Raw genomic sequence first — 272,251 nt, 5'->3', positions numbered from 1 at the left:
GCATCACACCTACATCATTTCTTCTGGCCTTAAAAATCATGAGTTATAAGGCCATCCTTCTACTTGCTAGTCAGGGCCTTTCTTTACAACACAAGTCTTCTTAGCCAAACTTAAACTAACGTTCTTTAATTTCATATTTATCCTACACTGTAAGGAGGGGCGCGTGTCTGTCCCCTTCTGACAGGGCAGGAGGCCGGGCCTCTTCACTGCTTCTCAAGCAGGGTGCAGCTCACAGCTAGTGAGCCCTCCTGGTGATTAGTCGAATTAGCAGTTAGTCCTTCTGCCAAGTCCCTCAATCAGGGCAGTGAGCAGGCCTGGCCATCAATCAGCCCAGGCCTTAATTAGTCTCTCCGTTCCCTTCCCTCAATCAGGGCAGTTCAGTTTATAGCTTAGGCAGAGTCTGTGCGATACAGCCCAGCAGTTCAGGGTGAGGAATTAGCTCCCAACTGGGAGTGACAGCAAATGTGCCTGGCACCTAGCTCCGGCTGGCCTGTTCACAATAACTCCACAGCCAAACCCTATTTGGCGTTCCTGGGCTCCTTCCTACCCGCCCCAGTTTGAGGCAATCTGGGGTGGTCCTCTGTCTCCCCGGGGTAAACAGCCAATGGCAGTTCATCAGTGTTGCTGGTCTCCGGCAATTCAGGTAACTCCTCTGGTCAGTCAGTTGTCTCCTTCAGCTCAGGGCCCCAGCAGCAAGGAAGAGATATCCTACTGCTCTGGCAGCTCTCTCTCTCTACTGAGCTAGGAGGCTGGCCTTTTATAGTTCAGCTTCCTGTCCCGCCCCTCTGCTTCTGGCAAAGTGGCCACAGGTGGCCTGGTTCTGCCCACCTGGGGGCAATCTCGGGTCTATCCCCTTCTGACAGTGCGGGAGGCCGCACCTCCTTGCTACATACATGTTAACAGCACATTCTATACAGAAGTGATTCCTGGGCTTAACGTGAATGGTAGACTCTGCAGTGTGGGGTTAGTGCATTGGATTTGGGTTTACAAGAGGATTGAATGGAAATGATCTATTGAAGTAAATGTTTCCTCTTATTTAGCTTTATCCCACTTATCTTTCCTTGCCCTTTCCACATCCACTTTCACTGGAGTTTTGTGTTTGAAAGAAAAAAGAGGACCTATTAATAATGATGGACTTGAACTTCAACTGGTAAAAATCAGCCTAGCTCCATTGAATTCAGTTCAGCAATGCTTCTTTACACAAGCAGAGGATCTTGCTCTGTGCTTTGTCCCCAAAGCTTTTGGTATTGAACACTGCTTGTAATTTGGTAGCCTGTTAGGAGGCGGTGAAAAGAACAGCTGCATCTATTGGGAGTGAAAGAGGGGAGTGATGAGTGACCTCAATGGAGTGCTGACCAATAGGAAAACTATTAGTTAGGACTATGGTGTACGGGCAGAGGTGGGGGCAGGAGTAGGACTAGACCAGCAGGAGTGTTAGGAGTCCAGTTTGAGGGGCAGTGTCTGAGAGTGGGAAGCTTGTGCAATATCTGCCCGTTTGCATTGGCTGGGCCCAGCCAGTGCTAGGATGAGTCCTTCACTTTTGAGTGCTCAGGTCTTCTCTTACCTTTTCCCCCTCGGGATTGTCGTCATGCAGGTGGATGGAAGGTGTCCCAGGCTGCTCTTTACCTGCTTGGATAACACAGGGTTTCTCAATGAACAGACACCGCCAGGAAAGTGAGACTCATGCTGCTGCCCTCCTGCAGAGATCAAGCCCAAAAGGGTTAGCAATGAGAGGCGTTCTTCAGTCCCTGCCCAGAGTGGATGGACTCCTACTTAGGAGCTCACCCGCTTTGGAAATCCAGCTGTGTTGTTCTCATCTGACTCTGGAATCTGGATCTCCAGAGCCTCAGCAAATCTGTTTCCTGGATCGTTCTTGATTGCATTGGAACTAGATATGTTTTCTGGAGGAGCCAGACGAAGGATTTATCCCAATTCGATACGCTCTCTTTACTGCAAAACATCGTGTGACACTGACACAAAGGTCGAGCTCTCCATACCCCTTTGGAAACCGATGTCCCAGAGTGCAGGATGGTGCTACCTGCGCACGCAGCTGAGTTCCCTGCATAGATAGCAGGACACCAATGCTCTGCAGTCTGCATTGGCTCCCATCTCATTCCAGATACTGGCTTTCATCTGTTAAGCCCTTTAATGGGTGGGTCCCAGGAACCCAATACACAGCTTGCTCTAGAATTTCTGAGGCTGGGCAAAGGCATTCTCAGCTGGGGGCTTGGCCTCTAGAACTGGATCCCCACCCTATGTGTGGCAGGGCCCACGTTCCCTGCCTTTCAGGCTCCGGGCAAGACCTATTTCCTGAGGCACATGGCGGTGGAGGGTTCAGCAGCAGGCAATTCTCACCAGTTTGGGTCTCAAGGTGGAGGAGGTTTCTTCTCTCTCAGTACTTTACATGTTTGTATCTTTACATTTTAGGGCCAATTCTGCCTTTGCAGAAAGGTCAGAAATGGAGGAAGAGGGCTGGGAAGGGGATTTGAGGGGGCTCCAAAGGCAGAGAAGTTCCTGGCCACCGACTCTAGACTGGAGGAGGAGCTAAGTTGCTTCCCAGGGAGTGTTAGAGGGAAAAGAGGAGACCGAATGGAGAGTTTTTATAGCAGACTCTCACAAGCCCCAGTTTGCACCATGGCCTGCACAACTCCAGCAGGGCCAGATTACATTTTCGTAGACTCATAAGACTGATCATCTAGTCCAGTCCCCTGCAATCAAGGCAGGACTAAGTATTCTAGACCATCCCTGACAGGTGTTTGTCTAACTTCCTCTCATGTCTGAAGCCAACATCCCAGAGCACAGGGCTGTAGCTGTTGCCGCATGCTCACAGGGCAGCTCTTCTCCCTGCTGGAGGATCTGAGCTGCCTGTTGAATCCCAGAGTAACAAGTATTCACGACCGAGCAATCCAGTCCTTGGGGGGGGGTCGGGGGGAGCCCTGAGGCTGCTGACCTGTTCCCCCCTTATGCTGTTTGAAGATGCTCCGTGCCTGGGCAGCTGTGGCAGTCTGGTAGATGGGGCAGGCGCTTCAACACTCCTACCGTTGCCTCCCAGAGGCGGCTAAGATTGTAGGATCACAACAGGCCTCTCAGGAAGATGTCCAGGATCCTGTCCGTGGGCTTTCTGACCTGTAGACAAGAAATTCAAACCTATTCTGTTTAATGTGACCCTCTGGGGGACTTCCCCTGTGAATCACCAGGTTCAGAGTGGTTAACCAACAACCTCAGCCCCCTCTTCCTCTCACGTTATATGAGTGTTTCTCCAGGGGCTCTGCCTGACAGAGTCCAGAGCAGCATCTACCCCGCACTGGGCAACAGGGGGAAGCAGCACCTCTGCTCTGTCCCCATTTCCAGGCAGGGTTCCCCTCTCTCTGAAACAGCCCATCCCTTAATCTGTTGCTCTGACTTCTACTATATTGTGATACTCGGTGGTTGTGTAGCTAGAGAACCTGTCCAGACTCACCACCTTGGGACATGCGCAGGTAGCATGGTCCAGCACTTGCAGCCTAGATATGTGCATGGAGAGACGGGAGGGCTTCAGCTCTCTCCAGCATGGCTTTAAATACCTGCTCCCTCACCACCGCCTTGGGCCTCAGTGGTGATGACTAGGCTTACAAATGTACTTTAACTGTAAGTGCAATTGTAAAAAGTAATATCTTATTGTATGTGAAAGTTCATAACCTATAACAAATCTTAAACTACAAGAAAGACAGACTAAATTAGTCTAAACAAGAAAGCCATGTTAATACAATGCTGAAATCATGTTTGGTAAAAACAGAATGTGGAACCAGAAATTAATGAACCAAAATGAGTGTGTTGGGTATTAAGCCTGTTTCGTGGACAAAATTAACGAGGGTGGCTTATTCTACCAGTCGCTCCCTTTTGGGGACCTTAAAGAAAGACTTTAGAAGAACAGACAGATTACTGGAGCAAACTTCACCATCCTAGGTGTCACTCCCACTGTCTCCTAGACCACCTTCATCCTAATCTGAAGAGATGTTCTGACCAGGCACAGAGGGACCCAAATAACTTCACCACCCCTACCAGCTACAGCTGACTCCCAAACACTACCCAAGATGAAACAGGATTGGACTTGAACAGCAGCAACTACTCCAGCCCATCTCAATTAACTCCTTTTACCCAAAAGGACCGTTATTACCAGCTAAGACTGCCAAACAAGGGGGATTTCCTTCGAAAAACCCTTCAGCTAAAGGGGAAAAATTGTTAAAATGAAATGCTTATTTAGTACTTTACATTTCAAATGCTTTAACTTTTTATTAAAGAAGGAAAAAGACAAAACCATAGTGTTTTCCATAACAGTAAGCAGGCTGAAGTCCCTATGTACTGAACCTTGTTTACCACTGTTTAATGTTAGATAACACCTTTATGGTGCTTAATTTTGTAATGAAAGAGGTACCAGGGCTCAATCAATTTTTTTTTTTTTTGCTTAACTTTCATAACTGATGCAGCAAGCCCAGAGGTGCCAAGGCTATGAACTGCCCAAAGCTCAGCCGTGGCACAAATTAAGCACTGCATCTCTAGCCCATTAATTTAGATGGAATACATCCAACAGCTCTCACGAACTAGAGAGACCAAAATACAGCCCTCAAACAGGCTGCAAGCTGGGTAGGCCTGATCCCTGCAACTTTAGTCTCCATCAAGTTTGGATTAAGAGTTACTAAGGGCTTGTCTTTATGAACACTTAGTCTGCAGTTAGCTGAGGTGTAAATCTACACCATACTAGCCAGCTGCACACTAAAAATTCCCTAGTGCACTTCAATCTCTTCGCATTTCAAAACAGGATAGCTAAAGTGCTCTACTGAACTTTTACTACGTCAGCAGTCTCCTTCCAGACACTCGCTACTCAGCAGGATGGTGGGTAGACTCTAGACCCCAGCTTTCTGAGAAATGAGCATTCATCTAGATGAACGCTCAGGGTCTAAAGTAGGATTCAACACAGAACTGCGTTTTAGTCAGAGCTAACATGAAGTGAGCTCAACCGAGAGGACACAAGCTGGTTGGAGAGTGAATTCTAGCTCCATCTATGTGCTCTCCAGCAAGAAGAATGATTTACACCCTTTTCAGCATCAGAAGCAATTCTCATCCTTGTGATCAGGCCCCCCAGACAAGTCACTCTTGTCACTATAATGACAAGAGTGATTTATGCAAGCTAAATTAACCCTTCCATGGCTGTCACATACACCACCAGACTCTCACCTCTGCAAAGACTGCAGCCAAGGCCACCCTGCATCCTTTCATAGCAGAGCTCAAGTTAGGAAGCCAGTGTCCCATTAGGCTTCTGGGGAAACCTTTTTTTCTCCATGGCTTTAGGGGGAGGAAAACAGTTTGGATGAAAGGGTTTTGGAGAAAAGTATGAATCGTCCATTTCGATTTAGCTCTCAGCCTGCCACACCAACTCTTGACTCGATGTCTGATTCCTCTCCCGCTCAAAAGCACAAACCCAGCAGTCTCTGTATTTGACACAGAGTAACTGTCAAGCTATCTGGAGTGGCTGGTGAATATGGGTGCCAACCTCAGGACAGAGAGTTACAAACCAGAGCATAAACCCCAAATTGGTTGTGGGTTCTGTACTTAGATTTCACCAACTAAGTATCAAGTGTGAACGCCTCAAGTACTAGAACAGCCTTCCCATGGAGTCACAGACAGCCCCCTTGGGCACTCCAGTCTAGCTTGCCACCCAGGCAAGCCTGCCTTTATGAAAGATGGTCCCTTGCACCAAAAATCGCAATAATATTCAGTAAAAGTGGCAAAGAATCCTGTGGCACCTTATAGACTAACAGACGTATTGGAGCATAAGCTTTCGTGGGTGAATACCCACTTCTTCAGCTGCATGTCAGGTTACTCCCAGTCGCAAAGGACCCTCCCCTCGCAAAGTTACTCCCCTCGCAAAGTCACTCACCCCAGCTCAGTTGTACCTCGGATCTCAAACCAAAGACAACGCTTGTAACTAATCCTGTAATAAACTAACCAAACATTTATTAAGAGAAGAAAATGAGCTATTTACAAGGTTAAAGCAGGTAAATGCGTGCACGCACAAAAAGCCTTAGGTTTCAAAAGGTAGTAGAAACTGCTTTCTATGTCCATTAGAGCTAATCCAATGTTACGTTAGGGATCCCTTGCTTATGCTGAAAGTATTGACCTTTCTAAATTCCTCGCAGCATAGTGATCCAGTTCCTTCTGGTCAGGGATTTTTATTCCCTTCCCCCAGAGTTCAAACTGATAGTTGGACACAGAAAAAGTGTCTGCCCTTCATGGGTGTGGAGGGGAGACCATCAATTTTTGGTTTCAATGGGCCTTCTTATGTACAGAACCAGCACTTTACATTCATTAATGCTGCTTTCCTTTTTGAGTTACACAATTTTAGAGGTTTGCAATGGAAACGCTCCACATAACTTTACATCATGGGCTACAAATGATATAAGTGAGCTCAATACACGCAGCATCCTACAAACATTTCATCAAATTTACATGCATTCATATCCACTTAACATCTCTTTTAACAATGCTAACACACAGGTGTCAGGTTGGTTTCCAGCTATGCATGTCAGTGCTGGGCCTTGTCATGAGCTGGCACCTGGTCTGCCAGCATCATGGTAATTTTATGAAGGAGTAGTCCCACCAACTTCAACATGAGTAGTTACTCACATGGGTATGGGAGCGCAGGGTCAGGGTCTAGGTTAGTAGTGAGTGCACTGGATCAGAAAATGTTTGTTGGTGCTTTGAACAGATATGGTAAGGGAGATGCACAGTGAGGCTGAAAATCTCATCATGAGAATTCCAATAATTTAGACTCTTGAGGCTGTCTAAGTGTTTTAAAACAATTGGCCAGGTCCTCAGCTGGGTGTAGACTGATGTAGCTCTAGGGCTTTCAGAAAAGCTACATCAATTTAAAGCAAAATGAGGATCTGGCCGAGAATTTTATAGGCAGCATTTGCAGCTGGTAGACACTGATCTTATGATCTAGTATTGGGCCTTTGTGTCAAAATAAAGACATTTTAAAATCCCCAGATATTAATTATAAATTGATATCTGTGCAAGTCTGCATTGCTTTGTCCTGATGTCAGTAATGATGGTCGCCAAGTCATTTAAATCTCTTGCTTGTTGCACTGGCATTTTTTGGGGTTTATTTTATTTGTCATTTCTTTTCCTGAGCTACATAAAGGGACACAAGGAATTTGGTTTTTAAGTGAAGGTTAATAAACTGTTGCCCTAATATTTGCTGGTTCTCCAGCAAATAAACACCCAGTATATTATCAAAGCTCTTCATAAAGGGGAAATGACAAGCCCCAAGGGTCAGAGCTAAGCACAAAGAATCCATAAGCCATGACTATAATGTGCTAGACCAGTTTTAGTGCTTGTTAAAACTGAATGGTGTGGTCATAAAAGGTTATAATGGTAATTTAAAGAAACATACGCTGGATGAAATAATATTCATTTAATAAATTAATGTTTTTCAAAGGGAGGGGTGCACACTCCCTGAGAGGGTGGAGGGAACACAGACAAGCCAATCTCTTGTTCTCCAGAGTCCATTTGAAAATTAGTCTCTAGCCATTATAACTGCAAAGAAAACCTTCAAAACATGAAACCAGTGTAACTGACGCAGAGACATCTGCCGGAATTTGCAGAGAGCCTGAATCAACAGCTCTGAGGTGTGACCTGCCCTGTTTGTTTAAATGAGGGCCAATTCAGTTACCAGTGATGGTACTTACTTCATTGCTCATCAAAGCATCTAAGAAAGGAGCAGTATCCTATTATGGTGATTTACAGCACTGTTTCCCAAAGTGAGAGGGGTGCACGAAAGAGGAGCTGGGGGATGGGAGGGACTTGGAGTATTTTGGTGTATGCGGTATAGTTGTAGCTCTCCTATTAGAGACAGAAGGTGGGTGAGGTGATATCTTTTATTGGATTAACTTCTGTTGGTGAGAGAGACAAGCTCTGTGGCTCAAAAAGCTTATCTTATTTAAGGTTAAGATTCATGCTAATTTTTATAACAATTCAATAAGTCTACTAAATGCGTTCAAATGGTGCTGCATGATATTCCGAAGTATAATTGATCAGGCTGGTTGGACTCTTACCACAAGGAATAATGTTTCTCAGAGATCTGCTAGCACCCATCAGGGATGGGATGAAAGCTCCCTTTGGTGTTTTGGACAGCTCACACCTGCCCTACTCCCTTCTTCTGTGCTGTTTAAGCAGCAATATGAAACTTTCCCAAGCTGATGTATTTACCTGTAAAGTCCCTCTGGTTGGTGAAAGCACAACTAACTGCTGGAATGGCTTAGGTTGACGGACACCGGGTAAGCAGTAGCCCTGGGTAAATAAAAAGGAATCCGGGCAGGGAGTAGAGAGGCAAGGGGTAAGATGAGAGCAATGAAATGGAAGAGGAGGCAAAGAAGGAAACCAGGGGACAAAGGGAGCCACGGGAGTGGAAAAGAGTAAAGTATGAGGAAAGGGGGCAAGCCAATATAAAACAGGGAGTGTATGCCCTCCTACCTGCCTATAAAACATGGCCAAATGCTGATCAGAAGACTGCTTTTGGCTCTGATTAAAAGATGCTGGCACTCTCCTCAGTGCTTGGGATCTGCACAATGGCTATATCTCAGGTAGACTGGAGAAAGCTGGGCATCAGAGGAGCTCAGATGAAAGACCAAATTCAGCTCTGATACAAATGGGTCCAGCTTCTTGAAGCCAAGAGGGTTGCTCAGACTCTTATCAGGTCTGATTTTGGTGTTGTGGTGCACGAACATGCACGCTACAAGAAGGATTCAGGAGAAGGAGGAAGATGGGATGGGAAAGCAAAAGGAGAAACCGGAGTAACCAAGGAAGCAAAAATGGAGACTAAAAGGAAGGAGAGGGGGAATAAAAGAGGGATGAAATCCAAGCATGCCATTAGCAATAGCTCTTACCTGATTTTAATTTGGAATGTTACTAGTTATTTAATACACTACTGGTTAATACTTGATGCTAATGTTGCCTTATTCAAGGTAGGTTGCTAATCGATACTGCTGCAGTCTTCACAGTGAGATGGTGACCAGCCTCTATGGGAGACCAAACAATTCTCCCTCCGCCCCCCCTCAGACTCATATCTCACTATTGGGATATTGCAGTTTTAACAGTATTTGACTCCAGCTCAGAGAAGCTGTGAATCTGCTAGTGACTCTGCTACGTCCAGCCTCGCTCAATAAATCCTCCTAGTACTCAAATTATCCATGAGAAACGTGAGAATTTCCTTCGGGGGCATTGGAGTAGAACTGAAAGAGGCATCCGAGCCAAAGTGGGCAAAGGGAATTTTACATAATCACAGTGAGCTGGAATTAGAGATCTCACTGAATGCCCAAGCCTAGAGGATATTCAATTAAAGAAGCCCTTGCTTGCCATGCACAATTTCCTCCACTCTCATGAAGGTGATTGGTGCAGAATATGCTTATCCCCACTACTCCTTGCCAAGCTTCATTTTCCTAAACCAGTGCCTTTCCATTTGTGTGCTAGGAGGCCCCAATTTTACTAGAGGGAATGAATTCAGGCCCCACCTTCCTGCATGCTACAGACAACAAGGAACATTTTCAAAACACCCAAGTGACTCAAGAGCCTAACTCCCATTTTCAAAAGCTAATGGGGGACGGATTTTTTTTAAAGGCATTTAGGTGCCTAAAGATGCAGATAGGCACAGAGTGGGATTTCAAAAGGACCTAAGCAGGTTAGGTGCTTAACTCCCATTGAAATCAACAGGTGTTTAATTGATGCATGCCCAGCTGTTTTTGAAAATCCCACTAGGCACCTATTGGCCTCGTTAGGCATCTAAATACCTTTAAAAGGTCTGGTCTTTAGGCTCTTAAGTCACTTAAGCACTTTTGATAATTCATGGATATCAGCTGTTAATGCAACTATGAGGATGTTGGTGCATAAACCACTAGACTAGCCTTATGGGTGGCCTGGTGTAGTTCAGTGAGCTGGAGGAGCTTGCTTCTGAGTGCACAGCTCCTCCATGGGTGGAAAGTCTGCCCCCAACAGGAAGGGCAGAGATCCCAGTGGGTCTGCCTGGGGGAGGGCTCAAGGAGGCACAGAGTGGGTCAGAGGCAGAATGAGGGGGCAGGAGCTTCAGGAGGAACTGGCTGGGATGGACAGAATAGGGGTGGAGGTAACAGCAATTTCAGAGGGACTGGTGGGCAGAATGAAAGGGACAGAGGCTAGAGAGAGGACAGAGTAGGGGGCCATTTTGGGGGGCAGGGTCACAAGGGGATCTGCCATCTCTCCAGTGTGTCCCACTTGAACCTCCAACACCCCCATTCTGCTTTTTTCTCATCCTCCACTGCAGCAAAGCTCTCAGGCAGCTGGTGGCTGCTCCATCCCCTACTTCCCTGGAAACTCCAGAGTGGCAGGGCACCTGCAAGGGGAAGCCCCTCGAGCAGACTATCTCCCTGCTCTCAGTGCCAGCATCTCCACAGCCCCTAGTGGCCAGGGAGATCATTGCAGTCCTGCTGAGTCATCGGAGTTGGAATACGCACACGGGGGGGAGTCTCTCAGAAAACCCTGGCAACTACTTATTGTAACTTAAACATAAGACAGTGCCACCCACAAGTTGCCTGGGTGCCGTAATCTGAGAATCCTTGATGTGAACCACATCCCTGACATTCTGCACTGAATGCTCACCGATATACGATGGAGAATCATCTATAGTTAGAGGTCAACTACAGCTGACCAAGTAAAAGAATAAAGGTGCATTTTGTGTTGAATTATTTTTGCTTTTTTTAGTCTAATTACCAACATTCTGGTAGCTTGTAGGTCGGTTGCATGGCACTTTTGTAGCCGGTGTTGCAAGGTATTTACGTGCCATATATGCTAACCATTTGTATGCCCCTTTGTGCTCAGGCCACCATTCCAGAGGACATGCTTTCATGCTGATGATACTCATTAAAAAAAAATAATGCGTTAATTTAAATTTGTGACTGAAGTCCTTGGGGGAGAATAGTATGTCTCCTGCTCTGTTTTACCTGTATTCTGCCATGTATTTCATATTATAGCTGTCTCTGATGATGACCCAGCACACGTTGTTCGTTTTAAGAATGCTTTCACTACAAATTTGACAAAATGCAAAGAAGGTTCCAATGTGAGATTTCTAAAGATAGCTACAGCACTTGACCCAAGGTTTAAGAATCTGAAGTGCCTTCCAAAATCTGAGGGGGACGAGGTGTGGAGCATGCTTTCAGAAGTCTTAAAAGAGCAACACTCTGATGCAGAAACTACAGAACCCGAACCATGAAAAAAGAAAATCAACCTTCTGCTGGTGGCATCTGACTCGGATGATAAAAGTGAACATGCATTGGTCCTCATTGCTTTGGACCATTATTGAGCAGAACCCATTGTCAGCATGGACGCATGTCCTCTGGAATGGTGGTTGAAGCATCAAGGGACGTATGAATCTTTAGCACATCTGGCATGTAACTATCTTGCGATGCCGGCTACAATAGTGCCATGCAAATGCCTGTTCTCACTTTCGGGTGACATGGTAAACAAGAAGCACGCAGCATTATCTTCTGTAAATGTAAACAAACTTGTTTGTCTAAGTGATTGGCTGAACAAGAAGTAGGACTGAGTGGACTTGTAGGCTCTAAAGCTTTACATTTTTGTTTTTGAATGCAGGTTTTTTTGTACATAATTCTACATTTTTAAGTTCAACTTTCATGATAAAGAGTTTGTACTACAGTACTTAGGTGAATTGAAAAACTTTGTTTTTTACAGTATATTTATTATAAATATTTGCAAAGTGAGCACTGTACACTTTGTATTCTGTGTTGTAATTGAAATGTTTGAAAATGTAGAAAACATCCACAATATTTAAATAAATGGTATTCTATTATTGTTTAATAGTGCAATTAACTGCTATTTTTTTCAATCGCTTGATAGCTCTAATTACAAGTGATTCCAGTTGTGGCACACAGCAAGGTCAAGTTCTTGAAAAGACAGTTACTTGAACAGTATACACTGTTGCATCGTATTTGTCTGCAACATCTAAGGGCTACATAAATATTGCTTTTGGATGTTCATGGACCGCTCTTATTAAAGGCACTGGAAGTCACATTTGTGCAGCTGGTGAAGGAGTTTACCTCTTAGATAACATTGCTTTTAACCCCACTGCACGTTGTAACCATTTGCCACTCAAACTGTGCAGCTTTAGAAAGAGCCATACGATTTTTACTCTATTCAGAATGATTTCAGCAATTTAGTTTATCATTTATTGCTTTCAAAATGCATTTGCCTAATATAAAACGGTCTCTGTTTTAGCAGATTTACTATTCTACTTTCACTGACTTATTGGGCAGCCTATTTCCCAAGAAAAATAAATCCCATGAGAACCTAGCAGGGTAATTGGTTCCTAAATTGGCTGCTAAAGAATAACATGAGTCAAGGCAATTGATTTTGCTGAGAAATAGGCATAACGTGCAAAAACCATCGGCTTGAGTCTGATCATGCTTATACTGGTATTAAACATTATTAAATTCAGTGAAGTCAATAGAGGACACAGTGTAATACTGGTATGAGTGAGAAGAAAATTGGGACCTTCTGTCAAGCATTGGTGGCTTTTGGTAGTTTTGCTGTCTTCTGATTTTTCATGTTAGCATATTGCAAAATGTAGATATTTTGCCACATGCTAAATGGATTCTTCATTTCTTAAAAAAAAAAAAAAAAAAAAAAAGCTTGCCTATGGAAAGCTAATAATAATCTGGTAATACGCTGTCAGTTGGTAGTTTGGACCAGCAAACAGCATACTAAAGTGTCTGAAATTAACTTAAGCAGTAAAAACTGTAGTCACAGTCATGTTGCAGTGTTTCCAGAACTGTGCAGCAGCAAAAAAAAACAAAACAACAAACACTCATTTTGGGTACCACTGTTTCACCTTGCTTATAGCCCCATTTGACAGCTCCACGTCCTACCTCATCTAAACATACATTAAAAATGGTTTCAAATGATATGTGCATGTAAAGCAGAGGTGGGCCACATCCGGCCCGCCGGACCATCCTGCCCGGCTCCTGAGCTCCCAGCCAGGGAGGCGCGCCCCCGGCCCCTCCCCCACTGTCCCTCCTCCCCCGCAGCCTCAATGCGCTGTGCCACCTGCGCTCTGGCTCACCGCTCCTGCCAGGCAGCGTGGTGGCATGGCTGGCTCCGGCATGGTAAGGGGGTGGGGAGTGGGGGGTCCCGGGGGGCAGTCAGGGGACATAGAGCAGGGGGTGGTTGGATGGGGTGGAGCGGTCAGGGAACGGGGAACATGGGGGGGCTGGATAGGTGTGGGAGTCCCAGGGTGCCTGTTAGGGGGAAGGGGTGTGGATAGGGGGCAGGGCAATCAGGGGACAGGGAGCAGGGAGGGTTGGATAGGGGTGGGGGGTCCTGGGAGGGGGCAGTCAGGGGAGTTGGATGGGTTTGGAGTTCTGAGGGGGGCAGTATGGGGGCGGGAAGTGAGAGGGGTCAGATAGGGGGCTGGGGCCAGGCTGTTTGGGGAGGCACCACCTTCCCTACCCAGCCCTCGATATAGTTTTGCAACCCCGATGTGACCCTTGGGCCACAAAGTTTGTCCACCCCTGATGTAAAGGATGGGTACATTAAATGCCAAAAAGCTAGCCCTTTTTGGAAAATTGCCATATGTCTCTTAGCGCTTCTGTATGCCAGGTAAAGGGTGGGGGCAGGCTCTTATGCCCCCGCTACCCACTGCACTTCGTAAGGGAGCAGGTATGACCAAAGAGGAAAGAATAGCACAGTACACAGAAGGCCAGTGCTTAATTCATAATGAAACCCTGCCAGAATAACATTGACTTTTTTCTGGTCCTCAGGAACTTATCCAGTGTTCCATGCTGTTTTTTTTTTTTAACAAAACAAAGTTTAAAATTGCTCATAGAAATGCAGAATAGCCTGTTAATTCAGGCCACGCCTCTCAGAATCCTGTATCCTCCAGTTCTAAAACTTTAACTGCAGACAAATGAGTGCTCCATGGGCCAAATTCATGCCTGGCATTACTCCCCCTGGGAGATCAAAGGATGAACTTAGCCGGCCTTAACTTCTGGTCATCCAGAGAAACATTGTGCTTTGGAAGATAATTATTAATGAGATTTTTTGCATTCAAACTGAAGTGACTGGTGTTAGCTAGCAACCCACTGTCCATTTCTTTCAGTGCCATTACAGATTTACCCAGATACATGAAAATTTTCTCACGGAGAGCACAAAGTTAGCATTACATGCAGAGTTAGCTACATCACCGACACACTATGAACTCCTGAGCAGTGTAGTTCACTGAACAGTCACAGGTGCAAATTAATGCATATTAAAGTGCTGATTGCTGCCACTGGCATGGTACTTCAAAGTGAATTTAGTCTGAGCAGATTCAGTATGAAAGCAGCTCTGCAGTATAGCAGATCAGGTCAGCAGAAAAGAAAAACAGGACTTTGTCACAAGGGAAGGGAATGTACAAACTCAGGGCCTGAGCCAAAGCCCACTGAAGCCAACAGAAAGTTTCACGTTGACTTCAAGGCACTTTGGATCCGGCCCCAAATCAGTCGGCATCAATAAACTTCAACTTGGATGTTTGATTCAAAAAGAATTTCCTTTTCAGAAAAAGAACTGCCGTACTCCCAAATAGCTTGTTGTAAAAATACATACTGAGGGTGTGAGGCCCCAATCCTGAAAACACTTAAACGTGTGTGTAACTTTACTCCTGTAAGTAGCTCTATTGGACTGTTTGCAGGAGCGGGGCCTAAGAGTATAAAATAAATAAATAGCCACCCTACGTTCATGAGAAAAAGAAGAGGCTGGAGCTGCAGTAAAGATAAGAGGAGAGTCTATAGGTCATCAAGGTTTAAAAAGCCTTTAAGATCCCTCCAGGGGATGGATGGATTGATGGGTGTAGACACACACACACCCTGATGAGGTAAGACTCCTCAGGATTGCTGTGGTGCAATTCCCTCTACAATCTACAGAAGAGAGTACTTTCCAGATGGAAATCAGCTCCAGCTTGTCAGTGCTTAGTGAGACCTTGGACTGATCTCAAAGGCTTTCTAAACCTCCATGACCCATAGAATCTCCTCTCATTGTCTCTGATTCATCTGTTATCAGTAATGCTAGTGCCAAAGAGAGAGAAGAGACTGTGATTTCACTACCATTGCACTGTCTGACTGCAACGTCTGCTCTCCCCACCAGGTTTATTATAGCTTCTCAATCATTTAAAAACTCTCTTACTTCTATCAGACACATTTGCAACCCTCTCTGTCATGCAGCATTGCTATAGGGAATGCTAGTGCTGAGGCCATAAGGTACCTCATATATCTCACCAAACTGCTTTGGTAAGTGATGGAGACAGCATGATTTCCTGGTATAAAATACCTTCCTGTTTAAATCATAATGCCAAATGCAAACAGGAGTTTTGTGAAGGAGTTTACAGAGGGAGTGAGAGAGGCAGATACATATAACAAACATACTCTAAACTTTGGCCAATTGCATGCCCCGCGTGCCCCCCCCAATCCATTCAATTACATCAAATGAAGGCAGAATACTAAGTACTGATACATTTTATAAGTGCTTTTATGCAAATGCTAGAAGTCTAAATGTTAACATGGGTAAACTTGAGGGCCTGATATTAAATGAGGATATTGAAACAACAGGCATCACAGAAACTTGGGGGAAGAATGATAATTAATGGGACACAGTCATACCAGGGTACAAAATATATAGGAATGACAGAGTAGGTTGTGGGAAGGAGCACTGTATGTGAAAGAAAGCGTAAAGTCAAATATAGTAAAAATCTTAAATGAATCAGACTGTACCATAGAATCTTTATGCATAGAAATTCCATGCTTGAATAATAAGAGTACAGCAGTAGGAATATACTATTGACCACCTGACCAGGATGGTGATGGTGATTGTAGACTGCTGTGATTGATTAGAGAGGCTGCAAAAACAAAAAACACAATAATAATGGGGGAATGTCAACTATCCCCATATTGACGGGGTACATGTTCCTCCGGACAGGACGCAGATAAAAAATTTCTAGACCACCATTAATAACTGCTTCTCAAAGCAGCTAGTTCTGGAACCCACGAGAAAGAGGCAATTCTTGATTTAATCCTAAGTGGAGTACAGGATCTAGGCCAAGAAGTGAATATAGCTGAACTGCTTAGTAAAAGCGACCATAATGTAATTAAATTTAACATCCGTAAGGGGGCAAAATGCCAAAGAAACCCCCCACAGTAGCATTTAACTTTGAAAAGGGGAACTACACATAAATGAGGAAGCTAGTTAAACAGAAATTAAAAGGAACAATCACAAAACATGGAAATGTTTTATAAACACCCTACTAAATGTATACCCCAAATTAAACAAACAAAAACAAAAGGACCAAAAAAAGCCACCATGGCTAAACAACAGAGTAAAAGAGGCAGTTAGAGACAGAAAATGCATCCTTTTAAAAGTTGAAGTCAAATCCTACAGAGTAAAATAGAAAGGAGCATGAACTATGGAAAGTCAAGTATAAAAATATACTGTAGTTAGGCAGCCCAAAAAAGAATTTGAAGAGCAACTAGCAAAAGAGACAGAACCAAGAAGCAACATTTTTTTTAAAGTACAACTGAAACAGAACCCTGGCAAAACCCGGAGCTCTGTGGAGAAGCTCAATGAATTCTTTGTGTCAGTCTTCAGTGCAGAGGATGTGTGTGAGATTCCCATACCTGAGCTATTATTTTTAAGTGACAGTTGGAGGAACTGTCCCAGATTGAGGTGTCAGTAGAGATGGTTTTGGAACAAAGTAATAAATTAAACAGAAATAAATCCAGATTAATACAAGACCAGATTGTATTCACTCAAGATTTCTGAAGCAACTCAAATATGAAATTGCAGAACTACTAACTGTGGTGTGTAACCTATCATTTAAGTCAGTCTTCTTTCCAGATGACTGGAGGGTAGCTAACCTAATCCCTATTTATAAAAAAAAAAAAAAAAAAAGGCTCCAGAGGCAATCCTGGCAATACAGGCTGGTAAGTCTAGCTATAGCACCAGGCAAACTAGTTGAAACAGTAGGTCCCACAGGAACGGCTCTAAAGCAAGGTAAGCAGTCATGGGATAAGAGCAAAGGTCCTCTCAAAGATCAGTAACTGGTTAAAAGATAGGTAACAGGGTAGGAATAAGTGGTCAGTTTTTACAATGGAAAGAGGTAAAAAGAGCAAGGTCCCCCAAGGATCTGTACTGGGACCTGTGATAGGTTTGGTCACAGAGACCCGCTTGGGACGGTCACCTGACATGCTGAATTTACCTCTGAGCCCGTTTTCCCTGCCAGCTTGGGACTCCAGAAACCTCCTTGTTGAGCCACACATGCTAGCCTGCTGCAACACAGACTCAGGGTCTGAACCATGCCCCCAGAGCTCCAGGCTTTAACCGGAAACCACTCAGCAGGTCACCTATCTCCAGCACCCAGACACCCAGTTCCCAATGGGATCCAAACCCCCAAATAAATCCATTATACTCTGTATAAAGCTTATACAGGATAAACTTATAAATTGTCCACCCTCTATAACACTGATAGAGAGATATGCACAGCTGTTTGCTCTCCCAGGTATTAATCACTTACTCTGGTTTATCAATAAACAAAAGTGATTGTATTAAGTATAAAAAGTAGGATTTAAGTGGTTCCAAGTAATAACAGATAGAACCAAGTATTTCACCAATCAAAATAAAACAAAACATGCAAGTCTAAACCTAATACATTAAGAAACTGATTACAGATACTATATCTCACCCTCGGAAATAGTCCAATAAGCTTCTTTCACAGACTAGACTCCTTCCTAGTCTGGGCCCAATCCTTTCCCCTGGTACAGTCCTTGTCAGTTCCAGCAGACATCTTAGATGGAAACGTGGGGTTTTCTCATGATTGGAAGCTCCCTTTGTTTTGTTCCACCCCCTTTTATATCTTTGTCACAAGGCAGGAATCCTTTGTCTCTCTCTGGATTCCCACCTTCTAAATGGAAAAGCACCAGGTTTAAGATGGATTCCAATATCATGTGACATGTTCACATGTCCTGTGAGACTTTATTACCCACTGGCTGGCACGCACAGTATACAGAAAAGCTTACAAGTAAACAGAGCCATTTACAACCAATTGTCCCAGTCAATGGGAGCCATCAAGATTCTAAACCACCATTAATTGCCCACACTTTGCATGACTAGAATAGGGGATGGATCACTCGATAACTGCCCTGTTTTGTTCATTTTCCTCTGAAGCATCTGGCACTGGCCACTGTTGGAAGACAGGCTCCTGAGCTAGATGGACCATTGATCCAAACCAGTATGACTAGGTCCCTACCAAATTCACAGTTCATTTTAATCAATTTCACAGCCAGAGGGTTTTTTAATTGGTCAAGTTCACATTTTCAGATGTCCCATCCCCAAAAGTACCCAGAGGTGTGTCTCATCTCCCCTGCCCCGGAGAGCAGCCATGCAGGGAGATTGGACCCACCTCCGCAAGCTCCCTCAGCCCCATCTCCCAAGACCCAGAGCGTCCTGCAGCGGGGGGCAGGTGCACCTGGAGGTGGGTCTGATCTTTCCCCCAAGAGCGGTCATGCAGGGGAAGTACAAGTCCTGTCCCTCCCCAGCCTGGCTGGGTCTCACAGCTATGAGCCCCTGTCTGGGGCACTTCCAGCAGCACAAGGGAGATCAGATTGCATGGGAAAGGGCTTATTTCACAGTTCGTGACATGTTTTTCACAGCCATGAAATTGGTAGAGCCCTAGTATGACCAGTCTTATGTTCTTAATCTCTCAATTTACTGGGAATTTGGACAAATCAATCTAAATCTGGTCTAGCAATCCCTTATTTATTATAAATCCGAAGGGTTTTAGTAGACAAACATTAGATCTCATCGGAAAACTTTATACTTCTTCTGAAACTCTAGCAGTTATGGTATCAGTCCACCTACATTAACAATTTTGTTCCCAATGTAAAATTTCCAGGCTCTGTAAAGAGGCCCAGTTGAATGACAACATTCATTGCCTATTTTGGCATTTATTCTTTAAATAATTATTAGTGAATACATTTTTCCATTGTTTGACCAACTAAAATTGTAAAAACAAACGTACTTAAAATTAATGTGCATTAGGAGTCACGAAAATGTCTTCCTTGAGTCTGCAGGCCAGACCCTGGAAAAACCTCCATGGCCTTAACTTTCCTCAGATGAGTAGTTTTACTGAAATCAGTGAAATTCATTTGGGGTCCTGGCATGGAAAACTTCAGCCCAAATGCGTAAAGGCTGACAAAGTTCTAAGCAACTGAAAATGGGAGCTTGTAGTGAGACTGGTTGGGCACTCTTAAAAATAGGTAGAATTATGGTCCCTGGTTAATGCAAATTTCATCCTATAAGATTCTAAAGTGTCTCATTAATTTAAAAAACTAACTACAAACAAAGACCGGTTTATCAGAGCACAGCTAACAGTCCGTAACAGCCTTAGCTAGGATTATTCTAAAAAATTGGTGCTTCATGATTTCAAAAAATTGGTCCTTTGATTCACAGGCCTTTGTAGCTGCAAAGGATTATGGGTTTGAGTCTTGGGAAGAAAGAGTGGGAGGTTCTGGGGCTTTGTGGTGAGCAGAGCTAAAAAGGCAATAAATATTTTCCTGTTCCTACCTCAGAGCAGACTGGGGAACGAGGGGGTCAGTCCTGCTGATGCGGAGGCTGGAGCTTGTATGAAGCAAGGTGGGAGGCTGGTGGTGGTGTGAAATGGAATCTGCTTTGGTGAGTGTCTCTGCTGGGGAGCTGAAAGCAAGGAGAACAGAAAACCAGGTATAATGAAGAAAAGAAAGACAGTAGAAATGAGAGGCCAGATCCTCATTTGGTGATTTCAGTGGAGTTAGGATGATTTACACCAGCAAAGAATCTGGCCCACTAAGGTCTCCAGCTGCCCCCTTTCAGATGGGCGTCTTTATGGTAAATAGATACCTTAGCAGAACATAGTTCACTTGAGGTTAAATGTCTAGGCGTGTACAAGGTGCTTTTCCATACCTCATTTAGGAATCACAGTCTAGCATTTTCCCCACAATCCTCGGCTTTCTGTTCTCCAGAGACAAGTTAACAATACAACATTACTTTTTCTAAACGATCCAAACAAGTTATTTTCTCTATCCCAGTCCAATCCATCAACCCAGTCTTATTAATCTAGTCCCTCTAATCCATCATACTGCTAATGTGCTTGTAACCTTGGCATCTAAAACAGTCAGGTTTGTATTTTATTCCAATATCATACACCCCATCCCTCATTAGAGCTGACACAACTGATGTGCATTATGAACTTGAGATAGTTCAAGTTATAGAGAGAGGGAGCCTTCTGTTTCAAGGACAATTATTGAAATATGGATGTTTTGCTTTGTAGATATGGTGTAAACCCTTGATCCATCAGAGGGATTTAATAATAGTTCTCTCTGCCATCAGTATGGGTCTCCCTAGCTCTTGATATTTACGTTAAGTCAGAGCAGATTTTGCTTGGAGTCTGGTCTTGCTTGAATGACACTGAGTGCTAGCATGGAAGAAAGACAAATGGCAGCTGTGAAATTGGCAATAAATTGCCGGATATATATTAGCACAAGTCTTGAAAAGTTCCTTCTTAAAACTTGGGTGGCAGTTAGTTTTTTTAAATGTGAACCACTAAACAACTGATCGGCCCTAAATACTGGTATCAAAGAGAACATTTCCAAAGCATTTGGTATCATTTCCAAAGCAGTGATAAAACCTTAGTCCTCTAATGAAAGTAGAATATCATCTTAGATGGACTTTACTATACTGTGTCAACACATAGCATTTGAGAAAAAAAAATCTTCTGGTTAATTTTCAAAGGTAAAAGCAACGACCCACGTTTGTGCTGATGAAATGTTTTATCCCACTTAACTAATCTGGCAATTAATTCAATTTCATGCTCTTCTGGGTCTTTAATTACTGGAGGAGAACCTCAGAACTTTTGCCAGTGGATCTGAAATTATTCTAAGTAGATATAAAGTGAGTTAAATTGTACATTAGTGTTTGCCATCTTTCAGAATACAAGAACTCTAATACAAGAATAATGAAATTGAAAGGCAGCAAATTTAAAACCAAGGAAGTGCTTTTTCATGCCAAAATAATCTGTTTGTGAAACTCATTGCCACAGGATATTCTTGAGGCCAAGGAGTTTATCAGGATTCAGAAATGGATCAGACATTTAATGGGTCATGAACTTCCAGATTTACATTAGTAAGATTTTTTTTAACCCCTTAAAGAACATTAAGGGTTTTTTTGGCCCAAAATTTAGGTTTTATGACAACATTTTAAGTAATATCTAAAGCCAATTTTGATTGATTGATTGATTTAATATTCCAATGGAAGAAGTTTTGTAAAATAAACAAAGCAGTCCCTGCACCAATTGCGATGCAAACTTTGTAGTATTTGTTGAGTACATGGAAACCCAAAAGTGACTGACTGGAAACTGATGAAAAATACATTAGACTTTAAAAGCTCTCCCTTTTGGTAAACTGAGGGTTATCTTTCGGACCTGGAAGGCAAGACAGCTTTTTAAAGATTAATGTGTGTGTGTACAGAAGTTATTACTAGTTCTCTCACATGTTCTCTATAGAAGGGGGAATACAGTGATCTCTTGTGTACTGGCAACAAAGGAAAAGAAAACTTTTTAAGAGCATCAAGCGTGGGTGTGGGTGTGTAGGTGTAGTGGGCATTGTTAAAATGTTTTCTTTTGCTTTTTAACCAGTAGATAAGTTATAATTGGTTCTCATGGATTTCTCCATTATAAATATAGGAAACAACTGATTGAACCAACATCTTACTTCCTGGTAAAAAGCTATAAGACTGCTTTTCCCACTTTACCCACTTAGACAAACAATATCATTCTATTGGTGTATGACATGGAAGGATAGAAATCTCACTAGTCCTTTCCCTTATGCCTGATGAAAACCCTCTGTGTACACATTACATATTTGAGGACTTCTTGAGGTTGGGGAGACATGGCCACGAGGAAGGGGGTAGCAGGGGACAGCCCTTCTATACATTATCATCTCCTATCAAGCTTGTGGGGAAATTCCTGTGGGATTAAGGTACTAGCTGTATCCACTAATATAATTAACTCCTGCAGATCCAGTTCCCAGTAATTTAGCCCACACTGAACGGGGTGATAGGGAGGCAGTGGTATCCTGGCACTACAGGGGACTCTATTACCAAGAGGGAAAGGATCTGGGAATAGTGGGATTCTCTAAGACCAGTTTTCAGAGTAACAGCCATGGTAGTCTGTATTCACAAAAAGAAAAGGAGTACTTGTGGCACCTTAGAGACTAACCAATTTATTTGAGCATAAGCTTTCGTGAGCTACAGAAAGCTTATGCTCAGATAAATTGGTTAGTCTCTAAGGTACCACAAGTACTCCTTTTCTTCTTTCTAAGACCAGTACGATTCCCCCACAGATCTCGGCCCAAGCCCCACACTCCTCCTGGAAGTTGGCACATGCTGTTCTCCCACCCCACCCCGAAGAGACAAGTATTTGAGAACACCATGAACTTCAACTTGTTGAGCTTCTTGCATCATTTTCACCCTTCCATTAACTTTTCAATGATCGGACACAGGGACTTTTCTTATTAATTATTAATTATTATTATTATTATTATTATTTTTAAAGCTACTTTTAGGCTCTCGGCCCAGTAAAGCACTTAAGCACATGCTGAATTTCTGAACTTTAAGCCCTGGAGTAACCCACTGAAGTCAATATGCCTACTCCTGTGTTTTAAATTAAGCACATGCTTAAGTGCTTTGCTGGATCAGAGCCTTATAAAGTTATCTTTGTTCTGATTCTGTACTTCACATACTCTGATGCAGTCTACAGCTGAAGCTAGAGGTGTGATTCCCAGCTCTCATCCAGGTAGCGTGCTAAAAATAGTAGTGTAAGCCCACGGGCAGTGGTGAGCAGTGGCATGCTAGCTGGCTCACGGACAAACCCCCCAGGGAAGTACTCAGGACCGCTAGCTCGGGGCACCACGACTCATGTTACCACGGCGACCCTGCTATTCTCAGTGCACTAGCTCAAAGAGAGCTTGTAGGAGTTTGTCTCTGTGAGCTGGGAATCGCACCCCAGCTCCAACAGTCGACGTAGCCTGAAAGTGGAGTTCTCAAATCCGCTTTTTATTGATGTTTCATGGTGAAGTGAAACATGTTCACACCATTAGCATTGCCTGCAGTACAAATTCTGTAAAGTTACTCAGCCAGAGGCAGACCTGGGGCTTGTGCATAACACCCACACACTGAATAGTTCTGGGATAAATTGCATGTATCAAGCCCTTTAATTGCTTCACCTGCCCTCTGCCTGTCTCTGCTGAGATTTTGTCTAACATTCCAAACCTCTAAGCTGCTTCCAAGAACCACCATTTAAAATCAACAGAGAAGTGTTTCCTTCTTTCTCCCTGAATTACCTTGGTTTGAGGTGCTGACCTGTTGCATCCTGTCTGACATGCAGATTGTGAGTTCTGTGGGTCTTAGCCTGTCTCCCCTTTGTTTTTTGTACAGTGCATAGGCCGCACTGTGCTATGTCCATGACTGGTAGCACCTAGGGACTCCATAGTAACTCCTTATGCTCAAATAAATTGGTTAGTCTCTCAGGTGCCACAAGTCCTCCTTTTCTTTTTTTGAATACAAACTAACATGGCTGCTACTCTGAAACCTGTCATAGTAACTCCTGTTACTAATAATGCAATACTTTTGGCTTTGGGTGGTATTTCAAGGAAATAAAAGTCTCTTCAACTGTCACCCTTATGTGATCTTGTTTTGGGACAGTTAAGAAGGTTCTGGTGAGGCAGGTCTGGTTGTATCTAGAGGACCAAGGTTTTCCTGATCCCTTCCAATGTGGTTTGAGAGGTAGTACTGTCTAGTGGGTAGGGCACTAGATCAGGACTCAGGAGATCAAAGCTCTGTTCCCAGCTTTGCCATTCACCTGCTCTGTGACCTTGGGTGAATCACTTTACTTCTCAGAGTCTCTATTTTCTCCTTTTATCTGTCTTGCCTATTTAAAGGGAGAGTGTAAAGCTCTTCGGGACAGGCATGGACTCTTACTGTGAGTTTGTACAGCCCCTGACACAATGGAGCCCTGATCTCAGTGTGGGCTTCTACTGGAATACAAATAAATGATATTTATAATAATCCACTCTCTTGGACAATTGGTACCAAATAAGGGTTGTCTCTTTAAAAAAAAAAAAATCAAAAATAGGAGACAGTCGTTCATATTGTCAGGGCTAGAAATGGCAGATTCCCACTGATGAATAAATCACCCAGTGAATTTCTGAATAATTTAAACAAACTATTCAAAAACTATGCTTTATTTAAAAAATTATTCACCCAGCTCCAGTCCTGAGGTATTGGACTGTAGGACAGTAATCTTATTACAGACCTATTTTAAGCTATGCTAAACTATCTTAGGTCATATTTAGAGGTTTTTAAAATTTACTGTTCTCTTCCTTCACCATTTGGAGCAATGTGACCATTGAAACTCATGTTAAAAAATATTTGCAAAACTGTCATGTATTTTTATGCCACATATTTTACACATCATCCACTATGCTACATACAGTCTTTGCTTATTCATGAGGATTTATATTGCAATAGAAACATAATGTTGAAATTCAAATTCAAAACAAAACGAAATACAAGGGTATGAAGGGGGACACTCACCTTTTCAGTGTCTCCTGTCAGCTGGGTGCGGTGCTTTAATCTTTTGTTCCTACTCCTGGTGCCCCTGTTAGGTTGCCACCCACACTGAGAAGGTCTTCAGTGGCTCAGGCCTCTCACCAAGTCACACAGTCAAAAATGTATGAACCTCTTCTAGGATGCAAAGAGTTCAACACACTGTCTGCCCTCACCAGGATCTTCAGCCCTGGCTCTGGCCCTTTAAATTCAGCTCTGCACTCGGGCTTCTAAACAAGCCTTGTCCCCTTCTTGGGGCTTAGGCCGCTTTCCCAGTGGCTGGTGGGGGAGCCTGGGCCCACCCACTGATCTGGGTCCCAACCCTGGGACCCCATAAACAGCAACCACATACCACTGCCTCCAGTTCGCTGCTGCTATTCCCTGGGCCTTTTCCCATGTAGCCCATTTCCCTTCACCCTGACCTCAGGACTGAAGTTCTCAGATCCTCGCTGCATGCCAATGCTACCAAACCCCATCTTCTAGTTCCCTATTGAGCTCCTGTGACCAGTAAGGAGCACCCTTCCTTGCTCCTCTGGGTCCCAGCCAGGAACTGATCTCCAACTCCTTTTATCTGAGCCTGCTGGGCTCTGATTGGCAACTTCTGTGCATCCTTTCTAGGTATGCCTGGAGCAGCCACCTTCACATCTCCTTCCTGGGGCAGGTTGTAGTAGGACTGTAGGGCCTCCAGCAGTAGACCACGAGGGGCCAGGTACACCCTGTCATAAAGGGCTATTATATAAAACTAAAACAAAGCCTATTCCCTCACCCATACCAAGATCTCTATGCCTGAAAAAAAATTTAATCTGCCATTACATTGTCTGCATGTTTTACTTCTTTAATTAAAAAGTGAGAGAAAGGGGAAAACATAAACTTGCCTGTATTGTAGCTACTGTAGAAGGCTCTGATCCAGCAAAGCGCACATGCATAACTTTAAGTATGTGAATTGTGCCATTAAAGTCAATGAGACTACTCAAGGACTTAAAGATATTCACGTGCTTAAGCGCTTTCTGGAACAGGGCCTAATTTCTCCATATATAGATTAAGAAGATGCATCTCACAATGGTTTTTAGTGTAATTTCAGAGTTTTTAAGTTTGCAAAATTTGTAGGGGGGGGGGAGGAAATCCAGATTCTCCAACAAATATGCCTGATCAGTTTTTATATCTACATAATACCTTTCATGTAATGCTCAACGGAGTACATCGGAAGGTTTCATTCTCCTCAACTAATGGCTAAAGCTATCTTGAACCAACTGACATATTTGGTTTATAAGGAAACCATTAGTGTACTATCTAGTGCAGCTGCCAAGTGGCTAATTGGATCCACAATGCTTTTCCTTTCCAACTGCATGCAGACTGAAAGGAACAATAAATGAGAAGGATCCTGCAATATAACACTGAGAAGAATGACCAAAGTAATTTAGAGCACAGTCCATTAACCATAAAGCAATCTATACCCAAGCATTATGAAAAGGTGAGAAAGGAGCTGAGACGTGCTGATACAGAAAGCATTTTACATTACAGTTACATAGATTCAGCTGTTTCATTGATTTCTTCCTTCAAAGCCAGGGAGCAATTTTCAGAAAGAGCTTACAGTTCTGAATATAGTTATATTACATCAGGGTCCCATCTCTCCACTCCCCGCCCCCCCTTTGGTTTTGTTTTGTTTTACTTCTTTCAACAACTGCATGCCTAGAGACTAAGGCTTTGTCTACACTACGGGGGGAGATAGATCTAAGTTACGCAACTTCAGGTACGTGAATAACATAGCTGAAGTCAACGTACTTAGATCTACTTATGGCAGAGTCCACACTACACGATGTCAACTGCAGAGGCTCTCCCGTTGTCTTCCCTTGGGCTTCTGATTCAGGTGGAGTACAGGAGTTGACGGGAGAGTGATCTGTGGTCAATTTAGCGGGTCTTCACTAGACCTGCTAAATCGACCCAGATGCATCAATCGCTGCATGTAGAATCCCCGGTAAGTGTAGACAAGGCCTAAGTCAGTATATTTACACCTAGCTTGGCTTTCCTCAACCTAGTTGAATAAGGTATTTAGTTAATGAGGACTTGATTTTACTTGCCTTAAAATGAACTGAAATTCAAACAGTGATGGCCATGCTTATGGGGAAAACTAGCCAGTAAAAAGGGGAATTATCTAGGGGCAATTATCCTCATCTCTTGGAACTTGCTTCTATGAGTGAAACTCAGGGTAATCTTGAGGTTAAAGCACTATACTGACTTGGGAGATTGGAAGAACTAGGAAATGAACCCACAGAATTCCTATGACACCTTGGGCAAGTCTTAAGAAGCTCCGTCTATATAGCACATCAAAGATAAAGTTAAGAAATAACTTGATCCCAGTCTTTAAGTACTTGCACGGGCAGAAGATTTTTCATAGTAGAGAGTTATTTAGACAAAGGCAGAACAAGGTGCAGAAGCTGAAGCTTGACAAATACAGACTAGAAATCAAGTGCATATTTTTAACAGTGGCAGTAATTAACCATTTACCAAGGGGTGTGGTGGACTCTCCCGCACTTGAAGTCTTTAAATCAAGATGGGATGGCTTTCTAAAAATTAGCTTCTGGTTGAGCTACAGCATATGAGTTTGATTCAGGAATTACCAGGTGAAACTCTGTGCTATGCAGCAGGTCGGATTAGATCATCAGAATGGTCCTTTCTATCTTAAAATCCATGAATCTATAAATCTCTTAATCTTACTGTACCCAAGTCCCCTCCAGTTTCTAAGATGCTGCTCAACACCACAGGGATGCTGTGAAGATATGTTTGTTAGTGTCTGTGAGATGCTCAGAGTTCAAAGTGATGGGAACCATCTAAGTACCTAGAGAGATCCTGTACAAGAGTAGAAAGTCACTCATTGTCTACAAAAACAATGAGGAGTCCAGTGGCACCTTAAAGACTAACAGATTTATTTGGGCATAAGCTTTCGTGGGAAAAAAACTCCACTTCTTCAGTTGCATGGAGTGAAAATTACAGATGCAGGCATAAATATACTGACACATGAAGAGAAGGGAGCTACCTTACAAGTGGAGAACCAGTGTTGACAGGGCCAATTCAATCAGGGTGGATGTTGTCCACTCCCAATAATTGGTGAGGAGGTGCCAATATCAAGAGAGGGAAAACTGCTTTTGTAGTGAGCCAGCCACTCCCAGTCCCTATTCAAGCCCAAATTAATGGTGTTAAATTTGCAAATGAATTGTAGCTCTGCAGTCAGAAAGTTGCCTTTGCAAAGTGGTGTGATCCCATTGAGTGGGGCATTCAAACTGAACATAAGAATGACCCTACTGGGTCAGACCAAAGATCCATCTAGCCCAGTATCCTGTCCTCAGACAGTGGCCAATGCCAGGTGCCCTGGAAGGAATGAACAGAACAGGTAATCCTCAAGTGATCCAGCCCCTGTAGCCCATTTCTAGCCTCTGGCAAGCAGAGGCTAAGGTCGCCATCCCTGTCCATCCTGGCTAATAGCCATTGGTGGACCTATCCTCCATGAATTTATCTAGTTCTTTTTTGAACCCTGTTACAGTCTTGGCCTTCACAACATCCTCTGGCAAGGAATTCCAGAGGTTGACTTTGCAGTCTATGAAAAAATACTTCATTTTGTTTGTTTTAAACCTGCTGCCTATTAATTTCATTTGGTGACCCCTAGTTCTTGTGTTATGTGAAGAAGTAAATAACACTTCCTTATTTACTTTCGCCACACCACTCATGATTTTATAGACCTCAATCATATCTCCCCTTAGTTGCCTCTTTTCCAAGCTGAAAAGTGCCAGTCTTATTAATCTCTTCTTATATGGCAGCCGTTCCATACCCCTCATCATTTTTGTTGCCCTTTTCTGAACCTTTTCCAATGTATGTTTTTTGAGATGGGCGACCACATCTGCATGCAGTATTTTATGTGGGTGTATTTTATGTGGGTTTATGTGGATTTATAGAGAGGCAATATGTTATTTTCGGTCTTATTATCTATCCCTTTCTTAATGATTCCCAACATTCTGTTCGCTTTTTTGACTGCCACTGCACATTGAGTGGATGTTTTCAGAGAACTATCCACAATGACTCCAAGATCTTGCTTGAGTGGTAACAACCAATTTAGACCCCATTGTTTTATATGTATAGCTAAGATTATGTTTTCCAATGTGCATTACTTTGCATTTATCAATCATATTATTTATCAATTATGGATCAGAAATTGGTGACTATAATGGCGGGACTCATCAAACACTAGCAAATGGCCAGATATGCCTTTAATTTCTCTGTTTGCAGTGTTGTTATAGCTGTGTGGGTCTGGTGATATGAGCAAGACAAGGTACATGGGACCATCTTCTGTTGGTGGAAGGGGCAAGCTTTCAAGCTTCACAGAGCTCTTCTTCAGGTCTAGGGAACGTAACCAGAGTTTGTCAGCTAAATAAAAGTTAGGACAGATTGTTAAGCATAAAGGATTCATGCATGCTGTAGGAGACCACTTAAGAAGAAGCAGGTAAATCAGGGATAGCAAGTAGTCGGCTGTGTTACAAATTGTTGTAATGAGCCATAATACCAGTGTCTTTAAGTCCATGTTTTTTAGTGTCGAATAGATTTATGAATTTAAGTTCCCAGGCTCATCTGTTGAAGGTGTTATGCAGGTTTCCTTTGGGAACAAGGACTGGGAGGTCAGATATGGAGCGATTGCTTGGTGAAAAGTGTTCACTCATGGGTGATACTGTGTTTTTGTCTTTCATCATTTTTCTGTGACCGCTCATTTGAGAGCATAGTGATTGTTTGTTTTCACCCACAAAGTTGTTGTGGAAGCATTTGATGCACTGGATGAGGTACACCACATGCTGGGATAAGCATGTGTAGGACCCACGGATTTTGTAGGGGGGTATCGATCATCATAGCAGTGGAGACATGTCTGCAGGTGTTGCATCTGTTGTTCGGACAGGGTCTGATACCGCTTGGAGTTGGTGTGGCCTGGTCTGTGGGGAGCTTGCTTCTGATGATGAGCTGGGCAAGGGTGGAGGAGTTGTTTGAAGGCCAGAAGAGGTGGTTTGGGAAAGAGTTCTTTCAGAATGTGGTCCCCATCTATTATGGGTTGTCCAGACCATGGGAACAGCCTCTTCGTGGGCCAAAGAAGAACAGAATAAAAATAGGCACATGTGCTAATTTATCATTGAAAAGCTTTGTTGTGAAGTACCCATAAATCCCATAACCAGCTTCAAAATAAAAATGTACCACCTAAAAGAAGAAAGCTGCTATAGACAACTGAATAGTTTAAAGCAGTCATGAGGCTCCTCTAATGTACACAATAGACAAGAGCCTGCCTCAGGATCAGGGGGCAGGTACAAGGGATTCCTTTACACATGTGTTCTGTCCCTTGGTCATTGCTTTCTTTGTACTTTCATCATAGAATCATAGAAATGTAGGGCTGGAAGAGACCTTCAGCGTTCATCTGGTCTATCACCAAGTGCTGAGGCAGGCCCAAGTATGCTCTGTTTGTCTAATTTAGGCTGTAAACTATTTAAAGCAAGGTCTGGTGCTTTCATTACTTCTCTGAAAAGAGCCATGAGGCGTTAGTAGTAGTCTATAGGATGGCTTTCCTGGCCTGCCTCTGAGAAACATCCCCTGTGTGCAGAAATATTGCTGGAAACAACTGCACATATACACAGTTATAGCAAATGTGGCTGTGCTCTGAGGGCAGCTCGGCCGTAATCTCAAGGCTCTCAGGTACATCCTTATTGCCCATGGTTGCTCACTTTATTTCTTGGCATCCTATTCATGGCCCTGCTTCACCTTATGGCACCACTCACTCCTTTCATGGAGGATTCAGGCTACAGCGCGTGGAGAGAAGTGAGGGGTTCATTATAATGGGAAAGCTGTGACTTCAAAGAATGCATCCATTTGAAAAAGAAGAAATCTGCCCAGGTGGTTGCGTGGCCCTCATCACTGCAGTGCTCAGTGCCTCATAAGCACTCATGAATTCTCTCCTCCCAGCACCCCTGTGAGATAGGAAAGTGTTCTCCCTTTCACCTACGGGGAACCTCTGAAGCCAGGGTAGATCAAGTGACTTGGCCAAAGTCACACATCAGGTCTGTGGCAGAGCCAGGAACACAACCAAGGTCTCCTGAGCTGCATTCCAGTGCTCTATCCACTGGACCAACCTTCCTACCCCAAATGCCTTTGGATGTTCCTACAAAACAGAAAACTTCTCTGAAGACTACAATTCATTTGCCTGTAAGGAAGTGTTCAGTCATCATGTTTGATCACATTCCAGATGAGCTGCATCATGTAGTGGGTGGTGTCAAATACAAACAGACACTACTTGGACTGAGATTATTACTTTATTTTCTACGTACAGGGGAAGGGGAAACCAGTCCCAAATGAGAGACCCATATGTTCAGAGAAAGTTTATGGGATCCAAAAATCTTAAAGCCCTTAATATTCTCTTGCAGCACTGCAAGTGTTATAGCTCCACCAAGAATTAGAATAGCAAAACCAGCCGGCAGAATCCCTTCAGACACTCCGGGCTGTGCGATAGTCACAGGTTGATGCAGTTCAGCTGAGCTTCATGAGATGTGACTTTTCTTAAGCAAGGACTCACATACAAAGATTCCTTTCCCATGCTGGAGCGCAGAAAAACATCTATTTGCTTTCATCCAATCAGTCACCCTCCAGAAAGCGCCGATCTTGATAAAATAATGTTCCTTCTGATGGAGCCTTTTGTCCTTTGACATCCAGACAGCACAGCTAAGGAAGGTGCACCATGCCCCTGCAGGCTGATGTTTTTACACAGACGTTTTCTCATAAAGCGCATCTGTCCCCTAAATTACAGATCGATCCTGCAGGCTGATGAAAAGGGTATGGAAAGCCAAAGCACTCAGGTCTCGATGTTTGCGCGGCGTCCCTGCAGAGTGGCTTTGGCACAGTTTGGAGAAATGTATGCAGTGCTCAGCAAAGGGAGCAAACCTGTATGTGAGTGAGCTCTTGGGAGTTTGGCACTGGGAAGCAGAGGCAGGAAGGAGGGCAGGGCCGAAGAGGGCAAGAGAGGGCGTAGGTGTTTCACAGCAATCCAGTGAATGGAAATAGTGTGTGCAGGGAAGCTGACATTCTTGCTCTGCAGAGTGAGTTCCTCTGAAAAAGCCTCTCCCATCCTGCATCCTGAGACCATGCTAGGCAGAGGATTCTTGCTATGTCACCTGCCTGCAATAGCCATACCCTTCAGTTAATGGATTGTGACAAAGCACCACATTCAGCAGCTTTACAAGTGTCTCACCACTCTCATGTCCTGCAAGATGGAGTCTTAAATTAACATAGCTGGCGCGATCACTCACAGAAGTGTAAACCCAGAGTGACTCCACTAAATCCAGTTTGACTCTGCTGACTTCAAACTGGTGCAAGTGAAATCAGTGCCCTTTGCCTCAGCAGCTGTTCTTCTGCCTGGTTCTGTGTTTTCACAGCCTGATGAAGACATGGATTTTCATCAACACTGGTGCCTTTACAATATTGCTAGTTAGTCCAGTAGACCCACTTGGTTCTGACACCACACTTCTTTACCTTAATAGTCTCTGATCGTAGCTTTTCACATGGAACTTAAAGCTTTTGTTCTTCCTTCCACTATGGTTCAAGGTGCCAATTCATATGAAACCCTGTGATCCTAGAGAAAGGCTACTTAGGAAAATATATGATATGTGATTTCTTTGGGGAAAAACAGGACTTTACATTAATCTTTATACAGCTTCACAGTTACCTAAAGCTGGACATGCTCTATGTAGCTTCAAAAGTCCTAAAGTGAAAGGAGTCTTCCTAAATTAGCCCTAGATGGTGCTCTGGTACCTTCCTAGGGAATCACTTAGGCTTTAGGGCACTCTGTTACATAACCAGAGGGGAGAACATGGTCCAGGGGTTAAGTTTCAAGAATTTCTCTCTACTGCCCTTAAAGGGCCAAGAGCTAATATATCTATCCCACGGAAAACTGACTGCTGTCTTTCTGAAACTGTGACCATTTAGGATGATAATGTGTGATAACGCCTTGAGGTTGCAAGAGACATGTTACAATTTATATTTTCCAATTCAGAAAGATGACAATTCATGGGATAGATATATTAGCTGTTGGCCCTTTAAGATGACAAATCCCAGCTATGACTCTGTTGCAGTCTCCACAATTGGAAAAATATTAAAACTTACCACCCTCGTTATTGCTAATTGCAGGTAATTTATCCTAACAGCTTGAATGCTGGACTTTTATTAATCAGGCTTCTTAACATTCAAGTGAGGTTTTTAATGGGTGTGAATCCTTTTAAAATAAATCCTCTTTTATGCAATTGTAAATTCATTACTCTCTGCAGGATTTAAATTCCGATTAGATGCTTAGGTCAGACTTATTTGCATTGGCTTAAAACCACGAGGATCATATTTAAGAAACATCATTCATGACTGAATACAGTAGCAAACGCTTTCCCGGATGATTATATGCTGAAGTGAATAAGAAATACATCAATCCAATGGTTTTAAGACTAAACCATTGCTAGTATACAAGTAATACAATGACTAAGACATGACCTCTTGATCATTTCTTTTTTCTGATTTTGGCTTTCGTTAAGAAAAATCAGAATAAATAATTGTAACCCAAATATCCCCCAGTAGAGCTAGCAAAATCAGGTGCAGATCAGTAAAGACTGTTACCATCTTTAATATATTCACAACAGAAACTTAATAGAATTGTCAGCTGATCTCATTGCTTACGTGCAGTCTGGCAACAGCCAGGATCTGTCTACTGGGCTTTGGGATGCAGTTCAAGACTTTCACATCTGACCATGTTACACCAAACATGGCTTGAGTTGTGTCTGCATTGCAGCCTATCGGTCTGCAACCGTGGCTACATTGTGTGTGTCCACACCTCTCATGCTGCCGAACCCGGTTTGTTTCAGCGCATCCTGCAGAAACTCAGGCAACTGTCCGATAGTGCTCAGAGGCGGTGCATATGGAACACTTGTGGCACACAAGGTAATCGCTCTTTGGGAAAAACTACGTTAAATGAAATGCTGATTAGATGTCACACTAATGTTGAACTCATGACTTTAGACGTGAACATAGTTGTGAAAGACCATCAGAATTTTGCAGGACCCTCTTGGAACGGCATAATTTTAGGACTTTTTTTTCATAGTTCATCAATCTAAACTCTAACAGCAAAGGCTGAACTAGAAATCTTTACCTCTGCAGTACTGCAGGATGCATACAGCAGTAACAACCTAAGTTTACATCTAATGCTTCCATGTTATGCTAACGCCCCAACTGTATTATCTGAATACCTGTATTATTCATTACTGTCACTAAAGAATATATCCTCACAGCATCACCATAAGGCAGGGAAGTATTATCCACATTTTAAAAGTAAGACGTGAGCAGCACAGAGAAATTAAGGGTTAGATTCACAATTGCAGTTATAAATCTTTACCTGTCAACTGAGAAAGTTGGGGATTATAACATCTAAAAAGCCTCTGATCATAACCCTTGCGCATTGAAAGTATAAAAAAGGGAGAAGTGCCAGAAGGTTGAAACCTACAAATGCACCTGCTAAAAAATTGTGTGTGTGTGTGTGGGGGGAGTCCAGGAACTGTTCCCTGATCCAATGCCTGAGTGGTGCAAACTTAAAAGCTCTCCCTGGCCAGCTGAGAATTGTTCTGGCAGGGGATGGGTGGAGTAAGTTTAGAAGGCATGTCAAAGTGGTAGGGGTGGTACACTGGTGCTTTCCACAGACTCTCAGCTGGTAGATGGCCTAGGCTATGGCTACACTGAAGAAAAAAAAAAAAAAAAGGCAGTGTCAGCGTGTCTCACAGCCCAGGTCAACTGGCTCACAGGACTCTGGCTACAGAGCTAAAAATAGCGGTGTAGATGTTTGGGGTCAGACTTGTCTGGGCTCTGAAACCCACCAAGGAGGGTAGGTCTCTAACCTGAGCCCATGTCTACACGGCTATTTTTAGCTCTGTAGAACAAGCCCAACTCAGTTGATCCAGGTTCTGAGACTTGCTGCAGTGGGCCTTTTTTTTGCAGTGCAGATGTACTCTTGGAGACCATACCTGGCTACTGTAAGACTAGGCTGCTCTAACTTGCATAGGGGTTGGGGCTGGTACCTGTTGGCCTACAGAGTCAGGAAGCCACAAGAAGCCTCGTTCCCTCCTGTGCTGAGCAGAACTTGGGATTGGAGAGGATCTACCCCTACATCCTTTGTGACTGCCGCTTGGTATCCCCAGGCCTGCTGTCTAGTTCAAGGTGGCCCAGGAGGCTGGCTGTGTTTTTGAATCCATTTAAGTGAAATACATTCAAATTCATATTTTACAAGAAGACAAAGAGCCTGATAAAGAAGTAAATCTGCCTCCACTTTGTGGAGAGGAAGCTTAAGCCAAAAACCAAACCACAGTACAGAGTGGCATGTTAAAGTTTTTATTGCTAGGTGCTCCCCAATACAACAAACAGTATCAGTAGTGTACACTTTAATGAAGGAGAAATTAGCTTGGTAGAAAAGAAAGCAAAAAGGTACAAGGAGTATCTACATCCATATTATATATATGTAAAAGATAAAGAGCGAGCGAGCGAGCGAGCGAATTTGGCTTCTGGGGAATTCCAAGAAAGCAAACACATATCCTTTTGGTCTGTTTGAGGCTCAGGGATTGTCTGTACACAATCTATCCAATGCTAATTTCTTTAGACCTTCAAAAGCCTTGCATAAAAGTAGCAGCAATTCTTTAGAGGCATCGAGTCAATACTTCAGTGGATTAGATTACAAACATCACAATGCAAAACAGACGTGATCCTATTCTCTTTTGAGGGTTAATTTACCTACATTCTAATTTACCTTCGGGTCTCCTGAAAGAGATTTGCATTCTAACGTCATCTCCGCAATCCTGTCAAATTACTATACTCGCTTCTTGGTCTGTTTCCAAAATGTGATCCATGGAGTCCTCATATATTTCATAGTGTTTTTAGTGCTACAGATTCACTGTTTTATTAAACAGTTTGCTCAGACAGCACAAAAATTGCACATCAAACTTTAGTAAACTATTAAAAAACCTAAAGATGCTTGTAATAGAAAAAAAAAATTTCATAAGATATTTTTTTAAAAAAGAAATTAGATCAACAATTCATCTACAGTAGTTTAGTTAGCTTAAATTTCTGTTCTACGCATATATAGCATGTACATGTGTCTAATTACATCTCTCTATTTTATCTTGGCAAAAAAGTCACTGCTATTAGTGTAAATATTTAGTACATAAAATACTATCAAGAATTCAACTTTTAATAAATATCTTTAGTTCTCAATCCTATATACAAGTACTTTACAGCAACACACAGGAGAGAGCATGACTGGCTGAACTGAGAAAGATGGTTATTGACATAAATTACTAGCAATTATTGCAGTCAGATGCATTGTGGTTGTGGAGATTTCAAGGTGAACCATGCTGAAAAATAAATATCTCTCTCCCCTTTAAATCCATGCTTTAAACAGGAAAAGCATCCATTTTAAATCTTGTTACAGCTGCTTCTTGTTAGTGCCTATTCTAGCTCTGTGATGCTCTTTCAGCTTCAGAAACAAACAGCTCATCCAGAACACACAACTCACATTTGTCTTGTGAACAGTACAGTACTTATAACATATACACAGTTACTTTTTCACTTACTACACTAGTCTGTCCCTCTTAGGCAAAAGGAAAATTCAGAGAAGGCACTGCGAGTTCTAGACCTAAGGAATGCCTGCTAAGTAGAGGGTAGAGGTGTTAGCATTGATTTCACTGGCCCATTTGATCAGTTTCTTCTACCTGTGATTAAAGGTGTTATGCTGCTGAACAGACTTTTTGGTAGGTGACCAGCAGGTTTGGACCAGTAAGATGGCAGTGTCCCCCCACCCCCCAAAAAGAAAGCATCACATTGTTGATATTAAAAATAAAAATCTTCCTACGGTCAGTAGCTGTAATCTATATTAAAATGGAGCTCCTCTTTTGATTAAAATGCTGCTTTGAAAATCAACTCCCGGAATGTAAGGAAGGCAGTACTCAATGGCAGGCACCTAGTAAACCTCCAGAAATGCAACATAGGTAAACAATTGTTTGACAGCACAAAACTCTTAAAAATAATACTGATTTTCTGCAATATACAGTATATACACAACAGCTGAAAATTTGCTCATACAATATTTGTTTATATAGATAAATTAGCAATACAAGTCTCGTGGATTCTGTTGTTCCACTGCAAAAATATTTTGTAAAAGTGTAAACTTTTGGTACCTCTTGTGGTGGTGGTGTTTTTTCCACCCCTACATGTGATCTTTTAAAAATAAAAACAAACAATTAGCTGATGTGCAAAATAGGCTCTGTATTAGAGAATGACCACCATACTCAGCAACTTTCTTTCATTGATGTGAATATTCTTTGGTGCTTTCCTCCCATGCATTCAAGCTAACCAGATAATGAAGTGTAGGAGGATGGCAGCAACTAGAAAGTGAACCAGCACTTTTTGTTTTTTATTTACAACTAAAATGATCTGTAGAGAGTCCTGCTTCTGGAAAGCAGCACGCACCATTGTGTCCTGAATAAAAGCTTTCTGTTACTATCCTCCTTTTTGCATTCACTTTTATCTTTCCACTGTGGATGATCTCAAAGCACGTCTCTTTTCAGCATGCTTCTCATTTTCCTTTGAGGTTCTAGCTGGAGAAAGAGCACCTGCAGAAGTGTTGTTAACTGCTACCACGGGAACAACGGCTGCCAAGGCGGATGCATTATGGGGACAGATTGCCAATCTTGGCAGGTGACTGATATGGCATTGCGATCAGCCTAGAAGTCTGATTTCCTGCTTGGTAAGCTCTCCTCTGGGGAGACTCAGCACCTTTGGACTTACTATTTGATGTAGAAACAAGTACATCTATGTCCTCTTCCACAGGAGGCATCCTGCCTACAGAACTTCTGGTCTCATCAGCGACCTCTGCGTGCTGAGGTACTAAAGACGTCGGCTTCGCCAAGGCCCGATGTAGGTCACTAGGATGGAACATCACTTCCTCTTTGGTTTCAGCAGCTTCAGTAAGGTAAGGAGGCGGGAGGGTGCTGCTGCGCTTGCTACAAGACTCACAGCACAGCTTGTTGTAGCCGGGGATGGAGCAGTAGCGTGCGAGCACTTCCATTTGACAGAATATTGACTTGTCTCCCTGGCAGGGCTCATCTGCAAAACAAGCACAATATGGATTGTAAACCTGGGGAAATCATGCAGGGCGGCATTTCAAAAGTTCAGAGGCCAAAGCCTACATTTTGAAAAGTGACTGATGACCGGGGGCCCAACTTGAGATGCTGGAAGGGGACCTGATTCTCAGAAAGTGTGCAGCGTCTGCCCTCTCAGAATCGGGCCCTTTAAAGTTGGGTATCCACAAACTGAGGTGCCCAAAATCACTGGACACCTTTGACAGTGTTGGCTCCCTTGCACAGGAAAACAGATCGCTCTGCATGTAGAAAAGCATGACCCATGCTTGGGGAAGGCGAGATACAGTATATGCAGAATATGCTATTGCATAAAATTTGGCAGCTCTTCCACACCATAGCAGATGCAGTCCTACACATCATCATAATTAGAGTTGAAATGATCCCTTCTGGTTTTGCCCTCTGTCAACAAGACTGGGCCCAGAATGGACCTTCTCTTGAAGGAAAGGAAATCCCAGGTAGGATCTCTGAAAGATTCTTTTCATGTGTTCTTTAAAAAAAAAAAATGGCAGTTAAATGAACCATGTTTTTGAGGTCTTCGGTGACCTAAATATAACTGATAACCCAAGCAATCCTTTTGCCAAACATAAGCCTTAAGTTTCCTCTAGGGTTGGTGCATGGGATGTACGTTCCTGGGAGGGCTCACACAAGATACTAGTTTTCCTTTGAGCATGCATGAGATATCTTATCAACGGAACAGGGTTATTTAGCTAGAAGTGCAGAGGCTGTAGACGCACTGGACAAAATCAGCATGATGGTTGTAAATTAGTGGAGGTCATTTTTTGTTCTCGGTCTCAGACCCTGAGCCTGGAAACTTGCGTGCGCTTTTTACTTTCAGAGTGGGAATAATCCAACTGAATTCAAAGAAAGAAAAGCCCGTGCTTTAGCGTTTGCAGATCTGGGACTAATCCTGAGAGGTACTGAGTGTTGCAGTCTGACATAATCAGCCATATCAAGGTACAAGCAGCTCAGTAATTCTGTTATGCTGAGCTCGAATGGCTTTTAATGTTTTTGTCCTGTCTAGGGGCAGGAGCCAAATTCTTCCCTGGCTTATGCCTCTGGCAAGTCTCTGTGAACATAAGAGACAGACAGCAGGGCAGAATTTGGCCCAAGGAACCTGAAATTAACAGTACTCCTTGGGGAGCTCCAAAATCAGGAGATGGGTAATTCTCCCCCTGCCCTGTATATTAGACTAACATGTTGGTAATTTCTACTGTACTGAATTTATATATAATAGCTCAATTTCATATGCATTGATCACATTAATATTTAGCTTACATGGAGGTGTGCTGTGAAATTCCAGCCTTTTTACCATGCTGACATTATAAAATGTAGTCCTCTATAGCCAGAAAAATAATCTGAATTACACACTTCTTGAATAGGCACCGAAAGCCACAATCCTGCATTGAGAATTATGCACATAGACCCTCGGCGTCCACTGGCTTCAATGGACCACCATATAGGCCTGGGTGCAGCTCGCTGTCACAGCAGGGTCACTGGGTCTGATCCTGCAATGAGGGCACTCAGCAGGAGGAGTCCAACACCTTGCAGGATTGGATCCCCTTAGGCTGAGAATTTACAAACTTACTATTGTTCACTCTTGTGAAATATTTTAATGGAGAGACAAATGAGTTGGTTGGTGCCCTAAACAACTATTCCAATGTTTTGAGAGTTACCGGCACAAAGTGTACGTTAACAGACTGCTTCCGATGTGCTACAGTTTATTTGAAATGATAGCGACAGATTTTATTTACATAGCAGAAGGCATAATTATAAGCTAGAGAGGTGACAAAGATAAAACTAAACCAAACCACCAAAAAGGTGTGTTTTAGCTTTTGGTCCGCCAGTCATGGTTAGTATTTATGTAGTTGGCATTTTAATAAGCAACAGATGGGGTGTACAGTCGCTTCTTAAATTAGCCGGCTGCACTGCGATATTTTTTCATGGGCCTGTGGAGGTTACCTCACTTCATGTCAACAGTGTGCTGAACAGCCATTTTAAAAGTCAAAATACCAACTGTGGGCCAGATCCTCAGCTGGCTTGTAAATTAGCTTAGTTCCACTGATTCCAATACTGGTCCACCCACACTTACAACAGCCGAGGAGCCGGCTCATCATTTATAAATACAAGAAAAGCATACAAAGTCACGTCATTGACAAATTGTGCCAATATTAGCGTTTTCATTATTCACTGGGCCCAATCCTGACATCCTTCCTTGATAAAAACTTCCTTGCTTCTAGGCAAACCTACTGTTCAATCTGCAACTCTGGCAGTGAACAAAAACCCTGTCTATGAAGCACCATCATGCCTCTGAAAAGTTTTTTGAGGAGGACATCAGCATGGGAAATTAAAGGACCTTTTTTCATAATTCAAACTAGAACACTAATGTCAAAACACAAATCTTTGCATGTACACTAGTGTAGCATACACAGACCAATAATTAACAGTTAGTGCTTCCATGTTATTTAAAAGCAGTTGTTTTGGAAAACATAGCAAATTTTATGTTAAGAATACATTTATAATTTATGTACTTATTTACATCTAGTTTAAGTGCAAGTTCCACAGACACCCTCGAAGAGGTTGCCAACTACATCAAAAAGTACCAAGCAATTAATTTGTTTTTACCTGCAGACAATGCACTTGATTTTTGTTCCAATTTTCTGACAGCTGATTTCACTGAAGTAGGTTTTAGAGGGTTTGGATTTATCAAACCAATTGTATAATGCAAAGATTTGATTTTGTACTTATCTACTGCCAGTGAAATAAGTACAATCTTTGAGCTGTGTACTCACGTAGTCCCTTTCTTTTACTTTTTAGGTTAATTCTGCACCACCTAGTCAACCATTTCTTATTCAGTATATAGGCTGTTGTATCCTTCTGCTGGTTTTCATGGTAAAAATTCTCCTTTTCACATTTTGTTATTTGTTTCATGATAACTAGGGGAGGAAGACGTGAGAAAGCGTACCGGCTCTCTAAGGCATCTTTATTGCTACTATAGGATACTTTTAGTAAAGCCTAACAATTACCGTAGAAGTATTTTTGGGAATGCTGCAGGTATGCTGCAGATCAGTGAAAAGGCAGCATTGTCAAAGTAAATACAATCCTCGAAGCTTGTACAGTACTTACAGACAGTGTTCCCAAAGGAAAATCTAACTAAACCCAGAAATAGGCCAGAGGGTATTTAAAGACCATGGGAGGAGAAAGCTGATGGCAGATGTCTTTAATTATGAAATATAGGGGAAGAGAAATAAAAATGTGTTACATATAGCACTGAGGTGTGTAAACAGAATGGTAAGTTTTCTATGTGACACCAAAAAAATCTTGAAGGGAACCCTCTGAAACTGCATGGCAAGAGTTTAATGCTCAGAAAGCGGTGACTGCTCCAATTTTAATTATGATGGAATTATCAGATATTTACATAATAATTACATCTATCAAAACGGCATGCATATAAAGAGTTTATATCACATTCTATCATCAAATAATTGTAGTGCACAGAAACATAACTGCATAATGATTTGTAAACCATATTTAGAACTGGGTGGAAAGCAGAGATTCTATTTGAATATCTGACCCAGAGGAATAATGAGAACTATCTACTATAATGGCTGAATGAAAATTAATGGAAATTGGGCACTTAATTCCATTCTGAACCTTTGACAATCTTCCCCACAGTAAAAATTATGGTCCAAATCTTTGAGCTGGGCACACAGGCAGAATACGTTCCTGGGCACTCAGAGACCTGCAGCACGTGCAGGGCCGAGGAATAGAATCGATACCAGCTGCTTCACTTTTGCTACAGAGGGGCATGATTTGGCTGCATGTAATTATGTATGCCCTACCACTGTATAATATCTTCCTATAGTTCAGTGCTTAGTGTACATCTGCTGCTTAAATCTGTAGCACTGCCCTGTAGCTTTCCTCGCTAGTTAAGTTTTTGTTTAATAGGTGTTTCATCATTTTTTAATATATGTTCTGTCTATTCTACCTGGAGCATCAATCTAGGGATTTGTAAACCTCCCAGTGACTAACCCAGACATGCTTCATGTACTCAGCCACCTGAGTGATGGATGTATTTTAAACATTTATAAAATAAAAACAGAAAGAACTTTAACTGGGGGTGAATTTCACCCCTGCACAGATGGTCACTACAGAGTCCATTCAAGTCCCACATAAGCCCATTTATGGGGACTTATGTAGCACATAGGCCTTGGGCTGGGGATCTGCACAGAGGTAACGTAGATCTCAGTGTCCCCTTCGAATACAAAGCTTTTCCCCTTAACATTTGCTTGTCTGACTCTTATGCTTTAAATGATCCACTTCAAAAACAGAAATGCGGTCCCCTGCTCTGCAGTTAAGTCACATGGTTAAGAAGTCACTGGAACTACTCTTGTGTAAATTTAAGCACGTGCATAAGAATTTGCAGGATCAAAGCTTCATTCTTTTATTTTGGAAGTCTCAGTCTTTAAAGAAAAAACTCACTGCATAAGGAAATATCTTTCCCTCAAGATACAGAAGAATTGTAATGCTGCTTCTCTGTAGAGTAGCTAAAGTTCTGCTTCCCCCTAGTGTTTAAAGCAGGATTCCTTATTATCAGTGCGAAAGATTCTGTAATGGGAACTTAGGTCAAAATTTTCAAACTCAATATTTAGGCACCCTCAGAGAGGAGCCTGATTTTCAGAGGCATTGAGCACCTGTAACTCTCTCTGAAGTTAACAGGAGATGAGAGTGCTCAACGGTTTTGAAAATTAGGCCAGACTTGTTGAGGAGGCTAGAAGTGGACTTTAGACACTGGTTACTGAAGATCTCAGCCATGTTTTTCCATATGGTCAGTTTCACAGTTTAGCTGTTTTTGTGTCAATTATGTGCAGGATTAAAAGGTGAGATATCAGGATCCCTTTCAAATGAAAGAAAATTCTGGTCTAAAACACCAGATATATTTTGTAGCATGAGACAATTGAAATACATGGTACCCTTATCATTTTGTAGCACCACAACACTGTATAAGCTAGGTATTCCCAAAATTATTCATCTATTCACAGTACCTATACTGCATCTTGTTTCAAAAGACCATGTACTGTACATAGTAGCCCAGAAAACATAGCTATTAAATGAAAGCTCTGTTAGAACTTCAAATCTTTTTGTTTTGTTCTTTCAGTTAAGCCTAGAAGAAGGAGATCTAGCCCTGGCATCTCTGTCTGCATCTGCCTACCTCTGTAGTATGTGGAAATCCTACACTGAAACAGGAATTCATAGATTGTTGCTCCCATTGCCCGTGCAGTTATTCAGGAAGTTTACTTACCATTACAGGGAGCAAGCTTACAAACCCTCACTGATTCAGGTTTTTCTCCATCACACTGGTCACCAGCACGGCATGTGACCTGCCTGGACTCAGTTCCTTCCCCACAGGTCACAGAACACTACAGAACAGATACAAGGTATTTTACTACGTTATGCCTGGCTCCAGCAACGTGCAATTATCTTACAGGTATGTCACAAAGGCAACATCGTCTGGAATAGCCTGATATGGGTGACCTTCAGGGTATGCTGTAAATTCCCTTTTTTGATAGGAGTTTTTTCAGAGGTTGACATTTGCCTCGGGGGCAGCCGTTGGGCAGAGTGGGGTGTTCCTCCTTTCCTGTAATGTTTAATTTTTTACAGTCACATATTCTGAATTTTGCTAGTAGTTTTTGTCTGTTCTGAAAATCCAAGCATTAAAGGCTGGGGTATGGGGCAGCACAAAGCTGTACTGCCAAAGGGAGCAGACTGGGGCCAAATTGTGATTCTCAGAGTGAGTCCATTTGATTTTTTGTTTCCCCCTTGCTCTGGAGAAAATAACTTGCACCAGACTTTTACTTAGCACAGCTTTCTTCCCCATCTGTGCTAGCTACTATGCTAGGAGGTGGGGGAGAGACATAACTCCCCTGTTCCTTGCACTACTTACCCACTCCTCCACAACATACAGAAGAGGGGGAGTAGCAGCCCCACAGAGGTTGCTATATGTATCTATCTATGGTACTTATTTTGGCCGGCATTACTGTAGGATCTGAGCATCTCACAATCTGTAATGTATTTATCCTCACAACACCCCTGTGAGGTAGGGCAGTGCTATTATCCCCATTGTACAGACGAGGAACAGAAGCACAGAGAAGCTAAGTGATTTGCCCAAGGTCAGACAGGAAATCTGTGGCAGAACAGGGACTTGAACCCAGATCTCCTGAGTTCCTAGTTGGCACCCTTACTACCAGGCCTCCTCCTCATACTGTGAGTCTCAATGTAGGAAGTCCACAAAGAGGGTAAGGGGGCATTCCCTTCCCAGGCATTTATTTCCAGCAGAAATGTAACTTCTGTTTGGTATGAAGTCTGAAGAGAACAGTAATGCTGTGACCCAAACCCAGAAAAGTCAAAGGTCAAGATTATTGCTTCAGCCATTAGCTACAGGGCTCGGTTGTTCCTTTATAAACCAAAAACTGGCAAAGAACTCCCAGAAAGTCTTGCTGCAGGCAAAAACATCTCAAAAGCGGTGCAATTTTTTTTCATGAAAATTCGTATGAAATTTTTCACCTAGGTTTGCAGGCTTTGACTGCTTGATTTTTTTGTTAATTCCAGGAGGAGTGAGAGCCCTTTTGCTTTTCAGGGTTATGGAGACCTCAAGGCCTGTGGGCTTCCAGGTCACTATTTGTGGTTAATTTAAGACTCTGGAATTCAATAAAGCTGCAGCCAGAGGCCCTTACCCCAAGGGCAGTGCTGACACTGCAGGCAGGTGGTGCTGGCAAAGGTACAGCTGTTCATTTACTGCTAAAGAAAGGTCTGCCAGCTCCAAAGATATACGGTCCATAGAATAATACTGCTGTCCCACCTCAGCCCAGGGTCCGGCTTTCCACTGCGCAGGACATGGCGTTCTGTTACATGGCCTGCGGCTCTCAGGGCGATCCCCACTACAGTACTTGATATGGACCGAGCGGTTTGCGCCGTCGTGAAGAGGTTGAATGCAGCGCACAGTACGGATCTGGTAACCAGAACTCCCACAGGTTTTTGTGCAGTATTCCCATTCATCTGCTATCCAACTGGGTGGGTTAAAAACAAAAGTGCCATCATACATCAATCTATTTATCTACCACACTGTACAGTAACCAACTAGGGATTGTTTAAATTCTGCTCTGCTTGGCTTACATACAAGTCACACTGCCTCGGGGGCATACATTGGAATACTAAGCATCCCTTATGGAAAAATCCAATAGAATTTAATAGAGAATCTTTATATAGAATTGTTAAAACCAACCTTTGGAATTCTATAGCAGGAGCATAATTCTCTTCCATCTACTGCTGCTTTCTATTGGACATTTCATTTGAGATTGGTTTCACCCCTGTTAAATTCTATGGGACTTTTCCATCAGAGTTAACACACACCCATTATTGTACTCAGAGAACAGAGCAACAGAGAAATGAGTGCTGCCAAGACTAGTTTCATTTTTTCAAGTGCTCATGAAAGAAATGAAACTGGCAGCCAGGAAGACTGCATGCATCTGTCTATTATGCACAGAGGCTGCAATCCACGCATTGTCAGCCAGCCAGCACAAGACCTCTGTACCATATAAATCCCACTTTAGCCCCAAGCAGTGCCACAGAGGGGAATTTCATCCAGAATAAAGAAGCTTCCCAAGGCTTTCCCACTAATTTTCCTTAATCTTGACTTCAAGGGAGCACCTCTAAATGGAAGAAGGTAGTTTAAACTCTGTGCCTATTCATCCTTTAGCCTCTGTACTGAGTGTGCCCCATTAGTGACAGGTGTCCATTAATAACTGAAATGAGACGACCATCAAATTCTTGGCAGCAAAACTGCCATGAGATGGAAACAACATTCTGTATCCCATCAGCAGTCCCCTGAGCCAGGCCTGGGCAAGCTTTTACCTCCATCATTTTTTCCCAACCCATAGAATCATAGAAATACAGGACTGGAAGGGACCTTGATAAGTCATCTAGTCCAATTCCCTGCATTGAGGCAGGACTAACTATTGTCTAGATCATCCTGACAGGTGTTTGTCTAACCTGTTCTTAAAAATCTCCAATGGTGGAGATTCCACAATCTCCCTAGGCAATTTATTCCAGTGCTTAACCACTCTGACAGTTCGGAAGTTTTTCCTAATGTCTCCTTTGCTGCAATTGATGACCATTACTTCTTGTCCTGTCATCAGTGGTTACAGAGAATAATTTATCACCCTCCTCTTTATAACAACCTTTTATGTACTTCAAGGGTGTTATCATGTCCCCTCAGTCTTCTTTTCTCCAGACTGAAAAAAATTGTGTTTGTTTAATCTTTCCCTGTATGTCATGTTTTTTAGACCTTTAATAATTTTTGTTGCTCTCCTCCAGCCTTTCTCCAATTTGTTCACATCTTTCCGAGAGTGTGGTGCTCAGAACTGGACACAATATTCCAGTTGAGTCCAAACCAGTGCTGAGAAGAGTGGAAGAATTACTTTTCATGTCTTCTTTACAACATTCCTGCCAATATATCCCAGAAAGATGTTCACTTTTTTTGCAAGTCTTACATTGTTGACTCATATATAGGTTTTGTGATCCAGTAAAATCCAGATTCTTTTCTGCAGTACTCCTTCCTAGGCAGTCATTTCCCATTTTGAATTTGTCCAACTGATTATTCCTACTTAAGTGTATTACTTTTACTGAATTTCTTCCTATTTATTTCAGACCATTTCGCATTCTAATCCTATCCTCCAAAGCACTTGCAACCCCTCCCAGCTTGATGGTATCTGTAAACTTTAGAAGTGTATTCTCTCCTTCAACAACCTGAAATTCAAGAAAATCTCCTGGTTAAGACAGGCTGGTCTCTTACCATATTTCCTATCTATCCTACATGTTGGGATCGTTTGCTCTTGTGCCCTTAATGATGTCTTTAAAAAAACTGCCAACTCTTTTTTTCCCTTAGACTTGCGCCCCACAAGTTCTTACCTACCAATTTTCTGCGTTTGCTAAAGTCTGCCTTCTGGAAGTCCATGGTCTTTATTCTCCACTTTTCCCTCCTACCATTTCTTAGAATCATGAACTATCATTTGAGGCACACATTTCATCTATCCATACTTACAGTGGCTGTGTGCATTCCTGCAGATTGCACATTCTACGAATAGGCTTTGGTTTTTTGCTGGCTTCACAGAAGCTGCGGTGAACCATTTTGTTATCACTTTTCCTGCGGCACCCATATTTCGTGTATTGGAAACCTAGAAAATATTTCAGAAAGTAACTTTGTGTGACAATTAGTAAAAATGTCCTGCCCCTTCTTAAACACTTTTGTTTAAATGCAATGTTTGAGAACTATTTTAGGATTAACCGTCCGAAAGACATTTACGTTATATTTAAATACTACTGCTGTTCGTTACTATGTCAAGCACAAAATGGTTTGGGGATATAAAATTCAGAATTATCTGGAGTAACTCTACAGTATATTAGAAAGATAATGATGCTATTAAAATCATAGTATTTTCATAGATTTTAAGGCCAGAAGGAACCATTACAATCAACAAATTCTGACCACCTGGATCACTGAGGCAACAGAATGTTACTCAAGGGAAACCGAGGCGCAGAAAGGACTTACCCACGTTCACCCAGCAGGTGAGTGGCTGAGCTGGGAACAGCCCCCAGGTTTCTTGAGTCTGTCCAGGGATCTATCCACTAGGCCAGGCTGTAGTAATTCAAGTTACTGTGGCATTTATGATACTTCCCATTCGAACTGTCAGGAGTACCAGCAGTGCCACAGAACGTTCATACTGCCGTGAAATAAATATCAAGATCTACATTTCCAGAAGTGACGAGCTGATTTTGGGTACCAGTGGTTTTTTGGTGCCCAATTTCACAGGACGGAGTGCAACACTTTCCAAAACCCAGACATTTAAAGTGTTTCATCTTGGGCAACCCAAAAATTGAGGCACCAAATATTTTTAATCACTTTTGAAAATGTAGGCCCCATCTTTTACTCATTTTCTTCCTCCTAATTTAACATGAATCAGTAGAAGCTGCTGCATCTCTGTTTACCTCCAGCACAAGGTTTGGAGCACTGGGACCAGCTCTTCAAAGCCCACTCAAAAGTATCTATTTCGTCCTGAAGAACGTTGTTACTGTTGATAGTGGGTACTGAATCCTCATGAATGATGTATTTGTAAGTCAGGCTAGATCTTGTGTCGTTCTCTTGAGGAATGACCTATAAAAGATCCAATACAAATGGAGCACATATTTATTCTTTTCCGTGTCAACAAACCAGTTTCTGGACATGTGGGCGGTGCTTAGTAGTTGAAAAACATATTGATCTTTACCTTCATATTTAGTACAAAAATTAGTATGATCAACACAGAAAAATATGCCTCTAATGAGTCTAAACTGGGAGAGTTTACATAGGTCCAAATACTGACCCTTCCTAGCTCTGGATTACTGAACTGGAGCTGTGTCGACTGGCCATGCTGCGTGGTCACATTCCTACTCTGCTTGAGGGAGGGGCTGGTCGCAAACACAGGTCTGAGTAGTATGGGGCCTGATCCAATGGCCCGTGATGTCAGCGGGCACTGTACTAGGCCTATGGGTAGCTTGTTACTGTTGTATGAATAAACGAGTGCTTATGACGTAGTCGTGTGGACGCTGCACACTGCCTCTGAAAGTGACTGTCAGTAAAACTATTCTTAAAACTTGTTTCTCTTACTACTAGTGTGGACAGAGCATCTGCCCATCGGCTCTCTCAAAAACCATTATGCGCATGCGTGTTTTCCAATAGAGATTACGCACTTATCCCACTCTAAGATTCAACATTATTTTTTTAAATAAAGAGAAGTAGTTTGGCCACACACAAACACGACAACAATAAAAACCAACCTCTTGCCATAACCTACCAGGACAACAACAGCATCGTGCAAAGGCCCGTCAGTATGAAGAGTTTCTATGTCATCTTCTATGTTGTATTCCCACTCCACACCAAGATCAATGAAGGACCGTGACTTGGCCTCCTCCCCTTTCCCGTTCAGAATATAGTGTCCAGTAGCCTGGTTCTTAATGGCTAAAAGGAAGTGAAAACAGTGGCAATTGTGCTTGCTGTCATGTAATCAGCAGTCACTGGGGTTCACATGAAATGAGACAAGTAGCATTCTATAAAGCCCTTTTTGCTTATTATTTTAAATGTTGCATTTTGCAGCGGGTCTTTGGGAATTGAGGAGTTTTTGCTATTCCTAATCCAAAAATACTCAAGTTCTCCTGTCTCTTCCATTCAACACTCTTGAACCCATCTCTCTCTAGCATGCCTTCTCCTCCAACCCGAAGAGCGGAGGCTTTGCCAAAAACTCATAAATCTCTGCTCAGGGAATGGATGATACTCCTTCCAAGGATCTAAAGCAGATCACCTTTGGCAAGTGCTACATTCCATCAGCTCAGGGACTCGAGCCTATACCCAAAGCTGCAATTCCTACATTAAACCCATACTGCCACCAAACTACAGTCTGGGGATACAGAGATTGACAATGTATATATTGCCAATATCTGTATCTCCTAATGCACATGGATCAGGTGAAGTTAGATAGATGTAGAGATACATATTTTATTTTACAGAAGCTTAATTCTAGACTCAAGCCAAACCTTTAAAATGGCCAATTCTGTTAGTTTTCATAGAAAGTTTTGGAGGTGGCCTAAACAAGTATTTTGGGTATTGAAGGGCATGTTAGCATAACAGTAACATTATACGTCTTTGTATTGCCAAGGTTGTAAAATCCATAGGTTTTGCAGCACAGTGATTAATATTTACTTTCCCTTTCTAGTACTTTTTGAAAGGTTGTTTTCTTTTGTATACTTATATTCTACCCATATATGCTAACTTTACAAACACACGCCATCTGATTCTGGGGTTCAAGGATTAGAAAAAGGGTGCAACAAATCGAACCACCATTACAAGGTAAGGGAGAACAGAAGGCACAATAAAACATCTGATAACAAACAACTAAGATGTTCATGCACTTTGGGAGATATATGTTACTAGTTTCCTAGAGTAAGATGTGAAAGAAATAACCATGATGTGGATGTTATTGTTATCCTGGAAGTGTATAGTTTACAAATCATTAGTTGTTTAGAGTTTAAAAAATAATCAGAGAGAGAAAAAGACAAATCATTTTTCTAAACACACAACAAAACTATGACATAAAATTAGAGAAAAATCTTGTAAATTATCATAACTACAGTAAATAAAATGCAAAAGCCATGCATCATCTATTTATTAGCTCTATGGAGTCTATTTACTATAAAGGCAGAGTAGCTCTGTATTGAAAAGGTACATGGTCAGGTCACATCTGATCCAAAATTTAAGGTTTCTATAAATAAGCTTTCAAAAGCCTGAAAACCAGCAGAAATGTTCCCCTACTTTTGCTTTATTCCAATGCAAAATTTGGTTTTTGTTTTTTTAAAACAAAACTTTCCCTGCAATGTTTGCAACCTGGACACTGCAGCACTGTGTTAGGACCCAATCCAGAAACCACTGAAGTCAATGGAAAATTCTACCTTTGGATCAGGTCCCTAGTGCATGAGAAAGGGACAAGTGACTAGACAAAAATGACTTGAAACAAAAGTGAAATTGGTAGTCACTTTCATTGTCCGAGAGAAATGTAAATGTAAACAAACAGCAAAAATATTTACGAGTTAAGAAGATTTCTTAACTTCTTTCCATGTAATGACATAAGGTGTTGCTTACAACCCACTCTACGTAAGAAATTAAAGTGTACTAAATTATATTAATATAGTAATATCCTATATACTTTTTTAGCCTGACAGTGTCCCTTTAAATTGACTAAAAGAACAGGAGTACTTGTGGCACCTTAGAGACTAACCAATTTATTTGAGCATAAGCTTTCGTGAGCTACAGCTCACTTCATCGGCTGCAACTCACGAAAGCTTATGCTCAAATAAATTGGTTAGTCTCTAAGGTGCCACAAGTACTCCTTTTCTTTTTGCAAATACAGACTAACACGGCTGTTATTCTGAAACCTGTTAAATTGACTAATAATGCACGTTCAATTTGATCAATAGCTCCTTGTTAGTGCTAAAAGTGCTAATGAGGATCAGTCTGAGTTTCTAGAAAATTCAGATGAGAAACAAACATAATTATTAAGTTTGTACAGTAGGATTCAGCCTCGTGAATGCAATTGTCAAATCACAAGGAAACCAGCAAAGCCTTTAGCTTGTTATTGTCTTACAGTGCAATAAACACAATTAAGTTGATGGTTCTCTCATTTCTCAGGTTCTCCAATGCATGCCCAATTGTTTGACATTAACTTTCATGCACAAGGACCAAACCTGAGGCGAGAAACACTTACCAAGAATGTGAGGAGAAGCCTCGTCTTCTTGGATAAACACATGTCTAGCACCAGGGGGGATATCAAACATCTTAAGGTACCCTTTGGCATGTGTAGTAGTCATTGAAGAAAGCAAAGAAGAAAAACAAAAAGTAATAGCGATGGTTAGTAGGGCACTATATTATTCAGCTTCAACTTGCAGAAGAGGGTATCCATTAACCTACAAGCAGCTTCAGATAGGTTTGTAATCGATCTGATTAGGCTGTCTTGCACTTTTTTCTCTTTTAGGGAAAAAAAAGAGACACTGTTACAAACCTTAGCCACTTACTTTGTTATGTTGTTTTAACACCATAACAATTAACAAATTCAGGCAAAAATGTATGTTTCCTATGTTTCTCAGAATTAAAACAGGCCTTTCTGATTGCTTTTCTTTGTCACCTTTCAGCCTTATGACTTAATGGACTATGAGGTGTTCAGGTCTCTTGTATTTGCTTAACTCTGTGAAACTCTAAAGGGTTGGTCTACCTGGCAAGGCAAAGTGCACCAGAGAGGTGCAATTTGTAAAGCACTCTAAAGTGTTGTGCTCAAAATCCCCCTGGCAGAGCCCACTAGCACACTCTAAAAGGTGCCTTAGTTCACGTTAATGTAGCCCTGTTTCAAACGGGACTGCATCTCAAGATGAGAACTGAAAATGTGTAAAATTAAAGCACGTTAATCCCAGTGTAGACACACTCATAAAGAAGTAAAGTGGTCTTCAGCCAATTTAAAAATCACACCTTAAGTTAAACTGGTGCAACTCCTCCCTTATTGGGATGCTACCTGATATTTAGAGTTAAAAATTCTTTCCAAAATGATCATTGATGCTCTAAGATATAATTCCTAATTAAATCTAGCCCCAAGTGAATTGTTTAGGACAGTGTTTCAGCAGGAAGAGTAATATTCTCAGCTTTCCACCAAGGGGGAAAAAAACCAGTAAGAGTTATGAACATTTTTTCTCCACCCATGATCAAGAAATTATGTTGCACCAGGGTTCAAATGAGAACATGTTTTATAAGAACTGAATGTGAACAAATTTTATCATATTTAAAAATGTCAGGCATCAATGTTTTAATACACAGTATTTTCATATTTCTTTGCCTACAATTTGACTGAGAGTTTGAACGACTTTAAATGGTACACTTGTCTTCATGTATGTACATTTAACCAAGAAAATCTTCTTAGTGTTAACATACAGCATATCCCTAAAACGTATCCATGTTTATAAAATATGCCATATAAGTAAATATATCTCTTGCTCACTCTGATATGCTGTGTTTCCAAATAAAGTATATCAATTCCAGTCCTACTACAGAATCATTGTAAACAGATGGGGAAAGAGTTGAGTTCCTAATTGCACTGAGCAAATAAAAGCTTAATTAATTCAAGTTTAACAATCAGGACTTTTGGTCCGAAGTTCCACCTGTACTCTTGATTCATGTATCTGTAGCATACCACAGATACATGGAAAACTGGTGAAGAAAATGAAGAGCTATGAATATATAAATTAACACTATAGGCTGATGGATGACAGGGTTATACTAATCTGCACAAGCAGAATATACTAATCCTTTTACTTATCAGTGATCAAGCATATGAAACATAAAGCTTTTGCCTGTTCTTGCAATATGTGTAAGTGACTAGCTGGAAATGAGAACTGGAGCAAGAGTATTGCAGTTGTCGTCGATGCCCATCTTTCTGCAACCAGGCGAAACTTACCCAGAATATTTTTAGACTCCCTTGTTTCAGAGAGGGAAATATTGCGAGCTCCTTTGGGCAAAGTGAATGCTCCTCTTGTCTTCCCTTAAATAGAATGTCTTTAATTAGTGTTCTGGGAACTGAGTCTTGCTGTTTCATTGACTATAATGTCAGCCAGGTGCATTTTACAAATGCAGGATATAAATTACATGGTTACAGTATGTGCTGAAGTTCAAAATGCATTTAAAATATTGTTAGAAATATCCAGCAAATTTTAATAGTCAATGAAAGTGAGCCTAAGTATGAATGAAAAATCAGGTAGGTGATTTTAAGTTGGATACTTGCAGATTTCATTTTCCAGCAACTTGAATTCTCTTTGGCACCTCTTGCTTAAATGTTTCCCTGTTGGAAGAGTTTGATTAGTCTTTTAATAACTATATTGCCACAGTTATTGTAAAGCAATAGATGTCACGCTAGCATTGAAACATCAGTTTGGGGTTGAATAATTGGCTGCCTTTTCCAAACAGCCACTTAACAACATTGATCACCCACAAGACATTTGCGTTTCAGACATCTGGAAGACTGTTTATGCTTTCTCACACAATCATACCCATGCCACAGAAAAATAAGTTTTTAAATGAAAAAATTGGGACAATTTTGACCATCTCTATTTCTGATTATTAAGAACTTAACTGTGCCAGAAATCATGAACTACTACTGATTCCAGAAATACAGAGGTTTACTTATATGGCTCCAATGTGCTGTCTTCCATCCCATTCCAATGCGTGTATTCATACAGTGTATGTATATTCCCTATGGCAATACCTTACATGTAGATTGATTTCCCCACATAATCTGTCTTGTCTTGATTCATCCCAGCCCGCAAAAGAGGTGGAGAAAACAATCACATTTTTAAATAGCATGTGTTTTGTAAGGAGTTTATAAAGCACGTCATTTGTTTAAAAAAATAGTGTCCTGTCTCTCCATTGGTCTGGAGAACAGGTCAAATATTCCAAATAGATGGTGATAATTTATAAAATATTCACCAGTGGAATCCTTGTCCCATTTTACTGCCACATACACTACCTTATTTTGGGCTGTCTAGCTATTGACCAAATTCTGCAATCACCGATGCTGGTGCAAATCTGGCACAGTTTCACCAGCATCACTTAACAACATTTACAGCTATGCAATTTCAGACACAGGTACACTACTCCTACCCCTCCTTCAGCTTCCTCCCTGCTCCTTCCCAAACCCCTCTGTGCTGCAGAACAGCCAGCTGTGCTCCATGGCATGCTTAGGATACAGATCCCCGTGAGGCTTCCCTCTGCTCTCTCTGACCAGGAGGGGATGGGCAGGGTTTGCCACTAAAAGAAGAGGTCTTACCTCATTTTACTAAAATAAAAACAGTTCAAAAAGCCTTAAGATGGCAAACAACGCACTGCATAATATACAGGAATAAAACTAATATTCCCTTCATTTCCTCATTACTCATAGAACGTTTCCTCTTTTAGTCTTTAATTTGGTAACTTTATGGTTGGAGCTTACAATTTCACTCCCATTTTTAACACCTGGTTACAAAAAGAACTGAACCACTTGGAACTGACTTGATGCATCTATGTACAGCTGAACATTTGGTAATACTGTCTCATGTGTGCAGCAGTCATTACCATTTGCGATCATTATGCTATGAAACATGCCAGTAAAGTGGCGGTCTCATTTAAATGAGCTGCGACACTTCTGCACTTAGGTAAGTACAGCTCCCAGTGGTTTTGGTATCAGGCATGAGTATTGGAGGACTGAATTTGCCCCATTTGATTAAGGGGAGTGCGTCTCAACCTTGACATCTTTTCTGTTCAACTAATTGATCATTACCATACACACACTCCACTTCATCTCAAACCACTACCAAAAAAATTACAGAAAACACGAAGGTGCCCCTGAAAAGTACTTGCACATTCAATTCAGAATTACTTCAGTTCCCACACGAAAATGGGTACGGGAATTTTGGTTGTGTTCATTTTTTCCCCCCTTGGCCAAGGCATTGCAATTTGGGAGTTTACTACACAAAGCCAATTTGACACCAAACACACACGTATTGACAGACCTCTAGATTTGTACACATGCCTTTTGCCAATCAATTTAAATTTCATTAGAGAAGCTTGTGAAAAAAATATAAGCCCGCCCTGTTTTTTTTAATAGTTACCTTTAGAGAGGCTAGAGGGAAATGTGTGTGATGAGGGAAACAGGTGCAAAAGTCACACTGAATAAAATAATTATTAATCATTAAATGGTGTTTTTCATCCCCTGAATAAATGTTCAGACTTAACATGCTAAAACACCTGTCACATTAAGGTCCCAATCCTCTATTACTGAAATCAATTGGGCCTGTTTCTCATATATGCTACGACCTCTGCTCTGAGAGAGTAAAGAGGTGCTAAAGCAAGGATGATTATACCTATACCCCCTTTATGCTGCCAGAGTAGCGTAAAGGGGTGTTTAGTGTAACTGAGAAGCAGGCCCAACTGGTGGCAATGATGCAGGATCTGGCCCTAAATCTGCTAACCAGAAATGGAAAATAAGAGGGTTAGGGTCTTGATCTTTTTTCCATGTTTCACTATTAGCCTTACAGGTTATTTTTGTTTAGCAAAGATCATATTTTTACCACTGATTAGAGCCATCTTATGACTGACTGAAAAACTAAATATGCTCTACACGGGGATATTAGATATTCTAGTTTAGCCAGGTTGTCTTAACAGGGCCTTCAAACAACAAAAATAATTAATGTTTAATGTTTTTAAAACATATGCATTTTGCTGTCAAAGAACGTACTATTTTTGTATACAGTCTTGCAACTTTGTTTAAGCAGGTGAGGATACGTTTTTCTAACCAGTCTATATTAATGAACACTAATGACAACATGGAATATATCTGGGTGCATGAAAGTGCTCAGCCTACCGGGCTTTTTGGGAGTTCGGGTAAAGGTCCCTTTGACCGTTCGGCAATGAGAATTATCTCCACCGCAGACCCCACATTTATCTTCAACTTTGTTGGAACCGATTTCCTTGTCACAGCCCACTTTCTGTAGAGAGGAGAGTAAGAGGAGCATTGGGTTTTTTATTTTCCCCATTATAAATATCACTGTGGAAAGGAAAGTTCACCCAACAACTGATGTAATCAAATATAAAAATACTTGAAAGACTGAGATTGAATAACACAATGAAAGCTATGAACTGATTCCTGTATTAAACCCACTACTAAAATGGATCGTAAAAAAAGGAACAGGCAACAGAGAAATTCAGGCAGAATTTCTTTTCACTTAGAATCATAGAAACACAGGGCGGGAAGGAACCTCAAGAGGTCATCAAGTCTAGCCCCTACACTGTGGTGGGACCAAGTAAACCTTGACAGGTGTTTGTCCAACATGCTCTTGAAAACCTTCAATGATGGGATTCCACAATCTCCCTTGGAAGCCCATCCCAGAGCTTAACTGCCTTGAGAGTTAGAAAGTTTTTCCTAATATCTAACCTAAATCTCCCTTGCTGCAGATCAAGCCCATTACTTCTTGTCCTACCTTCAGTGGACATGGAGACCAATTAATCACCGTCCTCTTCATAAGAGCCCTTAACATATTTGAAGAGGACGGTGATCAATTAAGCTGTTATTACACAGAAAAATGTATCAAAAAAGCAGTAGAAGCAACTGGCTTAAAAAGAATTATTTAGACAATCAGAGTATTTGTAAGAAATAAACCCGTAGTATAACTATGATTTTAATTAAAATTGGGGGCTCCTGGAAAATATGATTTGGTGAACATTTCATGTTCATAAAATCCATATCATACGCTGTTTGTTGAATAGTACAGTATTTGACCAGCTCTAATTATGATTATCCAATAACGCTGTACAATCAGCAAAACAATCATAAGTAAATTTCACTCACCACACACTCTCCCCGCACACAAATGCTGTATGGATCTTTATAAGAACAGCGAGTCCCGTCATGTGCCAGCTGTTTCATATAAGCAACGTCTCCAGTTTCTTTGGACTGGCAGTATAAGTGGCATCTTTTGTTGGCTGAATAACAGGGAAATAGCGTTAACTGTGTGTATTTCAACAACCCAAACATGCTTTAGAAAACAAACAACCAAACCCCACAAAGTTTTAAATCAGTAACAACAGGAATGCTGTATGGGGTAAATAAAAAGGAGCCTTAGACAGCTGTGAAACCTTGTGCCTGAATTCAGATGCTTGGTGCTCAATTCTCCGCATGAGGTACACTAATTATTATTATTAGCTTTCATATGTGTAATGTTTCTAGTCCTTTGAGAGGCTAAGCACCCTCAGTTCTCATGGAAATCAACTCCCTTGGAAAGGATTGCACAGGACTAGGCTTGAAACTATTCCAAAAGCAGCTATCCGCTCTGATCCCAACTGAAAGGCAGGGTCAGTATAAGATATTGCCGAGTGGCAGAATAATCTAGGCCAGGAGTTTCAAAAGAGCCTATGGGAATTAGGCACCTAACTCCCTTAGGTTTCTTTGAAACCCCCCAGCCCTAACCATATTTCTAGATGTCATCTAATTTCATATTCAAAATACTATAAAACTGTATTCTACAAGATAAAACAGAGAGAACAAAATGCTGGCAGCAACCCAAGAGTTCTGTGGTTCTGTGCTGGTCTGACAATCCAATTTTTATATTTGCATCTGCCATTGTTCACTATAATTAACCGAAAGGGGAAAGATTAACTGGTGTTAATAATAGACCAGGTCTGCTAGGCTCTGGTTGGGGAGTATAGAAAAGTGGAAAAAATACTGAAGAGATTTTAAAGCAATGCCATTAGGACAGCACATTTGTTAATTTTAGCTGATGTGGACGAGAGCACCAGCAATGATTAGACAACGGGCATGGCTACACTTGCAGATGTAGAGCGCTGTGAGTTAAACCCGCCTTCGTGGAGTGCAGTAGGGAAAGTGCTGCAGTCTGTCCACACTGACAGCTACAAGCGCACTGGCATGGCCACATTAGCAGCTCTTGCAACAGCCACAGAGAGCGGTGCATTGTGGTAGCTATCCCAGCATGCAAGTGGCTGCAGTGTGCTTTTCAAATGGGGGTGGGGTGAAGTGTGACAGGGAGGGTGTTGTGTGTATGTGGGGGGAGAGAGAGTGGGCTTTTGGGGGCCTGAGAGCATGTCAGCATGCTGTCTTGTAAGTTCAGACAGCAGCAGACCCCTCCTCCCCCTTGCCTCCCGCCCCCCACAGCATACCAAAGTAATGGTTGCTTTGTCTCGGAGCAGATAAGCAGCCGGCTGTCAGAAATAGAGCTTTCAAAGGGCATGTCTGCATTCCTGCAGTGATTCCAAAACAATGAGAAGAGTGGCCACTTGACTTAAGGGGATTATGGGATGTTTCCAGAGGCTGATCAGAGCGCAGTAATGCAACACCTCGTTCACGCTGACGCCCGGGCATTTCAGCCACTACGCAACAAGTGTTAATCTTCTCGCCGAGGTGGAGTAAAAGGAGCGTTCAAGCCGTGGAGTCAGAGCACTCTATGTGCCTTGCCAGTGTGGACAGGGAGTGAGCTAAGGTGCGCTCTAACTCGCAAGTGTAGCCAAGCCCCACCTGTAACTCTCATGTAGATATGCGGGAGGGATGCACATCGGTGCTAGGAAGAGCCTTCTAGCATCTGAGCAGAACCTTATCACACCCTAACCCTAACAGGGCTTGTGCTGAGTGCCCTCAATTCCCACTGGCTCCCACAGCAGGAGCTCAGAGCCCTCAGCACTGTGCAGAATCAAATCCACACCAACGGGAAAGCTGTGGGTAGGCTGGGCTTGGGGGGTTACAGCAGTGTCTCTGTGGTTGCACCCACTATCACTTCATTCTGGACCATCATTTTTCCTCTTTTTATTCTCACCTACTTACATTTTAACACTTATTATTTCTGGAAGTGGCAGCGTCCCGACACCACCTTCAAATCCCGATGCGCTGTACAGCAGAGTGAGATCCCTGCAGGCGATGAGGTTTAAACACAAAAGTGTAACTGCACTTACAATCAGGATGCTCATAGGGCAGCCAGTGGTGTTTGCTCTTCTGATACTCGAAATGGGCATTACGCTGCTGACACTGCTGTGCTCGGAAGTCCTCGAAGTGCTTTGGACATTCTTCTGTATTGCAGAGCTGATACTCAAAATTGACGCTGGCGCAATCTTGACCACCATTGACGGGCCTAAGGGGGAAAAAGGTAAAAAAGGTTTTTACAACCCTTGAACATCAGGAGTGGAGTGAAAAACAGCTACAGCAAGAGCAGAGGAGCGTCCCACAGCAAAGCATTAATCTTACATTTCAGGGCCAAATTTTCAAAGGCCGGTGGAATGGGTGAGCTTGTAAAAACACTGGGAGAACAAGTAAATTGCAAAGCTACGCACTTGCACTTGCAAAGTGACATGCGCGTGTGCTGGTCAGGTAACTAAACGTACAGCAAGCCCATGCGCATGCCCAAGTGGGAACTTTGTCAGATGCAATGGCGTGTGCGCACTGATCATCAGATAACGTAACTGAAACACAGAGAAAATTCTTGCATTAGTTGTCATCTAACAATAGGTCTTGCAGGCTGTAGATGCCACACTCCACCTTCTCTCCACTCTTTTACATTTCCTAATATCATGTAGATGTTTTTGTCAGTGATTTGTTTCTGGAAATTCTAGAATTCTCCAAAGATGATCCCATCCTCCCAACCCTCTGCAGAGAGACCGGTTGCGGGGGTGTGTGTGTGTGTGTGTGTGTTAGAGTCAATGGAATAAAAAGTCCAGTTCTTTGGACGGGATACGTTGTAACTTTATAGCCCCTCTGTGGTGCCCGTACAAATCACTGGAATAGCAGAAGTGCCCCTGCGCACCCTCTGTACAAAGGTTGCAGCACTGGCTCCAGGTAATCTCAGACCCAATGGTCACAACCCTGTGACTCCCTATGCCCTCCGCACAATGCTCAACTCACCCACTGTCTTGTGTGCAGAACTGGCATGGAGCCCAGCTCCACTCAGTTCAGGTGTGTGGTGTCCCTGTGTGCCCTATCTGCAGGTATCCACCAGCCCATGTGCAGTAAAACCACTGCACTTCTGCTGCACTGCAGAACTGTGGCAGTCCCTTTGCCCAGGTGTGAATGTCATTCACACTGCATCCTACACCTATAAAAACTCCAGACCAATGGGAAATGCCAGGTCAGGAGAGTCTTCCAGACTTACATTGGATTGTTGCACTGGCGTGTTCTGAAGCGAACGCCGGTACCACAGGTCCGTGAGCAGGAGCCAAACTTTGTCCAGGATCCCCAGTTGCCATCCTGTTTCAGCTGGTTAGCGTTCTTCCACATACAGTGACCTTTATAGCACCACTGAGGAGACCCGGGCGAGAAATAAACAAGTGGAATTATAGCAACCTTACGAACAATGCTCAGGGCTGGATCAATCACCCATTGTAAGGGGCAGCTTGTAGGTGCGCTGCCCTAGGCACAGACTAGGCCTCAGACTCGCCGTTCTTGGATGGAGGAAGAGCCTTCAGGAGGGGGGAGTAGCAGACCTGTGGAGGCTGCTCACCCTTTGTGCTGTGACGTGCAATACAGGTAGGCAGAGCGGGGCAGCGTGCATGCGCTGTACGCCTGCTTCCTCCCTGACTCCAGCACGTAAAGCTGGATACAATCCAGCCCTTAGTTAGCCTGACCGGACTCTTTGGTTGTTTCTTTTTGGCCTCCATTCAGCACCAGCATTTTAATTTTTTTGTTTTGTTTTGCAAGATACAACGCCAAAGAGCAGCGTAGGACCTTTTGCTCATACTGTACTGTTTCTAATGTCCATTTACACTGAGATAGAGGGTTAGTCATCCGACAGTGCACTTTTTGCTGCTGGCTATGGCATATTTGGATGGCATAAGCAGCTTCTCTGTATCTCAAAATACACAGAATTTGCTAAACAAACATTTCTAGGCATGTAAGCTGCTAATTAAAAATGAGAGTTAAAAAGCAGGGACCCACCACTGGAGATATTAAAAGAAAAACAGTTAATCCAGGCACATTAGTACTCCGTTAGCCACAGGATGTCTGGACCGCAAGCACCACCGTTTAAGAGTAACTACTTCAATCCCAGAGTAAGGGCAAAGTCTGCTACAGTGGCTTCCCACTGCTACTTTCTGGGCAGTTTTCAGATGAAACAAGACTCCAAAAATGTAATGCAAAGCCCACAAGAAGACACTGATGCAAGGTTAGCTCTAAGGTTGGGCTTCGATCTTCTGGCTCCCAACACCATTTCATAAAGTACACCACAATCTGAATTGCTCCTAAGATGAGCCCTTAACAGTGCACATTGTATAGTTCCTCCTTCTTCATGACCTTGGCCTCATTCCTCCCACTGAAGTCAGGGAACTTCTGGGATGAAGCCCCCAAACGAGATCTATCCTGACAGTTTAAAATAAACAGATACTGAAAACATAATATACTCACTTTCCCAGGGGCACATTCTGTGCCATCGAGTGGAGGCCCTTTCTTAGTCTTACAGAAGTATGGATTGTCTGGATGGCTACACCACAACTGCTTACATGGGTCAAAGGTTCGAAACTGAAATGTATTAACAAGACCAAGACATTTATTCAATGAAATTAACAATCACGTTACTGATATTGTTCATACCAGCAATCAGGGCATTAACTATCATCACATTTCATTAATGTTAAACACTGGTTAAAAATAAGTTGACTACAATACTACCATGATTTAAACACACCACACTGATGTTCCTCCATGAGAATTACTATCAATTTTGGTAAAATTAGGCATTATAGGCTCCTACATTTTCATGAAACCCCCAGAATGGTCCTAAATGAATCTGGATACACATTTTACTGGCACTTCAGGCTGTTTCAATTCACTCCGCCTCTCGCAGCCCTCAAAAAAAAAATTATGGCTACTGAAAAGGGTCGAAAGCAACTAGATAAAATGATTTTAATCCTTAGAACAACCACTCTGGACATACCGCTGTGCACATTTTGTAGCCAACACCAAAATCAAAGCGGCATTGTTCATCCATGGAATAATTGATTCCTGGCAGTTCAGGAAGTTTGGGCCAATCGTGTTCAAAGGGGTCATCAAGGAGACAGTCATAGGAGCTGTGGGAAGAGAAACACAGAAAGCCCATGAGAATACTCAGTGATATTTTCCGACCCACATAGTTATTACTGCTTGTTCTCATCCATTAGAATGTGTGTTCACCACAACACAGGACTCTACCTGAACAGGGGATAATAATATTGTGATGGTTCTTGGGGTACCCAGGACTGGGAGTTTCCTTGTTATCCCATTTTCAGCATGAGGGAGTCTTGCTTGGGCCTGGCTGGGAGTTAGCTCCCTAACACTACCTGCCTTTCAAGCGCTCTCCCCTGGGCTATGTCTTTGCCTTGCAGGTTAACAAGAGTTGCATCCCAGTCCTCAAGTCCCTTTGAATCATTCCCCTGTGATATCCAGCCCCTGACACCATCTACTCACAGAAATCCCAAATCCTTTGCCCTGAAGGGAGCAGCATATCCCAGTTTGCCATAAATCACTGCTTCTGTAAACCACACAGCACTTGTGAGCATTTACAATAAAACAAAAGTAGGTTTATTTAAGAAAGACTAAAGGTTTAATTAGAAATCAGAGAAAGTGGTGGAAACAAATGGTTACAACAGAAAACAAAATCATAAAATGCAAACCTAGGTCTACACTAATAATTACCTTTCCCACCTCACAAAGAAGGTTTTCCTCCAAGAAATGCAGAAATGGTTGGTTCCCCAAGAACCAGGATTCAAACATTCATGAAAACATCCCTGCTCCAGAATGGGTTTCCTCAGTGAATGGATACAGAGAGCTTTGCCCATCTCTGTATTATACTAAAAGCAGCCTTTAGTTTCTGCTCACAGGCAGGACCAACCCCTGTCTTGTTGTAAAGTTCCTTTTCTTTATCTCCAAGTGGTTCTGATTGTTTGAAGTGGCCTCCAATGGCTTCTCATCAAAAGTCCTAGTATTGTGCAAGGGGAAACCATTGCGCCTTGCACTGCATCACCAGCTAAACAGGCTGGGGTGACAACTCTCTCTTGCCTGAATGGGCCATCACCACGACACATTATCCCCTGGTGACTAATTTTTTACTCCCAAGTCCATAAAGCATCCCGTCAGTGTAAATACATGGTTCCTTAAATATTACCCGTACCTACATCTCACAATTATGAATCTTGACAAGTTACAAGCTTTCTGTAAATACCTTACACGGTACTCTTTATAGATAAATATCTGTAAGATATATTTGGTTTAGTGAGTTTGTCATGTCTCAGGTGAGATGAGTTTGCAGAGAACAGAGCCAATGGACCAGTCTGTGAAGCCCTGAATTAGTTCTCTCTCAGGCAACACTCCCATTTAGATCAGCGAGTCAGGACTGAATGGGAATTGTGTGAGGTAAGAGGATAAGGAAAAATGTCAAAATGGCACTAAAAATCACTCTCCATCCTGCTGTGCTTTTATATATATTCATATATGTACAAATTTAAAGATTTTCCTCTTTCTCCAGCCATTTTGCAATTCCCCCTTTTCTGCTTTCAGGGCTCCATCCTGCCATCATTTCAAAATCACAAACTCCCACTGAGTCAAAGGGAGTACTGTAGTCACAAAAATTTCAGAGTTTGCAAAATCGAGGAGCCTGACCCAAAGTCCACTGAAGCCACTGGAAAGACTCCCATTGATTTCAGCGTTTTGGATCGGGCCCTTTATGAGGAATTGTTGCTGGTGACTTAGCGCGTCTTTAAAAAAGTCAAGATGGAAGCGATGTGGCTGCCAGAAAGGAGATTTGGAAAGTGACTTTTTTTTTTTTTTGGTAAGAGATTGTACCTTGAAATGCAACTGTTGTTTTGGTTGTTGATGTTCTGTTAAAGTGCAGGCATATTCATCTGCAGTGGCACCTTTTAAGATTGAATTCCTATTTAAATTTACAAATCACGAGCATGAATCCATCTCAAATCCATGCACTTATACACAGTGGAGGCCTGTTACTCTTCTCCCCAGCACAGAAGGGATCTAAAGGGCAGAAAAGGTACTGAATCTCTGGCAAGAGTCAGCAGAGAGGACGCAGCACGCTCCCTCGACAGCCATGCTGCCATTAGCCAAGTGCTCCCTGCTCCCCCCATGACATTCAAGGGGGATCAATACCCCACAGGGGGAAGATGGCATTGCAATAAGCATATCAGCCACACAGAGTGGCTCCGTCTTCCAGTAGCCTGACATCTCTCCAAAACCTCAGATGCCCCAATTCCACTTGGGCCTGCAGAAAGGAGCTTTTGCAGCTCACAGGGGTCAGGGGATCATGTTGCTCCCTGGTGGTCTGTGCTGAGATTTCCCTCTTTCTCTCCTCTGCTGAGTACAATGGAAAGAAGCATGTGATCTGACAGCACAAAGTGCTATTTCCTGAATAACTACACTTAGACACCAACAGGTCCTTACTGTATGTATCTTTTGAGCTCTTGGCCACTGCACCGGGACCAGTGGTAACGATGAAAGGCAGCCTGCACCAAGGGAGCCATGACACTCCCCATAGCGGTCTCATCCCCACACCTGTTCCCTTGCCCGTCATGCTCCATTCCCAGCCTGAAACAAAGAGCAGCTGTCAGATGCTACAAAATCTGTGTTGTTCACACCAAAAAAGGCAGGGGAGGGGGGTTAAACAATTCACACTCCGCATAGTTTTGTTAAAAAGGGATTTTTGTTTTTACGTCCTACAAATACCATTAAATGGGACTCTCTGCTAATGACAAAATACCCATGGATGGACATTAAAGAGTTCCTGAAAGACTGTTTCTTTAATGCATCTCTTCATTGATTTTATTTTTAATTAACTGAACAGAAACCAAAGGGCTTATCTACACCTGAAAGTTAATTCAGATTAAGATAGACTGAATTTAAAGCAAAATAAATATTCCTCAGTAACCCATGTGTGGACACACTTATTCTGGATTAAGAGTATGTTATTCTAGTTTAGTTAAGACACAATGGAATAGCTATTCCTGAATAACTCCATGCATAGACAATCCTAAGTTTAGGATGATCCATGCTTATATTCTTGATATTAAAACAAATAGGCAAATAGAGATAAATCTCCATTTATCACAAATAGAGGACCACTTGTTCACAAAATCATGTGTCCACTTTTGCACACTCATTTACCATGAGTGAGGAACCTGGACTACTAATTTTAAAAATCAGACTCTCAGTGACATTAATTCATCCAGCTGGCTAACGGAGATATTTTATTGAACAAACCATTCCAGACTTAATTCCCCGAAACTTGCCACATCTGATAAATATACAATAGCATTTAGTGAAGCAACAGGTAGAAGTCCGTGTCGCTTGACAAACCAGTCACTGTTGAATGCAATGCATCAAAACAGTATTCCAATGCCTTCCATTTTTAACTTAGATATGAAAATCCACCACATGGAATTTTACAAGATAAGATTTTGTCCCGCATTTACCTCTTCATTGATTAAAGCTCCTGTGAATGCCAAAGGAATAAGAAATATAAGGAGATTTGCCATGCGCATAGCCCCCATGAGAATAAAACTGTTTTGTGCAAGCAGGAGAAGAAGCCCCGTGCTTTATGTTGCTCAGGTTGTAATAGTAAGACTTACACATGACCAGTTTCATGGGCAACTACAAAAGCTGAAGAAAACCCATCCTCATGGTTGAGAGTGCAGCTTCTTACAGGGTGACACATGCCAGTGACGGGAGCGTATCCTGTTGAGAGCAATACAATTTAGGTTTGTTTCCTTTCATTTTTTTTATTAGATAACCCATAAGATTTACTGTTTTTGCCTATAAAGTCCCATTGTGAAGGAGTAGTTAGCTATATGCTTCCCTGCAGCAAGATCAAGCTAGGTCAGCTGCAAACGTCCATCTCTATCTGAGTGGGAGAGGAGGTTGATGAACTTCTTTTGGAATGTGATCGTCTTGGATTCCTTCGTAGTTATTGTTTTGATGTCCAATTTCTCCACCCACTTTAAAGTAGTTTTTCTCATTAAAATGACTACCACACAGATTAAAGTGCTGTGACAAACCTAAAAGCCACGCCTGGTTTATTAGCAATCTACATTGTTCTCTAGACATTTACATGTTTACCACCAAAATTCATGAAATGATGTTCCAGTCTAACTTGGAGGCAAAGTTTTCAGCAATAGCCTTTTTTGTCATGCTGATATTAATATTTTCAGTTTTAGTCTAGGTCCCTTTTTGTGTTGTCTGTCTTTTTGTCAGCAACATCTGAAGTCTTCCTCAAGGGAGAAAATCTCCACCTTCATCTATTAGGATAGACATACAAATTTAGGCCAAATTTTTCAAAAGCACCTATTAATTTTGGGTCTTCCAGTTTTTGGGAGGTTGACTTGAGACACCTTAGTCTTGGTTGGGAGAAGTGGTGAGAACTCAGCTCCAACTAAGGAGAATGGCAGATGTTCGGCTCCTTTGAAAATAAAGCCCATAGTGTCTCAAGTTGGGCATTCAAAACATGGTGCTTTTTTCATGAACAGCTATGGGTACTGGAAGTGTATTTCACCTCATGTGGGTTTGTGCTAGCCGATAATGTGAATTTTACAAAGGAATGTACAATTGACACCACAGTGGTCAATTACATAAACCACATGAAGTTGTTGCTGCTCCATGACTGGTTAACATATGTAACTAATACCTTGTCTACAAGAGAAAGTTGCACTGTTAACTTGAGCAGTGATTTTAAACAGATTTAGTTGAACTGATGCAAACCCCTCCATGGAAAATCTTCTCTCTCTTTAAGTGGGGTTTGTTACCATTTAGCTTAAGTTGGTGTTGATGTTAAACTGGAATATGAGTGTCTTACAGGGGTTTGCACTGTTTTAACTAAATTAGTTCAAACACTTGCTTAAGTGCTTTGCTGAATCCTAACCTATGCTCCCTAATTTTTTAAGATCAATGAACACAACTTTCACATTTCCCCCCTTTCTTTCATGCATTATTAAAAAACAAATAATTTTGCTACAGACTGGTTGCTTTACCTTGCATACCAGCAGGCCCAAAATCTTGCCTGGTTAAAAAAATGGCATGATCATGATGCTCAGAATGATTGGGATCCGACTTCTGTTGCTGGTAGGCCCAGCGGCAAACATTCTCCAGGCTTCTTGAGGGGTTTCCCCTTTCAATCAAGCTGACAGACTAGAAGAGAGAAATAAATGCGAATCAAGAAGCTTAGTGGTGTGTTCCCTGAACTTGGCGTCAGGACATTTAAAACAATTATTTTCTCGTAAGGTTTGCCTACAAGGTGAGTTAGTGAATGGCAAGCCAGGGTGCAAATCTACAGCACACTAGCTTGTTATGCACTAATTCACCATTTGGACCGTGCTACAGTGCACTAGAAGTTCTGTAGTGTCTCAAAGCACACCCTGGAGCTTTTAGTGCGCTATAGCAGGGTCCAGACACCGAGTTAGTATGCGGCAAGCTAGTGCGCTGTAGATTCACAGCCTGGCTTGTCACACACACCCTTTGGACAAGCCCCCAGGGAGCTCCTCTCTGAGCACGGAGCAATCACTCTTTTCACTCGTCCCCAGCTCATGCCAGCCTTTTGCCCCATCGAGTTGCTCCACAACTCATATACAATATTCCCCGTGGGCTCGATTCACCACTGTCTGCACGCTTGTGCCGTCATTTGCCCCTGAGCAAAGTGGGTGCAAAAAGCCACCACATCAGAACAACGGCCTTTTACAAGGACTCTGCACAAGTGTTAATGACTACACAAAAGCCAAGGTCATGGGGAAACAGGGCAGTCAGAGAGAATCATTAACAAGGTGTTTCCTCCCAGCTGCCAGCACCCCTGGTTTGGTTGAAGGCCATCAGGCCAGTTTGTTGGCTTGCGCGTAAGGGACTTTTCAGAAAATACCACAAGTGTTTATATTCTTTATAAAAATAACGGTCTTTTTGTATAAAATGTAACGTGGAGGGCAAACACACAAACGATACAGCTACTACAGCAGGACAATTTTAATCCCACAGCTGGGAGCTGCTTACATTTTAAGCCGCTAGAAGAGAATGTGCCATTTGCTTAAGATAAACTAGAGTGCAGGGACACACACAGTCTACGGTAATCTGCAAAGAAAGTCTGAAATGATAAAAAACATACGGGACAGATCTTCAGCTGGGGCAAATCAATGTAGCTCCAGTGGACCTACGCTGATGTACACCAGATGAAGATCTGGTCCCTCTGAGTCCTGTCTGGCTCCTGCTACACTATATACACAAGCTCTGTGTGTTCAGAGTAATATTTAACCATCAAGGAAACACAGAAATGGTCTTTTCACCTACCTAAGTTTAATGCCCCATTGAAATGGAAGGATGTGAGCTTTACCAAACATGGAACAGACCTGGATGCTTCCTTTTGGCTTTTGAATAATGTAAAAAGCATTTGTTGCAAAGCCCTCTAAGTGCTTTTTAAGAGGAAAATCAATGTAAAATATATTAAGATTACCCAGGGCTGACCAGAGCTCAGCATGATCTGGGGGGAAGGGAAGGAGGCACAAACTGTTCTTGTAAAAAGGAAATAACTTCCTAATTATCGACATGGCGAGGATATGCTGGCATGCTGCAAATGGCAAAGACAACATCCTTTGCTTTGACAGCAATTGGCTTGATTCACTAAGGTCTTCTGCTGGCAGAAACTCAGTGTAATGGCGTGGCACCTACATCTCACAAGTGCCACTTCTGGTCATGTGTCTGCAGTCTTTAAACAGTCCCAGCTCTGGTGTTGGGCTGTACCCCGAGGGCTTCCTCCCTGGAGGCAATGGTTTTCCCCTCTTGGTATGTTCTGGCCACAGTTCTGCAGCTGGGCCTCTTAACAGTTCAGTTCCCCTTCTGGGAGTTTATTGCTCTCCGATTATAGGCCACTTCCCCAGTGGCCTATGAGGGGCGGGGGACCCAGGCCTCCACACTACTCCGGGTCCCAGCCAAGGGACCCTCAGAATAGCAGCCATGCGCCACCGTGTCCTGTTAATTAAACTGCTTTCAGTTCCCTGGACCACTTCCCCATAGGCCCAGCCTTCACTGATGCTTCACCCTTGGCTCAGGGCTCTTCTGTGTTCAGGCCCAGCAGTCAGCCAGGAGCTCTTTCTCGCTCCCCCAGTCCCTGCCAGCACTGAGCTGTCCATGGTGCTGCAGTTCCCTCTGGCCAGCTAGGAACACCAGCTGCACCCCTCTGGCTCCAGCAAGGGACTGTCTCTGGCTCTGCAGCTCCTTTTTATATGGCCCTCCTGGGTCCTGATTGGTTGCTCCCTACAGCTTCTCTGCTTGGCTAGCCCTTTGCAGCCTCCTCCTGATTGGCCTCCCCTTGTCTTGCTAGGCTGCTCAGAGGACTTCCCTCCACTGCTCCTTTTCTGGGATGGGTGTGGCAGGTCCCTGAGGCCTCCAGCAGGGGACCTCTGGTCGTAGTCCACCCCATCACACTCAGGTAGTGGACTCTGATGAAACAAAGTCCGCCCAGAGGGGGTTTGCAATCGTACAAGACATCAGCAACCCATTCTGTCAAGGGGGCTCTTCTGCCCATCCCTAAAGTAGGTGGCACTGGCAAGGGAAGGACACAGACAGAACACATATTAGGAGAATCTCTCATGCAGCTGGGCTCCTATGAAGACTGTTCTCTCCTGGGGGGCATATCTCCTCAGTCACAGCTGCCACCCAAGTATTAAGGAGGATGCAGACTAAAACCCCCAGCACCATGTAGGCCAAATCAAGCCCAGCATACGTAGCGTGAAGGAGAATTTAAACAAAGCAGACTGGTATCACAGGAGAAGGGATATTCTGCATAAGGAGCCTTTCATTGGCTTACATCCTCCCAGCTTGAGAGAGACCAAAAGTTACCCTCATCTTCCAGCTGTTGGCGTTTGGTGAGAAATGAGTCAGCAAGGGGCACAAGAACAGGTGTGTCAGCATCACAACAGGCGCTCTTGTCCGCAGCCTTGGAGAAGAGAAGAGAATTCACCAGTTTTGGGCTGAGGCAAACAGGTGACGTAGCTCTCAGAAACTGCCCTGCCACTACCTACGGTGCAGGACCCCCGTCTCCACTGCTGCCAGTCCAGCAGAACCCACCAGCACCAAATCAACTGACACTGAAACAGAATTGTGAAGATTAAGATGCAGAACTCATTGAAATGCCTTTTTACCTTCGCATACCCCAGCATTATCATTCGCACCAGCACCACATTTATGTGGACACCAAGGGATTCATCGTGGTAAATTTCATTCACCTAAGAATGAGGGGAAAAGAAAAAGATAGATAAAACAAGTCATATAGAGAGGATATTAAAGTGCATGGACAATTATAGAACTCTCACACTTACAGAGTTATATTTGCTCGTAAGGAAGTAGAATTAAAGTCTTAAAATGTTTCCATGCACGTTACAATTCCAGTTGTAACAAACCTTCTCACAGAAGAACCTGATCAAAACCAACTGATGTCAATGGGATGACTACAGTTGACTTTAATGGACTTTGGATCAGGCCCATAGTGAAATTGTTCTTTGAAAAAAAATGACTTTTTTAAGTTCTGAACCTGCGAACACTTAAGCACATGCTTAACTTTACTCATGTGAGTAGTCCCATTGAAGTAAATGAGATTATTCACATGAGAAAACTTAGGCATGTGCAGGATTGGGGCCTATCAGAGGGTATCATGGAGGATATTTTTTATTTTCTTTATTTTGATTTAAAACTCACAGCAGGATTTTAAAACAAGTAAAGTTTGCAATGATATAAAACAATTACAGTCCACGGCCATAAAAATGGTTCATGTCACTCATCACCCACCAGTGAAAAAAACCCATCAGCTGTACCTTATATCCCACAACCACTTGGTCCCCAAGCATTTTAGAGAATAGACTGTGTAAAATTCATATGGCACAAAACACCCCTGGGTATATTTATTATTATTTCCTGGGGCTTTCCATCATCGTCAGAGTGGCTCTTTTGCTGCCCCATGATTTCTTTCCCCTTCCAGTCCACATGGATACCTCAAGGGTGCCATCTGGCCATTTGAACTGAGGATGAGTTCCAGGATCTATCCCCAATTGCTTTGTCTAGCGAACGTCTAACATCAGTTAGATCAAATGCTTCGGATTACTACATGAGTTGGGAAAAATCTTGGGTATTTTTTATTTTAAAAAATGCACTTTATTAAAATTCTACACCCAGTGGGCCAAACCCTGCAAACCTCACTCAAGCAAATTTTGTCAATGTCTGTGAGAGGGTTTTCCTCAGTAAATACTTCAGGATTCAGCTTACTATCTGCTTCTGTCTGGAGAAAAACATGAAAAACTAGGCAGCAACCCTACACACACTTATGCATGTGCTTAATTTGAAGGGTCTGAGAAATCCTGCTGACTGCAAACTAAGCTTAAACTCAATGGGAAAAGGACTTCCAAATCTCTTAAGTGGCTTTGAAATTCTCAGCTGGAAGTTTTAAAGTCAACAGCATTGCCAGAAGAGAGAGGCATAAGCACTGCACCACAGCTGGTCTATCACTGATACCCTCAAATATACTCTATTTCTCTAAATCAACATGTTCCAGCTAAAAATCCTTTAATCGTATGAAAACATACATCTAAGCATTTTAGTTGGGGTTGGTTCTGCTTTGAGCAGGGGGTTGGACTAGATGACCTCCTGAGGTCTCTTCTAACCCTAATCTTCTATGATTCTATGATTTTGGAAGATGAGTTACTATATAAAAACAACTTCTGTCAATCTATGCCAACACCATAGGCACCAACTATGCTCCAGGGCTGGAGCAGCCACGGAAAAAAACAGTGGTGCTCAGCACTCACCAGTCACCTGCCGATCAGCTGTTCGGCAGCAGGCACTCGGGGGAGGAGCTGGAGCAGAGGCAGGAAGAGGCGGAGTGAGGGTGGGGCCTTGGGGGAAGGGGCGGACCTGGGGCAGAGCGGGGATGGAGCACCCACCTGGAAAAATGGAAGTCAGCGCCTGTGGCAAACACCCACCCAAAAGTGAATCTCACGATACCACAAGACTCCAGTTCCAAACAGCAGTAGAAATTACACAGGGAAGAAGTAGTTGCATTGCTCTTAAGCCCCCTTTGCAAAGCAATTTACGAATCTGCACAAAATGCCAGATTTTACTCTTGGAGGACTCTAGTGGAAGCTGCACTCAAGGGTAGGATTTTGCCCTAATAATTTCTTTAGAAGAAACTAAACACTCCTGTCCATGGTTAAAGGTAAAAGAAGACAAAAAATTGGGGACATGTCATGAAAGGGATCGAGAATTATATAGGTGGGTCAAAATTTCCTTTTTCCTGAACCAATGGTATGTCTGGGAGTGTAGGGGGAGGAGGTCAAAGAAAGTCTTCTCCTACAGGTATAAATTATGGGTTAGAACATCTGCAGATCATAAATAAAGTTACTCATCCTCCTCAAATGAAATAAATAATATGTTATGGACTAATTGATGCAAAATAAATAGCAGTGCTCAGAAGGAGATTGATATATTTGTACATAATTAAAGAGGTTTTTTTTAGTCAGGCTAAAAAGAGACATTCCTTGCACAGGGGGAAAAGAGTGCCATTCAGCGTTGTCCAGTCTGTGGGACCTGGCTCAAATATACAGTATGTGGTTCTAAAAAGCAAGACCTTTTAGGACCAGCAGAGAATGAATTGTTGGCAATGCACACAACTCACACCACCTGCCTTATGAAGCAGTTATTGAGGAGTTCGGCGATTTATTTCTCATATTCTCTCTCCTGACGAGGTGCAGTATTATAACTCCCCACAATGGATTTTTGTAGTGGAACAAAGAAAGTGTCCTAGTTTCACAATCACTGATAAATGCACCAGCTGATGAACACTCAAGGAATCAACAAACAAAAAGTGATTCATGCCCTTATGCCAGTAGGTAGCAGGCCTCCCTTCGCTGACTCTAGTACTGGTGCCAAGTTCCGGATTGATCTAGAGATGCAAGACCTGTATTTATCTGCAACATAGATTTAGCACGGCCCGTGGTAGGCCAAGGTCTCCTCCCCGTGTCCCTCTAAGGTACATTAAACTAACCTGAAGACACACCTGGAAGGCTGAGAGATTAGTTTGAGTGTCTGACCTTTCTGCTGAGTCTGTCAACAAGAGAAATAACTAGTGCCAAGCACAGCAGTGGTTTTGGTCATGTAAAACCAGTTCTCTAGGAAGTGCAGTTTTCTCACAGGCCACCAAACACCCATGAGAAACTAATCTCTTTCTAACACTACTGTTGGGGGTGAGAGATAACCTAGTCACCTCGAGATGAAAGCCTGCTTTGTCCAGTCACTAATTCTTGGATGCATCATCCATTTCCCTAGAGCATGGGAAATGTTAAAGCCTTTAAAATGTACGCAGTGCTGTTGTAGCCATGTTGACCCAGGATATTAGAGAGACAAGGTGGGTGAAGTTATACCTTTCATTGGCCCAACTTCTGTTGGTGAGAGAGACAAGCCTTCGAGCTTATCCCCGAGCTCTTCTTCAGGTCTGAGAAATGTACTCATTTTAAAATGGGGCACTTTAACCTGTGGAGGATCCTTCTGACATGTTCCTAAAGAAATGTCATGCATAGGTCACTTCACACTGATTTTCCTGGTTTCCTCACACAGTTATTTTCCCTGAAAGTTCAGATTTTGCAAAAAGCTGTTACTTTATTTTGTACAAAACATCGTTCCTACACTGTCCAGTACTCTGGAATATACGCTGAATTTAGATTAATCCCCTTTGTTCATTACTCTGTTAGGGCCAAATTCTCTACCCTTGCTCCTGTGGAGCGGTATCTTAGTCCACGAGCTGTCTCATTGAAATCATTGGGTAAAGTATTACTCCACATAAGCCAGAATGGCAGAATCTGGCCCTTAGAAGCTTAACAATAAAGAGCCAGGTTGAACCTTTAAAACGTGTGCTCAGCAAGGGGCAGCAGTAGCTCTCTCCCCAGGAGCAGAGCAGGGAGGGAGCTGTGATTTGCCACAGGAGTTGCAGATTACTTCACCCTCCGCTTTTGTTCGAGTATTTTAAAAAAACAGGTTAGACGGATTGTAGTAGCAATATAAAGGGTCCTCCCGAAGCACTACTTGCTGGATGTCCCATGCCTGGATGTCCCATGCCTCTCCAAAGACAAAGAACAGGAACATCTCATGTATGACTTAGAAACCAGTGGGAGATTCCAAAAAGGCCACTGGACTAGCGGTGGGCCCCAGTGATCCCCTGGCCACCCACTTGAATGTACTCCCACCGAAGGTTCCTTAGCAGGGGAGTAGTGCCTTAGTGGAGAGTAGTGAGAGTGGCTGGGAAACACAGGCCCCAGCCTGACTCAGTCGGATGACTCTCTGTCCACTGACCCAGGAAGGGCTCCTCCTGACAGTGCTCGAGACCGGTGTCGAGTTGCAGAAGGAGGCAGTGCAGCCAACATTGCAGGCTTTCCCCTCAACCATACCGATGGACGTGCAGTTTGAGGCCGTGGAGGCTGATATGGTACCAAGCGCTGCACTGATGTTGCTGGTGCCCCCCTGTCTGCTGGTACCGAGGGCGTCGTCCGCCGCACCGCGGTTGACACTGGCACTGCAAGGCTCAGCAGATCTCTTGCTGCCACAAGCACCTCCAGCGTGGTCGCTAACGAGATGGTCTCAGGACCATATGGTGCCACAGATGTAGAAGATGCTCCCTCGGGCTCTGGAATCCCTGGCGCCTGCCTTGGTGCCAGGGTCAATGGTGCCAACTTCTGCAGTGCCACACAAGAGGAGTGCTTAAGTCTCAGTTGCAGTCTACTCTTATCCCCAGGCCTAAATGACCCTGGGTGGTCTGCTGAGTGGTCTTGTACCTCTTCTTAGGCACTGGGGAGGGGGAGCGGTGTCAGAACTCAGAAGCAGCTTGGAGATGACATGCAGTGGTGACATTAACACAGTGGACACAGAAGGTAAGCAAGAGGAGACTGAATATAAGATCCTGTCTTTGATCCGTGCCATCAATTCCTGTTCAAAGCTTTGTACAGTAAATTGGGATAATTGTTAATCTGTTGATTAGATTTTAACATCCAAAATATTTAATAGATTTCAATTGGTATTCTATTGTTATAAGTGTGATTAATTGTGATTATTTTTTTTTTAGTTAAGTGCAATTAATTGACAGCCCTAATATATATTTATCTGGAATCCACTTTGAGATGCCCATTTCCCTCTGTACGAGCTGAATTTTGCTAAATTAAAGTTGACTTTTTTCATGATTATCATGGTACAAACACTCTGAAAGCTTGGAAATATACAACTAGCCCAGTGGTCCCCAAACCTTTCAGGGTCGCACCTCGCCTTACCCTTGCCCATGCCTCCCCTGGAGCTGGGGCTGTGGCTCCTGGGGGAGGGGAATGTGGATGGGGTAAGGGGGACGAGGCTGGGGAGAGGGCTGGATCAGAGCTGGGAGCAGAGCAGAGCTGGGGGGCGCTCCCTCCCCGCTCCCCAGTGGTGGCCCCTGAACATTCCTCTCTGCCCCCTGGCAGGAGGCGCCTCACAGTTTGGGAACCTCGGGACTAGCCAGGCTTCATGAGAATATTACAGAGAACTTCTGGTGCTGCTTGACGTGAAGGCATCTTAGTTTGAGCTGTGCCAAGCAAGCACATTCAATTAAAAAATGGCAGATTAACACCCCAAATGCCTAGTATACTTACTCTGTACTCTAAGAATAGTTTATGGTCATAATGTCAGGAATGCAACTTATGACTTAAACATGCTGCCTTACGAGGATTTTCCCTACCACGCTGCTAAGGCGCTCACATTATTAGAAAAGGCTTCTCAGTGAGAGAAAAGGTTAAAGTGCTCGATTGTCATGTGAACTCTAAACTAGCTGTTGAGGAGGGAAGCAAAGACTCTTGACAGAGAAATGCTTTACAATAATTAGGGAAATTCAAGTACCAGTGATACAGAGCCTGATCTCCATGGCCTTGCCTTTATGTAGTCATTTACAGTCGTGTAAAGAGAGTGTAAAATACTCAGTGTTTTACGTGCACTTTGTACAGGTGAACGACAGGTGCAAGGCAGCAGAAAAAATCAGCCCCACCGTATTTTGTTCTCAGCTACTACCATGAATAATGCACACCACTCCCTAATATAATCCATACAGAGGCCCCGATTCTCTGGTGTTGGAAGCGTGAAGCGTTCAGCCACCTGAGTGTCTCTTGAATGCTCAGTGGTAACATGGGTTACAGCAGCATCAGGGCAGCCATAACTTTCGCTGCAATGACCCCCCAGGGACTGACTGCCAGCTGAGAACAGCAGGAGGAGAGTCAGTTCTGGTTCTGGCCCCTTCTTATTCCTGGCAAACCCCCTAAACTGAGGGCTAGGAAGGGGGCCTGAGCAGAGACACTTCAAGAGCTCTACACCAGCAAGGGAGTTCCCCTTACACCAGGGTCCATTTCCAGTCCCTTTACACTGCTGGAGCAATAAAGGAGCTAGGGTAGCAGAGAGAACCAAGCCCATAGTACATCTCCATTACTGATCACCTCCTTGCCTTTTGGCTTACAGTTCCCTGTGTGTACTCACAGTTTCCCTGGCACTGAATTCACAAGTCTCATCTCCTTACATCTCACCTCAATAGTTTGGGCCACCTCCAAATTATCAAAGAGGTGGGTGACAGACACCTCCCACTCCCCAACTTTCACATTTGTCCCAGGTGAAGCAAGGCTATACTGATAAGACAAAGAACACAGGCCTATCAGTGGTATCTAACATTGCATTAACCCAACACTCTTCTTTCTGTCTTCACTATACCTGTTAGGGGGCATGTATCTGTCTTTAATCCTCTGTTCTCCAGAACGAAGATGTGGCCTAGCACCTAGAGCACTAGATTGGGGCTCAGGAGAGCTGGGTTCTATTCCTGGCTCTGCCACTGGCCTGCTAGGTGACCTCGAGCAAATCACTTCCCCGCTCTGTGCCTCAGTTTCTCCATCTGTAAAAAGGAGGGAATGATACTGGCCTTTGTAAAGTGCTCTAAGATTGACTGATACAAAGCACTTAATAAGAGCTAGATATTAACAACTATCAGCCCTTCATTCCTTTCTGTTGGGCACTCAGACTCTCATCACTTTCCCAATAATTAACTTACTCTGAGGTTACATTCTTCCCCTTTCCAAAGGAAATTGAATATACGGAAGAAATTTACAGAAGTAACTGTGTTGAAGCATTCCTACTTCTATTCACTTATAACCAATTCCACTCTGGTCCATTCCTGTTTCCTTTGGCAGCTTTTGTCTGACGACTTGGGAAAACCCAGTGTTAATGACTTTCAGTTCTTGAACTGTAAAAGCTATTGGCATTTCCTCCATATCCTCAGATTCCTTTCAGATAAAATACTGACGTTCTCACACAGAAAGGCATGGTTATTAATTAATAGGGTTAACTAAAGGATAATTGGTGATTCATAAATCGATACCATCATTTAACTTCCTCAGTACAGCTCATGGCATGATGACATTTTTAAGAGGTTTTGACCTAATGTTCCTCTCCCTACCATCCCTACTTGACAGCTGTTAATCACCGAATTAATATAAAAGGCCGAAGTTGACCCTCAGGTACACCCACACAATGCCACTGGCTTCCATGAGTATGAGTGGATGAAACTGACCGCAGAACTGGGCCCACAAATATTTAACCCAAGAGTTTCCATAGTTGTGATAGATCATGCATTGTACATGGGTGAAAAACCAGTGTGAGATGACCCTGGGACTCTCACTCCCTTTACCATGCTGGTTTAGTATTTGTACTGGACAACACTGTCCATTTTTAGAAAGCTAGCTCTAAACCTGGGAGAGCTGCACAATATAACCAAGTACATTAGCAACAGCAACCCCCATACATCGCCGGAGGGGATGAAGATACAATTACGATGATCAGGATTAAACTTCTGCATCTACAAGACATTCCACTTGGTTGTAAGTCTGCCCATGTGTCAAGTTCAGAGTACAATACCCCACAGTGCTGATCAAGATGTGGAACTGTGAAAAGCAAAAGCAGAGATTTTTTTTCTAAAATATTCCATAATATGTATCCATCTTATGCTTACAAAAAGCCTGGCTGAGAGACAATATTTCAAGGACTTTTAATTACTGAACACAAATGCCTTCCTTTTCAAATTGTTGTACATTTCGGGCTTTAACCAAAGACTATCGAAGGCCATGAAAAAACTCCCACTGAAATTTGACTTCAATGAGGTTTGGATCAGGCCATCACGTGCTGACCCTGCAAACACTTACACATATGTGCTTAACTTTAAGACACAAGTAAACCCCACTGAAATCAATTATGCACATGCATAAGTGTTTGCGGAAATGGGCTTTAGTTTGGTAAAAATTTTGCAGTCTTAACTAAATTATGAGGAAAAAAAATTGAAGTTTATCTGGGCAACTAAAAATTACAGAAAGCTACACTGGTGTCCTCGTAAGCATTATTTTCAACACTAGAGTCTATTGTAAGTGAAGCTTTTATTGCAATTTCCAGTTTCACCAGCAAGTTGATTAAAAGGTTCTTGTAACACTATTGTATCTTGACCTATCAAAATCTTGACTTCAAAGATAAGACTATTTAAAAACTATGTACTGTATATTATAATATAGAAAGAGTCACAATATTTTGTATTATTTACATAAAACTTTAAGGCAATGGTAAACATTTTAGTTTAGATGTATTCTGTATTAATGGTATATTACCAGCAGATGGAGCTATCTACATTTTAGAAAACATGAAACTTGAAACTGTTTTGAGATATTAAAATCTGTTTACAAAAAGTTAAATATGTTTGTTTTAGAACTAAAAAGTCAATGTTCTAAAGGCATCTCAAATTAGTATTTATTATGGAAAACAACAGAACAGAGATTATTTTCTAGAGTTCATCTGTGCCAACAAGGCACTGCTTTGATTACTGCTGTAAACAAAAGAATAACAAAAAGATTCTTTAGAACACTTCATATTTAATAATTAACTTCACAATATCATCTAACTAGCAGCTGAAATTAAGATGCAGAGGAGATGCCAAGGTCTAAAAATGCAACATACCAATATTGCTTATTTCAAGAATCCACATCTGGTAACATAACCAGAATAAAACTCCACCACCCATCAGGCAAGTTCACATTAAGGCTATCTAAACCACTTGATTGTAAAAATGAACCCAGGCAAGCATTGTAGGTTCTGCTTACTTAAGGAAACTTTTCAGACTGGTAACCATGTTAGTCTGTATCAGCAAAAACAAGGAGTCCTTGTGGCACCTTAGAGACTAAAAAATTTATCTGGGCATAAGCTTTCGTGGGCTAAAACCCACTTCTTCAGATGCATGGAGTGAAATACAGTAGACAGGTATAAATAAACAGCACATGAAAAGATGGGAGTTGCCCCCCACTTGGTAAGGCAACTCCGACCTTTGTTACTCACTGGACAAACGCACTAGTTTTTCATCTCAGGAGACCCAAATCCTAACGTGGTCATACATTTGGCAAAGTCTTCCTTGTTCTTATGACGCATTTCTCCGCATCACAAAATACCCATGTATGTCAGCATGACTGGGAGTTGCTCCTCCGGAGAAGTCTGGGATTGGTATTTCAGAATGGTTTCAGCTCTGGTACATTGGCAGAGCTATGAGGAAAAGCTTGGATTGTACCTGCCTGCCTGTTGTCTGGCTTTACCCGTTCACTACCACTAGACCTTACTGTCACAAGCAGCAAATGTATACAAAATTCCATATAAAGGAATGAGTGCTGAATGGAATACTACCCTTTAACTCAGGAGCAAGTGGGCAAGAGAACATATCAAGGGCACTTGTCCTCCATGTCGGGATGCTGAACCAAAGAGTGAAAGGTAGAACTGAAAGTGTTTATTGGGCAGGGGTTGGAAATATTGGGCAGTAACTAAGGGAGAAGTGCCTTAGGTTGTGGGACCCCCTTCTGCAAGGATATCAAGCACTGAAAGAACACAGGCTACCATCCCGGTTCTGATTTAGTTACATGGGTTCCTGCGACATGTTGCTATTCTGCAGAACACAAGGTAATCCAAGTTTTCCCAACCACTGTTATGTAGGTACAAACTTAGAAAGCTGATTGTCTTATCTTACAAATAAAAGGGCTGAAGAATTGCAAGTGTACATGACTGGCTCAACACAAAGCAAGTAGATGGCAGAAAATTTCAAATACATCTGATAACAGGAATTTTATTTATTCTTTAAAACCTATGTATTGAAGTGTGGGAAACTGTCCAATGAGGTGTCACAAGGATTAATGAACCTTTTTAAGCTGGTTTTAATTACTTCTATATTATCTGATTTTTTTTAAAAGTACATTAAATTCAAGGTTGTCCCTTGTCCTTTTTCCACTGTAACACTACACGCTGTGGTGAAACCTGGAAGTGAAGAAAGGAATCAGTAGTAAGGGCAAAAATAATAATTCACAGAGATCTAAGGCGGGATTTTCAAAAGCACTCAGCGTTGATCAGTTCCCACTGACTTCATTAGGAACAGAGCTGGACCAATACTGAGCACTTCTGACAATCCCAACTCTAGAGATGAGAAAAATATTTGGGCAGGAGACACAATAAAACTGAGCACAGAAAAACGTCCTTGCTAATACATCTATGGAACAATAACCAAAAGTTATTCAGGAGGAAGGAGATACTCAGAAAGCAGCAAAGCTGATAAGGACCCAGAGTTGATAATTATCACCAAAATGGGGAAACTGGCAAAAAAAAAAAGGGGGGGGGGCATGTGATTTTGGTCAGAGTACACAGAAGGTCACCTCACTACCCAAGGAGCTGGCAGTGCAAAAAATGTGCAAAATAATATAAATCCAGACAAGTCAAAATCTACTCAAAGGTTGCTCCCTGAAACTTGAAACCCTGCATGTATATCGTTCTGATCTGAGTTACTTTAATACAGTGATACTTATCTTAAGTAACCAACCACAGAGTAGCAAGTATCAGTTGCCTAATAGAGGAGGCCTTTAATTACAGATCAAACAAAATTGCACTGAAAACCTTAAGCTACTTCAAAGCGCTTATTTAAGATAACTGCATTTGCTGGTTGCTGGAAGAGATCATTAACGAAGGTTTCACTGTTCTGTATTTCATTAACTACAAAACAAACTCTTACTCATTTCAGCATCTAAAATGTACCCGATGCCCGAAAGATCTCTTTCCCCTTGTTAACAGGGTTCTCCTATGTGGTGTGGCAGGAGAGTTCAGCAATGTAAACTGAGCTTCCCCCTTCATGACATTTGTGAGACATACTAGAATATCAATGAAGAATTAATTATAAAGCATCTGGAGCACTGACCAAATCACAAAGTCCTGTCATAAAGCATTAAACAAACTAAAGTTAGTGAAACAGCTAATATGGACCATGTTTCTCCTCCTTCAAAAAGTAACAGTCAGTTAATTTGGCCACTTCCTAGGGTATGTGCAGGATCGTAAAGTCCATAAAGTTAAATCAATTAACAGTGTGCTTGGCAGAATATCTATTAAAGGCTGTCAATCAATACATCCTTCAGCATAGCTCCTAGTCTTGCTTTCCATGTCAGTCTCATGTTTATATGCAGCAATCACCCATTCAAGTGCTGTGCAGTGTCTGGATCCAGTGGGCCTTGGATCAGCCCATTACTGCATGAGTGCACTAGGAGGGAAGAGCTTCCCCTTGCTTTCTCTCCCCGCTCCACAAAACAAGGCAGTACAACACCATCAACTCTCTGAGGGACAGTGAGGGTGGCCAATTCACTCCTGCACCAGACAGCACACTATGGGCCCAGGAAGGTGTGGTGTGAAGGTTAAATGTGTGACCCCCATGCCCAGCCAGTAAGTCTATAAATTACTGTCTGCAGCAGACAGTGGCTAGGGTGAACAATGCTGCGTTTCAAAGGAGCAGGAACAAGCACTTCATCATGTAGCTAGGGCTGCTCACACTGAGCTGCCCGGACTCTACTCACTGCCACACACTAATTTTGGCTCCTCCCGTGAGGGGGGGGATTTTGCCGGTCAGAGGTAGCAAAGACAACTGTACCAGTGAGATTAAAATATTTTGCAGGTGTGTCCAGTTCACTTTTAAACCCTTTATGAGGACCAAACATTCAATATGGGCCTGATTCTCCTCTCACTCTGTTTACATATACTGTATGTAATCCCATTGGCTTCTGCTGATTTGTACTGATGTAACAGAGAGGAGAATCTGGCTTAAAGGCCTTCAATACAAATTTTGTACCAATTTTTTTGATGAGTATATTATTATATGAGAAATAAGAATATTAATAATTGTTATTATTTATTATGAGAGAATATTAATAAATTCAGCGGGAGATTTGGGTGTTCAGTGCCTCTAAAAACCAGGCTATATAACAGTTGCCATCGCTAACATAGTGAGTCGATGGAAGAGCCTGGATTAGAACCTAGAGACCCAAGTTCTCGGCATTGACTTTATACCAGCAGATAATTTGGCCCCAGAGCTCTTGGCTCCCAGCCCTGTGCCCAATGCCATGACCCACTTTTTGGTGAACACATCCGTTCCTGAGAGATTTCCAATCTAGTTTCTAAGCAAAGAAGTTTGTATAAACTTCAGATAAACATCTAGCCTTCTAAAGGTTCCTTTAGCTGAACTGAATCATTGGTCATGGGACCCACTACTGAGAAGTCTGTTGATTCCTCTCCTTCGGAGGGAAGACTCCCAACCATTTTATAAGCGAGCTGCAGTCAGGCCTTACTCAGATAAACATTTTTGAACTCTAATCACATCACCAATTCTTTCCTTCATTTGCACTTCCCATTTTTAAGGACGGCCATTGGAAAGGTGGTTAGAGGAATGGATTTCACTGTTTCTTCGATCTCTTCTCATTTCTATTCACATCTGAGTACTAAAGTGATGGCCAAATTCATCTTTAGGGTAAGGCAGGTGCAGCTCCATTACATCAATGAGGTTGTGCTTGTTAATTCCAATAGGGAAGATGTATTTTTCATAGGGTTAGAATGGTTCATGATCATAAACTGCCACCTGGTAAACAGAACACTCATTTGTTTAGTACGTTTTATTGGGTTTTCCTTTAAAGATGTGTTGCTGGAAAGGACTTGTAGAGACAGGTATAGTCATCATGACCTGTGGTAAATAAGATAAATGAATCCTTACAATATTTATGGTAGAATTAGGCCCAATTGTTTATTTTGTGCATAGCAGACAGGTGCATGCAGGATCGATTTTCAGCAAGGCCCCAAGCTCAGAAATTCGCGGAGACTTGGCAGGAGAGGCATATGCCTGTAGAAAAGTTTGTGATAAAAAATGGATTAAAAGAAATGTCCACTGAAAAAGGAACCAACAGTTTGCTTGTTTTTTAAAAAGGCAATCAATTCTGATCATACAGCAGATACAAACGACCCTGTGTAAGTCTGTGCAGCACCCTGCACAGTAGGCCCCTGGTTCACGACTGGGATTCCTAGGTGCTACAGCAATACAAAGAATAAATAAATGAACACTGATAAATATTTGAAGGCTCATACTACATTTCAGAGGAAACAAGGAGGACCTGTCATAGATACTCACTATATTCATAAGGGTGAGGAGGTAGTTTTGAACATGTTCTTTGCCGTGGAATCGGACGACAGAATCATCCACTCCTAGAAGCACTTCGATGTTGTAGTCATTGTCTCCTGCATGCCTGCGTCGTCTCAGCGTTTCATTTAGCTGCTGCTCTATGTTGCTGTACATGGAATCCAGACCATCCAGTCCGCTGAGAAGAGCCGCTACAGAGAAACAATCAGGTTTTTAAATCTTTGCTTGATAAACACCCTCCTGTAAATGGGGTGTACACAAACGTCATTCCTCTGGTTCAAATACGTCCTGAGGAAGATGTAATTTCCAGCTCAGGTAGACGTACTTGAGCTAGCTTTCATCAAGTTACTGTGATAAAAACAGTGGTGTCACCACTGCGACTTGAAGGAGGTGCTAGCTGCCCTATGTATGATCCCATCCGATACCCTAGGTATGTATTCGGGGTGACAGCCTGTCCCACTATCTGTGCTGCCATGGCTACGCTGCTGTTTTTAGTGCAGCGGCTTGATCAAAGCTATGGGTATGTCTACACATGCTGGAAAGTACACCTCTACTTCCAGGGTATCCTAGGTCCCAGTGGAGATGGATCATTTGGGCAGCGAGTTGGTGAAGTGGTCAAAGGCACATGATGAATTCATCTGCCACGTGACTCTGCAATTCGTCACATGGATCTCCCCTCCTCCCATCACCATGGTATCTGAGTGTGTGGTGTAAGTGAGAGGAGATTCAGGCCAATTTTTTTTTTTTTTAAAACTCCGTCACCTGGAATCATTTTTCTGAAACATGAAAGCAACTCACAGCACACATGATGGTGCTGGGGTGGTGTAATGGTTTTGTTGGCACTAGTCTGGGGTAGTTTGAGCAACTCACTTGTGGCTTCCTCACGTGTGAGTAATGTGGTCATGCTGAAAAAAGAATTAATCACTCCATCGTGTATTCCCTTACACCCCCCCTCTCCCGAAGCATCTGAGGCAGAACCTTCCCCCTGCACTGGAGCAGCACTGAGTATCCCCTGTCCTGAATTACAGAACTGTAATATTACAGGTCCTATTTGGCCTATTAAAGTGATGGCCAAATTCATCTTTAGGGTAAGGCAGGTGCAGCTCCATTAAATCAATGAGGTTGTGCTTGTTTATTCCAACAGGGAAGATGTATTTTTCATTGCTGTTGGACCCTGTAATAGACATGGGAAAGAAGGAAGCATTTTTCTGACAGGCTTATTGTTTTCTCTTTTTAAACTGCAGCTCTTTGAAACGGCCCTGAAGAAGAGAGCATTGAAAGTGTTTCTGGAAGAGATGGGTTAGTGGGCAGAGGTGCAGGTGAAGCAGACAATGCATGAGACAGTCTGCCATAAGGGCAGAACCACCGCAGGTGGTATTATGTGAACGGGCACCTACACACACAGGGACAGATTTTCAAAGTGCTCAGCACTGAGTAGCACCCACTGCACAGAGCTCTTTGGAAAATCTGATCCAGCAAGAGCCAAAAAAAAAAAAAAATGCAAGGAATATGAAGACAGTAAGAGTTCAAGTCCTCTCCAAACACTGGCCACACAATATAGTATAAAATGACTGATGACTGACATTTCTGAAGTTAATAAACATTAACACTCCTATTCTTTATAGAGACTGTATATTTAATGTTTTTAACTCTATTGTTTAAGGCATATACTTGTATGTTAGTCTTCTCAAAAAGAACAAAAGCTTCTACTTGATTTCTGAAGGAGGCATTGGTCTGAGCCAAGGTTTACAGAATCCTGTTGATTGAGGTTTTACAGAAGACATATTTTATAGTGCATCAGGCTTGCAGGTGCTTCAGCTAATGTCTGAAATCACCACAAAGGTATTTCTGCCCCCTCTTTATAGTAAAAAGAAACAACAATGGATTTTAGAAAGTTAAGGGAAGAACATGTCTTGGCTGACAACATAAAATATCAAGTTTTAGCCATATGGCTCCATCAAAATCAACCCCAGCAAATCCCTAAGTAAGAAACAAACCTATAGCAACTTATCTGATCTCTCACAATGCAAGTCATGGGCCAAATCTTGCAGTTCTTACTCAGGATTAGATTGTTCCTGGCTCTGTGGCTCTGGCACAGTGTCTCTCCTGCCCCCATCCCTGCACATATGCACGCCAGACAATCAGAGTCCCTATGCTCCAGAGATGGCAGGGAAGGACTACTTCTTCTGAGAGTCTCCAGGGGTGCAACCACCCTAGAGCGGGTGGAGAGAAGGGAAGGGTCATGTCCCCTCAACTCCGGCCTGAATGTACAAGGGGAAGCAGAAGAGAGCAGGCTTCACTATCCCAAAAGATGGTACAGCTTTATGACCTATCTGTGTGCAAGGGACCAGAGAAGAGATTGTGCTTCCCTCCCCCATTAGGCAAACAAGCTGGCCTTTCACATACTATTCAGGCCAGACTTCCAATGAAGTCAATGGGAGTTTTGCCTGAGTAAGGACTATAGGATTCAGCAAAACGAAAAGGAGTACTTGTGGCACCTTAGAGACTAACAAATTTATTAGTCTTATTTTATTAACAAAATAAATTTGTTAGTCTCTAAGGTGCTACAAGTCCTCCTTTTCTTTTTGCGGATACGGACTAACACGGCTGCTACTCTGAAACCTGTCATATAGGATTCAGGCCATTATTGCTAAATGTGCTGGACACGTATACTGCTGTTCATCTTGAGCAGATTCAAATACTGGCTCATTAGTCGAGAATTCTCTCCCTCCTAAGCATCACAGTGGTTCAAATAACACATAAATAACTCTCCCCACACCAAACAGCAAGGTTTCCCCTGAGCTGTTTTCAGAAGCTGTAAACCATCACTGTGGGTGAGAGACCAGACCTGCAAACAGCTTTACAATTCAACCTCAAGTCCTTTCATTCTCAAGAATGCAAACACTGTGATAGCACACAAGTGGGAAATTCATACACAAGCTCCAGTTCTAGAAATTGCTTCTGCTGGCAAAGCTGCCAGTGAAACGTCCAATGGAAATATACTCATAATGCCATCATATCATTATACCGGCTGCATGAATGGAATAGTCTGAATAATCATTTCAGAAAGAAAGAACTTTCTGCTCTGTACAGCACCTTTGGTTTGGCTGCCACTTCCCTCCTTAAATAGGTGGTTCTGTGGTTAGGAGGAGGAGAATCCCTTTTTTGTGTGTATGTGAGCAAAAGGGCTGCTTTACCCCCTCCTACTTTCTGTACAGTGGATATACAGTATGTGCCATTATTCTCCCCATGGAGAATTTTCTTAGTTATGCAACCTCCTACAAAGCAAGAACAAACATCTCCCAGTCTAGAGAGACATCATCTTTGACAAGAATTGCAAAAGTGACTAGTGATTTTGGGTTCCCAACTTGAGACACTTAAAGGGCCTGATTCTCACAAAATGCTGAGCCTCCCACCCTTTGAAACAAAACAGTGCACAATGTCTATATGTTTCTCTGCGTTTATTTGGTTCTGTCTTGTGAATATATTTTTTTAATTGTCCCATCTGCTTCATTCCTGTCTCCTGGACCTGTCTCAGCGGGAGTCAGTATTTCTCACAGATCCTAGTTACCGCACGACTGCTCAACACAGGAAAACACGAGAAGGGAAAACAATAGTCAAAAGGAAGGCTGAATTTGGCCATTCATCAGCTAATAATGATGTAGTGAGCATTGAACTCTCCACTGCACCCTCACCCTCTATCTCTGCGAAGCTTAAGACATGCATCCTCAGCGATGTCCTTAAACGCAGGCTCTGTAATTTGCCATATATTCTTTAAGAACCATTGATGAAACAGAAATCATTCATAGATTTTCTCATTTGTTTCCCATGACCTGGAGTTTAATAACTCAGCAGACAAGAAATGAAAGCAAACGCAGAGCTCCACGTATTCAGGAAAACCTTGTGTTTACTACCTTTGTGCACTAAACTTATTGTCAACCTTACAAAAGGCTGTTACGGCAAGTGTCACGGGAGTGTGATGTGTGAGCAGGCTGTCAGAGAGAGGGAGTATGTGACTGGGTATTCCATTCAGTAATTCTGTTTCTTCATGTCACAGGCCTTGATTCAGCAAAGCACTTAGTCACATGCTTAACCGTAGGCATGTTCGGAGAACCACTGAAGTCAATGCTTCAAGCTACTCACATGCTTCAAAAGTTAGACATATGCTTAAATACTTTGCTGAGCTGGGGCCATATTTACTATCATTCACTTCTGGTCTGTTTGTACAAGGCAATGAGTTCCTTCCAGGTCCACTGACTACAACAGGAGTTGAGGGCCCTCTGCACTTTGAAGGACTGGGCCCTCTGTGGTCAGTACAGGAGCAGTTCTTTTGAACAAAGTGTAACTGATGGCATTCCATTCAGTAGATCACACTGACGTGTTCACTACACAATAAGTAGGAAATATCCAGGCTGCATTTTAAGCATTCTACACAGAAAGTCACAGACAAGGGTTTGTATCCTGACTATTCCACTGAAAAAAAGGGCCAAGTTGTTTACATTTTGGACTATATATCATATTGGAAATAATGACAAAGATTTGTGACAGCTATGCTTATTTTGAAGCTAAAATGAAAAATGTCTTCCACTTCACTTCTGTTTTACTGCCTTCTCCCTTTATTAGGCTGGGATTTCCAAAAGACCACAGCATGTTGGGTTCCAAGCACTTTGGAAAATCTGGCGATAAAGTGTCACAATGAGAGTCTGCTGGATGCTGAGCATTTGGGAAACCTGGCCCCGAATATTACCTGCAAGACTTGAATAGGTACAACCAATAGAGTATGTAAACATAATGAATTTAATTAATGCAAATGTGGACATTTTTCACTTTTACAGATTACTGGTATTATTGATTATGTGTCCATTGTCAATAGCACTACTGGTATTCATACAATGAAAAGGGGCAAATTCAGTTTAGTATTTACCGCCCACAAACATTATTAATACAAGTTAAGGCTGACGGGCAGTGCCTTTCCAGAAGCTAAAAGGCAGCAGAAAAGAGCAGGTAGTAGCATGTTCCTCTCTTCTATGGGCTGAAGTCCAAGAGGAAATGCACAATAGTTAGAGCAGATTGGACCAGGACCAATTCCCCTCCACACCTCCTTCTTTGGAGTTTGGGGAGGAGGAGATTTAAACTGAGTGGAAACAATAAGTGCTTCAGTCTAAGACTGAAGATTCTGGATGTACTCCATGTACTCCATGAATGGTTGAATGGAAGCTCCTAGATCTCTGGGATTTGATTGTTGCAGTATCTCTCATTCAAAAAGTATTATTCCTTAGATTTGCACTGAAGTTTTGGATTTTGCCTGTGGCCTCAGTGTCACAATCATTCACCCAACTCCTGGGACAGGTACCTCAGCTAATGATAAATGTACTGAACTGGTTAGACCAGCAGGGATCAATAAAGAGATCAAAAACTTCACCGTCTAACTTCAGACTAAATTGTTTTCTCACATTGTATTTCTGATCTCATCAATAGCAGATTTCTCTTAAAAAATTAATGAACTTTTGCTAATCGATAAAAGCCCAAAAGCTCTTGGGGCAAATCATACCACATGCACTGAACACTAGGCAACCATGACAAAAACACTGAGCCCAATTCTCATTTAGACAAAAACTTCTTTACAAAGCTGTGGCAGCGCTAAGGAGCCTTAAAATAAGCATAAATGCCAAAGCAACATAAAGGGACAGGGGGTAAATGGCTGTAAATGAGAATCAGGCACAGATTTATTTTAAGTATCCTTTTACCTCAGAATAGGAGTTGTTTTACACCAGCTTTAAAGTAACCCTGAACTTTACTATAAAACCTGTTAGACCCTCCCCCCCACCAACTTTTTAATGCATCCGTTTAAACAGTGCAGGCAGATGGCACCAACCACCATAATAAAGTGGCACACGAACGGGATAAAAACTGGAGTTTCATGTCACTGTATGGTACAGACAGAAGAAAAAATGTACTATAAGCAGAGTTTTCCCAGTCCTACTTCATTTTTATGTTAGAGCAAATTCATGGTTATAAACTGAAAAACCGAAACAATACATACATACATTTCCAAATTCTGTACCTGCACAACCCCAGGAAAGTCATGTGGTCAAATTAGTATGTATTTGTTTCTCTGCCAAATATCTAGCTTAATCAATTGCTAGGGTCATAAAATGCACACCACAGAGCATCCAGGCTGTACAATGCAGCCAAGCTAACGTTGCCGTTGGACCTGTAATGCTTTAGGAAAGGCAGCGAATGCAGGGTTTCACATTTAACAGACTTTAAAGAAAGCCATCGTCAAAGAGCAGAATGTCACAGACAAGCCTGGCAGCCCCTGTGAGGGCTATGGAGGGCCCTAAATGCAGTGGAACCGGTTACACTCCCCTGCGCAGACAGGAGGAAGGCTGCATGGAACATGCCTGTATCTAAACACAGAGGAACTTTTAGTGGTGAGACAAGGGAGCTGGTTGTGCATCTGAGGCTATGTGGATTTACTGGCTAAGTCCTCCCAGTGGAGTGTCCTACTGGCACCCAGAGGCTGTGGGCGTCTCTGTGGAGCAGCCCAGCTATGGCTCTGCCACCTGGTAATGCTGGTGACAATCGGCAAATTCAGTTTCCCTCCAGAACTCCAGCTGACCTCTCCAGAGCACAGTCCACATGCTTCAGACTCAGGCTGGAGGAAGGACTTGCTCCTTTCAGCACAAGAGTCACAGCAACTTAGTCTAGGTGAACATTCTAAATCCATCATCTAGAGGTGAAGTGTCTAAGTGGAGAAAACAAGGGAGTCCACAGAGTAGTTGAACGAACATGAAGTGCATTTCTAAGGCAATGAAGTGATGTGGTGCTGCCGGAGGGTATTTTTCTCACTTACCTGTAGAGAAGACTAGTATGTTTGTAGGCAGGTTTGCAGTAGACAGACTAATCCCATATAACCTCATTCTGGAATTAGCTAGTTCATTATCTTTTTTTTTTTGATTCATCTGTCAATCAGGTGTAGCTAGGCTCTGTGAAACTGAAAGGGCTCCCTGCCCATAGACCAGCTTTAAAAATTCCAGCTCCCAGCCTCATTTACATAAAGATTGCCCCTGTTGGGGAAAGCTAGTCCCTGCTCTTTTATCTCTTTCCACCCTATGAAAAGGCTATATAAGCATTTTGATAAAGAAGGTAATATACATTGCGATGTGTGTGTACAAATCCATTTATCAATAGTACAGAGTAAAGTAAATGAGATTCTGTCTCCTCTGCACTGTGCAACAAGTTGGCGTGGCTGGAGTGCGACGGATGCGGGCAGGTACGTGATGGAACCTATCCTGATCAGGGAATGTGATGGCTGAGCTGAGTGCTGGCCTGGACTCCAGCGCTGAACAGCAATTATGGAAACACCTCGTGTGCTGCATATTTGGCATCTTTCCTGCCCAAAGCGGATTTCGAAACAGTAGGCAGCCACAAATTTCAGACTTTCCAGTAGTGGGCTGAACTTGTAGGTCAGTTGTAAACCCAGTTTTTTTTCTGGGCAACAGACTATTCTCTTACATTTGTGAATGGATTATAAAGTATCCAGCTGTAACATTAAAAAAACCTGATGAATCCTTTCTCTGAAAGCACAACTACCCTTTTAGTCATCAGAATTGAAGGATGCTCCACATTCACTATTTCAGAAGGGCAAGGATAATGGGAACCTCAGTTTGAAATAGAGGTAAATCACTTATCAACCAGTGTTTTAATATATAAAATGTTATAGTGGATGGCATTATTCTGTACAAACTGAGAAACTTCATAAAAATCATTCAAAGAAAAGATCCAGGCCAATTCATGATGTCACTTCTGAAGTTGCAATAAGTAACTGTTGTATTTTTCTACTTGTTACCATTACACGATTTTGAGTTTCCATGATCGCTTTCTGCCCATTCTGGTTCCGTGACATTGAAAATTGAAAAAATCTGAAGTAACTATGTTATTGGGGTGGCGGGGGTGGGGGAGGGATGCATGGCATTTCCATTAAAGTTGCCCTCTGCTTTCTTTGCAGTCTTAATGTTAGAATGTTTAATGCTGGCTTAGGACCTATCCAAGGAAATTCTTTTCTTGTCAGCAGTCGGAGTGTCTGAGTCTATTCTTTGGGAAAGGCAAAAGAGAGAACGTATTGAAGGCAGAAAATTAAGTTGCAGCTGGTCCTGCAATCAAACGCTAGGAGGAAGGTGGGGGTGGGGGGGAGGAGGGATGACTCACTTAGGAAAGGTAGATGTCAGTGCCAGTGGTTATGATATTACATCCTGTAGATAATATGTTCACAATCCTTGCAGACACACCAGACACCAGCATGCCTTGGGCATTCGTCAAGGTACAAGGTCAATGGCCAAGTGCATTCATCAAGTTGAACAGTGAAGGTACCTAGAGTAATGGCACATTATTTTTATAAAATATTTTTCTGTGGCATACACTAGATACCTACACAATGGGAACCATCATGGAAAACGAACACACAAAATATACTGCGTAGAACAATTCTGCCAGGCAAGACATTGGACTAGATACCTAAAAGAGTCTTTTAATCTCTGATGTCTATGATCATCAGTAAATTGGGTTCCTTCCTTTATATAATGTCCATTTTCAAATGAGACCTGATTTTCAAAGGTGCTCTGCACCCACTATTTCCAGCTGACTCCAATGGAAGCTGCACCAATAGGAAATGCTCATAACCTTTGAATATCAAGGCAAAATGGATATGATAAAAGGCAGAAATATGATTTACTAATGATTATAGAAATCAGATGGAAAAGTCCCTCTAGATCAGCTAGTCTATGGAGTCAGATCAGTTAGCTACAGACCTTGTGTCAGTTATCAACCACACACATTCTATCTACCCCACATTGCACCTATTCTTAGTACACTATAGCACTTACCACCACAGAATCTTTGCATTGATTACAGAAAAAACAGAAACATAAGCAAGTGATGTGATTTTAATCATAAGGAAAAAAAAATCCAGGAAAAAGCGAGACGCCTAACTACTCCACATTTTATCTATGCTACATAGGGTCAGCTTTCCAAAAGTGCTCAGCACCCACAATTTAACCCAGATTCTCATATGTAGGTACCACAACACAATTTGGCAAGATTTTAGAAGAGCAGAGAGAACAATGGGAGCTGCTGGGTGTTAAGCACCTTTGAAAATGTGGTCCATGACAAACATAAGAATTGTAGTGGGTTGCGTAGATATAAAAAAGATCAACATACTCACTGAAATAAATATGTGAAAATACACAGAGTTTTTTTTCTTATGAGGCTTATGTGGACCCTTGAACCTTAAGGAAGGCAAGGGAAGGAAAAAAATCATTTGGGCCTTATCCTGAGCCCATGGAAGTTAACACTCCCTTTTAATAAACTTCCTATTGGTTTCAGGGAGGGCAAAGTTTTGATGTTGGTATCCAACTAGCAGCAATCAGAATTTGCAAACACACACACACAAAAGCCACACCCAGTTTGCTGTATGGAAGGTATTACTAGAGGTCTGTTCTCTTATTAGTGAATTGCAGTGGAACTTGTGCTCCTAAATCTCTTAGGTGCTTTCAAAAATCTTCTCTAGGAGTTAAGCTTTCTCTTGTTGTGCCTCCCTGGAGATTTGCATGACACTGCACAATACTGCAGAGGTACCATAATGAATTTCTAACAGCATCTCCACTGTTGGCTGCTTAATCAGAATGAGTTACTTTACTGATAACTGGTAAAGTGTTGATAATGCCATGGTATCTCTCATAGTTCTTAAATTGCATTGCCCATCCCACTGTTGTTTCCTCTTGGAAACTTGAAACTGAAAGCCAATTTCTTGCTGAATTTTTATTTTCCTTAATGGCATGTGATTACATGTTTGTTGCTATTCTTCATTACTCAATTGCTGCCAACAGAGTGTGGGGGTTGGGTTTTGTTGTTTGTTTTATAACCAAAGAAAAAGCTCTTGTTTTGAAGCTCCAATCACCAAAGGAAGGGATATAAAAAAAAAAAAACCAAGGTGTGAACGCATCATGAGATCTTTCTACACCCTCCAAAGGCATGAAGGTGAGGTCGAGAACCAAAGGGGCACATACAGGGGGCTCCACACACAAATCCTATATATAAAACAGAGATTGCTTAATACTTAAACAATATGGAGATTTTTTTCAATTCTTAGAAATATACTGCAGTTATGTAAAGGGTGGCTGATAGAGAGGAAGCTGCACTCTCTCTCCTCCCCAAAGAGGGCCACAGACAGGCTCCAGGAGCACCACTGTAGGCATGGGAAAAAACCAAGCTGTCAAGAAGATGTGGGGCATGACTGCACTGTTGGTGCTTTTTATAAAGCCTGGTCCAAAGCCGCATGAAGTCAATGGAAAGACTGCTACTGACTTCGATGGACTTTGGATCACGCCATAGGAGATGGGATTGTCAAAAGTGCCTCGACAGCTTTTAGGGGGAGCTGGGCACCAACTCACCCATCCCAAAGAAATACTTATTTCTTTCCATTATGCAAAATGTTAACAATTGCTAGAAGCTCTAACATCCTGTCAGCACAGGAGACAGCGTGGAGGAGGTTTCAGAGAGTTTCCTCCTTTCCAGTTTTTTACTGTCTCTACCATAGTCACTCTCGGCACCCCATAAATTGCGGGGGTTTGTTGTTGTTTTAAAAAGGCTTTAAAAAAAGAGCATTTTTCCCCCAACGGAGAGCTACTGTTGTCCGAGTGGCAGATACAATATTTCAGAGGCACAGAGAGGCCAAACACAAGCAAACACAAACTGAAAATGCTGTGTGGCCACATCTAAAAAACAAAAAAACTCAACTGTTGTTGACAACTTTTCCCAGCCAACTTTTTGCATTCATAAGAACTCAAGTTTGGGGTGCAAATTGCATTTTTGTCCATAAACCACACTATTAAGACAAATCAATTGCAGGTTTTGCATAGGCACATGCAGATTGTGTACAAAAATCTATGTTACTTCAGAGACACAACCTCCTCAAGGAAAACAGTGTACAGAACTATTACTGGCTATCAAAAGGTCAGGTGGAAGACTCTTAGAAAATTTAGCCCTGGATGTTCAGCCTTGTAATACCTCCTGTCCTTTTCATTCCCTTCCATTTAAATTACAATTAATTACAACATTAAAATCAAACAGCAGGAAACGTCATGCAGTCTTTGCTCAGAAGACTATACTGGGAGCCTTGCCAGAGTAATGAGTGCAGAAATTGGCCCGGTAGTCTTTTTTTGGATAACAGCTGGGATGTGGATAAGAGTTTTAACCAAGGCACCCTAATTTGTCACATAACATGGGCTGAAGCTTTTATAAGCTAATTAGAATGCTCCCTTTTCTCCATCTTTTATTAAAAGAATGACATAGATAAATGTGCCTATCAACACTGATAGAATCTCTTGTAGTGGAATATTTTGTGTGTGTGTGTGTGTGTGTGTGTGTGTGTGTGTGTGTGTGTGTGTGTGTGTGTGTGTGTGTGTGTGTGTGTGTGAAATATTAAAGCTATTTGCCTGTGTCCTTTGAACACACAGTGCAGTATGAGGCAGAGAGCAAATTAAGGTTCAATGATATTTTGTAAACCTCAAAATAAAATATATTCACATCTATTTCATAAAAAATGTGAACTTATTTGTATGCCAAAAGTTAACTGAGCCAAAAGGTAATGTAAGTGTGTTTACAGAAAGGAACCTTCACTCAAGAGCAGCCAAAAATAAATAAATAAATAAAGCAGCTTGTCACATAGCACAAACATGGAAATCATTCAAAAAAATATTTAAAACCTACATAAACATAGGTATCACTTTACCGTCTAAATAATACAGTGTTTAAAATATTAACTGAAACCATTCTGCAGTTAAAATCATTTTAAAAAATAAAAAGCTTGAAATCAATAAAGTTCCTAAAAAAAGACAGCAGAACAGTGGACAAAACAAGAAAAATCAAAGAAAACTTTCCACACAGGAGATATTCATTTTGACACATCTTGTAAAACAGCATGGCACAATGCCTTTCGAGTATTTGGAAGTCTTACCGAAGACTAGGATGAACCAAGGAGGAGGTAGCAACCATGGCTCTGAAATGCTTATTGATGTTGATTCGCAAGGTGAGAGGCTATTATTTTAACATAACTTTGTGGTTGTTTTCCCTTTAAAAAAAAACCACACATACACAAACAGAAAATACCCATCATATGCCTTCCTGTGTGGGACTGGATGAGGTGCTGTTGTCATCATGAATAGGTCGGAATATGAACAAGAGGCTGCTCGGCAGCTCTCCAACACCACTTTCTACAAGCCATTACCCTCTGATCCCACTGAGAGTTACCAAAAGCATCTACAGCATTTGCTCAAGAAACTTCCTGAAAAAGCACAAGATCAAATCTGCACAGACACACCCCTGGAACCCCGACCTGGGATATTCTATCTACTACCCAAGATCCATAAACCTGGAAATCCTGGGCGCCCCATCATCTCAGGCATTGGCACCCTGACAGCAGGATTGTCCGGCTATGTAGACTCACTCCTCAGGCCCTACGCTACCAGCACTCCCAGCTACCTTCGAGACACCACTGACTTCCTGAGGAAACTACAATCCATTGGTGATCTTCCTGATAACACCATCCTGGCCACTATGGATGTAGAAGCCCTCTACACCAACATTCCACACAAAGATGGACTACAAGCCATCAAGAACACTATCCCCGATAATGTCACGGCTAACCTGGTGGCTGAACTTTGTGACTTTGTCCTTACCCATAACTATTTTACATTTGGGGACAATGTATACCTTCAGATCAGCGGCACTGCTATGGGTACCCGCATGGCCCCACAGTATGCCAACATTTTTATGGCTGATTTAGAACAACGCTTCCTCAGCTCTCGTCCCCTAACGCCCCTACTTTACTTGCGCTATATTGATGACATCTTCATCATCTGGACCCATGGAAAAGAAGCCCTTGAGGAATTCCACCATGATTTCAACAATTTCCATCCCACCATCAACCTCAGCCTGGTCCAGTCCACACAAGAGATCCACTTCCTGGACACTACAGTGCTAATAAACGATGGTCACATGAACACCACCCTATACCGGAAACCTACTGACCGCTATTCCTACCTACATGCCTCCAGCTTTCACCCTGACCACACCACACGATCCATCGTCTACAGCCAAGCTCTGCGATACAACCACATTTGCTCCAACCCCTCAGGCAGAGACAAACACCTACAAGATCTCTATCAAGCATTCTTACCACTACAATACCCACCTGCGGAAGTGAAGAAACAGATTGATAGAGCCAGAAGAGTTCCCAGAAGTCACCTACTACAGGACAGGCCTAACAAAGAAAATAACAGAACGCCACTAGCCGTCACCTTCAGCCCCCAACTAAAACCCCTCCAACGCATTATTAAGGATCTACAACCTATCCTGAAGGATGACCCAACACTCTCACAAATCTTGGGAGAAAGGCCAGTCCTTGCCTACAGACAGCCCCCCAACCTGAAGCGAATACTCACCAACAACCACATACCACACAACAGAACCACTAACCCAGGAACCTATCCTTGCAACAAAGCCCGTTGCCAACTGTGCCCACATATCTATTCAGGGGACACCATCACAGGGCCTAATAACATCAGCGACACTATCAGAGGCTCGTTCACCTGCACATCCACCAATGTGATATATGCCATCATGTGCCAGCAATGCCCCTCTGCCATGTACATTGGTCAAACTGGACAGTCTCTACGTAAAAGAATAAATGGACACAAATCAGATGTTAAGAATTATAACATTCATAAACCAGTCGGAGAACACTTCAATCTCTCTGGTCACGCAATCACAGACATGAGGGTCGCTATCTTAAAGCAAAAAAACTTCAAATCCAGACTCCAGCGAGAAACTGCTGAATTGGAATTCATTTGCAAATTGGATACTATTAATCTGGGCTTGAATAGAGACTGGGAGTGGCTATGTCATTATGCAAGGTAGCCTATCTCCCCTTGTTTTTTTCCTACAACCCCCCCCCCCCCCCAAGACGTTCTGGTTAAACTTGGATTATTGCTGTGCACATTGTAAGATGAGCTATTGCCAGCAGGAGAGTGAGTTTGTGTGTGTGGTTTTTGGAGGGGGGTGTGTGTGTGGGGGGGGTGGCGGTGGTGAGAAAACCTGGATTAGTGCTGGAAATGACCCACCTTGATTATCATGCGCATTATAAAGAGAGGTTTCAAAGAGGGATGGGCTATTACCAGCAGGAGAGTGAGTTTGTATGTGTGTCTGTGGGGGGGGGGGGGGGGGAAGGGTGAGAAAACCTGGATTTGTGCTGGAAATGGCCCTCCCTTGATGATCACTTTAGATAAGCTGTTACGAGCAGGACAGTGGGGTGGGAGGAAGTTTTGTTTCATGGTCTCTGTGTGTATATAATGTCTTCTGCAGTTTCCACAATATGCTATGCATCCGATGAAGTGAGCTGTAGCTCACGAAAGCTCATGCTCAAATAAACTGGTTAGTCTCTAAGGTGCCACAAGTCCTCCTTTTCTTTTTTCTTTTTACAATCTCTCTCTGTGTCTCAAGTCCTCATCTCTAAAACTGGGATAATAATCCTTCCCTTCTCCTACTCTTTGCCTACCTTGTCTATTGAGACAAAGCTCTTCAGGGAAAGGTCTTGTAGTTTACTGTGCACATATGGCACCTAGAACAATGAAGCTCAAACTCAGACTCTAGAGACAATACACATGTAACAGTTCAGTTCTGATTCCAGAGGTAATGACATTAAACAATATTCACCAGCAGACCTAAGTAGTAAGGTTTGAGCCCACATTTGTTAGTCTAATCTTTCCAAATGTAGAGACTACAAAGAGGGAACAGATAGTCTACAGGACAGTTTAGTTTTCTTGATCATTTACATAAAGGAATGATTACACATTAGACCAAAGGTGATGGGTCTGATACAGGAGCTGTTATAAGATCTGGGACAACACAAAAGGTAAGAAGACAGTGGGGAAAATGTGTTGGGTGAATTCTAGAATAAAGAAGGAACTGAACAGTGGAAGTGAGCCAGCCCCTCCCAAAATACAGCAGGAGAACCTGAGTTTGCTAGGCAAGTCTGACTGCAACTAGTCGGAGAAATAAACATGATGTCTGACAGGCCTGGACACACAACTCCACTTTGCCAGTAATAATAAGCATGAATTGGGAATTCAGAGGAAAGAGGAACTTTCTTGAAGATAACTCCAGATAAATTTAGGATCATACTATGTGTCTAGGGTTGCCAACTTTCTAATTGCACAAAACTGAACACAATTGCCCCGCCCCTGTCCTGAGTCCCTGCCCCTTCCCAGCCTTTCTTTGAGGCCCCAACCTCCACTCACTCCAGCCCGCCCCCTCCGTCAATCGCTCTCCCCCACCCTCACTCACTTTCACTGGGTAGGGGCACGGGTGTGGATGATGACTCCAGCTCGGGTTGTGGGCTAGGGATGAGGGTTTTGGGGTGCAGGAGTGGGCTCAGGTCTGGGGCAGGGGGTTGAGGTGTGGGGGGAGGGACTCAGAGGGGGTAGGAGGCTGCGGTGCAGGCTCCAGGAGGGAGTAGAGAGTTGGGTGCGGGAGAGGGCTCCGACCTGGGGCAGGGGGTTGGGCTGCGGGGTCTGGGGGCGGGAATTAGGGTGTGCAAGAGGGTTCCAACCTGGGGCAGGGGGGTTGGGGTGTGGGCTCTGGCTGGGCTTACCTCAGGTGGCTCCTGGTTGGTGGTGTAGCAGGGCTAAGGAAGGCTCCCTGCCTGCCCTGGCTCTGCACTGCTCCCGGAAGCAACCAGCATGTCCAGCCCCTAGGCGGAGGCGAGGCCAGGCGGCTCTGTACTGTGCATGATATCGGCGCCACCACAGCTGTGGGTGGGGGCAGCATGCGGAGCTTCTCTGATTGCCCCTGCACCTAGAGGCCAGACATACTGGCCGCTTCTGGGGAGCTGCGCAGAGTCAGGGCAGGCAGGGAGCCTGCCTTAGCCCCACTGCGCCACTGACCAGACTTTCAACGGCTTGGTCAGCGGTGCTGACTAGAACCGCCAGGGTCCCTTTTCCACCTGGCGTTCTGGTCGAAAACCAGATGCCTGGCTACCCTCTGTGTATCTTTCATCTTATCTGGAGGATTCGTTAGTTAATTACTGCTTAGAACCTTATCTCTGTTGTTAGCCCTGCTCCTGTAGACCTGCTGCAATTGTCAGAGTTCAGAATTCACTTATACGTGTGATTAAAAGAGGGTTTGAAGTGCTGTTCGTAGAAATAAAAAGCCAGTGTGCTAATCCAATGGGCCATCTAAACACATATGTTACTTTACAACAGTGAGGGTTTACTCTGAAAAGTGACTACAACACGTGACAATGGACCCTTCTTCCCCAAGAGATTTGCTCCCTGTGTATGTTCAGAATCATCATTGCAGACTCTAGCGACTAGTAAGAGTTTACTATTTTATACTCCCAAACAGCTCTGGAGAGCCAGTACAGCTCAGAAAAAAACAAGGACACTTTTGTTCTGTACCATCAGCAGAATTGTTTGCTCAATTTCATTATATAGCCAATTGGTTATAACTGTGCAAACCCAATGAGTACAATATTGCTCCAGGTATAACTGAAGGCATAATTTGGCCTACATAACCTTTATTATTAGTGATGATGGGTGAAAAGGAAAGATCACAGCTTGACTTTCAGGTCTCATTTTGCAGGCTGGGTAGTTAGAAAAAAAAAATAACTTGTGAACTTCATATATTTTATAATGAAATCAATGAGAAACAACTAACATGGAACCCATCAAAGCCGCTTTCACAGAGTAGCTTTTCAGAACAGAACTTCACTTTCAATTCATCAGAAGCAATTTTGGTCATTTAGGATGGATCTCTTTGGAATCAAGTGTAATTTTCATCACAAAAATGTCAGGAATTACTCAAGAAACTAATGTACTTAAGTTCACAAATTTATTGAGACCCGTTCTAGGGCCAGGTAGCCACTTGGGCCAAATTATCCAAAGTGGACGGCTGAAGTTGTGCCCCATAACTTGTATTTATGCACCTAAACAGCTGATATGTATTTTCCCACACAGCTCCCACTGGTGAATTCAGCACCTCTGAAAAATCAATGCAGTCATTATGGTGCTTAAATATAGACTTAGAGGCTTAACTTTAACCAGCCGTGATTGATCAGTTCAGCCTTGGTGTTTGTGGTTAAATTTTGTATGTTCCTTTTCCTTCCAATATGCAGACTGGTAATACAGGAAGCCAAAGAAAAACTTCACCCACACCCAGAAGTCTGTGTGACAGGTCATGTGTGAGCACTTGTACTTTATGTGCAAAGATGCTTGTTAGTTCCTCCTATGGTGCTGCTACAGTCAGACAATAAATAATAAAAGTAATTTTAGATTTATCTATAATGTAGCAATGTCCATGTCCTGTAGTGATTCCCTAGATTGGGGTGGGCAAACTTTTTGGCCCAAGGGCCACACTGGGGTTGTGAAACTGTATGGAAAGCCGGGTAGGGAAGGCTGTGCCTCCCCAAACAGCCTGGCCCCCAACCCCTATCCGCCCCCTCCCACTTCCTGCCTGCTCACTGCCCCCCTCAGAACCACCTCTCCATCCAACCCCCCCTGCTTCTTGTCCTCGACTGCCCCCTCCCAAGATCCCCGGCCCCTAACTGCCCCCCGGGACTCCACCCCCATCCAACGCCCCGTGCTCCCTGACTGCCCCACCGCCATCCACACCCCTGCCCCCTGACAGGCCCCCCAGGACTCCCACGTCTTTCCAACCCCCCGTTCCCCGTCCCTTGACTGCCCCCACCCAGAACCCCCAACCCATCCAACCGCCCCCTGCTCCCTGTCCCCTGACTGTCCCCGGGACCCCTCGCCCCTTATCCAACCCAACCCTTCCTATGCTAGAGCCAGCCATGCCGCCACGCTGCCTGGCAGAAGCGGCGGGCCAGAGCACTGGCGGTCTGGCGAGGTGAGGCTGTGGGGGAAGGGGGACAGCAGGGGAGGGGCCGGGGCTAGCCTCCCCAGCCAGGATCTCAAGGGCCGGGCAGGACGGTCCCGCGGGCTGGATGTGGCCCGCAAGCCGTAGTTTGCCCACCTCTGCCCTAGATAGTGTGTGAAAGATTGTTGGAAGCGTGAATGCCATAGGGAACAGCAGTAGATGAATCAATGCTAAAAATGGAAGCTTCATATAAGATTTATAGGTGGGGAGTATTATGAGGCACAATATCATTGTAAATAAGTGGATATAAAAGTCACTAAATAAATCTGCAGCCTTTACCTTCCAAACGCAGTGTGGGTCTGGTTAATGTAGACCTAGCGGGAGGAGTATGTGTGGGACATGCCAGTGTTAAAGACAGGAGTTGTTTTTAGAAAAGAATGAAGCACAGAGTATGTGCCAGATCTACAACAAAGAATGCCTATGAGATCATTTTCTCAAAGGCCTGCTTCCATACTCCTGACATGATATAAACTGGTTTGTTATTTATGCCTGCTGGAAACTCCTTTGGCACATTTTATAGCTCTAAGTAAAAACAGCTGGCACCACTGCCAACCTGCAATCCGAAATACAACAAAGATTCGTGCTTTTCAGGTTCTCTCTCTCTCTTACACATACACACAGCTTCAGGCGCATTCAGAATTAAAATACCAGTAGTCTCAGATATGTGAGGTTGAATTAATGGCAGTCAGAAGCATGACAAACAAGCAGTGAGGTTTAACCATCTTGTTTGCGAGTATGTCATCATCCTTTATTCAAAGGGTACAGACCTCGCCTCCACAGCCAGGTGGAGACTCCAAAATCACAAGAGTATGGTAAGCTCGTCTGGGCTAAGAGTGCAGAAAAAAGGGGCAATAACAGACAGCAAAAGTGAAACCATCCATTTCCTGACTGATCGAAGCGTGTGCATGATACACACAACGTGCCTGTGCACCCAAGTTCAAAGCTCCTACTTAAGAGATCGCATCTGCTGACAATGAATCTCCCCGTCCACAGCAAGATCCTTGCAGCCCCCCCCCCCCCCATAAAAAAGCAGCTCTCTAATCAGACGCATGCAGGAATCGTTCCACAAAGAACTTCTCTCTCTTCTTGCTTTCAGACACCAAGCTCCCCTACCAAAAGGCAGCTTTCCCCACAGAGACATCCATCGCAACTGTGCTCTTTGGCTTATTGGCAACCTCCTCTTGGTCTCATCCACTGGAAGAGAGACTTTCCCCCAAGTCAGGAGGCTGAGCTGCCTTTTGAATGGCAGGAATGAAGATGTAAGTGAAAGATGTATTCATTGCAAAGATGAACGTAATTTGTTATTGTTTCCTATTTACAATATAGAAGCCATACATAAAATAAGGAATACGGTTGCTTTTCATTTATTTTACAAAAAGACTCTTTTCTGGAATAGGTAAAAAGACACCAGGATAGACAGCATCACACAGCATCACATTGTGACTAACAATAGCATTGACTTTGCTGTGACAGAACAGAGCCCACAAAAACCAGACTAGTTCACTTGGGTAGCTAGATATTACTTAGAATGATGGAACTACAAACTCTGTGTTGGAATGTATGTGGGATGCACTAATAAGTTTCACAGTACAATGCATCCAATGAAGTGAGCTGTAGCTCACGAAAGCTTATGCTCAAATAAATTGGTTAGTCTCTAAGGTGCCACAAGTCCTCCTTTTCTTTTTGCGAATACAGACTAACACGGCTGTTACTCTGAAACAGTACAAAGTGGTGAGCTCCTAATACAAAAGTGTTGGACTACTCAAAGCATAATGTAGAGTGCACGACTTTAGAAGTGAGACACTCTCGTTAATGATGACGGCAGTACTCATGGCTTCTCGCAGCAGTGAAGCCATTTAAACATTTCATTTTTTGTTTAAAAAGATCATATTTGAACAAAGACATAAGAATGCTTGGATTTACATATTTTAATAATACAGGAGATTTCAAAAAAGGCCAGTGCATCTTATAATGTGGGCTTCCGTTAAGACGGCCACACTTAAGATCTAGGTGCTCTACATATAGAATTCATGAAATCAAGAATATTCAAAAGTGTTCACAATTTTGGTTACTCTCCGTTTTTGCACTCTTGAGATACCCACGGTCAGGGACTCTGAAGCCTCAAGTTGGTCACTCAAAATCTCAGGCACAGAACATCAGTCTCTACTTTTGAAAGTTTGGCTGCATGACAATTTTGTCTTCAACAACGTGCAAATAGTATTACAGCCAATACAAATCATTGCTCCTTATCTTTAAAGTTACTCTGAAAAGTAACTCTGTAAAAAGAGCATTTAAGGGGTTCCATGTTTTTTGTGTCTCAGTGATACCAGATCAAAAAAAACTGTACGTTATGTTTGTTTTTTTCTTACTGTCAGCCTTTCAAAATCAGCCTGGATTCTGATAGTCAAGCTGGGTTCTCTTCTTCTCCTCATACACTTCCCTGTTAAATGAAAGGTTTTGTGGGCCAAATTATGACCTCAATTACTGCTTCACTGGAATTGCACAGCAAACTGATTTGGCAATTCTGTTGGGGGACAGATAAGAATAGATTGACCTTACTCAAAACAAAGGGATTTAGAGTACAGTGAATATGCTGACAGACACTATTAGTACTGACTGCTGAAGTGCTGCTATCATAGCAGTGACCAAGACAAAGCAGAGTGGAGAGAGATTAATTCTGTAACATCATTTTAAAATGGCTTTTCATCACTGTTTGGAGGAGCTACTCTCACGTACCCTATACAATGTCCGCTAGCTGTTAAAAAAATGCAGATAAACATGACCTCAAACATGTTAAAAGAAAAATGTGTACAACCAATTTGCTATTTACCTTAAATTGGTTGGAAGACCTGCTATTCCTTTCTTACATAAGTTGGGCTGAGATCAGTGCAACATTTTATTACAAATGAATGCCTCCTGCTATTATCTGGCTCACCATCCTGATATCAGAGTTTCTTTCATGGTCACTAAAGCACATTTGTTTTTAAGCACCTGTTTCCTGTCAGATGATGGATTTCTCAGCTCAATCCAAGTCGGTCTTTCAGTCAGTATTTTTCATGTATCCAACTTCTGTTTGTGAGCTGGTTTGTTTTAAGGAAAGTATTGGCAAGGGTCCTTACACTATACAAGTTGTTTCCATTTCCTCCAAAAGGACACTTCTTTCATTAGCTGTGGGCCACAGAGAATTCTCCAAGCAAATTAAGTGTAGCATCTCTGAAGCAGTGACAGTTGGCTGCTTTCCATTCTGTTGTTTAAAACGATCTCCAAGTCAGAATGTCCTTTCATTATGATGTTTTATTAGTGCCACATGAGATCTAAACTTCTCTGCCTCTATACTCTCTGCCTAGGTGGATATCCACAGCTGCACATTTTGTGCACCTGGGAAAGACAGTGATGAACACACTCAGTTACCGGATATACCCAGAACAAGGTGGTGTACAGCCATAATACTGGAAGGACACAATGAGTCCTCTTTTAGGCTCACTATTAGTCTTGAAGTTTGTGAGCTAGGTGAGTTTCTGGGCCTCAAATGGTTGTATTCTCAGATATAGCAGGAGTAGTGAAGCAATACAAGAAAATTCGCTACCAGACAATAATTGAAATGCTAAGCAGCACTGAGAAGTGGATAACTCTAGGTAGCAAGAGAAAGGGGAAAGCTAAAGTTAGGAAAATAAGACTTTGTTAATCTTAAACTACCAAAGTGTAAAAAAAAAAAATCTTGGAATGGATGTTCCTGATATTTTTTTTCCTTATGCATCATTTTCTCCCCTTGGTGTGGTTCTTCCACCCTGTTTTGCTGCACTCTTTATACTCTTCAGTTATTTGCTTTGCTCAAATGAGGTGACTGACATGTTTACGTACAGTTGCTTAAAGTGCCGTGAAAGGAGTTTGTTTCTGACCATGTGGAACCTGTTACTACAATATTAAATGTGTAACAGTGGTATGGAATGGAGGCACTGTTTTTATCTGTCATTATCTTTAAGGAGAGGCTCACTGTCTACCCTCAACAGCAATTATTTCCTAATCATCTCTTTATCTGCCCTAAGCCTCTAAGAGGCTGCAAAGCCAACTAAACTGTCCAGACATAACAACAAGACATCAAGACAGAATGTAACCACACCAGACTTTTAAATGTTTGGAACAGAGAGACTTACTCGGCCAAAAGCAGAAGAATAGTAAATAAGACAAAAAGCTTAGTTCAGTTCTTGTTCTGCAAGAACTTGTGCTTCGATAAACACCTTTCAACACTTTTGTATTCTATAATTTTGATATTTAGCTTTCCCTCTAGAAATAAACATCTTAAAAATCTCTACTTTGGGCTGGATCCATAAATGGCGTATGTTTATTGCAAAGGGACTCCATAGATCTAAAGCAGCTCTGGATCTGGCCTTTTATGGTCAAAATCCACCACCATCAGTTCAAGAAAGGTTGGGGTCCTTTTAAGGCACAATTTGTATGACGTTCTTCCCCATTTGGAGAAACAGAAGAAATGGTTTCCCCCAATGTACTTTTGTTGTGGCAGCAACAGGACTATGCATTTCTACCACAGACAGAGCCAAAATCCTGCACTTTGCTATCTAGCTGGAGAGAGGAGTTGTGAAAAGCTGAGATAGTGTGACTAGGTTTTTCCATTACTGTAATTGTGAATAGTGAAAACACACACACACACACACACACACACACACACACACACACAAAGAATCCCAAGAGGAAAAAAGTCGTCAAATTGTGAAAAAGTGAAGCAAGCTAACATAAGAAAATCTACATTTCTAAGAATTCCAAAGCACAAGGACATTTAACTTGATGACATATTTGAAACCCAGAAAAGTACTTGTGTTGTGAGAGGAAACAAATATACCTGAACATACTCAGTAATTTATACCGTTGTAAAGTCAACTGCAAATACAACCTATACCCAGATAACCTCTGAAAATACAATTAAAGCAATTCAGAAAATGCCGAGCTTTAAACCTGTGCATAGTTAATGTTGGTCGTTATATATTTCCTCATATCTTACATGGCTTCCTCTGATGACTGTTGTCAAGAATTGTGATTGAACAAAGAAAGGGCCAGATCCTTCACCAGTGAAATCAATGAGAGCACTCCTATTGACTTCTCTAAGCACAGGTTCAGACCCACATTTTATCCCAGATCTCAAAGGTATTTAGGCTCCTAATTTCCATTGAAATCAGTGGAGCCTAAACACCTTTGAAGCTCTGGGCCTTTCATCTTAATCATAACCTAAACAGAGATGTGTTTTAGAGCCAACCTCACAAGGAGTATAAGGAAAAAAGAGGACATCCCACCCAGAGCCCAGTTCACACATAATGGTGAAGCTCATGGCTCTAACTGCAGTGAAAAAACTCAGATGCTTCTTTTGCAAGAACAGTACGACACACAGGAAGAGTTCTGAGAGATCAATGACTGATACAGCTGCCCAGATGGACAGGCTACATGGAGAAGTTAAAAACAAGGAACTTAAAGAACTCGAAAGAAATGCTGATGCTCAGTGTTAGTGAGACGTAACTAATGCCAAGCACTGAGAACAAGAAATACTCTATAGCCCCAAATGTAACAGAAATTCACTAAGGAACATGTCTTGCTGCATAGATTCTCTGTAGTTATCAAATTTTCCCTTTACATGGACACAAACTTCTAGGGAGCAGCAGAAAAATTATAGAGATTAAAAATGAAAGAATGTAGCAAGTTATGGCACTCTATCTGCCTTAAATGTAGAAATAACATGCCCAAGACTCTAGTTACTGCTATCCATGATTTTGGCTGAAATGTTTCCTGTCATGCAGTCAGAAAGAGGAAAAAATCTCCGTCAAGAAGTGAGTGCTAAAAGCTTTGCATACATGGAAGAAAAGAATCTACACTAATCTCTCTCCAAATAATTTTTGTTGTTCCAGATTTGTGCATTCATCGATCAAACAAGTACAATATGGGCAGTGGCTGGGTACGCTTCCCCACAATGCCCTATTAACATGCTTCAGTCCTGTGCGGAGGGATCCTTTTATAGGGGTAAGGGAGGAACTTAGTCTCCATGACCGTGGCCTCTTTTCTGACCTTGCTGTAACAGGATACAATCATAACGGGTTTTTTGACCAGAACCTGCCCAGCATCCAGCTGTACACAGTTGCAGTTACATGACATTCCCACTACATTATTCAGCAAAGCCTATGTGTGTGCTGAAGACAATTGCCGTGGATCAAATCAGAGGTGCATGTTACCTCTGTATATTTTATTTCTTCTTCTTCTGAGGCAAGGTTTGTATTATCTTGAATAATATCATTACAGAAAGTCAGTATTTACAACAGTGAGGTAGCTTCAAAAATTAGCCTTTTTATTGGCAATATATATGGTAGTGATAATTATTCATAATGATGGTCCAGGACATCCTTCCTGTCATCTAGCAAGCTGGGTATACCACTAGTTCAGTCATATCTAATTCTAACTAGTAGTGAATTTCTGCTTAACGAATATTTTTTTCTACATGCGACCAGTTATAGGTGATTTCATGGTCTAATCTGACCTCCTCCCACTTTTCCCTCCTTACGATGGGATTTAATATAACCAGTGCAGCCTCATTTCTTAGGAAAATTCTGTTTCTTAAAAAAACAAAACGAAAAAAACAAAACAAAAAACCCCACAAAACCTTTATCAGTAAGAAAAATAAAAAGGGAAACATTCAGCTGAACTGGGCGACTGACAGAAAACATTTAACAAAGAAAAAGCAAAGTTATCAGAAATCATGGTACTGTGTTAAGGAGCCACAAGTACTCCTTTTCTTTTTGTGCTACAAGAGTGCAGCTTAATAAAGGTTACCAAAAAAGTCATTCTTGAGCTTTTTTTAAAAAAACAGCAGGACCTTGGCCTACTTACTAATACACCTTTGCAGATTTTCAGACTTTCACAAACTTTTAGCAACTGCTTCATTCCAGCCACTGTGAGTGAAGAATAAGATGAATATGAGGAAGTATCTAATTAAGAAAGTTTCTTCTCTGAACAAGTTCAAATAAGGATCCATTTGAGCATTCCGCTTGAAATATTCAATAGCACATTAGTCTTAAAAAAAGAAAAGACAAGGAAAAAAAACCTTGTAAGACCCACCCAAAGTAAGTCATGGAATTATGACATGGAAAGTACATCAAAGGGTTTTATTAAAATTCATCATGTCCAATATTTTTTCACTTTCTCCATGTATTTCACTTAATGACATAATTTTTGAAAAAAAGTTGGGTGTAAAGTAACTTGGTTGGAAAAGTCCAGGTCATATATCTGGATTTCATGCATTGGTGAACTTTACCTCACTGAGCCTGATTTGCTACTTCATTACCAATCAAAGCTCCATCCCAAAGAATACTTTTCCAGAGTAGATTGCATGTAAACTGGTATTTTCACTTCATGACTCCAAGCATGTTTCCCTACCATGGCTATAAGGGTAGCCTAAAGGCGAATATAATGAACAGACTCAACTGTCAGATGGCTTAGGCAGAGATAAACATTTAAAGGAGACCAGAGAAAGGAATTCACAGTATTCGGTTCCATAAAAGAAATAACTGAGTGTGTAAAACTAGGAAAAAAAACACACCTGTGGGGAAATATTTATGTTGCCCATGTTATCGAAACAAAGAGATCTTCAAACACCCTTCCAATGATGCCATGACTCACAGATTACTCTGGTCCTCAACAATGGCTCATTTCCTTCCAATGTCCCACTACTGAGCTCATCATTCGTGTAGTTGAAAGCATCATTGTCCTTAGTTGTTCAGTTGTCACTAAGTGGATTCCACCCTTCTGACATTCCAGAGCTCAACAGATGTATTTTGGAGACTGGCCTTTCAATGAGCCCATGCACCTGCAGAGACACTGACCTAGCTCAAGATATGGGTTCCTCAATTTCTAACAACCAACTGCCAGTCAGCATCAGGAGCCAGTGCTTAGATAAAAGTCTGCATGCACGACAGGCTGTGGAAGGTTACAAAGGTGTTTGCTCGGAACATGTACCCCATCAACTTAGAGTATTTTTGGCAACAACAAAGCTAAAAATTTCCTGAATAGCTGAAAATCAGTTTCTCGGCTGTTTAATCTGGGATGTGGTGATTTCTGCTTAACAGTCCCCAGCAAACGAAGGGCTAGATGAACTTTTAGGTCTGTGGCCTTACTCCAAAAATCTACTGAAGTCTATATAAAGCCACCTGCTGACTTTGGGCTTGTCATCATGTACAGTGCTAAAGCGACACAGTTGCACTGGTGTAGCGCTTTAGTGAAATGCTGCTACGCCGACAGGAAAGCTGCCCTCAGCATAGTTAATCCACCTCCCAGAGAAGAGGCAGCGATGTTTACGGGAGAAGCCCTCCTCTCGACATCCTGCCTACACAGGGGTTTAGGTCAGTATAATTACATTGCTCAGGGGGGTGGATTTTTCAGACCCGTGAGCGATGCAGTTATACCGATATAGGTCTGCAGTGTAGACCTGGCCTATGTATCAGGCCGTATGTGGATGTATATTGTAAGGTATAAGTGCTGTGTTCAGGGGTGCTGAAACAATTTTTATAGTGGGGATGCTGAGAGCCATTTAACCAAACTGTAAACCCTGTATATAAATGAAACCACCTCAAGCCAGGGGGTGTGGCAGCATCCCCAGCACCCCTAGTTCCAATACCTATACCCAATCCAAGAAGCTCTCATTCTCTACTAAATCCTGCATGTTGTCACTATTCTTCCGTTTTAAAGAAAGAAACTATAGAGAGAGATATCGTGTGTATATATAAAGAAAAAAATCTAGTCTACACCCCACCAATGGAGGGCAATGGTAATCTATATACACACACATGCACTTTTTTGGTTCTGAAGATGGTTTACATTTGTCCTTGAGTGCGTTAGGGATTCTAAACCCACCTTTGTCCTTTAAGAGTCAGTAGCACGAACCTGACTTCCTTCTACATCAGTGGTCTCCAAAGTGGGGTGCGCAAGACCATCCTTGGGGGTGCACAGTAGGAGCAGCACTCCTGGACCTTTGATTCTCCTGCAGCATGCCAGCTGCAGCTCTTTTTTTAGTTTTTGCTTCCCTAGAGCTGGCCCTGGGGGTGCGCGATCCAAAAAGTTTGGAGACCCCTGTTCTACACTACCGGGCATGGGAATATTCTGCTGATATTATACATACACACATTAGAGCTGGCTCTAAAAAACTTGTATGGAACCATTTTCTATTGGAGAAAGTTCTGTTAACACTGAAACACTGTGAAATAGTGTCAATTTTGCTAAAATTTTGTTTCAGAGAAAAAAGGGGGAAACTCCTGTTTTGCCCTTTTTTAGAATGAAATGGGGTTTTTTGTTTTGCACAAAATCAGAAGTTTTCTAAAGGTTCTTTTGTTTCAGGTTTTGTTTTGAGTTGAACCGAAAAGGAATTCCACAATCTCAAAATCCTTTTTGAAATGAAATTTCCATCCTCTGCACAGCATTAATACATATAAAATGAGAGAACAACAACATAAATATGAAAAAATATAGTCACATTATATACACACTGAGAGGCATGTTTATAGAACAAAATAACCAATGGAGAAACAGAACAAACGTGCATAGTAATCTTGGTTAAAACATTAAAGGACAGGTGTAATGTATTAGCAGACAAGAAACCAGCTCTGTAAATAACAGATTCATAGAAAACTCTTGAGAAAGCAGATTTGTAAACAAATTAGTTCTCTACGACTCTTAGTACTTTTTACGGTGGGGATAATCCACTAAAGGCCCCAAACCCCATGACTCTCAGTGGGTACAAAAGGAATTATTTAAAATATGGGTTCATTACAAAATGGCATATTTTCTCCTCCACGATAGACTTTTACACAAGAAAAGCACTTTTCTGCCAACTCACCAAATTCCTACGAGTGAGTCAACATTGACTGAGCCTTGCACAGATGTGGTATGAATATAAATCACAGTGTTTCACACAGGATATTTTGATCAAACCAGGCCCCCACACCCCCTACCAAATGCACAGCATACAGTAATAAATTCTCCCATTTCAACGTTGGTGTTTTCCTGGCCTGAAAGATGGTACCATTTAGGTTTGCTTGAGAAAACAATATATACACACAAAGTCTATTTTCTGATATGCCTATATTATAGTCTGTGTGTTGTGTCTCTAGAGGAGACATAGAAAGTAGTTTGTCAACTGCAAAGAAATCTGTTAAGAACAATTATTTGAATACTGCATAAAAGGATATATCTTTTATCTGCAGAATGAATTTTCTTCTCCTTTACTCTTGCAATTATTTTTCCAATTAATAAGAAGTTAATTTTAAGCACACTCAAAATTGCATATATCTAACTAACTGTTATATTCAACCTAATAGCAGGAAATCTCACCACAGCATGTGAATATCTGCTGTCATATTGGAATTCTGCTCACTTGTGTCACAACATTTTTAAAACTTTGCTTGCCCTGCATGGCACTTAAATAGTGCATGCTCTCTATGAAGCTGTTCCTCGAAGCCAAGGAATTTCCCTATTCGAGGATAACTGGCAACTTTCCCTATTTGGCCAGGAAGGTCCCATTCTTGAGACTCCCTCTTGATTTCCTGTACAGTATTTTATAATGAGACCTCTAGTCTGGTGGAAAGCTGTCAGACAGAAAAAAAGAATATCCTGGAATGGTAGGAGACTTAGGAGAAATTTTCCATGGATCACACAGTGGACACATTTATAAATACAACAGAAAGGTCCGTCCCCCCCACCCCCAATGAAAAAGGAAGATTAAATGCCAGAGGGAAACCACCCATAAAACATACATTTGGGGAGAAAAGTTGGCAAGCATATTATAGAAACATGGGTTTTACTTTTTTTAAATGTACATTAAAAAAAACTGACCTCAGGGACCAAATATACAGTAGCTTTTTTAAAGCAAAGGCAGCCGGGTAAGAGAATCCTTTAATGAGTGTGAACTGTAAAACTTACAAATATGTTTTTCTAAAATATATGCGGTGGGAATTATTTTGGAGAAGTTCCAGGGCCTCTGTTATACAGGAGGTTAAACTAGATGATCACAATGGTCCCTTCTGGCCTTGAAATCTAGGAATATGACTTAAAAAATTTACAGATCACCTCAAACTCAAAAAACTACAGGTCCGGTTTATGTATCATTTTAGCAAACACGACTTAATCATCTGGCTTTTTGTTACATTAATATATGAAGTATTAGACATATTGAAGAGTTTGTTATATTATTGTTAATTGACAATTAATTGTTGATGAAAGCAGGTGATCATCTGTCACCAGTAAACCCCACAGCAAAATTATGGAGAGAGAAAATTATTTATTAGTTGGATATTTTGTATTACAGTAGCACCTATCAGCCCCAATCAGGGACCAAGGCTTATTTCCATATTGGGCTCTTTGGGGCCCCTGACCCCAAAGAACTTACACTCTTGGTTAATGAAAAAGATGAAACAGGTGGAAGAAACACCTCATTCTCCCTCTCCAAACTGAGTAACTGTGAAGTGACCAAGATTTACAAAGCAAACAGTAGTCAGAGCTCGCTGCCTGCCTAGCCATATTACAAACTGTAGAGTAAGTCATGGCACCATGAGGCAGAGAGCAACAACCTGGGTTTCATTTTAGGTGTTTGTTTTTTAACATGATTGCCCACTAACTTTTTCAAATACAATGCAAGGAAAATTAAGGTACAAATGCAGCCTTGTCTCAGGTATCTAGAAGCAGTGAAACTTTTGCCACATACAGAGTCTGATTTTGGGACCAGGTTTCCCAAACCAGCAGGGGCCTGGGAGTGCTGAGAATACAAAGTGCTTAGCCTCTTAGGGGCACTGTCAAATAGCTTGAAAACTGGCTATGATCATACATTAAGGGTAATGATAAATAGCAATGCACCGACGCACCAGATTAAGGGGAGGAGGATTAGTGCAGGAATAAATGTTGGGACTTTTTTAACATCTATATGATCTGTACCGTGTATCCCTCATGCTTAAGTAAAGAGCAGTAATGTGTTAGAATCTTGTGCAAAGTCTGTGTGTGTTACATGCTATGCCTACCACATACCTCTTGAAGAGGTACACCAGAACTGTTCACACCTTTGGGTGGAATTATGGGGACGGTGTGTTTACAGTACTGGGAAGTCAGAGGGGTCAGCACTGGTTCTAGGAGCTGGACAGGGGACTGCATGGCGTAAGCTCTCAGGAAGGGCTGCTAGACAGAGGATCTACACCCTGAGAACATGCCCAGGGCCCCTAAGACCGGGACAGTGTCTGTGCTTTGTTCAGACTCTGGAAGCTTAAAAGATATGCAATTCAGTGGCTGGGTCCCCTTGTAGTAGTCTGGGGAGCCCAACCAGATCCGTGACAAGGGAAAAGAGCATGTTAATAAAATTCAAAGGTAACAATAAATTGGAAGCAGTTGAAAAGACCAGTGAGGACTGAGGAAAAAGAGAGACATCAGGGAAATCTGAAAAGGGGGCAGAAAATAAAAATGAAATTCACGCTAGAAAAATATAAGCTAATACATCTGGGGAAATACATCTGAAGCATTTATACTCAGTGTGAGGGAGAGTCCCGGGAAAAGTAATGGTGAAAGAAACCAAGAGGTGATAGTGGAAATGATCTAATTAATTTTCTTAGTCCACAACATAATGATCATAATTTTTTAAAAATTAGAAATCCAATTTCCTTCAAAAAATTTTATATCGGTTTTGGACAGTCTCAATGCGAACAGCAATTGTACTGCAGCTTCTATAGCTTCATATATCGTATTTAATGACAGACTGAAATGATCTCTAATGCATCACTGCTAAACATAATACATTACATTAAGAAATATTTCTGATGAGTACAGAAATAGAACATTTCTCACTCAGCAATTCATGATGCACTTGCAAACTGCACACAAAGTACGGGGCTAGGGGATGCTGAAGAATTCAACTCTGGTGACTTCTTTTAAAATCTTTTAACTCATCACTGAAGCTAGAGAGCTGAGCTGCTGTAGTATGACCATGTGCAAGTCACCTTGTAGCTCTGTGTGTCTGTTTCCCCTCCCACCCTTTGCCAGTCTTGTGTGTTTAAATGGGAAGGTCTTTAGGACAGACGGTCTCTCATTTTGGGTTGCTACAACCCCCAGCACAATGAGGTATAAATCTTGATTGAGGCCTGTAGGTGCTACTGCAATACAAATAATAATACTAATTTAAATCAGTTTAGTGTCCCCAGTCTGCCCCTTCAAGTAGCCCAGGGATAAGGGACTAAGATATTTTTAATCCACCGTTTCCCCCTCTCAATTCTGGGCTGTTCCAGGGGTCCTGAACCACCCTACAGCATAATTTAGACAGCCCCGGGAGGCTGCAGAAGTTATGACAGCTGCACTGCTCAGAATCACAGCAACATGAAGTGATGTAGCTCTTTCCCTGGCACCTCCACAACAGCCCATAGATCTGGCTTTGCACGGCAGTCCCTGAAGACTGCCTGCATCTGTATTCCTTACTAGTTGTGCTGCAGGAAAATCTCTCCTGGCTGGACCTAGGGCTTTCAGAGGCCCTTTACACTTCTGTGTCCTGCCATAAAGGATCCACAGTGAGAGTAAGAATCTCACCCCTACTTTCTCTATTGAACATTTGTTCACATGACAAAAGCACTCCTCATACTGTAATTTCAACAACAGGAACACTTTGCTTAGGAGAAGTTTAAGTGCTAACTGGGATTCTATAGATCAGGAGAACGTGCACCCAGCTGTCTGTTTCACTATTTGGCTTTTGCCAGTTTTATCAGTCTGTCACTTTTTCAAAAGCATTGAGATGTAGCCAATAAAAAACAAGGGATAGCATTAATTTGTTGCTCGCCAATAGAAGGCAAACTTTTCTGCTACATTACAACAGAAGACACTTGGCCACATTTTTAACCTCAATTAAAATCTAAATCAGATTAATGAATTGTAAAACATCTCCTTTTTCAATCCATTATAGAACAGCATAGATACAAGGAACAATACTCAAATCAAGTAAAGAAGGCCCATAATTGGAATTTCAGTTCTGTCTCAAAAGTCGCCAAAATCTTCTGACAACCGTTGACTTTTTGAGACTTCTACCATTGAAAGTGGTGTACAGGTAATGAACTCACGAGAGTATTACAATATTGCTGCTCGTTTTGTGTAATACCTCAAGATTTTAGCACTGTCAACTTCAAACTCAGATCCTAGCCCTGATTCACCTGCAAATTAAAATACTAGCCTAACCTTAATTTCAATCTGGATTTGAAAATCCACCCAATTTAGCCAGTCTCTAAAAGCAAGCTGAAAAAAGTTGAGTAACATAATAGTGACAGGTTTCTGAGTAGCAGCTGTGTTAGTCTGTATTCGCAAAAAGAAAAGGAGGACTTGTGGCACCTTAGAGACTAACACATTTTTTTGAGCATAAGCTTTCGTGAGCTACAGCTCACGAAAGCTTATGCTCAAAAAAATGTGTTAGTCTCTAAGGTGCCACAAGTCCTCCTTTTCTTTTTGATAATAGTGACAGCCACTGGCCCATTCTGCAAGAAGAAAAGCCTATTTAATTTGACCAAATAATGCAAGAAATCAAAGGAGGTAGAAGTGAAAAATAAAAAAAGGTTGAATTGTATGAGAATACTTGGTGGGGGTGGGGGGAGCCCACATATTTAAGTTTTAGTCATCATATATAATAAGCCTCCCTCTGTCTCACTCACACACACCCAATCTAAGCCAATTTTTGTTTTTAAAAATTCCACTGGCATAAATCTAAAGGAAAAGCTCCAACTATGAACTATTACTGAAGGCTGCTGAATTGTGATCCCTGCTTTTTTCCACAACTAAAGTGTAAGTTAGCAGTCCAAGACCAACAAAAGTCTCCAACCCTCAGCAATTTCCAAATCATGTATGTACCATGTTATCATCCAAGATAATGGCAAAAATATGTAAAAAGCCATTTTTCTCCAACACCGGATAAGAAGAAAATGTCAGTGCACCAACAAAACACGTTGTTCAGTTCAAATAAGGTCTTGGTTTGAACAAATAAGGAAACAATAGATTCAGTAAAATGACTAAGCAATACGCTAATTATACATTTGAACTGAAAAATAAACACTGAGAATCACATTCTGGTCTCAATTCTAACAGTGTACACACAGAGTAACTGTTAACTCCAATTAATCACATAGCAAGGTGCAGGTAATTACTTACCAGGTCGTACAAGATAGCCTTTCCTTCATTTCCCCAACAACAATGTGATGAGCTTTTCATGGGTTTCCTCATTTAACTCCATTTAATTTAATGAAATACTGGCTGGAATCTCCTGTCTTCTTAATGGGAGTGTTACATTTTTTTCAGAGATCAGGACTAACGTATTCTAGAGTGAAATCCTTCACGGTACAATACTTTTAAACAAACAATGTAGATTTATTTTATATCAGCGCTGGAAATATAAATAAGCAAAATCAAATCAAGGAGCACAGAGCTCATGTAGACCCAATATGAAACTATTATGATAAATGATTTTGGAGTGCCCAATACATGGGATGTACAATGGCATCACAAATTATAGTAATGTCAATAGGAACGTGCAACTGGCTTTTATATTTTTTTCTTCAAAGGACAACATATTTTTTATTATTCTAGGAATTACAACAGCAGGCGGTGACTGCTATCTGGGTCAGGATGGCACTGTATAAAGAAAGTAAAAGATGAGGCTAGGCATGAACAGGTAACCAATGCTTACTTATATTAGAGCAATTTTAGCCCTGGTGTAACTCTATGGGCACAAATCTGTAGAACGCTCTCAAAGTTGAAGGAATTATTTGAAAAAATTCAGCCGAGGAAAACAATTAAAACGAATAGGTATGCAACATTAACAAAATCCCAATGAAATCAAAACTCATCCTTTAGAAAGTCTTGAAATTGGCTCTAGAGATTCCAAGCACATCAGCAAAGTACCATTAGTCTAGTGCAACAAGGGGGAATTGGGAGTCCTTAAAACTGCAGTCTAACCACTTTAGAGCATGATATGAACACCTATGAGCATGTCTCAGATTTTATGAGCAAGGCGGCAAAGAAAATCTTCAGAAAGTTTCCAGAGGGAGGGCAACAAAAATGATTAGGGGGATGAAGCACATGACTTATGAGGAGAGGCTGAGGAAACTGGGATTGTTTAGTCTGCAGAAGAGAAGAATGAGGGGGGATTTGATAGCTGCTTTCAACTACCTGAAAGGGGGTTCCAAAGAGGATGGATCTAGACTGTTCTCAGTGGTACCAGATGATAGAACAGGGAGTAATGGTCTCAAGTTACAGTGGGGGAGGTTTAGGTTGGATATTAGGGGGAGGGTGGTGAAGCACTGCAATGGGTTACCTAGGGAGGTGGTGGAATCTCCTTCCTTAGAGGTTTTTAAGGTCAGACTTGATAAAGCCCTGGCTGGGATGATTTAGTTGGGGATTAGCTCCTGCTTTGAGCAGGGGGTTGGACTAGATGACCTCCTGAGGTCCCTTCCAACCCTGATAGTCCATGATTCTATGGAAGTTGGAGAGGTTATGGGAAATCCTATGGGATATTATGGGACAGCACCCATGATATACCAGGATACAGTCCAGACCAGTGGGAGGCTGCCCTGCAATCCCTTGCTGAAGTAGCTCTCACCTGGGCCGCTCACAGTCTTCCACCATGCAAGACACACCCTGAGTGTCTGTCTGTAACTGCAACCTGCCAGCTACATTTGGGTTACATTCCAGCTCTCACCAGCCTTGGTTATACTGCAAGAAGATCCCAAAACACCCCCCATCTCAGATTTTCCCCCCAGAAATGTATGTCCTGTACTGCCCAACCCTCTCTTAGACAGTACAAATATTTTAAGTCTGTTATTCCTTTAAGGGAATAACATGCCAGCTTATTATCTCAAATAGTTATTCAGACACTTCAATTTAAACACACTGGTGTAGATAAAACAGTAAAATAAGTTTAACTACAAAGTGAGAGATTTTGAGTACAAGTAATGAGGCATACAAAATCAGACATGGTTACAAGAAAAATAAAAGAGAAAACATTTATCAATGCCTAACAAACTAAAGTTGCTCACCACGTTCTTCCAGCAGGTTACTGACCAAACTCTCAGGTCAAGGCCCGACCCCCAGAGTCCAACGAATGCTTCCTTTTTTCCCTACAGGTGTAGAGAAGGTGATGGGCAGGAAGAGAGAGAGAGAGAGAGAGAGAGAGAGAGAGAACGGGGTCCCTTGGGGTGTTTGTCCCTCATTTTTACAATTTCAGTCCCCCTCTTGAAAAACATTTCCAGCTGGCCACTAGGAGACAAATAATCTATGTGGAAGGATGTTCCCTGCTGGCTTTTTCCTCGCCTGTCTGAGCTTTCTTTGTTTGTTTCCCTCCCTGCTTGATTACTCTGTTTACTGCTTAAATGCAAATTAAGCAGAGCACACATTCCTTTGTTTAGTTTCTTCGCTAGGAGGGGAGTGGGTGCGCCAATGTCCATGATCATCCTATGGTCTGAGATGACTGTGCTGGGGGTAGTGATGCCTACGCACTTTCTGAACAGGTGATACAAGGGGCATTTCCCAGCACACTCTCCCCAGCATGCAGAGGGTATTATCGCATTACAAGATATAGTGTGAAAGTGTCACAAGTGCCATAGAAGCCTAACTCACATTGGAAGTCAAGAGGATTTAAGCTCCTAAGTCACTTAAGTGCTTTTGAAAATTCTACCCATAATACCTCCAGGCACTGTGATCATGCACCTCTTCTGCCTTCCCAGTAAAGCTGAGCCTTGAAAGAAGCAAAACTGACTTTTTCATCATATGGAAGGCCACATGAATGTCTTTGCAAGGGCTACCAACTACCAGAAATACCAAAGCAACATACGAGAGGATTACTGTGTCACAGATATTCAGATTTATGGCCAAACCCTGAAGCCTTTCCCTGAAGTCAAAAGGGTTATGTCTGTGTAGGGACATAGGAGGTTGCCTGGTTCTACTCTCACACTAAATGGGACACTGTTGCCCTACATTGCTTTCAACTGAATCATTCCCAATTTACCCCCAGTGTAACTAAGAGCAGCAACAGGCCCAGTACATCTCTGTTATAGTAGTGAACTATACTTGATTTTATTGCAACCCAAAACACAGGATTAGATGAATCTCAACATTTCCCCACAAAAGCTCCCCAGTGATTAAAGCGCTTTTGTTTCGGCCCTTCTTGTCCAACACTCTGGTTCCAAGGAAAAGTAGAGAACTGAGTTTCCCTCCCTAAAGAAAGGAAAAAAAGACTGGAGGTGGAATAGGCAAAAGTTGCTAAGAAGAAAATGATTAATATGTTCTCCTGGAGAGAGCTTTCTACCCATCAGCAAAGAAACTGGCTCTCTGTGTCGGAACTTAGCTTTCCTCCCCAAAGAAAGCCATCTGCTGCCTCAGTGTCCCCTACATTTGGGCCAGTGGAAAAAACCTCCACTTCCCACCCAAACAGAGCAGTTTAAAAGAGGTCAATAAGCAAACCAGCTCACCCTGTGAGAGAGAGAGCTGATCAGGTTTGCACAACTTACTTCACGTGGCAATTTGTACAAATTTTGAATGGGTTAATGTGCATAGTTCTGGCAGAGACTTTGTTCATCCTCTCAGTTATCTTATTTCTAAATGGAAAAGAATAGTAGTTACCTATCTCTGGAGGTGGGGATAATAGGCACTGGTCAAGAATAAGGGTTGTGAACTGTAAAAAAAATGTTAAAGCTAGTTAGAAGAGGTGAGGCCAGACTACATGGGTTCCTAATTCACTGCACCTTTTCTTAGGTTAAAGGGTATTCAGTGAAGGAGGCGCTCTCTCTCTCTCACTTCCGATTGGATAGGGATATACCTCTCAAATGTACCTCTATTTGAGGACTGTCACTCATTCAAGTCCCAAAGTCACCTATATTCCACAAGAACATTGGTGTCCCTTTGCTTTTATTGTTGAAAATTGACATCAGGAATGGAGAACCACGAAATTAGAGATTATTTAAAAAGGATTACATTAACATAATGACTCTCACAGTATTTTGAATTTGCTGTATGCCCTCTTCTTTGGGTCTTTGTCAGATACGGTGTCTGAGACTTGGGATGAGACCTGGGCAGGTGTGATAGGGCTGTCAAATGCAGACTTGTCACAAAAGATGCGATGCTTGAAATAAAGAAAGATATCCTCTGGTAAAAAGTGTTGTCTGTGTAATCACAGATATAAATATTTCTCCTGGTGAGTCAGAGGGAAATGTTATCATCATCAAACAACCAGAGAATCTCATATTCAAACATTTAGAAATCAGAATCAGTGCAATAGAGTGTGGAAGATTCCATTCTTTGGAGCTGAAGAAAAACTGTAGCCAATTATTCAGTCTATGATATGGAGAAATGATTAACAATAAACAGCTAAAGAAAAAAAAAACATACTAATTATCATTGGGTGGCTTCCCCTGTCAGGGGAAATGGGGCCAGTCCTGCCTGTGCTGTGATTAACTGCATCCCAGCATGAGGGGACCGGACTAATGGGGTCAGCTGTTAATACCTGAATCTCATGATAAAAAGGTTTAAGGGATCATATCCAGGGGGAAGCCATGATAGGAACCACAGGGAGCTGCTTAAACTCCTGTGGGAATCCAAGAAACCAGAGAGTCCCTGGGAGAAGCTGCTGGAGATCCCAGAGAGGGAAGCCACGGGAAACCTGCTAGGAGGAAAAGCATCTCCAGGAAGAAGGCTCCAAAAGCAGCTCGGTTAAAGAAGCAAAGAACAACTCTGCAGATCCACAGATGCAGGGGAAAAGTGCAGGGAACTTTGGTAAACCATTGGCTGTGATGAGGACTCTAGGGAAGGCAGTTTGAGAGTCAGCTCTCTGTAACAGAGCTGGCTGGATGTAAAAGGTAGCCCAGAAGGGGTAAGAACCGATCCCAGGAGATGGGCTGCAAAAATAGCCCAAGAGGGACAGAAGTATGGTTTGTCTAGATGTTTTGTTTGACATTTAGTTGGACTTTTGTTCTCTCAGAAGGGGACGGAACTTTAAGCGGGTATGTCTGCCCAGCCCATGGCAGCAAATTTGGACAGACTCTTGAGACCAGGGCTCACATGATTTGCGTGATTTAAATTAAAAGGCCAGACCCTGCAAAAATTGGCTGATAGTGCGGTTCCCTTGATAGAGAAGGGAGATCCTACAATAATAGAAATTAATGCTAAAAAGCATCAAAGTAAATACTGAATTAAGAAATACTCAGTATGTTTGGTTTTAAAATAGACTATTGAATTTCTATGAAGAAATATTAATACTTGAAACAAAAAAAGAAGAACTTTGTATTTAATTATTTATGGCCCAGTCACACTTTAAAAAAACCAAACACTTACATTAACTTCAGTTAGAATTGAGTGTGCATGCAAGAAATTCAGGACTGCACTCTTACCATACAACTCTAAAATTAATCAATATTTCTATTAATCTAATTGCTTTTTTCCACTTGCAATGTAAAATTCCCTGTATTACATAAAATGACAAACAATTAATTCTTAAAAAAGCTAACATAAGAGGTGCTGTTATGGAAGACAAACAACAACAACAGAACCAGGTAAAAGCTAAAATTAAAGTAGCAGAGATTTTAAAACTTCAGCCAAATAGTAAGTGATGATCTAATTCGGTACTGTAAGCAGAAATCTACTTCCACATCTAAGGCTATGTCTACACTACCACCTATGTCGGTATAACTTATGTCGCTCAGGGGTGCGAATTAGCCACCCTCCTGAGTGACATAAGTTACACCGACCTAAAGCACCGGTATGGACAGCGTTATGTTAAACAGGAGAGCTTTTGCCACACCCCAAGCCCCACCTGGGGCCTTCCCATTTTCTGGTGCCTGTCCAGCTGCAAATCCCAGGAGACCCCTGGCAGATCTTCCTCCAATAAGCCCTCATCAATTCGGGAGCAACGGATAATTTTATGGATGCAGCTACCACTCAGGCTCTACATATTCCCTGCAACACAAGGCCACGCCAGACATGACAAACTATTGAGGTTCCCCACTATCTTGAGGTCCAGTTCTGGAGGAGACTGTCCCCCTGGGGGTCATTATTCAGGGACACAGAGAGATGATTCAGTTAGGCATGATCCATTCCCCGCGTTTTCCCCCGATCCTTGGAATCTCCTGACTAATCATTCAAGACCCTTTCATTCAGTGGTGGGAAAAGAACATTCTTTTCCCATTGAAATTCTGCCAATGACATAGCCAGGGACCAGTGAAGGTTGCACCCAGACCCAAGACGGTCCAAGTAGGTTTAGTCACCCACATTGAAACTCTTACTGGGACAACTATCAAACTGCCCCCAGATACTGTGACTATGAGGACAGCTTCAAAAAGAATGCAGAGAGCCCACTACATCAGGACTATGATTGCCCTATAGAACTCCAGCCAGTTGGGAAGACACCATTTGGGCGGATCTATGCAATGTCAGAACTTGAACTGGCAGCACTGCGGGAATACCTCCAAGAAAACCTGGCCTGGGATTCATCCACAGGTCAGCCTCCACTGCCAGTGCCCTAGTTCTTTTTTACAAAAAGGAAGATGGCAGCCTCCATCTCTGCATGGATTACCAAGCCCTAAGCTAGGGTACTATCTGGAACCATTATCCACTATCCCTACTCCCCAAGTTGTCGGACAGTGTGGGGGCCACCTGCATATTCACTAAATTGGAGGGAAATCACAATCTCATCTGTATCTGAGAGGGGGATGAGAGGAAGACTGCTTTCTGAACCCACTATGGTCCTTTTGAATATTTAGTCATGCCATTCGGACTGACCAATGCCTCAGCAACATTCCAGCACTTCATTAATGACATACTACAAGGCCTACTGGACCAGTTTGTAGTGGCACACTTGGACAATGTATTGACCATCTCAGACGATCTGAACCAACACACCACTCACGTCCGCACAGTCCTGGAGAGACTGCAACAACATGGTCTCTACGCTAAACTCTAAACGTGGGCATTCAATCAGACTTCGACTGAGTTCTTGGGTTCCATCCTGTCCTGAAAGGAATCAAGATGGACCTGCACAAGGTCCAGGCTATCCGTGACTGGGAAGCCCCCTACAATGTGTGCAACCTACAACGTTTTCTAGGCTTTGCAAATTTTTACCAGAGATTCATCTCAAATTTTTCAAAACAAACTGAGCCACTCACTACCCTACTCAGGAAGAATGCCCAATTCCACTGGTCACCAGAGGCGCAGCACGCACTCAAACAGCTAAAGCTTGTCTTCACCATTGCTCCAGTACTGGCCCACCCAGACATGATAAGTTTTCATCATGGAGGCCGATGCCTCACGGATCCAAGCAATTACTGCACTCCATTGCCTACTTCTCAAGAAAGCTTACCCCGGCTGAGAGAAAAGTATGAAATTTTGGACAAAGAGCTCTTGGCAATCAAGACTGCCTTTGAAGAATGGCAACACTACTTGGAAGGGGCCTATCATCTGGTCCAAATATTTACTGATCTCAAGAATCTGGTGTACCTGCATAGGGCCAAGGAACTAAAACAAAGCTTCAGTTGCGTCCTGTTCTTCTCCTGGTTCCACTTTACCTTGACCTACCACCCTGGAACTAGAATTGGCAAGGCTGACACCTTGTCCCAAAGGTATGGCCCTGATCCACAGGGCCTCAGTCTGGAATCAGCTCACATTCTCAAGTCCCATAACTTCCTCAGTGTGACTCATTGCCAGAACTTGCTCACACTAATCCCCTCTGCCTCTGGGATTCCACCCAATGAGATGGCCATTATCAGCCAAGAACCATGTGACTCCTGGGAGAGGATCATGTTCATAATGGACGGCATCTATGCACCCCCTAGTCCTGTGAGATTGGCAGTTCTTCAACTGTGCCATTAATCCATCCTGGCCAGACACTTGGGGCAACATAAAACCTGACAATTAACATCTCAGTACTTATGGTAGCCCTGTATGCGCCCACAATAAAGACCTTTGTTGCTTCCTGTCAGGTGTGTGTCCACACTAAGCTTCCACAACAGAAACCCTGCAGCCTTCTTCAACCCCTAGGCATCCCATCTCCTTGGATTTTGTGGTGGAACTACCTGAATCCAGCGGCTTTACAGCCATCCTGACATTGGTGGATTGCTTTTCAAAGATGGCCCATTTCATTCCCTGCATGGATCTACCCTATGCAGGCAGTGGCGTATTAATGCCTAGGCCAACAAGGCCTAGGCCGAGGGCGGCAAATCTGCAGGGGCGCCAAATTTGTAAGAGCAGCCAGAGGCGCCAACTTCCCCCGGCCCCGGTGGGTGCTCGGGCCCCCTCGGCCCCGCCCCCATTCCAACCCCTTCTCAAAAGTCCCCGCCCCAACGCCACTCCCTCCCTGCCCCTATTGGTCCCCTTCCCCAAATCCCCGCCCCGGCCCCGCCTCCTCCCCTGAGTGTGCCGCGTTCCCCCCTCCCTCCCAGCCGCGCAAAGCTGTTTCGCGCACAAGCACTGGCAGGGAGCGGGGAGAAGCAGGACCCGGCGACGCGCTCAGGGGAGGAGGCGGAGTCAGAGCGGAGGTGAGCTGGGGGGGGGCGCGGGGAGCTGCTGTGGGGGGACGGGACACAATTATTTCAGGGCCTAGGGGTGGCAAAATCATTAATTCACCACTGTATGCAGGGGAAACTACCTGGCTCTGCCTAACCAATGTAGTCCATCCTCACGGCCTCCTGGATCACCTCACCTCTGACCAGGGACCCCAGTTCACTGCCAGCTTCTGGAATGAGGCTCTATGCCTGTTATGAGTCTCTGTGCACCTGCCCTCAGCCTCCCACCCTCAGTCAAATGGTCAAACAGAAAGAATCAATGAAATCCTAGAGCAATAGCTACAATGCTACATCAACCATCACCAGGACAACTGGTCTGCACTATTACCATATGCTGAGTTATTGTGTAGTAATGCAGACCACGCATCCACAGGCCACAACCTCTTCTTTGTTAGCTATGGATATCACCCCCGATTTCACCCATAACTACCGACATCTTCCCCCAACACGTCAGCCTTGGACTAGTACAGCACATCCATCAAACTCAAGAAGAGGTGAAGGAACACCTTGAGAAGGCAAGTGGACATGCATAGGCAACAGGCCTGGCATACTCTGTGGAACAAAAGGTATGGCTTTCTAAAGAACAACTCTGCACAGACTGATCCTCTCGGAAACTAGATCACCCGTTCTTTGGCCCGTATCAGATTAAGCGACACATCAACCCGGTCACTTTGAGCTCCCACTCCCTCGATTCCTTAGGTCCACCCCGTACTCCATGTCTCACTCCCAAAACCCTACACTGAGAACACATTTCCCCATAAAGCCCAATCTCCAGCCCCCCTTATGGAAGTACAAGGTCAGGAGGAATATCTTGTCCATGAAGTCCTTGATTCCAAGATCAAGCAGGGCAAATTGTGGAACCTGATTGACTGAGAATGTTACAACCCAGAGAAATGCACTTGGGGGCCCAGCAGAAAATGTTCACGCTCCTGCTTTGGTTCAGGCCTTCCATAGGAGTCACCTTGAGAAACCTGCACCCAGTTGTCTAGAGGGTGCCCCTAGGGAAGAAGGTGATGTCATGACCGACATGCCTGGAACCTGGGTCCACAGGTTTACAGGAGGAGTCATGCTGCAACCCTCTATTTGGCTGCCTGCTGACAACTGCTGACCCAGGAAGCCCAGCCCTAGTTTGAGGCTCCGCCCCGACATCCCACCGGCAGATTCCATGAGGATCCAGTTGGACCGATGGCCCTACTTAAACCAGCAACAGGAACAGAAAACTGTCTGAACAACTGGTATTCATCTTGCTCTGGACTGTGTATCTTGTGCTTCCTGCTCCTCTGGCATCTTGACCTGGCTTGGCTCTGGATCTCTGTCCTCCTGGTATCCTGACCTGGCCTGATGCTCGTTACTGACTTGTGGTTCTGATCTCCAGTCTGTCTCCGGCTTCTGACCTTCCGGTATCCTGACCCAGTTGACTCCTAACTGTGGACTCCAGCTCTGATCACTTGGTCTGGCTGCCCACGACCCAGCCCTAACACATGGGGACTTCAAACCAGGAGGTTACTTTTCCTCATTATTTTGGCTGACACAGAGAAGAGAGACTATGGAACCAATTCTGATTTCACTTTTGCATTGTTGTGAATGACATTGGCCTCACTGAAATTACTCCTAATTTACACTGCTGAGAGATAAGAATCAGGCCCATGCTATTTAAAGTGCAGTTCTGTGCTGAAAAATAAAAATGGCTTTCATGAAGTTCTCTCTCTCAATGACTTCCAGACGCAGTCTGCATCTTTTTCACTTGTAAAACTGAGTTTATTCTGACTGCCAGCACTGCAAACTCAACCTGGATTCTTTCTGGTTCACTCAGCATTAACAATAAAGATTCTGAAATTTGAACTGGGCTAACAATTCTGTTGATGATGTGGAAACCAGAATAGAATCCAGATCACTCTCCCATTGCTGTGCTGGCTCTGAAGAGCTGACAGGAGCGAAAAGTAATGAAAACATATTTTAGCCAGTAGAATAAGCAGGTAAGATTCTGAATATACACAAGGAATGGGTTCACTGAGTTAAGAAGTTTTCATTTGTAGACAATCACTTTTCAAGTTAAAAGCACACTTTAAGTTTGCAATGGAACAGTAAATTATCACCTAAAAAGGGAAGAGAATGTTTGTTCCTAGAGGTAAACCCAGTTAACTCAGGGCGGAAGAGAAGCCAAACACTTTCGTAAAGAAAAATATTGATGAGGCTTTGTTTTTGTATTCTGTAAAATTGGAGAATCACTACTTGGAGAAGTCTTGTATATATATTGAGATGAAACAGCAGTTAAAATATTTATAGAATAAATAAGGACAGGCAAACGTCTGCAGGGGGGAGTCAGTGAAGACTCAGGTGGTTAACTCTTGATGCCATGTAACTAACAGAACAAATACTGAAAACACTTTCTTTTTATTTAAATATGGCATTCAGACTTATAGCCCAAGAATACTTCACTTAATTTAGGACATGATCCTGCAAATCATTACCTGTAGGAGAAGTTCCATTGAAGCATATGGGGCTGTTCATCAGCAAAAGGACTATTTCCCAATAATACAGGTATGCAGGATCTGGTACCGGGGCCTCAATTCTACTCCCTCTAGAGTTTATAGGAGTGTGACCACTCAGTTCAATGGGAAGAATATCAGCCTCTTTGTTTGCAAAAAGAAAAGGAGTACTTGTGGCACCTTAGAAACTAACAAATTTATTTGAGCACAAGCTTTCGTGAGCTACAGCTTTCTGTTCCTGTTGCTGTCATGAAAGCTTATGCTCAAATAAATTTGTTAGTCTCTAAGGTGCCACAAGTCCTCCTTTTCTTTTTGCAGATACAGACTAGCATGGCTGCTACTCTGAAACCTTTGTTTGCAAAGTACCATGTAAATACAGGGTGCTAAGTAAGCAATTAATAATAAATACACCAACTATATTATTAATTGTGCTGTGCTCTTCTAAAGTTAAACTGGCATTTGTCAAATATCTTCTTGTTGGTTTCAATGATCAATTCAGAAGCTTCAGCCTGGTCCATTTTTTAAAAAGAAGGCTCAGATTCAGTGTGTAGTACTTCTGAGATCAGTGATGATTTCTTTAGCTCGTGAGTACCAGTCTCCTGCTTCAACATTGAAGGAGCTACAGCCTGAGACAGAGAACCAATCATGAGATTTAGACAGGGCTCCACATCTGAAGAATAATACTGAACCAACCTGAGTGTCAAAGAGTCAAGAATACAAGTGGTTTGCTTTGTAAGTATAACATGCTTACTCGGTGAAGTAATACAAATTCTGGAAAGCTAATTCAGACTTATTAAGATAAAGAGGACCCATAAACTACGGAGGAATGATGGATTCATTCTACTTTTTAATTTTTTTAAAAGAAAAAATACCAGAAAAGGTACTATCTCACAAAAGGATAAACTATAAGAACATTATAGATCTGTGGCATCAAAAGGCTGAAGAGTATGGTCAAAACCAGATATGTGACTTACAACGTATCTAGAATTTCCTTTACCACCAGCGATTATAATTTAGCTCCCCCCACCGGGGGCGGGGGGAGGGAGAGGAGGAAAGAGCATGCCTGCACATTTCAGCACCAGTAAGAGGTTCCTAATAATGATGTAGATGTTTCCAAACAGAAAATTGATTGGAAGCCCAGATGTGTTTTACTGTCATATTTTTCCAAGAAGCTTGATACATTTCAGTTTTTAAAAACTAATATAAATACTGATTCTGCTATGCCAGCAGAAATAAGAAGCATTTTTGACAAAATAGTGAACATCATATCTACAGAGATAAGAGGTTTGCAGACTTTGTCTAATTAAGCTAGCACATAAGCAATCCTCCAAGAACATGTAATGGCACTATAAGGAGTTCCTTGGGAATTTAACTGTCATTCCCTTAAATATTAGTCTCCTTGAACTGATTTATTCCATCCCCTGCTCCCTATTAAAAAGCAATTGTCAACTAAAAATAAACAAAATTAGTTCCAATAATGAATGTGTTGGGTACTATCAACTTGGAATCACTGAAGTGCTGGAAGCAATGAAAGTTTATGTTACCATGATGCTTGTTGTGTAGTTTTGCCAGGGAAAACTTTGCAATATGATTAGGACATGGACAGAGGCTCTTAAATGAGTCAAGAGCCATCTGAGTGGTAGCAACTGAGGACTAAAGTTAAAAAACAAAGAGCAAATAGAAATGTAGACACTTGAGGGCGTGTATGTATGTGAGTGAGAGAGATAGAACTGGATTGAGTTATGCGGGACACCACATATAAGGTCTTTTGAGGACAAACTCATGTCTGAGTATTTTTTTTGAACGCTCACAAACAGCGGCTTGGTAAACTGAGTTTCAGCCTATATCATATCTTTTACAAAGAAAACTAGACCTTACAATGAAAACTAGCAGAATCTCGTCAATATTAGAGTGTCAATATAACATATTAACTGACATATCTGCCATTCATGCTGCATTATCATTTCTCTTATTTATTCAATTACACTGTATTTTTCACACATTTGCATAGTGCCTCATACCTAAGACTGAACTAAAGCAACAAATGTGCCTTAAAATTAGTTTAAGTTTGAATGTAGCAATTGGATCTACTGAAGATGCGCTATGCTGGCATTTGGTGAATAAACTAAAGAAGATTTGAAACAAGCACAGGGCAGGTAAACAGAGAACAGAAAACACTATGTGGCAGAAAGGAAAAAAAATGTAAGCAAAAGTTGCAAATATGCTGCAAATATATTGCACCTGACATTATGTGTATCTTGTTCTTTTAATGAAAGATGATTAAACAAGTTTAAAGGAAGGCACCTGACATGTAAGTCAGGCTCCTGAGTTCTTTATCAACTGCAAAACCAGGAAGTATAAGAATAATCAAACCAAAAGTTTCAGAGTAACAGCCGTGTTAGTCTGTATTCGCAAAAAGAAAAGGAGTACTTGTGGCACCTTAGAGACTAACCAATTTATTTGAGCATAAGCTTTCGTGCGCTACAGCTCACTTCATCGGATGCATACTGTGGAAAGTTTAGAAGATCTTATTATATACACACAAAGCATGAAAAAATACCTCCTCCCACCCCACTCTCCTGCTGGTAATAGCTTATCTAAAGTGATCACTCTCCTTACAATGTGTATGATAATCAAGGTGGGCCATTTCCAGCACAAATCCAGGGTTTAACAAGAATGTCTGGGGGAGGGGGGGAAACAAGGGGAAATAGGCTACCTTGCATAATGACTAAGCCACTCCCAGTCTCTATTCAAGCCTAAGTTAATTGTATCCAATTTGCAAATGAATTCCAATTCAGCAGTTTCTCGCTGGAGTTTGGATTTGAAGTTTTTTTTGTTGTAAAATAGCGACTTTCATGTCTGTAATCGCGTGACCAGAGAGACTGAAGTGTTCTCGGACTGGTTTATGAATGTTATAATTCTTGACATCTGATTTGTGTTTCAATAGTCAAATCATAGCACAACTTCGATTAAGGTTTTTAGAAGCTGAAGTGTCCAGAAAACCCCTATATATTTTAGGAATATTGAAATAATGAAGTTTAAAAGATTTCAATATAGATTTAGGCAAAGACCTAACTTGATCTAAAATATAGCTATTTAGGTGAGCAAAGCAGCAGCATCCCCATACTGGGGTTCTGCAAAGACAGCATAACTACAGTGAGGAAAGAACCAGGACAATTCACCGTATTGCAGCCCACATACATTTCACGAGTAGGATGTGCGACAAGCTGTACACCCAGTTTCCCAGACTGGAGAATGTCACATCTATGATGTTCAACTCCGACGATGGCACTGGGTATGAAGGACCAAGGACCACAAACTCATTACATAAAAGGAAATACGTTACCATAACATGAGCTTTTGTAGACTAAGCTAAATTCCTTCAGTCCTGGAGAAAATATTAAAGACATTAGGATTAGGATGAAATTATATCTAAGATTAAAATTACTCTGAAGAGGTAATGCAAGATTTTTGAGTGCAGAGAATGGCTTGTGTACTTATCAGGCTAACATGTCACAAACCCATTTTACTCAAGGAAAGAAAACCCTGAACCGGGAACTAATCTTACAGAAAAGAGTTTCAAACCTAAGTAATCTCTCCCACTCTGGCGCCTTTTGCCTCTAGGAAGCAAGGAGCAATTCTCAAAGCACAATATCTCCAAAAACCCAAAATCCTAGAGCAACAAGAAGACACTTCTTTTCTAGCTGAACTCAGTGAGTCAGAGCTCAAACTGACAGACAAATAATATAAAGGAAGACAAAAAAAAAACACATCATCCACATTATTATAAAGGTAAATTTTGAAACAGTGTGAAAGAGGGATCTATTCATCACAAAATGCTTGTAGGTGTCATGAGAATCATAGTCAACTATAAGGGAATCAAAACACCACAAAGGCATGATAGCTCACAAGAATTAATAAAAAGGAAGTAAGTGTTACCTTCACAACTTTACAAACTAAGAGCACGCTGTCAACGAGCTGCTTTGAACAACTCTGGAACCCCAGTGCAGGACTTAAACTGGCAACTCTTCCATTAACTCTTTATAAGATACATAAATGCTGTTTCAGTATTTTACAACACATGGGCACATATACAGAGAGCAGTAAATACCTCATTTAAAATAAAAAATATACTTAGCTGAACGTGTTTTAATAAATCTACTGATAAAACATACACTCCAGTGATTTGCTACTTCCTGTAACTAAAGATTAACATTTTCTGTTTGAGGAATAAGAATTCCATTTGTATCATTACCTTGCTAATCAGATTCCGTAATTCTTAAAATATAACCTATTAAATATTTTTATACATATCTTGCTTCTGGTCTCATGGATCAAATTTCTCAATAATCCTTCACTATAAGTGGCATTCTGAGTTGAGATTTAATCTTCCCTTCAGCTCATATAGGTCAACTGTACTCATTTTTATTGGTGTAAACACAAACTAGAAATGCTAGATTTGTAAGATGTTACAGGCTAAGATGTTACAGGCTAAAGAAATGAATCCCACAAAAATGCCAAGGTCTCCATGTTATTATTGTTCTCGTGTCATTGTTCTTGGGTCTTTGTCCCATATTTGGGAAATTGAGGCACATGGGACTGACATCCACTTCCGTGGAGTATCTGAAAACTGCATTTGATAAAAAGACAGTGTCCTGGTTACAGGGCTAGCTACACCTCTGATCCTTTTCTGGTCTTTCTGAGTGCAACACCTGAGACATCAGACCTGATGTCTTCACCTTTCCTGAGGTGGAATTCCACCTTTCTCCCAAATCCCAATCTTAGAGCAGGGCTCTACTTACCCAGAAGGTCTGACTGAGTCTGGAGACCTGTATTTCTTTCCTTTGGGAATCTGCAGCCAGGAGTATACCATGACCAGACAGCCTTCTTAAACCAAAAGACTGATTATTTTGCAGTAAGAGCAATGCATTAGAGCCAAAAGTATTTTAAAACAAACAGTCTACATACACATCTATCTTACCTAAAGGCTACCACGCCCTAATGGTAACCTGGTCAGGCCTAACTTCTTCAGGCGCCCTGAGTGGGTGTCTGTGTCTTAGTCTTGTTCCCCAGAACAAGTTCCCCCTCTCTTCAGAGAGGGACCCATTTTGAATTTGCCAAAGTTCTTTGGAACTCTGTGTGCACAAGCCTTTTCCTGTCCTGGAATTAACAATCCTCAGGTGTTTGCTGAGAAGTGGCTTATTTTGAGCCATTCCTTTTCCTTTTTGCCCAGTTTTCCTTACAGCTCCCTACTAAACTAAACCAATATAGTCACACAGTAAACACCCCAATAACCAGGTCAACAAACAGTATTTGTAAGTTACAGAGCAGCTCCCATTCAACCACAGAAAGCACATGGGCATGATCCTGCCTTGAAGAGAATGGGCCCACTCTGGTCACTATCAGCTACTGGCATGAGCAAAGATTGCAGGAAGGGACACTAAAAACTTATCTAGGGGAGAGTGTGAACAGCAAACTTTTCCCCAGCCAAAGACACTCTAAAGCGACAGTCTCCTCAGGGCAATGGACAGAGGACAGACATTGCTACCTAGAGTTCTCTGCCTTCCAGAGGCCTTTGACACTGCTGATCATGAGGTGCTGCTGAGATGACTATTAGTTGCCACAGAAAGTTGGAATTGTCTTAGAGTGGTTCTTCTCATGCTGTTGTTACAATTCCCAGAGACTGTGATGGGTAACAACTACCCCTCTTCCCCAAAGCCTTCTCAACTATGAGCTCCCCTCACCTCTTCTGTCCCCCTCTCTACAGAAAGGTGCGGAGAGAGACTGGGAGCTGAGACAGGCTGAAGTGCCAGCAGTATGCCATTGACCCTCAGTTCTGCATCTCGTTATCCGACCCACACACTGCCTTTGCCAGGATCGCCTGGCAGAGATTGAGATCCAGCTGAAAGTTTAAATCGGACAAGATGGAGATGACACGGATGAACGTGGACAAACCATTTTGAGAGTCCAGCATAATGTACAACTAGCCCCACATCTGAGGCTCTAAGAGGCCTATGCAGCCAATGCTTTCTTATGCAGATGCTGGTGGAAGCCTATAACAACAAAGCAAGGGGTCAAGCAGTAGCAGCAGAGCTAGGGAGGAGCCTGGAGTGCCAGTGAATGAACAAAAGATGCCTAGGATCTGGAGGGCTTTGGCAGCCTTTATCCATGATTCCATAGCCTAAATTTGAATTATAAGATCATGCCCACTTCAATATGCTTTGTCTCCTAATACAACCAAGGGAAAGAAGCAATGTAGTCACCCATCTTTCAAAAGCCCTGGATCTTTTAAAATAGGCTCTCCCATTTTTGCACAGCTGGATATGCTATTGCCCTAAGAGCTTGGCTATTGGTCCCAAACAAGAGTTGCATTGCTAAATGACATGTTAAATCAGCTGCTGTACACTTGTATCTCTATTTAGTAGCATGCTGGTCAATTTTACAAGATACATGGACACTGTTATTTGCATTTTTTGGTCCTGACTGAGCCCCAGAGGTTTTTCATGAATTATTAGCTCATCCCCACTAGATCAATTGCAGCAAATAAAAGTGGTGAACTATGAAACTCAAGGGGAACTGACTACACAATAAACTACTGCTAAATTAAACTTCATCTGGCAGGGGGGGAGGGGGTGGGGGGATCTCAACATGAAGCCCAAAGGATTAATGAGTGCTGCAGGGTAGGAAACAACCTTAAATCTGCCATTGCCTATCGCACCGCTATTCAAATTTCATAAATAATTAACAGAGTTGCTACCATTGCGTTAAAATCTGTTTACAGATTTATTGCAAACCATTTTTCTTCCTGAAGTTACAGCCTTTTCTTTTGCTGGAACATTTATTCTGCCCCAAGACAGCTGGCAATCAGATGGTATCAGCACTGCAAGGGCATATGCGTGATTATTACAGAGATCACACTGGTTATATGACCACTACACTTAACATTGCAAAACACTTTTATGGGCTCAGAACTTTCTTAAAACAGTTACCTTTTTAGCTCAAGCTTTTCGTGCCTGTTGCCTGAGTAACAGCTATTTTTAAAAAAATCTGATCGAAATCTCTTTATATACGAAAGGGTAAAAAAAAATTATTCCCACTGTAAATAACAACGCCTCCTGTTCATATTGAGCAAAAAAGACAACTAAAGGGACAGTGTCTGATGCCCTTACTTTGATTTAATACTTTACTTCTCAACTAGTTCCACTGATGTCAGTGGGACTGCTCATGACTTAAGGTTCTATTCAATGTGGATAAGGGTATAAAAAGCTGACATACATTTCAAATTTCAAAACGAGGGACTAGAGTCCAGCACTTTTACACATGCTGACTGCACCTTGCAGCAGGTATAATCCCATGGAATTCAGGGAGGCTATTCATGGGGTCACTCGGCGTGAGTGCACGCACCAAAATCTGGGTCCTGGCTGGTAAATAGGTTTTAATGAGCTGCATGTTTTCTTCCAATTTTAAATTTTAAAAGAAAACTCTGAACAGGACTGGGAGAGGCTAGGTTGGGACTTTAGCACAATCCTGCACCATCCCAGCAGCATCCCTCCTGGTGGTGGTGGGATAATACACTACTGTCCTGAACCAGCATCAAATTATATGGCTTGCTCTGGCTCAGATGGGTGAGCACACCTTAGGGGAGTATGTGGACTGACAAACCCCACTTGCTCCTATGTGCCTGGACCCAAAATTTAGGTAGCCCGCACAGGAGCATGAGGGAATCTTGCTCTCCTTTATGCCCTTTTGTGAACAGACAGCCCAAGCCACAGTCCAGTGCAGAGTGAGCAGTAACTGCAGAGAACCCTGTTAAACTCTTGCCAACACACTTAAGCCCTTATCCTGTAAGTCCTAGGATAGCGTACAAGGTTGTTGCACCCCAGCACAAGGGAAACCCCAGCTGGCTATTTAATTCAGCTCTGGCAGTGCAAAGGGGATAGAGAAAGAGCAAAGATCTGGCCCAAGGACTATCCTTTATTTTCCCACAGGAAACAGCATATTCAAGGGAAGATTCTTGTTTCAATCACAAAGGCCTCTAGACTGGGCTGCAGTTTACATAGGAAACATTCACATAAATAAAAGTATAAAATCCACGAAAGGACAAGAAAGATAAACACAACCAGACACCCTACTCAGAGCCTCTACTCACAGCTCTGCAAAGACTCTTCCAGGGAATTTTTTTAAATGCACTGTTGATCAGATTACAGAAAGGAAAAAACAAGCAAAAAAGCCACCTCACATTTGTTTAATTTCTTAGGGGGGAGGGAGGGAAATGAAGTGGTTAATCTTCTCCAATCCATCTGAAGGAAATGGGATAAGAGCCACAAACCTCTCCATAACTCAACATGGAGCAGCTAGTGCAGGGGTTCTCAAACTGGAGGTCAGGACCCCTCAGGAGGTCACGAGATTATCACATGAGGGGGAGTCATGAGCAGTCAGCCTTCACTCCAACCCCGCTTTGCCTCCAGCATTTATAACGGTGTTAAATATATAAAAACTTTTTTTGAAATTTATAAGGGGGGAGGGCGGACACACTCAGAGGCTTGCTATGTGAAAGGGGTCACCAGAACAAAAGTTTGAGAATCACTGAGCTAGTGTCTTCCTGGCCACATCAAATTGACAAAGACAGATACAACAGCGTCACATTTCGGCTTTCCTTCTGCATTCTGAAGTAAGCACAATGACAGTGATGCCCTTGTAGCTGCAGAATCCTGTTTCCTGAGATGATGAGTCTCTCTTGTCCCACAAAGACTGCAGACTCAAACACCTTCTGATAACCTTCAGAGTACTAACCATCTTGACATGATTACCCCACGTTATCAGAATACTTGAAAGAATTGTCCAAGGCATTCTGGCAAAAATCGCTATTTTCATAGCAAACAACAGCTGGGTCATGCTGTTCCGCTGTCGTGTCTTACCCTTGCGTTTCAGAAAGATTTATGCACTTCTGTAACCTACAACATGGAGCTGCAGAAACAGCCCACTGGGAGCAAAATAAACTGCAGAGATGATGTTCTCACATTAGTCATTTCCATATGGATTCCTATCGGTTTGCATTGCCCAATACTGCGATATCCCACATAAGACAAACAAGATACATTTGCTCTTACTCGTTATCAATACACAGCTTATAAAAAACTGAAATGTCACAAGAATTCCAGGAGATAGCTTAGTGAAGATATGCAGATCACAGTCAGCAGTACTGTGCAAGAATTCTGTGTGGCCCATCCAGCAATAAAAACTGGATTACAGATGAGGGGCCAATCTCTTAAAATACCTAAACTGCTCATCTGCCAAGTCTGAATAAGTAAATCTTAAGAATCTAGGTACAAAACAGCACAAGACTATGTGGGGAAATAGAACAGAAGTGATTTTTCTAGTGACAGACGTTAAGCACAGATTTTCAAAAGTACAAATGGAAGTAAGGTGACTATGGGAACTGGGTGCTTTTATAAAACTCCCTCTTAGCTACATTATCTGTTGCGCTATAAAATTATGTAGACAATAGCTCTGCAGGGTGAAAAAAAATAGAAATTGCCACAGAATCACAAGTGTAGGGGTAAAATTCCATGATATTGTAATTTCTCCTAACAGATGATGATCTCGTGCTACTTTATAAACAGCTATGCCTTGTATAAGTTTTCCATAAAAACGCTGCTCAGCTGAAAATACTTGAACTGTAAAATAGAGTTTGACAAGAAGACTGTTTTCTCTGTGTGGTGTACATTTATATGAGACATGTATAGTATTACCACATTTTAATATTAATGCATATGATACCCTGTAAAGATACGAACAGCTAGTCATCACCCACAATCTGTTTGAGGCGTATTTTCTTATGTTTTGGACCGTTGGTTCAGATACATTCATTTTGATAAAGAGGTTTTTTTCCCCCTTCTTCTAATTTTTGTTTTCCCAGGAAGGCTCCGCACTGATACATGGTTTGGTTTTCAGCAAAGCCCTGCTTTTTGTCTTGAAGTGACTGAGGCACATGGGAGGTCAAATGACTGGCCCGAGGTTAAGGAATGAATCATTCCCTCAAGCATGATTGGAAGCTGGGATCCCCCTGACTCCCAGTCCTTTGCTGTATCACCCAGCAAACTTCAAAGCATTTTCTACTTATAAAGCTCAGAGAGCAGAGGAAATATTTCTGGCTTTCAAACAGGGGCAGTGCTTTTTTGTCCAGAACTATTTAATCTGACAGCTCAACTGCATTTATATCATCCCTCTATACAAGGCATATTAAAATAAGGAAGTACTACTCTTTGTGTACGCATATACACAATTGGAGTTGCACAGTATTGCCAACCAGAATTGTTCAAAGAAGTTAGACAACCCAAAAAATAAGATTAGCTTAAAAAAAGAGTCAGGAGATTTTTAAAATATAACCAAATTATTTGCTTCCTGGTGTCTGAACTATCAGAGTACGTGCAGGCCACATTTTTAAGCCTCTCTTTACAACCACAAGGACTAGAAAGGTACTTTTTTTTAAATTTGTAATGAAAGCTGGGATTTTCATGTAATCACTTGCCTCCCAAAGCTGAGGGGCTTTAAATAAAACACCAAATACTGCAAGACTTGCAATAAAATGACAGGAGTTGGCAAATGTGGGAACAGATTGTGACGGGCTCTTGTGCTGTGTAAGAGCCCATCGCAATCACAGAATCTGCTACCACAGTGCAACTGGGGCACCCAGCACCCCAAAAGAAGCAGGAATGACTTGGGGCATGGATCTATACTCCCCTGCGCAGAACAGTGGGACGCTTGGGAAGGGATTCAGCCTCTCCCCTTAGCAATCCACCTACCAGGTCTTAAGAATAACCATATGAATATCACATTGGGAATTATTATGCATTAATTCCAGCAGAGTCCCCTCGAAAACAACAAGGAGTCTGGTGGCACCTTAAAGACTAACAGATATTAATTAACCAGACTCCTTGTTGTTTTTGTGGATACAGGCTAACACAGAGTCCCTTCAGTAACTATCAAATATTGAGAACTGGCACAGGTCAGGTGTGTGGCATATTGTGTGGTTTTGGGGGAAAAAAAATGAAATCACAGTTAAGGTTTTGGAGCATAATGTGAGGAAGATCACCTATTGTGTGTACTGTTTCCTTATCAGTCGGAGGAAAAAGGAAGTTGCTTGTGACCATGTGGAATCTGTCACAGTCAGTGAAGACATGCTGTGGGAGCAACAGGGTACAGTTCAGAGGTATCCCATAACTTGGCATTTCCTTGCTTATTAGGGTTTGTGTGGGAGGGATGTCACATTTAAATCAAACTTACTCCCTTTTAAAAGGAATTTTTGTTTATGGAATATTTTAACCACCCACAATTCTTCAAATATTTTCTCCTTCCTTCCTATCTACTTTGGGAGTTTGAGGGATTTTATCAGAAACAATATTAACCCTGGAATTGCTGTTGCTGTATCTTTGTATTTGGGTTTTCACTTTTCGCCTCAGACAGACTTCTCCTTTAAGTTTTTCTACTCTGGCTGTGGGTACCTGGGGCGGGGATCATGTCTTTATCCTTGGTCTTATTTAAGAATAATTTTCCTTTGTTATTGCCAAGAATTGAAGATGACTCAAACAGATGGAGCTCCCTATTTGTATCCTGGGGAGGTAGGATTAACCTATTTGAGATGGAGACGGCATCCCAGTCTCTTTCCAACACCTTGAGTCACATCCATGCAACAGATTTTCTGGGTTTTTTTTGTAAGTTTTATTCCGCTATGAAGTCTGGATCTTCTGAGACTCCCATTGCCTTGAGTGGGGGCAGGCTGACATAGAAGAGGGAGGAGATGTTACTCTTATTGACAGTTTTATTACTGGGTAGTCCAGGGGTTTCTTCTTATTAGTGTTCAGTGACGATCTATTATTATCACCGTAGTTAAACTAGAGCTGTAACTCTGATGTGTTACATCTGATTAATCTGATCCTTTTGGAGGAATCTGGTATATAATTTGTACACGGCTTAGTGTCTACAATACAGCTGGATACAGTCAGCGATGTATTCTCTGAACTGACCAGGATTCAGTTCCCACCTCTGCCACTGACCTTCTAGGTGACCTAGGGCAAGTCACTTACTCTGTGCCTACCAGGAATAGGCAGGCATTTTTCAGCTCTTCTCCCCAACAATGCACATTTATCCTTTCCCGGTGAATAGTTTACAGGATTACTGAATGTTTGCTTTTAATGTATACTCTTTGTCTTCAAAATTATTAAATTATTTTAAAAAATGAATATGATGAGGTCTAGACTGTTTAGCCCTGTTTGTGTGTGAAAAGTAGTAGCAAAAGAGGGCACAAGGTGTTCACCCATTTTGTGCCTCAGAGAGGAGCTAAACAAAATCCTGAGTCTTGTGCACGAATGGGGAGATATTCACAGCAAGAGTGATGCCAGCTTCCCCATATGGGCCAAGGAGGGCCAGGTAGGGAAGCATGCACAGAACCCTTTCAACGCAGGAATAGAAGCCAGGAGAGAGAGTACCTGATTCAAGGACTACAGAACCAGGCCTTCAAGCTTTTATCTGTGTCTCAAACTTAGACTTATAAATGTAGGGCTTGGATTTTTTACAAATCAATTTAAGGAAGGTTTTAAGACATATTTTTGGAGTGTGACCTAAAAACATGGTAAATACCATGATACCAGCAGTCAACATTAAAATATAGCTTCACTGAACTATGGCAAGTCAAGTCACCACTAAGCTGTGTTGGTTCCTGGCATATTAGTGGGGATATACTAAGTCTGTCCTTCCGGTGGATCTAATATAGGATGGCAGGGAGAGCACCATATTACCAGTCTTCCATGGCCTAGTCTCACAGTCCACACACCTGCCCCTGACAACGGTTTTCTTTATTTCAGGTTTAGTCTTGTCTTGTTTTCTTTTCTAAGTGCTAAAAGCGAACTAAAAACTGCATGCCAAGTGCAAATCCAGAGCAAATGTGTAAAGCCCAGCAATGAATTCTTAGTGACAAATGACAGAAGCCCATAACTGCAACACACTGGGTAAGGATGCTGTATTCTTGACTTAAGTGTGTTGCTGATTGGGACTTAAGCACATGCATAACACTTCACAGCATAAATAGTCTTCCACTGTAGTCAGCAACATTTCTACCATGCTTAAAGTTACACAAGTCCTTAAGTGCTTTGCTGGACTAGGACCTCACTGCATTTTCTTTTACCCCTATTGCTCATCTTCCCTCCCCCCGCCATACATTCTGAATATACTTTTTGTCAATACACATTTTCCTTCTCACGGACTTGAGGTGCGCCTATTTGAAAGATACCTCTGTTGCCAATCTTTCCTTTGATAAAATAAATGCTAATAAAACCAAAACACTAGACTAACAACCTCATTGTATCTTGTAATAAATGTTAAACAAGGTTTACTTGTCAGTACACTTGGAAAAATTAGATTTTTTTTATTGGTAAAATGTCGATTTCACCATACACAAACCAACAAAACTTATTTCCATCAATAATAATCTAAATTTACGGATAGGTCAAGTAAGAAAAATGCTGCTTGAGAACTTGCTAGAGCTTTCACTTTTTGAATCTTAATGTCTACCGACAATAAATTATTTGCTGACACCCCGATAATTCTGCACACCCACGAAAATTTAAAATCAATTAAAAAAATCAAAATGCTTAACAATAAACAGATATTATCCATTGAAATTATTAAAAAAAAAAAAAAGAAAGTGGAATTCTGCCAAGTCTACTTACAAAGAAAGTTCTAGCAGTTCTAGATAATGGGAAAACTAAATAAATTGGATCAAAATTGTTTATAGTATGTCACAACTACAATCATAAAGAACATGTGAAAAATCATTTCATTGCACACGACACTGTGCTGTGTCCTATAAGAATCAATTACATCTTTCCATTTACTGTTACTCACTATTAAGTGGTATGCTGTGCTGTATCCAATGTGTGTGAAACACAGGCCATGAAAAATTCTGCACAGAAAGAGTTAAGCCACCTACTGGCCCGGCTATTCCTTTACGGAACATTGGTGTGCCTGAGAAGACCCGAGGCTCTCCGAAATAAGCAAGTTTCTTCCCATTCTTCCTACTTCTGTTCCATAGTTTCATTCCCCGGCAACCAGGAGCAACTCCCAAATCATTTCTTACTCCTACATGTTTCCCACCTGGGACAAAGACATTCAACTCTACTGCCATAGCAACCACAACAACCACACAAGCACTTTTCGTTCTTTAGGGAAAATGAAAATCTTGAAAGGAAGCTGGGAGATAAAAGCTCCCAATTCCTTGTTCCTCACTGTTAGGAAGTAATTACAAAAATTACTTTAATGCAAAGTGCTTTGTGGATGAATAGGTTGTGTGCTTTAACAAAAAAGAGAGAAAAGACTGCAGGTGAGGGTAAAAATATGGAAATAACATGAGTTTCAAACTAAAGGTCAGAACCACCATTATTCTTATTAAAGAGAATCAGCACCCGAAAATGCATGAATCGAAGGACATATAAATCAAACCCTTTGTGAGCAGCTCAAGGAAAGGATGACCCAAAGCCCACCTCCATAAGGGTTCAAAGCTCACTGAAGTAAATGTGAATCTTATCCACTGACTTCAACAATCAGAGGAGTAGCCGTGTTAGTCTGTATCCACAAAAACAACGAGGAGTCCGGTGGCACCTTAAAGACTAACAGATTTATTCGGGCATAAGCTTTCGTGGGTAAAAAACCCACTTCTTCAGATGCATGTAGTGAAAATTACAGATGCAGGCATAGATATACTGACACATGAAGAGAAGGGAGTTATCTTATTGGGAGTGGACCACATCTACCCTGATTGAATGGGCCCTGTCAGCACTGGTTCTCCACTTGTGAGGTAACTCCCCTCTCTTCATGTGTGAGTATATTAATGCCTGCAACTGTATTTTTCACTCCATGCATCTGAAGAAGCGGGTTTTTTACCCACGAAAGCTTATGCCCAAATAAATCTGTTAGTCTTTAAGGTGCCATCCGACTCCTCACTGTTATTGACTTCAACAAACTGTGGATCAAGTCCCTAATTCCTGAAATCTATTACTTGGATTCTGTTTTGTGAGACTACTGGTTTAGGTTCAGAAGAACTTATAAAAAAGGCCTTTATGGCTAAGCATCATGGATATTTATCCTTTCTGCATAGGTGTAACATTCTAAATGTTTGATTCTTGGCCTCTCTCTGTTGTTTTTGATGTGGAAAACAACTAATACCCAATGAGGCTGAAAGAAAACAAATCTGCATATGATAGAATAGGGCATGAACTTTCATTTAACCCTGAAATATGGACCTGGGAGAGCCAGAAGCCACAGTTAAATGCTTCCAAAAGGAAGAGGTGAATAAATTCATATATCATAGCCATGTTTGTTTGTGTTTCAATGAAGAAGAGGATATTCCTTTCACCCGATTCTGGCAGAGTGATTTTATCATTACACTTTCAAACCTGCCAAGTCTGTAAACATTACTTTCTGTTCTCAACTGAAAAGCTATTTTGTTGTCAAAATATTAAAGATTAATAATTTGAGGTTTAAGATTTTTTTTAATGCAGCAGCCTTATAAAATTCTTGTCTGCTGCTTCCTTAATCTTTTTGTGCACAGACTATGAAAACAGCTGATATTCTCTTGATATCGCTCTCTTCTTAGTTTCATATATTTTATAAATTTTGGATTTAAAAAAAAAAAAAAAAAAAAAAAAGACTATTTTGGAACACCTTTCCTGACATAAAACCAAGGGCCTGACCTTGGGAGGTGCTGAGCATTCACAAACGCTGACCCGAAACAAGAGTTTCAAATAGTCAAGAGTCTCTTCAGATGAAGCCCTAAGTTGCTAAGAAAGTCAAGCATGCCTATACCATATCATCCTTGGACTCTTGCTATGGAAATGCCTACAGGAGTAGAAAAATCCTTCTGGAAACTCTTCTCATGGAGTTTCCAACATATATCACCTCCAAATGGAGAGCAGGTGGCCTGCAACATCTACCGAGTGTGAGGACCCAAACAGTAAACAAACCCCAGTGGCACAGATTCCCAGTCATCCACAGTATGCTGAATGTAGGGCCCCTCTTCTTCCCCACCAGCATGTGCTCAGTACCCCCTGGACCACTTGCTAACCTGTCCGGGGGAAGAGGGGGGACACAGAAATTTGAGCTGAAGAACACCTATTGGGTAATAGCTCATCCTGCAAGAATCTCTCTCAACTGAAGGATATATCATCCAAATACAGGATGCTTCTCATTTTAAAATATTACACTTTAACTACGTCATTGTTTTTTCATGTTAAAGCAAAGGTTGTTACACTAATGCATACTATTATACAAATCCAAAGTACTCTACATAAAGTTTTCTGTCACATAGACACAACTGTTCCAACTGCATCTTTTATTTTTAAATGCAATTCTACTTTATGAAAAAATCGATTTTAAGTAAAAATAATGTTTACTCCCCAAAAGGAGATCCTTCCATATCAGGAATGGCTACAGTATTGAAAAGCAAAGCAAAGTTCTCACCCATCCATGTGTGGAACTATTCTGGAGGCTTCTTGCTTGATCACTCCCAGCAGACTGATGACTGACTTTTTAGCACTACATTATACAACAGTGTGCTTAGATGAATAAATACAGTATTTTTGGCACTCAGTCAATTTCTGAGCTGTTTATTTGATACAAGAGGGGAATCTTTATTGCAGATGTGGATTCTTGAACTGGCTTGAATTTAATACCAGGACTAAATGCTGGTTGGTTAGATTTACCAACAAGATTATTATGCTACTTTCTCTCTCGGGGATATATTCACATCATGCTGTATAGGGATTTAACAACGTGACTCCCACTGAGAATCAAGGCCCTGTCTACTGTGCACATTTCACCCAAGTATTTTAACCAGGTTGTGGCTGATTCCACAAATGGTTAGTATGGTCCTTAACTGTGTGGCTTTGTGTTTCAGTCCTGTTTATGAGGGCTGTTAAATGAAGGTTCTAACTAGGGTCTTTCGCTTTGTGTATCTGACAGCCTAGCCATTTTGGTGTAACTGAGTTAACGATCTTCCAATCCTCTTGAACAACATCCAGAAGTGCATCAATCTACTACTCATGGCTTCAGTTGTGGAGGCAGTATGGGAAAGCTAGGTGCCTAGACTTCCCAGAATGCAACGACATGCAAACGTGGCTGTGCAGCAGGTTGGGTGTCAATGGGCAAGCACAGCTGAAAAGTGGATGAACTGAATGCTGTTCATGTCAGCCTTGTCCCATCCCGGTTACACTCAGTATAGTTCTCGCTGCAGTGTAGGTGGGGGCCTGAGAGGGCTAACTTCCCACGGACCATAGTGAAAGTGCCCCCCTTAGAATCCCTTTTCTGAAGCAGGTTAGTCAGCGGGAGCTTGTGAGGTTGTAAGGAAACCACCTTCTGGGCTGGCAGAGAATCACAGAAATCACGATTCACACAGTAAATTCACTTTAACCACAAGACAGACCGACCAAAATGACACATTTCAAATTCAGCCACTCACAGCTCATCACTTTAACTGAAGCTCTTGATGTACATATTCTATACAGTGCCCGAAAACAAAGCTCCATTAAGCTCTCTTCCAGAGACCCTCAGTGCCTGTGAAAGTCACAAGCCGCCGTTTTGCTCTCCAGTCAGATGCTTTATGGACAGTGAAGAATTCCCCTGAAGTTTTGCACTTGGTGATACACACTCCACATTTCCTAGAGATAAATTGAGCCAGCTGAAGCCATTTTTCTTCTGGCCATTTCGGTTTTGGATCCAGCCCTCTTATAAAATGGGACTTCCCAGTTCTTTAGCCTTAGCTATCAGCCTGCAGGAAAGGAAATTTCCTTCAAGGGCCCTGTTTCCTTACATGTGGATAAAGGAGTTTCTCTAGGCTGTTTTCCCTCCCTCTATTTCTCTGATAGAAAGAACTCGCCTGATTTCCTGGCTCTGATCTGGCCAGTGTGTGCAGCAAGCAGCGATTCTCTTCCTAACCAGCTACTCCCCTGGGGAGCAGCCTAACCCAAAACAATGGAGACAGCAGACTCTCTTTTTTCTTTTTTGGTTACATTTTAAAATTAATTTGTGCAGAGGGAAATCCTATCTGAGGTTTAACTAGACTAGTGAGGGGAAATAGCCCTGTTGGTCCAACAGTGATTAAGGACATCCATCCACTGCAGTAAAACAATGGAAGACAGTGGAAGACAGAGAATGGCTGGCCAGCTGAAGAACAGAAAACAGCCTTGCATAACTAGAAGGATTATCCATACAGTATCTAAGTCCATACATGTACCCACAGGTAAAGGGAGCAGGACAAAAAAGCGTAGGGGAAAAGAGTTCTGTGGTGATACGGTCATATTGCTTTTCACTTCATCCCTGCAGCACACTAGGAATTCTACCTTACCACGCCCAAAACATTCCTAGGAAGGAAGCTCAAGTCACAGGAACTCCATTCTGTGGCTGGAGAGAGGCAAAAGGCTAACCTCTTTGCTGCCTGTATTGTAGGCCCCCAAAATATGCCAGCTTCACTTTCCCTCAAAGAACTAATTTCTTCCTCCCATTTTACTTCTACTTAAAATAAAACCAGCTGAAGAGATATTTTGGCTAGAGACATTGAAATACACTTTTGGTCTAAGGCACCACTCAAATGTAGAGGGTGATATCCTGGCTCCACTGAAGTCAATGGCAAAACTCTGACTTCAGTGCAGCCAGAATCTCATCCATAATGTTCACACACAGCAGAGAGGCCCCTGATTTGTAAAGTCGCATCTGGCAGTCCCACACGAAGTGAAATGCTCTGAGCTCAACATCTACCTCTTAAGGACAAAATGCCTCAGGCAGAATTCAAACCTGGGGCCCTATGAAGTCTAGATTTTTCAAAATTGATTCTTAGAACACTAAATCCTCTCTCACCCATCCATATGAAAACAAACAGTAAAGTTGTAGAGTAACGTGAACATTTTGCAATAAAATTAAATTCCAATAATCATTCAACATCAATTTTTCCAAATAAAAATAATACTTTTCATTTTTATATTTGAGGAGATCAAAGCACTTTGCAAACAATAAGCCTCTCAATACCCATATGACATACCACAGGTAAATATTATGCCACCCATTTTACAAGTGGGTAAATGGAGGCACACAGAAGTTAAATGACTTATCGAAGGTTACACAGTTAATCAGTGGCAGAGTTGGGGATGGAATCCAAGAGTACCAACTCTCAGTCCCCTACTTTATCCACTGGACATTATTGCCTTACTGCACTCAGAGGTTTTATGTTACACATGTAAGTTATTAACTGGAAAGACATCTATCTACTGTAGGAAAAACTATTTTTTTATTACACGATCTTAGAAGCAGGTATACAAACCTTTAAAAAACTGTGTAAAGATCCATCATTATTTTGATAGCTCTTCCAAACACTACTTCAGTAAACATAATAAAAATATTGTTCTACAAATATAACTACTAGTCACAGGTTTAGGGGTAGGAGACTCCACCTGCCTAGTATAATCAACTTTCAGATGAGTAAACAGCTTTTCAAAATGCTCAGTACAAAACTCCCACTCATTCCTCCTCAGGTGACTTGACCGCCTTAATTACAATGTCTATTACCGTAACCCAAAGCTGGTCCAATCACTTGGCACTCTACCTAATAAATAAAAATCTGCTTATAATGGATTTACCCTGGGGACATTTCAAATGACTAAGGTAAATGCCAGTACTGAGGAAGCCTGTTTAATAAATTCTTACCTTTTCACAGACCTGCTAGTTTTCAGTTGCTTCTGTAAGAGTACTGTCTCATGCATTTAAAATTAACTCAAACATTCAGAAGCAATATGAACTACTCTAGATTCCAAAACATTCCCCCTCCCCCCAACCTAGTTCAACAAAAAAAGCATGGAAATTTTCTTTAGGGTTGAAACACTAGGTTTGTAAAGCATTGGCCCCTGAATTTGAATTTTTTTTTGGGGGGGGGGGGTGTCAAGCTTTGAAAGTGAAACCAAAACATGCAATAACCTTAGAATAGGATGAGCTTGAATGATAAACTAGATGATTTAGGACTAATTGACACCAAAAGCGACAGTCCTGTGTTTGCAGTGGAGAGCTACACCGCCCCAGGGGGAGCACGGGAGATGTTGTGCACCAGAGAGGCACTCCCAAAGCTTCCGAGTTACACCCAGAGGAAAAATTTCCTACACCTCCTTGAAGAGTGCAGCATAATTCCTTCAACAGCCAGTCAGCTCTGCTGGCTGACACAAAAGGGAGGACACAGCCAGGACTCCAACTATGCCCCCATCATCCTCTTGTTCAGCCAGTTGGTCCCAAGGGGGCAACTGAGTAGCATCCCTGATCATAGAGGTTGTGATTTTTGTTTCCCCTGACGAAGGTCACTCCTTATGCCTTCCTCTCCCATTGTGAGCTTTACCCATGATCTAGGTAAAAAATATGCATCTTACACTGCTAAAGGCACACTGGTATGCATCTTACATTGCTTAATCAACATACAATTGCCTGACCTCCAGCTCCTTTGCACCTCTCTCCCTCTGTGTTCTGGGGGAGGTGGCTGTGACAAGAAAGCCTAGGTTGCCTCCTCTTCAAGGGAAGAGTGAAGGAGTAAAGGATTTAGCAAAGATTTTCAAAAGCAGCTAAAAGAAAAGGAGGACTTGTGGCACCTTAGAGACTAACAAATTTATCTGAGCATCAGCTTTCGTGAGCTACAGCTCACTTCATCTAAGGTGCCACAAGTCCTCCTTTTCTTTTTGCGGATACAGACTAACACGGCTGCTACTCTGAAACCTGTCAAAAGCAGCTAGTGATTTTAGTTGCCCATTGGGACACCTTAGAGAGGCCTGATTTTCAGAACGTGCATGCTCAGCTTTTTCTGAAAGCGAAGTCCCTTCAAGGAGTCTGAAGGTGGGCCCCCAAAAATGGAGGCATCAAAAATAACTGGTCACTGTTAAAGTCTTGGCCTTTGTTTATTCTCCTTTTCTCCCATTTTGACTCGAGAGAAGACTGGCTGGACAGAGGGAGCACAGTCCATTCTACCAGTTGCCAATTCTCTTCCCTGCTCTAGCACAGGGATGCAGGAGAGGCACACCTGAGAATTTAAACAGGTTTGTAACTCTAAAGCATTCAGCCAATGGTTGAAACAGCAGTATCTTGGGTGTTCGATCGAATTCAAAGGAAAGGGATTTACATGCAATGATCAAAATACTGTTATGTACAGCATAACATGGCACCGCTCCCCAAAGAGGCTATTCAGCGTAAATAGGAACCAGCACAGGGTATTGCTTCAATGCTTTACTGGTGCAAGAGTGCTCACAAATGTTATCTATTAGCGTTACACATCATCAGTTCTCCTGTAGAAACACTTTTTGGATCGAAGGTTCCTACCTTTCTAAGAAATCTGATGATTACATCTGAAACCCAGTGCACCCATAGTGACTGTACAAAAGAACAGAGACGCAGATATATCATGTATTTACGCCTACTAGGATGAGAACACTATATAGTGATACTTGCTAATATCATATACTCACAATCTGCTTGTGTACTTTGATTTATATAGCAGGCTATGCATTAAGCACCTTACCACTTGCCTTGTATTTACTTCATCATCAGAATAAAAACTAAAAATGTAAAATTCTATATAATATAAATACAATGCTGTTTGCACTGTGTCAGGTCTGACAATTTATTTTAAGATATTTATGCTTGAATCCTGTCCCCCTTCTCCCGAAATCAGTGGGCATTTTGCTACGGACTTTAGTAGGGTCAGTGTTTTACCTTCGGTCTCTTGATAGGTTCTAGGGATACACTATTCTAAATGGTAAACTTAAAGCTATTATCATGACAGCTGTTTTATGTTTAATCACTGGCACCTTAGTTAATCATTCACCCATCAACTGGATATTCTCTAATGCCGGGGTCAGGGCATGGTTGTTTCCACAGGACTTTGAAAAAATTAAAAAAAAATGTATTCTGTTTTTTTTAAAAGCAGATTTGATATTATTTTCTTAGATTCTCTTAATCTAAATGGTTTTAATTTTCATTACTTTTCCAAAATGGAAAAACATTCACATTTTGGAATACAGATTTTGGGGGGGTGGAGGTAAGAGGTCTGAGGAGGTTCTAAAATGACAAGTTTTGAGTTGAAAATATCCTTCCATGTGAGCAAAGCAAAATCCAAACCAGAAAATACCCCCATCAACGGACAGTCTTCATTTTTTGCCAATAGTTTCCATAGAAAACTATCAAAAGTTATTTAAAAAATTTAAAAAGTCTTTAAAATTAGAAAAATTTTGACCAGCCCTCCCAGTATCTTTTTTTTTTAAGCTGTAGCATTGCATATTTTACTACAAACATGTTTATTGCACGCTTGCTTAGTAGCTTTTATTTTGAACTTTTTATACGGTTAGGGAAGTTGTATCATCTTTAGACAAAAAAAAAAAAAAAAAGGTGTGGTAATTCGTCCCACAAAACCAACCGGTGGGAATGCATGTATGTTAAAGGTTGAATTCTGCCTTCGGATGGGTAGATCTGAGAAGCTTTTAAGGAAGTCAGTGGGAAATGTGTGTGCAGATCTTTGGGCAGAATTTGGCCATTATAGTTTAACTCCACGCTACAGTCTCTTAGGCCCATTTCAAAGTTGGGGGCCTAAAGTGAGACCATCGCCCAAATAGAGAGCGGCCTGGTTTCACAACGAACATATTGAGCACCAGCAGTTCCAAGTGCAGGAAAATCAGGCTACTTTTACATCAGTGCCTAAGCTTAAGCATTCAACTTTGAAAATGTGTCCATAACCTCAAACTTAGCAAGTTAGCCACCAATAATGTACCTTCCAGTTCTCTCTGATGAGCCATAAGAAACAATGTCAACACAACTCCCAAATGCTGCGAAGTACCCCTGTAAAATCAGATGTCCAGCAGGATTAACAGTGCTTTTCATATGGCTGGACTTGGCAGCTTTTATGACAAGAGCATCTTCATCTTATGTATCAGACAGAGTGCGGTTCCTCACAGGGAACACACTGGTGTATCTTGCTTTATTATATATGGGAGTGAATTTTACACAACATTCTCCCCAGTTTTTATAATAATTTGACTAACAACAACAGTGACCTAAATAAATTTCAGAGTAGCAGCCATGTTAGTCTGTATCCGCAAAAAGAAAAGGAGTACTTGTGGCACCTTAGAGAAAGCTCACGAAAGCTTATGCTCAAATAAATTTGTTAGTCTCTAAGGTGCCACAAGTACTCCTTTTCTTTTTGCTAAATAAATTTATAATTCTTGCATTGTTTAAGCTACACTTATTTCAGAAATCTCAGGATCTTGTCTGCTTTGGATAAACATGTAGATATGTTCCTAATTAGTTAATAGACTGTACTCCTGAGTTCTTTGATCAGAGTGAATCTTTGATCAAAGAATCTAAGGTTGAGGGAAAATTTCTATGCCTCTGTTTGTAATATATTGCTAAATTTCCACTTTACTTTACATAATGTCCTTAATGCAAGTGATTCTTAAACTCTCAAATGTGTGCTAAAAGTTTTGTATTGTGAAATGAGTTATCTGAATACACTTTCTGCTAACAATGGTATATTCACAATACACTTAGGACAGAGTGTCTGGTATGTTAACCCACCACATGGTTCATTTGATATACAGTCGACTCCTAGGCAGGATCGAACAAATTCAGACCCACTGTCAGGAGTGCACCTCCAATGACTTCAGCAGAGTTGCAGCAAGCTGAATTTACCTTTAAGAAAGCCTGCTGGCAGGTATGAGCAGGATTAAAGAAAAAAACAGCTCCAACAGATATCAGGAAAATGATAATAAAACCTTATATTTTTTTCTGTGTACACTCAGCCAAAGTAAAACCTAACAACAGAAGTGAAGAATTAGAGAGGATAAGACTATAGTAGAATTATTCTTTATTTCATTAAGGGATCTTCTAATTGAAAAGGAATGAAAACCAAATCACGCACAGCATACACCAAAGGACTAAGAGACAGAAGTTAGCCAATCTCCAGCAGACTTTTTCACAAATTTACAAGAGGGATCCCAGTGAGAGGAAAGTTGCTTACATCACAATACTGTGAACAAGTGGGCCATGAGACACATCTGGAAAAGACAGGCCGCTTGAAGTTCAGTTGAGGGGGAAAAGTCTTTGTAAATATTTTGAGAGATCTACTCTGAGGAAAGACCAGGAAAGTCAAGTCGATTAAAACAATCAACATGTTTACAGCAGCCTCACAATCTTGCACGCATGAGATACTGTTTCAAGATATTACTGCAAGGCTCAGTAAGTGGGTTGATGTTTTCTTCTTATGCTTTGATTGTTGAAGAGTAGAAGGCCAAGTTTACACTGAAAATGAACAAAATCGTAGGGCAGGAAAGGAAGCAAACCTTACCAAGTATAAACTGCCTAATAGAGGTAATTAAGGGTAGTTATAAATACAACGTCAAGCTAAGAGGATGCTGTTAAAGGGACACTGTCAAGATTGACAGACTTACAATTAGACTTACTGGCATGTAGGCAAGTCTGTACCTCAGATAGTCCTTTTGGTGCTGTCTACCAACCCACAAAAAAGAAACTGACTGGCAGAACCAAGGTAACAGCATGACACATCTGTATACAGGCAAAAATAATCCCCACACTCCATGTTGGCTCATCTTGAAGACTAGTTGAGATTTGACACATGCAGGCTGCAGTTTGGAGGGGATGGTAGTGTTTTCACTATCAAGGGAACTTTATTTTAATAATTGGGATAGGGAATTATATTTCCTGGATCCATTATATTTAAAGAAATGCTTATTATGGGCTGCTACGATAATAGTGTCCTTTTACAAATAATATATGTAGGAAATATAAAACTCCTCCAATATACCACAATGAATGGCTGTATGCTCTCTTGAAAAAAATCGCTGCTGGATCATATCCTGGCAGCACTGAAGAGCTTGCTACTAAAAATGGTTGCAAATGTTCATTAAAAATATTTTGGGTCCCCCCAAATTAAAAATTTGGGATTCAAAAAATGTTGACTAGCTGTAGTTGAAACAGTGCAGTATGATACTAAGTGGCAAATAGAGTTGAAGTATTTTAGTGTTATTAAATAATGGATTTAAAATTATGGTACTAAAGGGGGAAATATTTTGCAGACGATGACATCATAAGAAACAAAAAATAAGGTACAAAAAGATATACATCCTAAAAAAAAAAAAAAAAAAAAAAAGTGAAAGCATGTATTAGAAAGTGACACAGAGCACAACAAGATCTTCTAAATTGAAAGGTTTTGCACCATCCAAGAGGTGATAAAGACAATGTATACGGTACACCAAGAAGGAATCTCTGCCCGAGTGATCAGTATGTATAGATTCTGAGTACTACCATGAAAGAGAACCAGAACCTCCATGGCACACTGATGTTGAGAATGCCATGATCCAGCAAGGCTCCAGAGAGAGATGTCCAGCTCTCATTTCCAGAGAGAGACCACCACACTGCACTCAGCTGTTTATCGCCAAGGTTAGATTCGGCTGGAACCTCTTCCATGCTGCCTTAGGCCTGGTCTACACTGAGGTGGGGGATTGATCTAAGTTATGCAACTTCAGCTACGTGAATAACATATCTGAAATCGACGTACTTAGATCTACTTACCGCCGTGTCATCACAGCGGTAAGTCAACTGCTGACACTCCCCTGTCAACTCTGCCTGCACCTCTCGCTCCAGTGGAGTACCGGAGTCAACGGGAGAGCACTTGGCGGTCGATTTACCGCGTCTTCACTAGATGTGATAAATCGACCCCCACTGGATCAATCACTCCTGAGGTAAGTGTAGACATGCCCTAAGTCTCCAGATCGTAAGTTTTCATTTTAAACAGAAAGGCAGTCTCAAGCTGTTATGGTGGGTGAGAGGCTCAAAAACAACGAGCTGAGTGTAATTGATACAGTGATGTCTGCCTGTGTTTTCAGAACCTGAAACAATCGTTGAGAGGTGTGACCTGCTCCCTTCATCTCCATGGGCACTATCTCAAGGTACCCAATGACAACCACTTTGGCTTTTAAAGTATTATCTGTTTCTTGGATCATAAAGACTTGTAACAAAAGGAATGGGAACAACCATTTTATGAAGGGAGGATCATACTGTGAAGAGCTGCAGAAGCTATTGTAAGAGATGGCAGGTTCTGGCAGCACAAGTCAGTGGGCTTGGGAGAGTACCGCCACTTTCCCCCAGTTCCCAGTCAAGAAGGACTCAAACCCAAGGAGCCTACCAGAGCCCTGGCGCCCCCAAGGGGAACCAAGCGCAAGAAGCTCAGTGGAACATGCCAGCCTCAGTGAGGGGAAGAGAAGCATTGAGGAGCTCAGTACAGCCCACATGTGCATTCAGACCCTGCTGAGGAGAAGCGAAGTTCAATCAATGCAGATAGCACACGTGGTCATGTTTTGAACATCTGTGCAATCCACTGTGTGTGCCATCTCATGTGGGCAGAGCTTATGTTGTGGGCGAAGCTTGGAAGAGCACTTTCTCTCCCCACCACGTCAGACCCCTAGATCCTACTTACACAATCGCCCAACTTTTCCCCTCCACTTCCTATGGGAGTAGGTTTTCATTCCTCCCCAGCTGGGGACTGGGGCTGCTGAGAAGTTCTGAACATACCAAGTAGGAACTTCACTGGGGGGAGAGAAAGGGATAGTGGTTTTCCCTGTCTGACTGACACCCAGCTAGAGGAATCTTAAGTTAGGTAACCCCATCACCACCATCTGGCAGTCAGAAAGGAGGCTGCAGTACCTCACCCCCTGTTGTCCCTCACTGCCTCCAAATGAAGCAACCAATTTTCCAATCTATTTAAAGCAGAGGGACCCCAGTCTCTATCCCCATTTCCCCTCCCCTGGCAGCAGCTGCATGGAGTGGAGTTTACCGCACTCCTAAGCTTGCAACAACCTGAGCTGGCACAGGACTTGCATGGATCAAGGCTAGCACCCTAAGAAGGCTGCTTGGAGACTGCAATGCTGAACTTGTTTCCATAAGCTCACCAGACCAGATCCAGCTGCTCCGGAGCTTGCTCCTTTTATCATCAAGTATGTATTGGCTCTGACCCTCTTCAGATTCAGTCAGACTGGTTTGCAAATAGTTTACAATACAATAAGGTGCTCCTGAGCCCAATACTTCTGTGTAAATCAGCCTGTAATGCTTGCTAAGAGGTAAGGTGTTGTTCAACTTGGTAGAAACTAGCTGGGATTAGGTATAAAGCTGCTATCTTTTGGAGAGAAGCTGCCAACCCACAATGGACAATTTAACTCTGCGATGACTTGCTGTGGAGTAATGTTTGTTTTCTGCCTGCCAAAGATTTTACCTACCTTGGTGTTTCCATTTCCATAAACAGTACCTCTCAAGGCTTGGTTAACTGCAACCACTGATTTATGTCTTATTATTGGGGCAGGGGTGCACAGACAATTGGCAGAGGGTGGAAAACTGAAAGATGGTGGGGAGAAAAGTTAGAGCACTGAAGAGGGAAAAAATTTTCCTACACTTCAATAAGAAAACCTGTGGTGTCAAAACGAAAATAAGAATCTCTTGACGTTTTCAAGGGGGTCAGCTTGAGATCACCACGGCCCTCCCATTCGGCCCATGAACATGTATTCCACTGCTAGACATTTCAACAACCAGTGGCTTAGAGCAGCAGGTCTCATCCTTTCCATACCGTACCACCACCCAACTTACAACAGGAAAATGTCTGGGCCCTCCCACCTTCCTCTAAACATGAAAAGAAAGAGTAGGTTCACAACCCCTTGAAACCTGTTCTCAGGTTGAGAAGCCCTGGATTAGACAGCTCACGAATATCAAAAAGCTGTTTCTCTGATGCATTTGAAAAACAAAAGCCTTTTTTAAAATCTCCCACCCTGTGCTGCCCCTCAACGTTTCCAGCCTCATTTGAAGAAAAGTTGCTATTTGCTCCTCTATGTCTTGGGCCCTCAAACATTTGTAAAAAATTAAAGAGAAAAGAAAGTCTAACAGACAAGACTGCACAATAATTATTTTCAGATGGACCAACCACATTGGCTTGAAAACTGAGGGCAACTCTTGGCTATGTCAAAACGTATCCTATCAAACCAATTATTTTGAAATTGCATTAATCACATTCAGTAGACAAGGGTTTAAAAATCACAGCCATTTGTACAACATAGCTATTACTGGGAAAAGAAACAAAACCCCAGAAGTTTAAACAAAAGTTGTGTAAGCTGTGTGTGATATTAAATTCATGTGAGTGAGCATTTCTAGTCACATGAAATATCCCACAATAACAACTTCTCAAATTATGTAGAGCTCATTGTTGCTTCCACTGAAGTCAACAGGAATTCTGCCATTGACTTTAATGAGAGCAGGATCAGGCTTCTAAAGAGCAAAGTATTTTGCAACATTTCTTAAAAAAAAAAAAAAATTCATGGCCAAGTTCTGCTCTCAGATATGCACGAACACCTGTTGTTGTCATCAGGGCACACTGTGTATATGTAACCAAGGAAAGATTTCAGTGACACATTATTTTATTTTTCATCTATCTTAGTCAAAATTGCCTTTTTCAAAGGCTAATGGAAGAAGCTACAGCTATCTGGAATAGATTTCTAAGCAACCATGGACATCTGCTGTACCTTCCGTATGGAAGTCTAGGAGCACGTCGCCGGGATCTTGTGTTACAGCTGATCTCCTGTAGACCACGTGAATTCTTCCTCTCTCTTCTTCCATTTGTTTGCCTCTTTCCAAAGGTTCAATGAAATATTCATCCTTATCAGTTCTTATCATTCCAGCCTGGTGAGGAGGGAGGAGAGGAAGAGCACAAAGTACGTCAAAAATCCATTTTCCTGACTCGATACATTGATAAGCTTCTACTGACATTTTAAAAGATGTGTGAAAAGTACAACAGCCAGCAGCTGACCGTAACACAGGCAGATTACTTCACAGTAAAATAAAATCAGTTAGGTTTTTTTTTATTTGGGCTTTACACAGGACCCAGAATATTTCTAGCTACAGAACATTTTGACCTGTGCATAGACTAGCTCTCATAGGCATTAATGGGAGTCATACATATGTAAAACACACACACACACACCCCCAACAAAATACATGCCTAAGGCACAAGTTTTATAGGAATTCTAGCATTTGTATGTAATGAGTAAAACTGATATTTTAATTAGCTATTAATACAGATATTTATGACTTGAGGAATGCAGTGCCAAGTGTCTTCAATTTGTCTGTGCTCAGCGTCCCACAGGAAGTGCTCAACACCTTACAGAACTGGGCCTTAATTTTACTGGACTACAGTCACCTGGGCACTCCCCCTAAACAACTGCATGCCACTCAACCCTCTAATTATTGATCCCTGTGGATTAACAGGTCATTCAAACCCCTCTCTCTGCACCTTTCTCTTGGGAGGGCTGTGAACTGGACTTTACAGATGTACAGGTTAACTCTACTTTCACTGACACGGGTATTAACTGGGACTAAACTCACTGGAATAAGTTACATCAGCATAAAACAGGCAGGTAGGAGTGAAAGGAGACTCAGGTTTATGATCATGCGGCAAAATGTCATCTTCCGATAACTTGAATGTAAATCACAGCAAGCAATGGAGAGAGAATTAAGCAGTGTAATCAAGGGGAAGACCGTCTTAAAAAAATCCTCTTAGGGGGAAAAAAAAAGAAAAAGCTTTCAAACTTCCTTTAACTCAGAGCGCAGCAGCCTGCATTCTGTGTGGCAGAGTGACTGGCCATGTGCAGACTATTTGGAGATACCAGTGAAAAAAACAAAGGGATATTCTATTTTGAGCAATCTGCCACCTACTTTTAAAGGCTTAATATGAACGCCTATATACAAACATATGTACCAGGCAAGAAGGGGACTAGAAACAATCATTATGCAACCAATCTTTCTGTAATGTTGCTCAATATTCTCTCCCCTATGGTATGATTTAGTCACTTTGCATCCAAGTATCTGAGTTACAGAGACATCCAAATGTGGGAATATTGGGCAGGCCGTGCACCCCTCCTTCCAAGTGCAGAGGGGGTTCTCTGCCCCTGGATCACAGTGCTTCCTTGGGGAGTGAGGGGTAGAGTGCAAGACAGCCACGTCAGCAGCACCATCTCCCCTCCCAACTGAACTCAGCCCAGGCCTCTCTCCATGTGGGCTGCATTTGCTGTGGGGGATAGGCTCCAGACTAGTCAGGGTTCAGGTGGCAGGATGAGAGGGTTAGGAAAAGAATACAGGGAATACAGCCCCAAGTACAATCTTTTTTGCACAGCTTGTCGAGCATCTCTCGGAGCTGCTGGGGCTGGTATGTGGGTGACAGGCAAACCTCTAGCTGCATTTCTGAGAGCTTCCCTCTACAAGTAAAGCCCCAAACGCTAGGCTTGCACAGAAATGTACAGATAAGTACAGAAGCAAACAAGCAGCTGAGCAGAATCTCTTATATTATTTCCCAATCAGTCAGCGTGGTGCAGCCTTCTTCATCAACTCCAGATATCAGATTAGGATGAAGCGTAACCCAGTATATAATGTGTAACATTGCTGTAATCCAACCATAAAGTCACAAAGCTATACATCACCAAGTGTCACATCAGAGTGCAAGAGGAAAGGCACGGTGGCATTCCTAAAATGGTAGAAATAAGCTTTGTCTGAGGCTAACACCTGAGTACGGGTCCCCCCTAGAAAAAGAAATATAGTGTGACAAAGCCTTTCACCAGTAAGACATTTCAAACTCTCACGCTGACTAACATGCATTTATTTCAATGCATTATCCTTCTTCTCCTCTCCTTTCAGAAACCAAATAAATTCAGGGCAAAAGAGTTTTTCAATGTAACATTCTAGCAGAGGATTTAAATGCATGTAAGCCATGAATTTCAAAGTTATGGCCCTGCCTGTAACCACACTGTACATATACTGTGTGGAATAAGATGAGATTAAGTGCCAGACTTTCGAAAGGGCTCAACACCCACAACTGGGTCCAGATACTCAAAAGATCCTGGCGCATCGAATGGGAGCTGCTGGAAGCTGAACTCATAATCTGGGCTGAGCGCCTAACCCCTAGTCCAAGCTGGGCAAAAGGGCCAGAACAGCATCAAGAGGCTACAAAAGCCCTAGGTCCCACCAGGGATCTGCTTACAAGGCCTCGTGTGAGAAGCGTGTCAGGGCTGGTACATGCATTGAAGATTCTGGATCCCAGGAAGCTTTAAGTTAGACAAGCCTCAGGGAGTTACATCAGGTGCCTCTTCAGCCGCTGGAGCGGCACAGGATCGGGAAGGCTCAAAGGCAGCCCCTCCACATCTGTCCCCATGCAGGTCTGCAAAATCACTGAGTTCCAACACACACCAAAGCTTTGCATTTCAATTCTGAATCATAACTACACTATGTGTTTTCTGTACAAAATAGAAAAAATTACTTCAACTCAGTCTCAATATGTCAGATGTAAATGAACTGTGAAGGTTTAAAATGCAAAAGTTACAAATTTGAGAAGTCATCAAAAAAATTCCCTCCAAGTGTCATGAACACTTTATCACCTACCACAGCTTTTTTCCTTAGAATTTGAAGAATGGGAGGTGTACTGAAAAGTAGCATTCTTATATCCATAAGAATGTGTAGCATGCTGGATCTGCTACTTGGTTATCACTGCTATACCTTGACATCAGTGGGTTTGCCTTTAAACAGCAATAAGTACTGTCTAAGGTCACCAACCCTCCAGGATTGTCCTGGAGTCTCCAGGAATTAAAGATTAATCTTTAATTAAAGAGGTCATGTGATGAAACCTCCAGGAATACATCCAATCAAAACTGGCAACCCTTGTGTCCAGTAGTATCAGGATTGGACCCTACGTTATAAATTATTAGAGAGAAATGTCTAAAGGAAATGAAAGGGGATATCAATTACAATCATCAAAAAAATTACCTGAAATATCTATGATTTCCAATAGCATTCATACTGAGCAACAAAGTCATTGTGATTTTATTACTTCTTAAAGATAGCTTTAGTTTTCAAAATGCTTTACTGCATGAAGAATACTTACTTCAGTGCCTAAGGGTCAGGAGCCAAACCACAGATTTTGCCTACATCATTTTTTCAGGAGGGTTTTGAAACGGTTTGACTGAATTCACTTAAATCATAAAATCATCTGTTACCATCATTTATTCATTTTTATGGTTAACACATTTCTTAAATATTATGGAATTTAAGTAACTATAAATACTGCTGTTTCATTTTTCCTTTATTTTTATTATGAGTGGCAGTAATCATTGTGATTTTTAGGTTGGAGTAAGTCAAGTAACATCACACAGTTTTTTCCCTTTCATGTGGATAACCAGCATTATTAGATTGGGAATGAACAAGTCCCTTTGCATGTTAATGGTTTATTTTCTTGCCATTTTTCTGGCCAAAAAGTGAGTTTGTGCCTACAGTTGCTATGTTACTGGTGTAAAACCTTATTCTGGCACGCAGATTTTGTTTAAATAACCCACTTTTTACAAAGCTGTTTGCCTACAGTTTGAAAGTAGCTGTGTCCAAAGGGAGTGTGAAGTCCAGAAGGTAACTCTGGCTTCCCTTCCCAGCTTTAATATGTGCTTTCTTCTTTTCTGTGTTAAGTCTACAAAAAAGAAAGGAGCCCATAATTATATTATTCATACAAATTCCTTTTGTACAAGGAATACCAGAATAAGTTGCAAGAATTAAATGAAATTTCAACTTTTTTTTTAATATGTACAGAATATAAACCATGTTTTTAAGACAGACCTACCACAAAAAACCCCAACTCAGTTACTGTACCTAATAACACTCCTCTTCACTTAACCTTCTGCCACCCCAGTAACTCTGCTATTTAAAGGGGGGGGAAATGTTCATTTAAAAAAAACAAAAAAACTATTACTCTAAAGCAAAGAGTACCCAAAGCAAGCGTCCAATTTCATGTAAGCATGCAAAATTAATCTGAGTTGATATTATGAAATGCAAATTGAAACAGTATAAACACAGAAACAAAAATGGCATCGGTTCAGGATGACTTGCCATGCAAACATACCTGGCAAAGCAGAACAGTAGCTCAATTTAGAAAGCATATTCTACTCTGACTGCATCATCATCAGGCACAAACTGCAGTACACACCAGATTTTCCATAAAAGATGCATAACAGTGTTCTTGCCTAGACATACATCTGGATTGCACACAAATAGTTAATGCAGCGTCCTTGATTTAGAGTTAGTAATGCAATCAATGAGAATGTTACCTTTTTAACAACAACATTTCCTGGCATTTAATGGCATCCTATGGATGTGTTCCTGATCTAACAGTTAATATTGAATTACAAAGTCACTGAACAACTGGAATGGGTGGCAATAAACACAGAACCTGGTAAGACTTGTATGCATTCCTCGCTTAACAGGTTCAGTATCCTGTTTTTATAACTTGATACTGTGTCAGACCGTGATTGTGTCACAGTATTAGTAATGGGATACAGAGCCTTTCAGCTCTGAATCAGTTTCACATCCATCCTGGGTCAGTAGTAACCAAAAGCCATTACCATCTAATTACCTACGAGAAATGAGGTCAGAGGCTCAATCCAGTTTCACATCAAAAAACATCTTTGCAACCAGCACCCTTGCTGGCGACCTCGGCAGAGAGGCTAAGAACTGAATAGCCAGCCACTCGCCCGGGAAGGGTGATCATTCCAGAGAAGGTTTGAGGTACACTGATGGAACCCATTGGAGAAGCTTATATACTGCTGCTGCTGCACTTATTCCGTGGATGAACAAAGGGCTTCATTCTCCAGCATTTTCAAGTGTTTTAAATTCATTTTTTTAAAAGTGGAGGCAGACCCCTCCCATGCCAAAGCCCTTCAGCCACCTTGACACTAGAGAATTCTGGGACTGCAAGCCTCTGCCCTGCTTGTTGTAACACACCTGGTGCCCGCACACAAAAGGGCTTGTATCTGCCCACAAGTGTTCTGCATCGTGCTAAGGCCCACCAATCCATTATAATGGTACTTCGGATCACTCGCAGCTTTGGGGACAAAAGCAGCCCGGTCATCAATGGCAGCACGGCAAATGTCCCACCTCTGAAGTTCCCAACAGCTCTGATGGGGCTCCACAATAGAAGTCAGGCTCAATCAGACCTCTCTGTGGCAGAGCCTTTTCTGAGAGAAACTATAGTGTTTTCCCTCCAGCTTCTAACAGTTCATCTGAACAATCTGTCTGCCTCATTCCCAGTCATGTTACTGCATTTGCCTTTTAGGGGATTTTACTCCAAGGCACTGCAGAAGCTGGGGCCGAAAAAGTCAAAGGCCTAAGGAAATGTCTGTCCCCTGCTTCCTCCCCAATACAGAGTCTCCTACTGCAGAACTCAGCCTTCTCTGCGGGCAAAACACAGTTTCACCCTCACGGTCCAGTCCAGGTGGGGTCACTCAAGCCAACCTTCCCTCAGGAAAGCAGGGAGCCAGGCAGGACTAGACAGTCCAGCTCTGGGGTGGCAGAATCCAGGATTTACTGTTTTTGTAACGGGAATTAAAAAATATTAATTCATTTACCAAATTCTCTCAGGGAAATTCTCTGTGTCTCTACAAATTTCAGGCTGTATTACCAGAAACAGGGATTGAGAGACATGGTATCAAAGAGTACATATCCTAACGTCATCTTGCTGCCTAGCCACTGTGGAGGAACTTGGGAGGAGGTCATGGGATTGCTTCAAGCAAAGATGAGGTGCGGCTGCTGGGTTGGAGATGAGCAGATTATATGGAAACCAGGATTAAAAAGGGAGTGTTTCAGTGTGGTCACCCAAGTTACCCCGCACAAAATCAGGGCAGTCGACGACCAATGGGTTATCTGGTCACCATATACAAAACCAAAATGCAGACCTGGGAAAACACATTAGGCTCTATTCTGTGGTAAGGTAACAAGCTAGTTATGGGGGGGGGGAGGGGGTCCAAGCATACAAAGACCATTTGCACTAACACATCTGGTTGAGATTCCACTGTGGGGCAAAAGGCATAGAAGTTCAGTGCAAGGAGCAGTGCAAAGCCAAAGAGCACATGGCAAAGCCAAAAAAAAAAAAGCACGTTTTAGGCAACATGGGTGTACGCTCACACATTAGCCATCCGTCCATCCCAGGAAAAAATTCAGATGGGTACTGTAGAGTAGTGTCCTAAGCACTGATCACAACAAGCTCTGATGTGTGGTTTCTTTTTATATATTCTATGCTATCAAGCACCTATGTCTATCTTCTGCATTTCCTTATTGATTTACCTTTCTAGTCTGATCTTTCTGCCTCTATTGTAGCTTGAAACTGATTTTTTGCTTGTACCTTTGGGACACTTGTGTGCTTTGCAGCTGGCCCTGCACTGCCCTGAGTCTCACCATGTTGGTACAAATGGGAAGATATTGCATACAGAGAAGTGGGGCTGATCCATTTGTATACCTGTTACTCACATGTCATTCTCCACCTATCCCTTTAAGATATACCCCCCCAAAGACTACCAGTATCCTACAACCTGTATGTGCATGTAAACTGCATTATGGTACAGCCAAAGAATCAAAAATCCAAAAGATCCACTTTTGTCTATTAAGGAAAATTAAATTATTAAAATATTGGCAAAGTTCCATGAGGAATTTCAACCTTCGAAACTGCAATGCAAAAGAGGAGGGCTAAGAGTTCTGTTATTCTGATGTACTGTACAGTTTACGGTCTGCACTAATTCCTGATCTTCTCCCCTCTTCATACTCCCTTTTCTAACTAAGGCAGGGGTTCTCAAACTGGGGGTCGGGAGGTTATTACATAGGGGGTCATGAGCTGTCAGGCTCCACCCCAAACCCCGCTTTGCCTTCAACATTTATAATGGTGTTAAATATTGTATATAAAAAAGTGTTTTTAATGTATTGGGGGGGGGAGGTGCACTCAGAGGCTTGCTGTGTGAAAGGAGTCACCAGTACAAATGTCTGAGAACCCCTGAACTAAGGCATGCCATGATCAGCCAGCCTCACAGACAGAATGGATTCCCAACCATGCAAGCGGTAGTTACAGAACTCCACAAAAAACAGACTCCCCTCCATGCCAGAACTGCTTGAAGTAGGACGTGGTCCCCATGTTTCCCTCTCCCTGATATGCTGGCTGATGAAAACAGGAGCTGATGGGATTTTAAGCAGCAACTGTCACTTGCATGGACTAGACAATTACATGTGAACCTGATTATTTCCTTCAGGTCTTATACTGACCTATGCTTATTCATATAGATCTGGGGCCTGATTCTCCTCTGACTTTGACCAGCTTTATACTAGTGGAAACTACACTGGACTTCAGTAGAGTTAACCCTGATCTATGCTGGTGTAAGTGAGAATAGAATCAAACCCTTAATCTGGAATGAATGTAACTAACCGTCGTAGATGAGACTAAGTGATATTCAGTAATGCTATTACATTAAATAGATGTTAAGTTACGGTAAAGAGAGACAATCTTCTCTCACTGACACTGCTGTAATTTCACTGAAATCAGCGGTGCCACACTTGTGAAAGAAACAGACCCGATTTTTTTTGGCTCAGAGCTAGATTTCCAAGTGTTTACCATCTACAATTAGCCAGATTTTCAAAAAAGAGTAACATCTCCTAAGGGACCTAAATGAGAGGCCAGGGTTTCAAAGCTGCTCGGCATCCAGCAGCTGCTACCATGACACCTCTGGTTAGATTTTCAAAACAGCTCAGACCTTCCCTCCATCTTCACATGCCACGAACAGACCTCTGGCACAGCTGAGGAGCTAGTCCACAATATCTGGTGGAGCTAAATTACCTGCAAAGCATTAAGGTTGGGTGCCTGGAATTTTTAACACCCATAAAACTGGGCCATTTCAAGCATTTTATTGTCCATGCGCCATAGAAATAAAGGGAGTTTAACAGATGTAGAGTATGAGTGAAGAAGAGGGGAATTTTGTTTTGGTACCCAACGATTCTTAAATATTAATGGTTTGAGATGCTTTAGCAAGTGACACTTAAAAACCCACACAACAAAGAGGAAATTAGGGCTGCTGAAGCAGAATGTCCACGGATAAGAACGGAGAATTCACAGCTATATAAATAATTTGCAGAACCTGTTTACTCAGTACTCTCTCTCTCTCTCCTCTTGATTCTTTTACAATAGGAATTTTACTTGGATGGGAACTGATCATCCCCACACATCTTCAGAAATATCTACATTTTTCTGAATTGTTGCACTTCTCTCTAATCCAGATCTTATGGTTCAGCCAGTTTTACATAGACTAACGTGCTATATATGAAGCTCAACTACTGTACTAAGGTTTCCAGTTAACTATAGGGTGTTGGGTGTAAATGGTATTTACAACTAAAGAATACCATAAGGTGAATTTGTAAATACACAAGATCTCTCTTCTAGTGGAAATCATATATAGACCATCAACCTTGGTATTTTAGCTACATTTTTCCAGTCTACTGTCAGTGCAAATACAGAATCCAGCTTTTGTTCCTGAGGAACCTTTTCCAAAAAAGGATCAATAAAAAGAGCTTGCAATTTTCCAAGCACATGGAGAGGGAGGAGGTTGGGTTTATATGGTCCACCCTTATACAGCCATTACATTTTCAGCTGATCGCCACTGAAAACTCTGCATTCCAGCACAGAACATTTCACAAACCCCTAGCCAGTGGAGAAAAGCAAGCAGGTGCTTACAACACCTTTTGTAAAAGGCTCATTTGAAGGAAAAAAAAGAGTGCAGTGGAGTTTCAATGAAGTAGTATGTAGTGGAAAAAGTTCTCCACAAAAACATTTATAAGGAAATACAGGAAAGTATAGTCTGAAGCCCTGAACCATTGTTAATTTTACTACTTTGCTTGTAAATTAAACAACATCTTAATGTGTACAATGATTCTGCCAAATTAATGCAAATGTTTAGTTTAAAGATTGTGGTTCTAGTAAGTTTACCTGCTTATTATTACTATTTTCTATAGTATCTAAAATAGACAAACAAAACCACAACAAAACTATTACCGCAAAATGAGGAAGCTTTATAACCCTTACCAACTTTGTGAGAGTAAGGCCTGGAAATAAATATCAGTCCATTACCTGCGCGGTTTCATATTGGACTGAGACTGGAGGTCTGGGTTCAATTCTCGGCTTTCCTACATGCTTACCATACAACCATGTCCAAACCAGTTACTCTTGTGTGCCTCAGTTCCCCATCTGTAAAATGGAAACAGCCATACCCTACCTCAAGGGCTGCCACAAGTATAAAACTCATTAATGATTGTAAAAACAATGAGGAATGCCTCATAAACTTAGGCCCAAATAAATTTGTTAGTCTCTAAGGTGCCACAAGGACTTCTCATTGCTTTTGCTGATACAGACTAACATGGCTACCGCTCTGAAACCTGTCATTAATGATTGTGAGGCACTCAGATAGAACAGCGACGGGTGTTCTATAAACCTCGGTAGATAATGCAAAATAGATCTATGCACCAACACTTCCCCATGCAGCTCTTCCATCACACCTCAACCCAAACTCAGCTGGGCATGTGTAGTCTTGAGTCAAGAAGCTTGAGGGGGTCTTCATAACAGCCTTCATGTATGTTAAGGGCTGTTATAAAGAGGACAGTGATCAATGTTTCTCCATGTCCACTGAAAGTAGAACAAGAAGTAATGGGCTTAATTTTCAGATTTAGAAGGAGATTTAGAAAGTTTTTGAAATATCTAACCTAACTCCAAGGGTAGTTAAGATCTGGAATAGGCTTGCACGGGGTGGGGCTGTGGAATCCCCATCCTTAGAGGTTTTTAAGAACAGGCTGAACAAACACCTATCAGGGATGGTCTAGGTTTACTTGGTCCTGCCACAGCGCATGGAACTGGTTTAGATGACCTCTTGAGGTCCCTTCCAGATCTGTATTTCTACGTTTCTATAATCCAGAGGTAACGAAGGAATAAAAACTGAAAGCAAAACTCCCAATTGACTGAAATGGGAGCAGAACCAGGTCCTGAGTTCAAAGTAAAAGGCCACTAGGAAGGTGGTCAGTTTTGCTCTGGTATGTATAGCATGCAGAGGGATCTCTCTCAGGCTAGGAGCAAATGTTCTACTACTACATAATATTGCTGGTAAAGTCAAACCCGCAATATTATGCGCATTTTAACCTCAAGAAGACATTGAGAGAATAAAAAAACAAGAAGAAAATCCAAAATGATATAAAGACTAGAGAAAATAACCTAACAAGGAAAGTTACACTAAGCAATTACATTTATTTAGCAAAAATCAACAGCATTTAAGGGGGAACATAATTCTATATAAATATGCAAAGGATATTAATGTAAGAGAGGAAAGGACCATTGTCTTGGAGCAGTAAAACAAGGAGATATGGACTGAAGATTAAATACTGATATGCTTAACTTGAATATTAGGGGAACTTTCTGGGTGGAACTATCAAAAGCATTTGCGGAAGTCTGATGTTCAACTTCCCTTGATTACAAAGACAGGCGGGAGCATAATTCTCTTTGAACTTTTAGAAAAGCCCACACTCCAGCCTCTGACAGTAAGGACAGCCAGAGAGCAGAACAGCTCACGTAGCTAGCTTCCACACTTATAGGGGCTGCCATTATAAAGCCAAGATTTGCCAACGGTATCTATGATACTCGGTTTTCCCTAGTCTTAGAACAGGAAAAAGGAGAAGTGGAGGCAGGCTGGTTTGAAGTGTCCATAATGTGTCCATGAGATAAAAGTTGTTTATTTCAGCTAACAGTGTAGAAACTGTTTGTAAGGGTTGAATGTTTAATGGTGAGCATATGTTTGGATCAGTGAGTTGGCCCTTCCAGCATCATCACTCTACGTGTAATAAGCTAAATCCAGAGAAGAATCATGGTGTCCAAATGTTCAATCATTAATCACACAGGTGAGTAGTATGCGGAGTAAGACTGGCGAAAGTCAAGATTCAGGAGAGACCAAGTTTGGTGTGATACCAGGAGCTCAGCATTGCAGACTGGGCACCAATGGACAAAAACAGGCCTCTCGGCATGTAACAATGGCCTCCATGCAGGCTCACTAAAGATCTATTTACTTCAAGTCTGCCTGCCTCCCACATCACCTATTTCTAATGAAACAGTGAGCAGTGCTACCAAAGGCAAGAGGAGGGTTCATGTGAGTAAGAGCTCCTCCAAGTCAGAGCTGCACTATGTGACTGGGTCTCACACAGGCTTTTCCTAAGAGAGTATTAATCCTCCTCTTCCTCCATGAACAGCCAATCAACCCTGTTGCCCAGGATGGTTACGTCAATAGATGTTGTTTGTAGGAGAGCTACTGAGCAGTACTGAGGAAAGGCAGCTAATTCTTAAGAGGTGCAAGATATAAACGGCAAAGAACTGGGACACAAGACAGAGAGATGGAGGCTAGAGGAGAATCAGAAGTGGTTTTTTGCTTTCTCATCACCCATGAAGGTTGAAGTAAGCCTTGTCTGATAAGCAGTTGGTAAAAATAAAGCAGGATTTTCATCATCAGTTCGGCTGAGGGCAGTGTTGTTTTGGGGGGGTTGTCCGTTTCTTTTTTGTTTACTATAGATGAGAAAAGCCTTTTGTGTCTCTATTTGGCTTTAAATGGACAAGATACTTTTCTATAACAACATGTTATTTGTGAATTAAACTGCATCTCACCACTGCTTGAACTCTATTCCATGAATGCAGAGTCTGCTGCCTTAGCAAACACTGCACTAAAAAAGGCTATAGGAAGGATCAAATCTGAGCACCAGCGCTATGCATGGCGCTGATGTGCCACTGAATTCTGCACTGACATTTCCTATGCACATCAATTTTATGTCACTGACAGCATACTGACAACTGGAGTGCTCCAGAATTGTATTTAATGTATCATGTAATAAGAAACTACTTTCTGCAACTCTTTTCTCCTCTGAAATGGGTGCATGATGTTAAAAATTATCTTCAGTGAAAACAGCTAAATATTAGGGCTGTCGATTAACTGCAGTTAACTCACATGATTAACTCAAAAAAATTAAAAACAAGATTAATCAGTTTTAATCACACTTGTTAAACAATAGAATACCAATGGAAATTTATTACATATTTTGGAATTTTTTCCCTACATTTTCATAGATATTGTATTCTGTGTTGTAATTGAAATCAAAGTTTATACTATTTTTTATTGCAAATATTTGCACTGTAAAATTATAAACAAAATAAATAGTATTTTTTATTTAACCTAATACAAGTACTGTAGTGAAATCTCTTTGTCGTGAAAGTGCAACTTAGAAATGCAGGGTTTTTTTCTTACACAACTGCACTCAAAAACAAAACAATGTAAAATTTCAGAGCCTACAAGTCCACTCAGTCCTACTTCTTGTTCAGCCAATCGCTAAGACAAACAAGCTTGCTTACACATACAGGAGATAACGCTGCCCTCTTTTTATTTACAATGGCACCATAAAGTGAGAATAGGCATTTGCATGGCACTTCTGTAGCTGGCATTGCAAGGTATTTACGTGCCAGATATGCTAAACATTCGTAAGCCCCTTCATGCTTCAGCCACCATTCCAGAAGACATGCTTCCATGCTGATGACACTCATTACAAAAAAAAAAATGCATTAAATTTGTCACTGAACTCCTTGGGGGAGAATTGTCTGTCCCCTGCTCTGTTTTACCCACATTCTGCCATATATTTCATGTTATAGTAGTCTCGGATGACGACCCAGCACATGTTGTTCATTTTAAGAACACTTTCACTGCAGATTTCACAAAACTCAAGGTACCAATGTGAAATTTCTAACGATAGCTACAGCACTCGACCCAAGGTTTAAGAATCTGAAGTGCCTTCCAAAATCTGAGAGGGATGAGGTGTGGAGCACGCTTTCAGAAGTCTTAAAAGAGCAACACTCCGATGCAGAAACTACAGAACCCGAACAACCAATAAAGAAAATCAACCTTCTGCTGGTAGCATCTGACTCAGATAATGAAAATGAACATGCGTTGGTCAGCCATACTTTGGATTGTTATCGAGCAGAACACATCATCAACATGGATGCATGTCCCCTGGAATGGTGGTTGAAGCATGAAGGGACATATGAATCTTTAGAGCATCTGGTACGTAAATATCTTGCGATGCCAGCTATAACAGTGCCATGAGAATGCCTGTTCTCACTTTTAGGTGACATTGTAAACAAGAAGCAGGCAGCATTATCTCCTGCAAACATAAACAAACTTGTCTGCCTGAGCGATTGGCTGAACAAGAAGTAGGACTGACTGGACTTGCAGGCTCTAAAATTTTACATTGTTTTGTTTTTGAATGCAGATTTTTTTTGGTACATAATTCTACACTTGTAAGTTCAACTTTCATGATAGAGAGATTGCACTACAGTACTTGTATTAGGTGAATTGTAAAATACTATTTCTTTTGGTATTTTTACAGTGCAAATACTTTTAATCAAAAATAAATATAAAGTGAGCATCGTACACTTTATATTCTGTGTTGTAATCAATACATTTGAAAATATAGAAAACATCCAAAAATATTTAAATAGTATTATATTAACAGTGCAATTGATGGTGATTAATTTTTTTAATATTGCAATTAATTTTTTTCATCACTTGACAGACCTACTAAATATGTACCTACAGTAAAAATACCACTACAAGCAAAAGTAATCCAGATAACAGCTATTTGGATCCCTAACAATGCCAGTCTTCAACTGTTTTGTTTTTTGAAAAACCAACTTAACATTTTCCTGGAATCTTGGAGTCATCTGCACTCTTGTGGGTTTTAATGAACCTGTTCCAAAACCAGTGGTAAAGCCCAAGGAAGCTGCATGTCAATTGTGTTCTTAAAACGGACCTTGTTCCTATATTACTGTATAGAAGCATACTTTGAAATTTAAAACAATCCTCAGTATCATGTTCTATGGAACTGAGATGTTAACAACTAATAGCCTTCAGTTACCATTCTCCAAAGCTGGCTCAGAAATAAAAGGAATGTTTATATACAAACCAGAAATACAACATGTATACATTATGACATGCCAGGTCCCCAACACATATGGCATGCCTTGGGGTCAGCTGCAAAGACATAAGGGCTAAGGTCAGCTCTGCAGCCAAGATGGTGCTACCTCCCGGTCATACACGGTCTCTTCTTTTTCCTAAATCCCTTCATTGCTTTTCTCTATAAAACAACAAAAATATGATTCCTTGCCATCAAGGTATTACACCCAAGCCTGTATTTCGGCTCTCATCACTGCCTACCAGCCCTCCTGCTTCCTATGCTCCTGAAGATTTGTCAAAAAGAATAGTCTCCTTCCCATGCCAGACTTTGGACCTGTTGCATATTGCCTTATATGTCTGGAATGCCAAACCCAGACATGCTCCTAAAAAAAGTGTGCGTATAGACTACACAATACTTCATGCTTGTTATCTTTGTGTTGCGCTATACAATACCAGCTCACACTCTTAGACTACAAACTCACTGGGACATTACCACCATTTGGTTGCACCCAGATGCCTCTATAAGAGCACAGATCCATTGTGTGAGGGAATATACAATAAATGGAAAGACACGGTCCCGGACGTCTCTTGTTACTTCCATGGAATGGAGCACATTTTTAAGATGTCCCTATCATCTAATATGTACGCTACCTTTATACTGACTCTGTGCTGGTGGATGTGAATGCAGAGGATTCGGTTTCAAGGTAAATGTATAGTATGCCCCCACATCTCTCAAGAGAACCTCTATTTAACATATAGGGTTTCTCATAAACAGATCTGCAGAGCAAAGTTGATAGGTCCTCTTCTGGATGCACTGAAAATGAGACACCCTGTAATCCAAAGAGGTAATTTTGGGGCACCAGACACAGTGCTTTTAGTATGAAGAACTGAAATATGAAATGATGAGCAGCTAATGAAACTCTAAAATTCAAATAAAAATGAAGGGTGCTCAGTCCCCAAAAACTAACCTTAAAATGGAAGAGATTTTTTTTTTTAATTGATGCACTAAAAACAGATTCAAAGGAATAATACAAAAGGGACTAGAATTAGTCAGGAAAGTTACATAAATAGAGCGCATTATATATGAGGTCAAAGTGCAGGATCAGAAGAGAGGGGGTACGTTCTACCAACAAGCCTTCAAGAAGCTTAAATGTGGGGCCCTAACTTCCCAGGCCCAACTCCTCACAGGACCAAAGTCCTTGGACCTCTCCAACTACAGTTTTAGGATTTGTCAGGTATCCAAGGAATACTACAGACCCTCATTCACCGGAGACAGGTGGAGAGAAATTGGATAAAGCAATCTCCTGGTTCACGCCAGAGGACAGCATTTGGAGAAAGCCTCCAAGTTAAGACAATGGCTATTAAGGAAAAATTTCTGCGTTAAAGTTTCCAACAGCACTGAAGCGACTAAGGAGTCTAAGTCCAATGAAACATTCAATGAAACTTGTGTTCTTAAACCTCTTTTGAAAATGGGACTTCAATGCTTTGAAATTTTTACATGAAGGTCCTTTTCCTCTCTTTTTCTCTCTCCGCCTGCCTCTAATGAACATACTCTAACGGAAATCCCTGACATTTTGACTGAATGACTGTTGGTAAATTTACATGAAAAATCTTTATGCTATAAGATTAACAATTAACTGCCTCTGTGAGATCACACTGATGAACTTAGGGTGGCTCCAGTGCCTGTCCGTGGAAAGCTGAGTCTATCAGAACATAACGAGACATGACAAGAGGGCTGGTGGTTGGAATCTTTGAAGGTGAGGGGTCAGGGAACCACAGTTCCATCAGATTGCAAAACCATCTGTGAGTTGCCTGAGAAATCAGCAATTAGAGACAGGCCAGCATGGCTTGACATTCAAAGAGATGGCAAACAGATCTGTGGAAGAGTGCTCCCCCATCTTGACATCAGAACTTGGAACACAGAGAAGGAAGCTCTGTCCCCTGCGAGGAATGTACTATGACTCAGACCATTTGTTAGCCAACTTTTTCCCCTGCTTGTGAGATGACTGATCCCCAAGGCAAGATTCTCTGACCAAGACAGTGGAGGCAAATAGACCCCAGAGGATTTTGAGGTTTGGTTGCTGAGTTTTCTGACCCATTTGCTTTTCAGACCGGGAAGAAGAGAAGCAGCATACTGTAGCTGGCTGTGTGCAAGTGACAGCATTTCCTGGGACAAAGCATGATGTGGTATTTAAGCTTGCAATAACTGTCGTATATGGTTTTAAGAGATTTTCTTCCAGAGGGTCTTCCAAGTCCCTCTATCTGCCCCCCCCCCTTACAAGTTCTTGCTGTTTTCGCTGAGGGGGGCTTGTCGTGGTTCTCTCTGGAGAGTATCCATAGCACAGTTTTGGTCATAAGGGTCATCAGATGGCAAAGGAAGGCACTCCTAAAGCCTGCACAGCACACTCACTTTCTGCCAAACGAGAAGTGAGGAACCAAACCTGACCCCCAACATTCTGATTTCCCTATATGGTAATAAATGTTGATACTATCAGACCACTTCACCTGCCTTACAAATGAAATAGAGATGAAGATTATATATATATTGCATGAATTTTACAGCATAAGCCTGAGAGTTGGGAAATCTGGTAACTATTCTCACCTCTGCAAACCACTTAACTACCCCACTCTCCAACCTGAGTTCCTGTAAAACTGGCATGATGATAATGGAGATTGTAATCTCATACTGAAGTATGCAAAGTGCTTTGAGATCTTTGAAGGGATGGCTGGAACTAGGTAGCTGCAAAACTTTGTTGTACAGAAGCGTTCTGAATACAGCTTTACTTTGTACAACAGACGTATATTTTGGAACAGCACATTTTACGTATCCTCATTCCCAATGTACGACGACAAGACAGAACTACAAAACCGGATTGTTTGAACTTAGTTACACCCACTGCAGTCATTTATTTCACCTTCTGCAGACATTGGGTGGAGCCAGAATACAGGCGAACAGATGCCACAATAATGTAGATGGGTCCAACCTTTTAACAAAAATGTCGCTACTTCCCAAAAAGTGCTTCCCTCGACCATCATTTATGAAACTGAAAATGCTTTCAGGACTTTTTCCTCTTATTTCTCCCTTTTCTCTCCATTGGACAATTGCAGGTGGCTGACAGAACTCTACCCTGCCTCTAACTAAATAGAAGCCCCAATGAAAAGCATCAAGAGCTCTGTGTTCCATCAATTTAATATCCCAGCGCCAGCCAAGCAGACACTGCAGTCCTGCCAAGACAAACATATGGGACTTGGCAGAAGGGGGGGGGCCAGTTTCTGGAGACAGCCCTCCAGTCTAAACTTCTTAAGGAGTTGGTATAAATGTGCTTTTATAGAAAAGGTGCTGCCTCGTCTAAAAACACAGATTCAGCTCAAAACACTACCACCTTTCACCCTCTGTTAGTTTAAGGTGTGTTCAGTTCAGTGACTGTGCAGAACCTGCGTCACCACTACCTGCTGCTCGCTTTTTTAATCCAAAGACGAAAACTTTTTGGAGCCACACCGAACACTGGCTGATTTATTGAAAGAAAAATAAAAGCAAAGAAGGATGCTTTGCTGCAGCACATTTCCCTCTGCCTGCCCCCACCAGAATAGAGCTCCAGTAAGTGAAAAATTGATTATAGGTTTCCTGAATTTGTACCCCCAGGGACGTACCTTAAATTCACTGTGTGGATATTATTTTTCACCCCACATGGATATATTTTGTCAAGAGTCAACTGCTTCTGCTAATTTCTTCTTTGAAAACATGGGAATTTAAAGAAGAGCGAAATATTCTGGAACTATTTGAAGCTATGTAGTTTGCACTAATTAACCCATTAGTAAATAATTAACAAAAAAAGCATATTTAAAGAGGCACTTTCCTGTAATAGGTAACTATAAAATATGTCCTCCAATTAAGTCAGTCAGAAACACTTTAAAAAGGAAACAAAATGTGTGATTTCTTTACCAGTAACCTCCAAATATATTTATGATCTTTGGATGATTCCATCCTCCGTTGTGAGGCATGGACAGGATGAAATATCAGCCACAGTGCACATCCTGCATAGTTTTTTTTATGGCATACATTAACAAGGGGGAAAGCAATAGAAAAGGATATATGGGTCTGATCCAAAGCCTAATGATGTCAGTGGAAAGCCTGCTACTGACTTAAATAAACTTTGGATCAGATCCTTTGTGTGCAATGTGGCTGAGTTAACATTGCTGAAGCAACTTTACATTTTGCAATCTCCGGTCTTTTGAGTACTTAATGCAGCATTAAGGTTGTGAGATCAACTCTAGTTTTTTGCATTATTTTATTTTAAAGATAAAATAAAGATAAAAGGGGGGGGAAGAGACTAGAAGCAATAAGCATTTGCAGCTCACAAGTACCACTGGCTTGACCAGCAGACTAAGTTCATTCACTCAACAAATGCACACCTACGCCTGGTCCGCATTAGAAATGTAGGCTGACATAAGCCACCTTGCGTTGATCTAGTTGTATGCATGTCTACAATTTGTCTCCCACCAATGAAAGAGCCCTGTTATGCCAACACAGCAACACCACGCCCCTGAGCAGCACTGAGCCATGGTTATGTACTGCAGTCCATGCACTGCGAGCATAGACACTGTGTTACCTGTGTTGACCCGAACAGTCCTCCAGCAGCTCTCCCACAGTGCCTGTCTCTGACCACTCTGGTCACAACTGTTAACTCCACTACCCAGGGGGTCACCACGGAAGCCCACCTCCCTCTTTAAAACTGAGCCTTTTTGAAACGCCTCTTCCGGAGTTGTCCAGCTTGGTGAGCACGTCTCTAGCAGCTCTCCACTGTAGTGCACAGCTGCCCAGCTGACCATGCTGGCTACATGCTCCAGACACACTGGCCTGGAGTAGGCAGGAGATACTGAATCTCCTGGGCCTGGGGGGAGAAGAGGCTGTGCAAGGACAGCTACAGACCAGCCACAGACATCCACATGAATAAGCAGATTGCATGGGGGATGCAGGAGAAGGGGTACAGCAGGGATCAGCAGCAGTGCTGAGTGAAAGTGAAGGAACTGCAGCTGCAGCAAGTATATCAGAAGGCCAGGGAGGCCAACAACCAATCTGGTGCCAAGCCACAGACCTGCCGCTGTTTTTAAAAAGAGCTGCCTGCCATACTTAGTGGAGACCCCACCACCCCATACACCACAGTGGATACCTCCAAGGATCCTGAGCCACAGGTCCCTGGTATGAATAAGAAGGACGAGGAGGTGGTGGAGAAGGAGGGACATGCGACTGCGGGGTCCTGCTATGCTTCAAGCCAGGACCTGTTTGAGACTTCAACACAGTTCAGTCAGTCCCTGCAGTCAAGCACGGATGACCCCAGTGCAGAGGGAGGAATCTCAAGTTAAGTGTGTACATTTATTTCCATCAACTTAGCAGGACACAACTACTGACTTCTCATTAATTTATTCCTACTAGAAGAGGTACAACAAAGAGAGGTAGAGTTGTTATCTGGTTTTCATTTCTCTCTAGAGAGTTAGGCAGGGGAGGCCACATGGACCTGTTTGTTTATGTACGGATGGATGTCCCTTGAATCCTCCAGAAAGATCTTGATGAAACTTCCATGGAGGTACTCTGCAATCTTCTGAAAGTTTCTAGGATGGCAGCTTTACTTCTTCCTCTGAAACAGGACACTTTCCCACACCAGTCAGCAATAAATCTGGCAGGAACCAATACAATACACAGGCTAGCAGCGTATGGGCCTAAGCGGCTTTGGGATGCCAGCAGCAGCTGTCTTCTCTGTGCCTTTGTTACCCTCAGGAGTGAGATATCTTGTAAAATCACCACCGACTGAGGAAATTGGTGCCAGTATCCAGCGCCATTGCCCTATACTCCCATATGGTTTCATGCAACTGAGCAATTCCTCCTAATTTCCCTCACCCATGGCAGGCCATAGTCACTGTGGCTGGTGCTGTGAGTGGCACCATGAACAATCACTGTGAAGCAGAAGAGTCAATAAGAAAAAGTCTTGTTTAAAACCTCTGGGGAGCAATGGAAGGGAGTTATGAATTTTAACTTCAGATTTCCATTGTGACTATACCGACAATAGTACCTGTTTTATCTGTAGCTGTAGCTGTTGCAACCGTGATGGGCTCCCCTTCCACATCTGCATATCATCTGAGCCAGACAAGGAGATGACTTGGGGTGCCATGTTCAGTGAGATCCTGCAAGCCGCTGCTGCATCAGACCGTGAACAGCAGGCCTGGAGGATGAATATTGCTGACTGTATGGAGACGGAAAGCGGACAGAAGGAAGGTCCAGGAGTCCCAGCATGAAAAGGAGAGGAAGGGAGATGCACCAGGGCATAATGAGGCTTTTCCAGCAGCAAACACAGATGCTGAAGACTCTTGAGTACCTACAGGTTCAATAATCCCAGACTTGCCTCCCTTTGCAGTGCATGGAAAACTGCAGTATCGCCCCTCCCTACATCCCCCCCTAACCACCCCACATGGCATCGGGGCCACATCCCTACCCCTACCGCTCTACCCTGAGGGACAGTAAGGACAACCACAGCTTCACATACATCAACCGTGGCTCTCACAGGTCAGTGTACGTATAGCTAAAATGGACATGAATGTTCCTTCCTCTTCTTTACACTCTGTCCTACATTTATTAAGGTTTTAATGTATTTATTAACTTGTACAGATTTTTTTTTCTGAGGTGTTTTCATTACTCAATAAAACTCTTTTGTTTGGAAAATAATTAATCTTTATTAGTTCCCCAATCGATGCTGACACAACCTGTAAGTTCAATGACGAATACAGAGAAATAATTAAAAATTTACAGGAAACGCCACAACATTAAAAGGTGCACTGTCAGTGTTATATTCGTAGATGTGCAGCGAGCACCACACAATTCCTAACAGGCCCCAAACTGCATGCCCAGGTACAGCACAGTACACCATAATGCATTACTGTGGCTCAGAGTCAAAGTGCTCTTTCAAAGACTCCATCAGACAGACATAGTGCTATGCACTGAGCTCTTCTAATAGTCTTGTGTCTGGCTGTTCAAACTCAGCAGACAGCTGCTCCACCTCTGCCCTCCCTTCTGGCTGCAATTTCCCCCCCTTTGCTTCACAGATATTATGCAGGACACATCAGGCAGTTATAACCACTGGGATGTTTTTCTCACTGAGATCCAATCTGATGAGTAAACATCAGTGTCCCTTCAATCTACCAAAAGCACATTCAGCTGTCATTTTGAACTTGCTGAGCTGGTAGTTGACTCTTTCCTTGGTGCTGTCGGTGTACAGTTTTATGAGCTGGGGTAGGCTGTGTCCCCCAGGATATATATTGGCATTTCAACATCACCACCTGTAATCCACTGGTTGGGAAAGAAGGTCCCTGCTTGTAGCTGTCTGGACAGTCCCGGGTTCTTAAAGAGGTGAGCATAATACACCTTCTCTGACCAACCCACATTCATGTTGGTGAAGCATCCCTAGTGGTCCACCAGCTTTGCATAACCGTAGAAAAGTAGCCCTTTTTGCTGATGTACTATGTGGCAAGGTGGTCTGGTGCCAAAATAGGGATATGCGTGCTGTCTATCACTCCACCACAGTTCAGGAACTCCACTGCTGCAAATATATCCATTATGTCCAGCATATTGCAGAGCGGCACAGTCCTGCATAGCAGTAGACGATTACTGACCTGCACACTTGTATCACAATGGACCCCACAGTGGTTGTCTAGTAATCTACTGCTTGTCATCCCAGGGCTGCATTATGATGCAATCTCACCAGTCAGTGCTTGTTTCTTGGGCTCAGAAGAGGCTCTCCACCATTTGCAGCTGCTCCATGAATGCCACCAAAAACCCTGAATTGGGTCTCACTGTGTCCCACAACAATCTGCCCTCCAGGAAATCAGCGAGTTCCCCATGGCTCTTCTTGTGGCTCTTCAAATACTGGAGGATGATTTGTGCTGTACTTGCAACGCTCATGGCAATAGCGCAGAGCTGTGCAGGTTCCATGATTCTGTCAGAGATGGTGGACAGCGACAAGTCCTGCACAGGGCCTTTGGCTTTTCAAAATGGGTGTGAAAATTATGGGCTAGTGATGGGCTTCTGGGTTGGAGAAAACTGCATGATGGGAACTGGACTCCACAGTCCCAATCATCCCTGTGCTACTCATTTCTGCCCCACAATGCATTGCCAAAACTTTCCAAAACACAGTGCAAGGGAAGGTGTTCAGTTGCACACTGGGATACCTACCCATGGTGCACTTCACTCAACAAAACAAGCACTTGTTATGAATATGCATGCACACAAGTGATATACTAACTGCACTGGCTTTTGCCAACGTAGCTTGCACCAGGAAAAGTTTGTAGCATAGACATATCCCTAGATACTTAAGGAAACCTTCCACTGTGCATGCTCAGTGTACAATCTACAATAACTCATGATTCTCCCTGTCCCCCAAAACAAAGTCCAGGCACCTATTCTCAATCCAAATTTAAAGTTTGAAATGTCATCCACTTTCATTTTAGCCCTCTTAAAAAAAAAAAACTAGTTAGAATCTTTACAGTGGGAACAGGGTACTTTCATGCAACTCTTTTATGACCCCAAAATTGCTTAAATTTTCCCCATTTAAAATAAACCTTAAAAATAATCACACCTGGGCTGAGACCAAACATGGAAAATTTCACCTCAAGAAAGACCTTTAAGACTGTATTGGAACACAGAGTTATAAGGGAAACTGTATTGCAGCGTCAACCACTTGCAGGCGCCCAATTTCCAAACAAATGTAATTTCAATGGTTGTACATAGGTTAACATTGAATGCACATTACAAATTTAGAATGTGTTGGCCTTGATATTCTCCTCTCCAGTTCGCTCCTTGCTTGCATGTAGGGTAGCTTTCATCCCACAAAAATCTCCCCTTCCAAGGCCACCATTAACCTGTTTCTGGCCAAATGTAAGGACATCCTTCCTCAACCTATCCATTGCCTTTGACACACTTGATCATACATTCCTCTTGAGTTCCATCTCCTCCCTGATTGCTGTGACTTATCCCAGTTCTCCTTCTCCAACTCCAACTTCATTGTCATCTCCTCCACAGTAATGCTGAAATGTTCCAGTCTCTTCTCCCTAGGCAACATCTTCTCTTGTAACTGACCCTGAGCAGGATTTAACACCAGGACCTAAAATGCTACAAGCATGAGGTTGCGCTAAAGGAGTAACTCCTTTCATTAACAGCTGTAGTAGACTATTTCCCTATAATGGTTAGTCCACATAAGAGGTTGACAAAGTCCAACACTCTCCTATTGTGGGTTACACTCTCCCGGCTATCACCACCACCGTGTTCAATATAGAGATAGCCACCTCTCCACCTCACCCTTGCACATCTGATTCTCTCTCTGACATCTCATTCTGGATGTCCCACTGCCAACTCAGGCTGGACATAAAATAAATCTATCTAGATACCTATATCACCCTAGGGGATGTACCTCCAAGTTTCCAGTCACCTACTTGGACTTTTCATCGATGAGTATACAAAGACGGCACCAATACTTCCTTTATTCAAACAAATGCACTTGTGTGAAATGGAACATTACAAATTGGTGCACACTGCAGCACATTAAGTGCTGCTCCTTTAGCGCAGCCTCTAGTGTAGACATGCCAAGTCTGCTTAGAAAAGTTCCCTCCTTTATTATTAAATGGACCATGAGTAAAGGGGATGAATAAACTGACTTTTCAGAGCAGAAGTGCACTTTAATGCTTCTCACAAAAACTGAAGAAAGGGAGGTCCCAAAAAAATCAAACCACCAACGATTCAATCCTGCAAGGTGGTGAGAAACCTGCTCCCAACAAGTAAGTGCTCAAACTTAAGCATGTGTTTCAAACATTTTGTTGAATCAGGGACAGAGGGCTCAGCACCTTGGAGGATCAAGCTTTAAAAAGGGTTATAGCTCAGGAACAACAACAAAAAAGCGAAAGTGCAGCACTCAGATAAACAACTCACTACAACTAGAGGGAAAAGGAACTCACTTTTAACAAACAAAACCACCACCATCATCTCAAAGTCATAAAAACAAAACAAAAAATGCTACTAAAATAGGAACAAACAAAACAAAAGGCATCCTTTCCATCCCAAATGTCAGAGAAAAATAGCAAGCGGGTGTGTTGTGTTGGTGGTAGTCTTGTGGATCTATACATTACATCTGTTGAAGGACATACATGCATAGGTCTATGCAAAAAAACCCATATCCATAGTTTGTGTTACTGGATGATCTCACAGATTAAAAGCCTGTGATAGAACATCCAGAAATGTATACATGTAGGATTTGACAGCCCAGCAGTGTATATGTTCTTGTTGGCTAAAGGACTTTTCTACATCACTTCAATGGAAAGAATTATGTTGCAGAAGAAGATAACTCTCCAAAACCACCTTTCAGCTCTGGACAAAAATGAAGGGTCCTGTCATTCTCCCAGGATCAGCACATGGCAGAGACCCTCCATACACAGACCTCACCACTCCTGCATGGAAGGAGGGGTCAGACTCCTTCACATCATATGTCCCCACCTTATACCTCATAATGGGATGTCCACAGGTCTGGATGGTGGGACACTCACCATTCTCCCAGCAGGGAATACTTGGGGAAGTTAGTACAGCCAGAAGCTCTAACTTGTCTGCATGGCCTCTCTCATGCTACCAGCTCTCTGTTCCAATGTGGGTCCTGAGGTAACTGCTAATGTGGGGCAGGAGGAGCCAGAGTATACGACTTTACCACAGATGGCTGTGACTCACTGGAGCATCCTCACTGACCTCTGAAATTTCTGAGGACAGATCACCTGCTTCTGACACTGAGGATCACTAAGGACCTCCACTCCTGCCCCCTAATATAATAACTCAGAGGATGGCACAGAGAGCATACTGCTGTTCCACAAACTGGGATGTTAACTGCAGTTAACATGGACATGATCTCTATTTCGCATCACAGATGACCATTGATGTGAAACAACATTCTATTCATGCCTGATCAAAGTAAATGAACTGTGACTACAGTTAAAGCCCCCGATTCAGCACAGCACTAAAGCATGTGTTCAAATCCCACTGAATCAGGGTCATATAATCTAATATATACATACATGATTCTATTATCTACTTTCAAAACAACGGCTGGCAAACCAGGGAATGCTGCCCTCCTCTGAGGTATAATGATAGATTTATTTGTAATGCTCACTTAGTTTTTAAATTTTTTAAACCCAGAATGTATTCTTTTCCTTTTGTCATTGCCTAATTTGTTCTAGTTTGTCTAGTTCTTGTTGCCTAATTTATAATCGGTCCAGCTACATTAGTAAAAACATGTTGAAAGCAGTTACGCAGCCAAGATCTGTCATGACATTCCATACAGGAGAATGCTGAATATTTTTGGACAGCTTAGAGATAGCAGTACAATTGTACAGGTAAAGGTACGTTTGTCCACTTGCGGTGTTGGCTCACTGACACGATGCCCACACCCACTGGTACAAACAATACAGTCTTCTGTCTTTTGTAACGCACAACAAGAATACAGTGTTTGGCTAGGCCAGCTCTGTATTAATTTCATCTATGTTAGACAAATGCAATAAAGACATTTTAAAAATAGGAACTATGCAGCAGATGCTGTACAATTATAAAATTTGAGATGTATGTCATTTACAGCGACATTATGAATTCAGACCACTTCCATTAATGACATTTGTTTGAAAGTGCAAGCAATTAGACATGCAAAACTCTAAATGCAGAAAATGGATGTAAAATCTTAATCTCGTTAAAAAAAAATACTAGATGGTATAATTCCCTTTTCTCTTGGAGACAAGCCACAAATTTAAAGAAAAGCAAACATCCAATTTAACAGAGATAACTAGTGATCGTATTGTTCTCAGAATTCCAATTCAGGCAGTCTAGTTTATCTTTTATACCCTATTAGAGACCTGCAACTGCTACTATGCGATCACTTACATTACCAGCATCACTCTTTGCACTCTCTTTGGAAGGGCAAAAAGATCATGAGCTCTCTGTGAAAACAATCCCACGAGGAATTCTACACTCTACATGAGTTTCAGTAACCAAAACTATCTAAATAAATCAAGGTGTCGGCAAATTAAATGAACGAACAACTCAATGAAAACAGAGCAGGCAAAGTCACTGAAAAGAGAATTACAAGTATGAAGCACATACAAGGAGCTAGTGACACAAACCAAAGACACACACACAGATATTGACAAGACTGAGCCTTGCTCCATAGGAGCCCTTCCTCTTCCCACAAACATTGGCTTGTTCAGCTAAAAAAATATTGTGTGTCGAGTTTTCCATGATGCTGATAGAATGGTGTTCCCAGTGCATTTTTTCAATGGTTCAAGGTGCACACTGAATAAAGCAAGTTCCAAAGAAACTCTTCCCTCACAGAGTAAGCAGAGTGCACTCAGGCCCAAATCCACAGCAACAGTGCAGAGCCAAATATATGTGCTGCTCTGAGACACAGGGAGGAAAGGTAAAGGTGGTTTCATCTGATTTGTAAAAAAAAAAAAAAAAAAAATCTACAGAATCACAATTTCAGTGGTGTCATCCTCTGTGGCGTGGCAGAGGAGACTTGCTGATGTGCCCCCAGCTCACTCTCCTCTGGTTGGTGGAAATTTTGATAATATAGTGTCATCAAAAATGGGTTGTGCTCGAACTGAGGCCATAAAGGGAAGTGTAGACTAACTGCCTCTCCAGTTCCTACTCTATCGTGAGCATTTAGTAAAGGATACAAAGCAGAGAGGATGGAGTCAAAAATCAAAGTCCCCCCCAAGTCAACAGTTCATCAGGGCTGATAGTATTAAGGCACATCAGTTTCACAGCCAGCGGTACACAAGGGAGTGATGCAGCCAGCATCACATCTGACCACCTTTAACTGCCGTAACCGAATGCATCAGGTACCAGTTTTGCATCTGGGTGAACTGGAGGTGGCATTTCAGTGTGTGATCAAGTGAGACTCAAACCTACAACCTTCAGGACTGTGGTCAAGCACCTTAACCACTGAGCCACTATACTTTGTGAAGGAGGGTGAAGAAGTGGAAGAAGGGTGGGTCATAAAATATCCATAGGGACCACACATCCCAAAAAATTCCAGTTTCCATAAGAAAAGTAACCTCTCTTTCCTCTTTGACTGATGGTCCCTACAGATGACTTGCAGTAGTGCTCACTCAGGAGGGTGCAAGGAACTATGCTGCACCACAGACCACAGGACTGTGGTTCTGAAGGAATCATCTGCAGATGAAGCTTATACAAGGACATAATACCTCAAAGTACGTACTAAGCCCCATGTCGCCCCACCACAGATTTCAAAAAGGGGAATTCCTTGCAAAGAAGCCACTGGCATAGCTTGTGCTCTGGCCAAGTGGGCCCTCACATCTTTGGGGGGGAAGGGCTTTCCATTCATTCATAGCAAAGCAGGATGCAGCCCCAAATCCATTTAGAGACTTGGTGGAGTGTTCCTCCTCATACCACTCCGAGGGATCCATGACTTTGCAGCCAGGAGGTCTCACATAAGGGTTCCAGGAGCCCCAATACAGCCAATGTGTGGGGTCATATGGATATAGCCAGGGTGCCCAGGGAGGGTACCATTGGTCCCAGGCCCGGTAATGTACACTGTGGGAGTGAGAGGGTACCCAGAAAACTCTGGAAATTATTGGGACTCATCTCATGCCTCAGGACCATCAGAGGAACCCTTGCTTTAGCCTCTGCTTGTCAGACGAATACAAGTCCTCTGACTCCAAAGGCAGAGCTAATGGTACTGCGTGTCTTACGAAGCCATGACTAGTGGAAGGGATTCGTAAATAGCACACCGATGACGTGCACCTCTGCCGCAGCTGCACGGCAGGAGCATCAAATAACGTGTTGTTGGTGTAAGAATGTCTCTGGACACTATCGGACCCGCTCAGTGCAAATCACCAGGTCCTCAAAGATGGTATATTCAGTCCGAGCCGAATGGAGAGCAGGCGGGGGGAGGAGCAGACAATGCAGGTTTGGGTTGGACAGGGAGCACTGGTATTGCTGGGTCAGTTTTCTTGCGGTGCAGTACTGTCAGTAAATAAGGAGATTGTTCCCTTCTCTCCCTTGGTCCAGAGCTTGGTCATGCCTCTTGCGCAGGTAGTTTCAGAGCACCCGTGGCTCTTGGTACCAACAGTGCAGATCCATGCTCCCAGTGAGTTCCAGACAAATCTGTACTGGGACATGGAGTGTTAGCAGATCCTGAAGGTACAGGAAAGGCAGTCCTTATCTTAGAGGATTTAAGAGTTAATTTCTCCTGTTTCTTATGCAGGAGCTTGCCCTTACCTGCTCGCATCTCTGTTTGGACAAGTCCTTGGGCCTGAGCTCTGATCATCCAGAGCAAGACCACACCAGGGCCAGAGGGGCACTATTTAGTAGCTCTGTTTGGTGCGCTGGAGAGCCAGAAGGCCCGGGGTCGGATTGAGCCCCCAGAGAAAGCTCCATTAAATGTCTACGGAGTTGGAGCTCATGAGACTGCTGGGATTGAGGACAGAATGACAGATCTTGCACTTAGAAGAAATGTGCAACTCCCTGAGACAGCACAAACAGTTCTCCTTAGGATCACTCAGAGGGAAGACTCAGGGGCAGCTCAGGCAGAATTTAAAGCTGGGGATTTGGGGCATTTGAGGTGCCCCTAATGTTGGAGGTAAAAGGGGAGAGAAACCCCAAACACTATCTGACTAATACTAAAAACTATTTAAACAGAAATTACTTACAGCAAAAAACAGGAATTAGAGCAGGAATGCTAGCAAAGCTACAGACCGAGAAGTTCCGTATCATACTACAACCGGCAGAAAGGAACTGGAAAGATGGTCGGTCTGCGCCATCCCGATTGTCCTCGGTTCAGACCACGAGAAGGCACAGAGTGCAGGCATGGAGCAATGGACACTGCTAGTGAAAAATCTTCCAGTCACAGATACACAAAGCACATGTGAACCCACAGTGAATACCCACTAGGACCATCGCTAGAAGAACCACCTTTTGTTTTGATTTTTAAGTGGCTATTCAATACCTCCAATCCCTAAATCATTTCAGCCCCAATTCAGTAAAGCACTCAGGCAAAGGCTAAAGTCCATCCATATTCAGGAAAGCATGTATGCATGTGCCTAACTTTTAGTGTGTTTTTATATCCCACTGATTTAAAAGTGATCACATGCTAAGTGCTTCACTGAATTGGGGCATGATAAGATAGACCAAAAAGTGTCATCATTAGGTCTGCATGAACATGAAACAATATATCCAAGGACCCAGAAGTGTATCAATGCTTACAGAAATTAAATTAATTAAATTAAATCATTTTATATGCTTATAAGAGGGGTCACACTTTTAGGATGGGTCACTAGCTTGGAAAGCAGTGACTATGAAAGGGACTTACTGATCATGGCAGGAATTGACTGAAAATATGCTCCCAGTGCTAACAGAACACATGTGATCCTTGGATGTATAAGCATCAGGATATCAAACAGGGGTAGGGAAGTGGTATTACCTACATACGTGGCATTAGTGAGACCACTGCTGGAATGTTGTTTCCAGTTTTGGTGTCCACACTTTAGAAAGGATGCTGACAAACTGGAAAATGTTCAGAAAAGAGCAACAAGAATGATCTGAGGTCTGGAAAATCTGCATTATACAGACAGACTAAATAAAATCTATTTAACTAATTCAAGAGAAGATTAAGAGGTAACTTGATCGTGGTCTACAAATACCTACATGAAAGGAAGATTTCTGACAGTGAACAGTTGTTTAATTTAACAGATTTAGACACAAGATCCAGTGGCCGCAAGCTGAAGCTAGACAAAAGCAATCTAGAAATAAAGTGCAATTTTTTTTAAAGTGAGGTAATTGGCCAATGGAACAATATACCTAGGGATGTAGCAGATTCTCCAGCACTTGAATTCTATAAATGAAGACTGGACGTCTTTCCAAAACATATGCTCTAGTTCAACCAGAATTTGACACAGGAATCGCTTTGTGAAGTTCTGTGGCCTGTGTCATGCAGGAGGTTAGACTCAGTGATCAAAACGGTGCCTCCTGCCCTTTAAAAATCTATTAATCTATTTGGAATGTAGGATTTGGAATTTTGGAACATTTGTAATTAGCAAGATTATGTTTGAGATGGGATGCTGTAAATTAGAATGACCCCTTGTTAATTTCTTCTTCACATCTGAGCAGCCCTATGAACCAAAAAAGAAATTTTCCCATACTCTTACTTATTTTGTGTATGCAATGATGGACTCCCAGGACACTAGTTAGATTCACCCTAGTGATAATATTAATAAAAAGAAAAACAGACCCTTATTCTAACACATGGAGTTACCAATATTTTGTTATATGTGCATAAGAGAAAAAGAAAACTGCAGTATATTACTATGTCATCCTGCAAGGCTAAAATTAAATTAAGATGATCACGCTGCTACTCTCCTACTGGGGACATTCATAATCTTTACAACACACACACACACACAAATTCTTTGGACTGCAATTTCTCATAAATTGGTTTCAATACAAGTGTGATTTTTTTTCTTTTGGAAATTCCAAGAAAAATCCATTGAATAATTGTTAAGAGTTATGTGAAAATAAAAAAGGAGAAAGGGGAGAAGAACTTTTGTTTTTATGTGGAAAAAATGACTTTTTTGTGCTTGAATAACCCAAACAGATTAATTTTAAAGCTACAAATATGACACACACATTGTCCTCGAAAAAGGAATTTGGTTTTAAGATCTCAGAGTTATGAAAAATTGAAAACTATGTACTAAGGTTGCTCACTAAAGTCAGTTTTCTTACTGAGCCCAGTATCTATCTGTCTTTATAGAAGTACACCTATGTGACAAACACAGCACCTCTATGTGACAGATATGGCAATTTCATTTCAATATCCTGGACAAACTTTACTGAATTAAGCTGAAGAGCAGGTCTACATTACAAAGTTGGGTTATGCCCTGTGAGTTATAATTAAGCCATCCTAAGCCCTAGCGTAGACAACGCAGGTCTAGGGAAGAGCTACTGTCTTTCAGAGAAGTGGATTTACTACAGCAATGGATGAACCCCTGGGCTGCTGTAGCATTTCTAGCATAGACATACCTTACGTATCTTAGAAGTACATTTCCAAAAAATGCAAACATTGTGTGTGTTGTTGTGGGATTGTATATAAACTTCTTTAAGGGGGAGACAGGACTAATGTAAACCCTGCAACATGTTATGACCGTCAACGGATTCTTTAAAACAATGGGCCAAACAAGACTGAACTTTTAGGTGAGTGGGTTTCCTAGGAAACAGAGGAGAATGCAAATTACCAACCTGTGGACTCATCCTTTTGAAGCTGTGCCCTGAGGATGCACGTAAGTTCTTTTATAGATTTTAAATAGGTTCTCTCTATAATGCTTTTACCTTAAAATAAATGTTTCTGCTTAGAAAGAGATGTACGCTAATTTATAACAGTGGCAATTACACTATGTATAGCTTCTGCGGAGAAAAGCAGAGCAGGCCTGCTTCGGCAGTCTGACTTTGCTGGGGAATTTACAGTATAGGCAGGGAACAGTGCAACCTAAAATATCCCGGTCAGGAGGGAGACAGTCGTGTGTCTGCCCAAGAGAGGTAATAGATGGGGAGCCAGAGGCCTCAGAGTGGGTGCTCTGGCCTTACCATGGAGGAGGAATACAGACGTAGTTACCCCAATACTGCGAAATATCTAGTAATGTAGTGTAAGATGCTACAGGTCTACACATTTACAGGCAAATGTCATCCCACGCAGAAGGCCACTACAAGGCCTGTAGTACCACCTCCCACTCAAACACTACCCTATACATTGGCTGTCTGCACACAGGGTTGCCAACTCATGATTTTATCAAGAGTCTCGCCATGTTTGGCATTTTCACAGCCTCCAGACTCATGGGATTGTGAGAGAATCGTAAGATTCCATTTCAAGTATATAAAAAAAAAAGTTTATGGCCCTCATGGAAGCAGAGAAAATCTTGAAAACATGAACTTGAAAGGTTCGAAAACTAGGAAGGATCAACAAATCCAAAAATATTATTTATTAAAATCTCAATTATTTGGCATAACTTGTGATTACTTGGGGCTAGCAGTACCAGATGTGGGCCCTTGGCACAGGGGTGAATTTAATCTCTTGGCAGTCTACAGACATCTGTTCCCCCATGCTGGCAACAAGTTGGGATGTTCCATCATTTATCTGAACATGAACATATAGCCTTGCAGCCTTAAAATTCCTCCTGTCCTGGGGGAACCTAATGGTATTCACTCTGTAGGGCAGCAAATCTCATGCAAGACAGGTAAAAGTGTAAGGCTCCAGGACTATGCTGACATACTGCATTATTTTACAACTTATGGCAAGGATTTTCTAAGGAAGTTAGGCACCTCACTGCTTTGGGCTTCATTTGAAAATCCAGTTCATATGATTAATACATATTCTTTTCATATATTATATCCATATAAAATTTCCTGGTAGCATTTTCCCTGGCTTTGGAGGAGAGCCTGCTGCATACAGGTTGCACCCTGGCTTTGCCTTCTCCATAACTTTCCAAGATTGGGTTTTTTGCCCCTGCCTATGGAACAGCTATTACTGGCCAGATGATACAGGACTAGACAGATCATTGAGCTGATCAAGCATGAAAATTACTATTATTAGTATTTGTATTACCGTAACACCTAACAGCCCCAGTCACGGACCAGGACCCCATTGTACTTGGTGTTGTATAACCTCAGAAAAAAAGGATAGCAGTCCACGCCCCAAAGAGAAATTCTCATGATTCTAAAAGACAGTGGGACAGTGGTTAATTTTGCTCAATGGTTTTAACTGATCATTTCACTTGTGTCAAATTACAGTGTTTGTATCCTCTTCTACATGAGTTGCCCCTGTAAATCACCTAGCCTTCCAAGAATATAGGAAATGAAATCCTGGAAGGCTTCAAAAATTTGGCTCCTTTACCACATAGTGCTTAATGTTATCAGTAAGCTTCTGACTCAGCTAACAGACTCAGTCTTGAAATATCAGACTTTCAAAGATACTATACAAGTTCAATCAAAAGTAGGGGTGGAAAAAAAAACTTATCCCATAAGACAGATTTTCTTACCATATGGAAGAAATAGTAAAACTGTGAAATATTTTATACTGAATGGAGGAATCCCAGCACTCGAACAGCCAGAATGCCAGGAGTCGGCAATATTTATGAACCCACTAGTATTGTGTACTTTTCCATCTGCTCCACCTCTTGAAAAAAGGGTTTTTCCCCCCCAAAGGGGCCAAGAGCAACACACCTACATAGGTTTCTGCCCCCTCCAAAAGTAACACAGTTGTGCACTTTACAGATTTATAACAGATTTAATAAAATAAAATGGATTATCAAGACTGAAAGGAAAAATAGGGAGTGAGTAAGGCAAATAATGTAAGGAAGTTAGTCTCCTGTATGTTTGCTGTTGTTTTAAATTAGAAGTCTTTGTAATTTATCAAGTTGTATGCAAAATTCCAATGGCATCTACCAAAAATAAATGTTGCATTAAAACCTACAGTTGAAATTAAATTCTCTCACCGTATAAACAGGAACTTATTGCTTTCTTGCTTCCTCCCCAAATAACCCAGCATTACATTTCCTGCCCATTTCAGTCTTGTTCTTGCTCCCTTTATGTACCTCAAACCATGCAGCTCTGAGGTCAAATTCCAGATACAAGCAAGTACAGCACTGAATAAACAAGGAACATCAAAAAAAGCTATTACTGAATATGGCTTCTGTATCTCTACTCTGCAAAATGCAGTTTCAAATTCAGTGCAAACACTACAGTCAATAAGAACTTTGAGAGAGGTTACAAGGATTAAGTTGTGAGAACATTGACTATTTCAGTATCTATTTACTTTCTTTTACTGGGACACACACTTCACCACATGTGATATGAGAAGGAAGAACGTGAATGAGTGCCCAATTCATGTGTAGTATGCGTCTATGCTATCGACGCCCCATAGAAATTACACAAGCTGTTATTTATTACTGAAACTATTTTAAAAAGTTGTACTTACTCATTTTAATAAGCCTGGCCCATTTTACTGCTACTTGTGAGTTTAGAAAAGGAGAATTTAAGAAGCAGATGCCACCTTTTGTAACAAAAGCAAAGATTCAGAAGGGAAATGTCAAACTGCCCTAAAACCAGTGTTCTGAAAATACATGGCCAAGGATAAAAGGTGTGATTCAATGATAGCTCCCAAACAAATACCTAAAGAAGCATCCAATAACCACCCACTTATTCCAGTTCATTTTTTTTAAATCACCTGCACCAAAACCAATTCCCCTTCATGAGCTCAGATGTATTATTAGGCTACCACCACTCCAAAAATGGGCTATTCCGTTACACCATATTTCACGTGGAATGTATGCCAAATGCCGCAAACGGTACCAGATTTTTCTTCTTTTGAGTTTCATGTAGATTTTGCACTTTGATTCGTGCATTAAAAGGCGGGGGACAGGAGCCCTGCTCCACCATGCCTGGAGTTTAGAGGTTGTGGACAAGGGTGACAGTGGGATTAGCAGCCTAATTCTTAGGTTTGGCGAAACACTTTTCTTTGCTTTAATGAACCAATGAGTGTTTCACAACATACTTTAGTCACTTCAAATAGGACATCAGATTAGTGCATTAAACTGACTTTGAAGCAGCAAACAAAATCTCCAGATCTAACCATGAAAAGGTCTGAATGAGAAAGCAAACCACTTAGTCTAACTGGGTAAAATTTTCAACTCGCCATCGGGGAGGTACGAGATGAAATTCACAAAGGATTCAAAACACTTTTGACATTCAAAACTTACACATTTATTTTTGTGATGGAGGTGGCTATTTTTAAAGTACAGCAGATAGCTCATATTGGCTCCAGTTCCAAAAAGCCCATCGTATAATGCTGGTAATATTGACCTGAGAAGAATAACTTCACCTTGTGGATTATCAGAACCATGGCAGCCAGAGCTCACCTTTCTGTCTATGCACCTCGTCCCCATCTATCCTGTAACACACTGTTTGCTAAGTCTCTTCATTTAGCTGCTATTTCTTCTGTCCAATGCTAAATCCAAAGAAATGCAACAAGGGGATGGTATAACATTATTGCATGTGCCTCTTTGCATGGAATAGTAAAGTAGGTTTCTTAAACTGCACCCCTTTTACCAAAAACACTCCAAATGTCACAGATTTTAGAACACTATTATTATTTGAAGTAGCATCTAGTGGCCCCAATCCGGATTGCAGCCTCCTTGTGCTAGACACTGTATATACGCACTTAATGAAAATGCGGTCCCTCCCACACAGATCTCCTTCCTTTGTGGCAAGTTCAGAAGAAAGTCTAAATTGCTGCCATTTTCACCACACTGAGGGCTAGGAAGAAGGTGAGTCACTGATATTCACTGGACTCAAACCGACTTACTGGCATGCCCCATATATATCACCTCACAATTTGTCTTACTGAGTGTAAGGGAGGGGAGTCCAGGTAACTGATCTGTTCCCAGAAGAGAGGAGCATGGCAGCAACTCACATGAGGCTGCGAGTAGGTGATCAACTTCCTTCTTTAATCTGCATCATCTTCAGACTCCTCAGCATGCAAGCTACAGCAACTTACATTGCCTTATGCCTACGTGCAAAATGTCACTCACACCACCTTATGCAGCAGTTCTGAATTCAGCCCTGTGCCTCTGGTGGACTATTATTCAGTTAGACAAAAGATGCGCCAGTTATTTTAAGACCATGTTATGCACAGACGCTCATTCGGGAATTTTAACTTTTTATAATCGGATAAATTGTTATGCAAAGCCCATTTATGGCCCATCAATCCCCATTTGTGAATTCCACACAGGACATCTGTTTTGCAGGTTTCCAACAACATGACTTTATTGTTCTTATTTATTGTAAAAAAAAAATATTATTTTTATTATTTTCTTCAAAACACCCCTGCTCAGACAAGACGTACCCTTTATCGCTACAGCTACCATAAAAGACACTGTGAAATCCTGGGGGGAAAAAATCCACGCTGCCTAAAACAGAGTGCCTAAAACAGTTTTGAAATTGGCCATCTTATCTCCTCTTAATCAAGGGACCAGGACTTGTGCAGAAGGGCTGTCAAAGGGGAGGGATCAGCACTACCTTCAGCCTTAATTTTTAATTTTTTAATATTCTGCTGCCCCCATTCTGAAAGGAGAATAAAAAGAGACCCCGTTTCAAGATAAACCTCCCAGGCAGCATCCAACTTTTCTTTGGTTTTCCAACAAATGTCCTATAAACATTACCAGCAGCGCCCTGCCCCATTTTAGCCTTTCATCATCCACAACCTCCGTGTGAGTGGTTCCTGCAACAGCCGTAGCAGTGATTAAATGTCAGTATGTCGCAGTGACTGTGAAGTAGGCACAATCCTTCAGTCAGGGGTGACCCCCACCAGACATGTCGCTCCTCTCTGGTGACCAGATAGGTGACCCATCCACATGGGCTGGACCAGGGCCTAGACACAGACTTGGAGGAGAGTGTACTCAGGCAGGGAAGGACTGACAGATCCCCGATTTCCTCTCAGAGGTTGGGTGGACCTCCTTAAATATGCATGTGAGTAGTTTAGCTGAGGGGATAATTAGGGAGCCACCCATTCCAAGCTTCAGCTGACGTCTAGAGTGAGGAACTAGTCTGGTCGTTTGGGACATCAGAGTTCTAGAATGCGCTGCTGGTGGTGGGGGAGCTAGTCCCCCTCCGGTGAGGCAGGACCTGCTCCGCCACAGGAGCGAGCTAGGGAAGCAAGTCTCCTGCTGCTGAGAGTGGGCAGGGTCCATTTCACCATTGGCAATGCGAGCAAATCAAAAAAGACCACTAGGCAAACTCTGTTATCTCATCAGGATCCTTTATGGGCTTCCAGTCTCCTCTGATTTCCCACAGACTCTCCCGTCTTCCATCTCTCTTCCACAAGAGAGCTGGAAAGCAACAGGGCAAGTTATACATCCTCATCTGGATATCAAGCCTGTTTTAGAATGTGCGCCAAGAGCTCTTGTAAGGGGTCTACTGTCTGCTGTTGGTGACGCCAAAGGATTCAGGCAGTCTCTGGCTAGGCACTAGATCTGAAATCGATCAGTTCCTTTGTTGCCTTTAGGAAATTTAAGATGGAGGAAAGCATTGTGGTGACAGTGGAACCATGGAGACTACGTTACATCCATATGTCTTGGCAATCCCTACCTGCATGTACCCATTGTGTCCACCATTCTTGCACTTCCTCCTGCACCAAGAACATTTTCAGGTGTTGCTTTATCCTTGCATTGGCTCTGAGGCTATCATAGTTGTGGTGTTGATGCCTTTTCATTTAAGGAAGCTGCATGCTTTGCCCTGCCTTGATGACTGGCTCACGTAGGCTTCATCAGCTCAGATGGAGGTTTGGGAGTTGGTGGAGTTGCTTCCTCACCTGTTTATTATCACCTTGAGAAGAGCAAACTAGTCCCCCTCAGCAATAATTCCAGCTGGCAGCAGTTGTAATCGAGTCCCAGGAAAGGATTGGCAAGGCAGTTTCTTAGCAGCCCTGATCATGAAGTCAGATGCTTATCTAGTCAAATAGGTCTTCTGGCTTCTGTGTTTTGTGATTTTTACAGTTCTGGTTCATTGGGCCAAGAAACACAATTGGCCTCTGCTTCACTTTCCTCTGGCTCAGAACTGCACATGGAGATGTACAGGACAGTATCAGCCTAACTTTGGCTGTCCAACTCTCCTTAAGATAGTGGCAGGACCACTATGAACATCTCCTGGATCCTTAGAGAGAAGCCCATCTCTCTGGAACAAGGGGAGGACAAAGTTTATAGGCTTCCCATCTTCACACCAAGCCTATCAATTTGGGCTTGTAATTAGGGAGAAAAGAGTTTGTCCTTTAGTGTCAGTCATTGGTTAGGGCTAGAATGGATACAAACAGGAAGAACAACAGAAAAAAGAGTGCCCAGAAATCCAGCAATCCCTGTCCTCAAATTCCGAGCCATATCTGTGCTTTTAGCCCTCTTCAAACACATTACAATCAATCATTCTGTAGAAACACATGGCGAGAGTTTTTCATCAAAATCACCCAATTCATCCGGGTGAATGAGTCGTTCATCCTCAGGTATTTATGTCCATAATTACCTGTTCATCTTTGCACCACATTTCTACTATGTATTCTGTTTTCCAGTGAACCAGCAACAGGCGATATGAAAAGGATGACTCAACCATGTTTCATGCAACTCATAGGAAACCTCTAAACAAGAATACATGAAATTGGGAATAATACTTGTACACTGAAATTTCTAGTGAAGCAGATTAAAGAGTGTGAGATGGCAGTTCCATACCACTGAAACTGGTGGTATGGAACTGCCACTTAAATACTGCCATTTAAATACTATTTAAAATTTTATTTGCTATACAACACTTAAGAAACATAGCAGACTACACTGGATTATAAAAGTGTCTCCAGTGTGCTGGAGCGTGGAAGTTGGAATGAATAGAGCCTAGAAAAAAATACCGCATGATCCTGCCCAAAATTGAATATCAGAATAAGACAGAGGATGAGACCAAGGAAAGAATGATAAATCCAATGTAATTAGCTGGAACTGAGACTATATTGGGGGTGGTCCCTGAGGTAGGACATTCTGGATTGGATAGGAAATTGCTCAATATGTTACTACTTCAAGCACAATATTCTCCAATAATGAAAGGGAGACAGAACTCTCTTCCCACCAAGAAAAGCTAATGGGCATACATATGGAGATGTAAGATTAGTTTTAAAATGTAAAATAAAACAAAAACCTACACTCTTCATAGCAGACAATGATTTTTATAACACATGGTCAGGACAGTTACCAAGTTTGAAAAAGACTGCTGTACAACTTAATCCTGTATGTTGCTTATGATTAAACCTATGCTACCCACTGATTCAGATCCCATTCCATAGAAGGAACTGTTTGTGCTGCTAAATGTATTAGAGAGAGAGTGTGTACACACTGCTGTACCCACACACACACACACACACACGATAACACATTTAGCAGCACACACACACTCTCAATTATTAATGTAGACATGTTAATAAAACAGTTTTTTTCTTCTAATGGGATATTAAAAACTAAATGAGTCACAACTACAATACGAACAGCCTCTGTTCATCAGCGCAAACAAGCTGAAGGACCATTCCAAAACAGAAGTCCCTTGTAAATAAGTGGTTACAAAACAATCAGAAAAGAGAAATTTCTTTTTTAAATAAACAGCACTTATACCACTGACATAAACCAAGACAGAATCTGAAATACTCAACTAGAACTCCTCACACAGGGAGCTACTAGATTCTCCATCACCTTGAAGTATCTTTCTAAAAGAACTTCTGTGTGAGCTACAGCATATATTGGCTTAATATAGGAATTACTAGGTGAAGTTTTATGGTCTGTGTTATGCAGGGAGTCAGAATATATAATCATAATGGCTAAAACCTATGAATAAGGCCCCAATTCAAGAAGGCATTTAAGCACATGCTAAAGTCTATCCCTATTCAGGACAGCAGTTAAGGACATTCTTAAATGTCGTCCTGAATAAAAATGTTTTCCTGAATTTATGCACATTCTTAACTTCACTCACAAGAACAGTCCCACTGAAGCCGCTGGGGAACTACTTGTGTGAGCAAAGTTAAGCACGTGCTTAAGTGTTTGCATAATCAAGGCCTGAAATTTTTCATTTTTAGAAATTACAGCAAAATAATAAAACTCTTTCATACTGGAATCTTAACAGTACTCTTCCATATTTACAATGATTTTTTAAATAATAAAGTTTACTTCCCCACAAGCTTATAAGTGAGGTTTCTCCAAACAAGATGCAAGGAGGGTACTTGGAAACTGTTGTATAGGAACTTGTTTTGCCATTGTCTGGTGCCTGAAGTACACTGTACTGAGTTACTACCTACTTATTCCAGCTGTCTAGTACAACCACAACACTTCAGAGAGGGCAAGAAGTCTCTCTTGTAAAACAAAAAACTGGATAGCAGATGGGCACAATTTAATTCCAACTTTTGGTATCAATAAATATTTGTACTGCCATATTTTTAAAAGACCAAAACAACAACAAGCATCATAATTTTGTCTGGTCTGTGAGTTAGTAATTTGCTTTCAGACCAGTCACAGAAACGTTCCTGTGGCAATGAGGTTTGTGTTAGCCTTTGACAATCTACCATTAAGTGATAAGAGACCAAAGTAATTATGACTCTATGGCTTCGATATGCATTTAGGAAAAAATTAATGGGAAAACCAGAAAGTAACTCTAATAAATCCAATTATTTCCCCCAAAAGGCTAAGAATAGTTACATACCCTGAGGTGTTTTTAGATCACTGATGTGGAAAAATAGATAATCTTTTCAATCCCTCTGTCAGGATAGTTTTCAGATTAGGAAAATAATCCAGTAAATGTTTATTCTGCGTACAATAGTTCATCACAAGTGAGCTTGCAATCCTTACTCAGGTGAGGCTTCCATAAGGAGGGCTTCGGGATCAAACCTAAATTTATTAATTGCTTTTGACACCCAACATTCAAATGTTTGAGATCTCAGTCTACAAAAGAAACAACAACATACTAAAAAAAACCCACCCTATGCTGAAGTCCAGGGTGGATAAAAATCAATGATTTTTTTTTTTAATCAAATTTTTTTTTATTTAAAAATTGGATTTTTTTTTTTATAAAATGCTTGAGGGAAAAAAAAACTATCTAAAGATAGTTTTAATTAAGATACATTATAGCTCAAAGATCATCTCAGCATGGAATAGGGATTATATATTCACGTAATGTATAAGAAAAGTTTTGTAAATGAGTTTCAATAGTTCATGGATTAGGGACCCAATCTTATGGAGTTCCACAGGGATTTTGTATTGATTATTTAGGTTAATCTTTTTATCTACCCAATGGGACTCAGTTCGCGGCTTGTTCAGGGTAAGCCCCTGGCAGGCCATGAGACGCTTTGTTTACCTGAGTGTCCACAGGTAAAGCCACTCGCAGCTCCCAGTGGTTGCAGTTCGCTGTTCCCGGTCAATGGGAGCTGCAGGAAGCGGCACAGGCCTGGCCACCACTTGCCGCAGCTCCCATTGTCCAGGAACAGCGAACCGTGGCCACTGGGAGCTGCAAGCGGCTGCACCTGCAGACGCTCAGGTAAACAAAGCGTCTCGCGGCCCACCAGGGCTTACCCTGAACAAGCCGTGAACCAAGTTTGGGAACCCCTGGTCTAGAAGATACCATCAGAGATGCTTAGTTTTGCAGTTCTCAAACTGTGGATTTGTGTCTCCAGAGGTAACATGCTTGTTCACAAAAAAAAAAGTTTTAAATAAATAAATAAATAATATGTAGAGATGAGAAAGAAAAGACCTCAACTCTATTGTCCCTCTGCAAATTTGTGTACACAGAGTCAACCTCTTACCTCTCTCTAAAAGTGCAAAGTTTCAAAAAGTTCAATGAAAGAAGGTTGTTGGGGGAGGAATAGATCTGGACAAGGAGAAGATGTCTGGAGATAAATGTGAGAAGCGAGGGACATATGCTTTTTTTTGTTAAAATATTATATGTTTGCTGTTGAAGGAAAAAATCCAGAATACTTAACGTTGTTGTTTTAGTTAAATAAAACAATTTAAATGTCTGTCTAGTGATGTTCTCCTCCTGATACAGCATGGCAAGAAAATCCTCCAAATATTGATTAACCTGTTGAATGGGAGATATTTATAAAGTCATTGGGAGGTGAACTATCTGCTTCAATTACCTTTGGTAAATGAAATAACCAAACAATCATTCATGTTATGGTATAGCTGTAAAACTAATATGAAAAGTTTTCAAAATAAATCACTGTTTAAAAATGTATAGTGTGCATCTTCTAAAAATGAAATTACATCTATCTCTGAGTTGTGAAGAATATGTATTAAGGTTATAAAAGTGCATTCTTGTTGGTTGTTATATAGAAAACCATGATTAAATCGAGTCTTCCTGACAAGTGATTTACATCAATTTGATTTAAATCAAATCCACCCTGCTAAAGTCTGGTACATTGTGATGGAGTGGTCAGCTCTCTCTGGGCTCCTAAAAGCATTTCTCTGCTACTCTATTTATGGTCAAACTTTATTTCAAATGCACACAAAACTAAAAAGAATATTGCACACTACATTCATAAATGTTACTGGTAGGCTGGACCACAATGGACTGTTCGGGATTTCTCAGAATTTATACCAGTGAGGTGCACGTGACATAGATTTCTTTTTCAAAGCAGATTATAACTGTCACATAAAGAGCAGCACATCTGGTGATAAAGAGGCAGTGCACACTCCGAAGAGAGAAGACAGCAAAGGAGGGAAATCACCAAAACACACAAGTTGCTGCTCAGACTGAGCAATTCAGCCTCACTTGCCCCATATATTGGATTTAAAACAAAATCAAGCAAACAAACAACAAGGGACCAGTCACTCTAAACTACACTCAGCAGTCACACACAGCCAGGGAGACACCTGGAAACATATTATGGGTATGATCCTCAGCTGGGAAATCAGTATACCCCTAACCATTTAGGCTGATGCCCAGTTCCCATTCATCTTAATGATGAATCCCTCAGAATCTTAAGGAATTCCAAAATCCCTTAAGAGGCTTTGAAAATCGCAGCCTTTGATATGGAAAATATAGTTTTTAGGCTCTAGAATTATAAAGAGGTTAGTTTCCATTTCAAAATCACGGCAGCTTTTATTTCATAAGATTTAAGTAAGGCCAATGTGACTTTCTAGAAGCATATTTTTGCATTACAGTACATCTTTATATTTCATAATAGTGTTACTAGCAATACTGCATTAAAGTACCATACTAGATCTGTGCTGCCAAGATGAGCATTTTCAAACACAACTTTATTATTTCTACTACTACTTTTGCCCCAGTGGGCTTGCATAACTGTTAATCTTCTCTACATCAAGTTTTGTGGTCCTGCTCAAGGCAGTTGCTTTTTGGTCTCCCCTCTACTCTGGCAAAAGAAACTTTTGAATGTCATGAGGAACCTCAAAACTCTATTAATTATTAAACATTCATTAATAATTAGGTACAGTTTACTGCCTGACAGGGCCTGCTCCTGTACCACTGAAGTCAACAGAAATTTTGCCATACACTTCAACAGGAGGAGGATTATTGCCCTAGGCTGCAACTCTGACTGGGACCAAAACAAACGTGGTACTAGAGGAGAAGTTACAATAAATGCTCTCAGGACCTGAGCACTGCAAAGGGAAGGTAGGGGTCTCAAGGTTAGAGGGAGAGCTGGAATAGTGGAGGACCAGGCTCTAGAACTAGGAGATGGACATTGCAATAGCGAGTTCTATTTTAGAAGGCAGGCATCCTTTACGCTCCTTGACAAAGCTATTCAGATGCATGGAATGAATGTAGGCAACATGTCCATAATGCATTTTACACCACTGCTGTCTCTTGCAGCCTTTCCCCCAAGCCTCCTGCATAAAGAATGAAGGGGGCGGACATCCTCTTTTCTTGATATCTGTTTCTCTGGGTTGATGATTCAGGTATAACATAAAAACCGATTGTCAGAACTGATGCGGAAACCTTGCAGACAGGTGAAAAGTAATCCCCATGACCCCACTGTTAATTCCAGGCCATTTAAGTACACGTACATAGCCAGCCCACACATCCTTACATGCCCATGTATTTCTGATACCAGAGGAACGGAATACTGCACAGACTGCTCATTGTGCGTTGAACAGGAGAAGGTGGTGTATACATAAACACATTTTTAAAAGTCAGAATGGAGTCACATCTATTTTTGTATGTGACCGTTAACACTAATGTTATTGTATATAAGTACCCCATTAATCTTGAAGAGGACTGTAGAAACTAAAGCCAACCTGAGCTGGACTGTAAGCTCCTCTATGCAAAAATCCTGTCTCTGCATGCATTTTGGCAAGCGCTGTGCACAATTTTGCATTCTATACTTTGTTTTTGGATTAAGACAAACCTAACATACCTATCATATTGCCTCTGTGTGGTACAGAAATGAATCAAAATCTACCTCTGTTTGGTATTTTTAAAAATATGAATCCTATTTTAGTTAGCAATGCCAGCACCAAAAAAACCCCCCCCAAAAAAATAAATTGTAACAGGCCCAATCTTCACCCTTTCAGACCAAAGCCTGAGTAAACAGTAAGTGGGAGTTTCAATGGTAAACTCCCACTGATTTCAACAGGAGCAATTACACAAGTGCTGAATGCTTTTGAAAATCTCACCCCTGGGCTTTATCATGTGTGGTGAAGGTTACAAACCCAGACTCTTTCAGGCTAATGGTGGAAAGAAGTTCCAGAGGCCAGGGCTTTCCACTGAGTACATTCTTCCCAGGCAAGGCTTTAGAGAGCAAGATCAACCATCATGTGGTCAGCATCCAAGAAGGAAAGTTGCACTCTCTTGGCCAGCCATTTTGACCACAAACAACAATAGATCCAATACAACAATGACTGTAAGCGATCTTGACAATTGATAATCTGTGCTTTACAGTGAGGCAACAATACCATTCCCTGCCCACAAAAGAATCATCTTTGTCTTAACCGCGTGAGTCAGGAATCTCTTCTGATGTTTGCTCCTGAACATATTTATATATTAAACAAATATTCTGAAGTGTGAAAAGAAACACGTTTTTTTTTAAATTGAATAATCCTAGTCATTGTTAGCCCATTATCTTTACCCCATTACAAAGGGTAAAACTGAAGCAAGCACTGCAAATTCTTCCTCCGAGTCGGTCTGTGCCCCCCTCTCCTCCAGAAAAGCACACAGAAGAGGACCAAAGGAGAGGAAATTTCCTCTCAGATTTAGCCTCGATCACTGTCAGCTTTGTCTGCCTTCCTTGCCCAGAAGCAGGCTGCTGGACCAGTTCCCAAACCAAATGGCTATCCAGAGGCTTGCCTGCGGCTCTGGCCCTGCTCCTCATCTCCATGGGAGCCATGCACTTAGGGCTCCTGCAGCCACTAGCTGCCTGGGAGGCTCTCCACCACAGGGGCAGTGCAGCAGAAAAACACCATGGTCCAGAGGTGGATGATGCTTGTGATCCCTGGTTGCATCCCTGACATGCCTGCTCCCCACCTGTCCATAGTCTATGCACTCCCCACTCATGAATCATCACATTGGTCCCTATGGAGGTGGGAGGGATACACTGCAGCAGACCATGGCTGACCTCTTCCCTGTCCACACTGGAGGGATGGGATCTGTGCAGAACGGGTTCCGCCTGCACGCAGCTCAGAGGATACAGCCCATTGCTATTATGCTCCATTTTAAAACTCCGCAAAACTGTTTTCCACTTGGAAAAACAATTATCTAAATCGACTATTTGTTTAAATCAACTGCACATTTCAATGCTCTGAGAGACATTTATGCAGTTCCCTTATAGTCTGGCCTGAATTAATCTAGAGTAAGATCACAGCAATACTACGGTATATCAATTCAGTTTTTCCTATGACCACACAGCTCCTGGAACAAACAGGGGGAGGGAGAGTTGCCCCCTAAGGTGATCATTATTTCAGAGGACAACTTGGCTGGTGAATAACCCTTGAAAACAAGAAGAATACATCTAGGTAGAAACTCTGAACATCTTTCCTTTTCACGACATAGTCCAGAGGTTTCCCCAAATCAACAGACAGCCAGGAGATTGCTAAAAATAGGCTTCTATACCCACCTGCTATAATAAAAAGTCTCTCCTGCATCCCCTCAGAGAGGGACTTCATTTAAGTTTTGGGGTTTAATTTTATTTCTATCGGGGGCTGGGGAACAATAAGCTACAGGTTTTGTTATTATTATGCATATTATAGTGTTATATATTACTCAGATAGCGCTACTGGCATGCACATCAATTTAAAGACAAATACTAGAAAGACTGATCCTCGGCTATGAAGAGTCCATCTCAGCATTCATTTAGGTATGCCCAAAATTCCTAGTCAGTGGAAGTTTGTTGCGCAAAGAATGCAGGATCAAACCCTAATATAGGGCTAAACATATACAAACTGATTTACAGAAACCACAGTAGACAGGGGGCAACATAGCTCCACTGATTTACCTTAGCTGAAGATCTAGTTCAAGGCTCCTGCCCCCTCAAGGGCTTATAGTCCAACAGACATGACTTCAGGTAACCATTCAAAAGACTGGCAGGTGGCAGAGAGGGCTAAGAACAGGACTAACAGATAGCAGACCTGGGTTCTTCTCCCAGCTATTTAATTTAACTTTGTGCAAGTTCTCTCCAAAAGGTGTACACCTACTCCCTATGGTACCTACCTCATCGGGGTATAGCAGGTGCACAGTTTGCAAAGTGCTTGGACATCTTCCTCTGAAAGAAGCTATCTATGTGTAGGTTATCATCACACATGCCGATGTGACTGATGAGGATGTCAACGTTGGATGGCTTCACAAAAATACATTTTAAAGAGTGCTTTGGAAGAGAGACCCATAGAATCGTAGGACTGGCAGAGGTGATCTAGTCCACCCCACTGCACTGAGGCAGAACTAAGTATTATCTAGATACTGACAGGTGTTTGTCTAACCTGTTCTTAAAAACCTTCAATGCAGATATTCCACAGCAGCCATAGGTAATTTGTTCCAGTGCTTAACTACCCTGACAGTTAGGAAGTTTTTCCTACCATCTGACCAAACTCTTCCTTGCTGCAATTTAAGCCCATTACTTCTTGTCCAGTCCTCAGTGGTTAAGGAGAACAACCACCTTTTGCATACTTGAAGACTATGTCATGTGTCATGTCCTCCGCCCCTGCCCGCTCCCCTGGTCTTCTCTTCTCCAGACTAAACAAATCCTTTTCTTTTTTTCCCCTCAAATCTTCCCTCATAGGTCATGTTTTCTAGACCTTTAATCATTTTTGTTGCTCTCCTCTGGACTTTCTCCAGTTTGTCCACATTGTTCTCAAAAAGTGTGGTTCCCAGAACCAGATACAATACTCTAGTTGAGGCCTTATCAGTGCTGAATAGAGCAGAAGAATTACTTCTCATGTCTTACTTTCAACATTCCTGCTAATACATCACAGAATGATGTTTGCTTTTTTTGCAACAGTATTACATTGTTGACACATATTTAGTTCATCATCCACTATAATATCACTTGGCACGCAAGTGGTAGGCATCTGTTCCAAGTGTAGGAGGCAGCAGGCCCAAAACAAAGTGAGAGAAGGACACCAAAAGCCAATAATCTAGGTCCCACTAAAGTCAATGGCAAATCTCCCACTGGCCTCAATGAGATCAGGATCTGGCCCAAAGAGAATAACAAGGAAGCAGCAAATACAAAATCTCAAGAAGAGGGAAGCTGGGGAAAACACATCTACATACATTTGTGGCTGCTCTATCCACAGGTTGCAGTTGGCCTTGAATGACAAAACGAAGAAACCAAAACAAATGCATGAGCCTCTTGTATTTGTCCATTCTCCCTCCCCCATCACCAACACCTGTCACCCCACACACTCCCTCAAAAGCATATTTAGGGTAAAAACATGAAGTTATCCATCAGCAACATGGCAGGACAATGGATTTCTCCAAGTATAATGGTTTGCATAAACCTTGGATGGAAGCTGCTAAACATTTAGAAGGCTCTTTTGTGCCAGATGTTAACATACTAAAGAAGCCTGCATGGATCTGTAGAGTGTATGTCACATGCTGGGGACACCACAGGGGTGAGAGTAAAGAGCTCCAGACAAGCCAGGATGATGGTGACCCTAGGTATTTGCTTTAGTCAAAGTTTATTACAAAACAAACCATTAAAAACAGCAATTGAAAATCCATTTTTAACAACTGATTTAAGTCATGATTAAAACATTTAAATCAATCTACCTTGATATTTCTACACTTAAAGTCTAGTGAATTCCATTACTTAGAAGCTTACACGCTTAGAAAGCTGTATTTACAAAGCACAGGAGTTATTCAACTATACTTTTTCCACCATGTAGATTAAAAACACTTATTACACCAGGCACAAGTAAATACTAGAAACCTGTCTCCTGCAAATCTGCTTTGAACTGATTAAATTGCACCTCTTTGAAAGTCTTGCAATTATGTTCCAACTCTGTTGCACCATGTTTCTCCATCAGAGAATGATACTCTCTTAGCAAAAGATCTTACATGATCAAGTAAGGTTCCATCATTTTTGGATGGTTGGACCATTAAGGCTGCTGTAACTGCCCAATTTCTTAGAGTCAGACCTGTCAAATGTATAAAATGACCAATACAACCTCGGGGGCATATTCCGCGTTTAAAAAGGAAGTGAACTTGTAACTACCATACTTACTAACATATGTTACAGTCAACACTTCATTTAGCCCAGAGGTGCGCTAAATATGTCCCCACAGGGGTAAGCCAGAGGTGAAGGTACACTTAACACAGTTCGACAGATCAGATCAGCTATGTCTAAATTAAGCATCTCCTGAACACTTATAGGGCCTGTTCTCTTTCTTCACAGACCAGAAAAGATGGGATAAACAGAAACAGAGGGGGATAGGAGTTATGGTGTCATTGCTGACCTGCAAAGAGAATAGAGAGAAGGGAACACAACAAGAATAAGGGAGTATGAACGTGTGATGGGAAATTACGTGTACTTGTCTTACTAAATGTAGCTCTGGGAAACATTTCAGGCCTCGTTAAACCTATTCAATAGTGCACCTTTGTTGTAACCCCATTTAATTAATTTCAGTTGGTTCTATCTTTAAATCTTTAGTAAAGCAAGTCAACTGAAAGAAAAAGTGAGGCAACACTTCCTCTACAAATGGAGTTGTGCTGACTGTAGTCTAGGTTAACTGTAACTTATTGATCCAAGCTAGTTCGGGCTTTTCTGCTTTGCCCTTCTCCAGTGACAGAGATCGCAGGCTTTGATTTCTCAGACTCACACAGCTGAGGGATGTTGTTATATCCAGCTGATTAATGTCAGCCTGGCAGAAGGATATAAAGTTTTCCCGTAATAGTCTTCCAAGTTTATCCCTTCTTCCCACTGCTCCTTCAACATTTCTGCTTTAAGGCAACCGAATTCTAAGTTTAAGACCTCACTTTTCCAAACGTTTTCCACTAAAGCTTGTCCCTGCAAAGGCAGACAGTGTTAGCTATGCTGAGGATCTGCAGGCCAAATTCTGCCCAGACTTGTACCCCCAGGCAACCCCACTACATTCAATAGGGTGGCATGAGGTATAAATCAAGGCATAATGTGGCTCCATGCTACTATGCAAAATCTGAAAAGATTTACTTTGCACTGTGAAATCCCTTGGTGAGTAAAACACAGTTATAAGCTTTGTTGTAACTCTGACAACAGTATTTGACAAACTATGAATACTACAGTTTGTCACAGTGATTGAAGCAACATAGGGAATATACCGTCAAAATTGAAGGAAACTATGTTTCCAAAAACAAGGCCTCAACCCTGCATTGTGTAGCAAAACTAGTGTTAGGCAGTATTGTGGATCCATTTTCCCTCCTAAACACATCTCATTTCCTTTAAAATCACTCAGAAATTCCACTTTCATGTCAACAGGCTTTACAAGTTACAGATTCCTCATTAAATGCTCATATTTCATAGCACTAGCCAGCCATTCACAAACCTAGAATTATAAAATATAACTTTCAAACATGATCATAGAAAAAATGTGACAGCTTCTACTATTACTCAGGTGCTTTTTTTCTAAAATTACTGGTTATGCATGCATTTCTGGGAACCAATTAAAAAAAAAAAAAAGGATTACCTTAAGAGACATTACACAGATTTGTACATAAGAATTTTCCTTGCAATGTTAAAAACAAACTGTTAATATCTTAATTATTTTATGCAATGATAGCCAAATAAACAGTTTTGTATTGAAAGAATTCTGATAATTTGTCAGGTTTTTTTAAAATGCAAATTCAGACACAGGAAAAGTCCAGAGGCAAAGTTCTGCTTTCAGTTCACCAGTGTAAATCCAGAGTTCTCTATACATTGATGTCAATGTAACAGAGCACAATTTGGCCACATTATTTTCTCAACAGCAATACAACCTTACTGCCAAGTATGAAACCTGGTAATAAGCCAATATAAATTCTAGTAATATATATACACAAGTACAATTTAATGAAATACAGAACGTGCCCAACTACCAGCAGGTATCTTACAATTTATGTTGAAGTTTTTATTAAAAACCTCCTTATTTCAGATTACTTACTCACAAAACAAAAATTTGCCAGGATTTTCATTGACTGGTAGCAAGCCAAGTATTCCATTCTAGTTACTCATGATATCAAACTTACCTTATAAACTACACAGTCAGTGAATTGTTACCATACTGATTAATTCCCACCCCCCCTGCCCCCTGGTGATAACTCCTTTCTGGAGGCCAGGGACTGGGAGTGGCAAAGCAGCTAAGATACCCAGAGATTCCCCTTACCCAGAGGGAATCCCTACGTAGCTGGTGAAGCCTGCTTTGTAGAGTAGAGCAAAACAGCTGGAGGGGAGGCCAGGATCTTGTCCCTGAGGGTTTAAATAGACAGCACAAGCAAATGAGGCAAGCTGAGTGGAACAGGAGCCAATACTGACAATAAGTTATCAAAATGGGGTGAGTGTCAAAAAAAGGTAACAACAAGGAAGCAGAGTAGAAATAGTTACTTTCACATGCTCTGTGCAGCACGTACCTCACATCAGAGAAAATCCCCCTGTTCTATACTGAATTGGCATTGCCCTGCATTTTTATACTATAATTAGATTTTTTTATTATTAGTTACTAGTAATAAAAAAGTCCAAACACACACAGATACATTTAATCAATTAATCCACACTTCACCGCCAGCTTTACCGGAATGTCACAATGTAGGCCTTCAGGGTTTCATATTTCAGCTCTGTATTTGAAAGCTAAAAACTACTTTCTCAGTCAGATTTCAAACATGGGTTGAATACTATAGCTTGTAGGGCAGTGGTTCTCAAACTTTTGTATTGGTGACCCCTTTCACATAGCAAGCCTCTGTGTGCAACCCCCCTTATAAATTAAAAAACACTTTTTTACATATTTAACACCATTATAAATGTTGAAGGCAAAGCAGGGTTTGGGGTGGAGGCTGACAGCTCGCTACCCCCCATGTAATAACCTCGTGACCCCCTGCGGGGTCCTGACCAGTTTGAGAACCCCTGTTATAGGGCCTAATTTTAATCCCATTAAACTCTATAGCAAAATTCCACAGACTCCAATGAGAAAAGGATTTGGCCCTATATCCACAACGAGGAATTTTGCAGAGTTCACTTGAATTTCCCCACTCCTGAGGGATGAGTTTGGGAAGGAGGACTACAGAAGCATCAGAACGTGGACTCCCTACTACATAGCTTTCCAGGATCCCAAAGGCAGATACTGAGGGCAGCTGCTCGGTGTGGATCTCTGACCAGCCCCACCTTAGCAGGCCACTCACCCCTCTACAGGATCCCAGGGAGAGACAGATGCAGGCACGTGGCCCGAGTTACTACTGCTCAAAGCAGTGGCACTTTAGGTGCAGTTATTCACTCCCCACCCTAGGTTACCTAGGAGGCTAAATACCATTTAGAGCATTTCTTCTTGGCCCATCCCCCCAAAAAACACATCAGCCTCCTAATTTTTCATTTAGGACCCCACGTTATCTGCCTTCCTCTGCTTATGCAAGTGGAGGTTAGCAAGGACAGGAACTACTCCATTCCAATTAACTCAACACTCGGCAAGGGCATCTTTTCAGCAACACGTCTCTCTTTGCCTGTGCAGCCACACACCTAAATCTAACTCTGTCTAATCCAATTTACTGTCTTGAAGCGTTACTGATAACGCATAGCTCCCAGCCTCAGCAGCTCATTTATAATGAGAGCACTATAGCCATTGCTTATATGAAGACACACACTGGGCTCAAAAATCTGCACGTATCTTTGTAAATTGTGCATGCTATTACCAAACTGGATTTAAAAAAAAATAAAAATAAAAATAATTAAAAAAACTCACCAGCAAATCGATCATATCAGCTATAAACAAATATCAATTATGAAGATTTCCTTTCTTTAAATTAACAAAAGTTCATTAAACCAGTGAGTGGTTTCCATGAAATAAAACTAACGTACAACTTCACATTGCATTCCAGAAACAGAGGAGCATAGGTGGCTAGTACTTAAGGTAGAATGGGATCAAATCATTTATGCATCTGGCATCCAAGATGGGAAGCTCTTTCAAAGAAGGGACATCTGTTGTTGCAGGCCTGCTCATACCATTTCTCTCTTGAAGAGCAGTATATAAAAGCTCTATATTAATCTTCCAGGAAGTTGCAATTATGTTTATGTTACTGCTTCTACTACTTAAAGAGTACAGTGCAAGTATTATTAGCTTTCTTTGACACATGAATTGAGTTAATGAACTGCATATGCAGTCACTGTATGTCCCATCTTTGTGTACGGCATCTGTGCACCAACCCAGTCTATCTTTACAGATAACGCTGCTGAATCTACACTGACATACTTTAGTCTAACATAATAACCAGACCAAAGTACCTTCAGAACACATCACCTATAAGTACTGTGATCCAACTGATGCTTTTAAAGTGTGAGAATAGTATAGAAATATAATAGTATATAAATATATATATATATATAAATAAATAAAATATATAAATATATACATAAATAAAAAAATATAATAGTATATAAAAAAAATTTCTTTTTCTAAAGAAACATGCCTGATTATTTTTAAACTGTCATTGTTATTTTGAGGGGATCAGTCTGTGAATGTGCTGCACCTCAAAATATGCATAATAATATTGGACGTAGACACATCTATTTATTTATATCATTTGTAAGCTCACGGACTATAAAACTGCTAATGATAACTTTGTTACACTTGTTTTCCCTGTTTGCAACATATCACAAAAACCAAAATACCCACACTAACAGGTTTGATTTGTATCTCTCCTACGTTGATGTCAATAAGGGATAAGTCCTGCAGTGGAGGTATTCCAGCATGAGGCCCAATGACTCCACATAAAACAAGGGTGCAATTTCTAATGGGTTTGGAAAATGAAGTTAACCAAATTAGATCATAACTGTTGGATACTTAACAGCAATTAAAGCTTTGTGGAAAAGGGATAAAGATCCAAACATATATGCCATGGAATAAATCTTACCAGACCATCACAGTTGCTAATAGCAACAGATGCTCCTGGGATATCAGTGATGTCTCCAACATATGCACAATCGGTCCACAGAGGCTCTTTTTTCCATATCCGCTCTGTTGCGCTTCTAGTCTGACTTTTGTTACCAGCCTCAGTTCCATTTCCAGTTTCCACAGCGTCTTCATACCATTCCACTACAGCCTCCGGAGCCACCAGACGGGTGTTAGGCTTCAGCCTGAGATGGAATTCCCTTCCAAAAGCTGTGATATTAAAATACAGTTGTTTGGGGCTTTGGGATACATCCCTTGTTAATCTTCTCTGATGGCTTGCGGAGAGAACGTTGGAGATGAAGCTTCCATCCGCACCAGTGCTGATCGGAGTCACTAGCCCATACAGCCTCGGTCTGATTTTTGGTAAATCTGTCCAAAAAACAAACACAAAAAAACCAAAATTGGAATGAGAGTATAAGAACAAGTTTGAAAAATGGAGAACAGATACGTAGCTACAGAATAGGAAACCACCAAAATAATGATGAGCAAAGAAATTCACTTACAGCTGTGTCATGGACTCATCCATTGTATGTAAATATTGAGGATTCTTCCCAACCATGATTAGTATTATGCAGTAGACACCAGAAAACCAAGGAGATATAAGGTGAATAATGCACTTGAGGCCTAAATTCAGAGGCGATGTAAGTTCGAACCTTACGCATTGACTTAAGATCCCTTAGTACTACTTACATTCACTCCACTGATGTATAAAAGGAGTCTACCAGAGGGGCCAGAAGATATAAATTAAAGTAGGGTTGGAGGTATTTTAATTTACATCTATAAAATGGTTGTGCTTCCCACACCGGCCCGGAGAGAGTTGAAGTAGGCCAGCTGGGCCCCATCAGCCAATTCAGCTGCAAAGAGAGGGAGATTTAGGCTGTGTGGAAAGCACTATATTAGATGGGAGCTCACCTGTGAAGGAACAGGCAGGGCTTCTATAAAGCCAGGAGGCTGGCAACACAGCAGGGAAGAAGCCTGCACTCTCTCTCTTCTTGAGGAAAGGGAGAAGGAAGAGGGGATAGGAAGCCAGGTGGAAGAGTTTACCTAGTAGCCCCAGGAGAAACTACTGACTAGGAAGGCTCATGAAGGAGAAGCTTAAAGCAGCATGGTAGGAAGGAGTCCAAGAAACAGAGCAGTAGGTTTGGTGACCTTAACTGCTCACTGTAGGGCCCTGGACTAGCACCCAGAGTAGTGGGTGGGCCTGGGTTCCCTACCATCCACTGCAGAGTGGTATTGCTAGGTGCAGTAAACGGGAAGACTGCCCCACTCACTGTGGAATGACACAGCCAGGGGAGCGGGCATGCAGACTGCCTGATGCAGCTGGTGCAGAAGGACTCTGAAAGACTCCCCCAGAAAGGGAAATCACAGGGTGACCTGGCCAGAGGGCTGAGCCACGAAGCAGCCGTACCGCAACAGAAGGAAGTGCCACCCAGTGGCGAGCAGAAGACCCAATGACCAACTGCTTGCAGCAATTGAGTTATGCCAACTTAGTTTCCCTTTTATAGAGACAGAATGGGTGTAAGCAGGCCTAGTTAGTGTAAGGGAATCTAATTTACGTCATCACTCTGTTTGACCTCAAAGTCAATCCTAAATTTCCTTCCTTTTGTGCCACAGTTAGGTCTTTGCTGTTATTCTGACACAGCAATTTTAACCACAGAATTATTTCTCCCCCTGTAAATAAACATGAAGAGATCCAAACAGAAAGAGAAAATGTATTCGACAGAATATTGCCCATCATGTTATGTATTTAGAAAACAATTTCAGCCAAAGCTCAGGCTTACAGATATCAGTTGCAAGATTTCCACTGACTTCAATGCAACCAGAAGTTGGCCCCTTAAATGCATCATATTTACTCATCTTATTACATCACTTCAATTCTAAGCACAGAGATATTATTACAATGATCTGTATAAAAAGCCACAAATGTTTAGTACCTTCATGTGATAGCAAGGATGTTTAAACTAAAAAAAAAAAAATTAAAATTGAACATGGGCCCAGTTTTCAAAGTTGGTTGAACATATGAAGATATGCCAGGATAGGCACCTTGACTGTAAGACTCTAGGGCCTAAATTAGGTAGGTGCAAATGTATGTGTCCAATTGCACATGGCCCCCATATGATTTAGGCTTCATACATAGGGGAGACCAAAGGTCTGAATTTTTTCCATTTCAAAGTACTCAGGAGATTCCTTGCTCTTTATGTGTAAGTGCCAAAAATGAGTGAACACCAATTTCTTGGATTCTCCTTTACAAAACCCCATGAGATTGTTCTACATGTGCATGAAACAAAGTAGTTTGTTTCCTTGCATGGCAGCTTCCCAAAGAAAGTGTCATGTTTTGTACTGTAACTCGGCATTCTCAGAAAATTGATTTATAGTGTAAAAATAAAACCTGAGGGATTCTTAGCTAGAGTCATCCCAGCAAATGCCACTGCAATGATTCATCATGTCAATGTATTAACACAGCTGAGCGGACGGGAATCCTATCGGCTCTGACGTGTCCCTCCGTGGCTCTCCAATGAATGTCTTTTTTACCCACTGACCTACTCTTTCCCTTCCTCCTCCTGAAACCTGAAGTAGAATATGGTAAAAGACACAGGAGAATGGAGAAGGTGAGAAAACCAACTTTGAGAGATGCTGGGTAAGATCCTGGACCCTGCTCCAGTGATAGAGCAACTGTAAAGCCAGCACATCCAACACCCTGTGAATTGTACCTCCATAGGGGGGATCCTCAGGTGGTGTAGGATCTGCTTTGGTGGCTCTATGTCATCACTGTTCCCTGCCCTAGGCACAGGGGAGAAAGGAGGCATAATTAGGATGCCTCTATACATTGCTGAAACCCCCAGCTGCCTAGCTGTTGAGGCTGTGTAAGTCAGCATAGTCCTGGGGCAGATCTAACTTAGCCCAGGCATCCACCAGGTAAACATGCCCAGATTGGAGGAAGAGTAAAGGTGGGTTAAAGCCACTTTTGCCTATCTGCCCTCTATCTGCCACCACTGGTCAGAACAGAGGATTTGAGCCACAATTCCTACCTGATAAGCAGCAAAAGTAGCTGATCTGTAGGCTTTAAATTGGGTCCTAGATGCACATATTTGCAGGAGTGAATATAATGCTCGAAGGGTGCCAGAATGACAGTCCATGAAACGCGAGTCCTCTGTGTGCTGTGTAACCGGCACGAGACAAGCAGTGGCAGTGCATGCTACCCCATAGTTCCTCACCAGGCTCCTGGAAGAGCCACTTAGTTGGGAGAGGGTAACTTTTTTCCTCCCTTCCCATGCAGTCCATCTTCTAGGAGACTGGCAACAAACTTGCTTTTTAGTGGTATATGGATAGCTGTCTCGTAGGAAATTAACTGTTAAAGGATAGCTATGATTTATTTCAAATAAACCACCTAATGGCCAACCATCCTGAACTTAAGCCTCATGTGGACTATGGCTAAGTTACACAAGGGAGGGTCTCTGTTTCTTTACTTCCCACCATATTTCCTCAACCAGGATATACTGGGGCCTGCTATTTCTCCACTTTATACTGATTTTACACCAGTGTAACACCACTTAAGTCAGTGGTGTTAACTCTCAATTTACACTAAGCAACACTGAGAGGAGAATCAGGCTATTAGATGTCCAGGTCTCTTCCTGTGATGGTAGAAGGAATGGCATTCCCTGTGCAAGGGCAATGATTCTGGACCAAACTGACGCAGGACATGAATCTGAGCATAAATCTCACCACCTATGGAGCATGCTGTGAGGCACACCTGGCTCAAGGCAGAATTTCCTCAAATGATCATGTAATAAAGACAGCCAATGCAAAAAGAATTAACCAGTCCCAATTCCTATAAAGTGGGTGTTGGAGGGGGTAGAGGGCAGTGCTACCTTCTTGGTACCATTTGATATATCTTTACTACTGAGTGGCTCAGATACTGATGTGTGCCACAGAAATACCTCTAAATAAACATACTTAATTAAATGCATTAAAACTTATCCATTCTCAACCTAAAACAGATTTGAATGGATGACAGAGGTAAAAGGCTCTCGTATCCAATATCAATCCACTGAATAATCCAGAACCTATTTATGCAGACTACCCAGTACTGATAATGTAATTGGAAAATTCTCAATTGCTACATTCAACTATTTCTCCTAATTATAGTCTATTTCTTACCCTCCAAAAAACCCTCCACAACCCTATCATGGTAAAACACAATCCTGGCTTCAGAACACAGGCTGAGATATACAGTTTGGCATCTTCACCCCTTTCCACCACTCCAAAGATTAAAATAGTGCCCCTTCTATGACACTTACTGTCGCTGACAGCTTCATGTCTCAGAACACTAACCCATTCCTCACAGTTGGGATTACCTAGTTTTGCAGCCGAGTTGATTCTGCATTAACTTCCTCAATTTCTAACTGATATTGCTAACAGTAGAGGCAGTCAGGAAAAATAATGTCCTAATAGCTGGTGTACGGAAATGGAAATTTTTCAAGCATGTTATGGAAATATTGCAGTCAAGGTGAGTGAAAATACCCTAGTCATTCATACCATTCATTGTGCTGAAAACGACTATGCATACCACAATTAAAATTACCAACTCACAGTGGAATCTTTCCTGAAGGAGGCTTTCACTCTCACCCATAATCAATACAGTCACATCCGTATTAAAAATGCTTTTAAACATTATGCGTATCATTTTAGGGCCTGATCCTGTAATCCTTACCTCATGCAGGACTCCCATTTAAAAATCACTGGGAATTTTATGTAAGGATCAAAAAATTTTATCTTGAGAGTTAGAGAGAGAACCAAATCAAAACTCCAGATTCCACTTTTTCCTGAGAGTATTTGTTTGCTTTTTGGAGTAAGTAGGGAATAGGAAGCAAAGAAGTTGAAATCTGAACACATCCAAGTTTTGTCACTGGGCCCAATCAAAACTCTCAATCCTAATATCCCCCAAATTTCAGTGGGGCTAAATATCCAGATCCAAATTTCACATTTTAGGACCATTTCTACTTAAAATTCACTTACAGATCAATAAAACACAGGTGATTTCTTACTTTTACCCACAACAGATTGTGTGTATTTTTCACACAAGCAGACATCCAAAATGCACAAGTGACAGCCTGACAATCAAAGCCTGAATTTGCAGCACATCTGAGAAGTTACTTTGTACTTTTTATGGTAATGTTCCCAGATTTCAGTTTGTGGGGGAAAGCAAATTGCAGTCATTAATAATGAGAACAGCCAGCTGACCACAAGGAGGTGGGCATGAAGGGTGGGAAGAGACATATTAAAGTTTTTGCCATCAGCAGAGGACTTTCCAAGGTCTGTAAATGTTGAACTAGAAAAGGAAGTCTCATTTGTTCAAAGGCAATCAAAATTAAATGTGACAAGCTTAAATACTGAAGAGAGCCAAACTCTTCCGCTGACTTCAGTCATCCTTTTTTGTAGACTACAGTTTATGGAAATGCTATTCCATCTGTAGGGGTTATTTTTTTCAGATTCTCCATTTTCAAAGCTGCACTGTTTTGCTAATTCCAAGTCTTACTAATAATCAGTGAAAAGCATGAGGAGACAGAGGTGAATTTTATGTTCAAAATTGTACATTGTTTAAAGACAAAAGTAATCATTTATAAAAATATCACATTCTTTTATTAAGCGTTCCAAAACACATAGTCAGGTAAAGGATGCATCTGTAAGAAAAATATATTCATAATATTTTTTTAAATCTAAACAATACTAAAGCATTAGCACGTCTGAACCACACAAGCTGACGTTATTTACCTTATTAGAACGAACGATAATTAAGATTCAAATGTCCTACACTTTCTTTGCACAACTGCATTTGAAAGAGGGATTGTTTCATTATGGGAGTTTTTTTCTTTTAATAGAATGTATTGGCCAAATTTTGGAACCTGGGGAAAGTAAAGCACCAAATACACAGATAAGTCAACTTATTTAGGTGCCTATTTTCTGAAATGCTGAACGCCTACAAATTCCACGGAAGGCAATGAATATTTTGCACCTCTGGAAATCAGGACAAGTTATTTAGATGTCTAAATAAAGGTAGCCAGTTTGTAAAGTTTTCGGTTTAATATTTCAGAAGTTTTTCTTTGCTAATTATTACCAATAAATAAGTATTTAAACAAGGGCTTCTATCCTCCAACTTGAATCTGCACTGAGGTTGTAGGGCCACGGTCTGCCACCTGAGTAGTATCTGACTACTTGAATCCCTTCACTGATTACTTTGAGCAGTTGTACAGTGTATTTAGTGCCAGTCAGGGTGGCAGAATCTAGCTCATAGTGATGAATTAATCATAGCATGACAGCAAGTTATAGCTTCTCTGCAGGATGAAATACAATAGCTACCATGTAATATTCCAAGGCAGAAGTAGCAGCTTGGAAACCTGCAGGGATATGACATGACATCTGTATTACTTTTACCACAAAGGTATGGCTCCTTTGCTTCCACCATAACTACTGTTTGTTACATACTATCTAAGCTGACAGTATCCAATACTGGAGAAGGTAGTTATTTGGTCATTTCATCAGTAAACACACTATACCCACATCATATGAGAAGGATAGTGGTAACAAAACTTGGATTCGTGTAGAATAGATACCCTCCAAGCTAAAAGGACCAGCGCAGCACATTATCAGCTTATTGGGCACAAAGGGGCATACCATTTTGCATACTGTAATATATCTAGGGTGGGAGCACCCAGAGCCAATTTTTCAAGGGAAAAACTGGGAATGAGTGTTAAGAATTCTTACTTTCAGAGGAAATAAATGCTTAACTCCTAATACATCTGTCACTTTTATCATGGTAGAACAGAGACTGTGATAAGCCTTATAAAGGGCAGAGGCAAAACTGCTCCAGTCATTTAGCAAAAGTATTTCTCAACACTGAGAAGGGTAATGATACAATCCAAACTAGGGACTCAATCTTACTCCCCTTGCCTGTGTTAAGTGTTGAGAGCCCTAAGAAGTTAGGAAGCAATTTTGGTTGCTCTCTTCTGAGCAGTCCAGCCAATTCAGAACCATCACATACATGCTTCAGAGGGAGCTGTATCTAGCACTTTTTGGCCAGAAGCAAGGTCTGAGTGAGTGGAAGAAGAAGATGGAATAAGAAAGGTACCCTCAGGAGTCCCAAATGGGTCGGACATCAGTAGGAGCTGTGGTTGTTTAAGCACTTCTAAAAAAATCAAATTCAAGGTTTCTCAAGCAGGGTAAACAAAAACTGAGGCTCTCCAGTTTAGCGGCTAGTGAATTATTGCCCTCAATGACCCCATTTCCTGTACTGTGAACTTGACCCAGTGCTATTGGCAACTCAAGTATTCCTTTCCTGAGTGGCCATACAGGATGCTTTCTGGTATTTTCACAGTTCCTGTAGCATGACAGACCCTTTGCATCACTCCAGTGAAACTGTTTTATGCAGATAAGACGACAAGCTGTTCACTCTCTCCAAAGGCAGCCTGCCAATGTCATTTCAGAGTTGGAAACCAAAGCATCCTTCAAGTGGTAGCACTAACAGCACTGTCAACTCACAGCACGTACACATTGTGGAATTCTGGAGCACACAGAATGGAGATGCTGCACCAAATCAAGTTCCAAAACCGTCTCACAAGAATGCTTTTCTAATTCCAACATCTGAAAAGTCATATAATTCACAATAAGATTTCTGCTTGACAATTATTGTGCACCTGCTCATTGAATTAAGTTATGTAGTAATTTAATACATTAATTTAGTGCAGTTCACTGTGTTTATACATTCTATGTGGGTGTATTTTTAAAAAAAAAAAACCTACACAATTAAACTCATCTTAAATGACCACTCAGGGTACAAGCAAAGATCAGCTGCTTAATAGAGGCAGCCATAGACTAAAGGTCAAAGAAAAGTGTATAGGAAGCTGCAAGAGGATACTTGAAAGTGGTTGCTACCTACTTGGAGACGGTTCTAAGACAGATTTCACTGTATGTACTTCACAGCAGAAACAATCAGATTTCACAGGACCAAAGACATTTTAAAAATAACGGTTTAAAAATGCCCTTTCAGTACAAATTAGGGCAAAAACCAGCACCAGATATGTTTTAAATGCAAAAGTGTTTCTCCACCAAGACACTATCTATTCAGGAAAATGCAGTAGGTAAAGCAAGTCACTTACAATCGTGTTTGGTAAGCCTCCTGAAAAGCAAAAGATCTGAGAAGCTTATGGGCCAAATCTACCTGCCCAAGAGTCACAGAGGAGCCTGAAGGCAATGAAATCAACGTAGTTCTACTATGCAGGAGACAGTAGGCTGCAGTGAGCTCTCACAAGATGTCAAGCACTATGCAGCTATGCTCAACAGGAGCTCCAGCCACACCACTGTGAAAATAGGCTGGAGGACAGGCGCAGACTGTGAGTAGGACCAGAGCCGTCCCTTGGGTATGGCAAACTGAGGCAACCGCTCCGGGCCCCACACTTCGGAAGCCCCACAGGCCAGTGCTGTTGGCTGAAGCAGTTAGTCCCGGAAAGGACGGGTCAGTTCCAGAAGTGACGGATTCGTCACTTCCACTCCAGGCCCCGCACCCCCCTAGGGATGGCCCCGAGTAGGACCAGTGAATCCGCAATAGATTACTAAGGAAGCAATACAGCAACTGCACAGGCTCCTATTACCACCTCAGGATTAAAGGGAGAATTCTATCCTGACCTATCCCCTATGGAGCACACAGCCCAGTTATGCCCAGCTATGCACAGAGACACAGATTTGCCCCATGTATGCAAGATCGTATCCCTAGCCTCTGTGGGTGTCTCAAGAACATTCTCAAACCGTGGCAACTGAGACATGAAAAAGACAAGAGAGAGAGAGAGATCTATTTTCCAGGATAAGGATTTTTTTCCTGAAGTACGATATCATTTCTAAGAGCAGCATTTCCATATAGCTTATGGTTACTGAAATGCAAAAACAATCCAAACTGCATGGAAACAACCAAAAACAAAAACACAAGGTCAGCACACAGTTGGAAAAAAAGGGTTTGCCAATTAAACATAAACCCACACAAGTGCCTCATTTCCCATTACTCATAGGTAGTAGTAGAAATTAACCTCAACACACTAGAATTCAGTGCCAGAATTAAAATTAAAAGAGAAAGACCTCCACAATTCAGGAAAATGCTTGAACTTGCTTTCAGAACACCTGGCATATGCTGGAAGGTTAAAACTTCAAATTGGGAGATTTTGCTGGGGTGGAAGCATTACTCTCCTATATAGCACCTTTCATTTGAGAGTTTCAAAGCACTGTAACAAACATTAAGTAAGCCTCATAACATCCCATGGAAGTATTATAAACACCCTTTTCACAGATGGGTAAACGGAGAAATGCATACGGTTACACTCCCCAGGTCAAATACTAACCCAAGAAGAGAATCCAAGAGACCAGACACCTATTCCTATATTCTGCTAGCTAGAACACATTCCCTTCCATAAAGATAGAGGACCAAATTCTCAGCTTGCACAGCTGTACTGAAATCGATGGAACTGCTCCCATTTGCACCAGCACAGTATTTGTTCCAGAATTTCCAGTCTTTTCTTTTCACCACTGTCCCTTGAGAAATGTAGTAGTTCAAAAACAAAGTGATTTAAATTTGTAATAGAGATGGCAAGGTTTTAAAGTGACCAATGGATACTGAGGGAGAAACCTTTTCTTCAGGTCCCTTATTCACCCTGTATTCCACACTGTCATCATAACAAAATATGTCTTGCTAAAAAAAAAAACGTTAAATGCTTACACACGATATCAACACTGTCCAAAAACATGTTTTGCCCTTCCCAAAACTGAGTAAGTATTGCTTCCTTTTTTCAGGAAAGTACTCAGACAAAAAGAATCCCACATATCTGATTTACCATGAGATTTGAACGGCCGGTTTAACTGTGCTCCAATTTTTAACTTTTGCTGGTTTTGTTCTTTTAAAAGGGAAAGTGTAGATTTTGTTGAAGTGTGAGGGTGAAAATGAGAGGGCATAAAGACAAATTACATTACTGCAGATCTACACATTTCTGCTGGAAGGAAGAATCTATGGTTCAAGTGTGAAAACGTTGTTAGTCTGCACATGCACTAATAGTGTCTTCAAGAAAAGAAGTTTAAATAAACTGACTTATTGAGCTTATTTACTTCACTTTCCTTTTCGGGGGAAAAAAACAAAACAAAAATTATTCTTACCTATTTGGATCGTTCCTTCTTTACCAGCCTGCAGAGGGGGGAAAAAAAAAAAACACACACACACACAAAACTGTTAGTTTAATTATTATGTGCTGTGTTACTTACTGCAAAATATGTGTTTCTGGAAAGTGGAAAATCACTTGGTTTGTACTGCACTGTTGGTAGATTTCTGCTTTTGGTTTTCTGAGGTGGCATTTTTCCCTAACTGAATAACCAGCTGTTCCCACCAATATACGAATAGACTTCATAATAAGTTTAACATAAATAGAGCAGCTAAGAAGTCCTAATTCTGAATGAACCATTCTATAAATTGTGACACTGTGCCAAAAAATAATTCCAGTGGCCAAAGAAAGGCCTTAAAATGAATTAACGCTATGATTCCTGAAGAGTGGGCGTGTGAAGGAATAATCGGGCATGTATGGTGACAATTTTGATACCAGGGAAACCAAGGAAAGCAAAAACTACCCTTCCCTACGTACAGGCAGTTAGGCATCATGCTGAATAGCTCATGCAAAGAGATGGGAGAGCTACATACACAGGATTCAGACAGAGCAGCCTGCTGCACCCTGCTGGAGTCAATGACAAAACTCCCAGCTGGCTGCGGGATAGGACTCAAGGTAGCTGCTGCCAGACTAAGGACTCATTCAAGTTTGTGGTTTACCTTGCTGGGGACAGAAGAGGGGACACTAAACTCTGCAAAAAGAAGGGGGGTGGGAGGGCAGCGGAGAGACATGCTCAGCAACGGAAAAGGGAAAAGCCAGGAAACGCTCCCCCCCCCATCTGTCAAAGCAAACTTTGCAGCAAAAGGATTGTGCAAGCAATTCCCTTTTGACACGTGCATAATGGATCGCTCTCCCCTAAAGCCGAATGATTTCCTCCGCAGCCCACGCGTTTCCTCACTGGCATGAGAAAGACCAGAAGACAATTACAAGCACCTTGAAAAGAAAACCCCACTTTGAATGGATTTCTTAAAGGATCAAAATGAAAGGGGGAGAGAGACAAGAGAGCAAGCTTCCAGATCCATTCATGATTCCACATGCCCCGGGACAGAGGGACGGGGAGAGCTAAGCAAACGAATAGATTTCAGAGTAACAGCAGTGTTAGTCTCTATTCGCAAAAAGAAAAGGAGTACTTGTGGCACCTTAGAGACTAACCAATTTATTTGAGCCTAAGCTTTCGTGCGCTACAGCTCACTTAAGTCTTCTCTCTCTCTCTGCTGAGATTATTAATCACCGGAGAGACTAATCACGGTTTACGTTATGGGGGAAGCGCCTAGCTTTGGTAGCAATCATTCCTCTGAGATCAAGCCACTTAACAGTCAGTCCGTTAAAGAAAACACGATAAAACCAACCCAGCGTTAGCAGGGGTCAGTGGATGTAGGTGAAAATAAAGGAAGGCGCTGCTGTTATGCTGCACAGCAATCTAACTGGAGGGAGCAGTCTGGCAGCAATCATCCCTCCAAGAGCCAGCCCTGTAGCAGGTTTCAGAGTAACAGCCGTGTTAGTCTGTATTCGCAAAAAGAAAAGGAGGACTTGTGGCACCTTAGAGACTAACCAATTTATTTGAGCATGAGCTTTCCTGAGCATCCGATGAAGTGAGCTGTAGCTCACCAAAGCTTAAGCCCTGTAGCAGTTAGCCCGTACGAGCAAATGCCTACAGACCAGCCGCCCGAGCTCTGCCCCCCTCCGCCGCTACAGAAGCCGAGGGAGAAGACAGCGGCATCAACTTTGCAGACAAAGCTACGGCTGCGATGTAGCCACTTACCTGTTCATCGGCGGAAGTCCTCACCTCTCCCAGAGAGGCTGCAACGAACAGCAGGGGCAGGAGAACCATCACGAGTCCAGAGCCCTCCCGAGAACAAACGACCCGCGCTCCGCCACGCCACACGCGCCTCCCCCGGCCCCCCCAGCCGCGCACCCCCCCGCCCCCGCAGAGCCCCGGGCAAGTCCCCGGGCTGGCAGCGGACAGGCGCTCGGAGCGCTCCCAGAGGCGGCCGCCCGCCCGCCCAGCCGCTGCTCCAGCCCGCGGGGCCGGGCCCCGTCTCGGCTCCCTCCGGCCGGGGGCCGCTGGGCTGCCAGGAGCCGGGGCAGGGAGAGTCGCTGCGCGGCCGCCTGTCGCTCGCCGAGCCCTGCCTGCGCCGCTCGCCTGGCGACCTGCGGGGCTGATAAAGCCGCCTGCCCCAGCCCGCCGCGGGGCTCCTCCCCTGCGCGCGCCACCCACGTCAGGGGCCCCCCTGGCGCGGAGCCGGCCGCCGCCTCCCCGGGCTGCCGGCGCCGGCTGCGCTGCAGGTTCCCCCCCCCCCCCCCCGGCCCGCCAGCGGCCCCTGCCCCGGCTCTCCTGCGGGCCCTGGGGCAGCAGCACGGGCGTCCTCCTCTGGAGGGAGAGGCTGTCGGGCCCGATCCCGCACACGCTTCTGGGCGCGCTCCCCTGCTGCGCCGGAGAGGGGCAGGAGCCGGGTCCTGTTCTGCACCCACCCCTGCCCCACTGCCTGTTCGCTGGGGGGGCTGCAGCCCTCACAAACCAATACTCAGAAGGGAGATTGCACTTAAAAGCAACAGAGCAACAAATAAAATGCAAAAGCTGCAGAGTCCTGTGGCAGCTTGTAGACTAACAGACGTATTGGAGCTTAGGCTTTGGTGGGTGAATACCCACTTTGCCGGATGCATGTCCGCACTGATCAACCCCAGAGCATCTCCCCTACTCTGTATTTAATGACATGTACCTATAAGCAGTTATTTTACTGGTCTGTCACTCCTACCCCAGGGGATATTTTTTATTCGTATTGTTGTCACTTACCTTGTCCTTTCCTTACTTTCAGCGAAGTAATAACTCCACAAAGCAAACAGCTTTCAGCCTGTTTAGCATATGTCCCCCTGTCTCTTCCATGCTCTGATGCCCTTTCAGCGCTTTTTCTTTTCTTTTTGCCGTGCAAGGGCCCACACCCTGCAAAGATCTATACACCTGCTTAACTTTATGCATGGTAGGCAGTCTTGTTGAATTCAATGGAATTCTGCTGTATTATGAGTCTTATGGAAGGTGAATTCTATTGAACTCTCAGGCTGCAAAGTTAGGCATGTGCATATGTGTTTGCAGGCTCAGAGTCTAGCTCCCAGTCTGGTGGGTACAAGGGTCCACCTGCACAGGATTGGGGCCTTAAAGTGGTAGACTCTTTCGCAACAATTGCTGTTGTGTTCGGTACGCTTGACCCTTATAGTTGCCTGGAAAATGCAATGCATTTAGAATCATAGAATATCAGGATTGGAAGGGACCTCAGGAGGTCATCTAGTCCAACCCCCTGCTCAAAGCAGGACCAAAGCAGCACTTGCCCCTATACAACACCAACACATTGATTGATAATGTATGCAAGCAGGTACATCTCAAAAGCAAAAAGATCTACTCCACAGCGGTATCTCTGAACGAGAGACAGGGATAGAAGTCATCCCATAAGTGGCTCAGCAACAGTCAGAGAGGGATGAATTCCACAAGAGTCAGGATTATTCAACCTGCTCACCCACCTTCTGCATTTTAAACATTGTGTGTATAAACATACCACCAAGGGATCTTATCACCATTTCTTGATCCTGCACAGAAGAGGGAAAGACTGACATGTCTTTAATAGAGCGGGTCAAAATTTGTCTTTATTTTTATGAAAAGTTTTGATTAAAATTAGTGATTTTTTCAATCAAAAATTGTCTTGAAAAATGTTTAGGTGTTCAATAAATCCCCCAGGACCCAAAAAGTGGTGGTGGAGAGGGGGTGGGATTGCTAAAAGCAAAACAAAAAAATTAGTCTGAGAAACACTTTGGGACAAAAAATTTCAGTTTTTCAGTATTTGGAGATTTTGATGAAAACCAGATAAAGTTAATTTAAAATAGAGAAATGTCCGTTTTGAGATAAGACATCTTTGTTGAAAAAATAATTTTGAATTAAATAAAATTCAACCAGATCTATTTTTTTTACTATCTTTCAGGAGTATATGCTCAGAGAATGGGCTGGGTTTTTGTTTATCATGTATTTACTTTAGTGTGTATTTGGAAGAGTTGAAATAAAAATGTTAGATTCCAGGTAGTCTCATCATCATACTGTTGTGTTACATTCTTTGGTATGAAGTCCTGTTTACTGTTCATATGATGTTTTAATTATACAAACTATAACTGCTTACTACTGGCCTTGATTTAGCAACGACCTCCATGCAGGCAGATCCTCATGCCTGTTTGGAGACCCAATGAAGTCAGTGCATGGGGCTCATGGCTAGATTGGAACCATGGTAAGTCTAACACGTACCATGCAGGTGAACCCCTACAAAATGGGGCCCTAACTCTATTAAACCATCACATTTACTTTAAAAATGAAATGTTGGTTGCAACTTCAGTTCTACTCAACCCAAGCTGCTTTAAACACCAGCAGTTAAGATATTTTAGGACTATTATCTATGCTTAAGCCCCTTTGTTTTCAGGTTAAGCTGATTTTTACTGAAAAAATTCTGCGTTTTACAAAAGGTATAATTTTCCCCCCCCCCAATTTACACCCTACTTTTGTATCATTCAAATATATAAAAAATAACTATTATTGTAATACATATAGCTCATACAATGTATTTTATTAGGATAATACAATACATTGCATGAGGTATATGTATTACAATAATAGTCTGTGTGTACATGCAAAGCTGCCTGTTGACATAAGACTATGTATTAGTGTGTCTAGAAGATACACACAAAAGGCATGCCCACAAGCTCTGAAGTGCATGCGCATCTGAACGTACTGATGAATCTTACACCCACCATGTACACATTTCAAGCTGTTAGCAGATAATGGTTTAAAGATCGACATTAAAATGGGAAGAAAATGAAAATCTGTGTCAGAATATGTTTCAGAACACAAGGAGATATTCAAAAGTTTAAAAAAACAAACAGGAGAAAAGGATGAAGTTGAGTGTATGCGCTGAAATGGTGTGGCCCAATTACTAAATGTAAATATTTATAGGCTAAGAGTTCTAAGTCTGCAACAGTAAAAACTGTTTATTCAAATGAAAAGTTTTATTTGGGGATTAGAGATGTATTGTTTTCTTAAACTCAGAGGTGTCATTGTGTTTTGAGTTCTGTTTTAGTTCTGCAGTAAACCACACTGAATTCCATTCATCAAAGTATTAATCTACTGAACACTTTTCCCTGTCCTTCCATTCACCAAAATAAACTCCAATATTTACTGAGAAAAATTATTAATAGTTTTTCCTCCGATTTTCACCTGTTTCTGTTGTTGTAGTAATCGACCCTGATATATTCCCGGGAAAAAATAAAATAAAAACTGAAAAGGAAGGGCCCTGTTTCTGCTGGAACTCTAACATACTGACGATCACACCTCTCAATCCCTAGTCTTTTTTTTTTAAGTGACATCTTCGCTTTCAGTAGCATACTGTTTCTACAGAGCAGCCCTGGCAGATTTCTACTTTTTCAGGGAATTATTTACTGAATATTATAAAGCTGTAATTAAACAAAGCATGCCTGCCCCATCACAAATTCAGATAGTAGCTTCCTCCCCCCGCAAACTGTATTACTTCTTTTCAAAGAGAAAATAGTAAACAATGGGTTACCTTTGTGGGCCAACAAATAATTTAGGATACACAGACTTTATACTGCTGCAATACAATTCTTTTCTGCATACTGTCATTCATACAAAACAAAAACAGCCACCAATTATAGTCTACACATACTGATTCAATACAATTATATATTACACAGTTATTCTGCCCTACCACTCAAAGATGATGGGACAAGTAGCGTGGCCACATTTTCTGTATATCCTCTCTAAATATGAGTACACATGTGCAGCCTTAATTCAGCCTCCTTGTGCATATGCATTATGATACAGTCTTTAATTACATAATCATATACTTTTTTTTCCTACAGGACCCCTACCTTATTCAGTGCACTGAAGGGATGGTACTCAGTTAATGAGCAGTTATTCAATATTTTGTTTTCCCCTCATTCTTCAGTTGGTGGCCCCAGGCCTTATTTACTGCACGCTATTCAAACCCTGCTTTGAAGAAAGAATTATTAATTTCCCCATAGGCTTTTGTATGGCACACACTACTTGGTATTCGAGCTTTGGAAACAATTTTCACAACATCCCTTGAGATGAGGGGGTGTTATTACCCCCATTTTAAGATGGGGAACCAACCCACAGAGATTATGGTCAAAAATATTCACTAATTTTGGGTACTCAATAGGCAGCCCCTATACCCTGATTTTTCAGAATAATTAGCTTTAGTTAGCACTTTATTTATTGGAAGCACAGCTTCCAGCGACTTCAGTAGCAGCTATGAGTGCTCAGCACTTCTTCAAATCAGACCCCAGGGTCTCAAATCAGGCACCCAGAAAGTGAGGAGCACACAATTAGGGACCATCCATGAGAAGTTTGGTTTAAGTGACATACCCAGCATCAAATAAGATTTCTGTGGCACAGGCAGGGATAGAATCCTATTCCCCAGGCCAGCATTCAATTACCTTAACCATAAGACTCTTTTCTTTTCCTGCAATCCCCTGCCTCATTCATTACACACATTCCAACACCGAACTGTGCTGTGAACATCTATCCACACACATGCCCCATTCAGTTCACTTCCTCGCCCTCATGTCCTGCCCCAACACCAAGTGGTGGGACCTGTTGCCACTTAAACAGGGCGAGGAACCCTGGTGGACCAGTCTGTTCCACACCCTGCCAGGGATATCAGCTGATGGCTCCTCCGAAGAGCTGTGAGCACAGACATGCACCTGTCCCTTTGGTGGTGAGAGGGAGACCCAGGCACATCTATACAGGGTACATCAGGTTGCAACCCTTCTTCTGGCTCCTCCAGAATCTTGTACTGAGGTTCTGGCTGCACTTCTCCCCACATCTCCAGACCTATTCACACACCATCTGTGGCTCCATAAAGTCACAGGAACGCCTCATCTATCTCCTCCTGGTGCTGGTTAAGATGGCCATCTATCACTCCAGGAGAAGGATGCTGGACAGAGGGGTGCTCTCTGACCATAGGGTCTATTTCCGTTCCCTTGTCCATTCACCTCTCCAGGCTGAGTTCCTCTGGGAAGAGTCCACTGACTCCTTGGGTGCCTCTGAGGAGCAGTGAGTGCTGTCTGAGCAGAGAACTACAGTGTCCCCTTCCAGTTCCTTGATTTTCAAACTTTGACTTCACTCCCATTCCTCTTTTCTCCATTGCTATGTCCTGCAATCAACTGGAACCTGGACTTAGTGTTCCCTCCCCTTTGTTGAGGGGGAGGGCCTTTAATTTTGGGCAGGAATATACCAGTACTTCAAAAAGTACATGTTCCCGATGCTGAACTGTGCCCTGTGAACAGCTGTACCTGCTCACTCGCCACACTATTCACTGCCTCACCCTCATGTCCCACTCCAACACCAAGTGGTGCCACCTGCAGAGGGCGGGGATGTCTGGTGTGCCTGCCTGTACTCCAACCTAGTCTTGTGGCCCACTAGAGATATCAACTGGTAGCTCCTCAATAGAGCTGTGAACATGGGCATGTGGTGGTATGCTTCACAGTGTCTCCCAGCACTTGCCCCTTTTGCAACAAGAGGGAGATCTTTGGCCCCTTTACTTGAACCCACATTTAATACAGATTTCTACACATCAGTATTTTTTCAGACAACCTCAAAATGAACTGAACTACAGTCCATATGAAAAGATCTGTATTTTAAAGCAACCAGGTAGTATTTTTTACCTTGTACCTTTCAGAGATTACATATGCACGTATTGTTGTTGTTCAATAATTATTAAATTCTTCAGTGACAGTTCCTGTGAAATATGTATTTAGAAATCAGCTTTCCCTTTATCACTGATTAGATCTTTGGAGCACTGCTGTGTTCTTTGACATTCTGACCATATGCTTGTTCTGTCAGGATTGGTCAATTTGAAAAGCAAATGATTCCATTGTTCTTAGATGTAGTTATCCTATTAAAACAAAGGGCCATTAGAAATAAGGACAAATATTTAAGACTATGGTCTTGTCAGCAAGTTAAAGAAGTATGTGATGTAATCTTCCCAACTAGAGACATTTAAAACTACAGTGGATACTAAATGATGTTCTGTAGGTAACAGTTGTGCATTAGCAGGGAGATGGACTCCATAAGCTGGTAAATCCTTTTCATTTCTAACTCCTACGCTTTCATGTTAACAAAGGATATTTTGGTAGTTTATAATGTGTTACTAATACTGAGTTTAAATAAGCTTGCCTATTTGTTGGCCAAAAATACCATACAATATTCTGGCTTAAAACAAAGTAATCAACTATTACTCAAAATCATCAAAAGGTGAGATACTTCAAACAGAGGTTTATGTGCTTCATGTGTTTGTGGTCTCATGTAAGTAAATCTCTCCTAATTCATATGGTTCTTATTGAAAAGCCTAAACAGCATAATATGCCACATACATACACATTGTGGTTTAGATTTAAAATGTTGGTGCGGCCCCTGGAACTTTGGGAAGAGTTGGGGAACAAACGTTTAGGAACAGACTGTGTAACTTATTCACTGTCTCACACTGGGTGTGGTGTGGAACTGCCCTGTCCCAGCAAGAGAATGAGGAGACATCCTACCTCAGAGAGACTGTGATGCAGTGTTCACCCCCACACCAGCCCAGAAGGGGTTAATGAGGTTGAGGAGAGGCCAATTAACCAGATAGGCCACAGCTGATGGAAATTATCTGGCCCCAATAACCACTGAATGATGATATAACCCAGCTGGGAAGGAACAAGTGTGGTAGGATAAAGTCAGGAAGCTGGCAGTAGAATGGGGCTGCTTGTAGCTACTCTTTGGACAGTAGAGAAGGAAAGAAGGGAAACTAGGTGGAGAAGGTGTAGGAAAAGGCTCAGGGAAAGGTAGCAAGGTTTAAGGGGGTGCAGACCTTGGCTGCTGATTAGAGGCTCCCTGAGCTGAAACCTAAAATAGAGGGCAGGCCCAGATTCCTCTACCAGCCGTTGGGGAAGTGGCATGATTTGGGCAGTGAAGGGAAGACTGCCATTTGGGAGGAAGAGACTTTAATACTTCAGAAGGGGAAAGCACACACTGAGCTGGCTGGAGGGCCAAGCCATGAAGATCAATCAGCCTGAGTTGCAGAGAGTGAAAGAGCAAGCAGTGGCAGGGTGTGCAGCGAGGAGCAGAAGGGGGTGTTGGACCTCGAGTGGAGCTAATTCCTAGACATGGCCACAAGGGAGGCATCCTAGCTGCAAGCGTAGCCGGTAATAGAGACACAATGAGCTGAATAATTCACCATTGTCCGGCATGTTGTGTAGTCATTTATTCTAGTGCATAGTGAGTGTACAGTGGTACCATTCTGACATGCTAGCACTTTATAGTCACTTTTACACTGGGGCAAATGGAAAATAGGATGAATTTTGAAATTAAAGATAGAAACGTATTAAAACGGGCTATACTGGAAACTCTTGTGACCTTAACAATAGTGGAGAATACCAACTGTCCATTGTTTCGTTAGCAGGAAGGCAGAGATGTAGGAAAGAGGTCTTTATTGACCATGTTGAGTGGCTAGTGTTTTCATCTTGAGTTTTCATCCCTTAACCCCTGGTTATTAAGTTCCTCCTGAAACCTGGTCCTCTCTCTCCAGTTCCTTTTTCTATTGCTTTAATAGCATTTGTTTCAGGCCATATCACAACAATACACCTCTTTTTTCAATGACCAGGGATTAACTCCTGTTACAGGAAATAATAGTTGATTTCTTTAGTTTTGAGACCCAATTCATGACAAAAGTAACTTACAGTGAGAGGACCTGAAGTTTGTGTGGGCATCCAATGTTTTTCCTGCTAATGAGGTGCCCAGAACTGAACAAAATATTCCAGGTCTGGTTACTTCAAACATATAGGACCTTATCTTGCTGCCATTAAAATCAATACAGAGGGACAACCTCTCTGCTGCTTGATATGGCAATTCTGCTCATGGAGTTTCATATTGCAATGGCCTTTTTGCAACATCACATTTAATATTGAAATCTAATTTGCTTTCCAAGCATCTTTAGGCTTCTTTGTTATGATTTCCAAAACTGCATAATGTAGCTTTCCTCCCCTGTACCCCCACCCCCAAATTACTCTTTTAATAGGTTTACTGCAGCAATACAAAAAGGGATTTCAGTTAAGGGGTCAGACAAGGATTACTAAACACTTCTAATGGAAGCACATTGTACATGAAATGCATATATTTTCTCTTTCCCCAATATATTAAAAATGAAAATATTACACTGCATGACCTATGCTTAATTGTTTTTAAAGATACTATTAATCTGACAGATCATTAAATCAAGAAACATAGTAGACCTATTATTTTACAACAATAGTACAAGATTTATGGGGTGGAGATTTAATCACAAAACACGAAATTGCACCTCAACACTGGAGAAAAATGTGGGCCATGAAAACTGAAGTTGTAAAGTATTTTACAAGAAATAAAAATTGGGGAAATGTTAAGGTAATTGAAGAGGCAGGGCATGGGATCACTTTGCATAATAGTTGCATTTCATAAAATTGTTCTTATTTTAAGATGGTTTATTTGGAAGCGTGTGCCAAATCAATAGTTCAATTAACACAATCTAATCATTAAAATAAATGAATACAGCACATAAACGCTTATTCTAAGAATAAGCTGGAACAGAGACCAAGCAAATCAGTGCCAGAGATGCTGATATATCAAAGCAAAGATTATTTTGTGTGGTATACAAATAAGAAAGGACAACAAAATTTACTATTCCCCACCCAAAAATAGAGTATATTGTAAAATGATAATTGCCACTGGGTCTAATTCAAGAAACAGATTATATACTGGCATAAACTCTAACCTCTAGGTGTAAATTGTAAGTGTTACCACTGGGGTCAGCAGAAACTGATGCCCTATCATTTACAACCCTCCAGGTGTCTAACGAGGACATGGAATTTCATACTCTTCAGTGGGGATAGACTAGATTACCCTTGCAGTCTCTTCTAACCCTTGCATAATGACAGGTTTCAGAGTAGCAGCTGTGTTAGTCTGTATTCGCAAAAAGAAAAGGAGTACTTGTGGCACCTTAGAGACTAACCAATTTATTTGAGCATAAGCTTTCGTGAGCTACAGCTCACTTCATCGGATGCATACTGTGGAAAGTGTAGAAGATATTATATACACACAAAGAATGAAAAAATACCTCCTCCCACCCCACTCTCCTGCTGGTAATAGCTTATCTAAAGTGATCACTCTCCTTACACTGTGTATGATAATCAAGTTGGGCCATTTCCAGCACAAATCCAGGTTTTCTCACCCCTCCCACCCCCCCCCACAAACTCACTCTCCTGCTGGTAATAGCTTATCTAAAGTGACCACTCTCCTTACAATGTGTATGATGATCGAGGTGGGCCATTTACATTCAGAGGTCTCAACAGGAGTTGTATTTACCAAGAATTTTTTTTTTCCTCAATTGCCTGCAAAACTCCCGGACAGTGGCCTCTGTGCATGCCCATGATCCTGCATGCTGCGACAGTCTGGTTCAAACCGTGCCTCATTCCATCCAACTGGCAGCTCAGGGGGGTGGAGGAATTGTCCTAACATCCTGTGTGTGAAACTGTGTGGAGGGGCACATGGGAGCTTTGCAGCATTGGTTGGGAGTGTGGATGGGTGCTTTGTGTCACATCATACGAAGTAGAGAGTTGGAGATTTCTGGTTTGTGGGAAATTCTGATATTTTGAAGTTTGATTTCTTTCTGACTTGGAAGCCTGTCTGTGATTTGACAAAAAATCATCTAACCCAAGATGTTTTCATGAGACATTTCAGGTTCAATACATCACAGAGTTTCATCAGAAAATGCTTTACCTGGAAAATTTCTCACGAGCTCTAGTGAACTATAGTCTGGGAAAGCTGTACTTCCCACTGATCATTAGACTCTGCTCTGATGGCTAGGAAAAACAATGAACTACCTCATTCTCAACCCGCCCCTTACATGTTTCTTTTATTTAAGTAGTGCCCCCTTTCCTCACCCCTTACACAACTTTCCCTGCCCTCTCTAACTCCAATTATATCTGTTTGTGCAGATTTTCTTTCAGGGGCATTTTATACCTCAGTGCCCTATCACAGGTTTGTACCATTATATTTTAACATGGCAATTTGCACCCACCGTTGTAGCAATTCTGAATATGTCCCATTAGCGTTATACTCCCTTGAATGAGCAGAGTAACCTCTTCCAATGCAAAATAATAATAAATAATAAAAAAAACAATTCTTTAGAAAGATGAAAAAGGCAGAAATAGCTGCTCAACTACATTCATGACAAGATGGGATCTAAGTCAACAGGGGGATGTGAAAGCAACAGGGAAGAGCACAGCAGAGAATAAGCAATGGAGGAGGGGGGTTACTATATCTGAGGACAAACAATTTACTTTGGGGATAGAAGTAGAAGGCAAAAAGACACCCCTTTAACCTGCACCTAGGCAGTGCAGTTACATTCATGAAAACAGGATCTCAACCAGGTTTAGCTGAAATGCTGCAAAGGACATTTGGGGTGAGATTAACTTCCTCAGACAGGCTAGTTTGCTAAATTAAGTTTAATCTCTTTAGAAATCATGTTAAGATTTTGTTTTATATATAACCCTTTTGCTCCCATTATCTTTACACACTAGCTCTTGAATCTTTAACATTTAATAATAAACATTGTTGTTTTCATTATAAATATATCTCAGTGCTGCAGTATTATACAAGTTTGAATAATTTGAGCTGGAGTGTCCACCGTTCCTTTGGGAATGGAAAACCTGGACACCCCTGGGGGAAAAAGACTGGCGCTTTTCAGCTTGGAAAAGAGATGACAAGTGGGGGGAGGGGATATGACAGAGGTCTATAAAACCAGGAATGGTGTGGAGAAAGTGATTAAGGAAGTGTTATTTACTTCTTCACATACACAAGAACAGGGAGCACCCGATTAAATTAATAGGCAGCAGATTTAAAAACAAACAAAAGAAAGTACTTCTTTACACAATGCACAGTCAACCCGTGGAACTCGTTGCCAAGGGATGTTCTGAAGGCCAAAACTATAAGGGATTCGAAAAATAATTAGGTAAGTTCCTGGAGGATATGTCCAACAATGGCTATTAGCCAAGATGCTCAGGGATGGAACCCCACGCTTTGAATGTTCCTAGCCTCTGACTGCCAGAAGCGGGGAGTGGATGACGGGGTGGATCACTCGATGATTGCCTGTTATTTTCATTCCCTCTGAAGCACCTGGCCACTGTCGGACGACAGGATACTGGGCTAGATGGACCATTGATCAGACCCAGTATGGCCATACTTATGGCATCACTTCAAAGGGGCTTGGCTGCTGGGGTACACCTAGTATTAATCTACAAGGTAAAGTGAAGGCTTGCAGAGCCCAGAGGAGACTATGTAGCTAACCAGCTAGCAGGGTCAGGGAGCTGACACCTAGTTACCCATAAGCAAGTTTCCCTGTTGCTGGAGGCCAGCATGAGGAGGAAGGAGGAACAAGGTGATTTACAGTTCTCGGCACAGTGAGAATTTTGTTTCCTACCTATGCAAACATAATAGGAGTGCTATCATTATTCTGCCTACAAAGTGACAGTTCTTTCTGAATCATTTACTGTAAATTAAGTAGAAGAATGATTGCACATATTTGAATTTCAGGAATTGCCACAGTAAACCATTCTCTTAGGTCAGCCAACCAGGCTTTGGGACCTTGATTTCAGCAACACTGAATTCCCAGGACTTCATAACTGATGAAGGTCACATAGTGATGTTGCTAAATTCTTGGAGCAACCATTAGAGATGAACATTTTTGGTCATTAATAGAACTGACTAATTATTGCCAAATCAAAAAGTCTGAATATGTTTCAATAATATAATTTTTAAGCCAATTTAAGCAGGAATGTTTGCATAAATAGCACATTTAAAGCAATTATTGAAACAATTAGTGGAAGCATTCGGAATATATAAATGTGAGAATTTGCACTGGAAACCTGATTTTAAGAGTAATGCTCATTCATTCAGGGAACAGAAATATACCATGTGACCTGAATTCTGTGTGCAGTCAACACAGCTAACCTATTGAATATTCACACCAATTGCTTTTGAACAAGCTGCTGACAAAGAATAAATATGAAAAAGAAGAAAAACAATCCAGAAAAAAAAAATCACACTTTGCTTTCAAACAATTCATGAATAGATAAAGAGGCAAACTTTGATGAATAATTGTTCACCCATCACCAGTCTAGGAAAGACTGGACACCTTGATGTAGAAGGGAAATGCTTAATAGCCCACTGCAAGTTCACTTTCCCCTCCAGTTTCGCTTTGATTTTTGTTGAGCATTTAAAACCATGCCACACATTAAAATGAAGTTGAACTATGCCCTAGTCCCATAGAGTACGCAATGTAAATTCAAGTTGACAACTGAGAAGGGTCGTCAGCTGACAAAAAGGAGGAGGGGAGAGGCAGGACCGGCTCTGGGCACCAGCAAAGCAAGCACATGCTTGGGAAGGCACAATTCCGGGGCAGCGTTCCGGCCCCCCCTTTTCTTTTTTTCCTTTTTGGCTGGGGCAGTTGCGCTCTCGGAGCTTGGGGAGGCAAATTTTTTGCTTGGGGCGGCAAAAAACCTAGAGCCGGCCCTGGGGAGAGGGAGGACAAGGACAGCAATAGTAATGAAGTCACAAGGTTCCTCAGTAAGGGCCAAGTTCTAATGCCCTTAGCCATGTGATGTAGTACTTTGTTCCATGAGTAATCCCAGGTACATCAAGGGGACTACCAATACTATACTGTGAGTGAGGCCATCAGGATCTGGCCCTGAGGCATGAACACATCTGGCTCACTCCAACTATACTTTTTACCCTTGCCATTAAAGCCAAAACCACTGTTTAGAGGTAAGTAATCACATTTTTAACTGAATTTTTTGGGGGCCGGGGGGGGGGGGGGGGATGCTCTTGTATTTTGCATGAGCCTGATTTCTTTTCAGCCACCGATTCAGAAATAAAAGGCCCTATAAAGGAGATGGTTTACATGAATCTAGGCAGCCCATTTACCAGTCATGAATAGAATGAAGATCAACTAGCCAAAAAACCAAAAACCCCTAAGAATAAAAAGCTACATTCTTCATTTCCATTTTGAAGTTTAAAATGGATAGTATCAAGCTAATTGGCTTCCTCTACATTAGGATGTGTCTTTCAGGACAATAAAATGGAACTTCCCAGTGACTGGTTCAGCTGCAATTTGAACTTCCCTATTCCCAAGGGTTAGGATTTTATCGAAAAAGACAAGCTCACTGGATACACTGGATGTAGCCACATCAGTCATTTTTGTTGCTCCTATTTCCTTGATTTTATTACCAAAGGTCATGTCATAAGTATAAAAATAACCTAAGATGAGTGCCAGTGCTCTTTTATTTTGTAAGCATTTTAATATTGACCACAGCAGAAGACAATTATTCCTGTAAACTACTAATGGCTCAAAGAGCATTTTAAACAGAGAGAATCCAAATCTGCAAATTATGCTCCATACTCCGAAGTCTTGCATTATATGATGAGTGCGTGTTTGTTTAAGAGATTCAATCATTTTAGAAAGTTATTTTTGCACTTAACAGACTATGCATTCTGGCTCCAATCCAGCAAAGCATTTACCCACATGCTCAATTTTGAGCACTTGAGCACCTCCTTTGAAGTCAATGGAGATTTCAGCCACTTAAAACAAAAAAAAAAAACAGAGAAGAAATGTTATCAGCAACTGATTTAAATTTAATGCTGAACCAAATCAACTCCAGTTACCACCTATTATCTCACCTCAGTGTTAGAGAAGAAAGCACAAAACGTGACATTAGCTGCAGTTTAAGGAAACAAGAACCACCTCAGAACATTAATGACAGGTTTCAGAGTAACAGCCGTGTTAGTCTGTATTCGTAAAAAGAAAAAAGAAAAGGAGTACTTGTGGCACCTTAGAGACTAACCAGTTTATTTGAGCATGAGCTTTCGTGAGCTACAGCTCACTTCATCGGATGCATAGCATATCGTGGAAACTGCAGAAGACATTATATACACACAGAGACCATGAAACAAAACTTCCTCCCACCCCACTGTCCTGCTGCTAACAGCTTATCTAAAGTGATCATCAAGGAAGGCCATTTCCAGCACAAATCAAGGTTTTCTCACTCTTCCCCCCCCCCCCCACACACACACACAGACACACATACAAACTCACTCTCCTGCTGGTAATAGCCCATCCCTCTTTGAAACCTCTCTTTATAATGCGCATGATAATCAAGGTGGGTCATTTCCAGCACTAATCCAGGTTTTCTCACCCCCCCCCCCACACACACACACCCTCCAAAAACCACACACACAAACTCACTCTCCTGCTGGCAATAGCTCATCTTACAATGTGCACAGCAATAATCCAAGTTTAACCAGAACGTCTTGGGGGGGGGGGTTTGTAGGAAAAAAACAAGGGGAGATAGGCTACCTTGCATAATGACTTAGCCACTCCCAGTCTCTATTCAAGCCCAAATTAATAGTATTCAATTTGCAAATGAATTCCAATTCAGCAGTTTCTCGCTGGAGTCTGGATTTGAAGTTTTTTTGCTGTAAGATAGCGACCCTCATGTCTGTGATTGCGTGACCAGAGAGATTGAAGTGTTCTCCGACTGGTTTATGAATGTTATAATTCTTAACATCTGATTTGTGTCCATTTATTCTTTTACGTAGAGACTGTCCAGTTTGACCAATGTACATGGCAGAGGGGCATTGCTGGCACATGATGGCATATATCACATTGGTGGATGTGCAGGTGAACGAGCCTCTGATAGTGTGGCTGATGTTGTTAGGCCCTGTGATGGTGTTCTCTGAATAGATATGTGGGCACAGTTGGCAACGGGCTTTGTTGCAAGGATAGGTTCCTGGGTTAGACTCTGCCCTATTTACACATTCTCAGCTTTGAACTGATTACCTACTGTAAATCTCTCTCTCCCAGTATTGACAACAAAGATGGACATAACACAGCCAATCAGGGCCACCGTGACTCTGGATGTTTATTACTTTTTCACGGTTATGTGACATTCAGCCACACATCTTTCATTGACTTCAGGGGGTATTGCATAGCTAAAACCTGTGTAACCCTTTATAGCTCACGAAAGCTTATGCTCAAATAAAATTGTTAGTCTCTAAGGTGCCACAAGTCCTCCTTTTCTTTTTGCAGGTACAGACTAACACGGCTGCTACTCTGAAACCTTCACAATGTGAAACTCTATATAAAACTCCATAGTTGGAGTGAAACTAGCTTTACTTTCAGTTGCTTAAAATACTACAGGATAGTCCCTGTTAAAGAGCTCATTTCTTCCCAAAGTGCAGTATGTCTGAGCTATGTTACCGCAGTTGCAAATGTTCGTTTTCATGACACATCCATTTTAAAACGATACTTATTTGTCAGGCATATTTGAAGTGGGACTTTCCATAGCAAATGATTGAATAAAACAGCAAGGACAAGCTCTGCAACGAGTGAAGGGAAGAAGGGGTGCCTCCGTTGCACACTTTCCCCCTTTCTAGGAGTCCGCAGAAGCCCCTCCTTGGGAACTCCCCATCTTTTGAGTAAGTGGGGTAGTCAAACAAAAGCTGGGGCCATGGAGCAGTCACTGTACACAGTATGTTCCCCTGCCTACACAGCAGTATTCTACTGACTTTTCAGACAGGTGTTGATGATGTTAGAAGCAGCAGTAACTTCCAGCATACAGCAGTGGGGAGTAGGACACAGGCATAGCAGCAATAGCTGAGGCCACAATCCTGCAAACAATTATGCACGCACATGCTTAATTTAAACATGTAATTAGTCCAACTGAAGTCAACAGGGCTACTCAACATGCTTCAACTTGAGCATATGCAGAAGAGTTTGTAGCATCAAGGCACAAGTCAGCCAGCTCCTTCAGGAGCTATGTGACTGGGGGAGGAGTTCCAGAGAACACAGTGGGTCATGCCCTCTTTATGGCTGTCCTGAGATCCATCCGGTTAGGAGTATGGTTTTCTCACTGATCCACTGGTTTCAAAGAATTACACTCTTGGCCTCTCCATGTACAAGTAATCCACCCCATGGAGGAGAACGTACGAAGGTTCAGACAGATCAAAAAGGCCTCAGCCCAGAGAATCTCCAGAGGCTTTTTCGCCCCGCTGCAGGACCATGCATATGGTCCTACATCATTATCTACATTTTTTTTAAAAAGTTACAAAACGTGGTAATTAAATTTAAAAGTACTGTACTTTTATTTTAGGATAGCTCTGGATTCATTTCCTTTAAATTATAGTTTACTGTCTATTAAAATATAATGGTGTCTGTGCAAAATTAAATTTATACAGTTAGTGGTGTGTGTGTGCGCGCGCGCTTAGATATAAACATGTATCTATAGCTATATACACATGCACACATATATACGTAAATACATAAATTCACACAAAGGTACACTCTTCCTCATTGTTTCTTTCTTCTTTACTGTCGCTTAACACAGGGTGTACATATTTATAGACCACATTCTGCCTAACACATATACACAAACACTATGTAAAAGGGACAATAAAGAAGGAATAAGCAGGGTTGGTATTTCAGGTTAGTTAAGGATTAGGAGATAAATAGCGTTTTTCAAATTCAATATTCGAATGTACCGTCGTTGACTATGTCAGGTAAGTGAGGATTTTCATTCAAGAGAACAGAAGTTGTGCTGTCTAAATAAAAACTTATTTTCAAAAACACAGAATGGACCTGATTTTCCATTGCCCTGCATCCTATATAGGGAATTACACAGTGCAAAGCTAATGTAAAGCGGGTTAAATGCTTCCTTTCTGCACTACTTTGCACCAGCATAAATGACTATACAAGACCACAGAAAATCAGACCCCGAATTACCATCCATGTTTAGATATCAGTGATAGGGGGCCTATTAATAACATCAGCTTGGGTTTTCAATGGGGTCTGAATTTCAATGAGAGTTTGGCTCTTAACTCCCTTAAACTCCTTTGAAATTGCCAGACATCATATATTTTAGATTACCCTGGGTGACATAGGAGGAGTTCCTTTCAAATTAGGCTGGCACCATACACAGGTCAGTCTGAGAAATGTGGCCTTGCTTCTGTCTTTTCTGGAACTTTTCAAGAACACCACATTCATTTTCACAAAGATAAATAAATGAAAACAAAAAAAAAATTAATGTGCCCACAAGTAATTTTCTTTTCATGCTTTTGCCAAACACAGAATACCATCATAAAATGTGTGCAACACTTAATTTATTAACACATGAGTCACAAGTAACATTTTACCATGGAAGCGAAATACAGCACATCATTTTAGAACCAGTAAGAATAGTGAAAAGTATTTCTATACTGGTGAGAACTTCAGGTTTGCTTCTAGCCAACATTCTTTTAAGTAGCCCAGCACATGTCTGGGTCAACACAGGTTAGGAATATCAATCTGTCTTCTATCTGCTTCATATTTCATCGACAGTAGTCAGACAACAGGAAACTTATTAAAGAGTCTGGGATAGTTATTCTCTGTAGGAATAGCAAAAGGGGATGGCAAATGTACATCCACTATAAACTGCATTCTGTGAAATATTCATTAGCTACAGAACAGTTTTCACAAAACCTTTAACTCCAGCTCAGAAAATCCTGCACAGGTTTGCAAGAGTCCCCCAGCTAAACTCCTAAAGCAAACTAGTTGCAAAATATTTGATCTTTATGCTTCAAACAAGGAGGCCCCTTTTTTACCCTGTGCCAAAGATCTACATACTAAACCTACAAAGTAAAAGTTTTTGTGTGTGTGTGTGTGTATCCTGCATAACATTTTACAAACTAATCCATGACTGACCTTTTTACCACAAGTTTGATTTGTCCTTAGTTCTGAAATGTGAGGCTATTCTAATAAGTAGGGACAAGGGAATTCATTTTCTCTAATTTTGAATCCACTTATGTGCTCGAAAATTTGACTAGGACCTTTTCCACTCCACTTAAGAACCCTGTGAGAATAGCAGCAAAGAATGGGGAAAGAGAACAAAAAAACCCCAATGAAAAATAGGGTGAAAACAGAACAGAGGGTGGGCAGAGTAAAAAGCTCTAAGTCATCCCCCCCCCTTCACCCCCTACAAAGCATTCAGGATGGGGGCAGATGTCACGTGGATGCAGAAGTGTGTTTTTTCACTCCTCAATGATTCTGTTTAAGAGGCTGGAGATGAGGCAGTAGCTGGAGATGTTCTCAGCTGACTCTCAGGATTGGGTAGAATATTGACTTTTCAGTTAGGCTGGTGGGTTCACTTCTTTGAAAGTGTCATTGATCATCTACATTAGCAATGGGCACAATTGCTCTTTGGGGGCTTTCACCAGCTAAGACGGGCTCTCCAGTTGGTAGCTCAAATATTTCTCAGGACTTCTTGAGTTTCATTCATTATGATAGGGGCAAAACTGGGTCAGGTGTTGCACTGTGGATAATGCCAAGGTAGACAACTCTCACCCTGACAAGATGGCAAGTTTATCCTGCACTCAGTGGATCTTTCTTCAAAGCTAGATGAGAATTCTTTGTGGTAACATACTTGGGATCCATGTTTGGATTATGCAGCAGTATATACAGCACCCACTTATGGCAGCCTAGTTTTTAGGGTGGTGTTCTAGCTACTATGGTCAAATTCAGCTTGTTATTCTAATGCCACATGTAGCTCTTTGAGGTCTTGAATGTAGCTGCCCTAAAGTCTGTGGTCTGATGAGTGCTCCTCTCAGTCGTACTCTGCAGATCTTCAAGAATGGGTATTGCATAACATAAGTTTCCTTCCAGCTACAAAAGCAAGTTTAAGTGAATCACCTGGGGTGGATGGGGAGAAACATGGTTTTAAATAACAGGAAACCGTAAGTGTCCAGTGAAGGCATCACTGTGCTCCCAAAGTGAAGTCTGTAGGATGGACTCTTGTAATGAAATGCACGAGTCCAGAATACAAGGAAGAATCTGGATTGTAAACATAGAGCTGTCTTTGCTCACAGTAGCCTAGTAAGAGAAGAGCATTTCTTTGATGCAGAATATTCCTACTGGAAAAGAGCTTTGAGGAAAGTGTCCAGAAGAAAGACACAGAACAAAACGAGACGTAAGAAGTTTGGGCTCCCAGTGGGACTACTCATGTGCACAAGTGCTTTTAGGACCAGGGGCTCAGACTGTAATCTCTTTGGAACAAGGACAGTGTGTACAGTGGCCAATACAGCTGGGCCTCGATTGGTGCTTCTGGGCACTACTACAGAACAAATGAATAAAATAATGTTAAAGTCAAAATCTCAGTTACATACAGTTTTTCTTTGGTTTCAGAGTAGCAGCTGTGTTAGTCTGTATCTGCAAGAAGAACAGGAGTACTTGTGGCACCTTAGAGACTAACAAATTCTTGGCATCTACATAAACTTTAACTACTAAAGATACTAAGTGGGTCCCCTATGACTGGCTGAATAAGCTTCACCTCTACAAGAAGATCAGGAAACTTTTGCTCAACATATGTGGACTGTTTCCATAACATATGAAAGCATCAGAAAAATCCTGCTACACATGCAACAAACACTGGGGTTGGAGGAGTGGTCCAGCTATATGAATAAATGTAATTATTAATTGTATTATTTCTATTACAATAGTGCTTACAGGCCCCAACCAAGGTCCCAGTTTGCTAGACTCTCTGCAAATATACAGTGAGAGACAGACTCTGCCCTGAAGAACTTACAGGCTAAATACACAAGACAGACAAAATAGGGGGTATGACACTGCACCCCATATTCTTCATAGAGATTATTATATGAATATGACAATCAATGTATCTTATGCAAGCTAGGTCATGTAAGACATCATTGGAAAGGTTATGATTTACTAAATACGATTATCCGATTTGTATGCATGTATCATTTTTGTATCTGAAGTTAGGAATATTGACTATATAGAAAAGTGTTTACACGTGGGGAACGCTCACGAGGCAAAAGGCGGTCAGTCTAGATGGCTGGCTGAGAAGGACCCATTCAGGTTAAAGGGCCATTAGGAGAAAACAACAGGCTTTAGAAGCAGCTAATCTCCCACCAGGAAGCCTTCCTGAGGATGCTCTAAACAGCTGACTCATGGCCGCTATGACACAACCAGGTCACCTGGTACTGGACTCCATCTTGGAATACCAGTGTTTTTCCACTGACTGGTGTGGGAACCCAGCTTTGAGACAAAGGGTTCCTGCCATATGCAAAAGCTATTTAAGGCAGATGAATGACATCATCGTGGCTCTTCACTGACTCCCCGCCCAAAGAGACTCCTGAAAACACTTGAGAAACAAAGGCTGAACTGGGGGAAGTGCTGGACCCAGGCTAAAGGGATTTTTAGCCTGTGACTGGAACACCTGGGGTTTCTAAGCTGTGAGCCTGCGCAGCTTGCCCCTTAACAACTTTCAGCCTGCTTGAATCATAATTCAGGGTGAGAATTTTGCTTTGCATATACAATCTCTTAGGTATATTAAGGGCAGTTTGCGTGTTTTGTTTATTTGCTAGGTAATCTGCTTGGACCTGAGTGCTATCCCTTATAATCACTTAAAATCTATCTTTTGTAGTTAATAAGCTTGTTTTTGCTTGGTCTAAACCCAGAGTGTGGGAGTCATAACTTGGGGCAAAAAGCTGTGTATATTCCTCTCCACTGTGAGGGAGGGGGCAAATTTCATGAGCTTACGCTATACAGTTCCCTGTGCAGCGCAAGGCGGTATAATTTTGGGTTTACACTCCAGCTGGGGGTGCGTGCCTTAGGAATTAGGAGGTGCCTTAGCTGTGCCTTCTCATGCAGGGGGCTGGTTAAAGAACCTGTGTGTATGTAACTGCAGCTGGGTGTGTCCCTACCTGTATGTGTGTTGGAGGGGGCTTAAGTGCAGTGTAAAGGGAGCCCAGGCTGGTGGGTGAGGCAGGCTCAGTGGACCCCAGTTCCAGGTGGCACCCCAAGGGGGGGAAACCAGTCACAGGGAAATGGTGACACAGAGATGAAGAGACTTGCTTAAGGTCACACAGATGATCAGTGGCAGAAGAGAACCCAGATCTCCCAGTCCTGCATCCTAACCACAAGACAGCACTTTATTTATGCTAGTTTTAGGTCTGTTGCTAAATACAGGCATTATCAAGGTCAGTAGCTGAGCTGAAAATTAAATCCAAGTCTCCTGAGTCCAAATCCTATGCCCATGCCCCCACACCATGCTCTCTTGCTACATCAGCTCTCAGCTAGCATTAGAGATGCTACTTAATTTTATACTTCCCCTATTCCAAAGAATATAATTTGCCTTTTCACAGAAGGAGGTGGGCATTCAGAGACTTTGACTGGGACTGTCAAAGGAGCCTAAGGGAGTTAGGAACCCAAAATCCCATTGAATTTCAGTGGCAGTGGGGCAGCTAAATTCCCCTAGACTCCTTTGAAAACCCCGGTGTTTATATATCCCTCTTTTTAGCCATTCATCTATAACCCCACAGCTATCAGAAAGATGCACTCTATCATTGTCCAGGCTTTCCCTAGGCATGTGAATAACCTCATCCATATTAATGGTGGGAGTTTAATTACTAACCAAAGTCTAATCCTTGTTATACTGTACATTGGCCATCCACTGAAAGCTTGCCCAATATTTCATTAAATCATTGACACTGCTGATGGAAAAGACCTATCAGACCATTTACGCATGCATCCCATTAAAGTAGAATTCTATCTTGCAGAACGTTCTTCTAATGGATTGTCCAGTCTATTCTTAAAACCCCACATGCTCAGGGTTTCCCTGGGGCAACTATTCCACAGCTCACTAAATCCTGTTGTCACAAATGCGATCCAGCAATGGGGTGTATAGACCCCACACCGAGGAGGGAGTTGCCCAAGAGGCTGCAGGAGCAAGGCTAGCCCCACCCCTCCAGCCTTGTCAATCATGTAGGATAGGGAGGAGACCTTTAAAAGGAAGTAAACTGCAGTCAGCTGGGGAGGGGAGGAGCAAGACTGCCCTAAACAGGAGACTGTTGGCATGACTCTTGGACCCACAGGAGGAACTCCCATCCAGGAGATCTTCACCCCAACCCTGCAGGAGTGCAGCAAACTCCCACGAAGAGACTTATGAATGCTTGCAAGGAGTAGAGGCCCCATGTAAGAAATAAGGGTACTGAAGCCACCCAACGCAAGTAACTGGGCGTGGGCAGATTCTCCCACCACCATTTGGGAGACAAATCTCAGGGGATTCCTTTACATTGTTATTCATTTCTTCCCATTACTCCTAGTTATTCCTCTGTGCTCCAAACTATGTGATTTCTCTGCCTCTTTGGTGTTTACACCCTTCAAATAGAGGTCTTCTGATATTACATCTCCACTTTGTCACCTCTTAGTCAATCTCCATCTATCAGTCCCTCCTGCCCATCATCTCTATTGCTCCCATAAATTTTCCTTATTAAGGAATCATCCACATGGCACCTTTTCTTCCTGACTCTGCCGGCCCTTCAGTTTTGTGGCCAAATAGTTAGCTCACATTCCCAGGCAAATCAAAACATGCAGAAAAGCAGGGCATTCATTTGTGAGTTACACTGCCCACCCCTGCAACCACTAACTCATACACCATGTATTCAATTACTTTAATAAACCTTAAGGGCCATGAGTTAGGCCCCATTTCAGCTGAACAGTTAAGCACATCTGAATTTAAAGGACATGCTTAAGTCCTATGGGATTAAAGGATATGCCTAGAGGTAAGTGCAATCTTAAGGGCTGAATCGGCACCTATGCCATGCTTTGATATGAGGATTTCCCACATGATCGTTAGGTCCTCGTGTTCCAATAATGTAGTAAGTCCTATATGGATCTTTTCTCTCAGGTGGCTAACGCAGAAGGTGTGCATTAACTTCAATAGGATAAGGCACAGGAGTAAGACCTACATTCATGAGTTAACAAGATCCAGCCCCAACCTGGCAAGAATGTCATCTAGGGGTAGTCAATATGAAAACCTAATAAAATGTAAATAGCTTGTTAAGTGCAACTGATTCATTCAATCCCTTCATCACTAAACCATGCCTTCCTTTGTCTGTTAGCGTCCCTTCAGATCTGTGTTCAGATCCTTTCTGTGTGTTGCAAGCATACATAGCGTTGCTGTTTACCGGATCAGAAGATTGACAATCTGTAAGTATCTAAATACACAGAACTGTTGAAAACCTGGGTTTCCCACAGCAGAATGATTCTGAGTCTCAAATACAAAAGTGTAAGATTTGCAGTAAACAAACAGTCCTGATGGAAGAGGATGAGATCAACCAGTAAATACCCGACACACAGGATCCTCAAAGAAAATATAGTCTCCTAACTTTTCTTCCCAAGGAACTAAAACTATCTGACATCTAGCTTGAATCATGCAGGAGAATTCAAGTTCTTTGTTTTTCCCATTCCAAATATATACCACCCTCCTTCATAGGCCTCATTCTTTGGGAATCTACGTTGCCATTAGAAGTGTGACTGCAGCACATGTAGACATATCTGAGTCAGCTATAACCTAGCAGCTTGAGTACAATAGCATTGAAACCACAGTGGCATATATTTCAGCGGGAGATAGCTAAAAAAAATTTAATTTGTGCACATGCAGACACGTAAGCTTAACACGTCCTTCTCCTCCTGTTTTCTTCTTTCATTTGTTTCAATATTTCTCCAAACAAAAGGGAAGACATTTGGGGTTTTATTTTTGGCTAAGAAGGTTGGGAATTGTATTGGGTTCCAGAAAAATCGCCCAGGGAGGTTCACATGAATCTGAAACTAATAGCAAATTCTGGGAAATAGCTCCAAAGCTGCCAGGAAAAATTCATGAAATCCAGATCACCCCCTCATAGAAGGTTTCAAAAATTTACACACAGGCAGCAAAAAACACCTGGTTTCACTTTCATTGTGGGTTTCATACACCTCAGCTTTTCACTTATGGCTGATATTGGTAAACTGCCCATTTTATAGTTTTCGTGACTCACCTAGGTGCTCACTACCGTCAGTTTATGCTTTTCAAAGACGTGCCTTTCATTAAAAACCAACCAGCCAAACAAAACCAAGATACTTTGCTTTTGATGCCAGAGCTCAACTTTTTTTTTTTTTGCCCATGGTGACATGATACTAAGTACAGAATGTGCCCTATAATATGCATTAACAACCAAATCTGTATTTCATTCACCAGCTGAAAAGTATCCATTCATAAATACAGCGATTCACTTTTTCCTCTTTATTTTTCAGTACTTGCCTGTAGAGGTCTCCGAATGACTAAAATCAGATGCCTATTTCTTTATAAACCCAATTAATTAATTGAGGGTGGTGCCCTATGAAAACTAGAGAGACCACGGAGACAGATATTGCAATCACATGCAATATCTTTGGGGACGATATTGTATTGAATCTATGAATGGTTTATTTAGGATTGTGTTCTGTTCCATGGGGATGGTTACCACAGCTCCTACAGGAAGTACAAACAGTGGGAAGTGATGAAGGTGAGTCACTGAGACTAGACAATTCGAGAGAAGTACCACCCCATAAAGTGGTTTGCTTATACTGGTTAAAGAAGGGTTTACCAGAGACTAAGAGACAAAGAAAGGGCTTTTGCTATAACAGAATGAGCTTGAACTGAGGGCCTTCTTTCTCATCCAGCAAATGAATGGGACACTCTGTCCAAGGGAGGGGGGGCAACCCTGGCAGCAGGGTTGGAAACACTTTGATGTACCAGGGCTAAGACTCATGGATGACCGCTGGTAAGCTTTCAGCATGCACACACAAACATTTATTGTTTTTAATAGGTTTCCTCTAATGATTTTACCTTCAGAATAGTGCTTGCTTAGAAAGAACTGTGTGGTAACTTGTAATGGCGGGCAATATGCTCGTCATAGCCCTCAGAGAGAAAGCCAAGCACGTGCGCTTGCCATTAGGCAGACTAGGTTGCTGGTGATATCACAGTGTATAGCAGGGAGCTGTGCAGCCTTAAAATCCTGGGTCAGGAGGGAGAGATGACAGATGACAGCTGGGAGCCAGCTTAGGTGTGTTCCCTTGAGGGACCATGGGGGGGGGGAAGATGTAGATGCAGTTACCTTGAAACTGTGACAACCAAAATTTATAAAGAACAGCACGCTTTTTTTCATTTTCAACACCTGGGAACTTTTGACAGACACTAGCTGGACATTTAAATTATGTACCCATTTGACATGAAGACCAATCCCTTCAAATAATTATTTTCTTTAGAAAGAAATAATTCTGACTCTACTATGAAGAGCAAGTATCCTAAATTCTACTGTGAGCGTTGCATACCTTGGGAGAAAGGTGGAAGATTCACTTATCAGGAGATTTCTAGACATGGAAACCTTTTATTATAGTTATTAAGAATAACAGGTTACTAACTAATACCTTACGCCTTACACAGTGCACAAAGTTCATGTTTTTACTTTGTAAGGGATCATGGGCATGCCTAAAGTTTCACTTGAGTTTCAGGATCCATGGAATCTGAAAATATAATGAAAGCTGCAGAATTTCAGCTTATTTCGCATTAAAACCATGCAAAACCACAGATTTTATCGTATTGAAATTAATCAAACCAAGGTTACTTGAAACGTTCACAAATCTTAGCACACCTTTTGATGAACCTGGTCTGAATTTTGAGTTTGTAATGTGATCTAAAATAAGGGCACATGGTTTTGAGTTTCACCGTGAATATTTTGCACATTTCTAGTTGCTAACAGCTAGTCACAGAGTGTAATCTTTCATTTTATAGAAACAAACTCCTGTATAAATTCAAAGAGCCAAATGTTCAAAGAGTTCTTTTTTTTTTTTAAAACATAGGCAAACCAGCAGTTGCTTGCATAAACTTCTCAGCCAATATTTCCAATGAAAATTGAATCGGTGCACTTCTATGTGATTTATGTGCACAAATACAGCTTTTGATTGTGTAAATAAGGAGGCGTACATGCCAATTTTGCATATACACAAACAGGTAATGTTTTATTAATTTGGTGATAAAAGTCTAATGAAAACATAGGACAAAGAATTACAAAATTTAATTCCTTCCATGTACTAGAGAAAATTAGAATTTGCACCAAATGTTGAAAGAAAGAGTCCAAAGCCAGCACGCAAAGATATACGCACAACTGCACGTTTACATTTGAGAATGCAAATGGGGTAGCGTATATGAGTTAGTTGCATGACCAGCCATCTCCTTTGCAAACATGGTTGTGGTAAATGCAAGGCCAAATGAGGGAAACAAAACCACACAGAAACACAGGGAAAACACAGATGAAAGTTTGGGGAAATTCTGCCCTCAATCCCCAACCCCATCTCACCCCTTTCTTAAAGAACTATAGAGATTTGAAATTTTTAAAAAAATATGAAAATTGTTTTCCTTTTTACCATTATTTTTTCCATTAGCTCATCTGGCTTACCAAGTATTAGTGACACCTGAGATGGACATTTCCCACTATCATTACCAAATTGATCAGGTTAAGTTTCCCACAAGCTCTGTGAATTCATAGTGCTTCTGTATTCGACATCTTCATTATACTTCCAGATTGCAGTGCACATACCTTGCAAATCCAGTGATTCACCTCCCTAAACAATTAGCAGATGGAGCAACTTTGAGAGATTAAACTGTTTTTACTTTGGTAAGTATTATATGGATTTGGGCACCAGTATCCAGTTTAAACTTAACTTACAGTTTGCTTCTAGTTGATAGAGAGCTGGTATAGTAATTCAATTCCATGACCAGGGGGCAGCTAGTGAGTGGTGGAAGTACAATGCTATCAGATTTCCTCATCTTGCAGCCCTGGCTTTGTCTTCTCTTGTCATTCTACCCAGCAGGTTACCCTCCCACAGGCTCTGGGCCTGTGCTGAGGTGCTGATATCCAATGACTAACACTGGCTCTTGTAGAGAAGCAAAAAGGCTTGTCTTTAGAGCGGGCTGGAAAATAGGTCAACATTTCAGGAAAGTTTTCTAAAAATGTCCCTTTTTCATCAAAATTCCAAATTTTAATTTTTTTCCAAAAATTTAATTTTTTGGACCAGATTATAGCTACTCAAAAATAGGATTAATTTGTCCTGAAATTTTTCATGAAAACTCTACTTGTTTTTCTCATCATAATTGAGAAAAAAAATTGAAAAATGTCATTGAAATTATAAATTTCAAAGTATTGTTACCAGCTCTATTTGTCTTTACAAGTACACTCTCCCTTATCTGATTGTGTGTTACATTGGGGTTACTATTTGTGATGATCATAGAAAGATTTGTTTCACCTTACTAAACCACTTGTAAGGGATCAGATAGTATTAAGCTTGTTTAATTTTGAACTAATCACTTCTACAATGCCGATTTCAACTAACATTTTAAAATGATGACATTCTCACAGCTGTGCTTTGCAGAAAATAAATATAATGTTTAGTACTCTTTCCAGTTAAAATGTCACTACTTTATACAAATCGCATAAGGCTTTTTTAATTTAAATTTGGACTAGGTATCTGTCAAAAAAATTATTGCACTATTTAAATATCTGACAACTACAGAAAAAAATGGACGCATCACATTTAAGTAGCAACTTCTAGGAAATTAGTTACTGCTGCTGCATGTCCAAGTATGTAGCTGATTTACCAAGGTATATGCCAATGCAGATTATGTACAGGAGAATACTTCATGAAGAAAATGAAGAATTGTGCAACTTTAACTGGAACTTGTAACAACAAAACATGTTGAGTCAAACTCAGACCTGGTGTAACCTGATTTCAATGGAGTTGCAGCTGTTTACTCCAAGGCTGAATTTGTCTAACGTCTTGTCTTGCTAGCATTTTAATTTTTGTGTGTCACATCCCTCTTACTGTAACAAGGCTGAGGACGCTCCAGGTTTTACTATCCAATACTTTGTGTGTGAACTAATTTTGAGGATATCATGGCTGCCACATGTTGCCTACCAATTCATTGCTCTATATTGAACACATTTCTGCATAAAAGCAATTAGGGAATGCCTCAAGTATGGAAGTTTCCATATAAAATTAAATTCTAACTTAGGTCTTCCTGGAAATAAATCTCATCATCCTATTCTTAGAGGCCTAATTTCCCCCTTTGCTTAATCTTCCAGTAAGAGAACAAAATATATTTTAATGGATCAGGACAGAGTCCTGTGGTTCCACCCCTTGCACTGAGGACATGATTGTGCCGTTTGCTTGGACATGTGAAGTCTCTACCTGCAGTTCACACTGCTGTGCTGCCAGTCAAAAGCCTTAGCGAAATGAAATTATGGTTTGGCATCACAGTAAGTGGTTAAAAAAAATATATTATAGTCTATAGAAGCATTAGCTTTCAACTAGCAACAGTGAAAAGGAAACCAACACTGAAAATATGCTGGACACCAACAATTATGTTTGTCCAATAAAATATTTGTTCTCATGCTCAAAATAGTTTCTAAAATAGCTGAAGAATAAGAGATTGCCTGAAAATACAAAAGTCCCATTTATGGCTGCCTATGGAAACTAAATTGTGTACCACCCTATGGGCCTATGAACTTCAGTAGGCTTTGGGATTAGTCCCACTCACCATATTCAGGTGCTGACAGTACAATAATGTTTTACTCTCATTTTTATTTGTTCTACTTATCATTCACAGACCTTTTCCTGTCCTGATCCAGCATCCTCTCACTCATTTACGTAAGTATTCCCTGATCTCATCCACCCGCACTTCAGTTCTCTTCCAGTTGGCACAGAAGTACTTTACAGACTTAAGGGCTACCCCAGAGTCAGCAATTCCTTGCTTGCATACAATTTGTTTTTAATTAATTTTCCCAGAATCAATACAGTTATGTGGACCAAAACTACAACATGAAAAACAAAACATCACCGAATTATACTATACTAGAGAGTCAGATCCTGAACTGAGGTAATTTGGCAGAGCTCCATTGAAACCAGCTGACCTACTGAAACTGACAAGATGTGACTTCCTACACTGAGGGAATAATAAGACTTCAAGTCAAGCACAAAACCCTGATAAGTAAAACAAAGCTATGATTCCTTCAAGGTTATTGAAGGATACAGAATAAAGAGAAAATCAGGTGGCAGTAGAGGGTAGAAAGAGAAGGAAAGAACAGTACCCTAATTTAATTCACCCACATCCCCCAAAGGCCTTGAAAGGTAAAGCAGTCAGGGCCCAATCTAAAACCCATTGAATTTAATAGGAATTATTCCACTGATTTCAATAGATAGCGGATCAGACCATCATGGAAGGATGCGGTCTTCTTAGTATTAAAATGATTGCACATCTCATCAGCATCTTCTATTATTCAGAGCTATTTTCTTGACAGTAAGAATCTTTCTAAGCAGTTATAACATGGTAGCATACTGTTTTCAAGATATTATGGGAGAGATTATACCTTTTCCTTTTTGCCATTAATACCCAAACTATTTGTAGAATACATTTAGTCTAGGAACAAATTTTCTTAGTATAATATTAATATTGGGGAAATATTTCCCCAATATCTCCCAGTGCCCAGAAAACTCTAAAACCTGCACACTGAACTCCCAGAACTGGGACTGCATCTTCAACCATTTGTCTGAGTTAATGATTTTTGCTTTCAGCATCTTGTAAGGGGAAGGTAACTTCTGTTCATGATTTTGAACTGGAGAGGTCTCTGTCTCGCATTAAGAATGGCTGTTATTACATTCCTATTAACTTCTTTCCATAAGCCATTGCCAGTATTAATTTTTCATTCCTTTTCCCAGCCTTCTCTTCCCCTGTATTTAACATTCATGTGGGTTCTCAGTTGAACATAAAACATGGTTAAAATATGGATATGCAAAATGGTTTTCTGGATGTTTTTTCAAATGTAATGTCCCCAAGCCTTAAGTGAGCTGTAGCTCACAAAAGCTTATGCTCCACAAGCCAGCCTGAAGCTTTCAATAACTGACATAAAGAAAAGGAGTACTTGTGGAAGTCCAGTCAGTCCCCTGCAAAGGGGGAGGGTCCCAGACCGTGGGCTCCAGCCCAATTGTCTACACCACAGTTAAACAGCCCCTTAGCCCAAGACCCATGAGCCAGAGTCAGCTGACATGGACCCGTGTTTTGTTTTTTTTAAACTGCAATGTAGACATCCTTACTGCTCTCCCCTGGGCATTGTATGAAGCTGTACTGCCTCACTGGAAACACTGGGAGGTAATGTGCTTCAGGGCGGAAATTGCCTCCTGGAGCTCCTGGGGGTGCAGAGGGAGAATGCCTGCTGTGTCATCACTAAGGCAGGCACAGTGGGTGATCCCCCATGCAGACAAACTTTTTGCTGGCCAGTGCAGGAAGGAGAGGAGTGCATAGCCCACCTGTTCCCTGCCCCTTTCCACTGCTTTTGGATGGCTCTGTCAAGTTTTAAAAACTTAAAATTAAGAACATATATAACAGGGTGGTTTTCCCCTTAAGGGCTGGAGGCCTGGAGCCAGCCAACACTGATTTCTGAAGGAATTACTCCAGCCCACCTGTGCCACCTTAACAGGCTAGTTGGAGGACAGCAAGAAGCTGCAGAGATGGGGAAGCTCACAAAGCTGTGGCAGAGACTGTGAAAAGGCTCCTGTAGGGAAGACCCTGAAACCAGGTGAGTTGAGAAGTCACACCTAAGAAGCTGAACTGCAGCTAGGTATAGCCTGGGATTGTCTGTCGCATTAGGAAAGGCGGTCTGGAAACTCCCCACCTAAAAGGAAGAGACACATTGCCCATGCAAGCTCCGGATGAAAAGAAAGTGAGACCTTGAATTGGGACCAGCTTGGAGAAGAAGGGCTGAGGACTCCTTGCCAAGGGGAGAGACAGACACTGAGCCAAGAATGAGGCCTGAAGGGTCGGTGTTTGTGAAGACTAAATAAATTGGGTTCCAGAAGGGGAGTGTTTTAAATTACCTTTTGGACTGTGATGTGGAGTTATAGAGCAACCAAGAGGGGAAACAGGCAGGATGCTGCAGTGTCCTCTGGCCACGAGGGGGTGCTGCAGAATTTGGATGTGGATCCAGATTTTGGAAACCTCCCAGAGGGCTTTGGGAGTGCAGGGACATGGGGTTCTGGTTCAGGCTCATCACTAATTTAAAGTAGAACATCAATGAATCTTTACAAATTACATTCCCACCACCACCACATGCACTAATTATTCAACATATAATGAACACTGGATTTACAGTTCAAAGATCATGTTAGTAAACCCAAATGGATACATTCTATCTAGAAGCATAAAATTATCTGGAATCTGTTTGTTCTGGGTACAGACTGTGCAAGAACTAGTTAAATTCACTGTCCTTATAAATCTAACACCTGGTCTTTGGTTTGAAAAATATGGGGGAGGGGGGAGGAAGGGGATGACTAAATTGCCACTGACTGTTCATAAAATATATCAAGTATTTACTGTAGCTGTCCCAGATTCAGGAAAGTGTGTGAAACATTGAGATGTAAGCACATACTTAAAGTGAAGCATGTTCTTAAGTACTTCCTGAATACTGATGACTTCAGACCATGCTTTTGCTGCTCTACTGAATCATGGGCTCCGTGTGTTGAGAAAATATTTAGTAAGAGTAGTTGGTTCAACCCTACCTATTGTAGTTACTGTATTTGGCACGAATTTGATGTCCCAGATTATGTCCTGTGAGAAACAGGGCATTAAGATTAACCAAGAGGGAAACATACTCCTTTGAGTGTAGATTTGGAACCCTGCTTCCTCAATCAGATTGACAACACTCAGAAGGAGGCAGAACAGCCTCTGTTGCCCAGCATGTGGGGGATCCATCTGCAGATCTCCTAGACAGCTGGATTTCATCCATATAATTGAATATGAATAGCAGAAGTGACTTGTCCCTTTGATTCAGTTCATCACTTCTGCGGAAAAAGGCTAAGCGGGAATGACATGCAAACCTGCCTTCCATATATGGCTCCACAAAAGACTCCTTTTTCATTTCTATTCCTCAACATCTCTTCTGCAATCACATCACAGCATTTGCTAATACCACTCAAGATTTCAGGTTAGGACAGGGACAGGTTTTCCAGCTATAGAGATATACAGAGCCAAAGAGACCACCTACAAAGAGAAGGCCTCTCCTCCACTGGTTTCTAAGCATGACTTGTGCATTAGATTCTGTTTATAAGCATCAGAAACCATATTTTCTTGGGCCAGTTGTTTGCATTTCCACATCACGGGCAATGAGGCAAAGATTTATTTATTTGTTTTTAAAGAGACAGCTACCAGAGGGCTGAATAATAAGGGATTAAAACAGTGGTGCCTAGAAGCTCAGTCAAATATTCTGATCTCAGTTCCACCTGGCCAAGCCCACTGATTTAAACACAACTGCCAGTGTGTAACTGGGAACAGAATTTAGGTCCATGACTGAAGTTCTCTTAGCTATGCAAACAAAATACACTTTGAGTCATGAGGAGATCCCCCTTTCCCCACCCCCTGCAGATGTTTTAGACGTACTCGACTGTAGTAAAGAGAAGAACAGTCTCTTTACCATAAGTCACTGAGCCTACTGGCCTATGCAGGTTAGGTTTTTGTATCAGGCATTTTATTCATTCTCAGGCATATGCCATCTCAGCAGTTCACCACAGACTAGACAGAAACATGAACTCCCCACCATTGTACTGTTGATGTTGGCTGTCAGGCTACCGTGAAACCAGCTCCACAGGAAAGTCTAATATTTGAACTTTTCACTCTTATTTCATTTTATTAGACAGCAGTGAACATTAGCTTTGTAATAAAGGCTGAGCTTCAAATGGTGGTAGTCAGACCCAGCATTCCTATCCCATTTCTCCTTAAGAAATGTTTCCTCCAAGTGGACCTTGCTTTTTAATACATTTATGGGATAAATTAAAAACTTGCTGGATGAACAGGTGCAAAGCCTGGGGAAAGTTAGGAGTACAAAAAGGGACCACCCATATCCTTCTGGACTTTCCCCCACTCCTTTAACTACGTATTCACCCTGCAACTAGTATGACTGAAAGCCAGAGCTGGGATTTTTAAAAGGTGAGTAGGAGAGATAGAGCCCAAATCCTGTTGAATTTCAATGGGAGTTGGGCATCTAATTCCCTTTAACTCCTTTGAAAATCCCAGCCCAAGTCCAGAGAGGACAGGATACCATACTAGCCTTTGGAGACATCTCCACCCAAAAGGGAATGGCCAAGATTTTCAAAACCAATGAGGAAAATTGAGCACTCACAGTCACAACCTGAGACTCCAACAAGTGGAGTGATTTCTCGGAGGACAGGTGGCTCCATGCTTTCTTACAATCAGGCCCTCTATGGTGTCCCATGTCAGACACCCAAAAATGGAGGGAGCCAAAAATCATGTCAACTTTTGAAAATCTGGAGGAAGAGGCTTAGCCCCTTTGTGCTCTAGTTCATTTAGGTGAAACACACGCTCCTATTTATCTTTGTAGGGAATAAGATAAAAAGATCACCACCAGCTGAAAATCAATACTGAATGGAAAACAACAAAGCACAAAGGTCCAACCTTGATTACACAGAGTGTTATAGAACATATTAAATAAATGGCTAGTCAAAGGGTAATTAACAGATATTAGGGACATAACCCATGTTTTGGATAAATGGGATTGTATTGTAATATTTATTTGTCATGGGTATTTCTTGCTGATCTATTACCTAAGAGATTAAGACCCTAGGGCAGAAAAGAATTTTAGTACATGCAGAACTTGAAGTACACAGAGTTTGATGGGACTGTTCATGTCCTTAAAGTGCTTAAGTGGTTTGCTGAATTGGGGCCTCAATGACTATGCACACACGTTTTTTAAATTCCATTCCAACTTGGAGTTTACGTGGAAAAATAAGGGGACAGAAAAATGAGTTGTCATTTTTAAACTGTCTAAATTGCATCCATAAAAGGGATTTTTTAAAATTGCTTTTAGAAATATAAGAATTTCCTTTTGGAGACCAACTATAATAGAATCTGAGGTCTATACTTAGTTATGCCACATGTACTCCCAGCCTCTGCAATGGCAGAGAGAATCAGAAACTGGAGCAGCCCAGCAGGGAATTTGTATGTGCAGACAACACTGCTGAAGACAGGAGACGAGAGTTATAAGGTATGCACACTTAATGTGCCATGACATATCCTCTTATTTATTTTCATTCAAATTGATCCGGAATTTCTTGCACACCCAAAACTCCTCAGGAGTTCAGAGCAGGATTTGGTTGACTATTTATACTTTGTAAATTAGAGTTATTTTCAATTTTATCAGGTATCTGGAACCTGAAACCTTTCCTTCAAAAATAAAATAAAAATCAATGCATGTCCAAGTTCCAAATACCTTTGTGTTCCTCTCACTCCAGGAACATGCATTGCAAGACACACAGCATTTTGTTTTTGTTTTAAATCCATCCACTGGGATGTGTCAAAATGTTCTCAATGGCCACTATCACAGTTTAATTCTTCTATTCTTAGTTTTTCCTAAAAGCACCCTCCTTCTGTCACATGTACACACTTATACATTTATAAGAAGTGGGTATGCAAAGAGGATAAATGGATGAAAAAGATATGCTAACTGGCATTTCTAAGTTACTACTAGCTCTCAGGAGAGCCAGTCTTCAAAATAAAAGGACTAATTCACTATCAAGCAAAATTCTACTTTGTTATATCTATGAGACCACATTGAATTCTAATGACTTCACTAGGCCTGTACTGTTCTAGTTAGCCCCCCTCTTTTCTAGGAGAAATTGTATCACGGATTAAAACACCAGATTAATCACCTAAGTTTCTCTAGAGATGGACAGTATTTTGGCCCCTTATTTCCAATCACAGAAAGGTTAATGAAGTTTGGTTGGGAACCAATTTCCAACCAGTCTAGTGAGGTCTCTGTAACTTAGAATTAATGGAAGTACCTGATGGTCAAGAACGGCTTAATATATCCCTTAGATCTATATTTTTCTCAGATAACAGGGTTTAAACATTTCCCCTCTATTTCTATATACTGTGGTTAAGCTGTTCAGTGTTCATTCAGGATCCAGCACCTGATTAGCTTATGTGATTGTTTAAACATCAAAGTATGCTATTCCTTTGCATAATGTCATTACCAGTACACAGAACAGGGCTGGGCTCTCTCTCTTCCTGCAGTGAGACTCCTGGGTAGTTTGTACCAACATACTGATCATTCCTCTGTGATTTTATTTGTTTGATTGCTGGCAGACACAATATCTGACTTTCTCATTGCTATCAACAGACTGTATGCAACGTGTCTTTCAGCTCAAACTCGTCCTGCTTGGATGGGGGACTATGTAACATGTTGCCATTTTTTGGTAAGGACTTTCAGTTCCCATTCTGGAGGTGTTTAAGGGTCTCTTGGGGAGGATGCTGAATAATTCAAGATAGTTAAATACAGAGCAGACCGCGAAGGGTTACAAAGGGCTCTCACAAAACTGGGAGACTAGGCAACAAAATGGCAGATGAAATTCAGTGTTCATAAATGCAAAAAAATGCACATTGGAAAACAATCCCAACTATACATACAAAATGATGGGGGTCTAAATTAGTTGTTACCACTCCAGAAACATCTTGGAGTCATTGTGGATAGTCCACTCAACGTTTAGGGGAAATCAGAACAAGCTAACAATGTTGGGAATCATTAGGAAAGGGATAGATAGCAAGACAAAATACCATATTGCCTCTATATAAATCCATGGTACGCCCACATCTTGAATGCCGCATGCAGAGCCAGTTGCCCCATCTCAAAAAAGATGTATTGGAATTGGAAAAGGTACAGAAAAGGGCAACGAAAATGATTAGGGGTATGGAATGGCTGCCATATGAAGAGAGATTAAGAAGACTGGGATTTTTCAATTTAAAAAAAAAGATAACTAAGGGGGATATGATAGGAGTCTATACAATCATCGGTGGTGTGGAGAATGAGTAATCACTACCACCTTATTTACTCCTTCTCATAACACAAGAGCTAGGGGTCACCCAATTACATTAATAGGCAGCAGGTTTAAAACAAACAAAAGGAAGTATTTCTTCACACAACGCACCGTCAACCTGTAGAACTCCTTGCCACAGGATGTTGTGAAGGCCAAGACTATAACAGGTTCAAAAAAAAAACTAGATAAGTTCAAGGAGGATAGATCCATCAATGGCTATTAGCCAGGATGGGCAGCGATGGTGTCCCTAGACTATTTGCCAGAAGCTGGGAATGGGAAGCATAGGATAGATCACTTGATGGATTACATGTTCTGTTCACTCCCTCTGAAGCACCTGGCATAGGCCATTGTCAGAAGACAGGATACTGGGCTAGATGGACCATTGGTCTGACCCAGTATTGCCGATGGAGACATCTACATTCCTGGCTGGAAATTAGGTTGCATAATGGTGGGCATCCACGATAGAATGGGCAAGAGTATTAAGGGACAGAGAGTTGGAGATGCAGTTTTGAGCTGCTCTCTCTCTCTCCTCAGTGGTGCAGTCAACAAAAGATGCCATGGTAGGAAGACACCATGAAGGGACTAGATCAAGGGATATCTTCTTGTATAGAATACTTCAGCACTTAACTGAGCGGAGATGAAGAAGGCACTACCCTTCAGCTGTGTGTGTAAATGCAAGAAGCTATGGGGATCATAGGCGCTGACTCTGTGGGTGCTCCGGGGCTGGAGCACCCATGGGGAAAACTTAGTGGGTGCTCTGCACCCACTGGCAGCCAAGCTCCCCTCCCCCACCACCTCCTCTGAGTGTGCTGTGTCCCCATTCCTCTGCCTACCTCCCAGTGCTTCCTGCCCGGCTGCCACCAAACAGCTGTTTGGCCACTCCGGGGGGGGGAGGGGAGGAGGAGTGAGAATGTGGCACGCTCAGGGGAGGAGGTGGGGCCGTGGCGGAGACTTTGGGGAAGGGGTTGGAATGGGGGTGGGGCGGGGGAGGGTTGAGCACCCACCAGCGGGAGCAGAAGTCTACACCTATGATGATGATTACTACTAACAATATGATTATTTAGGTATTTTTAGAATTAGCTTATGTGTACAATTTTCAGAAGCAACTAGGTGACTTAGGAGCCTAAATCCCATTCCCTTGTATGATACTTAGGGTACGTCTACACTATCTGCCAAATCAGTAGGTAGTGATCGATCTATCGGGGATCGATTTATCATGTCTAGTGTAGACACGATAATCGATCCCCAATTGCTCTGCCATCAACTCCTGTACTCCACCATGGCGAGAGGGAGAAGCGGAGTCAACGGGGGAGCAGCAACAGTTGACCCCGCGCTGTGAGGACACTAGGTAAGTCGACCTAAGATACGTCGACTTCAGAGGCACTCTTCTTGTAGCTGAAGTTGCGTAACTTAGGTCGATCTCCCCCCCAGTGTAGACCAGGCCTTAGGCTCTGAAGTGCTCAAGTCACTTTTAAATCTTGATCCATGGACTTCAGCCTCTTCGGCACTTTTGGAAATTCTATGCTAGGTCTCCAATTTTGTCTAGAGCTACATGGACCTAAACTTTGAAGTGTCATAACTCAAATACATAGAGCTGAAGAAAAAATGTGTAATTACAAGTCAACCTCAAAAAGGAACAGTTTTTAAATTATTCTAAACCCTAAAGTTCTGGGCAGATTTATTTCCAAATTTACAGAAAACTAACTGAACTCTAAAAGCGGAGGTGGACTCTTAACATTCAGTTAGCATGCATTGCAAGACACTCTACTTTAAAAAAAAAAAAAAAAAAAAAAGTATTCTAAATGGCCACTGTCCCAATGCATTGCTTGAGTTTTCTTCCCCACCACACACTATTTCTAAAATATCTGTCAACTGCTAGTGGCGCTCAGAAAGAACTAGTCTTCAAAACAAGGGAACAGACCATAATTCTACCCTCTGTTACATGTCAAGTCATGGATGTATTGTTATATGCTTGGTGCGGATACACATGACTTATTTATAAACAAGATTTGAGAATCTTGAGTTCAAAGTGACAAGTGATTGTGTGTGCCCAACTTGAGACAGGTTTATGGGGTCTGATTTTCAGAGGCTCAACAGCTTCTGAAAATCTTAACCTTAACCATTTTAACGACAAGTCTCAATACAAATTTAACAATGGTCACTACCAACATCTTCAGAACAGACACACCAAGAGGACCACAAACATGGTTTGACTCTACTCTACTCCACACATGTACAATTAAAACAAAATAGCATAAGTTTTAGCAACACCCACACAGGTCTTTCAAATTCTCATTTTATCTCATTTCAGTAAGAGCCATGGATCAAGATTTTTAAAAAGGGGAGATTAATGTGAGGCCTCTAAGTAACCAACCCAATATTTCTATAGTGTTAAGCACCCTGCAGTTCCCACTGAAGTCAATGGGAGCTCTTAGGTCAACTTTTTTGCTCAAAACTTCAGAAAAATCAGAGCTTAAAATTCCAAAAGTAATGATTTTGAAGTTCCAGGGGGCAAGTGGTCAGCACTTTCTGAAAATAAGACCCTTTATAAAACATGTCAAGTTAGTCACCCAAAATCTGTGACACCCAAAAATAACTCATCACTTTTGAAAAATCTTGGTTCTCAGTTTACTAATTTAGCCATCCAGATAAGGAATTAGGCTCCGATTTTTTACTGTCTTGGCCCTGATTCAGCCTATCTGTGTCTCATTTTCTTCAGGTACAGCTATATAGCCTGCCAAAGCATGACAAGGTAGCTTGCACCACAGCCTGTCCATTTCAGACTGAAAAAACAGAAGGGACGTGATTACCACCGTTTACTTATCCTTTCCCTTCCTGCTCTGAAATCTTCATGGGACAGGAATGGCTTGCACAGTTTCATCTCTACAAATTCCTGCCAATGTTCCAAAGAAAGACTAGCTTCTCTCAAAGTGCTCATCAAGACAGAGTCCTGACCTACAGCTGAGGGGGACACTGCTGACACCATTTCTGTGGGTATATCTACACTGCAGTGCAAACAAAAAACCACACCACGCCCAAGGCTGGCGTGTGTCAGCTGACTCAGGCTTGCAGGGCTCAGGCTGTGGTGCTATAAAACTGCATCTGGGTTTGTGGGGTCCCAGACCCTGGGCACCAGCCTGAGACCAAACATCTACATGGCAATTTTATAGCCCTGCAGCCCAAGCCCAGTGAGCCCAAGTCAGCTGATATGGGTCAGCTGCAGGTATTTTATTGTAGCCAGGGATGACTGGTGCCTGCTGATGAGGGGAGGGGGGGCATAATTTCAAGGGTTGCCCCCTCCCAACAGCTTGAGTCACACACATCCTTACGCTCCGTGGCCTCTTCTTGCAGTTCCTAGCAGTTTGCTGCTGCTTCTTTTCCCCACAGAGCTAAAGCAGCAGCCCCTCCCCGCAGTCCCCAATGTGCCCCTCCCCACGGGTCACTTCTGATGGCAGTGTGGACATACCCCCAGTGCCCTGACATGCTACTCTCATGACAATTTTACATCCTTTCCTTCAGGCCTGAATGAGAGTTAAGTTGTTCAGCGGGGTGGGGGGGGGGGAAATTGTATAAAGTGTCTCACAGGTAGGCTGCAAATCCTACATTCCAGGCATAAAGCAGCAGGTATCAAATAGAAAATCAGGCTATGATTTAGTCCTGGAATCGGTGACTTCCAGCGACCTCCGTGACTTCAGCCCGTGGTGGTCAGGAGCTGCAGGGTCCCCCGCCACCCATGGGGCAGGGAGCTGCAGGGTAGCCCTGCTGCCTCTAGTGGCCACCGCAGCTCCCAGACACCGCAGGTGGCAGCAGTGGGGGGAAAGAGGGAGAACCCCCTGAGCTCCCAGCTGCTGCAGGCCCTGGAACTGCAGGGGCACCCTCTAGCTCCTGGCCCCCATGGGCAGCAGGGAACCCCGAGCTGCAGGCAGCAGGGGAATCCCATAGCCTCCAGCTGCTAGAGGCAGCTCCTAGCCTCTGCACAGTTGCCCCACTTCAGGCAGCGTGGGGAAAAGCAAATCCCCATTTTGTCAAGGGTTTATTTAGTAAAAGTCATGGACAGGTCACGGTTTCCATTAATTTTTCTTTTTTGCCTGTGACCTGCCTGTGACTTTTACTAAAAATATCAGGGACAAAATCTTAGCCTTAAATATAAGGTCCTGAATCATTGCTGTATATCTCCAGTGTGTGACTTGATTGAAATAAGTTGAGTGGCACCAACATAAAACTGGAACAACATAGTTGTGAATGAGATCCTAAGATTCAAAATTCTAAAATGATGCCAGCCTTCCAACTGGTTTTTTTTTTTTTGCTATGTAACAAACATTTTCTAAATTGCTACATGGCTCATGTAGCCATGTGATGCAGCCATGAAAAAAGGCAAATGCAATCCTAGGATTGCATCACGCAAGGTGTTTCCAGTAGAGATAGGAAAGTTTTAATGCCTTTGTACAAGGAACTAGTAAGCCTCATCTGGAAAACTGTACAATTCTGGTCACCCATATTCAAGAAAGATGAATTCAGTCAGGAACAGGTGCAGAGAAGGGCTATTAGGATGATCAAGGGAATGGAGAGCTTGTCTTATGAGAGGAGACAAAGAACTTGGTGTGTTTAGCCTAGCCAAATGGAGGCTGAGAGGGGATCTGATTGCTCTCTATAAATACATCAAGGGAGTAAGACATCAGGGAGGTAGAAGAGCTATTTAAACTAAAAGACAATTTGGCACAAGAATAAATGGGTATAAACTGGCCAGGAAGTTAGAACAAGGTTTCTAACCGTCAGAGGAGTGAGGTTCTGGAACAGCCTTCCAATTAGAGTAATGGGGGTTTTTAAGATTGAGCTTGATTAGTTTTGTGAATGGAATTATAGGAAGGGGTTGCCAGAGATAGCAAAGGAATGGATGCGATGACCCAGGAGGTTCCTTCTAGTCCTAGAAGTTTCAAAATACATGGATGGAGAAGGGGGATTTATACCACGTAATACATTTCGGAGTCATGTCCCATCCCATGTTTTGATGTGATTGTTTGTATTACAGTAGTCCTAGTGGCCACACCAGATATTAGAGCTCCATTGTGCCAGGCACTGTGCATAAACAGTCAGATTGTGTCTTGTCTATTTAGGTAGTTGCTGCCCCAAGGAATTTAGACAAAGGACAAAATGGAGCACTATCCATAAGGAACGGCAATATAGAAGGATTAGATGACTTGGCCAAGGTCACTTATGTAATCTGTAACAGAGCTGGGAACTGAAATTACACCTCCTGAGTCCCAGTGCTTTTACCACAAAGAGCTTTCATCCTCTCTAATCTGAAACAGACACTCAGTTTAGTTTGTGACCTCACTTTGAATGGCAGTGTGTGTTCATGTTCTCATTGCAGGCGACAGCGGTGCACATTCTTCTTACTGCTCGCAGTGCCTCACACTTCGGACGTCTGTCCGCCATGCAACCCTCCGCTGTTGTGCTGCTAATTGTTCTGCTCACCTGCCTGTCACGATGCTGCATGCTTCTGTGTCAAATTAATACAGGGCTGTAAAGGAGAAATGCCTTGGCAGAAAGTATTTTCATCACAGAAATGGCCTGTAGAGACCAGCAGTGGGAAAGTGAGGTTGCAGACTGTTCTATCATTAGTGTTTAAATGGGGAGGTGGAGTCCGAGCAGGGGAATCATGGCCCGGCACATCCTTTTTTTGTATATAAAGCAGTATGTGCACCCTGGTGAGTTCTCAGAACTTGTAAAGTTTGATCCCGTGCCAACGCACTTCAGGGGAACAGACTTGCTGTTTAAAAATAATTAATTCTTCTCTGACCCGCCCGCACCAGTAGCAAGTGTTCTACTAACACTAAGTTTTAGCCCACAAAAGCTTATGCTCAAAACATTTGTTAGTCTCTAAGGTGTCACAAGTACTCCTCGTTCTTTCTGTTCTACTACAGGTTGTCATATTGTTAGCATTTTGTGAGGACAGTCCAGTGACCAAAGAGTTCACATTGACACCCATGCTCCTCTTATTCTTAGGTCATTCAGCTCCATCCCTTTTATCTGGTCTATTTACAGGGTCTGACTCAACCTCCATTGATATCTACTGAGCATCACTAAAAAATGCCCGCTATCTGGGGTATTATGTGCAGAGTAACACTGTATTAACTGCCACAATCCTCTGGCAGAGGACCAGTCAGAATGAGAGTGTAATGCCCTCACAAGGTCTTTGGTAGTTGAGCCAGTGTAACATCAGTGAGCTATTTTTTTATGGTCACATTACACTCCAAACTTAGTTTTTGCTTCTATATCTATTTTTTAAATGTGATAGAATCACACTACATTTGTCTGTAAAGGCAAAGCATCAGAGACACCGTGTTAACATTAACTCCTATGTCCCTCAACTTTTGTGGCTTTCAAATCTCAAAGTTAGCAATGCATTCATGTAGGACTGTGTTTAAAGTTGAGCCACTGTGTTAATTTATATATAAATTAAGTGTGGTCTCCTTGTTCTTCAGAACAGAGGAGAGGGCTACGCCCACCCACCCAAAACCACACACCTCAAAAAAGTTGGAATAAAGCAATTTAAAATATATGCCTAATTAAACTCCCCATTTGTCAAACTAGATTTGTTTAGCTGCTGTTTTATTAATTTTGTTTTACTTAGGAGATTCAAAATTAAATAGAATCAAAAGAATACAGGATGTGACCTGACCATGGACTCTGGACAAGCTCCTGAGCTGGGTGATGCACTAGAGTTAGGCCAATTTACATCAGTTGAGGATCTGGCCCTATGGTGTTCCGTTATTTTGGTGATAACTGCTAAACTCATCCTCTCCTAATGATGGCTTCAGGCCACAGGGCGTGCAGTTGGAGGGAAGCAAAAAGCAGCCCTTGAACAGTCTGCTTCAGAAGAGAATGGGGTTAGTTGTCGGGGGGGGGGGGGGGGGGAATCCTGACACAGCACATCCAAAGCTAGACAATCATTGGGTGGTTTCAGTCCAGTTCTCAGCAGACCCCTGTTTACATCAGGGAAATCACCACCACAACTGGAGCTAACTAGCACCCTCATTGGCAGTCTTAGAAGAGAAGCCAAGGATTGACCAGGCAGGGAGACTGTGCTAACCTCTCAGCCCTGCAGAGAGAGCGAGGAGCATTTTTAAAATGCAAGCAAAACTAACAGATACAATTGTTTTCCTTACTGGATCAAATTCATCACTGGTGGATGCAGGCGCCACTCCAGCTGATCTAATTTGGTATATAGTTGAAATACAGTAAAAATCACCAATACATTCACTAAACACAGGCTAACTCGTAGCTTTGCCACCAGCCACGGAAGAAGCAGCACATAGTTGCACTACCCAAGGACCACACCAGGAACCCTACTGGAAACAGAAGTTGCCACCTTGTTCCTGGGTGAAGTAATCTGCATCAGCCTACATCTGGCACAGATCTTCCCCTCCACACCAGCACTCTTGTGCTGGGCCACACACTGGGAAGCAGAGCCAGGGCTCCACCCATTCCCCACAAATAGGCCTGAGAGGGGGAAGCAGCAGCCCAACAGAGGTCGCTCTCCCCTATGTAAAAATGATAAATTTTATGGAAGTTCTTTTGAAATGTTCAGGTTTTCCCCAACAAAATCTGAAAAGCAAATACTGAAGAAATGTTGGGTTTTGGTTGTTTTCAGTCTTTCACTGAAAAAACCAGAAAAATGAAAATTTTTGGAGAAAAGGGGCAAATTTTCATAGAATTGTTTTCATTGAAATACCAGTTTCCTACCTGGTCTAGATTTAGAGGAGTGGGAATGGTTTACGTTATAACAGTCCTTAATGAACAGGGACGAGATAGAGATATAGGACAGCTGGGAGACAAAATTCTCCTCAAAATTCTCTCTCTACAGTATCTCGCCAGTTTTAAAAGTAAGGCTTATTTCTGCAGACCTTACTCATATTTGACTACCCACATGAGTGAGTGCTGCAGAACTGGACACCATGCTTAAATGAAAGGGCAGAAAATGATAATTTATATAATCTTAAAACTAGTCTGCTGAACTGGATTTAGATGGGGGGGGTGTTTTCTTGTCTAGTCAAAATTAAAGTTAGATCTAGCATTTGACTTGGTGTGCCCACAAACTCAACAACAGGGCAATGCATCAGTCCTGATTAGGGCGATATGTACACTATGGTTGATAGCGGCTTTTGCAGTCACAACAGCTAGGAAACTTGGATTGTGGAGAAAGAAGAAGAATTAACAGGAAGAATGGAAGACCCTCTGGGTCCTTTCTGAGCCCATAGTGGATTTCAGCTCTTATTCCACTACCCTTTTATCAGCGATTCTCAACCTGCGGCCCGCAGGCTGCTTGCAGCCCAATCAGCACAGAGCTGCAGCCCATGTGACATCCTCAAGGACATACAGGTAGTACTGGATGTGGCCCACAATGATAAATAGGTTGAGAACTACTGCTTTATATGTATGGATTGCCCACTAATGTTAGTAGATGAACCAAGGAGAATTATACAAGGAGAATTTTGTTTTAAATCTGACATTTCCATGTATTTTGATTGCTCATACGAACAAGTCAAGATGTTTCTTCCCAACCCCCAGATTTTATCCTTGCTGTATATGCCATCCCTCTGTTACCATTTTAACCCTGATTTATCATTTTGCATCGTGAAGCAGTTCAGTCTGAAAAATGCATTCTTAAATGGAAACTCTGCATTTTATTTCTGTGCATATTTCTGTTTGGAAAGCCAGGCTTCAGCAAATTAGGCACGTTACTTAATGGAGTCACTTATCAAATGGCTACATTGATTAGATTGCAGCAAGAATGAGCTGCAGAGCTGAAAATAGCCAAAATGCAGAGGAAATAGGAAACCTCTGAGCTGTTTGACATTGTGGTCTAGTTATGGACCCAGCTAATAAACCTAAAGGCTAGAAATGCATTATCCAAACTCTAACCCCCACTAAACATAATTATTTGCAGGATCTGAGTTTGAAAAGACTGAATCTAAAATAGGTGTTAGAATTTATAATCTATTTATTTTATAATGAGTGGATGTTGCTTCCCCATGGCACTGTCATTATGATCCGTTACAGGCCTCTTCGTTGAAGGATACCGATTTAATCTATTTTGCTGTTGGTTACATTTGAAGACAATAGCCTGAGGACATTATCCTATTTAAATACAATTCTTGTTGCTTTACTTGTTTCTGTGCTAGGTTGCCAGATGCCCAGTTTTTGACCGGAATATCCAGTCAAAAAGGGGACCTGGCAATGTCAGGTCAGATGTACTGACTGGACACCAAAAGTCTGGTTACTGTGGGGTGGGGGAGGCCCCAGGTCATTAACCCACACCAGCCCCTGCTCATCTGGGCCTGCCTCCTACTTGCAGAAGGCTACTTGTCAGGCTGCAGCAGCTCCCATTACAGCCCCCGAGCAGAGGGAACCCAGGTGGAGGACTGGGGGCAGTGGTGGGGGCGGGGGTTAAGAAAATGGAGATGGGGGAGGGGGTAAAAAAATGGAGACGGAGGTGAAGGTGACAAGTGACAGGGAGAGGAGTCAGCGACAGGGATAGGGCCTTGGAGGGGAACAGGCAGAGCAGGAGCCTTTTGGGGGAAAAAGATGGAAAAAGGTTGGGAGCTGGGAGAAGAAGTGGAGAAGGGGGCAGGGCCACAGGGATCTAGTTACCAGCAATTAGAAAGGTTGCAACCCTAGTCTATTCATCACTTGACTCTAGTCTTCTACTGGTTACCATTTACAGGAGTGATAGTGCCAATATGGTAGGTAAAGCTGGGTGAATAACTGAGTTTTCAGTTCATCGGCAGTAAATTAAAAAACTATTTGACCTGAAACAAAACAAATTTTTTGGTGACCTGGGGAAAAAAAAAAAAGTCAACAAAAATTTCATTTTGATCCAAAAAATATTAACTGGAGCAGGGACTTCAGCATGTCTCCCCCACATCCTAGTGTCCTAACTACCAGGTTAGAGAGTCACTCTCTCTCCCGCCCAACAACTATTCAAGCATTTTATGCAAAGTGGAACAGCTGCAACATGAGAGATGGAAAGAGACCCACCCAGAAAGACTAATATCCTGGTGGTTACAGCTTTACCCTTGGGAGACGTGGGTTCAAGTAGGGGGTTATTCAGGAAAAGGGCACCACCAGCTCCTCCTCCGAAGATGCCCAAGGCCTCTTGCGAATCTAGCTTTTCCCACAACATGTTTTGACCAAAGCTATTCAGCAAATTTGGGTTAAATTTGTAAATAGTTTCGGTCGACCTGAAATTGCAAGTTTGAATTGAATAAATTTGTCTGAAGAGTTTTGCCCAGCTCAAATGATAGCTAATTGAAGGAGTCCACCCAATGCACTGCTATTATTAAACAAAGGTATGGCCTATGTCTCAAACAAAATTAATAGGGGCACTGTTGTCATAATTGGACCTACAAATTTATCCTAATTCTAAGATCAACAGTAAAAAGTGAGTGGAGGGTTTATAAAGTGTCACAATAGCTTATAACAATAAATGTTGATGGGAAAAGGTGCAGAAAGGGAGACAGAAATGCAGAGAGAGTCCAAACAAAAAGGTCTCCTGATATAACTGTAGGACTGTGTTAAGATTATGCCTTATAAGAGAAGTGTGGAACTGGAAATTAATGGACCAACACTGGTGTGTCAGAAGTTAAGCCTAATCAGTGAACAAAATAATGAGGTGATGGACTATTCCACCCATCGCTCCCTTTGGGGTCCTCAAAAAGAGACCTTGGAAGAGGTGATCACGACGCTGGTTTACTGAAAGATGAGAGAAGGGGAAAGAGCAAGTTTCATCATCATTTCTGCTGATGCAGATGCCCCACCATCTCCTGGGACCTCAGACCTTTTCATCCTAATCCTGAGAAGTGTCCTGACCAGACTAGGCCAAAGAGAGAAAGCCAGATGACACTGCCACCTATAACAGCTAAATCCCAAATATCACCTGGGATGCAAGGTTTTGTCTTCTCCTCTTCCACCTCCACAGGTGTCTGTCTTCCCCTACCTTATTTATTCTCTTTCCTTCTGTCTAATAAGAGTCTGGCTTAGCTAGCCAAATCTGTCTTTTTTGTAACAGTGCTGTGAACCTGTGACCAGAAAGGCAGCCTAAAACAATACCTTAAATAGCCTGATGCTGGTAAAGGTTTACTAGGTCTTGGAGTGGCTGATAAGATCACATGCTGTGCTTTTCCAGCAGCTAAGCTGCAAGTGAAAGTCAACACCAGGAAATATCTACACTGCAATTTAAGCCCAGTGTTTGTACAACTTAAGTTAGCAGATCCTGGGTTTGTTAATTTAGGGCTACAGTATGTACACTCATTTGTAACCCCAGGTTAGGAAATATTGAACCCTGAGTTCCAACCTGGGATTCCAGCATCTACACTGCATTATGTGGGCCCGAGTTCAACCGCCCATATCCCAGACTGTGTAGCGTCCTCCCAAAAGGCGGCCATTTTAGCCCTTTGTTTGTGGTGCAGTGTGGAAAAACTTGACAGTCCAACAAACTTGACTGTCCTGAGGACAAAGAAAGTCAGCTGTGAGATTATGGGATACTTTTGGCAGACTCTCAGAGCACGAGTCCAGTGGAGTTGCGTTGACACTGCAAAGCAATAGGCCTTGAACCCTGGGTCCCAGCTCAGCTCAGGCTTGGACACTCCACCTACATGGGGTCAGGAACCTGGGGTCCAAGCCCTGGGTTAGCATGATTTATATGCAGACAAAAAGGAGGAAATAGTCTTGAGCCTCAGTTCAAATCCCAGGTTTACAATGCAGTGTAGACATATCTCTAGAGACAGAAGCTGTATTTTTTTCTTCTTTTGTATGTGTTTGTCTTGTTTTGCCTTCCAAGAAATGGGATTAGACATCAACAATGACAGCTCCAGCCCATTTCAACTAACTTCTTCTCCTCCCCCTCCCCCTCCCCCTCCCCCAAATGCCAGACAAGGGGATTTTCCTTCTAACGACTCTTTCCAGCTAAAAAGGAAAGGGAACAAGGGTGTTGTTAAAATGAAAGCCTTACTTAATTTAAAGCATTTGAAATGTAATCTCTTTTCTGTATCTTTAATAAAGGATTAAAAAGATTTTTCCATGGTGTTTTCTCCATGGTACTAAGGAGGCTGAGGTCTCTATCTACCAAACGCCAAACTTTGTTTAACAATATTTAATGCTGGACAGCAATAGGGTCAAGTTAACACTTTTGATCTTCGGGGCCGATTTTTTCCACCTTAATTAATAAAACAGCACACCAGCCTGGAATTTGTCTAACTAGCTGTAGTAGGTCTCCATTGCTCCACACAACAACTGCAGAGGACCACCACATTTACTTAAATATTTAAAATAAGGACATTTGAAAGTGGCTGTTTTAAATATCTATGGGCTGGTTCTTATCTCACTAACAATGATTTTACACCAGTGTAACTCCATTAACTTCAGAGAAGTCACTCCTGATTTACATTGGTGTACAAGAACAGACATGTAAAAACTAGGGGCTTGTCTAATTCTTAGTGTCAGTCTCTGATTATCACTGTTTAATTTCTGGGCACAAGGAGATCATAGAAAGAGGGAGATCTCAGTGGAAGTAAAAAGGAAGATCAAAAAAGCTTGGCACGCAATTATGCGCAGGTAGTTACATGTCTCTTTTGCACATATTATTGTGTTTAAACATACAAATCAGGTGTTTGTTCATTTTCAGGGCCAGTTGTGGTCATTTTTACACAGACCCTAGATTTGTACATGCAATCACAGTAGTTACACATGGAAAATTAGGTGTGCAACTGCACACCTAAACTCTTTGAAAGTCTGTCCATATATGATAAAACATAGACAAGCGAACTTATCGAAATGTTAGCCACAAAGACAAAAAGAGCATTGACCATTACATGGCTACTATACAAAAATAATATTGTGTAATAGTGAAAGTCATGGAACTTAAGAAATGCAACTCATGGAGTACCTCACACAGGGAAATGCTACTTGAGCCTAGGTTCAAATAAAATAAAATCTCACTTTTGGATGGAAACTTTTGGATAGTTACCATTAACTAAATTACCACCACCACATGAAATCAACTAAATTCAAACGAAAGTCATAGTTACAAGGTAAAAACAATGGGATACACAGTATGTCACAACAAACCAAAACCATAAGAAGCTACACTGATTCAGATTCAAACCTCCAAAAATCAAAGGAATCATTCACAGTCCATGCAAACAATAAATAGAAAGGAGCTCCTGTAGGGCAATCATACAACATAAGCCACATAGCTGCAGCCTCCTTCCTGCATTTGCAACATTTATCACTTGATGCCGGATTAAAGTGGTTAGTTGTTTGAGTGTGCATATGTAAACATCAATAACAAACAGAGGCCATTTCAAGTCAGGATCACATTAAGGCCTCGTGCCCATACTCAAATACATCTGTCTGATCAGCACAAGAGAGTTTTGTGCCTTCAGTCTTTTCCCACTAGCCCTTAAATGAACCCAGTGGCGCTGATTGTACAGCTAGAAGCATTTAGTAAATAGTCAATATATGCTTTTTAAGTAGCAGGTTTCCTCCAATCAGGTTTTACAGGATGGCACAGATTCTTCTGTGGGTTGAATACTCAATATGGTGTCTCTGCTTTTAAGAAACTGATAATTTAGGTACTGAGAAAATGTCTCTCTTCCTTTTGGTCAAAGAACAGCAACATCTCAATCTGAAACACATGTTCAATGCAACTGGTCCTTTGTTATTTTTTTTAAATCCTCTCCAAATTCTGAAACCTAAAACTAAAAAGTAGACTTGATCTGCCATAGCAGAGTCAAAGCTAAAACTTTCAACATCTTCTCTGTATCTTTCAGTGCCACTTCTTAACAAATCTCTATTATTTCTAGTGAGGGCTTCATATTCAGACCTGAATTAATATGAATTAAGGCCTGAATTGAATAATTACAGCTTTACAAGTTTCATGGTCAAATTTTGTTTTCTCTAACAAGAGGCTGAAGGCCAGATAGAGTGACATCTGTTTACACCATCTGAGGCTATGGACTTCAATGGAGCTATGCAGATTTGCACACACTGAATATGTGGGGTTTGCACAAACAGCTCAGACCTGAAAACAAGCTAATGTTTGAGTGCCTTTGTGGTTTAAAGTTGCTGATTATGCATGGTGCTGTTCATCTCTCAGTGGAGAACAGTCATTAATTTCCATGTGGATAAACCAAATCAACCTCATCAAGAAATA

At 42.0% G+C, this 272,251-nt stretch overlaps 1 protein-coding gene across 1 annotated transcript; it reads right to left on the bottom strand.

Annotated features, from left to right (window-relative positions):
* Nucleotides 1–37,361: 37,361 nt before the first annotated feature.
* On the bottom strand, nucleotides 37,362–221,998 carry ADAMTS3 (ADAM metallopeptidase with thrombospondin type 1 motif 3). Its single transcript, XM_074950410.1, has 22 exons — nucleotides 221,880–221,998; nucleotides 220,116–220,143; nucleotides 209,890–210,296; nucleotides 156,396–156,552; nucleotides 83,670–83,869; nucleotides 70,273–70,356; nucleotides 67,123–67,279; nucleotides 65,728–65,833; nucleotides 64,544–64,687; nucleotides 62,052–62,184; nucleotides 61,523–61,636; nucleotides 60,276–60,421; nucleotides 59,086–59,261; nucleotides 56,975–57,108; nucleotides 55,991–56,114; nucleotides 51,320–51,400; nucleotides 48,860–49,023; nucleotides 48,015–48,180; nucleotides 47,071–47,203; nucleotides 44,830–45,037; nucleotides 43,273–43,390; nucleotides 37,362–37,938 (listed from the first exon to the last, which is right to left on the bottom strand). The coding sequence occupies exons 1-22, from the start codon at nucleotides 221,946–221,948 to the stop codon at nucleotides 37,502–37,504; spliced, it is 3,486 nt and encodes a 1,161-aa protein (XP_074806511.1). The 5' UTR covers nucleotides 221,949–221,998; the 3' UTR covers nucleotides 37,362–37,501.
* Nucleotides 221,999–272,251: the final 50,253 nt, after the last annotated feature.

This window comes from Natator depressus, chromosome 4 (assembly GCF_965152275.1).
Source record: "Natator depressus isolate rNatDep1 chromosome 4, rNatDep2.hap1, whole genome shotgun sequence".
Lineage (NCBI taxonomy): Eukaryota > Metazoa > Chordata > Testudines > Cheloniidae > Natator > Natator depressus.
Note: the sequence above shows the minus strand (reverse complement) of the source record. Positions and strands in the feature narration are given on the sequence as shown.

Coding starts and splice junctions, on each gene's coding strand:
- ADAMTS3 (XM_074950410.1), bottom strand. CDS start 221,948: ATGGTTCTCCTGCCCCTGCTGTTCGTTGCAGCCTCTCTGGGAGAGGTG. Junction 67,280..70,272: donor TAATGCTGGGGTATGCGAAG/GTAAAAAGGCAT, acceptor TCTCTCTTCTAG/TCTGTCAGCTTGATTGAAAG. Junction 64,688..65,727: donor GCCCATGAAACTGGTCATGT/GTAAGTCTTACT, acceptor TCTTTGTTTCAG/GCTGGGAATGGAGCATGACG.